This window comes from Myotis myotis, unplaced genomic scaffold (genome assembly GCF_014108235.1).
Source record: "Myotis myotis isolate mMyoMyo1 unplaced genomic scaffold, mMyoMyo1.p scaffold_m19_p_6, whole genome shotgun sequence".
In the NCBI taxonomy this organism is placed as follows: Eukaryota; Metazoa; Chordata; class Mammalia; order Chiroptera; family Vespertilionidae; genus Myotis; species Myotis myotis.
Genome location: NW_023416368.1, coordinates 58,103,805 through 58,346,323, shown reverse-complemented (window position 1 = coordinate 58,346,323; position 242,519 = coordinate 58,103,805). Strand labels below are relative to the sequence as shown.

The window sequence follows — 242,519 nt, the reverse complement described above, 5'->3', positions numbered from 1 at the left end:
TCTTCCTAACTTCCAGTCCATGGCAGTACCATCACCCCAGCTGCTCCAGCCAAAATCTAAGGAGTCATGTTTAATGCCTCTTCTCTTTACACCCTTTATCAAGAAATTCTGTGATGCTCACCTCCAGAACATTCCCCATACCTCTCCTTTCTCCATCACTACCCTGAAGGAAGCACCACATCCCTCACACAGCCTCCTCTCCTGGTCTCTCCGCTCTCACTCTCACCCCTTACATCCTGGTTGTATAATGGCCAGAATGACTTTTTGAAAACAGAATTCAGATGATGTATAAAACCCTCCAGTGGATTCCTATACAATTAGGACACAATCCAATCCCCTATCCTTGTCCTGCATGAAACTGTGATCTGGGCCCTGCTCACCTTTCCAAAGGGTGATCATCTCCTATCAGTCTTCCCATGGATAACTGTTCTTCAACCCAGGGGCCTTCGTGTTCCCAAGCCCATTAGGCTCGACCCCCGTCTCAGGGCCTTTGCACTTGCTATTTTCTCTACTAGGAAAGCTCTTTGTCCCGAATGTCACCTCTGGCTCCTTATCATTTACATAGCACTGCCACATAGGGTTGTGCCAGGAGCTCCCAAGCTCTCTGATTCACCAAGCTGGGCCCTGGCGTGAGGAAGCCTGGAGCTAGAAGAGCCTTCTACTGAGCCCATACTACCAATGGCCAAACCACATACTCGTGACACTGTCTTCCCAGAGCGGGCACCTTTTTCTAATCAAAATATTATTTCTTATGTCTAAGCAGAAAGGAAAACTAACAATCACTGGATACTCACTTTACGTGCATGTCTTAAAAATACAACAGGATTAATCTTATCAGCCTTATTTCACATTAGAAACTGCAATTGAGAGGGATAAATTGTTAATCCCGAGTTAAAACTGGAATCTGATTCCACTGCACTGTACTGTCTCTAAAAATGAAGAAGCAAGAACTCACTTGGAAATTTCCTTTTTTTTCTTCTTCATGTTTTAATGCCCTTATTTTAGGATGCTCCTAGGGATGTTAGAAAAAAGTCTATGAAAGCCCAGTCTATAGTCATTAAAAATAAGTTACTATGGCCTGGCCGGTGTGGCTGTGGTTGAATGTGAACATCAACCCATGAACCAGGAGGTCAGGGTTCTATTCCTGGTCAGGGCACAAGCCTGGGTTGCTGGCTAGATCTCCAGGAGGGGGTGTGCAGGAGGCAGCCGATCAATGATTCTCATCATTGGTGTTTCTCTCCCTCTCCCTTCCTCTCTCTGAAAGAAATAAAAAAAATTTTTAAGTTACTGTTGTTCCATAGAGCTACAAAACACACTTCGCCTATTTACACTCCTAGGTGATAACTTAAGGTCCATATGAAATTCAGTAAAGGCTGTCATTTTTCTTTTGTCTCCACACTTCTGGACATATAGATCTTGACCCTCTACCGACTATAGTACGTACTAGCTTATGATCTATTTGGGAAAGTTATTTGCATAAACCTCTAAGATAGTGACTGCATTAACTTGTTTGTGCTTACTACAATTTTCTACTTGGGATTCAAAATGCAGACTAAGGAGCAGAATTTATTTTTCTCCCCCTTGCTGGCTTTCTTTCTTGCTTGCTTTTGGAAACGATACAGAAGTAGACTTCAGAAGGTTGGCAAGGGTTTCAATTCTGTAAATTGAGTCAATTTCTTGGTAAATGATCTTGGAAAACTGTTTTTTTAAGGTCCCACTCAAGCTATAAAACAAGGCCCAACCTTAGTCTGGGAAACAGAAATAGTAAGTACTTTTTCAGCTCCACGAAACAGTCTGAAGTGATCCCACTGTAATTCAGCTTCTTCGTCTAGAAAGAGTGACAGACAACCCTCATACTAGCACTTAAGACATGCCAAGCCCTACCCTAAGTGCTTTGCATATATTAAGTCATTTAATCCTTCCAACAACCTCATGGGGTATAGGTACTATTTTTATCCCTATTTTATAGATGGAGATATTGAGGCACAGATAGATAAGCTGTAACTGCACAAGGTCATAAACCAGTAAGGCACAGAGCTTGAATTCAAACCCAGGCTCTCAACCACCAGGGCAGTACTGCCTTTCTACCCTCAAATGAATGGCAGGGTAATGCTGACTGCTGTTGTAACAGTGATCATTAGAATTGTATCCAAAGCACACTGATTGGAAACACTGAATAAAAGCCATCATGGCACCAAGAGAGCTACTTGTTTTAAGAGGATGTCAGGCCTGGATGGTGTTGCTCAGTAGTTAAGCATCAACCTATGAACCAGGAGGTCACAGTTCCATTCCAGGTCAGGGCACATGCCTGGGTAGCTGGCTTGATCCCCCGCAGGGGGGATATAGAAGGCAGCCAATCAATGATTCTCTCTCATCATTGATGTTTCCCTCTCTCTTCCTCTCTGACATCAATAACCAGCTTCTAGTCATCAAATGTGTCGTGGTTCCAGAAACAATGGCATGCCCGGTGCTAGAAATGGTCTGTCTAGGTGAGGTGACCTTGTTATATGCATTAAGTCACTTGAACTCAGGTTGCTGTAGGAGCTCACCAAACTAATACCATATGTCCATTTCCATCATTAGGACCCTAATAGTAGTGTTTCAGTAACACTTATCTGACTTGCCCATCTAAACAACCTAACTGCCGTTTTGGAAAATATGTTTCACGGGCTTGAACAAAGCACTTCTCCACCCCAGGCCTTTTTCTTGCCTATAAAATGAAACCGTAAAACGATATGACCTCTAAGGCCCTTTCCGTGTCTAACGTTGAATGATTTTCTGTCCAGACCTGATAGCTTGAAAGCAGGAAGCCTGGGCTTTTTTTTTGTATTCATCATTTCTTACTACTTCAGAATCCACGGAGTAAAGCGACTTTGCAGCTTCCTGAATCAGCATGCTTTCAGATTACAATCCTGTTAAGTTTGGCACTTAAAGTTCAAATAAAAAACTGCCAGGTCAGCAGCAGGGAGCCAGATGTGCTGGAGAAGAAGTGATAATGGGAATGTGTTCTCCCCTTAGGTGCAGACCTGCACTGCCAACTTGGGGCCACTTGGCCACGTGCACAATTTTTAGAATCTTGTGTCCAATCTGTGGGGCCTTGGGCAAGTTACTTAACCTTTCTGTGCCTTCGTTTCTCACCTGTAAAATGGAGCTAATGATAGCCTGCCTCCTAGGTTGTGGCAGAAAAATAAATTAGTATAGGAAAGCGTGCGGAAGACTGCCTGGCACACAGGAAATGCTACAGAACGGTGTTTTGTTCCTGTTGTTTCCTATACTAAGGAAAGCAAGATGATAACCGGAGGAACGTAAGCCCTACGTTTGTATGGGCTCTGCAGGTGAGAAGCACGAGTGAGGGCCCATAAAATGCTTCTACCCAGTCAGCTTCACACCCGGCCAATGTGAAACTAATGTCCCCAAGTTGTGAAAATGCCCTCAGTTGAGTACTTCCATTTAGACACATTCAATTCCAGGGTCCCGGGGCCGATACAGGGCTTCCTTACTTTTCCTCCAACTGCAAAATAAAGCTGACCACCAGTTGAAAAAGGTGCAGCTCAGGTGAGAGCTGACCTGTTTCTCCTTCTATAATCTCCCTTCCTTTTCTAGAAGTAACCACAAAGGAGCAAACACATTGGTGGAGGCCAAGTAGCTTTGCAAGGTCCCAGGGCTAAGTGGAGGAGCCAGAATTCCACCAGGCAGTCTGGCTCCAGGAGTGTGAGCTCGTGGGATGGTGACCACAACATTTTGTTGCAACATGGACTGCATTCAGAGAGAGAGAGAGAGAGAGAGAGAGAGAGAGAGAGAGAGAGAGAGAAACCATGGCATCTAACTCGGTGCCATGCTAAATGCTAAACGTAGGCCTCTTATACACCTCCCTCAGGAAGGAAGCTCTGACACGTGATCAAGGGGGGCCTCTACCCGTGCAGTAAATTAGTTCCATGCAGCTTGCAATGGTCGGGTCCCCTGGCCAGGGCAGCAGGTCCTATTGCTCAGGAAGAGAAACCAGCGTGAGGCAAACAGGACGCATGGAACACAACCTGGGGAGCAGCTGCCAAAAACAGCAGGAAGCTAACAGCAGGATCATCCCAACCTGGAGTTGGGCTAGGAGGCTCGAAGGCTGCAGGAGGCTCAGGGCAGAGTCACAGACAGCGAGTAAGGGAGGAAGGGACCCTCTACAGAGGCCGCCGCTACTGCAGCCAGGGAGCTGTAAGGAGAGCCTCCAATACCCACCAGACCTCTTCTGAGACATCTGGACTCCCAGTGAGCAGGGAGAGGTGCGAGGTGCAGGAGAAAATGCGCTGTCTAGTCCTCGGGAGTCCTAGGGCCGATCCTGGCGGGCTGTGTGCCCGCGTCCGCCTGCCCTGGGCGGTTGCCTCTGCCCGCACATTGAACTGGAAGTTGTGGGTAAATGACTTGGAGAGTGAAGTTTGGTAAATTGGTTAGAGACTCTGGCAATCACCTGTGTGTGTGAGGAAAGGAGTGTCTACACTAGAGCAATGGCAGCAATTTTACTGAAGAGCAGTCAGGACACACCCCTCCCTTGGGTAGGCAAAAACCCTCCTAGTCAGTCCCAGAGATTTGAAGACATTACCCCTCCCACTCCCCTTGGAAATCACTTTGGCTGTATGCTGAAGGGTATCTCATTCCCGAACATGTGGACAGATTGGCCCACTTGGAAGTGCAAACGGAGATGAATTGGCAGTATCACTTTAGAGTTATTATCGGCATCAACAAAATTATTATAAAGCCCAGTGTCAGGAAATAGAAGCCCACTTCCAAGTGCCAAGGACAGGACGAGTCAGTATTTTTTCTTGAGGGAAACTGAATACAGAATAACAGCCATAAAAATGGTCACACATTAATATTCTTGGAAATTTATTTTCAGAAAATAATTTTAATTAAAATATATTTAACAAGCCCCAGCCTGTTTGGTTCAGTATTAACAGTGTCAGCCCTCGGACCAAAGGGTCTCAGGTTCGATTTCCGGTCAAGGGCACCTACCTCAGTTGCAGGCTCAATCCCCCGCCTTGGTCTGGGCATGTTCGGGAGGCAACCAATCGATGTGTCTTTCTCACATCGATGGATGTTTTTCTCTCTGTTTTTCCCTCTCCTTCCTCCTTTTCACTCTCTCTAAAAATCAATGGAAAAATACCCTTGGGTGAGGATATTTTTAAAAAGAAAGAAAAGAAAAAGAAAATATCTTGCCATAACGGCAATGTCATTTGTAATAGCTCCAAACTGGATACACCCCAAATAAATCCACTAACATGGAAATGTCAAAGACAGCTATGATAGATTCAGTGAAAAACTACTCAGCACAATGGCAAATATATATAAGGGGGTTTTAAAATGCTATAAAGAGAAAAAAGGGATACACATGGGTTGGAGCAAAAGGGATTTCTAAGCAATAAAATCGGGAAAGGGTGGAGGAGAATGTTTCCTTAGGGCAGAATGTGGGGGTTCGTGAAGGAGGAAGGGGTGTGAGCACCAGGATCAACATGGGAGAGGTGCATTAAACCAAGACACAAAACACTTGGGAAGCCACACTCATTAACAATTAGTTTATGCATTTTTCTATCAAATGATTTTAAATTGCATGGAGAAAACTTGTACATGGTTTAATAGGACACTAACTAGACGACTATAGAGAAGGTGGCGAAGAGCAGAGTTGGTTAGGTAGGTGGGAAAAGGCCTCAGTGAGTGGGCTTTTCTCTGCTTTTCAAGTGAGCAAATAACAAAAGACATCTCTGAAGCAGGAAGCTGGTACACAGGCCAGGGGCTCAAACGGAGCAGGGCTCTGAGCAGGAAATGGCTAAGACAGTCTTTATAGTTGTAAGAGGAAGTTGAAGTAGACAAGACTTTGGGAAGATGTTGCTTAGTTTTTAAGACCAAATACTTCAGCTTACCTCTGAAGAAGCCCAGATGGTATCTTCAAACAAAAAGGTAAGAGGTCAAGAGGAGTAGATAAAATAATGTGTGTAGAAGCACTTTGCCAATTGAGAAGTGCTTTATAAGTACTTGCCCTGGAGACTTGAGCTTCCTTCTAAAAAGCAAAGTTGGCTAGTTTGTTCTTTAACTATAATCCTAAATCAATAGATGGTTTTATAAATTCTTATAGTTCAAATTCTGAATGAGTGATGGTAAAATCATAACATTTTTTTTTCTATTTGAAGCTAGGATTTTACCTTGACCATTTAACCACATTGGCTCTTTTTAGTAACTATTTGGTGATCTATAAGCCAGCCATAATTATTTCATGTTGTGAACTTGTGAAATAGTTCCAAAACACCAAATGAACCATGATTAGCTCAGTGTTTTTAGTAGTCTGCATATTTTAAATCGCATGACCATCATTATTCATTCATTCATTCATTCATTCATTCATTCATTCATAATAATGACAAGACAGGCACTGTGTCTCTCTAAGTAGGATAAAAGTGGTAAGATGATGGAAAAGAACAGAACACTATGTACTTTAAGAAATGAAAAATAAGGTAGAAACCAAGATGGCGGCATAGGTAAACACCGGAGATTGCTGCCTTGCATAACCACTTCAAAAATACAACTAAAAGACGGAACAGACATCACCCAGAACCACAGGAGGGCGGGCTGAGGGGAAATTCTACAACTAGAAGGAAAGAGAAAAGCATACCGAGACTCAGAGGAGGCACAGTGCGGAAAATACAAAGAAACTTTGCAAGCCAGAAGGGAGTGGCAAGAAATACTCAAAGTGATGAATACCAAGACCCTACAACCAAGATTACTTTATCCAGCAAAGCTATCATTCAGAATTGAAGGTCAGATAAAGAGCTTCACAGATAAGGAAAAGCTAAAGGAGTTCATCACCACCAAACCAGTATTATATGAAATGCTGAAAGGTATCCTTTAAGAAGAGGAAGAAGAAGAAAAATGTAAAGATGCAAATTATGAACAACAAATACGCATCTATCAACAAGTGAATCTAAGAATCAAGTGAATAAATAATCTGATGAACAGAATGAACTGGTGATTATAATAGAATCAGGGACATAGAATGGGAATGGACTGACTATTCTTGGGTGGGGGGGGGAAGGGGTGTGGGAGATGCGGGAAGAGACTGGACAAAAATCGTGCACCTATGGATGAGGACAGTGGTGGGGAGTGAGGGCGGAGGGTGGGGTGGGAACTGGGAGGAGGGGAGTTATGGGGGGAAAACGAGGAACAAATGTAATAATCTGAACAATAAAGATTTAATTTTAAAAAAAAGAAATGAAAAATATAACAGTAGGGCTACACTATATAAATCGTTTTTTGCTGAGCTCAATGAGCAAAAAATTTACAGCTTTACAAACAATAACATTTGCTCTTTCTTGCCTAAGCTTCATGTTTGGCTTCATGAAGCCTGCTGAACTATGCTAGCTACATGCTTGCACTTACACGCACTTACATGTTTCCTGAATGCTCGGCTCACCAGGGCCAAGCATTAGCTTCTACCTTGTACCTCAGGAATATCAGGTTTCAACTCCCATTGCGTGAATCTTGTGTAACTCCCCTTGTGCCCCATTAAAATGAACACTTTCCATTTGATTTTCTTCCTGAAACCAAGGGTCTAGGGTTGTTTTCTTTTTCTACTGTTGTTAAACATCAGCTGCATCATTAGTTCCAGATGAAGGTAGACAGCTGCACTCCTGGCTGAGAAAGGTCATCATCCTGACTAGATACCAGTTTATCCGTGTGATGAAAGTCCACTTTTGACAGCCTTCATTTCCTTCATTTAGCATTTATCCCTGGGGCTGGGTTTTGTGTTGCCTTTATAGACACACACACACACACACACACACACACACACACACACACACACACAGTCTCATTCTTTTTAGGCCCTTCTCCAGCTGTGAATTTAGCAAGGCTTCCTGCTAATGGGGAGACAGACAGAATTACAGCTCCAAACATTCCCCTGCCACTGATCCAGAACATGTGTTATCATATCACACGTTGTAAATTGACTCCAACTCGCTGCCAACAGGGCACAGGCTGCATTCCAAATATGTAAGGCCTGGGACCTTGGTTGTAAAACAGAAATATGCCATGCTTCCCCCTTGAATTTGGTGTAAGCATGAAGACGTGGGCTAAATTTTTTTGGTTCTTAGAATGTGTTGTGTTCCGAAAACGTAGAAGAGCCTACAAAAATCTCTACCTTGGTGACGATGGACTTATCTTGAAGATCCCCAGTCCCCTCCATTGTGAATGTCACTTTCAACCTCTCGTTGGAAGTTCGTTAAAGGAAATAGGGTAGGATGGAGGGGAATGCACATTTAAGATAACAAAGTGACTCTCATTCAACTGATGAGAGACATAAACAGTCTGACTATGACAGGCTCAAGGGAATAAAAGTCTAGGATTTCAAATGCTATATAAACAGTTGCAAAATCTCTGCAATTACTCTAGAAATGAACTCCTAGCACAGATGGCAAGGTAAGAAATAGACATACATTTCCAGTTCTGTGCCATCGCATGTTAATGACCAGAGTGATTATTGATTTATTCCTTATTGAGACAAGGGTGTAGTGTGTTGACTTTTGTGACTATTAAGGGCTGGGAGGAAAGAGGGTCACTAGCAACCCAGCACTGGGAACATTGTGGGGATAAGCAGGGAAGTGGGTTTAATGTCCTCAGAAGTCCCTAGCCCCAAAGTGTCTGAAGAGCTCCGTCTTGATTACCATGGTGATATCATTTCATTCCAATAATTTCACCTGACAAGGTCTCTATTGTTTCTTCACTCTTGAACACTAGCCAGCCCATCTCACAATTCTTTGATCCGATGCTTTCTCATTTAGATCCTAAGAAATAGCCACACATGTACACACAGAACAGGGAGTTAATACTTTGTGACAAATGGGTGAATGCCAGAAGGTGAATCCCCAAAGCAAATACTCAAGTTTTATAGAAGAAGCTCCTGCATATTTTCAAATGAAATGAACTCTCATTACCTATGGAAGAGTGCTAGTGTAAGGGAGGCATGGCCTGGTTTTCCCCACATGTATTGGCTATAATAAATAAATAAAATTGGCTAGCTTATAATTAACTCAAATTATTTTCAGGTTGGTCTGGAATAATGAAAACACTATTCCTCTAGCCTTCAGGAGGCCTGACTTCCAGGACAAGCTCACAGCCAATCAGCTAAGTGCCTTACACTCTTTAGGTCTCTAGTCCTGCAACAGCACAATGGAGGTATTGGGCTGGTGTTGCATCCTGAAGATCTCACCTAGGGCTCAAATCCTATGATTCTTCTCCTTCTCATTGGTCCTCTCTTCTCTGAGCTGAAATATTTTACTATACATTTTTAGGTTGATTTGCTTAATCTTGCTTAGTTAAAGCCGTTAAGGAATAAAAACAATAATGTTTGAAGGAGGAAAGTCTATCCTCAAAATAAAGGAATGCTAATCTTTATATAATTTTTAAAAGTGTAATTATGTCTATGTAGGATTATAATAGGTAAGAAAAATTCAAGTCTAAGTATAATGGGTGTTTTCATTTCCAGAAAGCCAAGTTATAAACAATGGCTTTAAAACTTGACTTGAATTTTATAACAATAAAGATGGATCCTTCTGAAATATCTAGACATCAGTCTATATATTAAAAATCCTTCTTGAGTAACGTTCTCCTGAGTTCATTTCTACTTGTTCTATTACAACAGAAATCACGGTCAGTATTTTGCTGCAAAGGCCACTGGCTATAAGCACTTGGATTCATTGCCCTAAGTCCCAGGTCAAAGTCTGCTCTTGTTGGCAGTGAGATGAGAGCATTTAAAAACCATCTGTAGATGGGCTGGAGGAGTGTCTCCCGCCTAACTTCGAGGAGGGGTGGGTGGTGGTGGCACAAGAGGCGGTCAAGAACGGAAGCAACGTTCCATGGGGAAGTGAAGGTAGGCCTCACTGAGAAGAGGACACTTGAGCAGGAGTCAACCTTGAAGCTCTCTGGGGGAAGGGCATTCCAGGCAGAATACAGCCAGAGCCCTGTGGCAGCAGTGTGCCCACAAGGGCCGGTGTGGCCAGAGCAGTGCAAGAGGGAGTGTGCGGAAGAGGAGATCAGAGAACGGAGAGCGGAGTGGGTATGAGGCAGATTGTACAACGCCCCATGGGCCACGCTCAGTGCTTTGAAATGTACTTTTACTTCTCAGAAAGGCGGGACGTCATGAGGGGTTTTAAGCAGAGGGCATTTCCGGGGGAGCCCTCTGGCTGCAGTGCTGAAGTTGACTGCAGGAGGGCAAGGATGAAACAAACCAGTTTGGAGGCTAATGTGGTAGTCTAGTCAGCCTAGGGCTTCTAGCAGCTCAGGCCAGGCGTTAGCAGTGGAGGGACTAAGACGTGTTTTCTTAACATAGATTCCATGTGGGACGTGAAACAAATAAGAAAAAGGAGCCAAGAATGACTCCAAGGTTTTTGGCCTGAGCAACCAGAAGAGCGGAGGTGCCATCAGCTGAGATGGTAATAAAATGAAATTGCCAACTCATGAACAAATCTCTGTTTTGCCTTGTTACTTAAAAAAAAAAAAAAAGATTAGTTTGCTAAACTAGCGACTGTGTCATGCCAGTTATCATTCCAATTTACCCACAAGCTTGTTCTTTTGCGCTCACATCATTCTCCCTGCCTGTGATAATCCACCTCTTTCCGACCAACATAATGGGGTAGTTCAAGTTCTATATACTCCAGAAAGCCTGCCCTAACCACATCCCAATACGTCTGCCATTGTCTTTAATGTGCTTTCTATAATGACTTATTTAGATCAAAAACTATTATTCATGGGACAACTGTTGAGTTTGTTCCCTGAATAGCTATTTTTCCTAAAGTGCTTAACATTCTTCAACTTCATTCTCCAGTTTTATTGAGATATAACTGGTGTGCAACATTATATTAATTTCAGGGATACAACATAATGATTTGATATTTGTATATCTTGTGTAATGATCACCACACTATGTCCCTCACACACATAGTTATACATGCTTTCCTTGGGATGAAAACTTTTAAGAGCTGCTCTCTTAACAACTTTCAAATATACAGCACAGTATTATTAACCATAGTCACCATACTGTGTGTTACATCCTCGGGACATATTCATCTCATAACAGGAAGTTTGCACCTTTTGACCACCACCACCCATTCTACCTACCGCTCACTCCCCACCTCTGGCCAACGACCAATCTGTTCTCTGAACATCCTTCCACTTCTGATTCGTTTTACTCATCTTTTTCACCAAAAACTCGCTCAAAAAATGCCGCCCCAACCTGAATGACTGCTAGCATGTCCCTGGCTCTCTTGTGCCTTTCAGCCCTTCCCCATTCACCTGCTTGTGGCTCCCGCCTTTGGTCTCCGCCAGAACCTGCTCAGACTGCTCAGCATCCCCAAATCTTGACATTTCAAGACCATTCACCATACAAGAGATTCTGAAAGCCCCATTGTTCTGATGCTCTGACTCAAGCGTTTCCCTCTGTGTTGGGCTGGCTCCTGCACCTGGGCTTTCATGTACAGACACTTCAAGAACTGCTGGTACACTCCTGGGCGAGCTGACTCCACAGAAGTGCCTGCATGACCTAACCACACATAGCACTCAGCTCCCAGGGGCGCGCTCCTGAATCTGCCAGGGCCAGCACACCTCTCCCAGTGCTAGAAGTTTGAGAACTCCTGAAATAAATAATTGAGTGTCACTTCCACTTACTCAGGCCTGTTGTTGGTTTCCAGATATTTTTACAACAGGGAGAAAGTCATTACACTTTTTTAAAGGGGGAAGGGAACCTCAGTTTCCCCTGGGCCTCATTTCTCTCCTCTCTCCATGTGAACTGGGTTTCTCATCCAATTAAATGAGACCAACTTCCACTCCCCAAACTATAACCCTGGCCCCAACATCCCTTCTGGGCTTCATTTACTGACTGCATACACAGGGCTCACCCTGGAAAAGTGTAGGCTCCTCAAACTCCGAGTAGTCAACATTGAATCACTCATCTCTCCTTCCCCCTGTTTCCCTTCTTATATTTCCTATCTTGGTTTCTTGCACATTGGTCAAAGCAAACAAGAACCTTGATGTCATCTTCAGCTCTTTCTATTCTCTTAACAATAATGTGACTCTGAATTTTCTCTTAAGTGCCTGTCTGTGCCTCCATTCTCCACTCACAAAAGGGCGATGGTTATCTGGAACCTTCCTTCGCTCCAGCTGATCTCTGTGTTGCTGCCAGTGATCCCTCTAAAACACAGATTTGACCTAATTTTTTCCCTGCTTTAAAACTTTGAAAGGGTTCCTATTGCCTACGGAATCAAGTCCAAATTCTTTGCAGAGAGCACAGGCCCTCTACACTCTGATCCTTGGCCACACTTGCAGCATTCCTTTATCACCATCCTCCACTCCAAGTCACCCTCAGCTCCAGGAATGAACTCACTGCATTCCCTAAAAATCCCCCTGAATTTACCAATTCCATATTTTTGCTATGTTCTCTCTCTACATGTGTAGTACTTTCCCCTTTTCTTTCCTTTGCATTTCTACTCATCTTTCAAGACAAAATAATGTGAATTTATTCTTTTAAAAATAAATATGGCAATGGTCACTCTATGCCAAGTGGTACATGAAGCTGTCCTAAAATATGTAACAGGCAGTCCCAGGCCCCGAGGAGCGTTAGCGTGGTAAAGCCAGACTGATGACAAGTGCTATGAGGCCCAGTCACTTTCAGTCAGTGCAGCCTTCTCAGTGACCTCAGATGGAGTCAGTGACCTTCTTGTCTATATTCCCCCAGCAGAGCTGGTCACCCTCTCTCTCTCCTGTGTCTCCCTCAAGCAGATTTAATCACCCCCTCCTTTATCTTACTGGTCTTTGTATCCCTGGCACCTGGTAGATTGTAAGTACTTGGCACATGTCTCAGAACCAGGTGGTATCCTCAGACATGCTGAGCTTAGAGCCTACCTGTGTCCCCCCACTGGGCTCAGTCTAAATGGCAATGAGCACCAGGTGTAGCAGCAGTAGAAATCACCTCCTAGGAGTCTTCATATAATTCTAGAAGAAACATCCCATCTCTAGTAAATACTCTAGAACACTCTTACCATGTCTTTTCCCCCTACAGAATTTACTGTGGCTTCCTATAGATGGCATCAGGAATATAAGTGAGAAACCAAGTTGCTGATTTCTCTATTTCCAGCCTGATGGTGGGGAGAAGAATGTTGCCCAGAATCCAGAAGTCGAAACTCCTTCCATCAGTTAGATTCTCTTAGATTAATGAGACTCTTTTCTGAAACACAAATGTTCTCTTGGAGAATGATGCCTAGTGGTCATTCAGACTTAGAATACAGTGTTTTAACTAAGTAATTTGCAACATCTAAGTACTTGGTGACTATGGCTTAAATACGCATTTAAAAAAGTAATCTGAGGGCTTTCCAATTCTGAGCAATTGGAAACTTTACTTAACGTATATTGCTAATAAGGAAACTTTTAGGACAAAGTGTAGTTGAAGGATGACAGACTTGTTCTGGGTGTGGCTGTATCTGTGTATGGTGCTGGGGGCATTAGGACACGGGACAGTTAGGATCATGCCCATATGGCATGCAGAAATGCAGGTAAGAGCAGACAAAAGAGGATTATCTTTCTCTTTCTTTCTCTCTCTCTCTTTCTTTCTTTCTTTCTTTCTTTCTTTCTTTCTTTCTTTCTCTCTCTCTTTCTTTCTTTCTCTCTTTCTTTCTTTCTTTCTTTCCTTTTGTTGAATTAATTTTTGTTTAGGATTCTGATGCTATGCCTTCCTTACAAGCCATTTGTAAATCATTTGGGGTGGTCACAGCCTGGAGAACATGGTCACATTCAAACCCAGGCAGACTGTCATCCTCCCTGCGTGCTCCCCACCCTCACTTACGGTCAAAAGTTACTCTCACTCTAACTTATCATACTTACCCTAGCTTCCACTTTTGGATCATTCTGCTTATAAGGAGCTAGGCCAGCGGTTCTCAACCTGTGGGTCGCGACTCCTTTGGCCATTGGACGACCCTTTCACAGGGGTCGCCTAAGACCATCCTGCATATCAGATATTTACATTATGATTCATAACAGTAGCAACATTACAGTTATGAAATAGCAACGAAAATAATTTTATGGTTGGGTCACAACATGAGGAACTATAGTTAAAGGGCCAGAAGGTTGAGAACCACTGAGCTAGAATGTCCCCTCTCTAAAAACCTACCCTTCCCTCATTCATTTATCCAGTCAACAACCATTCACTAAAGACCCGCATTTGCAGGACCACGCTGGGACAGGGCACAAGCACCAGTGAGCACCAGCATGGTCTGGACATTAACCTGGCTCTTGTCCAGGGGCCTCTTCCTCCAGGAAGCCGTCGTTAATAGACCAACACTTTCTGAACAAAAAAGCAAATCATCCCCTGGCACGAGCTATGACAATGGCTCAGGATATTGGAAATCCAGTCTGTTCTGGAACATGCAGTTGAACATCCCCACTTTTGTACCCCACAGCCACACTGTTCCAAGAGTAAGGACTAAGGAAAGCGGTGTTTGCCTCAGTGTGGAGTGCTGAGATAAGACTAGACCTCAGGTGGCCCCAGGACAGTGGGGCTGAGGGTGAGAAAGTCACAGCGGCTGAAAGCGCCAAACTCAGCCGCTCTTCCGGAGCAGTAACTCATTCTCACGCCAGGGACTCTAACCCAGAAACCCATTCTGCTCAACGCTGGGTGACTTTTGCTTTTATTTTACGTTGAGTTTACAGATGCTACTACAAGATTTCAAAACTAACGGGATATAAATAACTTTGGACATGGTTCAGAGAAGAACCACTGTGAGAACCACCATGACTAAAGTGTGGGCAACGGTGTCTATTAATAGACAAAGAAACTGAAATCACTTAGCTCGAGGGAGAGAACATTTTGGACCAAACAGCGACCTTTACTGGATACAACGTCATAGGAGACCGAGGACCAATAGGAAAAGGACCTAGTCTTCGAGCCACTCCATTCTAGAATCTCTGTTTTTTTTACAATGGGTGATAGAATTACTCATATATTTTTTAAATGTAAAGTGAAGAGAAATGAAAGGTTTCTAAATTCTACCCACAGTGGCTTATACAAAAAGCAGGAAGGAGCCTCTGTATTGAGAGTGGTAAAGGTTTTAAAAATTACCCATAAAATATACTTAAAGCCACTAAACTATACACCTAAAAATGGTCAAAATGGTAAGTTTTTTGTTATTTATATTTTAAATGCACACACACACACACACACAAACACACACACACAATCCATGAAAGAAAGCTAGAGCTAACATGCCTCCAATTGCTAAATAATGTCACTTTTAGGAACATTCATATCTCACAGCACCCCAAATAACTCACTCGCCTGTTTTTCTAAAACTCTGGTAACATCTTTAGTTTTCCCGAAAAAGCAAAGGAGAACTGGAAACTGTTGGAAGATGGACCTTGGCTTGAACCCAGATGCAGCATGAGGATGCGACGGCTGATCCCTGTCATCTCAACTTGGCTGTATGTAAACTTCAGTCAAGGCTGGGAGCAGAATGCCAATGCTGTCTGGAGGGCAGGACCATGGTTCTCTACATCAGGCAAGCATGTCCCTTTGAACTGAGCCTACACTCTATTTTTCCCCTTCCAGATCCTCTTTCCTCTCTCTCTCTTTTTTTTTTTTTTTTTTTTTTTGTTTAAAACAGAATAGTCTTTTAATCTTTTTTTTTAAATATATTTTATTGATTTTTTACAGAGAGGAAGGGAGAGAGATAGTTAGAAACATCGATGAGAGAGAAACATCGATCAGCTGCCTCCTGCACATCTCCCACTGGAGATATGCCCGCAACCCAGGCACATGCCCTTGATCGGAATCGAACCTGGGACCCTTCAGTCCACAGGCCGACGCTCCATCCACTGAGCCAAACCGGCTTCGGCCTCTTTCCTCTCTTAATTGCCCCCAAAGTTAGATCTCCCTTCCAGCTTTACTGGTGGAACAATCAGTGGGCAACTCATTTGTAAACTGAAACTACAGGGAGCTGTAAACTTTCCTTCAACTATCTTGAAGAGTAGAAAAATTACTGACTTTTCTTGCCCTGCTTCAAACCAGAAGTCTTTACTAGTTTCAATTATCTGGGAATTTATTTTATTTTATTATTAAAACAACTCTTGGCAACTTGTAAGAAACAGGAAAGGATTCCCGCAAAAGAATTTACATCGCCCTACCTAGCTCAGTGGATAAAGTGTCAGCTTTCGGACTGAAGGGTCCCAGGTTCAATTCCAGTCAAGGGCACATGCCCAGGTTGTGGGCTCAATCCCCGGGGGAAGGGGGGGGCGTGCAGGAGGCAGCCAATCAATGATTCTCATCATTGATGTTTCTCTCCCTCTTTCTTCCTCCCTGAAATGAATAAAAATATTTTAAAAAAGAAATTACATAAAAAAATCTTTAATAAATTAAAAAGACTTAAAAACTATAGTGTCTCTCATTTCCCTTTTGTAACTTCCTTTGCGTTATTTCCGTGGGAATCATATCTGTGTATTGGCTGTAAGTAAATGCTCATGTTTTCTTAGGCCTCTGCTCTGGGCATGACTAGATGGGTCAATGGGTGATTAATAATTCCTGATGCTGCCTGGGTACTTTGTTTATTAACAGAAATTTCAGAGCCTAATGAGTTTTGGAGATTATTTTCAGGGCCATTTGGTTACTTCAAAATGATCGTGCTCTCTCATCTGCCATTACAGCAGACATCCTGCCATGAATTAAAAAAAAAAAAAAGGACTTTTTGATTTTGGGGAAATAAGGTGAACCCTTACCCTTATGGCCATTTTAGAGCAGAAACGGAGAATCTCATTTCAGTAAAAGGCATAGAACTTTTGAAATTACGGTAAGAGCTGAGAGGAGGAAAGTTATTAATTTCTCCAGTTCACTGTATCTCAAGACCATAACCCAGCTCAACAATAAAAGTATCCAAAATTTGGGTCCAGGAAAAGTATTCCTGCATGAGGAATTCACCTTGAAAGAGCAGAAGCCTGCCTCCTAGTTTTGCTCCCATACAGTCTACCCCGAAAACCATGAGAGGAGTTGAGGGGCAGGGAAGAAGGAGAGGGGAAGCAGAAATGAAAGGGACTGAGGATTAGCTAAATGCTCAGTCTCATCCACTAATGGACAGAAATGTCTTAACTATGAGATTTAAAGGAACACACCCCAGATCTAACAAGATCTTGAATAAACAATGCTACCTCGACGTCCAGCTCCAGCCTCCTTTGCAACTTAACAAGTGCTCAAAAAACGTATTCACTGCTGTGGCAGTTTTTAAAACGGGATATATATACTTTTTTTTCTTTTTTTTTAGAAAAAGAAGATTCTTTGTATCATGCCTCCCAGTTAGAAAGTATAGACCCATTCAGCTTTAAAAAGGAAGGAAATTCTCACACGTGCTACAAGACAGAAGAACACTATACTACATTAAGCCAGTCATGAAAGGACACTTACACGAGGTACCTAGACTAGTCAATTCTTAGACCCGGAGAGGAGACTGGTGTGGTTGCTGGGGCCTAGGGGAGGGGAAGATGGGAGTTATTGTTTAACAGGTAGAGTCTGTTTGGGAAGGTGAGAAAGTTCTGGACATGGAAGGTAGTGATGAATGTACTTCATGCTATAGAACTGTACAATTGAAAATGGTTTAAATGGTAAACTTGAAGTTAGGTATATTTTACCACAATTTAAAACATTTTTTTAGGAAGTGTAGACCCTCGTTGGGTGACAGTTCTCAATGCTGGCTCTTTTGTCGATGTTTTCACATAGTGTAATCTATGGCTGGTCCCCAACACACAGTGCTAGACTCGTGAATTCGGTGTAGCTCGTAGTGAATGCCCTTTGAATCTCCACTGGGAACTTGCCAGCGACTTCCTGGCGCGCACCTGCAGTTTGCAAGCTGCCTGCTGCAGGCAGAGGTGCACCGTGTCTTTTTACAGTTAGCCTTGAGCAAGAATTGATTAAACGCTTGATAAATGGCATCTTAGAAGACGGTGCTTTCCCCCTGCTTTGCCACCCCGGTTCCCTCCCTCATGAACACCACATAAAGAGTGACAGTTTGAAATGTCTTCTTTTTTAAGTATTTGCATCAAGTTGGATGGGAGCTTCATTCCTCTTCTGAATACAAACAGGCCACCTTCCACTCTGGGAACGTACCTCATTACAGCCAGCCTGGGTACCAGCCTATTAAAGAGCTTCTTCTCCAGCTACGAAACCAACGGCTAAGGTGCAAAGGGACATTTCCGGCACCTCTTCCCCCTAATATGGTCTTCTCTGGGGGAGAGTGTGGGGGAGCACCTAGGAAATAAAGCTGGCTGGTCCCCAAGTTCCTCTTTCTATTTCTGTCATTTTCACTTCCCCTCCCATCAGAAATCCCCATGTGGTGGCGTGCTTTCTCCTCTCCCTTCCCTGCCATTTCCGTGTCACCGGTCCCCTGAGACCCTGCTGGGCCTGTCCCCATCTACCTGCTCCTGCTACTTTCTCTGTCTTCACATCTTGAGTTCCCTTTCCCCCAAGGCGTTGGCAGGCTGTTTCTATAACCAAACTCAACTCTACTTTCAAGAGTACCCTTCGCATTTGCAATCTGGTCAGCGGTCAGCGGTCCCCGGCACTCTTCCACACGGCAGACATCGGGTAGGGCAGTCAGGCCTGCCTTCTGGTTGCGCTCATTTGGTAGCGACCACCAGACATGTGGGGGAAGGTGGCCTTCCGGGTGCTCTCTGGCTAGTCAAAGAGGAACTGCATAGAAAAGGCCTGACCTCCCCCTGTTTCTTGGAGCTACAGGTCTCCATTTCACCTCGATAGCATCTTTTGGGAAAATAGAAATAAAATTGAGTTTTACAGGGTAAGCGGCCTCTGAAGCCTAAAATCCCATCAGGCTCTTTGCTATACCTGTCAAAAGTCCCAATCCTCTACAAGCTTTTGTTTTTATTTGTTTTTTTTTAATTGATTTCCGAGAGGAAGGGAGAGGGAGAGAGAGAGATACATCAGTGATGAGAGGGAATCATTGATCAGCTACCTCCTGCATGCCCCACACTGGGGATCGAACCCACAACCCGGGCATGTGCCCTGGCCGGGAATCAAACCAGTGACCTCCTCATTCGGAGGTCAAGGCTCAACTACTGAGCCACGCCGGCCGGGCCTATGCAAGCTTTTCAATCCCATCTCAGTTAACTGTTTGAATGACTCTGACTTGGCACTGGAAAGCCCTTCTGTGTCTTCTCATTTCAGCATGCTGGCAGAGTTAACCCTCACTCACTCATACCCTACTGTTCTGGAATGTATACAACTGTCTGGACATGCTACACTAAAGTGTATTTCTTCACTTTATACAAAATAAAAAAAAAGAGCTTGCCCTTTGTAGTGGTTATACATCTCAGTCCCCAAACTCACTTTTGCAAGAAACAGAATTTTATTTTTCATTTCAAGCCCCATCCTATAGATAGGAGATTTAACCCCGCCCTTTCTGAGGCTCTCCCTCCCTGTTTCCTAAGGCTGTGCCAACGTTCCAGGGGCTTACATAGTTTCAGGGGCATGCGCATCTGGTCCTCTGTTCACAGAAGGGATCTGCTGCAAAGATGCCTGCTCAGGTCTGGACCTCTTGGCTGCCTCAGGGCCATGTCTGGACATGGGGATCCTTGCCCAACTACATACTTCATAGCCATTTCTCTCTGGGGTCTTGCCTTGTCCTTAGCGGTACAGCTAAGAAGCAGAGTACAGGACCCCTCAACTCTCAGGGGCCCCACTGTTCCCTCTATTCCCTTTTCCTCTCAGCCCTGGGTGAGTTTCTTTTAAATAGCAGGGAAGTCTTCCATCCATGTTTCTGGCCAAGACGTTTTGACTATGACCACTGATCCTCCCTGTACCCCTTGGCATTTAAACCAGCAGCTTACCTATAACCAGGAATTGACTACCCTTTCTAGGGCTCAGGACATTGAAACAAAAGCCAGGATTTCTGCTGTATGGGGCTGCCACTTAACCAGCGAGCACAGGCCACACCTGAAAAGTGAGATAAAGAACCCAACTATAACTTCCGATCACAATTTCAGCAGTGGTTTCTAAACACAAACAACGAATGTGATCATTACAAATGATTTTTAGATATCTAACTGATTAAAGAAAACCCTTCTTTCTCCAAAGTAGTTGTCAAGTGTATATAAAGTTGTATTTCTTTGAAATTAATTCAAGTGTTACTCAAACTCTCTTCTCTGGAGAAAACCAGCCAGGCCTTTTCTAAGTTCATAGATAATATCCCTCTGTACTTCAGGACCATGGAGCAGGCCCAAATCTGTGGCTTGCTTACTAATTTTCATAACTAAGAATGTGGAGCAGAGTAATTATGAACATCTAACAGGGTATAGAAAAACCTATTTTTAAAATTGTTACTTTAAGGCCAGAGTTTACATTCAGCACTATTTTGTATGAGTTTCAGATGTACAGCATAGTGGCCAATCATATACCTTACACAGTAACCCCCCCCCCCTCCCCATACTTCCAGTACCCACCTGGCACCATACATAATTATTACAATATTATTGACCACACTTCCCAGGCTGTACTCGACATCCCGTGACTGTTTTGTTAACTACCAATGCGAACTTCTTAATCCCTTCACTTTTTCCACCCAGTCCCCCAACACCCCTCCTCTTTGGCAACCACCAGTCTGATCTCTGTCTGAGTCTATTTCAATTTTGTTTGTCCATTTACTTTGTTGTTTTGATTCCATATATGAGTGAAATCATATGGTATTTGTCTTTCTCTGATTGACTTATTTCACTACCATAATACCCTCTAGGTCCATCCACGCTGTTGCAAATGGTAAAATTTCATTCTTTTTTCATGGCCAAGGAATATTCCATCATATATATGTACCAAACATTTTTATGTTTCTAAAATTATTTTATTTTTCTATTTCTGTTTATATTTAATAATATTTTGTATTAGTTTCAGGTGTATAATGTTAGACAATCACATCTTTTAGAAAGTATTCGCCCCAATATTTCCAATATCTGCCTAGCAACATAATTATAACAATATTATTGACTGTATTCCCTAAGCTGTACTTTACATCCCAGTGAATATTTTGTAACTACCAATTTTGTACCACAACTGTTTTATCCACTTGTCTATTAATGGGCCCTTGGGTTGCTTCCATATCTTGGCTATTGTAAGTAATGCTGCAATGAATATAATTTTCAAATTAGTGTTTTGGGTTTCTTTGGATATACACCTAGAAGTGCTATTGCTGGGTCATAGGCAGTTCCATTTTTTACTTTTTGAGACCCTCCATTGTGTTTTCATCCTAAATATCATTCCCAACTCAAAAACGTCCAAAGCAGACTTTTAATTTGGCAGAGAACTGTGGCTATGACAACGCCTCATGTTTCATTTATTGATGTATTCCATTTCCATAGAAGTTGCTACTTCAGGAGTACTTAAAGATAATTTTGTTTTAAAGGCATTAATGTACATTCATATACGAACTTACAGTTTACAGAATGATCTCTATCTGTTATCTTTTTGGATCCTCATAATCACTATAAGTACTTGTGGTTTTTCAAGAGTAGCTGCAGCTGACACTTGCCTACAGGTAAGTGCTGAGCCAAGGGCTTCCTTAAGGAGGGGATTTCCAGCTAGTTCTCTGGCAGATGCTTGCCATCTACATATGAGACTAACCATGCTTCCTCCATTTTTTATTTTTAAAATTATTTTATTCTATTGATTGGTTGATTTTTTAAAAATATATTGTTATTTATTTCAGAGAGGAAGGGAGAGGGAGACAGAGATAGAAACATCAATGATGAGAGAGAATCATTGATCGGCTGCCTCCTGCACGCCCCCAACTGGGGATCGAGCCCGCAACCCGGGCATGTGCCCTTGACCGGAATCAAACCTGGGACCCTTCAGTCTGCAGTCTGACGCTCTATCCACTGAGCCAAACCAGCTAGGGCTGATTGATTGATTTTGAGAGTATGTTTATGAAAGCTGGTGACAGTGAAACAAGGAAGGGCCTAGGATAGAAGAAGCAACAGGAGAGAGCCTAGACGGGTCTGCTTTGGCTCATTGGAAAGTCAGGGGAAAGGGGGCCTTAGAGACAGGTTCAGGGGCTTAGCACAGGATGAGGTGCCACTGCCCATTGCTCCCCTGGTTGCAAGTCTTGTGGGGTCTCCTAGAGTTTGAGAAATGCAAGCCTGAGGGGGGAAAGAAAGGTGTGGGTGTGTGCCCCCAGGAGGGAGAGCCTCCTCCATTTTTAAAATGTTTGTAGGAATGTGTGAATAGCATTGCTTTCAGTGTATTACATGTTGAGAATAGAATGAAGTGGTTCTGAAAATGTACTAAGTGTCATAAAATGGATCAGTGGGAAAAGGCAGAGTCATAATTTATATGTAATTTAATATGTCACAATCAAAACTTCAAATAATAAGGCTGCCTCCTACACAGGGATTGAGCCCAAAACCTGGGCATGTACCCTGACTGGGAATCAAACCGCCAACCCTTCGGTGCTTCGAATGAAGGCCAACCAACTGGGCTATACCAGCCAGGGCAGTATTCCTGAATTTTTACAACTCAGAAGGTAGTCAGTACCAAGAGAGCAAGCAAAAGAGAGAAAGGTGGAGCCTAAAAATTTTGGCTTTCTACTGGAATTTCCTCTCCTTGGATAAAAGATAAGAACAGAACACTTGAAGGTTAGAAGAAATCCCTCTCACAAAAACCAACAATTAACATAGACACCCCCCTACCCCCAAATGACTGTAAGAGCTCTTCCTTTTTTTTCCTCCCAAATTTAAATGGCAGACTTTTCTATTCAACTTATTTTAAGTTCAAGATGGCATCGCCATTTGAGAAGTTACACCAGAAACTAGCAGTTACCTTTAACACTGTCTTCCTTCCTCAACCTCCATCCCCACCTCCATCCCATCCAACCAATCATCAAGTCTTCTCTATTCAACCTGCAAAAGATGTTTACAATCTGCCTACCTTGCCCAGCTGGCACGGCTCAGTGGTTGAGCGTTGACCTATGAACCAAGAGGTCATGGTTTGATTCCCAGTTGGGGCACATGCTCAGGTAGTGGGCTCGATCCACAGTAGGGGGCGTGCAGGAGGCAGCTGATCAATGACTTCTTTCTCATCACTGATATTTCTATCTCTCCCTTGCCATTCCTCTCTGAAATCAATAAAAAATATATTTTAAAAATCAAATAAAATCTGTCTACCTCTCCCATTCCTTGCCCAACCCAAGCCTCCCATCACTTCTCACCTGTATTATCACCTAACCATAACCTGTCTCCCCACCCCTAGTCCTGCTCCCCTTCCACACCCCACAGCAGCAGCCTCCCAAATGGGACCTGCCCCTGCAGAGTGCACGGGCAAGCTGTTGGGTGTGGGAAGAAAGTCTCAGGGCTTCTATTTATCGCATTCTTTAAAATGACTGCTTTTCCATATTTTGTATAACACATAATATTCTTTAATAACATACCTGTAATTAGTATGCAGGTTTTTAATGTTTTATTATTGATTAGAGGCCCAATGCACAAAATTTGTGCACTCAGGATGGGGGGGAGGGGGTCCCTCAGCCTGGCCTACACCCTCTAGCAGTCCAGGAGCCCTCGGGGGATGTCCAACTGACGGCTTAGGACGGCCTAAGCTGTCAGTTGGACATCCTGAACGCTGCTGTGGAGGCGGGAGAGGCTTCCGCCATCCCCGCTGTGCTCGCCAGCCTGTGAGTCTGACTTCTGGCTGAGCCGCGCTCCCCCTGTGGGAGCACACTGACCAACAGGGGGCAGCTCCTGCATTGAGTATCTGCCCCCTGGTGGTCAGTGTGCATCATAGCAACCAGTCATTCCACTGTTCAGTCAATTTGCATATTAGCCTTTTATTTTATAGGATAGAGGTACATGATTTAAAAAGTTTTGTGGTCACTACTCGACACAGTGGTCATATTTTAAAAATCCAGATCTAATCATGTTATTTCTTTTGCTTACACTACTCAATGGCTTTCCATTGTCCACAAAGTCCCAAATCTGTGACAGTTCCTACAAACCCTGAAGGATCGATCTACTTCTCTGGCCCCCCTACAACCTACGCCCTTTCCTGGGCGTGGGGCTGTCTCATTGCCGGCCCCTCCTCCTTCGAAGCATGTTTTTCCCACGGGAAATCTTCACACGCATGGTTCCCTCTACCTCCATGAAGCTTTAGGTCTAGTTTTTAATGTTGTTTTCTTCCCTGACACCTGCACACCGGCACCATCCCACTCCGATCCACAAGGTCACTTGGTTAAACTCTCTTAGCACCCTGCATTTTTGGTCATGGTAGCAATTGCTATGATATATTTTGTTCAATGTCTTCCACACTAAGCTGTAATCTCCACAAAACATGTTTACCATTGTACCCTTAACACCTAATAAGCACCCAATAAAGATTTATTGATTGCAAGAGTGAATTAAAGTACCAACATTCACCCCCTCAGATTGTCTCCTCACTGCCCTGCTCAGCACCCCTTGCCTCTAGGGCTCAGCCCAATGAACCAGCTGTTTCTCTATGAGGTCTTTTGAACTGTCCCTGGGCAGTTACTCATTCACCTGGACTCCCAGCACCTGGGAAAAATTTTATTACAGCACTTATTGACATGTAAGTGTCTACTTCCATTTCAGTTTGTGCATCAAGATTTGTTATCTTTAGGACTTGGACCTTATTATCACCTTTGTGAATGGGGAGGCATTTCATAAGTGACTAGAGATCTCTGGTGTTCTAAGATATTTTTTTTGGTAAAAAAAATGTTTCAGCTTGCTTAATTTTCATAATTCTTAAAAAGTTACAACTATTCTTTGAACAAGGCAAACACTCTGGGTAAGGTACCTTCATAAGCTTTATTGAGGTATAGTAAATGCTCATACCCTACCCTTCTTGAGAACTGCCTTTGTTAGGGGGTGGAAAGAGAGAATTAACAGGCTGCCTCATTGTGCTCCCCCCCCCACCCCTTTTAGAGAAACTATTTTAAAAGAGAGGGTGAGTAACTCAGGGACTGAGTGTGAACCTGGAATAAATAGCAAAGAGTACAATGGAAGTTGCTTTTGTCCACATACACACAAGGGCATAAAAAAGGAAAAAAGGGAGAGAAAAGGCATACCTCATGCTCTTTGAGGTGATTACACAAAATGGAAATATAAGAGATTTTTTAAAAAATGCTTTCTTGGGACTCATGACAGGATAAACTTAAAACAGGGCGAGTGATTGGTTTTCTGTTAGGACACCAACCTCATATAGATAGATCATTGATATTCATATTTCTTCCTCCCTGAATAACTTGGTCCCAAACCCAGTTTAGTTGACCCATATAGTATCTACAAATAGGAGATTCTTAATCTTAGCCCCTGGGCTGTTTAACTTTTAAGCTTGGATCCTAATAAGGGTTCGAGTTGCTCACTTCAGTACCAAGAGCTGCTGTGGAACAGTTACCATACATGGGCAGAGAAGCTGTGAGGAGGGAGGGGCGGGGAGCACGCTGCTGCAGCAGTTACATAACCACAAGGGGAGTGCTGCGAAGGGAAGGCGCTTTCTGCCTTCCTTACACGTACTAAATCCTAAATCTTCTAAAAGACACCTAACATGCACATGTGAGTTGCTGAAGTTAGTAGCTCAAATAGAATTAGACCCAGAACATCAGTTCAATCTGCTGGGTTTATGGGCTGCTATTTTAAATAACTTTTGTTGGTGTCCTCAAGAAAAAGTTGTAGAAATGTATGTGCGGTAGGTTTCAGTAATAACAGAATAAATGTCATTTCCTTTTTCATTGACCATGAGTTATGAGTGTTGATCTGCAGACAGTCCCCAAACGAGCTGCATTCCAATAGTTGGTTTCTAAGTCAGTTGTTAGGCACTTGGGACATAGTTTCCCATAGAAACAATTTTAGAGCTGGTGGTTCAGATTTCCAGATATGGCCAAAGAAGCCCATGGACACGTGAGAAATTTAACCGCAGACCCTGACCACTACACAGAATAGTGTTTTACTATTATGTGTCCCCTCTTCTGGGATTCCTGTCTCACCTTCCCCTGTCCTGGAAGGAGTAGACAGTGTCCTGAATATAGATGCTGCTGGTTGGGAGGCCATGGTGAAGGGGAAGAGGAGAGACAGGGAAAGGAGGCTCCCCAGCAGCAAGGACTCCAGGGTGAGAGTGAGGTCTGGTGGAGCCCAGGCCCTGGGAGGCAGTGACACCTGTCATTGTATTTGAGAGCATATTTGGAGGTTCTAGCAAGGGAGTGCAGCTGCTTGTATACCCTTGACTGAAGACCAGTCCTCTCCGCTGGGGGGAAGGCAGTCCTTTTCCACCGAGCACACAGCTTCGGGAGGGATGCACATGGATTGGTAAGGGAGGGGGACACCCGCCCAGGCAGATCCTTGGAATCAACCTTGGTGATCAATAGGATGACAGATGTCTCAGCCAGATCGCCCTCACATCCACATCTGTGATTGCATTTGCATAGAATATTTTCTCCTGGCAAGAACTTCCAAAATGTTCTGAGTGATATAACCACCTCCCATTGAACACATACTCAGAGCTAGATCACAGCATTAATTGCTGTGTCTGTATTATTTCATTCCATTCTCCCAACTCAACATCTGTGAGGCCAACTGTTCTATCTGCATTTAAGAAAGTGGGCATGAAGGTGTAGGGATGTTAGTAGCTTGCCTAGATTCAAGCAGTTAGAGCCCACACCACTTGAACCCAAACTTGTTTGACTCCAAACCCACTAGCCCACACTGTTTTCACATGAGCTGGCATTATCGCCAGAGGCCTCATGAAGATGCTGGACCCGGAAGAAATGGGCTTAGATACAGGGTATACCTGATGAATAGCTCAGATGAGCAAAATTTGCATGCTAATGATTCTAATTAAGAGACCAAACTAGCTTGATTTGTTTCATGTTACAAGAAATGGAAAATAAGATTGGGAAAGTGGTGGACAGATGCTGCAGAGACCTCTAGAATTTCTGCTATAACTTATCTTTTGATAAGTAATTCAGAGTTTGAAATAAAGTTTATAGAAAGGAACAAAGAAAAAATCCCCTCTCACATAGGTAATCACTGTTTATAAGTTTCCTGTACATTCTTTCATTTTTTGTGTGCAGATATACAAGCTATTATAAATGTGTATATCCTATTTTCACCTTTATTAAGACTGGAGGCCCGATGCACGAAATTCAGTGTGGGTAGTGTCCCTGAGCCTGGCCAGTGATCTGCCGGCCAGGCCTCCCTTCCCAGATGGTCAGTGCATGTAATAGTGAGCGATCCAACTCCCGGTCTCCTGGTCAAACTCCCATGGAGACAATTTGTATATTAGGCTTTTATATATATAGAAAGCATATGGCAGTAGAAACTTTGAATAGCAATAATTTATATATGTAAGTGCACATCAGCAGATGAATAGATTAGAAAACTGTGGTACATCTACATAATGGAATACTATGTTGCTGTAAAAAAGAAGGAATTCTTACCATTTGCAACAGCATGGCTGGAACTGGAGAGCATTTTGCTAAGTGAAATAAGCCAGTCAATGAAAGAAAAATACCACATGATCTCACTCATTTATGGATAATAAAGACCATTATAAACTGATCAACAAAAATAGATACAAAGGCAGAGCAGCATTGAACAGACTGTCAAACTACAGCGGGAAGGCCGCGGAGGGTGGAAGGGGGGCCAGAGATTAACTGAAGGACTTATATGCATGCATATAAGCATAACCAATGGACACAAGATACTGGTGGGTAGGGGAGGCCAGGGGAAGGTCAAGGGGGAAAAAAAGGAGATATATGTAATACTCTTTGTAATACTTTAAGCAATAAAACAAAATAAAAAAAATAAAAAAAAATAAAAACACCACAATCCTATTCATAATAAAAAAATAATTTATATATGTATATGTTTCTTACTATTTAAAATTGTTTACTTATTAAAATACAATGGTGTTTCCCAGAATGAATTTATTAAACAAATATCAAGAATTGGATTCCAAAATAGAAAAAATAATTTCCAAAGGAGACCTCATCCAGCATCAACTTTAAATCTATAGATCTAAACCCCAGAGTGTGAGTTTAGGTTGGTGAGGTGCACGCTCCTCTTCAGTGTTACCATAACACCGTGTACACTCCTCTCCTTGGCTTTCATCATGGCTTTGTAATGCCTGTTTGTGTGGCTGCCTTATTTACTTGATTGAAACTCTTTGAGGCCAGGACTATAGAATTAATTTGTCTAGTATAATGCCCAGTAAATATGAGATTATTCAATGAACATTCAAATGAATTAATGAATGGCCCAGGCCAGTGTGACTCAGTTTGTTGGAGCGTTGTTCCATACACTGAAAAGTCTTGGGTTCAATTCCAGATTACGGCACATACCTCAGTTGTAGGTTTAATCCCCAGTTGGGGTTTATATAGAAGGCAACCATTTGATATTTCTCTCTCACAATGATGTTTCTCTCTCTCTCTCTCTTTTCTCTCCTCCCTCCCTCCCCCTTCCTCTCTGTGAAATCAGTAACAACATATCCTCAGGTCTTTAAAAATATATATATTTGATGAATGGAGGAAAAAGTATGTTGAATGGATGTGAATAACATATTCCAAGGAATGACTTGAACAATTTAGCTGAACTCTAGGGCATCAGAATATAAAAGGAAGGAATATTTTATTCTAGCTGGTAAATGTAGTTTGATGAAACACTGTAGGGATGTGTTAAGAAAGATCAGGCAATAGAAAGAGTGAAAACATTGGGGATGGGGTGAGGGGGTGAAGAGGAGAAAGATGAAGCAAAGGTCTTGAAGCAACCAGGAGGGAGCTGGATCCTGGGCAACAGGAGAGAGGTGGCTTAAACAGGAAATATGGGAATGAAAACAGTTCTAGGAAGGAGGGCTAGGGAGTTGAGATTATGCTTGAAGGGCTCAACTTTTTAAAAAAAAAATGGCTTTAAACAGAGAAAATTGAGAAAAGTGAGGTTGAGTAGAGGGGCCTGGATGGCAAATGTTTTAAATAATTGTAGAGACTGAGAGGAAAAGCTGATTGAAAGTAAGGGCTGCCTTATAGCCTTTCTGGAAAAAGGCCAATTATAACTTTAAACTTTAAGTAAAAGCCTTGATAAGCAATGCTTGAGAGTCTATTTGAGGCAAGAGATTATGAAGTTGTAATTCTTTTGTGTCAAATACTATGTGAGGTGCTCTGGGCCTTCAGAGATGAAAAATCAACATGTCCTCACAAGGAACTTTTGTCTGGTAGGGAGAAAATCATCCGACCCTTCAAAATATATTTCATTCCAGTATTACTACCTACTCTTCAAATGGTCTTATTACAACATAGTTAACATTGCAATATAATGTGGCTGTCAGTGATTGTAAATGGTCTGTTCATATAGGAGGAAAGGTAAGCAACTTCTTAGATACTTTCAGTTATGGTTATGCAAAATAATTCTGATACCCAGGTACTCTCTTCCCTGAAGCTGTGCTACAGCAAATGTTGACACTGTCCCAAAAAGGAAGTTATCTTTCTGGATCCATTAAGGGAACTGTTGTTATTAAAAGTTAAATTTTACCTGTTAAAAATCAAACCAACAGGCCTGTAGATACAAACTAATTTTATTAGTGTACTTAAAGGCAAATATTTGTTTCCAGTTGACCTAAGAATCAAACCAAATCTGCTCAGATGGAAACTTGCTAAGCAAGTTAAACTCAGTCAGGTGTGGGTCCCCAAAGCTCACATAACACAGAAAACACATGTAAGCAAGAAGTATGCTTAAACATGATAACACCACAACTGGACAGAAAAAAAAATCAACATCTGTTCAGTTGAAGTGTATAAAAAGTTCTCATAGTTACTTTTCTAAATGTTATGAGAAACACGATGCCTTCCAAGTGCAGGCTTGCAAACGCACACACCCTTTCTGCTGCAGATCCGGTCTCCAGATTGGCATGGTACATTTTAGAGACGTTTCTCAGAAAGCATTTGGACTTATGAAAGCAATCTTTGGCCTAATGACAACTGAACAGTAATTATAAATTTTCCTTTTCATTAATAAATTCCAGCTAAAAGGCAGTTTTTACAAATCTGTTTTTGATAATAGATTCCCAGCTCATTTTATACAAATATTTTTTAAAAATTTATCTTTATTGTTGAAAGAATTAAGATATCCCCCTTTTCCCTCCATTAGGCCCCTCCACCCCACACCCCTCCTCCACCCGTGGCCTTCACCACACTTTGTCTGTGTTATGTAAATCTTTTGAAGAAAACATTACTGAAAATCCATGGAAAAAGCAATTTAAAAAGTTCTCAAAGCTATTACCCTTCCTCTGCTTTTCTACAAAATTCAGCTGTTATATTTCTCATATTCTTCATGAACAGGGACTCTTTTGGGGGGAGAATGTCCAGGAATTCATCCTCAGAACTCCCCCAAATATGCAAACAGTTATGTTTGGAAATGTTCTTTGAAAATACTGTCTAAAATAACATGAAACTGGAAACAAACCAAATGTCCATCATCTTAGTATATCTTTATGAAGAAATAGTATATAACAAGTAAAACAATCTTTTTGAACAAAAGAAATTTTTCAAACTGTTAAATGAAAAACAAAATAGTGTTGATCCAGATGTACAAAAGGAGCTAATTTTGGTTTTCTTGTTTGAAATTATAATTGAGTATCATTAGAGACCAGATAATCCCAATGATACATAAATTGTTTCAGAGCCAAGGAAGGAAAACTTCAATATCTTTTTAAAGAAGAAAGTATAATACTGATATCCAAATCTGTAAATATAGTACATAAAAAAAATTATAGCCCTAGCTGGTTTGGCTCAATGGCTAGAGCATGGGCCTGTGGACTGAAGGGTCCCAGGTTCGATTCTGGCCAACTGCACATGCCTGGGTTGCAGGCTCGATCCCCAGGGGGGACGTGCAGAAGGCAGCCAATCAATGATTCTCTCTCATCATTGATGTTTCTATCTCCCTCCCTCTCCCTTACTCTCTGAAATCAATAAAAATTATATTTTAAAAAAATTATAGGCCAGCAGCACTTATGAATATTGATGCAAAAATTATAAATAAAATGTCAGCAAATAGACTCTAACATCACATTGAGAAAATAATTCACCATATCTAAGTAGGTTTTATGTCTGAAATTTATGGATGGCTGAGTGTTAGGAAATATATTAATAACATTCATCTTATTAATAGATTTAAGGAGAAAGATCATATGCTTATCTCCAGAGATGGCTAGAAAAGCTTATGAAAAATTCAACCATTCCTTATACAAATACTTGAGAAAATTGGACTAAATGACTACTTCCTTAACATTATAAGTTACATATTATAAAAATCCAGGATTTTACTTAATGCAGAAATACTAAGAGCATTCCTACTAAGGTCAGAGACACGACAGAGATGTTCTCTATACTACAATTTTATGAGTGGCATTAGCCAATGCAATTAGATAAAAACCAATTATGAACATAAGAATTAGAAAAGAGAAACTTAAACTATAGTGTATTTGAAAATAGGATACCTGAAAACCCTCAGAGAATAAATTATAAAACAAATTTAAACAAAAACAATTTAACAAGATAGCAGGATTTAAAATTAATATGCAAAACCAATAGTCTTCAGATACATGTAATAACCAATTAGAAAATAAAATGAAAGAGAAAAATCCATTTATAATGGCAACAGAAAAGATAAAATGCTTAAGAATATACTTAAGAAGTGTGAAATCTATGTGAAGCAAACTATAAAACTATTGGAAAAACCCAACAGTATGCTTGAGCAAATGGAATGACATTCCTTGTTCTTGAATAGGCTGTCTTATCATCAGACTATCAGTTCTTCCTATGCTCATTAAGAAATTTAATATAATCTCAATTTAAAAAACAGCACCAGTATTTTTTCCCTGGGATATGAAAAGTTGAACTTACAAGTTTGATCTTAAGTCAGTCTGTCAACTTGGAATGAAACTGGGACTTAAAAAAGAAAGCTATATGCTAGCATTGCTCTAAGAAATGAACCCATTACCACTGCTCCAGCCCCAATCACCTCTAGTTAATTTGCTGCATGTAGGAGGAGGACTCCGGGTAGCCACATCATCCAGTTCCCAGAAGCTGAAAATCTGAATGTGTATGACATTTTACATGTGGATATGTTGCAACACAGTTTTTAAAAAAGATAGTTAAGGCAGAATAAAATGCCTCTTGTTGGTCCTATCTAGCCCACAGGTTGTCAGGTTTTGAAATTTTGGAGTCTGATAAACTTCTTCTGTAAAGGATCAGACAATAATATTTTAGGCTTTGTTGCAATATTCAGCCTATGTTGCAATATTCCTGTTTATTTTTACATCATTTAAAAAAGTAAAAAGACATTCTTAGCTCAAGGACTGTGAGATCAGGCCTTGAATTTGGCTGTCAAGGTGGCAGCTGGCAATCTTGGCAAATTCGCCTTGAGATTCAACGAGTACTTCCAAAGACAATCATATTACCTGACCTCTATCTCTCATAATCACTTTTTTAAAAAATCAAGCTGGAATAAGTTGTGTGTGTGTGTGTGTGTGTGTGTGTGTGTGTGTGTGTGTGTTTCATAATGCACTAACTTTTCCTCCTGTTATATATTCAGGAAACATATCCTGAAAGGGAGTTTAGAAATAATTTTCCCCACTATCTGTAACCACTCTTACCAAACTATGCTATATTAGCTGAAAACTGTTTTCTAAACTACTCCAATCATATTTTCAAAAGACAGTATTATCAGCTTTACAATTTAGACTTTTCTATTCAAGATTAGGGTGGTTCTGGTTTCTTGGCTGCCAGATATACTCATTTCCTCTTCTAATCCCTTAAAGAAAATCATGTTGGGTAAAGTAAAGGATAATAGCATCTATTTCTGAAACAGGCCAAGAACTTTGTAATCCCATTAGATTAATGATGTGGCAAAAGGCAGAGGGAAAAGTCATTCCAATTCTTCCTTATGAATTGCTTTGGTCCTAGCCCAACTTCAGAAGGGACATTTCAGTGATCTGATCTGGCCGTGAACAACTGTGAAACTAACTAGAAGACTATAAAATCTTTCCTAGAATCATTTAAAAATAGAATTGTGAGATTTAAAAATAACTACATGTGAAGGTTGATAAGGTATCTTTTAAACTTCACAATTCAGTGAAAAGATATGAGGAGTATCAATTATGACATTATTTACTGAATCAAATTTGATCCTGGATCACTAGTAATTTGACTGTAGGTCCAACGAAATGTACTCAGTCTTCAGATCAATAACAAAACCAACCCAGGACTACAGATTATCTAGTGTTTGGCTGGACTAATGCCCCTAGACTTCTTGACTAGTATCTCTAATTTCAGGGAAGAGCAAACCCAAAAGCAACTCTGGAAGATTAAGAGGAGTGAAGTGCTGGAGTAGGCAAACCAACTACCTGTTAAGTAACAGAGTGAGCCAGCTGTTAAACAGCCATTAATAAAGATTAAATTACATTTAAAAAATATTAAATTACAGAAACTAAAATGAATTATATTAAAAACAATGGAACTAAAATTAAAAATGTACCTATTTTACATTTTACCATTGCCTTTGCTCTTGAGATTATTTATAGCTAATGTACCTGTATTGCAGAAAAAAATGTATATAATGGTGTGCTACTGGGCATCTTTTACCCACTCTGCACTGTCATCACATTGATAATTGGAAATTGGCTATGCTGGGATTATTTATATCACATAAATAGGCAGAAACTACTATAAATAAGGCCCTGTCCCCACTTTTTAAGGAGTAATTTAAACATTTCCCAGAACACTACTGGCTTAGGAGGGAACCACAGCCTCTCATTAGCTCATGTACAGACCTCATCTCATCATTCATGCTACCCCCATAAGATAGACGCAATTAAAAAAAAAGTTGCTGAAATAGAATCTTTTAGGAATCATTACAAATGGTTTCCTTTTGAACATACATACCTTCTCTCTAAACAAGAGAACATATCTACACTAATAAAAGAGAAACATGGTAATTGGCGTATGACCGCTACCCTTTTCATTGGCTAATCAGCGAGATATGCAAATTAACTGTCAGCCAAGATGGCGGCTGGTAGCCAGGCAGCTTGAAACTAACATGAGGCTTGCTTGCCTCAGTGACAGGGGATTGTTGGAGGAAACCAACGTTCCCCGCCTGCGGCTGTAGGCCTCTGAGCGGGCAGTTTAAGAAACATTGTAACAAATACCGCCGGACTTCAGCCAGCAGATTCGCAATACTGTAAGCAAAGGCCAGAAACCTACTTTCAGCTGCGCGGAGGCCTAAGAGCTGCAGCCAAGCCTCAAGGTAAAGCTGGCCCAGAATAAAAAAAAAGAAAAAAGAAAAAAAGGAGCGGTTGGGAACTTCAGTCACTCCCAGCCTGAAAACAGCCCTCAGCCCCTCACCCAGACTGGCCAGGCACCCCAGTGGGGACCCCCACCCTGATCCAGGACACCCTTCAGGGCAAACCAGCCAGCCCCACCCATGCACCAGGCCTCTACCCTATATAGTAAAAGGGTAATATGCCTCCCGGCATGGGGATCAGCGTGACAGGGGGCAGTGCCCAAACCCCCTGATCGCCCTGCGGCTCTGTGTGTGACAGGGGGCGGGGCCCCAACCCCCTGAGTAGCCCTGCTCTGTGCCTGATACGGGGGAGCTCCCCAACCCCCCCCCCCCCCCAACGGGCCCTGCTCTGTGTGTGATGGGGTAGAGCCATAACCTCCCCATCGGCCCTGCCCTGAGTGTGAGAGTGGTGGCGCCCCAACCCCCTGATGGGCCCTGCTCTGTGGGTGATAGAGGGCGGTGCCCCAACCCCCTGATGGGCCCTGCTCTGTGTGTGATGGGGACAGTGCCCCAACCCCCTGATTGGCCCTGCTCTGTGCGTGACAGGGGGTGGCGCCCCAACCTCCCCATTGACCCTGCCTTGAGTGTGACAGGGGACGGTGCCCCAACCCCCCAATTGGCCCTACCCTGAGCGTGACTGAGGGTGGCATCACAACCTCCCAATCTGCCCTGCTCTGTGCATGACGGGGCGGCGCCCCAACTCCCCAATCGGCCCTGCTCTGAGCCTGACCAGGGGCTGCACCTAGGGATTGGGCCTGCCCTCTGCCACCCGGGAGCAGGCCTAAGCCAGCAGGTCGTTATCTCCCGAGGGGTCCCAGACTGCGAGAGGGCACAGGCCAGGCTGAGGGACCCCCTCTCCCCCCTGAGTGCACAAATTTTTGTGCGCCAGGCCTCTAGTCCTATATAATAAAAGCCTAATATGCTAAGTGTCTGGTTGACCAGTCAGCCATTCAACCAATCAAAGCATAATATGCTAATGATATGCTAAGGCTGCTCAACCACTCACTATGATGTTCACTGACCACCAGGGGGCAGATGCTCAGACTGGTAAGTTAGCTTGCTGCTGGAGTCCAGCTGATCAGGACTGAGTGAGAAGAACTGGACATGCCCTGGAGCCCTCCCGCGGTCCCTCCCCAGCTGGCCAACCTCCTGCATGTCTCCCTACCCTGATCATGCACCAGTGGGGTCCCTCGGCCTGGCCTGTGCCCTCTTGCAATCCGGGACCCCTTGGAGGATGTCGGAGAGCCAGTTTTGGCCTGATCCCACAGGCCAGGCCGAGGGGCCCACTGGTGCATGAATTAATGCACCGGTCCTCTAGTTTTCTAATAAACAGTAAGCAAACTGGGTCTGAGAAATTTTTGAATTCCCACAGTTAATGTTTTATGGGAAGAATTATGATGGGTTATTTTTATTTTTTGTCCTTTGTCCCTTACATCAAATACTTTCTCCTTTGGAGCTGTTGCCCTAAGACAACATAAACTGGCCTCAAGAACAAAGATGGACCAATTGACTCCCCCTCACCTCCAGGAAATGATTAAGTAGGCCCATGCAATACAAAGGCCAGATTCACTACAAATGGCTTAAATGCCATTTGGGTCATTTCAGACATATGGAGTATCTCATTCAAGTTACTTAAAAGAATATAAAAATTGGAACAGTGTGAAAAAAAAATTGAGGCATAGATGAGTTTTGATTTTTTTGTTCGTCTGTTTATCTTGGAGTGCCTGCAAATACTCTAAATGCCTAAGCTGAACTGGAAAAAGCTATATACACAGGACATATGTGATTTTTAACCTGCTTCTTAGGTAGCTGGAAAAAATAATATCACCAAACTGTATCATCTTACAAAATGTGCAGAAATCAGGACAAAGGGCCACGTGCTTGTTCTTTACAATGGAAAGGCACCAAACATTCAAAAGAAAGTAGTTTTCATATCTGAGAAATTGCTACGTAACTCTAAGTTTGAGGAAGAGCAACTTTCTGTATTTTTTTTCCCTTGTGGGAATTTGCAAATATGATGCAGTATATTGAGAATTCATCACACACATTTTCCACTAAATACTGAGAAATACTAAAGCAGCAACTAGAGTTTTATAGTTATTTCCAAGCGTTTATGTGAGTGCATGTGTATAATAGAGCCTTCGAAAGTACCCTTAGTTCTTAATATTTAATAATTAAATGGAACTATAAAATGTTATCAAGTCATAATGGCTTCTGACCTCAAAAAAATTCTCTGTAAACCTAACTTAGGGAGCTGGCCTACTTTGACGAGCACTGTGGGGATATGGCTACCATCCTGCTTTCCATCAAACAAAAAGTGTGAAAAACATCTAAACCTTATACTTTATTTAAAATTAACAGAATGATCATCACAATTACCGGTAAATGACAATTCTGTACACTTGGTTGGATAACATAAATAATTTACATATTCACATGCACATAGATCCTTTACCAACATCAGACATTTTAGTCTATGTAGTCAAAGTCTTCTGGAATTCCAAAATTTTTATCAATTTTATTTTCTTCAAGTCCAAATTTTCTTTTGGCCCAAGATTTTATTGCAAATATGTTATCTAGAAAGAAAATAAGAAACATTTTGAGAATTCAAAACACCAACATAAAACATTTCATTTATAATTCTATCCATTGTTTTTACTTACAGAAGTTTCTGTATTTTCAAGAGTAATGGCATAATGGTAAATTAATTTCAGAAGAAAATATTTGGTGAGTATTTTGAATAAACAGATCTCATATTTAAAAACCCAATAAATTGGGTGCCACTGAAGAATAATCCAAAGGATTAGGAATGGATTTAGGAATAATCCAAAGATAGGGAACAGCTGGCGGTGCCTCTTCCACGTCACAGCGGAGGTCAGGACTCTGTCACCTCGCGAATTAGAGCTGCTCCTGTTCCCAAAGGGAACACGTTCTCTCCAGACCCTTTTTCCTCCCCGACAGAAAGTAACGGCTTCCAGGCAGCCAGGCCATGTAAGGGAGAGGGGTGAGGCGAGAAAGGGGTTTCTAAAGGCTAAGATAAGAATAGATGTACCCTTAGTGTCCTCTAGGGGAATTTAAATGCATTTTACCACTGAAAAAGTATAATATGTACTTAAAGGAATTTATCCAAAGGAAATAAAACAAATTGTGTACAGAGATGTATGGTCAAATCTTCATCCAAGTATAATAAAAGAAAAAATAAATAAAAGCAACCTTAATGTCTAATCACTTGGAAGGCTGTCTTTGCATAGGCTGTACCAACGTGCTCACTGTGGTTACACTTGGGAATAGGAATGATGGTGAGTTTTCTTTTTTTAATTTTACAAATTTTCTTTAATGTACATATACCACCTTTATTATGAATATGTATTATAAATAAAGAAAAATAATGGTAAAAGTGTTCTGGTTCAGAATCCTATATAATAAAAGCCTAATATACTAAGTGTCCAGTCGTCCATTCAACCAATCAAAGCATAATATGCTGATGATATGCTAATGACGCTATGATGTGCACTGACCACCAGGGGGCAGACAGTCAACCAGTAGACCAGTTGCTATGACGTGCACTGATCACCAGGGGGAAGATGCTTTGACCTATAGGTTAGCTTGCTGCTGGGGTCCAGCTGATCGGGACTGAGCGAGATGGCTGGACACACCCTGGAGTCCTCCTGCAGTCCCTCCCCGGCTGGCCAACCTCCCGCATCCCTCCCCGGCCCCGATCGTGCCCCAGTGGGGTCCCTCGGCCTGGCCTGTGCCCTCTCGCAATCCAGGACCTCTCGGGGAATGTCAGAGAGCCAGTTTTGGCCCGATCCCACAGGCCAGGCCGAGGGACCCCACTGATGCATGAATTTGTGCACTGGGCCTCTAGTATTCGATAAATATTAAGCACTGTATTAGCAGTGATAATGAAGTAAAAGTGTTAAAACAGGTTCTTTTGGAGTGTTATGTCACCTCCCCCCAATTCATATATGCTGTAGTCCTAATCCCCAGTCCCTCAGAATATTTAGAAACTTGACACCCCCCCCCTTCCCCCTTTTTTCTTACTTATTTTCAAATCAATGGAGTGAAGGACACATTTTGGTGAAAAGGGTCAAAAGGTCTGTGAATTGATCTTCAAAGATGTGATTAAGTTAAAAAGAGCCTATTAGGCCAGCCCTAATCCAATCTGACTGGTGTTCTTATATGAAGAGGAAATATGGACACACTGAGCCCTGACCAGTTTGGCTCAGTGGATAGAGCGTCGGTCTACGGACTCAAAGGTCCCAGGTTCGATTCCAGTCAAGGGCATGTACCTTGGTTGCGGGCACATACCCAGTAGGGGGTGTGCAGGAGGCAGCTGATCAATGTTTCTCTCTCATCAATGTTTCTAACTCTCTATCCCTCTTCCTTCCTCTCTGTAAAACTCAATAAAACATATTTAAAAAAAAAATATGGACACACTGAGACAAGAACAGCAAGACCATGAGGGGACACACGAGAAAGTGCCATTTACAAACCAAGGCCTTAAAAGAAACCAAACTTGCTGACACCTTGATTTTGAACTTCCAGCCTCCATAATTGTGAGAAAATAATTATCTTTTGTTTAAGCCATACCCAGTCTGAAGTATTTTGTTATGGTATCCTTAGCAAATTAAAATATAGTGTTGGATCACTTTAAAAAATATTGTTTTAAGGAGTTTAATTCCAAGGACACCAACACACATAGAGGGAAGACTGTGAGAAGACACAGTGAGAAGGTGGTTGTCTACAAGGCAGGAGAAAGGCCTCAGAAGGAACCAACCCTACTGATACCTTGATCTTGACTTCAAACCTCCAGGACTGTGGAAAAATAAATTTCTGCTTTTTAAGCCATCCAGATTGGGGATTGCGGCAGAAAACAGATGGCACAACCAAATGAAGTAAGTGGAGAGTGTAGGCAAGGATGAAAAAAGCCTACAAGAGATGGTGAAGCAGCCTGGGCTAAGCAAGAGCAAGATGTTTCTACTCCCAAGAAGAAAAAGCAAGGAAAAGTGATCCTGAACCTGGAGCTCTCTACCTGGAAGGGCTATGTTAATGGCTGTGATGCAGAGGAGCACAGTTATTTCCAACCCACTGCATGACATGGTTAGAGAAAGCTACTCCAGGATATGATCCACACAAATGAAGGAGTAAATCTAAGAAAGACATAAGATACAGAAAGTGGAAAATCAGGGAATCCAACATAGGGGAGAGGCAAGCAATCCCAGGATGATGGCGAAAGGAAATTCTAGGATGACAGCTGTGTACAAGCCACAGAGGCAAAAAGACCAGACAGGACAAGACAGGAACAATTTCTTCAAGAAGATGGAGAAGCCCTGGCTGGTGTGCTCAGTTGGCTGGAGCATTGTTCCGTACAAAAAAAGGTCTTGGGTTTGATTCGTGGTCAGGAAATCAAATCTGAGACCTTGTGTATGGAAGGCCAACCCATCAATGTTTCTCTCTCTCTCCCTCTCCCTTCCCCTCTAAAATCAATAAAAACATATCCTTGGGTGAGGATTGAAAAAAAGAAGATGGATGAAAATGATGCACAACTGCTATGTGTGAAGATATAAAGAAGATATTCATCTAGTAGAGTTTTAGATTGAATTAGCAATAAGTACATGGAAACCTATGTAAACAAAGTCAACTATTAACTCAAAGTCAACTATTAACTATTATAGGGTAAGAATAATACATTTAGCTATGCACAGCATTGCATAATCTTCATAATGTAAACATGCTTAATCACAATCAATAATGCAAACACTGAATTACAGTAATTATGCTGAAAAAAGTAGCAAGGAAGGAAATATGTAATAGTTGAGATGCAGAATAGCAAAGCTTTACATTAGGAATTACAGAATTGCCTAAAATTGAAAAATCAGCCCTAACCGGTTTGGCTCAGTGGATAGAGCGTCGGCCTGCGGACTCAAGGGTCCCAGGTTCGATTCTGGTCAAGGGCATGTACCTTGGTTGCAGGCACATCCCCAGTAGGGATTGTGCAGGAGGCAGCTGATCGATGTTTCTCTCTCATTGATGTTTCTAACTCTCTATCCCTCTCCATTCCTCTCTGTAAAAATCAATAAAATATATTTAAAAAAAATAAAATAAAATAAAATTGAAAAATCAAGCAAAAGCAATATATGAATGTTACTTGGAGATATGATTATAAATAACCAAAAAAAAAAAAAAATCAGCTAAAAGAGTTGAAAGGGCTTGCTCTGGAGACAGGAAATGGGAAGAGATCAAGGTAGTGGTGTTTTTCATTTAGAAAAAAATTGTATATTAAATTTAGCTCATAAAAATTCAATGTATATCATTTATCTATATATATAAAAGCCAAGCGACCGGAACGACAGAACTGGTTGCTATGATGCGCACTGTGGCAGCCAACCAGTCCAATCGAGACCCTGATCGGCCCACTCCAACTGCCCATAGTCCCTCCCCTGACTGGCCCCCCCAACCTCCCATGGCCCCTCCCCGACTGTCCTTACCCCCAACTGCCCCCCCCCCCACAGGGGGCGGGGCTAGCCAGCCAACCTCCTGCATCCCCTCCCCTCCTGCCTGCCTGGCCCCGATCGATCCCCATCAGGGCGGGCTGGCTGGACCCCACCTGTGCACAAATTTGTGCACCGGGCCTCTAGTATTAAATGATATAATGACAAGACAGATGACAGTTTTCCATACAGTACATTACATTCATGCTAAAGATAACAATGCTTCCTCTACTATAAATGCTACTTGATCAGTTTAAAACACATTATTTACTATGCTTGGAATATTTGAGCATACTTAACAAAAGAAGAAATTATAAAACAAAAACAAAAGAAGTTTAATTCTAGGTATCAAATAAGATTAACTTAATGTTTAAAATAAAGTTCATTTCTAAGGTGAATACTAACACATCAAATAGAATAATGTTTAAAAATATCCTCATTTCTTTCAACTAAAGTGTTAAAGAATATCAACAGATATTAAATAAATTTTTACTTTTTAAAAAAATCTAAAACAAATTTTACTTTTTATATGGACCTTGGGAGAGAATATGAAATACTAATAGCATTAGGTACTCCAGAATGATGTTTAGTTTCACTAGTGTCTGCATAGCCAAATACTTACAGAGGGCCCGCTGCTACATGAGACAGCCATTAAGTGTATTACAGGAATTCCAGAACATAAAGAACCTATGCCTTCAAACTGACACAAGAATAGAGAGAAAAATCAATTTACTACTGAACAATTTCAAAGTGATATGTATGTTAGAAAAGATCAAGTGTTATGTGGACAGTGTTCAGAATAGGGCTCCAAGAGCACAGAATGACTTCCATGAAATGAGAGAACAGATGCAGGTTTGGAAGCAGGAAGTCTGGAGAAATGGATTTCAACTCTAGGTCAGAGAAAAGAAAATGAGACCACAGGAAGGCTATAACCTCTGCAAAAGGAGTTCCCGAGTCCCCTGAGGGCAAATCATTTTATTATAAACCCTCTAAGATGAAAAACAAACAGAAGAACAAGTAAAAGCTTCTCCACAACAATGCTTAATGGCCCAATTCAAAAAGACTCGATTAAACAAGTTCTCAAGCTGCTGATGTCTGCCTTCAAGACAATGTTACCCACCATCCTGATAGTTCATTCCCTGTCAAATAATTTCCCTATTATGTGGAAATTTTTATAAATGGCTAAAAAACAGTGTTGTTATTTTTTTTAAAAAAGAAATAGCCTTATTAAGACTGGTAGAATTCCTGTTAATCAATAGGGTGGCATATCCAAGATAGGCACAGGAATAGGATGGGCAATATCACATGCACCACATCTATCCCCCCTCACTCATTAAGATGCCTCTCATACTAAGTCATCGAAACTCCACTATCTGAATTATTAAATGAGCTGTTAAATGATATAACTTATTAAATTGCATTGAAGTGTATTTAGTGCTATAAAACATTTTAGGGAAAAGGTAGATTTACAGCTGTCCATATGGAAAACAATCCTATATAATAAAAGAGGGACATGCAAATTAACCATCCCTCCATTACGATCAAGCCACGCTCACAAGCCAATCAGGAGCGAGTATGCAAATTAACCCAACTAAGATGGCGGCGGGCAGGAGCTGGAGCAAGCAGGAGGCTTGGTTTGCCCCCGACGATGGAGGAAGCCAAGCTTCCCACCTGCCTTGGCTGGCCTTGGGCTCTGCTCAAGGCTACAATGTTTCAATTATAGAAGATAAATAAATCCCAGATACCTGCTTCCAGCACAAAAGGAGAGGCTGGGACCTTGGGTCGCCGGGGGGTGTGGCCAGCCTGAAAATGGCCATTAGCCCCTCACCCAGGCTGACCAGGCACCCCAGTGGGGACCACCACCCTGAAGGGGTGTGGCCAGCCTGAAACAGCCCTCAGCCCTCACCCAAGCTGGTCAGGCATCCCAGCGTGACACCCACCCTGATCTGGGACACCCTTCAGGGCAAACCAGCTGGCCCCCTCCCATGCACCTGGCCTCTATCCTATATAATAAAAGGGTAATATGCAAACTGACCCTAACAGCAGAATGACTGGTCACTATGACACACACTGACCACCAGGGGGCAGATGCTCAATGCAGGAGCTGCCCCCCGGTGGTCAGTGCGCTCCCACAGGGGGAGCTCTGCTCAGTCACAAGCCAGGCTGATGGCTGCCAGCACAGCGGTGGTGGTGGGAGCCTCTCCCGCCTCCTCAGCAACGCTAAGGATGTCTGACTGCAGCTTAGGCCTGCTCCTCGTTGGCAAGTGGACATCCCCCGAGGGCTCCCAGGCTGCCTGACTGCCAACTTAGGCCCGATCCCCTGGGGAGTGGGCCTAAGCCAGCAGGTGGACATACCCCAAGGGTTCCCAGATTGCAAGAGGGCACAGGCTGGGCTGAGGGGACCCCCCCCCCCAAGTGCACAAATTTTTGTGCACCGGGCCTCTAGTAAAATAATAAATACTAGTACACGAATACACTCTGTGTTTTACATATTTACAACAGTAAACCCAGTTTTGCCCCAACCTGTATATTTCAGGGACTTTTTTATGTAAAAAGAAGCCAAACATCTATAATAATAAAAGCATAATATGCTAATTACACCGGACAACCGAACAACCTTCTGGACATCATTCCGGATGAAGCCACAGTGGTGGGGGCAGAAGCAGAGGCGATTAGGGGCGATCAGGCGAGCAGTTAGGGGTGATCAGGCAGGCAGGCGAGTGGTTAGGGGCGATGAGGCAGCAGGCAGAGTGGTGAGGGGTCATCAGGCAGGTAGGTGAGCAGTTATGGACGATGAGGCAGGCAGGCAGAGCAGGTTAGGGACAATCAGGCAGGCAGGTGAGCAGTTAGGGGTGATCAGGCAGGCAGGCGAGTGGTTAGGGGCAATCAGGCAGGCAGGTAGAATGGTTAGGGGCGATCAGGCAGGCAGGCAGGTAGAATGGTTAGGGGCGATCAGGCAGGCAGGCAGAGTGGTAAGGGGCCATTAGGCAGGCAGGTAAGCGGTTATGGAGGATAAGGCAGGCAGGCAGAGGGGCTAGAGCGATAATGCAGGCAGGCAGAGTGGTTAGGGGCAATTAGGCAGGCAGGTAGAGTGTTTAGGGGCGATCAGGCAGGCAGACAGGCAGGCAAGCGGTTAGAAGCCAGCGGTCCTGGATTGCGAGAGGGATGTCCAACTGCCAGTTTAGGCCTGATATGGCAGTCAGACATCCCCTGAGGGTTCCCGGATTGCGAGAGGGTGCACACCCAGCTGAGGGACCCCTGCCCCTCGTGCACGAATTTCGTGCACCAGGCCTCTAGTTAACTAATAATTACATAACACTCTTTAGTTATAAGTATTACTGATATTTTCTTTTGGTTTTGAAGACTGAGAGATTTTCAGAAGTGTAATTGTTTTAACTCCATGATCTTTTCATAATACTTTTATGTTGGAAGGAGCAAGTTATAACCTCAAGTGGAAATAGGGTTCTTAACGGCTGTTCCTGCTGCTGTAAAAATATATTCCTTCCTATATGATTTTAAAAGTGCCAGGTTCTTTCTCAGGTAAGGGCATGGGGGAAAAGTTGTTGAAAAATTTTTTAATTATAATTTTGGAAGTTTATGATCAATGGGAAAACATAAAAGCATTTTTTAAGAGGAGAAGGGAAAAGGGGAGTATTAATCCATGTGTCTAATGTTATACTAAGTGGCTTACCAACTATCTTATTTAATCCTTCCAAAATGTGAGGTAGATACCGTCCACATTGAACAGATGAGAAAGCAGGTCTGAGAAGTTCAATTAAGTCACAGAGCAAATAAGGAATACACTTGGGTTCCTTTCAGAGTCAAGTTCTTCTTACCCTTTACACAGGCTGCCTGTTCCTACTTTTTGCTGAGAACTATTGGGGGAAATCACTTTGTGACTCTTATTTTTTTTTAAATATATTTTTATTGATTTCAGAGAGGAAGGGAGAGAGAAACATTGATCAGCTGCTTCCTGCACAACACTTACTGGGTATCAAGCCCACAACCTGGGCATGTGCCCTTGACTGGAATTGAACCTGGAACCCTTTAGGCCGCAGGCTGACACTTTATCCACTGTGCCAAACCAGCTAGGGTTTATCTTATTTTTAACCTAAAAATCCACTTACTAGTTTTTCTCACTCAAAATTTTGTATTTCACAAATCCATATGATAGTACTGTTTATTACTTTAGACTTTATTGAACACATAATTCATTATTCTCTTTTTAAAAAATATTTTTATTGATATTTTTTTTTTAGAGAGAGAGCGAGAAACATTGATCAGCTGCCTCCTGCATGCCCCCTATCGGGGATCGAGCCTGCAACCCAGGCATGTGTCCTAACTGGGTGGGACTCGAACCCCACACCTCTTGGTGCATGGGACAATGCCCAACCAACTGTGCCACACGGGCCAGGGCTCATTATTCTCTTTTCTTTAATATTAGTTTGCTGGTTTACCTTTCTGTTTTTACCACGAAAGCATTACATTATTTAGCAAATAGCTTCATAATAAATAAGATTGCAATTTTATAGGAACAAAGGCCAATTACATTGACTTTATCAATCTACTTAATTCTAAAATAGACAAGAAAAAATGATTCTACTTTTTAAGAAATACAGAGGCCTGGACACAGAGTCAGAGAAACTTGGCTCAAATCTCTTTCTTCCAGCGACTGACTTAATCACCTTTGACTTTAAGCTCTCTGATCTCTGCATTAACACAATCTTATCCATCCTCCCCCACAGAAACAAAATGAGGATGAGTAATACATGTGAAGGCATTATAAACTTTTGCCACAATGGAAGAGTTCAATTACCATTAATGTACAATTAAATACTGAAAAAACAGTGCATTTTTCAGACAAGTTTTAACAATACTAATCATACTTGTATATAATTCACAGCAATTATAATTTTTAAACTTTCTTCTAAACTTTAAGACACACAGATAATGCCGTAATAATTCCCATTTCTTAGAATATCTCTGGTGTAGACCAGAGGATATATCCACTGGCAAATGGGTTAATGAGGCATTTACAGGAAGGCAGGGATACAGAGAAGACAGTATCACATAGGGAATAAGAGCTTGGACTCTGAATTCAGAAAAGCTGGATTCTGATTCCTGTTCTACTGCCTAGCACCTGTGTGGCCATGGACTCCTGGTGGTCTCTGTTTCATCTCCAAAATTAGGGATAATAATCCTATCTACCTCACAAGATTGTTGTAGAGATAAAATGAGAATGCACCACAGACACTCTTTATAATGTCTGGCTTAAAATCAGAACTCACCAAATGTTAGCTGTTATTATTATTAGCAAGAAGACAAATCTTTAGGATTCCACAAAACTCTTAAAGTTCTATGAAGGTTAAGTGATTAGCCTAAGTGACTTATCTGAGAAAAATCACACAAAAGTTAAACTGGAAGCAATCATTGGTTTTTTAAAAATATCTTATACTTTACAAAATGACTCATAAAAAGATTAAAACCTTAAATAACTAAAATGATTTAATATATAAAAACCTGCTTAATGCATTTCCAAAAACGTCTTTCCTTGAACAAAACTAGATACAATAGCTTCTGTATTTCACATCATAGTTAAGTGTGGAAGAAGTTTATAGTTTAGCAGTGCCATTATAATACATACCAGTCCATCTGTTAGCAGCGTCTTTGGCTACTTTATTTGCTTGACCTGAAAAAAACAGAAAAAAAAAATATATACACGCACACACACACACAATAAATGCAGTAGGTCCTCAAGTTACCTCTTTTCGCCATAAGTCGGAACCCACCCACATAAGCACCTACATCACTCACATGGAGCACATACACAGCAGTAATGAAGTGAAACAGTAAAAAAAATTTAAAAGAAAGATAACTCCTGACCTTTACTTGTGGTAAATAAATAATAAAAAACATAAAGCACATATATACATACTTCAAAATGATCGAACTTCTCTTCTATAAATAAATGGGAGATGGCGACGTAACCACGAAAGGACGTACGTGAAATCCGACGTAATAGGACTGTCTGTATTGGTTTCATTGATCTCTTGTTTTTCAACTATCTTTTACTTTTATTTCTACTCTATTCATTATATTTCCTTCTGCTTGCCTTAGGTTTAGAGGGTTCTTCTTTTTCCAGTTTCTTAAGGTGGAAGACTAGGTTATTGATTCAAAAGTTTTCTCCAGGCATTAAATGTTAATCAATTTTTTTTATAAAGAGAAATATTTGGAAAACAATAGATAATAAAAGAAAAAAGTAAGACGTTAGTAAATTTCCACAGAGCGATGCCTTCACTGCATCCCAGTGTGTGCTGGGCATTGTTTAAACCCTCAGGCAATTTACAACTCTGCCTTAGCTTTCACTTCCTGCTTGCACAAAGTGTCCAGAAAGGTCAGCTGGAGGTGGGAGATTAGGAACTTCTCAGGTCTTTCCTGAGAATGTGCACAGGCCTATGCATGTATGTGGGCTTCTAGATTTCCTGGAATATGCTGATTTTTAAGGCACCAACGGACATATCTTTCAGCTTCTCCTTTTAAGCTTTCTGGTTAGTCTACTGTTTGCCTTGTTATTTTAGACAATCACTTCCCAGGGAGAGGCTGTTAACACTTGACATATTCCAATCCAGGTCAAATAAAGACATTCATTCCTATTGGTGGCTTTTCAGGGAACCACCAGACATCAAATAATGACAATTCTTTGGGAATGAGGGACTTAAAGATTATAGCTATTATCAACAGAAAAACTGTTTCAAAATAAGCCATGAGAGACTTCAAGATAAGCCTAACTGTTGTGATATAATACTATTGCCATTAAGAACCAAATCTATTAAAATCAATTTGTGAAACTCATAAATCTTAATCCAGCATATTATATTCTGCAATAACATGTTAGCAGCCAAAATACTATAAAATCCTTCATTATCAAAAAGCACATTTTACATAATCTCATTGGGAAGGGAACTTGGGGTAAGCAGAGGTTAAAGTCTAAAAAAGTTTTCTAGATTTAGGGATAAGGAGATCATTGCCATTTACAATTTATATATTTAAATTTCTTGAATCTGTGGGCTATAGTTTCCATCAAATTTGGGAAAAAAAATTAGCCTTTATTTGATAATATTTCTTCAGATATATTTCTGACCTGGAAACCCGTGCTGTTCCCCAGCATGCACTCCTTTGGGACGGCAATTACAAATATATTAGGTCACTTGAGGTTGTCCTACAGCTCATAAATGCTTTTTTCATTAAAAAAAAATGTTTTTTCTGAGTTTCATTTTGGATCATTTCTACTGCTATGTCTTCAAATACACTAATCCTTTCACAAAGTTTAATATGCTGTCATTCCAATTCAGAAGTATTTATCTCCACAAGTTTGACTTGGATCTTTTTTATATCTTTCATGTTCCTACTTAACTTTTTGAATATATAGATTACTTTTAAAATAAGTTTATGGTCTTCTAATTTTATCATCTGTGTCAGTTCTGGGTTAGTTTTGATTAATGGTTTATTCTTCTCATTAAGGATCATGTTTTCCTATTTCTTTGCATGCCTGGTAATCTTTCATTGTATGCCAGACGTTATGAATTTTATTATTTTGGGTGATAGATATTTTTGTCCTCCTATAAATATTCTTGAACTTGTTCTGTAATGCCAAAAGTTACTTTGAAACACTTTGATGCTTTCAAGACTTGCTCTTATGATTTGTTAGATAGGTTGAGAGCAGCCAAGACCTTCTTGAGTACTCTACCCAATGCCTTGTGAATTATACATTTTTCTAGTCTGACCGGTAAGAGTTGGCACTATACCTAGTCCTATGTGGGTGCCTGGCACTATTCCTTCTAATCCTCTGAGACTGTTCTTTCCTCAGCTTTGGGCAGTGTCCTCAATTGCATGAACTAAGTACTCGAGAGAAACCGTCTATAGATATCTAGGGCTCTCTTTCTATGTAACTCTCTCCTCTCTAGTATGCTGGCCTAGATCAGCTCTAGCCATGTGATCTCCCTCATTCTCAATTCCTTCTCCACCTTAAGGGAGTCTGCAGGACTCTGCCCAGGTTCTCCTTCCTTGTGCCACAGCCAGGAAACTCTCAACAAAATAAGGTGGAACAACCATAAGGCTTTGCTCTAATAACTACTGTCTTTTGTTGTCTGATATCAAGTATCTTGAAAACCATTATTTCATATATTGTTGTTTCAGGTGGGAGGATAATCCAAGTTCATCACTATCTTGGCTGGAAGTGGAAGTGCCACATTTGAATAAAGTTTTATTTGCTAGCTGAATTTTAAAAGCAGAGAAATTATGCATTTCTCTATAAAACTATAAACTAAAATTAGACTAAAAAATTATGTTTACAGGCATGTAGGCTTTGATAGTTTCTCCCCCTTCAGGTTGTAGTTTGGTAGCTCTCTACAAAAAAGATAACTTACCTGGACATCTAAAATATATTTATGGAATAATGTAATTATCCTGCTTATCTACTGCCTATTAAATATGTGTAATTCTCTATAATTAACATATTCTATAGAAACATATAATATTTTTAATGGAGGAAACGAATAGCATAAAGCCAGGAAGGAAAGACTTATCCTCTCATTCCCCTATTAAGATCAGAAACGTACAGTGTGAAAATGTAAAAAATGGACACAAATCCTACAAATTCCATTGGATCCAAATATAGATCCATCTGATGTGGCTACATAAATATTAAAAGATAATCTAGGTCTGATGTTGATGAAGAACGATAAAGTCTCTTTAACTCACTCTAAAACAGAAAACTTTTTCTTCTTCAATTAGACCTCACACCCATAATTCTCATTCACACTGCTTTCCGTGGGTTGAAAACCAAATTACTAAGCTTTTAAATGTAAGGGTTAAGAAGGAAAGCAGAATTCAGGCAACCAGTATAAACTTCCTCCTCAACTATGCTTTCTACTGTCCAGAAAATCCATCATCCTCTGTATACCCTGAAACATCATGTTTTAGTTTTCTTTTTAAGAGGTGATGCACTTGCCAAAATTGCTGCTTGATTCAGAGGTACAAGGAATGGTAGCCTCTGAAATTACAATACCTGAAATAAAAGTTTTCCCACTTCATGAATCAGTCTGGCACAATTCTCTAGCCCTGATGATTTTCTGCACTTCATAATGACCCATAGCCTTAGGATCACCAGCAGTATATGTCTGGGTAGTTCTGTAAGAGTTTCAGTCATTTCTGAGAGGACAGATGAAATAAAAAGTGGGAGGTCATAAGTAGAAGTGTTATCGGTCAGGGTCATCTAACCAACTGTAGCAATACCAAGGGGACCATAGAGTGAAAATGCAGAAACCCTGAATGGGTATTGCTAAGAATTGCAGTTCCTAGACAGAAAGAGAATAAAACAGGAAAGCAAAGAGTTGGTAAAGGAACACATCAAAAAATTATACAAAACTGAAATCAGGAAGCAAGGCATAGCCAAGTAAGCATAATCAATGAAGGATCAGATTTGGTTACTGTTTTACTGTGTGAAAACAGAATTTTCATGATGAACTGCTAGAAGGCACAGCCATACTGATCCTGAAAATAAACCAGCTGAAGGTAGGAAATCTGGGTAAGGAAACTGTTATGAAAGTTCTCTTTGCTGAGAAGCTGCTCTAGGCAAAACACACAACATCTGATGTCCTCTTTTCTTTTAAAGATAAAGCATTAGCAGGCCTAGCTTCCTAATAACTTCCTACCTGTCTCCTGCTGCTTTGATGTGCTCGTATTCACTGAGGATCATGTGATATTAAGTTAAAACTTTAAAACAGATTAAAGTGGTTAATTTTGTAGCAGTAGATTTGATTAGCACTTTCTTCTGCAGGATGATGATAAATGAAATGAATCTGTGGGCGGCTTGAAAGAGCTATGTCTCTCCAAAAACTTAATTTGTAGAAAATGACTAGCTCAGGGAGTTCTGCCTCCACACTCTGAAAATCATAATGGATAGTCAGCAGAGACAGAGCCAATACATACCGCCATCTAGGCCAGCGGTTCTCAACCTGTGGGTCGCGACCCCTTTGGGGGTCGAACGACCCTTTCACAGGGGTCACCTAAGACCATCGCAAAACACATATATAATTACATATTGTTTTTGTGATTAATCACTATGCTTTAATTATGTTCAATTTGTAACAATGAAAATATATCCTGCATATCAGGTATTTACATTATGATTCATAACAGTAGCAAAATTACAGTTATGAAGTAGCAACGAAAATAATTTTATGGTTGGGGTCACCACAACATGAGGAACTGTATTAAAGGGTCGCGGCATTAGGAAAGTTGAGAACCATTGATTTAGGCTGCGTACTACCTGCGCGTGGTTCCTCTTGGGCTGTGCAGAACAGGGACCTATCTCTAAAATTAAATTTAACTTTACATTGCACTAACTGAACTGCTCAGGATTTTTTGTTGTTGTTTTTTTAACTGTAAAGAATACCATCAAGGACAACTTAATTGTAATCAAACTATCTCAGGTTAATTTTAACGTGCCAAATATTTTCAGTTTTTTTTAAAGCCTTTTATCACATAATGTCTGTTTTTCTAAAAGTTTCACTTGGTAGTTTCCTAAATGAAAAGACAGGCTAACACAGAAAAATGTGAAGAAAGTTATGTTTTCCTTAGCAATTAAATGCAGTGTCTTTATAATACACCCTTTCATTTCTTTAAATAATCAAATTTCTATCTTCACATAAATATTTAAAAATTATTCAAATTGAAGCTTTGGAGACTGTGATTTAAAAGTAAGACAAAACATCATTGTATATTCAAAATGCAAGTCAACACAGACTAATTTTCTGCAACTTGTAAACTTTGTATTTTGGTATCATTTTTCCTAGAAGATATTGGTGGGTTTTTTTCTAGAGTTAAGGTGCTTGGAGCCAAGTTAGCTCCATCTCTGACTCCTTAGTTTCCTAAGTTTATATTTTATGTCTTTATCCTTCTACCCCACCTAACTTCCTTACTCTTGAGATGCTTTTAATTTTAAAGCTATCACTATCCTTTAAGGTAAGTCTCCTTAAAGAAAATTTTAATGCACCATTAATACTATTAATGGCTTTATTTTCTTATATACATAGAGAAAGAATACTAGGCAACCAGAAGTATAAAGTCTCTTTCATTAGCAGAGTTAAAATCCTCAATATGTGACACAAACTTACGTATTTCTTCCACAACTTGAGGATCACATTCTCTGTACTTTTCTACTTCTGCCTTTAGCTGTTCCCTTTGTTCTCGAAGTGAAGAAAGCTCTTTTGTTAGCTTGGTCCGCTCTTCCTGCATTTAAAATATTTTCATGTATAATTAAGGCAAACAAAATGTCATATATTATAAGGCTATACATTTTATAGACATTTTCATTTTAGTTCTCATAACTGATGTGCATTAGGCTTTGACAATATTATAAATACACCTACATATATTTATAGTATAAGAACAAGCTCAATGATCATTTCTCTTACATTTCAAGCATCTTTTGTATATACTGACTGAATGAGAATACGTAGAATGAAATGCTCATAAATAAGTGGTTACTAATTATGTATGAAGTCAAAGACTATGTCATTTCATGTTAGATAAAAAAATTATACCACCATTTGAATAGTTTCACAAGATTATGTCTATATAGGTATGTAATATTTAGGGTAGTATCCATTATTATATAATTTTCCTTAAAAGTGTTCTAGACAATTTTTCAACCTTTAAGAATTATTAACCTTTAAAAATATTTAAAGATATAAGAAATAATAGAATTGTAGATTGTGGCCTTCCATCACTTTCCTTTAAAGCTAAACCAGAATAACGCTTTTACACACAATGTGATCCAATAAACATCATCTGAAATTTCTAGCCATAGTTCTACTAACAGGTAGAAGTCATGGAGCTATTGGTGGTCAATTCATATGTATGAAACCTGAAAAATAAGTCCAAACAAAAATCAAATATTGGCAAAGGTTACGGTACAGAATTATAGGATACTAGAGGCCCGGTGCACAAAATTTGTGCACTGGGGGGTGAGGGGGGCGGTTTGTCCCTCAGCCCAGCCTGCACCCTCTCCAATCTGGGACCCCTTGGGGGATGTCTGACTGCCGGTTTAGGCCCGATCCCTGTGGGACATTCCTCTCACAATCCAGGACTGCTGGCTCCCAACCACTCGCCTGCCTGCCTGCCTGATTGCCCCTAACTGCTTCTGCCTGCCAGCCTGATCACCCCCTAACCACTCCCCTGCTAGCCTGATCGACACCTAACTGCTCCCCTGCCGGCCCGATTGCCCCCAACTGCCCTCCCCTGCTGGCCTGATCGATGCCTAATTGCTCCCCTGCCGGCCCGATTGCCCCCAACTGCCCTCCCCTGCTGGTCATCTTGTGGCTGTGGGCACGGCCATCTTTGAGGGCGTGGGAGTCAAGTAGCATATTCCCTCCTTATTGGCTGTGAGCACCGCCATCTTTGCAGCCTGCTGCTCAGTCATTTGGTCGTCCCTCACTAACACCTCTACTGGCCTGGTCGCCCCACTCAGCCTGCTGCTCAGTCGTTTGGTTGTCCCTCACTAACCCCCATGCTGGCCTGGTTGCCCCACGCAGCCTGTTTGGTCGTCCATTCGGTTGTGATGGTTGCTTAGGCTTTTATATATATATATAGGTGACTGAGGCAAAACTAAGTACTTCACGCTGCCTAATAAGACCTGTTCAAGTTTCCCTGTAGCTTGTGTTTCTGTATTTGTATTTTTCTAATTTTGCCTCTCTGTTCTCTTTGGTTCCAAAGTGTAGAAAGCTCTTTGCTAGCATCTGTATATGAGAATGTATTTACAGAGCAGCATGCTCTGAAGCAGCACAGTCCAACAGGACTCTGCAATGACAGAACTGTCCTAGATCTGTATTCTCTGAAGAAAACATTAGCCACATGTGGCTACTGAGTACAGGAAATGTGGCTATTGATATTTAATTTTAATTTAAGTGTCAATAGCCACACATGACTAGTGTGTACCATATTAGCACAGCTTAGGAGAGATTTTTAAATAACTACATATATGATGGTCATTATTTGCCATTCACATCCAAATTATACATGCTCCATAATGAAAAATGAAAGGAGAAAAAGCTAATGAAGACAGGAGAAGCAGAGTGGTGAACATCTGTGTGAATGCAATATAGCTCTTCAGACACCCTGAACTGGGAGCACCTCAGACTGCTATGGCACTGAGATCTTTGCCAAATTACTTAACTCTTTGTGCTTTCATTAAAATGGAGACAATGATAGTAACTACCTCCTTTACTGTTGGCAGAATTCAATAAATATATAGTATATATTAGAAAGAGTACCTGCCTTGCTCATGAGGCAGAATATTTGTTAGCTATTTCTTCTTCATTGTCAGCATCATCACCATCCTATCTATCTATCTATCTATCTATCTATCTATCTATCTATCTATCTATAATGAAGGAATACGCAAATTTGCCCTCACAGTAATGACCGGCTGGGGCGTAATGACTAGCTGAAGTGGGTGGGCGTGGCTGCGTGCTGCACAAGGCCATGGGACGTGAGGCTGCATCAAATAAAATAAAATGCGTTCACATGCCCTAAAGCACAAACATCCCAGCAGGTAACTCAATGCAGGCTATTGTGTAATCACAATGATTACACAATACTGTTAGTATAGGCTAGCGGTCCGGTGCAGGCCACCCAGAGGGACCCCACCCATGCATGAATTCGTGCACCGGGCCTCTAGTAAATATTATTTAGTAGATGGGCTACATATTTCTGATTAAGTCCTGCCTGGTGAGCTCATAACATAAGAGTGCATCCCTCTCAGAAGCCTTTCTGAATTACTATACTCTTCTGATAGCTGCAGGCACCAACTAGGTTTGCTACTGTTTTTTTCCTAATTGCATTGGTTTCAGTGGACTGTGTAACACTCAGCAGACAACTTGTGTGCACAGGTATGTCACCATTAGTTGAAGGTGCTTCTAGGAGTTATTTCTAATGTTGCAGAAAAAAATGATCAAACAAAGAAGTGGTAATTACTACTGTCAATCAAAGAAGAAATAACAGCTGCATGGTATGCCCTGAACTTCTCTTCCTTAATATTCTTTAGAAATTACCACTGTCCAATTCCTGTCTGTGACTATGCTGCTCTGGAAGAAGGTATATGAAATAACTTTGAAAAGGATAAAGTCACTGTAAACCTGAGATGTAGTCTTCTCTATAATGTGGCAAGTTTTTTAGTCTCTTTCACAATCAAGTGGTACAGATAAAAGACTAGATGGAATGATTAGTGATTCATGTTGACCTTCAATATTTTCTCAAGTCATAAATCCATACCAGAGATAATGATGAAACTAGAAAGCAAAGTAATTTTTTAAAAAAACCTAACAATACTCTAGAGAACATTGCACTTTAAAAAATAAAATAGTAAGTCAATATTCATTTAAATAATTTAGAAATATTACAAGGCCACAAGAATATTATATTGACAGTTTTCCATTTGTTCTGTGCCAATATTGAAAAAACAAGAGTCTTAAAAACATATATAAACATTTATATAGGGCTTACCTTATACCAGTTTCTCTTCTAAGTGTTTTGCCAATGTTAATTTAATCCACACAATTACCTAATGAGGTAGATTTTATTATTCCCCATTTTATAACTAAAAAAATTGAGAACAGAAAGTTTAGGAGACTTTCAAACCCAGGCAGTCTGGCTCCAGAGTTTATGCTTCTATGCTATGCTGCCATATACAACACAATAAAATAATAATAAATCTAGATTTGCAATTAGTGAATCCTACCAGGTCAAATGTTCATGTGACTCACTTCTCTTTGCTGTGACTCACTTCTCTTCTGGTAGAGATGGCATACTCCTCACAGGAAGCTGTACGACCCTATTCTTTTATTTAGAATTGGTATTATTAAAGAATCTTCAGACACAAACTTACCGTTTCATGTCGGCCAATTTTAGCTTTCTCAATGCTTTTCTGTAGGTTTGCTTGCTTCTGGTTTCCCTCAGATAACTAGAGAAATAAAACAAAAACAAAAAAATGGCTTGCTAAGATAAACTTGCTAAATATGAAGTTTATGAGTCAAAAGACAAAATGAGATTTGACTTCAGCTCAAGTCAATAAAACAAAAATGTCAAAGACTACACTGGGAACCACTCTAACTTGAAGAAAATGAAGTACTATGAACCATTAGGACAAACTGAAAAAAAATAAATTTAAAAGTATTTCTTCCTATCTTATGCAGAAAAATGAATAATATGCTTTTAATCTTTTTCTAGTCTTTAGTTCCCTACCCCCTTCCCAAATAACTTAAGGTATATTATTTAAAAATTGAATTTGAAAATTCCAAATCTGTTCTATGTAAATTCTCTTCAAATTTCATTTCACTTCTGAGTAGTCTTTTCAAGTACCCTAAATTGTTTCTTATAGACTGTAATACCGTGACCTATTTCACTAACAAAGTAAAAAATGAATGGATCACTTATTATTTTTAAACTAGAGGCCAGTGCACAAAAATTGTGCACAGGTAGGGATGCTAGTGGCTGCTGGCCAGGGCCTTCATTTCGCGCTGCCCCCCGGTGGTCAGCGCACGTCATAGCGAGCAATCGAATGCCCAATTGGTTGAACTCCCAAAGGGGCACTGCATATTAGGCTTTTATATATATAGATATATAGATAAGGTACTTTATGAGGAATTAATACATTATATTCTAAGTTCCCAGAAAACAAAAATATCTATTAGCCTATGGCCAATTTTATGCATGTTTTACATACCTTAAAAGTGATTCGTTTAAGCACTGTACTGAACTTAGAAAGCAGTAAATTATATATGAAAATGGGTTAAACAATACCAGCATAAAGAGACCACAGATACAGAATATTCATTAACATGTGGCTGGGCCCTCTCCAAAAAGGACTCATTAATTTCAAAACACCACTTTCCCTCCTCAATTTTTAAAATCTCACTTGGGCCCATGACTAAATAAATAAACACAGGAAATTCCCAATACTAAATTTTCCACCACATCTTTTGCTATAAGCTAGTCAGAAGTTATAGACTTATTTGATTGGGTAAGGGCCGTCTTAAAATATGTTCCAATCTTCCCGCATTCTCGAGTTTTAAACATTTAGAAAATAATTAATGATTGAATTCTTTCTTGTGGCTGATTATAAGAAACTGACCTTTTACAATATGACCTAGTTATATGAAGAGGGTGAACAATAGTTAGATACTATTTTTTGCTTAAAAATCATATGCAGTATCTTTAAAAAGTTGGAAGCTTTACCCTAGTTTTAGGAAATCTTCCACTTCTCACTATGCATAAAGGGAACATTGTCAGCCTTCCCTAATGGTTCTATCGTCACTGATTCTAACCCACAGCATGAACAAGGCCCATCTGTAATGCCAAGAAGACACCACCACCAAACCAGTTATACCTCTTCTTGAGAGTAATTATCTTCCTAAGTTAACAAACAAAAGTCTGCTGGAGATTTAAGAGCCAAAGTAAGCTCTACAGCCCTAAATTTAACAAGGAGATCTAGTTCTTTTTTTTTTTTAAAGGTTCTCATTTATAAAATAACACCATGTTTAAAAAGTTAATATTCCACCCTGAAGGATCCACTTGAAATAATAAATGCATGTAACATTTGAGTTCAGGAATAAAGAATTTTCCAATGAAAAAATATGCACATACATATTACCATAAAAATTTTCCATTAAAAATGGTTTTAAACAAACAGGTAGGTAAATGTTATAAACATTCAGAAATGAGTTATTATATAAAAATAAGTTAATAATTAATGGAGATATATATGTGTATATATATACATATATATATATACACACACACATATATATATATATATATATATATATATATATATATATCTTAATTATATTAATGAAATGAAGTGTCTTCCAGGTATTGTCTGTCTGCTTGTAACTATTTACAACGTAAAAGCATTTGAAAGAGAGCTAATTCAGGAATTCCTTAACTCTGAAAATAACCTTATGTATTTGGAATGTGATTCCATGATTTGTCAGTTTTAGCACCTTGGTAATGAAGGGAGACACAATCTAAATGATGTAAACAAATGAGAAGCTTTTGCTAATTATCCTAAGTACTGAAACAATTTGGTTCAGCTCAATAGTGAAAGATTCTTGACTCTCTGCTTAGTTCTTAAAATCTCAACTACTGGAAACAATGAAAGCAACTCATGTGAGGTGGCCTTTGCTATCAGTGTTTCATCTACACATCTCTTAAAAGCAATATTGGTATAGTTCCTAATGCGTATCTTGGAATTAAACCAAATCCAGGCCTCAAGTGGTAAGAGCTGTACAGATATTATCTAAACCAGTAGTTCTCAGACTTCAGTATATACCAGACTCACCCAAAGGGCTTGTTAAAACACAGGTTGCTGGGCTCCACCTCCCAGTTTCTAAATAGTAGGTCTGGGGTGTAGCCTAATTTGCATTTTTAACAGGCTCCCAGGTGAAAGTGATTCTGATGCTTCTGGTTGGGGGCACCACCGGACAACTACTGATCTAAATAAAACCTATTATTTTGGTGACAAACTCAACAAAAATATACAAGATATTAATATATGGAAAGATATTGTCTAGTTCATCAGCAAAAATGAATTACCTCTACATACTGCAGCCTGAATGTAAAGTATCAACAATTCTCTCACTAGAAGTAATAGGAACTCCATATTTAGAAAAATAGAAAAAGGAGTGATACTCTATATTCAAAGAAGGTATTTAGCATAGGATTCCTTTAAAGAGCAAACTCACCCAATACATTTCTATAACATAAAGCAAGAACCAACTATATACCAGAACAAGTCCATTTCCAACTTTCATGAAAGCAAACAATTTTTTAAAATCCAGTAACTCAGAACAAAACAACAGCAGCAGCAGCAACAAAAACTACTTATAATTAGTAAGAACCAGATTTCATCTTCAGATTTAAGGATCTGACACAATGCTTCTCTTTAATACATTCCAGGCCACCTATACAGACACTCAGGGTTGAGAAACATAATGCCAATGTTTTCTAAAGGGCTAATTCACTGCCTGGAGGAATTGCCTATTCATAAGAGGAACAGGAAGATTGATTCAAGCTGGCTGCTTTGGGGTTCTGATTTGCTCTTTTTTAGAAATAAATAAATTTCCAAAGCATTAGGGAAGAAAGACAGAGGTTTTCATAGGTGGGAAAGAATGACAAGGAACAGAGAACGGGAAAAGAATACCAAGAGAATCCAGATCCAATTTCCTCTGAAATTGTATACATTAAAAAAGTCTTGTTAAGAGTCTCTAAAACTTTAAAATTTGTCTTTTAAGGCAATATTCCATTTATGAATTAATCCTAAGAAAACAATAAACACTATAAAGATATATTCACATATAAAGACAGGAGCCATGTAATTGTCCAAAACCAGAAGTCTGGACACTTGGATAAGGACTCCATCTGGACACTGACATGTGTGGGACTGCTGCCCACTGTGGACTATAAGAACTCAGAGCTCCGACCACCCAAGCTCGAGCTTGGCTGTACCATGGGGCACATTCAAAGTCCAAGGAGACTTTTCCACCAGATGTATGCTGCCAGTGCAGCCACCTGGCTTGAGATCCACGCCTGCCTCTCCACCTTCAACACCACCAGTGACTGGGACTTAGTTTCTGTAGAATCGGCTTCCCCTTTCTGTGTGTAACCTGCGTGTGCCCCTACTGGCTTATTGAGGTCTCCCCTCATAAACCTGGCATTGTGGAAAGACACAAGTGTGCAAGTGACTCCTTGCAGGGATGTTTCATTGCTCGTGACAGAGAATAATGTTCTTTCTTCTTTTTCTATTTCTGCCTTATAAAGTGGAAAGATTCAAGAAAACTTGGATTTCAGAGGATGAAAAAGGCAAACTAACGCCTTCTCTTCCATGGCTTTAGCAGAGTGAAGAGAGCAGCAACCTAACACATTTAGATTGTAAACGAACTCAAGAGTTGAGAGCAGCCGAAACCGGTTTGGCTCAGTGGATAGAGCGTCGGCTCGCGGACTGAAAGGTCCCAGGTTCGATTCCAATCAAGGGCATGTACCTGGGTTGCAGGCACATCCCCAGTAGGAGATGTGCAGGAGGCGGCTGATCGATGTTTCTCTCTCATCGATGTTTCTAACTCTCTATCTCTCTCCCTTCCTCTCTGTAAAAAAAAATCAATAAAATATATTTAAAAAAAGAAAAAAAAGAGTTGAGAGCAGCCAAACAAATTAAGACTTGAGGCACTTTTAAGTGTTAAAAATTACTGAGCCCTGGCTGGTGTGGCTCAAGTTGGTTAAGTGTTGCCCCATGCACCAAAAGGTTGCCAATCAATTCCCAGTCAGGCCACATGCCCGGGTTGCAAGCTCGATCCCCACTAGGGGATGTGCAATAGGTAGCCAACTGATGTTTCTCTCTCTCATTGATGTTTCTCTCCTTCCCTCTCCCTTTCTCCCTCCCTAAGATCAATTTAAAAAACATATTTTAAAAAATTATTGAAAAGTTGAAATGCACATAGGTTTAAACAAGAAAATAATTAACAAAATTCAAAATTGAGGTTGTTTTGTATCTAATAGAAAGCTATTTTTCCCAAAAAGAGTTATAGTGTAGGAAATTTATGATTATAAATAAGTATAAATACTATGGAACCTGAACAAAACCCTATATGTGAATATGATGAAAGTTTGAAACATGCCCTTTGGTAAAAACCATACTTTAAACACAAAAAGCACCCAACTATCCGGGCTATTTTTGTGAAGCTTCTAAATACACAAGGCATCCAGAGACATTAGGAATATTGAAATATTAAAATGCATAACATATTGATATACTTTTGAGGGAAAATCGGGCCAAACGAACTGAAATTAGGACTATTCCATGAAATTAAGGATACATATGACTTTGACACTGCCACCACCTGGTGGCATGACAACAAAATTGTAGGTCCAATTGTTTGTGGAGTAAGTCTTTCCCAGGTTGGTTGATTTGGGGAGAAAATAGTTATGGCTGAAGAACAGTTGTCATACACCTGTAACCCACATGAAGCATGGAAGAGTGTTTGGGTTGTGGTACAGAGAGGATCCTGTAGCTCTAGAGTCAGGTTTCTCAAGCTCATCCAGAAAGTTGCTCTAATAGCCAAGGAGGATAATTCCTGGGGAAGGTTTAGAAGCCCAGCCCAAAGCTACCCACTATAAAAGCAAAACAAGTGAACAAATAAAAAAAATAAATCTCTTAAGTCTTAAGTCCTATCATAAAAATTCATGCAAGTTTCACAGCTGTAATATGAACTACTATAATTTTGTATTACTTTAAACTATTTACCAAAAAAATACTCAGTTTATATACTTTCCCTATCTGCCACCCACCCCCAATTTTTTAGTCACTTGATCTCATGAACATATATTTAACTCTTGATTATCTAAGATGATGGAAAAAATAAAAACACTCAATTTAAAAGACATGACTTTTAAGTGCATATCAATAAAATTTTGCAGACCCTGTTAGGTGCCTCTTAAAAGCCTTTATTTGTACACAAAACTCAAACTTTGTTAAGACTATGATGGCAGCCCTAGCTGGTTTGGCTCAGTGTATAGAGCAGTGGTTCTCCACCTTCCTAATGCCACGACCCTTTAATACAGTTCCTCATGTTGTGGTGACCACCAACCATAAAATTATTTTCGTTGCTACTTCATAACTGTAATTTTGCTACTGTTATGAATCGTAATGTAAATATCTGATATTCAGGTGTATTTTCACTGTTACAAATTGAACATAATTAAAGCATAGTGATTAATCACAAAAACAATATGTAATTATATATGTGTTTTCCGATGGTATTAGGTGACCCCTGTGAAAGGGTTGTTCGACCCCCAAAGGGGTCGCGACCCACAGTTTGAGAACTGCTGGTATAGAATGTCAGCCTGTGGACTCAAGGGTCCCGGGTTCAATTCTGGTCAAGGGCACATGCCCGGGTTGTGGGCTCGGTCCCCAGTAGGGGACGTGCAGGAGGCAGCCAATCCAATCAATGATTCCTTCTCATCAATAATGTTTCTATCTCTCTCTTCCTCTCTGAAATCAATAAAAATACATTAAAAAAATAAAAGAATAAATCTCATTAAAAAAAAAAAAGACTATGATGGCAATGTGCTCATAGAGAATGGGTCCCTTCCTAGTCTCAGAGGCTTACCCTTCCAATGTGACCATGTACCTCACACCTGGCCAATGATACACAAAGAGAAGTCTACTTGTGAAAGGGTGCATCCTGGGATTTTCCTCCTAGATAAAGAGAGAGATGTACAAGGAGAAAGTCCATCTTTCTTCCTGCTTTGGGCATTGTCAAGGGAAGATATAGTAGTTGTAGTAACTACTTGCATCCAAACACAGAAAGCCAAAAAATGTCAGTCCAGACCTCTGATACCAATGTGTGGTGAGATTAACCAATCCTGAAACAGCCCATACCTCCAAATTTCTTATGTAAGATAAAGAACCCCTATGATTTAAGCCAATATGGATCTACTTTTCTGTTATTTATGGCTGAAAATATACTTACTCATGCATATAAAAATGAAAGTATATCAAAATATCAACAGTTATTAGTTTTAAATGATAGGACTACAAGCAATTTAACTTTTTCCCTTTATTCTTTTTTCTAAAGTGAATAGATTTTAAATTTATTATAGAAAAATGTAAATTAAAAAAAAATTACGATATGTAATACTAGAGGCCTGGTGCACAAGTTCGTGCACGGGGGGGGGGGGTCTGGGGGACCTGCCCCGATGGGCTGGGCCAGCTGGGGGGAGGGGCCACGGGTGGTTGGCAGGCTGGCCCGCCCCCTAGTTGAACTCCCAGTCAAGGGGACAATTTGCATATTAGCCTTTTATTATATAGGATTTGTGGCTTGAGAAGTTCTCTCTTGCTAATGTCATGTTAGAGATATAAATCTAAAGAATGATAAATGGGTAGAGAGAACAGATGGATAATCGCTAATGTAGACACTATACATATACACTAACAGAAAGTTGACAACCATACTTAAGTGCCTTGTAATGAGGGAGTTGTTAAGGGTAAGGAATTATGGGTTGGGCTCTTTAAGAGCTGACACACAGAAATATTTAATCAATACAGCTTTGAACATGTTGGGATGTGATTTGCCAACTGGCAAGACTACTGCAGGTAGCAACTTAGAAGATACATCAGCTCTGGGGATAAGAAAACAGTCTAAGGCAGTAAATGGTCTTATCTGCTCAAACAAACTTATGAAGTTGGGCAGCATTTCCCAAAGTGTGTTCCATGGAACATTAACCCCTCATCTAATGAAAATGCGTCAAGTAAAATTCATAATGCATAGTATATATGTCACCAATAAGAACTTTTGAAAATTGATGTGAAATAACTAGTGCTAACATATTTAGCTGATACATTATAAATCCAGGCTAGAAAATAATACTCCAATCTCCCTAATTATAAAGGGCTAGTTTATTCTTTTCATGAGAATCTCATTTTAGAAGAACTACCATTCATAAGATTTTAGCTAGCCTATGCAGCTCCATCTTAAGTAAATATATGTTTTTGATTTTTATAGGGAAAAATAACTTTAATCCAGGCAACCACCCTCAGTATACTAGGGATCCCCAGGCTGGTTCCCAACATTCTGTCCTTAGCCTCTTTCCCTTCTTGCTCTGCACATTCTTCCTGGTAAGTCTCATCTCCTCCCATGGCTTCCATACTTATGATTTCTCACTTTCTATCTCTTGCCTATACATGAACACTGAGCTCCACCCCCGCACATTCAGCTACCTACTGGATATTTCTATCTGAATGGCTGACAGGCAACTCATATTCAATGGTTTCAAAATTCAGTTCATTATCCAAGCCTGCTCCTCTGTGTCTTCTAGACTCTGAAATTACTATCCATATTGTTGCCCAAACCAGAAACCTGGTAGTTATCTTATCTCTCCCTTTCTCTCCATCCCCACTGCCATCAGCTTGGCTTAGACATATCTGACCCAGAATTCTGAATTAGTGTCTTTGCTGGTCAGCCTGTCTCCAGACCTCACGTTCTCCCATCTGCTATAGTAGTTATCTTTAATGCACACTGGATGGTTTCCCAATCCTGAATAATAAAATCCAGACTCCTCAGCCTGGCTCTAAGGTTTTCTTTAACCCTGCTCCTGCCCTTGGCTGGCCTAATAACCTGCTGTTACCCCTTTTGTAACCCTACACCCATTATACCAAAATGTTCACAGCTTCCGGAATGCCATTCATTTTAAACTTTGTGTTTTTACATGGCTATGCCTGGCTGACTCTTTTTACTCCTCTAATAAACTCCAAACTGTCTATTAACCAGTGAGATATATCTATATCTATCTCTATCTCTATCTCTATCTCTATCTCTATCTCTATCTCTATCTCTATCTCTATCTCTATCTATCTCTATCTCCACCTCAAAAGTCTTTTTTGGGGGAAAGTTTTTATCCCCTCCTCTTCAGCAGAGTTCAGTGCTCCTTTGTGCTTCATTTCTTTTATAGAGTGTCTTATTTCCACGACAGACATTCTTTGAAGGTAGGGCTTTTTTTTTTTAGTGTGTACTCCCCTCCCCCCCTTTTTTAAAAATGTATTTTTTATTGATTTCAGAGAGGAAGGGAGAGGGAGAGATGGAAGCATCAATGATGAGAGAGAATCATTGATCAGCTGCCTTCTGCACACCCACACTGAGGATCGAGACCATAACCCGGGCATGTGCCCTGACCTAGAATTGAACTGCAACCTCCTGGTTCATAGGTTGGCGCTCAACCACTGAGCCGCGCCACGTTTATCTTAATCACATTTATCTCCAGCACAGAATACAGTTCTGAGACCCAAAGGGACCTAATAAATGTTGCTGAATGAATGCATTAATCAATATAGTATTGTCTAGGATCTGTCCCAACTACTGTGTACATGTTCTAGAAGTACTTCTCTGGCCCATTGCTTTTCTTTCCCTTCCAGTCCACAACATAAAGCAAAAAAGATAATTTCCATTAAGTAGTAATGATTATAGTAATCCCTGTTTTTAAAAATTCAGCCTTAGAAATATCATATATTATATGGAAATAATTAAGCATGAATTTTAATTATTGTCATAATCTATCCTACCTGAACCTGACTTTCAGAGAATACAGACAGATAGCATGTGTTTCCCATCCACACACAAAGACAGGCAACAAAGGGGAAATCTGTTTAGACAAAAATTACTCTGCTTATTTTAAAATCTGAACTTTATAGACTCCGAGTGTACACTACTAATGACTGTAAATTCTACCTTCTCCCCCATCTGTTTATTACCCCTAATTCCAAGTCCAGTCTTAGGACTTCATCATCTCCTAGCTGGACAATTTCACAGTACACACTCCTCCCTACTGCCAACAGACCCATCTTTCTAAAATAAGGCTCTTCTGATCTCACTTCCCTACTCAAAATTCTTCAACTTAGATCCACAGAGCCCTTCATTATAAGCATCTGCCTTCCCACCTAGTCATAGTCATTTATCCCTCACACACAATTGAGTGGTACAAAACAACTCAGGATTCTCTCACACATTATGTAGTTCTACACACACTACCATGTAGATCTTTGTATATAATCACACAAGCTAAAGCACTTACTATGTATTAGTCATTGCTGTAAGCAGTTACATAAAACATATTTAATGATCACAACTACCCTGTGAAGTAAAAAATATTAGCACCATTTTACAGATGAGAAAACCAAGGTGCAAGAGGTTTTTAGTAAACAGAGGAAATTGGATTTGAATCTAGAACCCAGGTCTAGAGTCCATTCTCTTAAACCACTATAGTATAGTACCTTAACTTACTGGTCACTGTACCCGGAACGCTCTTTACCCTAAATACCTTACGAAATCCCATATATGTTTCCAGAACCAACTTAGATTTTTCCTTCCTGGACTGTACAGCCTTTCCTCAGCAGAACTGTCACCCTCTTGTACCACCCTCCGCACATATCACACCAATTGCAATGATTTGTTGACATGTGTGACTCACAAGACTGTGAGGTCCTGGAGGACAGAAACTACTAATTTATTTTATGCCCCTCTCATCAGTCACAATGCCTGCCGTGGCAAGCATTCACTGAACAATGACTGAACTCAAAGAACTGCAGTAGAGGTACTGCCTATTTTTATTCAGAAACATTTCAAGTTGTCCACACAATCTAATAGTGGACCTACTCTATTCATTCACGTTTAGCAATAAAAAATTCTCTATACTCATTTCTAAAAACTGGTAAAAAAAAATCTTTAAGTTATCCTGAGAATCTATGAGTGTCTCCCCAAAGCAATACACTATATCTGAAATCCAGTGTTGATATGAAAATGTAAACCAACTCCTAGAAAACCTGCCCCTTAACTCCCTTCCACTAGTAATAAATGGGCTGCAAACCAGAACTTGGATGAAGAACCATGGACGATCTTAGCAAAGCGGGGAAAACAAAAGAAAAAGTATGATTTCCATAATTTTGACCCTTTAAATAAAAAATCAGTTAAAAACTGCTACACAGACCAGTTGCAGCACTAATGAATTCTCTGAATCAGTAAATGATTATCATTAAGACTAACTTCATAACCTTTGTTTCCTTTAATTCTCATTCACCTCTCAAACATCTGCCATATGCCAAGAACTATGCTATGGACTAGGGATACAAACTGACTAAGAGGTGGGGTTGAGTAACCACACAGCACAGTATGCTAGACTGGAGTTAGCTCAGGGTGCTACGTCAGCAACGAATAGGAATACTCAGGTCAGAATGGAGTGTGGAAGAAAGGACGGGCAAGAACACAAAACCAAAAGCATATTGGAAATGCTACTCCTTTTGGAAAAAGGCTTTAGAAAAGCATTTCTAATCAGTAGTGGCCAGTTATTTCCCACACTGTCAGTAACTCTGTATGAACAGCACGTCAAGCACAATAGCTACAATACTGGTCTTCCCCAGCCGTGCATATATTACAGGACACCACTGTACATCTGTCAATATAAGACAACATCAAATGGAGGAGGTCTTTCCCTTGAAGCTGAGATTGAAAGGAGCAAAAAAGGGAGAGAACCAGAAGATGATGGGAAGAGTTATTTAGCCTAACACATTCCGTCTTGCTTTTCCATACAAAAAATATTCAGAAAGACCACGCACTCACACACACACAAACACAGTAACTAAAATCATTACACTGAAATAATCAGCAAGTTTCAGCCAAAACTCTTAAAATAATTATCAAGAAGAAAAAAATCACTTCTTGACATTTAATAAGTCTATACATTCTTCAGGATACCGAGAAATGCCATCTCACTTGGAAGTTCCCACATTATAATTAACTTTTATAATTACTTTTTAAGCTACATCACAATTCACAACAATGACATGAGAAAAGGATCTGGCTATTTCTACTTTCTGTTGAGCCAAAATGGCTATTTCTACTATCATCCAAATACTGTAACATATTTGCATATATTTCAGAAGAACTAGCAGATTTAAACACACTCCCACTTCCATCATCAAAGCTTTTCTTGCCCATTAAAGTTATTAAGTTATGTAAAAAGGCTTCAGGAATGCAACTGTGTTACAGCTAGTCAGAGAGGCTAGCTTAACAACTTTTTTTCTACTCAACCCAAATATTTATTTCAGCCTTGCAGAAATAAAATACTACATTAGATATTTCCAGCAACAGTAATACTATATTATATATGGGGGGAGAGGAGGGTGAAAGTTTTTTTGCTGAATATCGTAATATAATAACACTAGTATTTTCTGAGCTTATAATCTATTTTTTAAAGTAATTAGATCAGCAAAAAGAAAAACCATAAAATAAACTGGCAGGAAAATTTCCACTTCCCCTGCTTGGTGTATATGATAAAATCCAACCAACCACTGCCCTGCTGGTGTGGCTCAATTGTTTGAGCATTGTCCCATGCACTAGAAGGTCACCAGTTCAATTCCCGGTCAGGGCACATGCCCAAGTTGCAGGCTCAATCCCCAATAGGGGGCAGGAGGCAGCCAATTGATGTCTCTCTCCCTTTCCCTTCCTCTCTATGATTTTTTTTAAAATCCCCAATTATTAAAACATCCCATAAAAGGGCCTCAATCTAATTTCTAACCTTATTTCCCCATTACTATTAAAAATTTGTTTTCAGTCTTTCCATGCCGGTCACCAACTCTTCACTGAATATAATGTGCTTTATAGTTTTGTTTATCTGTGGTTACATGCAAGGACTATGGAATCAGAATGCCTGTATTTGAATCCTGCTTCACCAGCTACTAATACTGCTATTTTGGGCAAGTTATTTAACTTCTTGGTGCCTCAATCTTCTCATATGTAAAATGGGGAGTTAATACATAACTCTTGCAGTTGTAAGAATCAAGTGATATAAAACATGTAAAAGCTTTGCTATGTTCTAAATGTTTGTGTCTCCCTCAAAATCATATGTTGAAGTCCTAACACCTAAAGGTAATGGTTTTAGTATGTGGGGCCTTTGAGAGGTGCTTACGGCATGAAGGTGGAGTCCTCATGAATAAGGTTAGTGCTCTTATAGAAGAGTATCCAGAGAGATGTCAGCCCCTTCCACCATGTGAAGGTACAGTGAAAAGGCTCTGACCTGGGAGAGGGCTCTTACCTGACCAGCCTCCACAACTATGAGAAATAAATTTCTGTTGTTTATAAGCTACTCATCCTGGTATTTTGTTATAGCAGCCTGAAAAACTAAGACAAGCTCTTAAAGCCATACCTGGCTAAGTGCTCAATACATTTTGGCTGCCACTGTCAACATCATTATCAGTGGCTCCCTCTGCCCCCTGTGGAATTTCCTCCATCCATCTAATTTACTCAACTTTCAGCTCAAAATAATTTCTAAAAAGTTTCCCTTAACTAGCCTATATAATAAAAGGCTAATATGCAACGGCAGAACAACTGGAACAACTGAACAACTGGTCGCTATGACATGTGCTGACCACCAGGGGGCGCACACAGAACATGGCGGGAGTCGGCTGCGGTGGGATGGTGGAGCAGGTGAGCAGGGGCGCCAGACCAAGGCGGGCGCTAGTCGCTGTCATTGGGGTGAGCCTCTGGTGGTTACTGAAAAGTCTTTGCTCCCGCATACCATGGTCCCACCTGGTGCTTGCACCTGCTACCTGCGCTGGCCCTGTTTGCACCTGCTGCAGGTGCCAGAACCACCGCTCACACCCACTGCCAGTGCCTGGCACTGGCCCCGATTGCTCAGTGCCGCCGGCGGGTGCTTGTGGAGGCTGCCGGCCCTGATCACCCCTCAGGGATTCTCCACCTCCCCCTGTTCCTAAGGGGCGATCATGGCAGCAGCCGTTGCTCACACCCAGTGACGGTGCTGGCCCCGCTCGCACCTACTTCTGGCACCGGCCTCAACTGTTCCATGCCTTCAGTGGGTGCTTGTGGAGGCTGCCAGCCCTGATCACCCCTCAGGGCTTCTCCACCTCCCCCTGCTCCTAAGGGGTGACCAGGGCAGCAGCCGTTGCTCACACCCAGTGACGGTGCTGGCCCCGCTTGCACCCACTTCTGGCACTGGCCCCAACTGCTCGATGCCTTCAGTGGGTGCGAGCAGGGCTGGCACTATGAGTGCATGGGAACGGCGGCAGTGGGAGCAGGGCTACTGGCAGATGGAACTGGGGGCTGTGGCGGGGGCACAGAGGATGGGCCTGTGCCCACCGCAGCCTCGCAGCCCACAGTTCCTTTCAAGGTGCACGAATTCGTGCATTTGGCCCCTAGTATCTATAATTTAAAAAAGTGTAATATGCAAATCGACCGAACAACTCAACAGCAGAATGACTGTCCGGATGACCTTCCGACAACCACGCTATGACAACACTGGCATCAGGCCAGCCAAGGTGGGTGCGATGCAATTGGTTGGGGGGCCTCCACCATCGCCCCACAATCAACCGCAGAGGGAGAGCCAGACCACCTCTACGGGGCGATCAATGGGAGGCCTCTGCGATCTATCACCCCAAAGATTGAGGCCCAGGCCACCGGCTGGCGGGTGATCAATGGGGGGTGGGGGGGTCCTGCGACTGTGGAGCCCTGGCCGGGTGGGCAGGACCTCCCTCTGCTGGGCAATCGATTGTGGAGCCCTACGATCGATCGCCGCACAGCGGGAGGCTCAGGCCACCAGCCAGCGATGCTGTGGCAGGTGAGCAGGGCCAGCCAGTGATCGCCCTGCAGAGGGAGGCCAAGGCCAGCCAAGTGAACACACCCCACACATGTCGCCCACAGAGGGAGGCAACTGGTGGGGGGGGGGGCAGTGCCACACAGAAGGCAAGCAGTGGCAGCAGTGGGGATGGGGCCAGCTGCCGGCAGCCGGGGGAAGGAAAGCCCCAATAGGCCCTGATTGCCAGCCGAGCCTAGGGACCCTACCCGAGGGGTCCCAGATTGTGAGAGGGTGCAGGCCAGGCTGAGGGACACCATCACCACCACCCCGGTGCACAAATTTCGTGTACTGGGCCTTTAGTGGATTTATAAAAATCTTGCTACCCTCTAAACTGTGTAACAATTAGGACCCATACCAACAACAGTGTTTGGCACTGATCTTACATAAATTAAATCTTACATAGCTAATTAACTATGTCTTTTCATAAAAAGTTAACTACAGAAAGTATTTATCTTGCCTTACCAAGTAAAGCATAAATTATCTCAACATAAAACACATATTCTATTATTTTTATATTGCCCACAGAATTTGGCACAATGCATGCACAGAACAGGCACAGAGTAAATATCAGTAGAAGTAGTTAATGCAACCCACACACAGCTGATGGCTTGTTTGCTAGCTCAGAATATGTTAAAGAGAAACATCCTATCTAATAAAAGAGAAAAATGGTAATTAGCATACAACCGCTACCCTTCCCATTGGCTAATCAGGGCGATATGCAAATTAACTGCCAGCTAAGATGGCGGCTGGCAGCCAGGCAGCTTAAACTGAACATGAGGCTTGCTTACTTCAGTGACGGAGGACTCCAATGTTCCCTGCCTGCCGCTGCCGGCCTCTGAGCTTGCAGTTTGAAACATTGTTACAAATATAAAAGCTAAACAAAACCCCAGAAACCAGCTTTCAGCTGGCCGGGATCTCAGAGCTGGAGTTGATACAGTGTTTCGATTATAGAATCTAAACAAACCAGAGACCTGCTTTCGGCAGCAGAGGCCTCAGAGCTGGAGCCAGAGCTAAAGCTGGCCCAGAATAAAAAAGAAAAAGAAAAAAAGGAGCGGTTGGGAGCTTCAGTCACCCGCCAGCCTGAAAACAGCCCTCAGCCCCTCACCCAGACTGGCCAGGCACCCCAGTGGGGACCCCCACCCTGAAGGGTGTGTGACCAGCTGCAAACAGCCATCATCCCCTCATCCAGGCTGGCCAGGCACCCCAGTGGGGACCCCCACCCTGATCCAGGACACCCTTCAGGGAAAACCAGCCAGCCCCACCCATGCACCAGGCCTCTATCCTATATAGTAAAAGGCTAATATGCCTCCCAGCACCGGGATCAGCGGAGCCGCGAGGCCTCCCGGCACCGGGATCAGCATGACAGGGGGCAGCGCCCAAACCCCCTGATCGCCCTGCGGCTCTGTGTGTGACAGGGGGCGGGGCCACAACCTCCCTATCGGCCTTGCTCTGTTCCTGAGAGGGGAAGGCGCCCCAACCCCCTGATCGGCCCTGCTCTGTGTGTGACAGGGTGTGGCACCCCAACCCCCCCAACCAACGGACCCTGCTCTGTGTGTGATGGGGTAGAGCCATAACCTCCCCATCGGCCCTGCCCTGAGTGTGAGAGTGGCGGCGCCCCAAACCCCTGATCGGCCCTGCTCTGTGGGTGATAGAGGGCGGCGCCCCAACCCCCTGATCCGCCCTGCTCTGTGTGTGACGGGGGCGGTGCCCCAACTCCCCTATTGGCCCTACTCTGTGAGTGACAGGGGGGAGCTCCTCAACCCCCTGATGGGCCCTGCTCTGTGCGTGACAGGGGGGAGCTCCCCAAGCCCCTGATGGGCCCTGCTCTGTGCGTGACAGGGGGGAGCTCCCCAACCCCCTGATGGGCCCTGCTCTGTGCGTGACAGGGGGTGGCGCCACAACCTCCCCATTGACCCTGCCTTGAGTGTGACAGGGGGCGGTGCCCCAACCCCCCAATTGGCCCTACCCTGAGCGTGATGAGGGTGGCATCGCAACCTCCCAATCCGCCCTGCACTGTGCATGACAGGGGGTGGCGCCCCAACTCCCCATTCGGCCCTGCTCTGAGCCCAACCAGGGGCTTCACCTAGGGATTGGGCCTGCCCTTTGCCACCCGGGAGCAGGCCTAAGCCAGCAGGTCGTTATCTCCCGAGGGGTCCCAGACTGCGAGAGGGCACAGGCCAGGCTGAGGGACCACCCCCCTCCCCCCCCCCCCCCCCGGAGTGCACAAATTTTTGTGCACCGGGCCTCTAGTATATTATAATCATGAGGCTTTTTTAGACTTTTTAAGCATGATCAACACATACAACCTAAAGGGAAGGGAGAATGAAATGTTTCCTGATTTAATTTTCAGATCTACTACAAAAATGTCTATTCTCAAGAGATGAATACATTCCTACCCATAATTGAAATCACTGACAGACAAAAGCATAAGAGAATGATGAGGGGCAGGGGAATTTAAGAGTTTTCCCTCTCTCTAATCTGGAAGTAATTAACAAGAAATTCAAAGGAAGTTCACATTTTACTTTAGCAATGTCTTGAATACACTGATCCTTCAGTGCAACCTTGACTTTGGAATGTGGTTCAATTCAATGTTAACTCAGTGCCTTCTATCTTTATAAAAATCCCGCCATCTCTTGCAGCATTTCTAATATCTACATTAACCACATAAAACTTTTCACTCTTCACTTCCCTCTTTCATGTGTATAATATATATTAGCTTCAGCACAGGCTACAAGTTCTTTCTTATGAAGCATGGATTTTGAATTCTACTTTTTCTGGTATCTGGTAAAATGTTTTATACATAGTAGACCCTCAAATATTTGGTTTGGTTGAATAAGTAAACTTAGAGTATATACTCCTGGATGGGAACTAATCTAGCTGAATCTGTGACCACCACATACTAAGTGCCTACTTCCACCAGGCACTTTACACGTATCACTTCAACTGCATCGCAACCCTTTGTAATAAGTATAGTGTCTCTCTTACAAATTGGGAAACTGAGGCTTTAAAGAGCTTAAGAAAATTTCCCAAGATCCTAGTTAGTAAGAAGTGAAACATGACCTAAATTCAGTCTGATTCTTATCTTTCCATTAAGCCATATCACTTCTCTAAAATAATAAGTGAGCTTCAGAACCTTAATTGAGGGGCATAGTAGGATATTGACATGACTTCTCAAATTTTAGTAAAAGAATAAAGTAGGTTTAGATAAGTAGAATGGCAATTTCTTTTTTAATTTATAGCAAATGTCAAGGGCTATCAACCTTTTACAAATGATGCATTCTTCATTTACTTCTGGAGTGCTTCGAACAGAAGGTATTAAATCTACTGCCTATGTGTTAGTCCCTGACTTGACCTCTGATTTCTGAGCAGGCATGTGAAATTAAGCTTTAACCTCCAGCTTATAAACAGGGGTGGGAAGAGAGGGGTGTGTCACAAAATATACTGGATGCCAACTCTCAGACCAGCAGGTAGAGAAGTATACTGACAGTAACTGATTGGAACACCCGATACCTCAATCACTCAGTGTAAAAAACCAATATTATACTCACTTTTAAAAATAGATTCACTGTACTAGCATACTAGCAAGAATCTCTTGCTTATTTCTATTAAAACTAGTGGCCTGGTGCACGGATTCGTGCATATTGAAAGGAAATTAATTAGAAGAAAGATTCATGCAGTAATTACATTACTGTAAAAATTACATGTCAAAATAGTATATATAATAGTGTTATAAAATTAAAACACACGTGTGATTGGCACCAGTGAGCTTTATATGTATTGCTCATGCATGAGTCGTTTATTTTTAAACTGCCAGTGCGTGTTATATGTACCGGTCAGACGGACGTAAGGTTGTTCACTTAGCCTTTTGTATATATAGACTAGAGGCCCAGTGGATGAAATTTGTGCCCGGGTAGGGTCCCTAGGCCTGGCCGACGATCAGGGCTGATCTGTGAGGCAACCAGTGGGCCGATTGGGGGGCCCCCACTGGTACCTGCTTTGACTGGCCTGGGGGGCAGCTCCTGCATTGAGCATCTTCCCCCTGGTGGTCAGTACACATCATAACAACCAATTGTTCAGCCAGTCGTTCAGCCATTCTGTCAATTTAAATGTTAGGCTTTTATTATATAGGATTTGTCAAGCTCCTCCACTTGCTAAGTAGAGATTATGCTAAATCCAAAGGCAAAAATATGAAAAGTGCTCATTTGGCCTTTTTTCTCAAAGTCAAAGTTTCTTTGGCTGGTAAAGTTAACCAAGAAATGCTTAGTCAGCACCTGATATATCCAGCTGCAGTCATGAACTGCCTGGAGGAAAGTAATATATAACACCAGAAACACCAACCATAAAGAAACAAATTGATAACATAGACTTCAACAAAATTAAACACTTTTGCTCCTCAAAACAGTTAAGAGAATAAAAAGATGAACTACAGACTGGGAGAAAAACATTTGGAAAGCATTTATCTGATATAGGATTTATATCCAGAAAGTATAGAGAACTCTCTAAACTGAATAATAAAAATAAACAACCTGATTTCTTTAAAATATGTTTTTATTGATTTCAGAAAGGAAGAGAGAGGGAGAGAGAGATAGAAACATCAATGATGAGAGAGAATCATTGATAGGCTGCCTCCCGTACACTCCCCACTGGGGATCAAGCCGCAACCTGAACATATGCCCCAGACCGAAATTGAACCCAGGACCCTTCAGTCCGCAGGCTGACCCTCTATCCACTGAGCCAAACTGTCTAGGGCACAACTTGATTTTTTAAAAGGCAAAAAGATCTGTTAAAGACACTTCATCAATGAAGATATATGGATGACAAATAAACACATGCAAGGATGCTCAAATTATTAGTCACCGTGGAAATGGAAATTAAAACCACAAGATATCACTATGCACTTACTACAACAGGTATCATACCAAGTATTATTCAGGATGTGGAGGGACTGGAACTCTGATACATAGCTAGTGGGAATATCAAATAGCACAACACTATCGAAAACAGTTTGGTAATCTCTTAAAAGTTAACTACGCCTACCCTATGATCCATCTATTCCATCCTGAGATTTACCCATTATAAATGAAAACAAATGTTCATACAAAGACTTATATATAAATATCCATAGCAGCTTTATTTCTAATAACCCAAACAAAAAACCCAAATGTCCATCAATAGGTAAACAAACTATTGTACATCCATACAACGGAATGCCACTTAGCAATAAAAAGCGAATGATTAATACATACAGCAACATGGATACATCTTAAAATAACTATACTGAGTAAAAGAAGCCAGGAAAGAGAGTACTTACTGTATGATTCCATTTATAAAAAATTCTAGGAAATAAAAACTAATATATAGTGACAGAGAGCAAGTCGGTACTTGTCTGGGGATGGGGCAAGGGAACAGTGGGCAGGAGAGAAAGAATGAAAAGGGGAATGAAAAAACTTTCTGGTGTGATGGGAATCATTATCTTGACTGTGGTGATGGTTTCATGAATGTATACGTGTGTCAAACATCAATTTATAAACTTTAAATATAAGAATATAAGCAGTTCTTGTATGCCAATTATTCCTCAATAAAGTTTTTAATTGCAAAACTTTTTGAAAAAAATGCTGAGTGATGGCCCTAGCCAGTTTGGCTTAGTGGATAGAGCTTTGCCTGCAGACTGAATGGTCCCAGGTTCGATTCAGGTCAAAGGCACATGCCCCGGTTGTAGTCTAGATCCCCAGTAGGGGGTGTGCAGGAGGCAGCCAATCAATGATTCTCTTTCATCATTGATTCTCTTTCATCATTGATGTTTCTATCTCTCCCTGTTCCTTCCTCTCTGAAATCAATAAAAATATGTTATAAAAAATAAAAAATTGCTGAGTGATGCATGTCATTTCCTCACAGGAAAAAAAAATGCGGCATCATGTTTAAGAGATAAAACATGGGCAAAGGATCTGAACTGATAGGTCTCTAAGAAAGATATACAAATGGTCAGTAGACACATGAAAAGATGTTCAACATCCTTAGTCATCAGGGCAATGGAAATCAAAACAATAATGAGATACCACTGAAATGACTAAAGTCAAAAAGTCAGGTAGTGACAAGTTTTGGTGAGAAAGTGATGAAATTGGTAGGAATGCAGAATAGTGCAACTCCTTAGAAAACAGTCTGAAGTTTTTCAGTTAAGCATAATCCTATATAATAAAAAGCTAAATGCAAAGGTCCCCTCGGAAGTTTGACCAGGAGTTCGATCGCTTGCTATGACATGTGCTGACCGCCATGTGGTGGCGTGGAACATGGCAGGCAACCAGTGGTGGCGGTGGGGCGCTGAGGGAGTGAGGGAGTGAGGGAAGGAAAAGGCGGGGAGGCCAGGAGGCAGGGAACCTGATCAGCCCTGTTCACAGGTCAGGCCTAGGGACCCTACCCGTGCACGATTTTTGTGCACTGGGTCTCTAGTGTTATCATGTGATGCAGCAATTCCTAAGGGAGATGAAAGCAAATTTTTACACAGAAACTAATACAAGATGTGTATTTGGTAGTGAGAAGGGGGTGGGTATTACAGAACTCTCTGTACCTCCCCATTAGTTTTTCTGTAAATCTAAAAGGATCCAAAATATTAGATAACAATATTATGGCATGTGGGAAGATGAAAGTTAAAACATTCTAAGATTCTGATGGGAGAAAGAGATGTTGATTATCTTTAGACTTTGAGTCAAATAATATATGTGAAAAATTTAACAGAAACCACTAACTGAAAAGATTAAGTAAAAAAAAAATTATTTTTTACAAAGCAAATATATATTTTTTAACTGCGGTGGCTTACCTGAGACTCCAGAGCCTCCAACTTACGTTTCCTTGCATGAAGGGCTTTACTGGGAAAAGCCCAATAATAATTAGAGGTTCCAATCCTCTCACAGTCAACCATGCCATCATCAACTAAGCTTTGAAGAACTTCTTTCACTGACATAGCAGCTAAAAGATATAATTTTTAAAGATATATCATGTAATACCCTTTGTAATACTTTAAGCAATAAAACTAAAAAAAAAGATATATCATAAATAAAATTAAAAGGCCAATAAGTGGGGAAATGCAACAAATATTATAGGTCAAGAGTTAATAATTTAATAAATAAGGAGCTTTCAAAAATAGTAACAAAAAAGCCCAATACTGCAACAGAAAAACAAAAATATATCAATGGGCATCTATAAAATATACATGGTCAATAAACAAGAAAATGTTGACCCACATTAATAATTAAAGAAGTAAAATAAAGCAATGAGATTTAATATTTTGACTATCAAATTAAAAACACTAAAAAAAATAAAGGGTTCAGGAAAATGGGTACTCTCAACATGGGTACCCTCAGCAGCATGTATCTAAAGCTTTAGGTTTATGCAGGCCTTTTGTGTAGAAATTCCACTATTTATAAATTCAGCCAAAGAAAATAATGATGGCTATACATAAGATGCCTGTCAAAGCAGTTTTCAATAGTAAAAAGTTGGGAACTAGTCCAATAACGGGACTTTTAAAAGTATTTTATTGTAATTGAATATATGCAATCATTAAAGTTATGTTATAAAATATTTAATGGCATGGTAAAAAATATTCAAAATGTGTAATACAGAATGTATTATGTCAAAAATAAATTTAAAAGACAGTATACACTAATGTGACAGTGGTTATTTTGAGTAACAGGTTAAGAGGCAATTTTTCTTTCTTTTTACTCATTTTTCTTTTTCCAACAATAAACACATATTGCCATTTTTGCTAAGAAAACAAAAATAAAGCTATTATGAAAAATAAATAATAAAAAATAAACTGAACAAGTTTAAAAATCAGAAAAACATTTTTAAAAATAGCATGTAAAAAATACAAAGCCATATTTCACAAATACTTGAAAATTCATGAACAATTCTTATTTTCTATTAAATAAAACTATACCAAGAAATTACCCATATTTTAATGTCTATTTTGATTTTTCCTAGAGCAGATTCCCAAATACAATAAAATCTATTTAAAAATTAAAGATTTAATATATAAATAAAATTGACACCAAATATGTGTCACATTCAACCTCACTTGTAAAGAAGTACAAACTGAAATGTCAAAAACTTCTAAAAGTGAAAACACAGTTCCGAGAAATGAATGTGAGTTTAATTTAATATAGCCTTCTCTGAGGTAATCTGAGAATACATATAAAAAGTCTAAGACTACACAAGTCTCCATTTTCTATTCTATTTCCTCTGAAGTAATATGAGATATGGAAAAAATTTATGAGGGGGAGAGGAAGGAGTAAATGGAAAGAGCACAGAGGATTTTAGGACAGTGAAAGTACTCTGTATCCTTTCTAATAAAAGATAAAAAGGGTAATTAACCGAACCTCGGCTACGCTTCCCATTGGCTAATCAGCAAGATATGCAAATTAACTGCCAACAAAGATGGTGGAGAGCAACCATGCAGCTGAAGTGAGCAGGAGGTTTGCTTGCTCCAGTGATGGAGGAAGCCAAGGTTCCCCGACTGCCGCGGCCTCAGAGCTGGAGCGAGCAGGACGGCAACAAAGTTTCAATTATAGAAGCCAAACAAACCCCAGATACCTGTTTTCAGCCAGCCGCGGCCTCAGAGTGGGGAGTGCCAGTGATGGCAACAGAGTTTCAATTATAGAAGGTAAATAAATCCCAGAATAAAAAAAGAAAAAAGAAAAAAAGGAGAGGCTGGGAGCTTCACTTGCCAGGCAGCCTGAAAACAGCCCTCAGCCCCTCACCCAGACTGGCCAGGGCACCCCAGTGGGGACCCCCACCATAAAGGGGGTGTGGCCAGCCTGGAAACAGCCATCAGCCCCTCATCCAGGCTGGCCAGGCACCCCAGTGGGGGCCCCCACCCTGAAGGGGGTGTGACCAGCTGCAAACAGCCATCAGCCCCTCACCCAGGCTGGCCAGGCACCCAAGTGGGACCCCCACCCTGATCCGGACACCCTTCAGGGCAAACCAGCCGGCCCCCAACCATGCACTAGGCCTCTATCCTATATAGTAAAAGGGTAATATGCAAACTAACCCCAACAGCAGAAAGACTGGGAATGACTGGTCACTATGACACACACTGACCACCTAAAAATAATTCATCAAAATATACCAAAATGTTTAACAGCGATGGTCTCATGAACAACTTTTATTTTCAGTATATTCTTTATAATTTCCAAATCTGTTAAAATAAGCATGTAGTTTACGTAATCAGAAAGTAAGGTTTAAAAAAATATGTATCCAGTGCGGCTGGTGTGGTTCAGTGGTTAAGCATTGACCTATGAGCTAGGAAGTCATGGTCCGATTCCTGGTCAGGGCATATGCCCAGTTGTGGGGTGTGTAGGAGGCAGCTGACCAATGATTCTCTCTCATCATTGCTGTTTCTATCTCCCTCCCTCTCCCTTCCTCTCTGAAATTTATAAAAAATATATTTAAAAATAAAACATAAATATGTATCCTATGTAGTGGGTTTAACAGTGACCATTCAAAAGATAACCCCAGAACCTGTGAATGTGACCACATTTGAAAAAGCATCTGTACAGGTATAATTAAGGATCTCCAGATGAAATCATCCTGGATTTTGGCTGGGTCACAAATTCAATGGCATGTGTCCTTGTAAGAGACAGAAGGGGAGGTAACAAAGGGGAAGGCCACGTGAAGACAGAGGCAGAGATTAGAATGATGTGTCTGTACGTCAAGCACTGCTGGCAGCCACCAGAAGGTCGGAGAGAAACATGAAATGGATTCTCCTTCTGAGCCTCCAAAAGTAGTCAACTCTGTTGACACCTTGATTTTTGACTTCTGGTCTCCAGAACTAAGAGAATAAATTTCTGCTGTGTCAAGCTACCAAGTTTGTCGTAATTTGCTGCTACAGAAAATGAAGACACCAGGTAAAGACAAAAAGTAACATTTAACAAATATTAAAACATACATGAACAGTTTTTACTTCTTTTGAAGTAAATTATGCCCATAAGTAGATAATTGCAAGTGTATATTTGCATGTATGTATATATGTGTGTACATGGACATACATGCACACTCCATTTTAATTTTCCTAGAGCAGATACTCCAAACACAGGAATCATGGCCATGGCCCAAAGACATCATGTAAAGACTTTATGAGGGGGAGGGAGGAAGAAGTAGAGGCAGAGCACAGAGGATTTTTAGGCAGTGAAAATACTCTGCATAATACCATAATGATGGATCTGTGTCACTTATACGTTTGTTTAATGTATACATTACACATTATACATTTACAAACATTCATCTCTAGAAATTTGTTCCCATAAAGTGAAAGACTGTAGCAGAAAAGAGGACCAATATTTCCCTACATATTTCGGCACATCTCTGATACTTACTAATGCCTTTCTCTTTGGGAGCAATCTTCTCCATGTCTTTTAATTGAAATACATCTTTCTGTTTTTTAAAAAAAATTTAAAAAGAAATGAAAAACATGTATTTATTTTCTACTATATACTTATATTTACCATAATTCTGTTCCTATATAAAACACCGTACTAAAAAACTATACCTGGAAATGAACAATGCAATAGAATCAAACATTTTGGAGCCAGAAGAAACTGAAATTATCTTGTTTAATACCATAGAGGTTAAAATGGACAGGTTTTGCATGAACATACAAATCTTAAAGTAACTGGAGAACAGCTTCCCACTGAAGTATAAAAACTAGTTACAATGAATCATTTGTTAACACGAGATAATCTAGCTTCTCTGACACTGATTTTAAGAAAATACAAACAGTATTTTGCTTAGCATATATCATACATTACAGATTTAGCAGTTCCAACTAAAAACAAAACAGCCACTGTCAAGAATTGTTTATATTTAGTTTCATGGAAGAGCTACACTTAAAAAATAGGAAAATTATATATTCATGGCTGCCTATCAATCATTTTTATACATGTTGTATGTCCACCAAATTAAAACATTATGGGAACCTATATATGTAGAATATTTAATCTTACAGTTACTTCTTTCTTTTTGTAATAAGCTTTGGTTAAAGTGATGAAAAAAACTTGGATAACCAAAATAAAATATTTAAGATGGAAGTACTCAGCAATTAGAAGATAATTATTGTGATAATTGTTTTGAAATCTGGGATCTACTTATTCTAAAATGAACTTGAAAAGGCAACTTCAATATGATGAAAATTAGACTTCCTAAAAATTTAAAACTTCTGCTCATCCAAGGGTACTATTAAGAAACTGCAAACACAAATACTGATTAGAAGACAATATTCATAAAACATATACCTGACAAAAGACTGGTACCTGGGTATACATCCTCCCACCAAAGACAAAATGATGGATGGATAGAGGAGTGGACAGATGAATACATAAGTGATAAAGCAAGTAGAGTAAAATGCTAATGGTAGAATTTAAAAGTGGGATACATAGGTATCACTGTAAAATTCTTTCATAATAAAATGTTGGAAAAAGTAACTTCATCTCACTCCACTTAAAGATTTACTAAATTAAGGAAATTGCTAAGTCATTGATCTTAGGGTGTGAAATCAATTTTTGCACATCTGGGAATAAACCGTTTAAAGATAATTCTGTACTGTCTCAGAGAACATGCAATAAATTACTGGCTTTAGGTGTCTAATGCATTTTAAAAAATCAATTAATCAAATCTATTTGCAAATGCTTCAGATTCCCTGGATAAAAAACATGAACTCACTGAGACATCTGCCTATATGTGGTCATCAAGGAGGAGCCCAGACATATTGGCTGCCCAGTGGGGTTGCTGTGCAAACGAATGAGCTTGCAAAGAACTAGCTTCAGAACTAAAATGTGGTCATTTAAGTGGCAGAGAAAATGGTCTCAAGTATATACTAGTTTTCCCCAGCATTAAACAGAGATAATAAAGGACAGATGAACACAATGTTCTTCTAGCCCTTAAAAAAAAATATGTGTAAGCTACCGCTAGATAACTTTTAATTAAGCACTTATGACCTGGGCATTATAATGTTTTATATAGATTACCTCATTTAATTCTTATACCAACAATGTGAGCTGGGTACAGTTATTATCATCCTCCTTAATAGACGAGAAAACTGAGACTTAGGTTAAATAACTTCCTTAAAGTCACATAGTTATTAGGTGAAACAGACTTCAGGTACAACAAGTTCTCTATCATTGAGCTATACTTTTAGCATGTTCTGAAGCATTAACAGGCAAAGAATTCTTTTTGTAGTACACTAGCAACTTCAAATATATACATATATGTATTCATATGAATGACTATGTAACATGTCCCAAAAAATGTATACACACTTTAATAGCTGATAACTCACTTAATTTTCACTCCTTTTCAGGTTTAACTGATTTAAAATAATGGGTGAAGCCAGACTAAGCTTTGAACAAAGAAAATTTATCCTAAAGTGCCACTAGACTTTTTTTTAATCAGGATACATAAAAAATAAAGTTTATGATACAAAACTGGCAACAATTGACAAACCAAGGGTGCAAAAGTAACAAACGAAATTATTATTATTTTTTATTTCAGAGAGGAATGCAGAGGGAGAGAGAGAAACGTCAATGATGAAAGAGAATCATTGATCGGCTGCCTCCTGCATGCACCCTACTGGGGATCAAGACTGCAACCTGGGCACATGCCCTTGACTGGAATCGAATCCGGGCCCCTTCAATCTGCAGGCTGACGCTCTATCCACTGAGCCAAACCAGCTAGGGCCAAAATAATTCTTGATGTTTGCTATTCCACTGCTTCATATTATCAGCAGTGCCTGGACCAGAACAGTCATCAGTTTAAAAACAAGCATTGACAAAAAAAGATTCATTTTTATAGATTCCTTTAAATTTGAAAATGAACTGTAGGGTAATAAATACTGACTTTATAATCATTCAAAGTATGTATACATTTTTGGGGGACACCCTGTATAGGGGAATAGATGAACTGAAATCAATCAATCAGTCAATTAATACAATTACAGTCATGCACTGCATAATGACATTTCAGTCAACATGCCATCCTATATAATAAAGAGGTAATATGAAAATTGACCATCACACCCTCGCACAAGATGGCCACCACAAAATGGCTGGCAGGGGAGGGCAGTTAGGGGTGACCAGGCCAGCAGGGGAGGGCAGTTAGGGGCGACCAGGCCAGCAGGGGAGGGCAGTTGGGGGGTACCAGGCCTGCAGGGGTGGGCAATTGGGGGGGCCCAGGCCAGCAGGGGAGGGCAGTTGGTGGGGACCAGGTCAGCAAGGGAGAGCATTTGGGTGGGAACTGGGCCAGCAGGGGAGGGCAGTTGAGGGCGACGGGACAAACAGGGTAGGGCAGTTGGGAGCGATCGGGCCGGCAGGGGAGCAGTTAGGCATCGATCAGGCTGGCAGGGGAGTAGTTAGGAGGCGATCAGGCTGGCAGGCAGAAGTGGTTAGGGGCAATCAGGCAGACAGGCAGGTGAGCGGTTGGGAGTCAGCAGTCCCAGACTGTGAGAGGGATGTCCGACTGCCGGTTTAGGACATCCCCCAAGGGGTCTCAGACTGAAGAGGGTGCAGGCTGGGCTGAGGGACATCCCCCCCTCTAGTCTATAATAATAAAAGCATAATATGCTAATTAGACTGGACACCCTTCCGGACGAAACCAGGGCTGCCTGGGTCCTGGGTGCTTGCTGGCGGCTGGAGGGAAGCCGGTGCCAGCAGCTGGGGGAAGGAAGGCCTACTCTTGCATGAATTTCGTGCATCGGGCCTCTAGTATGATTATAACAGAGCTGAAAAGTTCCTATCGCCTAGTGATGTTGTAGCTAGCCATCTCATAGTGCAGCTTACGCACATGTTGTGGAGATGCTGGTGTAAACAAACCTACTACGCTGCCAACTGTATTGCACAAACAATTATGTCCAGTATATAATCCTACATAATAAAAGGCTAATATGCAAATTGTCCCCTTGACCGGGAGTTCGATCAGTGGGTGGGGCTGGCCGGCCAACTGCCCACGGCCCCTCCCCCTGGCCAGCTGTATTACTTTCAGGCAGAAAGAGGACACAATCAAATATATGCTTCAGCCCTAGCCGGTTTGGCTCGCTGGATAGAGCGGCGGCCTGCGGACTGAAGGGTCCCAGGTTCGATTCCGGTCAAGGGCATGTACCTGAGTTGCGGGCACATCCCCAGTGGGGGGTGTGCAGGAGGCAGCTGATCGATGTTTCTCTCTCATGGATGTTTCTAACTCTCTATCCCTCTCCCTTCCTCTCTGTAAAAAATCAATAAAATATATAAAAATATATATATATATGCTTCAGAAATATAATTCTGGGTCCATTGTGTAGGACAGTCTGGATAGAAGAGACTCTGTGAACACTGGGATAAGGTTATTCCCTCATAGCTCACAAACACCACAAATATTTGCAGAACTTTATTCATTCTTCAGGAAATTGGTGAGTACTGATCTCTAATAAAAAAAAAAAAAAAGGTACAGTTAAGCCCTTAGCTGGTATGGCTCAACTGATTGGAGTGTAGGCCTGTACACAAAAGGTGGCAGGTTCGATTCCCGGTCAGGGCACATGCCCAGGTTGCAGGTTGGATCCCTAGTCAGGTTGCATGCTAGAAGCAAACTACCAATGTTTTTCTCTCACATCGATGTTTCTCTCTCTCTCTCTCTGTCTCTCCATACCTGTCTCTAAAATTGATGAAAAAGCATATCCTCGGGTGAGGACTAAAAAAAAAAAAAAAGGTACAGTTAATACTGGATGACATATATGTAAGGAAAAAAATGTGCAAAATACTAAAAATCTTAGGGAAAATGACTTACCGTCTCAAAAAAAATTTCCATCATGCGGGCTCTCTTTTCCTCTACGCTCAGTCCTTTTTTCTTCGACTAAAGCACAAAATTTAAAAAGTAGACACTGAATTTTTTTAAACACTGCATTTTAAAACAACTTGGTCTGAAACATTACCAGAAATGTTATGTATGATCTTGCCTGGTACCAATAGGCTTGATAACGGTCACAGCCAGGCCTCAAGACTGACTTGAACTATTCTATGATTATAGGTCAAGCCTTGTGGTAGGTGCTGCCAATACAGTAAAAACTGTGACTGAGACAGAGCCTGGCATTCTGTATAAATTCATTAGTTATCAAACAATCCCGTGGCAAGTCACTGTATTTACCTTCGATAGACTTACAATCTGTCAAAGAAAATACATAGATACAACTATTTATAATTGATGAACAGGAACATGCACAAATTGTTACCCAGAACAGATTGAATTGCTACCCAGGTCAGAATGAGTTAATTCCACTCAGGTAGGGAGGGAGAGTTCACTAGGAAAGTCAGAGACGAGGAGGATTTTGGTGAGTGGAGAAATGGTGAGAAAAGTGTCCAGGGAAGACCATATAGAGGCACAGATGAGAATTACATTTTAGCAAGATAGTTGTAGTAGCACTGTGGAGGGTGGGCTGGAGGAAGGAAAACCTATCCAAGTAGAAAATGGAGCCCATGTCAGGTTACTATCATCCTCTAACTATTGTTTAGCCAACCTGAAATTAAGATAATATGTAACTAAATGCATGTTAATAATAAATTTTACTATATGTTATTTACAGTCCAAAATAAAGATTAAAAAAAGAAGCCAAATTTCCTCAATTCACAGAAAATAACAAAAGAGAATGAGAACCATCATCTCTAGTGTTCTAATAGAGGACTCTGCACTAATGTTTCTTAAGGAACATCTGCATCTTTCTCAAACATTTCACATAAAAAAATAAGTTTAAAACGTTATACCACTAAAAATGCAGACATAAATAAAACAATTAAAGATCGATCATATGCAACCAAAAACTCCATCAGAAAATGAGAGCCCATGACACATGGGAGGATTTGGAGTTGCCATTCTGAATAGGTATATACCAGAGAATGAGTCTTTATTCTATTGCAGGTCCTGGAACCCACCAACTCATCTTCATAGCAATAAATGACCCTGTGTTCCTTGATGAGTCATATGGGTAAAATAAATACCTTAAAGTTTGTATTTTTCTCCTTTTCCCCTGTCTACTCTCAAACACTGCGGTTCCCCAGAATTCTCTATCAATGCCCTCTTCCCCTCACACCTTTTCTTTGATCTCATCTGCTTTCACGGTTTTAACTAACACACCGGGTCCTCAAATCTTTACATATGAGTCCTTGAGTGTGTTCCTGAGCTTCGATCTCCTGTATCTACCTGTCCGCTGGACAGACTTCAAACTCAGGAGGTCTGAACTGAACTCCTCCTCTCCCACGTCTACTCGCCAAACCTGCTGTTGCAGATCTTGAGTTCAGTTAGATACCACCGAGTTACCCAGGCCGGAACAGCAGCCTGGCAGTTATCCTAGTTTCTTCCTCTTATCCCACAGCCAACAAATCACCAACTTCTGCCCATTCAGTGCTTAACTATTTCACAAATCTACAGTCTGCTTCATCCTACCACCTCTATCCCAGTTCAGGCCTTCATTCTCTGTCTCCAACACAGCTGCAGTTCCCTAAGCACACCTTGTTGCACCTTCGAAGTTGACGTTCTGCACTGTCAAAAGCATTCAGGGCTCCTAACCATCCGGAAGTCTCCAACACCCTGGAAAGGATGCCCACAGGCCCTCCATCACCTGGTCCCAATCTACTCTCACAGGTACCACTCCTCACCTCAAATTTTACATGAAAACCTGGAGAGCTAAGCAATCTGAGCTGTAATACAAAAAAACTACTTGTAATTCTCCACACAGAGAATGTTCTTTCCCATTTCGGTGCCTTTAAAAATGTTGTTCTACCTAAAACACCTTCTCCTCTCCCCGATTCAAAACTCCAAAAAGTCTCCCAAGGCTTCAGTTAGGCAGTCTCTAACCGAACTTCTCTGAGCTCACGGGTTGGGCAGAGTGTCATTCCACGTGTTCCCAGAATACAACTTCATCATCACATCTTACTACAGTTAAAAAGGTGTGTTTACTTGTCTCAGCGGCCTGGAAATCTTCAGAACACGGACTGCCTTTGCCTTCCCAGAGCTCAGTGCCAGGTTAGGCAGAGCAGGCATAAAGGCCAGGCCTTATTTTCAGAACCAAGCATCTAAAAGCTCTTTTACTTAATACTTAAAGAAAATCTCCTGATACTATAAGTGAGAGATGCCTTCAAATTAGTAAGTAAGGGGACTCAAAACTTGACTTGAGGACAACAAAGGGACCTTCTCCAATTAGGAGTCACAGAATTCCTAACGTCAGCCCTGCTGACCAATTACAATAAAATTTTGCAAAACCAAAAGGAGATGGTATCTGCCGCCCTCCAAAGTGGCAGGATACTCTGCATTTCTCCACTTCCCAAATACACTTCTGGACTTATAACTGTTTACCCAGCAAGACCGACCAAGTCAAAACAGCTATTAATTCACCATCAGGAAAGAGAAGGTCATCTCTGATTTTAAAAAATGCTAAATTTAATGCTTAATCATTAACAAAAAAATAGGGAGGATAGGGCTTACAAAAAGTTTTCTGATTTGTTTCATGCGTCTCCATTGTCAGAGATAAGCATCTGAAAAGAGTTAACATTAAGCATTAGGCGACTTATGAGTAGAGTGTGATTGGGTAAAGGGACAAAGTTAACGCACGTGTGATAGTTGTCAGTATTCGGTTCTATGGGGCCAATAACGCTATAGAGAAACGTGATACCACAGAGCCCTGGTAAGAGAGTCAAGCGTGGTCCTGTTTGGCTTCTAACATCCTTTCATGCCCAGGTGGCTGGGAGGGTAGTTTAACCACAAAGCGGCCGTTATCAGTTATAATTACATCTGGACAAGAACCTTCACATAAACAGCGTAAACCTAAATGCTTGTCTACCATTAGCTCGGCAAAAAATAACGGCCACTGCACTAAATGAAGATATTAAAATCTTAGGTCTGTTTAATTAGATGTTGGTTCTCTGCCAACAGAAGCAGAAAAACAAAAACAAAAAGCCAGCATGAAACTTGGAAGATTTATGCAAATGACTTGATGACCACGAAGACATTAAGTTCCCGGAGGACCTGGCGCCCTCCCAGGTGCGTCCCTAACGAAGCGACCCACTCCCTGCCCACCAGCTGCCCCCGGCCCCAAAGGGAGATGCCTGTCCTTTGGGGAAAAAAACAAGTGATTTCCAAAGGAATCATCTGAAGTGAAGAGTCCCTGGGTTACGTATGAAATTGAGAGCAGCTCAGACACGTCCTCTACCCTTTGCGATGCATAAACCCACTCAATGTTCCAAGATCAAGGGAGGCAGGTGGGACCCGGGGTGTCCTGCCGGGTCTCGGGATCCCCTAAGGCAGCGGTTCTCCACCTGTGGGTCGCGACCCCTTTGGGGGTAGAACGACCCTTTCACAGGGGTCGCCTAAGACCATCGGAAAACACATATATAATTACATATTGTTTTTGTGATTAATCACTATGCTTTAATTATGTTCAATTCGTAACAATGAAAATACATCCTGGAGATCAGATATTTACATTACGATTCATAACAGTAGCAAAATTACAGTTATGAAGTAGCAACGAAGATAATTTTATGGTTGGGGGTCACCAGAACATGAGGAACTGTATTAAAGGGTCGCGGCGTTAGGAAGGTTGAGAACCACTGCCCTAAGGGGCTGCACGTAGGGGGCGGCAGGCGGGGAGGGGGGCACCGGTTCGGAAGTGACTCCAGGTCCCAGGGGCAGAGGGTTTGCGATGCTCGGGTCACACTCCCGAACGCGCCGGGGTCTAACCGCACCCTCCGGGGAGACAGGAGCCCGCCGCGGGGAGCAGCGGGGCGGGGAGCAGCCGGGCGGGCGTCCGCGGCCCCGGGGCGCAGGGGGCGGTGGTCCCGGCGCTGCGCCTCGGCCTCCGGCTCCGGCGGCGGCGGAGGCAGGTGGGAGGCCTGCGCTCAGGGCCCGGTCGGGTCGGAAAGGGCGGGGGGACCAGGTGTCGACCTAGCGGCCCCTCCGCGGGAGGCCGAGGGCGGAGCAGCCGCCCCCGAAGCCCAGGGGGCCCCCTGCAGCCGGAGACTGGGGTGGAAGGGGCCCCCGGCGCCGGCCTCAGCTCTTACCATGGCGCAGCCCGGCGTCTTCCGGGGGCGGCGGGGCCGGCGCTGGAGGCGAGGGGCGGGGCAAGCCCAGGAGGGTTTGATTTTGGCGCCAACCCCGCCCCGGGGGCGGAGCGACGGAAGGGAAGCGGTGGGCGTGGCCGGCCTTCGCCCCGAAGGCGCGCAGCGACCCCTGGCGGCCGGGCTGGGGCGGGACCTTCTCACTAGTATCAGGTGTTTGGTGGCGGGATGGCTACCTTCCACAAATTCTAGAACATCCCTTCGCTGCCCTACCTTAGAAAAGAGACTATGTTAAATAAACAAACATTCACCCTGGAAACGGAGAAAACAAGCTTTATTATAATGATTTGAGATTTTTTTTGTGTGCATGGTAAAGATAATACGCATGAATCTTGTTTCTCCTGTTTCAAGACAGAATTAAAGTTTTATTGTACACTAAAAGCATCCAAAATACTGTGGTACGTATGCAGCTACGAACATACAAACACTCCGATGCACAGCGTTTATTCTTTTCTTTAAATAGGCAGTCAGCATTTTGATTCATAAAAGAACAAATGAGCATACATCAAACAGAATCAACATTAGAGAGCAGGAGGCTCAGTGTTCTATACACAGAACGTATGAAACAGACCTATACAGATGGAATGTACAAAATTTAAAACGAAAAAAGGGAAGCAAAAAAAATCTGTTTACTCATACATAGGATTGAAAGGCCAGACTTGAGAATGATATAAAGAATTATATTACAAGAATACACTCTTGTTAATGACAAAACATTCCGAGTCACAAAGCAAAAGCATTGCGTTTAAGGCTGTGCTGCTTTCAAAGGTTAATGGAAATGCTGTACATTCATTGGAACAACATAGCCAATTTATCAATCGGTTTTAGAATATTAATAGCTTTCATACGTTCTCCACAAACCAACCACACGATCACTGCCACACGATTCATCTTGGGAAAGTTTAAGGTTAACACCATGATTTGTAGCTTACTGTCATTTAAAACAAAACAAAAAAATTATTTATTTATACCAAACAAATCTTTAATGGGCACTTAGTTCCTTTATGGCAATACTAGATTCCTAGTTATCAAAAATATTAAAGTAATTGTAAATTTTAAAACCCTGCAACGTTTAGAGAATGCAACAGTATTTATTACAACTTAGATCATGTTTGCAGCAAATAGCTTTATTTTTACCCTACCTGGAAAGGTCTTTTTAAAAATTGTGAAACTAAAAATACTCCTTCCTTTTCACGAGCTGGTGAATAGAGAGGATACTGTAGAGTCCAAATGTACAAAAAGGTTTTTCCCATTTGAAGCAATCTACAGATGACCTGACGTGTATTTGGCATTCCCTCCAATTAACTCAGTAGGCACTGCCAAAGCATTTGTGTGAACCCCTTAATGTTAAGGATCCACAGTCACTTGCTAGTGTACTGCTATTCCAGTTACTTCCGTGTTAGGACATACCCTGTATATTTAGTAGTAGAAGCAAGTGTGTTCTAGTTTCATGGACCTGTAGTATTTATTTGCCTCAAATCTAGTCAAGGGATAAATGAAAATAAGGAAACTTGGGGACTTGTTTCGTTACTGGAGATGAACGTTTGAGCAAAATACTAAGTACCACTAAGAAATGGCAAAGTCATAAAGGCTTTTTATTCATGTGTTTCTGAATGGTCAAGTGATCTTTACCACCCGTGTCCAGCAGGGGCGGTCTGTATTGGGAAGAAATGCATTGTCACTGACCTTTACATTCTAACTGGCCATATTTGACCATAGTGCCCAGGGGAAATTTGAAGGGATAATTTTTCAGTGCTACTTATCATGAATGTATGACAGGTTCTGTACACTTGACAAAGAGAAATCAAGCAATAATGGTAGCCCAGAAGAAAGTCACTAAACTTGAAATTTCCTTCTCAGTTTACCAGAAACCATTTCCCACAGAATGTGACAAAATTTCACTTAAATCTTGTCTATTTGTATCTTAGCAGCACTTTGCCCCCTAAAATATGCTTACCAAGAAATACAGCAAATGCACATATGTATCCAAATATGAAATGTTATTTATATTTTAACATATAGGATTACATATTTTTTGGGGGGAGGGGGGAATATAGTGTTTCCTGGAGTGCATGTGTTTTAGTAACAGATAAACAGGTCTGAATCAAAGTACCTTTTCTTCCATTCCAGTTTGTGCCAATATTCATATATATATATATATATATATATATAAAAAAAATTAGCTTTGTCTTCAATCTACTAATTGAGATATCCAGCATTATACTGTATGATAGCTGCTCAATTTCTGAATTCACACATATAATTTAAATGTTGCGCAAAAAAACCCCAAAACAAACCAATCTTTAAGTAAACTAGTCTTAATATCAATAGCCTGTGACAGAATCTAAATAGGAAGCCATTTTTTACTTGTGGAAATAAACTAAAATGAATTTAACCAATTTTTAAAAGGTTTCTTTTAAGTAGTCTAGGAGCTATCAGAAGTCTAGCTTATCTTTTATGCAGAATATTAATAAAGAGCAACATGAAATTCCCTCCTTAGAGTGTAAGTTCCAAGGGGGCAGGAATTTTGTCTGTTTCCTCCATCACTAAGTCCCCAGTGCCAAGAACAGCCTGGCTCCTAGTAGGCACTCATTAAATATGAATATTTAAATTCAAAGACTTATTTCAACTCATGTTAGGAAACAGTGTCTTAACATTCTAAAAATGTTACTGAATTTTATAATTTTATCACAACCTCAATATTTTGAAAACTCTACCTAACTAAAGATGTACTAAATCTAAATGTAAATCTTCCTGAAAAAAATTTTTTTCAGAGGTTGATTTGGGCATAAATTTGATAGACAATTGGAAGTAGCTAGATTTCCCTTCTAAATTTAAAAAAAAAAATCCTATATAAGAGAGGGGCTGAATTATAAGTTAAAAAGCAATAAACATCACATTCATATAATTATACATATGGGAAATGTTTTCTTATAGTACAGTTCTAAGGTGCTTTCAGTGAAAAAGATCCCAAAGTCATTAATGAAAATGCCAAACATGACATCCTATTTGGTAGAACTGAGTAGAAAATTAAACAGTGAAAATAAACCACATCTTATTTTACAGTACCAATGACAGATTAATAACCAGCTAAATTATTCTTACTTTTTCTCAAAATGCATTTATACTTCGTTTAAATGTAATTCAAGTTTAACTTTTCTCTTTTGACCTGTTTTTGTTTTTTTTGAAAGACCAGAAGGTCATTTTGTGATGCAACGTCAGCCGATACCATCATTCCTGGAAAATGGCAAAGATTAAATCTGCTTTAGGGCTTGTTCTACTAGGACAGGACGGCTTGAAGCTGCTCCGTAAAAGGAATGTGCTGAAGGAAGGCTGGACGCTGCTTCTGTCTTTCAGAGGGCTGCCTATTTCAATACACCAAAGATTCAGCTATCTATATAGATATATATGATACATTCTACCTTACCCTAATCATGTATACATAGTCCTTTAATGCCTCTACTATTCATTAGACAATGATAAATAACCATAACATGCCCTTACCTGTAACGCTTTCACAACTTTGGTAACACTTGCTTTCTAAGGGGAAACCATTACTCAGTCACATGCCTTTGGCTGACACCATCCGTCCTCTGAGGGGCTACTTATGGCTCTCTGTCCTAGGATACTGGTGTCCTACTACATGTGCTGACATTTGCAGGAGGTAAAGCTTTCGCTTTCATGAAGTGGAAGAGGAGAGACACATGTGAGAACATGGCACATAAAACATGACTAACTTTTTCTTGATGACATCCAGTGCATTGATCTGGAGTTGGGCTGTTGGTTTACCAACAGGTAGCATTACTATTAGAATATGCTTTTCAAAGCATTAGGAGTTTCAGGTTTCCCTGAAAAAATGTACTTTGTTTTTCAATACAAGGTGACTGACTAGGAGAGAGAAGGTGAAAAGAACCCAAAAATGGATCTTTGATCTAACCCAGGAAGGAGAGAAAGTTCGCATTTATTTTTAAGTGCACAACTCAGAGGCCTGGTAATCACAGATGAGAGGACTTTTGCAAGACGGTCTTATTTTTTTTCTCTCTAAAGTAATTTATATGTAGTTACTGATAGCCAAAAAAGTCACAAGAGTAATACCAAGTGTAAAAGTGAGGTTAGAAGATCCCCCAGGCCTTGTGACCGAGGTTAAAGTATCTAACTACAACAGATTTTGTTTTTGTTTTGTTCTGCTTTGTTTTTGGAAGCTCTGTGCAAAGGCTACCGTTCACAGGCTTAACAAATACCTTTAAATCTCCCAGGTATTTTTTTTTTAACGCTTATTTGATTTGCACAATTGGTTTAACTACATACATCCCTGTCCTATAAGCCATAGTTCACAGGTGTAAAACTTTGTGGTTTTTATAGATTCTTTTTAACCCTAAAGGTCAATTACAGAAATCAAATATGCAGTTTTTAAGGAAATTGTTACATTCAGAAATAACCTTGGAAAATTCACCAATGATTCCTTCTAGCGTGAAAAGTCTAGTATAATCTGGTCCCGCGGCGAGAAATCCATTCCAGTTTATAGTGCAAGACCTTTGCCAGGGGCCGTCCAGCTGCCCGCCGTTACTGTAAGTACCGGTAGACCTTGAAACAGTGGTTCCCAGAGTCTGCAACCACAACATGGCCATCTGAAGTCAGGGCCAGGCCTTGGGGACCATAGAGTGGGTCAGCAGATGTGTTAATGTAGGACAGAAATGATCCACTTCCATCAAAAACCTGTCAAAAAAGGACAGAGTGTTACAGGAAAAGTTATAGTAATATGATGAGAAATAGGAGTTTACTGATGTTTGTAAAAGCATGTGTATCTAGGTTTGTTTAGGCCACTATCAAATATACAATACCTCCTCTCCCTCCACTTACCTTGCTTTTTCTCCTCACACAGAGTCACTGACAAAGAACATGCCATTGGCCACCAGATCATACTTATGTTCTTACAGATTGGAAGGGAATGCCCTGGATCAGCGGTCGCCAGCCGGTGGTCTGTGGACCACTGGTGGTCCGTGAGGTCCAAAGGTTGGCGACCACTGCCCTGGATGGTGCTTAAAAATGAATCAGTCTTATTTCTCACTCAAACCCTCACATTTCCCCCTTCTAGCCTTACATCCCTCTTTTATCCACAATCATAAGTGAGAAAAATAAGCCACTCGATCACATAAGAATGGTCCTGAGTCATAATAGGCGATGAGAAATAGAGAGATTATTTTTTTTCTTTTCAGAAAAGAATAAAGTATAATAAATCAACATGTACATTTGGATAGGAGGTGGTCTTTTGTTCTGTAAGCTTCTGCTATGATGACATAAAAAGATCAGGAACACTTCTTTGCAAGGCCCAGTCTGGTTTCTTTGGGCCATTGTGTTTGGCCCATCAGATGTTCTGAAAGGCAGTGTAACCAGGCAGGTGCTACGAGGGTCACAACACAGCTCATCACATGTGGTCCTACACAGAAGTGCTTTGTGACTTGGTTCCCTGTTGGTTTCTGGCTTACCATCAGACATAGAAGGCCTCTTTCAAATGTAGATGCCCACTGGGACAATTAAGCAAAACACATATATTTCAGAAATGAAAGTATTTAGTGTTACATTTATAGTCTCAACCCTTTTTCTGAGAAGTAGATAAATATAACAGATTTAAATTGCTGACAATTGCTGTCCTCAGAGGTATCTGAGTGCTACTAGGTTTAACCAGTGCACTCTGGGTTCTCACGTGCATTGCACAGGGCCACATTGGCAAAGATGAATAGCCCCGTCTGTAAATGCATGTTTAGATCCATGCAGGGGTCTACACGAAGAAAAGAAGTCTTCTTCAGTTTGAGAATTTAACAGCTTTATTCTTAATTTAGAAAAAAGTCAAAAAGATTTTTTTGTATCATAGACCCCTTTGGCAGTCTGACAAAGACTGTATAGTCTCAAAATAGTGTTTTAGTGTTATTTTTTTTCCAGAATGTGAGCAGTTTTATTTTTTTATACCCAAAGTGCCAAATGCCATTCATGATATTATTATTCTGAAATCATGAAAATATATTTAAATTCTTCTTCTTTTTATTTTGAAATCATGAAAATATATTTAAATTCTTCTTTTAAATTTGTTTTTGTTAACTTCTAATTTTGAAATAATTATAGATGCACAGAAAGACACCAAGGTAGTCAAGAGGGAGCCTGTGTACCCTTCACCCAATTTCCCCCAATGGCAAGCTGACATTGGGATGTATGTGTATAGTTATATATCATTTTATCACAATTATAGATTCATATAACCACCACCACAATCATCACACAGAACTATTCCATCCTCACAAAGATTTCCCTCATGCTGCCTCTTCACAGTCTCACATACTTCCCTTCGCCCACCATCTCTAACTCTTGTCAACCACTAATCTGCTTTCCTTCTCTGTGATTTTAACATTTCAAGGTTACATAAATGGAATCATACAGTATATGATCTTTTGACAGTGGCTTTTTCCACTCAGCACGATGCCCCTGAGATGCATTAAGCAGTTGAGTATGTCATTAGTCTCTTCCTTTTTACTGCTGAGTAATATTCCATAGTACGGACATACCAGTTTGTTTAGCCATTAACCTGTCAACAAACATCTTGGTTATTTTCAGTTTTGGACTATACCCAAGTTTCTATGAATGACAATGTACACATCTTTGCATGGACATGCATTCTCATTTTTCTGGGATAAATGCCCAGGGATGCAACTGCTGGGTTGTATGATAAATGTATTTTCAATATTTTAAAGAAACTGTCAAACGATTTAAGACTGCCTGGCATTATACATTCCTACTCGCAATGTCCAAGGGATCTAGTTTCTCTGCATACTTGCCAGCATTAGGCATTGTCAATATTTTTAATTTTAGCTATCTAAAATTTGTGTAGTAATATCTCATCATGTCTTAATTTGCACTCCCTTCATGTCTAGTGATATGGAACATCTTTTCATGGGGATGTCCTCTTCAGTGAAGTTTCTCTCCATGTCTTTTGCCCTTTTTCTAGTGGGATTATTTGGTTCCTTTACCGTTAAATTCTGAGAATCTTGATACATACATTCTAGGTATAAATCCTTTGTCATATATGAAATTTATAAATATTTTCTTCTAGTCTATTGCTTAGCTTTTTATCCTGTTAACAGAATCTTTCAGAGGGCAAAAGTTTTTAATTTTGATGAAGTCCAATTTATTTTTCTTTTCTTTTATGGATTTTCAAATACTGAAAGAGTCATACGCCCTTGGAATAACCACCACTTAGTCATGGAGAGATTTTTTTTTAAGACACTTGTTTTTTTAAAATTAATTTATTATGTGTTAATTTATTTCAGAGAGGAAGGGAGAGGGAGAGACAGAAACATCAATGATGAGAGAGAATCATTGATCGGCTGCCTCCTGCATGCCCCCTACTGGGGATCGAGCTCACAACCCAGGCATGTGCCCTTAACTGGAATTGAACTGAGGACCTTTCAGTCCGCAGGCCGTTGCTCTATCTGCTGAGCCAAACCAGCTAGGGCGAGAGATTTTTATTTATGGCTGAAATCTATTTGATGGTATTTTGTTAAGTATTTTTGCATCTATATTCATGAGGAATGTGGTCTGTAGTTTTCTTTTTTGTGCTGTCTTAGCCTGGTTTTGGGATCAGGACATGAGAAGCTAAGCTGGAAAGTGAATTGTAAAGTGTTCCTATGTTGTCTATTTTCTGGAAGAAATTGTGTAGAACTGATGCTAAACCTTCTTCAAATATTTGGTAGCATTCTCAAGTGAAACCATCTGAGTCTGGAGGTTTATTTTGGGGGAGTTTTAAAATTATGAGCTAAATTTCCTTAATCATTGTGGGGCTATTCAAATCATTTATTTTATATTGGGTGAGTTGTGGTGTTTGTCCTTTTTGAGGAGTTGGTCCATTTCATCTAAGTTGTCAAATTGATGCGTGTGGAGTTGTTCCTAGAATTTCCTTATATCCTTTTGAAGTCTGCAGAGTCCATATGTGTTAGTAGTCTGTCTCTTTTCTCCCTTTCTTTGTCAGTCTTGCTAGAGGCTTGTCAATCCTATTGATCTTTCCAAAGAACCAACGTTATTGTTTTTCTATCTTGAATTTCATGGGTCTGACCCTATCTTCACTGTTTCCTTCCTTCTGCTTGCTTTCAGTTTGCTTTGCTCCTTTCTGTCTGGCTTCTTGAGGTGGGAGCTTAGATTGTTGATTTTCAACTTTTCCTCTTTGCTAATGAAAGCATTTAGTGCTATTAATTTCCCTCTCAGGTAGAGTGGTGGTTTCCAGGGCTGGGGGGTGAGGGAAATGGGGAGAAGCTGGTCAAAGGGTACAAACTTCCAGTTAAGGATGAATAAGTTCTGGGGATCTAATGCACAGGACGGTGATAACAGTCAATACTGTGTTATGCACTTGAAAGCTGCCGAGAGAGTAGACCTAAATGTTCTCACCACAAAAAAGAAATGGTAACGATGTTGATACTGTTGTAATAACCTGGCTGTTATTAACAGGAAAGGAGTAAAGGGAGGACGAGATAATATAGCATTCCATATACAGCTTTGCTAACTTAACACTCTGCAAGTGAGTGTTCCCAGGTGATCGCTGGGGAAAGGGACTGGACAAAGGCAGTTTAGACACATGCCCAATAAGGTCTGAGTGACATGGGAAGGTGCTTACCTGTCTGTCAATCATACCTGGGAACAATTGGCGAGAATAGGCATGGCCACTGCAAGGGCTTGAAACTGAATATTTAAACTTCTGAACAAAGAGAGTTCTCTCCTTTTGGCTCTTGGCCTCTCCCTTGCTGCTTGCACCTGACCCCTGTTGCAGGGGGCGTGCGCCCCTGTATTCATCCACAGAATGGCCAATGGACTTTAAGTAGCCTGAATGTTGAACTGGACCCGGCTGCAACATGGAAAGGAAGCTCTGGACATGGCTTTGCTGAACCCACAGCTGCTCCTCTTTTAGGACTGGTTTAAGGGAAATAGGGAACACTTAAAGATGAAACCGAGAAATATTTCTCTAAACAAATGAAGTCTTCTTCCTCATTCTCCCACGGGGAATTCTGAGAGTGCTCATTTCAGCGGCGCCCCAAGAACCCCACCAGCAATGGAGGAATCCCATTCATGTATTCCTCCGATAGCAATGTGACTGTGACATGATCATGTTATGTAATGCAATGGTGGCAATCATTTTACAATATATAGGAGTATTAAATCAACACATTGTACACTAACTAACACAATGTTATATGTCAATCTCCACAAAGCTTGGGGGAAATTTCCCTTTCAGCACTGTTTTAGCTGCATGCCACAAAATATGATATGCTATATTTGCATTTGCATTCAATCAATATATTTTAAAATTTCCCTTCAGATTTCCTCTTTGGTTCAGGTTATTTATCAAAACATTAAAGAAAATATGTGGTATTATGAAGGAAAACAATCATATTAAAATATAATGAAAATATTACAAAATTTTAATTATAGTAATATGTGTGCTTTTTAAACTAATACATTAAATAACAAGAAATAGTGATGGGCCTACTAATAACTACAATTTTGAATGAGCATAAATGATAACTCAAGATGTCTGCAACTGTAACAAGAAAATTTCTGTGATTTCTCTTGGTGACAAAGTTATAGATATTACAAAAACTATTGCCTATATTCATAATGAAACTAAATGATAATTTTTAATTAGAAGTTAGTAAAAACAATAATATAATATTTTTGTTCAAAGGACCTCATGAATTCTATCCACAAACTCTTTGGAGGTCTGTGGGATACATGTTAAAAACACCCGATTTAGAGAGTTTCACTCTGGTAATATGTTGACATTTTTTGTCTCCATCTTCCTTAGTCTGGCACTTCTTGTGATGGTCTTATGACTTAACCAATGAGAGTGAAAAACATCAAGGTCTGGGGACAGTTAATCCTCCAACTTTTAACAAATACCAGTTACTCAACACAAATAAATCAGCACTTTAATCACATATGTACTGATTTTGAGAGAATATGTACTTTAATCTACCTGGATCCTGCTGTTTCCCCAGTCGGCTACAATGATGTTTCCATTTGAATCCACAGCTACCCCCGTTGGAGCATTAAACTGTCCATTTCCTTCTCCATTTGAGCCAAACTTCAACATGAATTCTCCTTCCTGATTAAACACCTGTTTAAATATTTTAAAATTATTTCATTTCAAATGAAAATAGTTGAGCCAACATTATGGATTTTAAAATATCTATCTGAGCAGGTTATTTATAACAAGACCTATAATTTAAGACATTCTTTTAAAAAAATCTACAAACTAGACTCGCACTGCACTTGTGGTTTCCCAATTTACTGTATAAATCTGATTTATCATTTGTTAAATCAGTTCTTTTTTTCTAGCTTTTATCTGGTTATTGAATACTTATGTGAAAAATACTTCCATTATAAACTATAAAATATATACAAATATAAGGTAGTACGAGAAAGTAGAGCTATAATTTTCAACAATATTATTCTTCCTGCCTTTAAATAAATAGCTACCTTTTAAGAATAAGCATTGTATTTCTAACAGGATAGATGATGATTCAAAGTTGGGTCAGAAAGTAGGAGCTTTTTGTTAGGCCAGATGCTCAGAATTTATTACCATTTTACTAAGTCAACGTAACAAGAAAGAATAGGCTGGATTTCACAATTATAACAGGGAAAATTGTGAGAGTGAGTGAGTGAGTGTGTGTGTGAGAGAGAGCGAGCGAGAGAGCGAGCGAGAGAGAGAATGTGCAGAAGGTGAGAAATAAAAAAGGGCTTTTTAATATATTTTTTTCAGAATATATTTTAGCTAAAATAGAGAGTTTATATGACCCTGAGACTATTGAGAGAAGGGAGGGTGACAGAATTGGGAACTAAACAGAACTCTTAAGCAAATTCTCTCATCTGATATGGGCAAGCAATGGGTTGTTGTGGTTAATTAAACATTCTTATTACTAGAGTGTGACTGTATAAGTATCAAATACAGATTACTGATTTTGAGAGAATATGTGTTTAATGATAAGAGTATTGTAAACATAATTTTATCTTGATGAGTCAGAAGATACTTAATGGTTTTGAAATGTCTCCAGGATATTATTATTTTTTTTAAAAAAAATATATGTCTTTATTGATATCAGAGAGGAAAGAAGAGAGAGAAACATCAATGATGAGAGAGAATCATGGATCGGCTGCCTCCTGCACGCCCCCTACTGGGGATTGAGCCCGAAACCGGGGCATGTGCCCTGACCAGGAATGGAACCATGACCTCCTGGTTCCTAGGTCAATGCTCAACCACTGAGGCAAGAATATTATTTTAAGCTTTCATTATTATGCAGTCTACCAGTGTGGAAATACTCATTAACAATCCAAAGGTATTGCCCCCAAGGCACCAAGAGAGTAAGGGTTCCTGAAATACGAAACTGATGAAGTTCACTACATCTAAGTGCAGATCTAATTTGAAGAAGATCTCAGGACCTCTTAGAGATTCTCCTTTCGCCATCTCTGTGACCAGGAAATGGCTCTCTTTTAGTTACCTACCTTGAGAAAGTGAGATACTTCCATCTCTAAAGTCTAAACTTACTTTAAGGTTTGAAAAAAAAGTCTTGACCACTTCCTGAATTAATTGCTTGCCAAGTAAGCAAGTTACCTCTTTGGTTCTTTGAAAAGGACACAGACAAGAACTAGCTTTTACTAAAATACCATGTTTTAAAAATCTCTCCTGACTCTTTTTATCTCCTTTCACATAAAGCATTCCAGCTTTAAAGACCAATGGAAGTGGTAGTGTGCTCATAAGAATGCAACTTATTATTCTCTGCTCTCTCTTAGGTCCTACAAATAACCTTTTGTTGGCCTGTTTGCATCATCTCTGAGTCAGAATGTTTTCCTTGGCATACTCCAAATGGCTCAGGTACTTCTGCTTTGTCTTGGAATGATGGAGAATGCCAAATCTAGTCTTACTTGTTTTGCCACCAAAAGAAAATATATAATGAAGACAGGTAAAGAATGAACCAGACCACTTGTTAGCCCTGACCTATAGGTATAATTTTTACATTTATCAAGAGATGTGACCTGAATCCAGAACTATTGCTAACTGCTCTGTGCTATATGGGAAACAAACAAACAAAAAACTCCAGCTATCCATGAAAGCTACATGGCAACGGCTATCAAAGAGAAGAGAAAAAAAAGAGAGAGACCAGGCCCGACTGACCAGTGTGGCTCAGTGGTTGAGTGTGGACCTGTGAATCAGGAGGTCACAGTTCGATTTCCAGTCAGGGTACATGCCCAGGTTGTAGGCTCAGTCCCAGTGGGGGGCGTGCAGGAAGCAGCCAATCAGTGATACACTCTCATTATTGATGTTTCTATCTCTTTCTCCCTCTCCCTTCCTCTCTGAAATCAATTAAAAAAAATATTTTTTTAAAAAGAAGAAGAAGAAAGATGTACTATACTATTTGGGGGACAGGAGTGGGCAATGTTTTCTTTGGAACATCAGTTGTGTGAAAGCATTCTAAGAAGCATGAAACATGCTATATGAATGTACGCTAAGGCCATTTCCCTCCCAAAATCTTCTGTTGTGGCAGAGTTCTAATATCTAATTTTGTTTGAAAGGCCTTATGATGCAGAAAATAGGAAAAGCGGTATTTTTAAAATTATTGAATAGCCATGAAATATTAAGTTTCAGAAAGTTCTGCCTCTTGAAGTTCAAGCAATTGATTTTCAAATTTAATTTCCAAGTTGTCTCCATGTACATAATTTCAAATTAAGAAACTTATTGCCACTATATTTTATTCAATTTTCTGTCTCTCCAAAGTGTATGTGTCCAAGTTAAAACCTGCATCTTTAAGGAGAAGCAAAAATCTGCTCTTTTAGGTTAACTCCTTTGGGTCCTATGTACATATGTGAGCATTACATTATTTTCTCCCAGACGGATTTCTCAATCAAAGCAGTTAAAAGGTAACAACAATTGATGTGTTTATAGTACCTTGACAGAATGGTTATGGAAATCTGTAACAATAATTTCATTATTGCTGTTTACAGCTGCAAAATGGGGACCTGCAATAAAGATGAAAAAAATATGAGCTGACCATAACAACAAAAAATGATTATGACAACATAGCAGTTGTGAAACAATATACTACTTAGTTATTTAAGGAAGAACAAAGACGGTGAGCCTCAGTCCTTGAAAGATAATTCAGCCAGACCTCTGGCTCCAGATAACATGGAATCTCTATCACTCTACCTGTGACTGTCTACTCTGCCTCCTTCCAGATCCAGCTAAGAGTTCGGCAGTCCTAATGAGAAGGGATGAGCAATAAGCATCAGAATTCATTCTCCGAACCACCATCTGAACGTCACAGCTGCCAGCTTGCCTGAGCACATGTTAGTCATTTTAGGGTCTTCTGTTCCCACTGAGGAAAGGCATGGTAACTCTCAGCATGGAGAAAAAAAGACTCCAACATATAAGATTTTTTATAAAGGAGAGCAGAAAACCCACATTCTATAATTTTGGGTGACATTCAGAATCTGGAAGAACAGGAGACAAAGCATAAAGAAAGATTATGCAAATTAAGGTTAAGTGCCAAAAACATCCTTGCAAGAAGGAAATTTGGCAAACTGCTTTCAGCCTCTTCTCGCAGATATGAAAAACTAAAGTAAGCTTGTGCCTGCAAAGTGGTGAACCAGAGAGAAATGAAAGAGACTGCCGTTCCCATAGGAGGCAAATGCTCTGGACACCCGCTCTGTTATCATCACCTTTTAACAAGGTGGAAAAATTCCCATCCAGAGGATCTTTAAATAAAGCTGCAGCTAGGTGGAGACAGGAGTGACTCCACTGTTCCTAAATACATTCTTGTTTTAAAATATTTTATTGTAAAATATATGTTTTATTTACCACTAACAGTTGATAATTAGACTTCTGAATTGTGACGTGCCACCAATCGAAACCAGGCATGGATGACAGTTCAACTTACCGTGGGGGGAGGGGGGTCAGTGAGAAGCACCAAACCATGCTTTTTTGCTTAGATTTCACCCCCAGTATCTTTCCAAAAGCCAGAAAGCATACTGGGGGTGAGGCGTCCTCAACATGCTCTCACATCATGCAAATGTGGGCAGAAGCGGCATAAAAAAGGGGGTTCACATATTACTGTCGAGTGTACCTGCAAACTGCCTGTCCCCATTTCCTCGGCTACCAAACCGGGTGACTATCTTTCCGTTTGGCTGGAAGATAAACACGCAGCACGCCTTGTTATCCACCACGATGATGTGCCCGTTGCGGTCCACAGACACCCCTTTGGGCCCCATCAGCTTTCCCGATCCGATTTTTGTCTGTGAGAAGCGAGGACAGCGGAGAAGATTAAAACACTATACTGAACACGAAGGCAGACACTTTTCTTAGTAAACCTTCACTTGAATGTTCAGGCAGCGGACCCAGTGACTCATGTCACAATGATCTCTGCCCTGGGAAGTTGCCTTTGTCACATCTATTATCTGCTATTGATATTTATTTGAAATCCCTGTTGTTTTTTTTAAAAGGGATCACCACCAAAAACGTTCTGGAATTGCCTTAACTGGGGGTCACAGTTCGCTTCTAAAAAGGGAGCGTGGCACCCTGGCCGGTTTGGCTTATTTTACAAGTTTCACCTTAAACTCAACCAATTTAAAACCAAACTTATCTTCTTTATTTCCACCATTAAAAAAAAAAGAAAAGAAACCCCAATCTAGCACTTCCTGATTTTCTAATTCCTTTGACACCACAGTTCATCCAGTTAACCAGGATCAAAATTTCACAGCAAAATTCATTCATTCTTTCATCAGTTTGAACCTCAGTTTTCTCATCTGTAAAATGGAAACTATGTTATCTACTTCCTGGGTCATGCAGATTCTGAAGGATAAAGGACAATGTCAACCACAGCATATGGCCTAAGGATAATCTCCTTCTCCCTCATCCTACTCAGCTGGTATCATAGCTGACACACAGGATTATCTTCTTTCTTAACAGACATGAAGATGTGGGCAAAACAAGAGTATGAAAAGAAGGTTTGGGACTTTCCTGAAGCAGGGGTTCAGACTTTGTATAATCTTTAATTCTTGGAAGTTTATAAATGACTGAGATTCAGAACTGACCTCTTTAGAAAAAAAAGACATGCATTTACTTAGGAAAGAAACAATGGCATTCTGGCAAGGGAATGTTGTATAAATTTGATTCTGATTCTGCATTTAGCCCAAAGATCAAAGACGCTATAACAAAATAGCTTACAAAGAAATTGTGTATTTTCTTTCATGTATGAATAGAAGATATGTCAGTAAAGATCAAAAGGGAGAAGACTCTGATTATTAAAACAAGAATATTATTAGTACCTAACGTTATGAACACTAGTTGTTACTTAGAATGACCCAAGCATATAATAATACCAAGTGGATGATAATTTTTTAGCTTAAAAACAGAAAGTAAAGGATTACTGCCATACTACCATGTAGTTAAGAACTAGTTAGTGCAGATCTAAAAGAAAAAATTTAAATGTTGAACCAAAACCTCTTTTCCTTCCACTTCCCTTCAATCCTAGTTTAGCTGTATTAGATTCTACCAAGTGAAATAAGAATTACAGCATTTGACCTGACAATGTGTCTCCCATCTTAAACAGAATAGTAAGTAAAGATGTTTTAGATCTATCGTAAACAAAAGGGGTTGGGGATGGTATGTTGAAACGACACCATGTCCATTCCCAAATCCTCTAGGGGGCATGAGTGTTCTTCAGCGTTTATTCTAATTATTATCAATAGTATTCCAACCATGAGAATCCAATTCTTCCAGGAGAGTGTCTATTGCATATAGAATATTGAACCACTGAGTAAAAGAATGTTTAATTCAGGAAACCCTTCTCTCTTCTGTTTCAATGTTTTAATATAGTAGATATAAAATATTCTAATATAATAGATATAAAACTCCTATTTCAATACCTATCTTAGTGTATTTAATCCTGAATTTAAAAAGACAGTTTATGAATTTGCTAGAGTATGAAACAAAAACTACGGGTTGTCTCCAAACTAGATAGATATTTTCAAGAGGCCCCTGAATAGCTTTTATTCTATTGTCATATTTGGATATGCCATACTACAAATACAGTTATGAAAACACAAAAGGAGGGAAGTTAGAGATATAGAAAGGCAAGAGACCTTTCTGTGTACATGGCCATCATACAAAGCCATTACATTACTAGTGGGGCAAAAAAAAAATCAAGGGTAATTGAAGATTTGTGTGCAATATGGTAGACTTATACAACAGCTTTTAATTTTCCTAGGTTGCAAAGATGCTGCTCCACACAAATAGAGGCTCCAATCTGAAGATTAATAATTATGTAACCTATTTAATAAAAATGCTATGAGTGTAGTCATCTAACAACTTTAAAAAGGAAAATATAAATTTCTCCAATGGAGACCAATGGGTGAACATCGTGCAATCTTCAGGATTCCAGCTCGATTATGAAGAGCATCAGCTCTGAACATTTAGACGAGAAAGGGATGACCCCCAGGAGCCGGCATGAGGCCATGAGACCATGAGACCCAAATCATGGCTAACTGAACAGACTTCAGGTTTTGGACAAGGTTCCTAAAAGCATCAGTGACGAGCGTTCCCTTGATGCCTATTTCATATGAGGCACATATAAGATCCAGAAATAAAATCTCATTTAATCAATACCCAAATCCCAAATGCAAAATGGAAGTATGAGGCGATCAAGGCTCAAGGAAGTTACACAATTGGCCAAAGGCCAAACAGTTACTAAGCCCCAGAGGTGGGATACCAATGGGTTGGTCTGTCTGAGTTAAAGTCCGTATTGTCAACTGAAAAAGAAGCCTGTAGGCCTGTCGGGGGATAGAGATGGCTTTCAAAAACACCTTTGACAAAGTGTCTCATAATCTTCTTTCGAACAGTGCGGAAAATGGGATAATACTCTTTGATGGCACCTTAGGGTAAAGATTTCAGGTGTCAACAGAGAGCTCTTTAAGGTGACTTGCCCAAGAAACAGAAATGATGCCGGGAGTGACAGAAGATATGTCAAATGATGGGACCCTCCAAGTGCAGCTCAATTTGTATTTCTCCATGAAGCCAGCCGTCATTTTCTTTTCTTTCCAGTCCTTATATTCTGTACGTTAACACTCTGTTTGTAGATTGTGCCAAACATTGTATGACCGAATAAAGGCTGACATGGATTTTTCTTTTGGTCATTTCTTGTGTATTGGTCTTTTTTTCTTGTGTATTGGGCTTGTATATTTCTAAAAGGTAGGGATTGTGTCTTATAATTCTGTTTCTCACATCTACCTATCACAGGTCTGGGAAAGTAGAAGGCACTTCATCAATGACAATTTGTAGGTTATTTTTGAAAATATAAGTTGCCTCTTACTAACCCTTAAACCTAGTATATAAACAAAAATTGACTGGGTAACCTAACTGCTTTATAAAATGAAGCCACATGTAGGATACATAGGAGATTTATGACAATATCATTGTTACTCTCACTTCATAAAACTTAGATGTAAAACAGTCAAGATGTCTTTGTATATGAAGAACTATTGAATATTTTATTGGATCTCAGAAAGGAAAAAAGACAATTTCATTTTATATTTCCCATTCCTTCTCTCTACTGTTTAGTGGTTAATCAGTAGTTAATCTTACCTTGAACTTCCCATCTGAAGAGAAAATGCTAACCCATTTATTATCGTAATCTGCAATAATGATGTCCCCACTGGGATGCACAGCCACCCCTGTGGGCCGCTGCAGCTGCCCAGGGGAGCGTCCTCGTATGCCAAAACGGCTTTTGAACTGGCCATCATTGGAGAATATCTGTAAAACAAATTACAGTCATTAGAATGAGAATTCGTACAGAAATGAGTGACGAAGAAATAGGCCAGAAACTCTGTCATCTGCACTGCAGGTCAGAACCTGCAAGTTCCATTTGAAGGAAAGTCTATGCACACATTATAATCTTCCCTGGTACCAAGTACCTCAAGTCTTAAGAAGGAAAATATACAACTGTACCTATTTTATCACCATCAGGGGTCAAAGGTATACAATCAGGGGCCGTACCTGAACACACTGGTTGTTACTATCTGCAATTAATATCTTCCCACTTGTAGATGCAGCTACCCCTTGAAGATTTGTAAACTCTCCTTTATTTCTTCCTTTGGTGCCTAAAAATAAATGATAAAATGACATAAATTAAGCAATAGAGAATTAGATTGCTCAATTTCAGCAAGAGAATACTTCATAAGTAACCCAAGAAAGCATTATTTTTAAATTATACTTTTAAAAAAGAGAAAAAATAGAGAATCCCCCTCTCCATGACCTATTCCATCAGCTACTAAATCTCTCTTTCAGACCAATCAAATCTTCACAAAATCGCCTTTAGGCAAATGCCAATCTTCTCTTATGAAGTTGTAGCTGTATATTAACATGATTAAAATAGTTTTACTATTTTACACAAAGACAAAAACTAACATTATAATTGAGGATATGCAATAGGAGAGAGCCTTATTTTAGAGCTCTGCCAAAATCCCACCCTCTCATTCAGCAGCTCTTAGAAGAAACCTGGACATTTGACTTTCAGTGCTTTCTTGCATGCACCCCTACTGGGGATTGAGCCCACAACCCAGGCATGTGCCCTGACTAGGAATCCAACTGGCAACCTCTTGGTTCCTGGGTTGACACTTAACCACTGAGCAACACTGGCCAGGCTAACACTCTTTTTAAATCGTGTGTTGGTACCTACTGGTGGTGGGCAGGGTAAGGGGTTGTCCTTGAAGGAGGTATGTGCCAACATGGTACTAGTTTTTGTTGTTATTGTTTTTTAAATATATTTTTATTGATTTCAGAGAGGAAGGGAGAGAGGGAGATAGCTAGAAACATCATTGATGAGAGACAATAATTGATTGGCTGCCTTTTGCACACTTCCTACTGGGGATCAAGCCCACTATCTGGGCATGTGCCCTTGACTAGAATCGAACCCGGGACCCTTCAGGCCCTAGGCCGATGCTCTATCCATTAAGCGAGGGGTGGGCAAACTTTTTGACTCGAGGGCCACAATGGGTTCTTAAACAGGACCGGAGGGCCGGAACAAAAGCATGGATGGAGTGTTTGTGTGAACTAATATAAATTCAAAGTAAACATCATTACATAAAGGGTACGGTCTTTTTTTTCAATAGTTTTATTCATTTCAAATAGGCCGGATCCGGCCCGTGGGCCGTAGTTTGCCCACGGCTGCACTAAGCCAAACCAGCTAGGGCTGGTACTAGTTTTTGGTCATTCCCTCTGATAGCTCAATAACAGATGGTTAATGATACAGGAAAACTGAAGGAATAGGACAAGAAACAATTATTCTAAAATGCTCAGTTAAAAAGGCAGTGGGGGTAAGGGCAGGGTCTCTCAAGAATAAAAACTTAACTTATCAAAAATTTTGATAAACAGCCCTGGCTGGTGTGGCCCAGTTGGTTGAGCATCGCCCCATGCACCAAATAGTTGCCAGTTTGATGCCCAGGTTTGGGCTTGGACCCCAGTGGGGGCGTGCAGAAGGTAGCTGATCAAAGTTTTTCTCTCATATCGATGTTTCTCTCTCTCTCCCTCTGTCATTCTCTCTCTATAAAATGAAGGAAAACATATTTTTTTGAAAAACAACTCTGATAAAGAAAAGCATGGACATTAGCAAGATGAGGAACTGACGCTCAAGTAAAGAAACACAATAAAAAAGCAAGAGTCCTACAACTGCACTGGAACCTAAACAGGCTGCTGTAGGTCCTGGTTTATGTAAAATTGGAGTGCACCATGGTTGGGAGGAAAAACAAGCTGGGGTAAGAAATATTGAAAATGGGGAGAGAAATAAAAAGCACTTGAACAGACTGGATGATGAACATTGGTTTGCTTGTTCTCTGGTCCCGGTAGGGGACAAAAACCTGCTGCTTCCCTTTTTCATTTAACCTTTTCTCCCTTCTCCTAAGGACAAAGTCTACTCAACTGAGAGAAGGTTCTGTAGTCGGCAGCAGCTGATGTTTGAAAGGAAGAAAAAATGGTGAGAATAGTGCTTATTAGAAGTTAAGGGGTGCCTTACTCAGCCGAAGACATTTTTCTTCTGAAGATATAAAGGTGATGTTGGAGGAAGAAAAATACTAGCCCTTTTTTTTCTTTGCAGAAATAAACACCTTTCGAACCTCAGTATAAATGAGAAACTTGGGAAGACATTTAGCTAGACTCCACATCAATACCATTCAGAACAAGGCAAAGAAAGATGCTGCCCAGTATGAAATGAATGTGAGATGCTCAGTACCTGCCAATACTGGGTCATGAGAGTGATGGATCTGCGGCAAAAGGCCACACTGCCAGGCCAACACTTATCCTCCAACCTGTACTGAGCTCCATGGGATGTGCTGGCCCGGCTCTTAGGCTTGGTCTCAAGTTAACTAGGGCTTGAGTCTGTTGCCCAACATGTAAATAAAATCACAGGGTTGGAGGCACATATGTTAGTGCGAGATTACTTATACATTTTTAAAAGAGCTACATGGAATAGGTATTGCCATTTTAATTTTATAGTATTTGTTTGAAAAATAACATGGCTCAGTTTACAAGTAGCTGGGGTTGCATTACAGGTAATATCTCTTGATTCTTTTCTTTTTTAAAGTTTATTTTAAAATATGTTTTTATTGATTTTAGAAAGAGAGGAAGGGAGGAGAGAAACATAGATCGGCTGTCTCCTGCACGTCCCCTATTGGGGATCCAGCAACCTTTTGGTGCATGGGAGGACAATCAACCAACTAAGACACACCTGCCAGGGCCAACTCCTGATTCTAATGAGCACCTTTGGTCTTGTTACTGATCATCATCTTTTTAAAACCTCTATTTGTGTTTTTCAAGCACAGCAGGATCACAGCATTACTCCTGAGGGTTAAAGAAAACCAGCAGCATACTCTACAGCAGGGGTGAGGAACATCTGGCCTGCAGGCCCAGCCTTATCATTTGGTCTGGCCCTGCCAAGGCAACTGCAGGCAGGACTCAAAATTCAATCAATCTAGGAGCTTTTTCCATAGCAACATAACTTTTCAGTTGATAATTTTGTATGGCCCGCGAATGATGTTATAAATATTCAAATGGCCCTTGGCAGAAAAAAGGTGCCCCACCCCTGCTCTAGAGGGACAACTAAATCCTATTTTTTACTAGCAGTTAAACTAGGAAAATCTTGATGTTGAGTAATGATGCAGAACTACAGCATATTATCATTATACTGAAATGCTCAAAGTCCAAGGGTTGATAAAATGTCTTGAGACCAAAATAAAAAAAATAAAAATTCCAGAAGTTAGAAATAATTTGGGATCATGCTTTACTCTTCAAGATTTTTAGTAAATTCTATTTAATCTACAGAAATGTTCCCCCAAAGTATTCTAAGTATAAATGAAAATTAGTTCTTTCATAAGAAATGTAAATGTAACACAAAACACAAGAAGTACTTACAAAATCTTTTCCTGCTACTTTGATGTAAAAGATTTCATTTGATGGTTACATTTGGCTAGTAAAGCAAGTAACCTGAGTTTTAAAAATAATTATAAATAATTTGGCAACAATGCCATAGGAGCATTAAACTTGTTTTTCCCATATGTTAAACTGTACTCACTTCCACCCATGCCTCCGGGAAGATTACAGAAGTAAGGTAACCAGGTAATAAGACCCTGGACTGAAATAGAGGATCAATAACTATAAGCCTCCCCACCACCCCCGCGATGTAATGGGAAAATTCATGTTAAGTAAATCAAGACACTTAGAATGGGATAAAGCAAGAGATGAAAGTGAGCCAAATATAAGGTCTAACACAAGGTCTTCCAGTAGGTGCTTCACAAATGTTTGTTGAGTGAGTAAGTGCCTGAATGAATTATTAATGACCGTGTAAATGACAACCCACATTAAGTCATGGGAAAATGAAGTGTTCTATAATACTTAAGCACTTTCATATACTTTCTCTCGTGCACGCCTTATAACCCCAGGAGTTAACATGATAAATATTCTCTATCGGTCCATTTCAGAGATGCAAAAGTGAAACTAGACACATCACAAAGGCAGTAGAGACAGAGGGAAGACTAAAACCTGGGTTATCCTGACCAGGAGATTAGGAGATTCACATAATACGCATTTTTTTCTGATACGCACAATGCTTCCTTCTAATTGGACTTTAGAATGCTAGGTTTCTGAGGTGAGTGTGGATAATTACCCTTTGGGTTCACAATAATCTAATCCTTTAGATTATTCCATTCCTATCACACAGTATTTTCACTGTGTAACTGTCTGTCTCCCTCACTAAAATGTGAGCTCCCCGAGGGCAGGGGTAACATCTGTCCTGTTGCACCCTACAACACAGCACTGTGCCTAGCTAGGTCTTGGTAAATATTATAGGCATCATTTCCCACTTGACATGCAAGAACAGTTCCCAAGGATGATGCTCAAGGTGGGTGAGGGCAGGGTGCCTATAATGACCTCAGATGCCAAATTAGTACCATCTCCTTCCTCCAAGATTCCAGGGAGGGGAGGTGGTGGTTTGCAGAGGTGAGGCAGGGGAAAGGGCGTAAAATGCCCTACTTCCCGTAAAGCTTCTGAACTCACGCTAAGTGATTCTACATGGAAAAAAAAGCTCACTGCTCTAGAGTACAAATGAGTGCTTCGTTCACTTCCCATGCACTCACTAAGGTATGGTGTATTCACTGCATCATTTGAAACAATTCAATTGTAATTCTTTCACTCCCTCCCATGTCTTCTGGCTTCTCTTTTGTTCAGTGACTTTCTTTAATAGCTGACTAAACCAGCTGGTGGTTTCTAGTCAGCAAACTTGACACTATAGGGGAAAATAATCTCTGTGTTTCAAGGAATCACTGTCAACAGATGCTCTAAGCTACTTCCCTAAACTCATTCAGGACTATTTTGCAATACAATATTAGAGAAACACAATAACTCATTCACTGTGGGCATATCATTAAGTTTTCAGGCGTGGGAGGTATCAAATTCCTCAAATTTGAAAAACTACAGTAGTTAAAGGACATTTTAGGTGAAGAGGAGCTATTGTGCAATTGAAAAGGCATAGACTTGAGAGTCACAGACAGCTTGGGCTCCTACACCAGCCCTCTGAGCCTCCATTCCTTCTATGGGAAGGATAATTGATGTTGTCCTGGCACTTTAGCTCTTGAGGGGCAGGGGGTGGGGGCTGGAGAGGAGCTCTGATTTGTAGCATTTGCCCATTTCTAGATATAAATGTTCCCCCCCAACCCACCCCCACTCACTGATTTAGAGCTACCAACGTGAAGTGACTGGAGAGAGCTGGGAGGTGGTGTGAGAACCAGGATAAGCCGACTCCAGCACTCCACACATGATGCTATAGTAGGTACATTACCCTGTGGGGACATTGGGGACTGAAAGTATCTGATACCTGCTACAGATTTTAAATAAGATGACACAGAAGTGCACTGCCCACTGCCTGGCTCAGACAATGCCTGCTCCTTCCTCCTGCTTCCATTCCCCATCCATTCCTTCCAGAATCACAACTCCTATCTTGGACATTTCATTGAAATGCATGCTTTAAAGCAACTTCTCTATACATTTCATTTCCAAATTGATGTCTAGCCCTGACTTCTTTGCTGAGCTTCAAACTCCAAACTGCCTATGGGACACTTCAGCCTGGGTGATGAAAACGGAAACATACCTCTCTTCCTCTGACTTTCCCTAACTTGCTTGGTACTGACAACAACAACAATAGTCACAGTTACGGAGTCCTTATCATGTGCCTGCACTGTTCTAAGCCTTCACATGTACCACTTTAATCCTTACCAAGTGACATATGTGTTAAGCATCCCCATGTTACAGATGAAGAAACTGAACACAGAGAGGTTTAATAATCTTCAGTGAATCATACAGTCAATGAATAGAAGGCTGGGATTCAAAATGAGGCAATCAGGCTTTTAAGCTCTTTACTTACCATGTTCTTAACTCCTTAGGTTAACTATTACTTCTATACTACCACCATGAATATGTTAATTAGCATTACCTACATTGCCTATCTTCTAAGGCAGTGGTTCTCAACCTTCTGGCCCTTTAAATACAGTTCATCATGTTGTGATCTTCATAACTGTAATGTTGCTACTGTTACGAATCGTAATGTAAATATCTGATATGCAGGATGGTCTTAGGCGACCCCTGTGAAGGGTCGTTCTACCGCCAGAGGGGTCGCGACCCACAGGTTGAGAACCGCTGTTCTAAGGTCTTTTGTATATTAATTTATTAATTTGTTTAATCATCAAAACCCTATTTGGTAGGGTGTTTTTTGTTTGTTTGTTTGTTTTATAAATCCCCATTTTATGAAGGAAACTGAGGAACTGAGAGGTTAGGTAAGTTACCCAAGATTGCACAGATGAGGAAGTGGGGGCGTTGGGGCTGGAACCCAGGGAGGTCTAGCCTCAGAGTCCACAGCCTTAACCATCACTCACTCTACTGCCTCACTCCCCTACGTCACTCAAGCCAAAGAGTTAGAAGCTGGATTTGGTCATAATCCACCATGTTTACTTCATTAATAATCTTGGACGCAGTGCTGCTTGCCAGGCACTGTTCTAAGCACTTCACAAACGTTTAAGGGGAGAGAACAGATCCCCTTACAGGGTGGGAGCTAAGAATTCAAAGCCAATAATTGGAGGGAAATATCCCTAGGGAAATACTTGGGACAATCACAGGTAGAGATGATGATGATTGATAATAACAGTAAAATACCAGCTACCATGAACTGAGCACTTACTATACAGAGCCAAGTGCCAGCATATTATAAGAATTCTCTCTTTCAATGCCACAACAACCTTAAGAGTTAGGTAATATTTCATCCCCTTTGTTTTCCAGAGGAGGGAACCAGGTTAAGAAAGGGTAAGTCAGTTGCGCATCTGGTAAAGAGAATCAGGGCCAGAATCAGACCCAGGTCTGAGCCTTTCTCCTCTCTGCACAGTGCCCAGGCCAAGTAGACAGAGGTCCCTTGGCTGGGAGTGGGAGGTTTTGAATTTGGGACTGAGTTTGTTCTTAATGCAGGAGATCAGTGGGCAGCAGCGAGTTACGTTGTTTGAGAGGATACTAGGTAAAATCTAACAACCTTAAATTGCATGTGCAAAAACAATACTTTTCATTTACTTGGCTCCCCCCACATGCCAGGCATTGCTCCTGGAACTTAGAACAATTCTCAGAAGCAGATATTTGTACTTTCATTTGATGGACATGGAAACTGAAGCCCAGGGAAGCTGGGAGACCTGCCCAAGGTTCAAGTAACTGGCAGAACCGGAGTGGCACACCTGGGAGGCTCCCCATCCTGTGCCCGGCCCAGCTCGCCCACTCTGCTTTGGCAGGCGGATCAACAATGTCTGCACCCACACTGCACAAATGGCCAGTGAATGTACTAGACCTCCATGCTCTGAGCAGGCAACTGACATATCACAACACAGTCTTCACCAAGATTCAGCCTAATGTGCGAACATAGAGTAGCTTTGCCCAGGAATGTTCCAAGGAGCTCTTTCCCCAAGATGTCCCATGGAAAAGTTCTATGATCAGAAAAGTTTGAAAGTGCTGCCTGTTATCCCTCCCCTGCCTTGGAGACTTAAAGCGCACATCAGCAGATTCGAAAGGTTCTGCAATTTTTTAAAAAAATCCCCATTTCCTTCACTTAAGCTAAGGTTTCCCCAATTTATCTGAACCACAGAATTGTTTTTCTATGTGTGTCATTTAATACACGGGGCAGAGCCCTTTTAGAGATACTACGATAAGGACCAAAGAGGCAGAAAGAGAAGTGGGTTAGACCTACTTTTGGATACAGTAGCTAAAATGCAGACTCTTTTTTTTCTTTCTTAAGAATTATCCAATCTGAGCCTGGCTGGTATAGCTCAGTGGTTGAGCATCTACCCATGTTCCAAGAGGTCCCAGGTTCAATTCCCAGTCAGGGCACATGCCCAGGTTTTGGGGGTGGGGGGAGGGTGGGGAGACAGCCAATCAATGTTAGTGTTTCTATCTCTCCTTTCCCTGTCTCTCTAAAATCAATATAAACATGAAAAAAAGTATTATCAAATTGTTTGTTTACATCTAGTTTGCTTTCTTCGGAGGAAAAAAACAGCTAAAAATAACATTAGTCTCAATAAATTTTTGTTTTGATAGTAAAAAAAAAACCAAAAAACAAAAATCAGAAGCAATAAATCAGAAGGGATGGGCTATCTGCATACCCCAATCTTTTGGCTCCTGTGAAGCCTTCTGCTTCCACCCCAACCCCATTCCATTCTTCAGGTCTCCACCCATGCTCCCCATTTTGGGGGCTGCTCTCCAGCTAACATACCGGAGGTGGGCACACCTTGCAATGCACCACGTCCCCCACCCCAGCCCTTACAGGGGTGCAGAAGCAGCGACAGGGAGGCATCAAGCAGAGCCTCTGCCCACACCACAGCCCCGCTGGCAGATCGCAGAGAAGCTGAAGGCTATCTGATAGCACATCACTCCGCCTTTGGGTGAGGCCATCTGACAGAACAATCTCTCTGCCTTTGGGGAGGGCGGGAGTGCTCCCAGGACATTCCTACAGGGAGGGAAACGGTGGCCAACATTCCTCTATAATTGCTAGGTTATGAATGCGTGCTGATATTTTCCCAATTCTCTTTTTTGCTTATTTTCGGTTTCCAATTTCCTACAGTGAGCAGGCAGCACTGCCTGTTAAAAAAGGAGGAGGAGGAGAAAGAGGGGAAGAGAGAGGGAGGGGAGGCGCGGAGTTTTGAAACAGGAGGGGAAGCTACATCGCACTATCTGCAGAGAGAGAGAGGCTGCATAAGCTCCGCTAATGAAACAGACCGGTACCTGCACCTGCGGGGAGAAGGCCTGCCCTGCAATGCCCCTCTTTGCAGCCACCTTCCCAGAGAACCCTCCGCCCCAGCAACCCTCCGCCTGCAGGCGCGCCCCGCCCCGCTCCCTCCTTACCCACGCGGAAGATGAGGTCGTCCTCGATGGGGTTCTCTTTTCTCTTCCCGGTGCTGTACATGCTCGCAGGTCGCTTCACAGCCTTCTGCTTGACGTGGCCGCTCCCCGGGGATTTCACGCGCCTCTTCACGCCCTCGGTGGTGGGCGACACGTCCGCCGACCGGATCACCTTCAGCTTGAAGGGGCTGCCGCGGATGTGCTGGTCGTAGAGCCTCAGCGAGAGCGTGAAGTCCCCTTCCTTCTGCACGGTGTACAGGAACTCGTACGTGCCGTTCTTGTTGTCGAGGATTTCTCCGTCCGCCACGCTGCCGTCGGGTGTGCTCAGCTCCGCCGTGAGGTAGGCATTGCCGGTTTTGCAGAGCTCCCCGTCCTTGTCCTTGGTCGTGATGGTCACGGACATGGGCTGCCCAATGATGGTCTGCCGCAGCCCCTCGCCCGTGGCCACCGTCTCGGAGGCGACGGCGTTGGTGGTGAGGATGGTCCCGAGGTTGTGGATGGACTTCTTGAGCCCCTCGGTCTCGACGATGAAGTCCAGCTGGTCGTTCTCCCGCGGGTGCAGCGGGAAGTCCTGGTCGGCCAGTTCGTTCAGCTTCTCGCTCATCTGCTTCTTCACCAGCAGCACCTCCGTCTCCGTGCCGTGGTTGAGGGCCTGCGCCGTGAAGTTGCTGCAGCTCTTAATACTCTCCTGCCCCTCGAGCAGGGTATCCAGCTGCGACTGGAGCACCTGCCGGAAAGGCGCGCAGGATGAGTGCTCCCCGCAGCGCTGGAGCTCAACCCCGAGGGCGCGGTGCAGCGCGCACTGGGGCCGGGCCTTCCCCGGGCCAGAACCCGGTCCTGCGCCTGCCCACGCCCGCCCGTGGCTCCCAGCGAGGGGTGTCTACTTTCACTCGCTGAACCCGGTGCTAATGCGCCGTCCTACACTGCATTCCCAGGGCCTTCTCTTTCCGTTCCGCCTCGCCCTGCTTCTCCCACACACATATTTCTTGGGTCACGTGTTTTTGATGGGACCGTCACCACCCAGAGCTTAGCAAACAGATGACCACGCTTGACATCTGAAATATTCATTGTTCCGTATCTTCCCTTCATGTCCAAAGCTCCCCTGTCACCTCTTAAAGGAACAGAAGCGGAGGAATGAAAACTCATTCCCCCCTTGAATCTCAGAAGCTCTTCCTACCCGGGCTTTGTGACCCACCTGCAGAGTCAAACAAGGGCTGCAGGCAGGGCTCGCTTTGAAGTTGACTAACAGGTCGGTGTGGGCGAGAGAGCAATTAAGAGACTATTAGACATTCTAATTAAGGAAGGAAAAACAATCCGGTTTAACCCTAAATCCTGAACGCATTACTTCATACTCAACCTTGCCTGGTGTCAAATTATAAATTGGGGCTTAATGTCACAGATTTAGAGTTTTGCTAAAAACAGGACGGAGAAAAAAAAGCTGGATTTGCCATTAAATGAAAACTACTCTGACTGTGCAACAGTGACACCTAAGGACCCACTGGAGCCCCCTTTGCCGCTAGGAGAAGGCAGAAAGCCAGTGCCATGATGCGCCCCAGACATCACGTCTCTTCCAGGATATGGGTAAGGACAGCTGGAGTCTTACTTTGTGTTTGAGGCCATAGTTGACCTCCAGCTCCATAAGCAGCACACTCTTGCGCACATTTAAAGTTTTCTGAAGCTCATCAAAGGTGGAATGGATGTCATCCACGATGCTGGCCTTCTGGTTGGTTAACTGGTGAATGATTTCCGAGATGAACTGAAGAGCAGAATCTATTTCTGGGAGCCTAGAGGAACAGTTGTTAAAGATCGTGATTATTTAACATCAACCTAGAAATAGTAAAAGCAACAACTGTATTTTGTCAAGAAGCATTCGGTGTGCCTCTCATCGTCTTTGAGAAGTAATAACTGAAGAACAGAACGAATAAGACAATTACAGTCTTTGAAAGAGACTTTGAGGGTCCATTTTTATTTCAATCTACCACAGTCAAATACTTTTTAAAAAACATATAGTTTGATTGATTTCAGAGAGGAAGGGAGAGAGACAGAGACAGATACATCAATGATGAGAGAGAATCATTGATTGGTGCCTCCTGCATGCCCCACACTGGGGACTGAGCCTGCAACCTGGGCATGTGCCCTGATGGGGAATCGAACCCTGACCTCCTGGTTCTTAGATCAATGCTCAACCATGCCAGGTGGGCCAGTCATCTACTTTTAATAATGGGTGATACTTTGAAGCTCTCTGGATTCCATCTTTTCCTCACACTCTAAACCAGGTTTTCTCAATCTTGACTGTTTATATTTTGGGCCAGAGAATTTTTTGTTACAGAGGACTGTGCTGTGCATTACAGATGTTTAACAGTATCCTGTCCTCTACCAGATGCCAATAGCACCACCCCTCCCCCCACACACATAGTTGTGACACTAAATTGTGTCCAGACATTGCTAAATGTCCCTGGTGTGTGTGTGTGTGTGTGTGTGTGTGTGTGTGTGTGTGCACACACGCGCGAGCATAATTATTCATGGCTGAGAACCACTGTTCTAAACATATAGCTGGATCTTTTTTCTCAGTCACATGAAAAACTTATCCAAACTCAGAGTTCCCTGGGATCTTCTTGCAAGTTTCCAAGTTCTTTTAATTAATATAGATTAACCATGCTTTTTTCAGTACAACTGTCGCTGAAGAGATTTTCTTTCAGCTGGCTATTTATTTCCTCTCTTTGTTCTTTCTCATGCATCACACAGCTACTCTGTTCCTTCCATTCCATGCCAAAAAAAAAAAAAAAAAAAAGGGTGCCTGAACACAGGGAAACATAAAGAAAATGGAGCAATCACTGCTCAGTACCATTTTGCTGGGCTCCAGCAGAGAGCAGCCAGTCACAGGCAACACAATGGGCCTGTAAGTGTGTCAAGAACAGCAGATAAGAAAGGCTCTTCAGAGAGCCTGGTTTCACACTCAAATTTTAGAGATCCCCTGAGACCACTTTCCCCAAGTATATTTTATTCATAATCACGCTAAGGCACTAAAACAAAAATGCCACCACTCCTAACATCCGGGGGAATTTTACCAAGGGCAAGGGGGTGACTCTCCACTCACTAGTTTATGACTACAGACCCACGATCAAAGAATTTGTTTAGGTGACATGCACCTACCATCCCCTTGAGACAAGAGACCCTGAGGCCAAGCCTGACCCCAGCGGCCAGTTGGGCGCCTGGGGGAGATGTGCATACCTTTTGTTGACAGCATCCAACTGGACCTGGAGTGAGGCCTTGTGCTGCTCCACCACGTCCTTGAGGGGCACGGTGGGGTGTTCCGCGTGCTCCCCCTCAGTGCACTCCCGACACATGGCGGTCTCACAAGACTGGCAGTAAAAGTCCATCACCTGTGGGTGACACAAGAACAATTCTAGGACCGGTGCCGCTGATGAAGGGCTTACCAGGCGTTCTCCCAGTTCAGTCTCACAGGCTCCCCAGGATGTCAGTAATATTAAGTCCAGCTTCACGGGAGGAAAGGGAGGGTAAGCTTTTCTGTGCCATGTCTCAAACCGAGGGGATCCGACTCCAAAGCCACTGCTCTGGCCACAAAACCAGCTTTTCTGTGACCACCCTGCTAGGCAGAACAGGGGAGGGCTGTGGCTCTCGAACCTTTGGTCTCAGGACCCCTTTACACTCTTTATAAATTATCGGGGACTGCAAAGTGCTGTAGTTTACGTGAGTTATATCTATAGATAGCTATCACTTTAATATTGAAACAGAAAAAGGTTAAATATTTACTTATTAAAAGCCATGATAAGCCCATTAAATAGTAACATGAATAATATAATTTATAAAAAGTAACTATATTTTGTAAGACAAAAAGCTACGAGAAGAATGGCATTCATCTCTCTCTGTCCCTTCCTCTCCCTTCCACTCTTTCTAAGAATCAATGGTGGGCAGGAAGGGGAGGCGGGTGTGGGGGAGAATCAATGGAAAAATATCCTCAGGTGAGGATTAACAAACAAAAAAAGAATGGCATTCACCTAAAACCTATATAATTTTATTAACCAATGTCACCCCAATAAATTAAAAAATAAATAAAGTGTGTCCCCAGGAAAATAAAATAAAGAAACTACTACAGTCCTTGTACAATTTCATCCAAATTCTTTAGAATTGTATCACTTGCTGATAAAAGGCAAGTCAATGGAACAACAGGTTATTAACCAGAAAACAGATCCGCTATTCATCAACCATTGCCATGCCAACGAGGGTGGAGTCATATGATATGGTACTTGCACTGTCCCTTCCAGGAGATGTGAGCAGGGCAGACACTGAAGCCCAAATAGCACAGAATTGTATAGACGGTTTCCGCCAGAGATGCAGAGTTGCTGAAAGAATACATAGCAAAGCAGGTGTGGTAGCCTGAACAATGGCCCCCAAAGGTGTCCACCTCCCAATCCCCGGAACCTGTTAATGGGTTTACCTTATATGGCAAAATGGACTTGCAGATGTGAATTAAGTTAAGGATATGGAGATGGGACGATTATGCTGGTAACCCAGGTGGGCCCTTGTAAGAGGGAGGCGGGAGGGCCAAAGGCAGTGTAGGAGACAAGACAACAGGAACAGGAGATCGGAGTGATTTGAGGAACAGGTCACAAGCTAAGGGAATGCAGGCAGCCTCAGTGGTTCTCAACCTTCCTAATGCCGCGACCCTTTAATACAGCTCCTCATGCTGTGGTGACCCCAAATTTCATTGTTACAAATTGAACATAATTAAAGCATAGTGATTAATCACAAACACAATATGTAATTGTAAATGTGTTTTCCGATGGTCTTAGGCGACCCCTGTGAAAGGGGTCGTTCTACCCCCAAAGGAGTCGCGACCCCCAGGTTGAGAACCGCTGCTCTAGAAGCTAAAAAAAAAAAAAAAATGCAGGGAAATGGATTCTCTATTGAAACCTGAAGCCTCAGAAGGAACACAGCCCTACCTACATTTTGATTTTAGACTTCTGAACTCCCGAACTGTAAGAGAATAAATTTGTGTTGTTTTAAGTCACACACACACACACACACACACACACACACGACATTGTTTTCCATTTTTGTAAATCCCTTCAGTGTCTGGCTTAATAGAAAAAGCTGGGCTCTCATATCTACTTCTGCATTCAATCTGTTTTGATAGCAGACATCGTATAGTCTGGAAAATACCAACATACACTGAGAAAATGAGAGTGAAAAAGCAAATAATGTCTTAATATTATATAAATAGTTTTGACCTTGTGGACACCCCTGAAGGGTCTCGGGACACCTGAGGATGCCTGGACCACACTGAGAACCGCTGCTCTTTGGAGAAGAGGTGAGATGGACTGTCAGTTCACTGTGTCTCAGTGTTTTCCTCTGTCAAATGGAGACAACAGTAACCTACTTCATAGGGGTGGTGTGAGGAGTCAGTAGATTGATATGCACAAAGAAGTCAGATCTTGCCTGGCGCTGGCACATAGTAAGTTCTTAATAATGATGTCATCTGCTTACCCGAAAATAAAACCACCTTATCCTGATTGTTATGAATCTCAGTAACAGTATAACATAAAGCCTGAAAGTTAGAGTCCCCTTATTCTCTCAGCTGAAAATATTTTCTTCCAATTTTGAATTCTCAAAGCATTTGCAGGGGCAGGTGTGTGTGTGTGTGTGTGTGTGTGTGTGTGTGTGTGATCTTCTTAAAGTGTAACACACATATAGAAAATGGCATAAGTCCCAAGACAGATAGATGGATTTTCACAAAGTGAATGCACCCACCAAACTAAAAAGCTTCTGCACAGCAAAAGAAACCACCATCCAAATGAAAAGGGATCCCACTGTATGGAAGAACATATTTGCCAATGATACATCTGATAAGGGGTTAATTTCCAAAACATATAAAGAATTCATACAGCTCAACAAAAAGAAGACTAATAACCCAATTTAAAAATGGGCACAGACCCTGAATAGGCACTTCTCCAAAGAGGACATACAGATGGCCAATAGACATACGAAAAAATGCTCAGCATCACGGATCATCAGAGAGATGCAAATTAAAACTGCAATGAGGTATTACCTCACACCTGTCAGAATGGCTACCATCAACAAATCAAGAAATGACAAGTGCTGTCGAGGATGTGGAGGAAAGGTAACCCTAGTACACTGCTGGTGGGAATGCAGACTGGTGCAGCCACTAGGAAAACAGTATGGAATTTCCTCAAAAAATTAAAAATGGAACTACCATTTGACCCAGCAATCTCACTTCTAGGAATATATCATAAGAAGCCCAAAACACCAAATAGAAAGAATATATGCACCCTTATGCTCATAGTGGCATTATTTACAATAGCTAAGATCTGGAAACAGCCCAAGTGCCCATCAGCAGATGAGTGGATAAAAAGCTGTGGTACATGTACATAATCAGATACTATGCAGCTGTAAAAAAGAAGGCTTTCTTACCCTTTGTGACAGCCTGGATGGACCTGGAAAATATTATGCTGAGTGAAATAAGCCAGTCAGAGAAAGAGAAATATCACATGATCTCACTCATATGTGGAATCTAATAAACATAATAAACTGATGAACAACAACAGGTCCAGAGGCATGAATTCAGGGAACAGACTGATATATCTCAAAGGGGAAGCCAGGGGAGATGGGAAGAGATTAACCAAAGAATTTATGTACATATATGCATAGCCAATGGATACAGACAATAGAGTGGTGAAGGCCTAGGGTGAGGCAGGGACTGGAAGAAGGGGGAGAAAGGGGGGAGGAGTTGGGGGACATCTGTAATACTGTCAACAATAAAAAAATATAAAAAAATTTAAAAAAGGAATAAAGTTCTGATATATGCTACAATATAGATGAATCTTGAAACATTATATGTGCTAGAAGCCAGACTAAAAAAAGCTATATATTATATGTAAGATTCCATTTATATCAAGTGTCCATATGGACAAATCCAGAGAGAGACAGAACACAAACTGATGGTTGCCAGGGGTTAGGGGCTGGTGGTGGGAGATAAGAAACTGGCTGCTTAAAGAGTATAGAGTTTCTTTTTGGGATAACAAAAAAGATCTGAAATTAGTGGTGAGGTTTGCACAACCTTTTTGAATACACTAAAAGCCACTGGATTATACACTTTAAAATGGTTAAAATGTGAATTTTGTGTGCGAATTTTACCTCAATTAAAAAAATGTTTGATTGCTTTGAAGAGACAGCAGCAGACCTGGGTTACTTCCCTGATTCAGTATCCTCAGTGTTTCCTGGGAAGTAAATCATTTTGAAGTGTCAACAACTGGTCATTCTCAAATGCCTGTGCTTGGGCTCTGACAGCTTTGACTCAGGCTGAGAGTTAATTGCGGGAGGTGTGAGACTCGGCTGAGCTCATCCATCTTGAGTGCCATGATGCTGGTGCTCCAGGGGTGGGTGGGCCAGAGGCCAGGATGAGCTTACTGCTGTTGACAGACAGTCACCATTTGTGTTCATCAGAAGAGAAGATGAGGAGCCACTCGCATTACTCACTGCTGGAATGTGCTCAGGGCCATGCAGCCAGCCCAGAGGCTTCTGGCAGTGGGGACTTGGTCCTGGCAGGGCATGAGGATCCCTCCTTTGCACCTCTTAACATGCTGCTAGCATGGCCTAAGCAAGCAAAAATAGGGTTTCATGATCGTACGATCATTTGTGTTCTAGGACTGCTAGGCATGAGCTCAAGTGTCTGCTTTATGGGCAAGGAACCTCTGAAATCACTGACCGCCAGCCCCATTTTTCTTTGTATTTGGACAATGCCGCCACAGCAGTTTAATTAGAAGACAGATTGTGCCACAGCACTTAAAGTAAATGACAGGCTTTCATCCACATGTGCTGATCAGCACCAGGCAGTTTATGACAGCAACATCCTGCTTTAGTGTTAATTACCGGATTTTATTAACCTTCAGACGCTTGAGATGTTTTTAAAGATTTACCCATGGCAGTTAACTGCAGCAATTTATCTGTAGTATCGCATGCATTTGGCTTGAACATGCCATGAGGCCCCGTTTCAAAGCAGCAGCAGCGAACTCCTACAGTCCACAATGAAACAACAGAATGAGTGAAGACACGCGGCTGATTTTCCAAGGCCTCTGGCTGGTTTACAAATCTTATGATTCCCGAGGAGGCATAATGACCCAGCATTGAGAAAGTGCTCAAAACATACCTTAAAGAGCTTCCTTTATTCTAAAGAGGGTCCAGCTCTTTAGAGAGATTTCATTTTTAGTGTGATTTGATGTGTTGCATTTGGGAGAAAGTAAAGTTTTAGCCTAAAAGGATTCTTACATTTTGCTGAAATTAGCATCTCTGAGGGAGTTTCTGCTTAGCAGCCTGTGGCAACCAAGGTCTCTACTTTGAGGCGTGCTCAGGAAATACATCTTTAGGAATTCTTTCCTATTTGTCCTTCAGACACTAACAACATATTTCTCTTTCCAAAGTTTCTCTAAGATTGATAGTGCCATTTTGTAAAAAGTTCAGAGTAATTTTAAAGTCTACCTCTGGCCCAGCCGGTGTGGCTCAGTGGTTGAGCACTGACCTATGAACCAGGTCACAGTTCGATTCCCAGTCAGGGCACATGGCATGAGTTGCTGGCTTGATCCTCAGTGTGGGGTGTGCAGGAGGCAGCCAATCAATGATTCTGTTTCATCATTGATGTTTCTATCTCTCTCCCCCTCTCCCTTCCTCTCTGAAATCAATAAAACTAAAAGAGTCAACCTCTGTTTCTGTTGGTTGCACCACTGCTGACACAGGTACCCAAGCTAGACACCTGGGAGTCATGCTGACCTCACCAATCCACCCAGCTGATCAACTCTTGCACAGCCTACTTCTCCAATCTTTTTTTAAAATATATTTTTCATTTTTTTATATAAAAAGAGGTAATCCACCATGTACCTCTTACTTTGGTTCCCAAAAAGCTCAGGGTGCTCTTTCCTCCAGGGCTAGCTTTTACGTCAAATGGACTTGTGACTGAAACTGTTCAAATCTGTTTCTTCATCTATACAACGAAGGTAGCTAACACCTACTTTGCAAAGTGGTGTGTAAGAGACCAAGCACAGTGTCTGGCACAATCGTTCAACAAATAGGTACTGATTAACTTCTGAGAGACTAAATATGCAAATGGACAATGGTCAGACCATGTATAAAAACAGACCTCTGACCCACAACCTGCCCAGGACACTGACTCCATATCTATAATAAACGGCCCGGGAAGTCAGCCTGCTGTAAGTCAGATTTGCAGGAAGTCCGACTGCTAGCTCTAGTAACAATCCAAAAAGCTAAACAAAAACTTTGGTAACAATTGGCCCCAAATGGCTAGGACTTGATTACTGATAACTTCCCTAATTTTTTTTTTTAAATGTATTTTATTGATTTTTTACAGAGAGGAAAGGAGAGAGATAGAGAGTTAGAAACATCGATGAGAGAGAAACACCGATCAGCTGCCTCCTGCACATCTCCCACTGGGGATGTGCCTGCAACCCAGGTACATGCCCTTGACCGGAATCGAACCTGGGACCTTTCAGTCCGCAGGGCGACGCTCTATCCACTGAGCCAAAACGGTTTTGGCAACTTCCCTAATTTTTGTCTCTACTCCCAACTTAGGACCAATCAGAGAAAGCCAAATATGAACCCCTAACCAATCACATAGGTGCCCCCTTCTAGTTGGCCCACCTCTAGTTTTCCCATGCCAATAGCCACACATCAGGGTACACCTGAAGCCTTGCTTTTTTCCCACGACTGAGTGTTCCCACTCCTCTGCCTGACTTTGAATCCCTGCCAAAACACAAGTGATGGTGGCTGACTCCTTGTTTGAGCGAATTCGGAATGCATAGCCTTTGCTTGTTTTCATCGGGTTGGTCTCCGATGATTTCCATACTTCTATGTATAAGATACTGTTCTCAGTGCTAGAGGTATGATGGTGAGCCTGGTCCCTGCCCTCCTGCAGCTCACTTCCTAAAAGTGAGCTCAGCAAATGCACAGATGAGGGCATGCAGAGCGTGGTGAATGCCATGAAGGAAATCAAGAAGTGATGTGAAGGCTGGCAACTGGGTGTCAGAGGTGGAGCCGTAGTGGAGTTGGAGAAGACTGCTCTGTGTAGGAGAAATGTGAGCTGACGCATGAAGGATGAGAATGAGCTAGCCACATCAAGAGAGAACAAAAACCATTTCAGGCATAAGAAAGAGAAAGCAGCCAGGCCCTGAGGTGGGAAACCACTTGGCAAGTTCTAGGCCAGTGAGGCTGTAGCAATGATGAGCAGAGAGAGTGGAACAAGATAAGGCAATAAACACTAGTTATGGCTAATAATAAGTGCTTTGCTCAAGCAATCTCTTGTTGCTTTAGTGGTTTTATTATACCTGAGCCTTATATTATAAGCAGTTTCAAGCACGTTTGATATGGTCATCATATAAAGAAAAAAGGGACTAAAGTTATTAATTAGGAAGAATTTTAATAGCTAACATTTGTCAAGAGCTTACTCTATGTTTTATATGACTTACACATTTAAGTCTCCCAATTATACTATTATTATTTCCTTTTGTAGATGAGGAACTGAGACACAGAGGTTAGCTTGCCAAAACTAACCCAGAGAATAAGGTGAAGTGCGGGATTTGAACCAGGCAGCCTGGCTCCAAAGCCAGTGCTCCAAAGCCATTAGCCACCACGCAATGCCACTCTTCGGGTCACATAGCCATTGTGAATCAATTACTGATGATACATGCAGGTCCCCCTGAGTTTATAACAGTATCGTGCTTCCTAATAGTAGGAAATATGCTTGGAATTTATAATCTTTTATCAAGGACTCACGTATCTTCAAATTCTATTTATTAATTACTAAGGAGCAGGGTCTAATGGGGCATGAGAAAAATTTCCCTCGCAAGAAAAATAAAGAAATGTAATTCACATTTTCCTAAATATCCTCAATTTGCAGAACTTATCTATTATTAAGTGTTTATTATTTTTTGTTGATTTCAGAGAGGAAGGGAGAGGGAGAGAGATAGAAATATTAACGATGAGAGAGAACCACTGATTGGCTGGCTCCTGCACGACCCCCACCGGGGATCCGCCTCAACCTGGGCATGTGCCCTTGACTGGAATCAAACCCAGGACCCTTCAGTCCTCAGGCCAACGCTCTATCCACTGAGCCAAACCAGGTAGGGGTATTATTAAGTCTTTTCCATAATTTATTACACAGATGTTTATGTGGGTCAACGTATGCCCAGCTTGCAAATCGTCAGAGGCCAGCTCTCCTGGGGAAACCACCAATCTGTGCTCAGAAGACACATGCAGTTTGATTTTATTATTTAAATAAATTGGGTCAGAGAAAGGAAGCGAGCAAAATAGTCTGAGGGCTGGGGAAAATCTTTTTTAATGACTCCTTTTCCAGGTGGAGTTCTGGCTTCACGTCGAGCCTCTGAGTGCCCAACGCCAACCCCCATCCAGCAGGCACGCTGCCGGGCAGCGACTTACATTCCCATCGTGGTTTGGGCAAGAGAGGGGCTTTCCGGCAGCCACTGCGGTGACCGTCTCCAGGATGGAGGACTCCTCAACGTTGCTGCCTGGCGTTCGCTGCAGCACGTCCATCAGGTTTGTGATGAAGAAGTTGTTCTGGAGTGCGGCCACCCCCTTCTCGGGCAAGATGGAGGTCTGGCGGCACACTGGGCAGGAGAGGGTTAAGCTGTGGGCGGGAATATAGTTCTGCAGGCACCTGTGGTAGAAGCAGAAGCAGAAGCCAGGGGCTGTCAGCACAGTGGGGCTCAGGGAATGGAACCGCCACTTCTCACAGGTACCACACATGTTCTCAGCAACTATACAGGACACGCTGCAGGAACTGCCTTTGTCACTTCCTTGACTCAGAGAAGAATATTTCAGAAACTCAGAGCTAACCCTGAGAAGCTCATATTGGCCCTGCCCACGAGAAGAATAATGCCATTGACATTGGCAGTGTTTTCCAGGGCCTTGGTCTGTGGAGCGGCAGCACTGCCCTCACCAGGGAGCTTGGGAGAAAAGCAGAACCTTAGGTCTCACTCCAGGCCTAATGCGTCAGACCCCAGGCAATTTGTATACACATTAAGGTTGAGCTTTGTCTAGAAAAGCTAGTCGGAGGTTCATGGACTTTTACATTTGGGAGAAACATGTCACATTTTTTTTTGTTGGTGTTGAAACTCTTTTAATGTCCAAAACCATAAGCAGATCTCTGCTGTTGAAAACACACCCGGCCCTGGCCAGTGTGACTCAGTTGGTTGAGGGTCCTCCCATGCACCAAAAGGTCACAGTTTCAATTCCTGGTTAGGGCACATGTCCAGGTTGCAGACTTGATCCCTAGGAGGCAGCTGATCCATGTTTCTCTCTCAATATCTATGTTTCCCTCTTCCTCTCCCTCTTCTTCCCCTCTCTCCAAAAATCAATAAAAAAACAACAACAAAACAGCCAAGTGGAAGTGTTCTTTTGAAGCAGGAATGGGATACCCAGGCTCACACTAGCTTGATCTCTTCTTGCCTCTCCTCAACAGGCATCAACTTAATTCATTTAATGAGAGAAACGTATTTGCTAATCATGACCAACATATATGCTAACCACTGAATTCAAAGTACTTCCAACAACCCTACGAGGTAGGTACTATTGTGATCACCTTCAGACATATGACAAAATGCAGGCAGAGAGAGGCTGAGTTACTTGCCCGAGGGACTTAGGCGGTCAGGGGCAGAGCAGGAGTTCGAACCAAGGCAATTTGGTACCAGGATCTAAACTCTAAATAATTACACTGCACAATGTTTTCCAGTTTCTCGGCCAAACAGACTTGGAAAAGCAATGCTTTCACCCATATCCTTATGTTACAGATGAGGAAACGGACATCAAGGAGGTTACGTGGCCTTCCTTACGTCACAGAGGTAGCCGGGGCTGAATCCATACCAGAACTGAAACAGCTTTTGTCAAGGTCACTAATGATATCTAAATCCTATAAACACGCTTCAATCCTTTCTTACTAGATTTCTCAGAAGCATTCATCAAGCTTGACCACTATGCTCCCCGCTCCCACTCCTTTTCTTTGAAACTTCATCTTCCCTTGGCTTATGACACCACACTCAGCTGGCTCTCCTGTCTGCTCTATTTTCCTACTAAGCCAGTACAGTTTGGAGTTAACCCAGACTCCACTGGAAGCACTCTTCTCTCCCGGGGATACCATACCCACGTGCCTGCCTAAAGCATAGCACTCCCACATTTCTATTTCTTCCCACAGGTATCTCCTCTGAGCCCCAGGTCTGTACACCATCCAACTTCTTTACATTTACTCTTAGAGGCCTCACAGGTTTCTAAAACTCAACATGTCCCAAACCAAACCCATGATGGCCCCCCCAAGCTGTGCCTTCTTCCTATAACCACCTCTATCTCATATAGATGGGCCGGGCTAGACCTCACTGAGAGGGCAGGGGGCAGGCTCAGGGCAGAATGGGGCTTCTCACCTGTCGGAACAAGGAAATGGGAACCGAACAACAGACCAGAGGGACTGAACACCGGGGACTGGGGCAGCTCTGCCGGGCTCAGCCGGAGTGGCTCTCAGCTGTATAGCAAGAGCCCCGGCATGGCAACTGCACCAAAGCAAATAATGATCTTACCACGTGAGCCCAGGGACACAGGGGCAATTAGCTGGTATTCATGTTTTAGCTACACCTATAGAGTGGAGAGGGAAAAAAATCACTCTCCATTTAGCCATTTTGGAAGATGAATTATAAAGTACTTAAGCCAAAGTATAAAATGAATAAAATAAAAGGTATTTGGTGCCCCATATGCCACCACTAAAACAGACAAACAAAAACCCTATATCCACACATTACACACAAAACCCCCAAACAGCCCACAGCAAAGAAAGCAAAGCAAACAAGCAAAACCCATAACGTCCGATAACAAATCCACCTCTCTCTCCATCCATCACCACCACGGATGTGATTATTCTGCTGCAGTTGGGACCCTCCAAAGTAAATCAACTCCAAGCACGCTCAACCAGTTAACAAATCTGTTCAATTGGATGTAGATGTAATTAGCATTGATTTGAAGCCATTGGAAATACCAATTTTCTATTCTATAACAGAAAGCAAAGCATTCTAGTTATGTATATTAAATAATAATAGCAACTGTATTTAACAAGCTGCTATAAAATATAATTACCATATTCATATTTGTTTTTAGGAAAAAATATACAGCCTTGCTAGGGAAATACTTAAATTAGGCCACTAATCTTTATGCTTAATTGCTTATGTGGGAAGTTGGACATGGGGTGAATGAATATTCTGATAAATGATTAACTCAGTGGAAAGAAACACTCAAGAAAGATAAATAAGAAAGTATATTTTACATATAGCAAATTCTATATTCTGATAATGTATAATTACTACATACACAGCTTTTCCCTTCATCTGAAATAGCATAATGTTCAAATGTGCCATTGGTATGTGTCTTCTCAATTATTTTTGGAGGGAGGCTCTCTCCTTTTAACTAGCCCCTCATATATGCAGATATTTTTACCTGATTGTTATATGGGACGACATGATAGATTTTTAATTGTCTCTCACCGAAGACCCTTTGTGAGGGAACTGTGGTTGGCCAAAATTGTTTCACAAAGAACAAAGGGAAAACTTAAATTAAAAAAACACACACCCTCCAATAGTTAAAGCTCCATCTCCTGTGGAAATGAATGAACAGCTACCACTAGATCATTATTATTTTTTTGCCCCACTTGTAATAAAGTAAATTATTGGCAAACTCATGATTATGTTTCCAGATTTATATCAGAAGCACAAAAGATGTATTGTCTCCCCTAGGTAACTGGAGAATTCTGGAAAGAACCCTCGGTAGGAAGTCGGTCTGTGAAACTCCCTTCTCCGCGCACAAAGGGGCTTACCTCTCACAGAACGTGTGCAGACAGGGGAGGACCTTGGGGTTCTTGTACCGCTCCAGGCATATACTGCAAATCAGAAACTGCTTGTCAATCTGGCGCACCACAGGACTTGGGATGTTGGTGGCTTCACTGGCCATCCTAGACCACTGACATGGGGGGCCAGCTGTCTTTGACCCTGCACACTGCTGCTGTCAGACAGAAAAACCAAAAGGGAAAAATAGTTAATAATCTGTCAGTGCAAGTCAATCATTGGCTCATTCACTATGGGCATTGTGTTCTGAATACAGGGAGGATTCCATGTTAGTGACCTCAAAATGACCATAACCATCCCTCATGCTATACGGTGAGTATAGGTAGCTGCCTGTTTGGCCTATCAATAAAATAACCACAGGTTCACCAAGCAAACAAAACAAATTAAAAGAAGGTGAATTGTACAAAGAGGTATGCTTACTGGCTTTCAGCACAGTGGCAGATGAGGGGTTAAATACTTAGATAGCTGTGCCTGTTCATACCTTTAGCCATGACTATATTTGAATATATATTGTCTGTCTTATTATAATAGTCATAAAGTCTATATTAAATAGAAGAGTCTTATTAAGGTAAAATATGTTTTCTCCAATTATTTTACTTGAAGGGGATCAAAATATGCCACTTTGATGTACAGATTATTTTGAGCTAAAGGCAATTGAGAAGCAGCAGGCATGGGAGGAGCTCTCTGCTCTCTCCCATCTGCCTAAAAGCAGGTCATAAATTTCCCATTTGTAAAGGTGGCCCACTTTCCCATACCAGGAAGAGGAAAAAACTCAATCACAAACCTTGCAAAACAACCCTTATCTATCATACATTTTCCCACAATTTTTTTGCCTTTAGGCATCCAAACAGCCTTTTCCTTTATTTAGTCACTTCTCCACACATTTTTGTTCTTTGTTAAAATAATATATAAGCTCCCAAGTCTAACCACCTTTTTGGATTTTTGTTTCTTTTCTGTGAAGCCCCCACGCATATAAAATTAAAAGTACTAAATCAATAAAATATAACACATTTTATTTGGGGTAAATACAATATCCATAAATTTGCACATGTTTTTCTCCTGAAAATCTGCCTTTTGTCAGATTCATTCACAAGCCCCAGACACAGAACATAAGAGTGTAGAGAAAGTTTTTTCTCCCTACAGTTAATATTCAGGATAGGAATAATTACAATTTTATAAAATATGTTTTTGTTTATTTCAGAGAGAGAAAGAGCGAGGGAGAAAGAGAAAGAAATATCAATGATGAGAGAGAATCATTGACTGGCTGCCTCTTGCACACTCCTCACTGGGAATTGAGCCCACAACCTGGGCATGTGTCCTGACCAGGAATCGAACCACTGAACCATGCTGCTGGGCTAGAATTTTTAATTAAAAACTTTGTATGTGATTCAGAGTGTTTTCTTCAGAACTAAAGGTGTATAGATTACATACTAAAATGTATTTGCCGTGGATCGGGAACAAAGGCAAGAGCTAGTCCCTATTATCTTTTTAAAATGTCTGTTGCTGCTCATGTGTAAGAATTTGAGGGACCTGGTGAAGGGAATGCATTCAGAGGAGGTTTCAATTAGTGAGGGGTCGTGCCAAAAATGGAGAATTAGAAGAGGGCAACAGAGAAGCAAGCAGAGGGCCTCTGAGAGAATAAGAGAAGAAAAAGTTATGACATATAACACAGCTCCATTTACCGCCTTCAAGAATTTCTGGCTTCTATCCCAAACCAAGGCTGAGCTAAAATTCACTTCCAAATTTTCTAAATATATGGTTAAGATGTCCACAGCCCTTCAATTCCCAATAGAAATTATCTTTGCCAAAAAAAAGTAGTTAATCTTCATGGCCCTAGGCAGGCAGGGTATTCTTCTCATTCTATAAGATTTTAAAAAGTGGGCTCAGCTAAGAAATGTGCCAGGATGCAAACTCAGGTGTGTGCGCGCCTCTAAAACCCTGCCTTTTCCCTCCTTAAATCACCACACCTCCCTTGACTGGTGTTTTAAGAAGGCTGCACTATGGAAGCTTGGTTTAGATATCACATGTTAATCTGGTCTGGGACCTGTATTTGAAGCTGGGAAATATACTTTACTTATAGAACCAACCAGTCTATATTTTCTGAAGGACATACCCTTTTCCAAATATAAATGATAGTTCTTCTTCCTCCCCACCAAATCACCAACTTTTTTAAAAGTATGTCAACTTTTATTAAAATTCTATTTACACATATTTGAGTAGTTACATACACGACCCACCCACCTTCCAACTCAATACCTTCTAGATAAGTTCAGTAAAGAGCATGATAAACAGATAGAACCTTATGAAAGCACCTGCTATACAAGTGTGTCATGTTCAAACAACTTACTGTATTAGTTAAACCATGTAGGTGTGACATACCTAATTAGCCAACATTACCTGCTAGACTTCATTGAATGTTTCCCTAAAAATCTAGAGTAGAGAATGATATTTATTGAATGAAATAGAGCTCATCTCTCAGGAGCTCAAAATGTTGGCACATAGTCTGCTTTTCTTTAACCACATCCCTCTGACATCAGAATAGGGAGGATTGGATTTGTCTGTCTTTAAGATAAAGGAAACCAAAGCGAAGGGTGTAAGTGACTTGCCGAAGGTCATCCAGTAAAATCAGTGAATCAGAAAGCTCAGATTTCAAGTTTTCTGCCTTATCTGGTAAGTCATGATACTTAATCTTAAACAAGTTTAACACTTGATTGTGTATGAGAGAGAGAGAGAGAGAGACAGACAGACAGACAGACAGACAGACAGACAGACATAAAAATTATGTGCTCACTTTAGCAGCACTAAACTTGAAATGATATAGAAGATTAGTATGGCCCTGGAGCAAGGATGACACGCAAATTCTTGATGTGTCTCATATTTTAAAATATATAGAACTTTTCTGTTAAAATCAGTTAAAATTCATTTTATTTTGCATAGCTTTTAAAAATGTTCCTAGTACCAATTGAAATAATCAGTCATGTTGAGTATTAAATAAAGCAGAGAGAAAACATCATAATTGAATTTTACTTTTTTATTTTAATCCTTAAAACTTTGGATTTGGAGCAAAGAAAAAAATATATATTATTTGTTTTAATGATATATGTTGACTAAATGAAATTTCCTGAGCCAAAATTTTTGTTCTCTAAAGCTGAAATAAAAACATTTTATTCTAATTTTATGATCATTACTATAGTGGGTGAGAATCTTTGTTAGCATTGGTAATTTATACGGCAAATTGAGTTTACTCATTAACAGTAATTTAAAATCACAATAATATTACAAATCTGTCACAAGTGACCTGTTGAAGGCATCTGGGTTTTTAGGACTCCCAGAAACAGCACAAAAGGTTTCCAACCCCCAAAACAGAGACTTTATCAGGAACCATCATTCCTTCAATATAAATGGATACCCACAAAAGGAAGACAAATTTAACTGCTCCTACAGGGATAATGTGCTTAGGAAAATGTACCAATAAATACCCTGGGAAGCCTTCCATCAGTCTGAGTATGCCTCCAGGAATATATGACAGCCTTTAATCAAAGTGTTTGGGCATAACCACAGTTTCTGATCTCCTTGATTAGAAAGGCAATAAATTCTTATCTAGATTCTCAGTGGATCTTATTTCCCCATCTCAGTTTCTGAAGTGTCAAAGATCTTGACTCATATGGCCAGCAGAAACAAGTGAGTGATAAGAATGAGATGACGCTATAGGAGTATTCTTCTGGAGATCAGCAAAACTCATTTCTGGAGCGACACATATGAAAACACGCCTGGGGTGGACTTTGTCTCTGAAGAATATCAGATGCTTTGGATGCAGAAACTATCACCAGACACACTGATAAAAGGAAATGGTAGAGAGCTGCAGGCAGGAAGAGCCATTGTAAAACTACTTAAATAGCCAACATGGATATGATATTGGCATTAAGCAACTATGAGAACTTTTATGTGGGGAGACTAACGAAGGTTTCTGGCCCATGGCAGACCAAGAGCAATACTGCTTAGGGAGAGGTTCACTCCCCCTCTCCAGCTTTGCTCAATATCACCTTCTCAATCTGAGCATTGTTTAAAATTGAAACTTGTCCCCAACCCCCTAGCATTTGCTACGCCCATCCTTGCTCTGTTTTTCCCATAGTATTGGAAACTTTCTAATATAACTATGGAATGGGTTTATTTTGCATGTTGTCTCCTCCCACACTCCATTAAGATGGTGTAGCATTCTTAAGCGATTTTGTTTTCTGATTGCTCACTGCAGTAGTCCCAGCTCTAGGACTGTGCCTGGAAGTCATGCATTATGTTTTGAATTAACTGAACAAATGACGTATAACATGGACATGGACTCAGTCCCAATAGCAGGAAAGAGGGGCACTTGCGGAATGAAGAGCAAGGTCATTACCAGCCATGTGAATGTCTTCACTTGATATCACACAGTACCTGCCTTTCCATGTGGTAATCGAATGCTTAGCAACACAAGCCACCATCCAGAAGGTATACATTTAGTGACATATTTTAACACACTCACAAATGCAGGAAAAGAAATTGAGAACTGTGGAAGACACATATGCATGGAAAGTAAAAGTCTCAGAGGGTTGATACACACATTCCTTATTAGTGGGAGCTTGCCAACTAAACACCGCTTGTTTCAGGTAAAAACAATGCAACAATCACATCACAAAGTCCTTGGGCAGAGAAAAATCCCACCCCAGCATTTCTTTCCTCTCATCATCGCTGGTATTTTTCCTGGCTCACTTTCGCAAATCTACAACTTGGTGGGAATTACAACCAAATGGAAAAGGGGAACTTGATAGGAGATGATGACATGAAAGAAAAATGCCTGTGCCCACAATTCTATGGCTGTGACCATATTTCCCACCCCAAATTATACCACGTCGATTAGAACACTACCCAAACTTCTATTGCTGACACCACTGTGAGAAAGAGCAGGAAGGGAGGGTGGAAGAGAAAAGCCAAACTGAAAAGCACTCTTCTTGAAAAGGGGAGTGAGTTGGTGAAAACTTGTCTGGATGGTCCCAGAAACATGGTTGGGAAGCAGGTCAGGATTCGTTTGGAAAATAAAATCTTAACATGTGACTTGTGGCTAAGAGGCAGCAAGCATATCTGATTGCACGTCATCCTACAGGCACTGGCTTCCACGTCTGTTGCTTAATTTTATGGCATTCTTGGGTTGCTCCTCCTCTTTGTTGCCACTTAGCTGAATTTATCAATGCGGCTACATGTTGTATTGTTCTGGGGCCATAGACAGTGGTGCAGGCATGCTAAAATTAGCTCCCAAGAAGTTAAAAATCTTCCGCTACATTTGTAGAAAGGAAATCTCGAACCAGTAGGATTATCTGTGATTCACAATACACTACCTTTCACCTGCCAGGACAGGTGGTCGCTCGGGCTCAAGGCACAGGTTGAAACACGATTAAAGAAGGTATTTTTCATTTTTTAAATTTGTGAGCATATTTTCATTGGCATTGTTGCTGATAATGCAACTAGAAGAAAAAAAAAAGAGGACAATCTTCAGGAAATTAAAACAGGGTGACCTGATTCCAGTTAAATCAAGCTGTGATCCCAAATAGGCCTTTTTGTAAATTAGAAGGCCAGATGCAATATCCTTCCTGACAGTATGTGTGTGTGTGAGTGTGTGTATGAGTGTGTGTGCGCGCGCTCATGTGTGTGTTGAGTGTGTGTGTTGGAGGACATTCAGGGACCATCTACTTTAAGTTCTGTCTCCAGACAAGGCCGTGACCAAGCTTCCCCAAGGTTCTTATTCCCAGGGTCAGATGCATGTCAGCTTCCCTAGACGGCTGGATTTTGCTAATATGGAAGTTGATTTACAAGCTGAGTACCCAACTTGTTTTTATAATATTTATGCCTATTTTCTCTACCTCTTTCCTTAGTATAGATAACTGTTTGCCATTGCTTTCTTCATAAAGTCCTCACCTCTGCAGTCAGTTCTTAAGATTTGCTTTAGGGGTTCCAACTTCCAGAAGGCTGGGTCTGGGTGATGGAGTGTTAAATGGTCAGGCTAATGGACATTCGTCTCACGGTGTCCTGGGGCCACCAAGAGGAGTGGGGTCTCCTCTCCCCACACCCACCACCTTGCTTTCCAAGTCTCCTCCCTTGCTTTCCTTGGGGACCACAAAAATGGCAGAGCATTGCCAGGGCTCTAAGCTCTGGGAGTTAAGCGAGGTTAGCAAGTAGGGGAAGGAGAAATGTATTCCACATCAGAACTTGAAAGACAAGCCTACTGACAGCAAACTCCTTTTGCCCCTGGTTAATAGGAAGTATACTGTTTAATTCTGTTGATTAGAATAAATATCCACTTAAGTTAATACATTTTCTAGAAGAAAAATAAAAAAGCACTTAATGGAGGCTACTGAGACTATAAAGGCAGAGGTGGTAAAGAAGTGGGCAGAAAGACTGGCATGCAAAAAGCAGTAATGAATATTTCTTTCAGTGATGCTATCGGAATAATTACCCTGGGCTCACTTATTCCTCAGTAGCTGGTCTAATCTACATCTCCAAATGCTAGGAGGATTTGTTAAATTTAGACAAGCTAAACAATAATATTTAGAGAACAAATTCCACTCTGACACTGAAACCTTTACATAACTAATAAAGGGGTACAGATGGCATTCTAGTTTTTTTTTTTTTAAGGTGTGTGCAAATTATAATTTTGCCACAATTAGAGGCAATTCAGTCACACTTTTTAAAAAATGCTATGAGAATAAATAATTCAGCAGCATTTTTTTTTAAAGTTTGAAAGTATTTTTCTTCTATACATTTCGATAATATATACCAATGTTTGGTTAAAGTCTTCATCTGAAAGATAATGAAAAGGAACAAGGGAGTTTTAAAAATTAAGCTTAACTAAATTTTTGAAATTTGTTACATATTTAGGATTTTTTTTCTACTTAAGAAAGACAGATAAAAGAAAGCTGTGAGTTTAGAGAAATGAATGTCGAAGAATATCCAAATGAAGGACATTTTCATTTCTTATTAAGATAAAGAATGAGTATTTTTACTTTATCTCACACACAGCAGAATTTACTTAAGCTTTTGTTATCATATAAGGAAAGTCATCTCAGGATTTTAATATTAACTAGGGTGAAACGTGTATAGACTTTATTCTCCGTTTTAAAAATGTGTGGGTTACACATGCTGCATTTATATTTCTTGAACCAGCACATTCGGTCAGAGAACCTTTGTACGTTCGGCTGAGTTTTAACCTTTCCAATGCAAATCACTTGTGTCTTTCTAGGAGAAAATTGCAAAGGCATTTTTAGAGGTTTAGGAAAGGCCACTACTCACATCTCTACAACAGAAAGCTGCTTTCTCATCCACAGCACACAAGAAACTTTGCATTGTGTGCTGCTGGGGAGGGGCGTGCATTATTTAACATTACAGTGGGTTAGGGCCCATGCTGTTAAGGCATCTGCTGGCAGATAATCAAAGGCACCGGGAAGTAGGTTCACACGAGGCAGAACAGAATCCTAATACTTAAGAAATCAATTTAAGAATCTGGGCAAACAAATGGCTCTCCTTACATAGTCTAATTTTTTTAAATTAACACACACACACACACACACACACACACACACACACACACACCGCTAACAATCTAATCATGAGGACTAAAACTTCCATACTATGAGCCAAAGAAGAACCAATAACAATTCTTTAAATGCCTCATTCTAAATCTAGATCTGTTCCGTAAAGTATAACAGTAAAACCCATCGTTTCTTAGATAGAAATATCATCTTATCTTTTGGTTCAGAAATCCACCTAATTTGTAGTTTAAAATAAATAGCTTTCCTACTTGCTCTCCTATCCCCCCCCCCCCAAATAAGGAATAATGACAGGGTGGGGCATACTCATAGAAAAATTCTTGGATACAAAGATAATGCCCACTGTTTCAGGAAGCAAACCTAGATTTTCTTTTTTTTCTTTTTCTGTAATGCTACCATTGAACTCCACCCAGATTTGAGTCTACCGCAAAGGCAAGGGGGAAAATGTCAGAAAAGAAAACCCAAATCATCTCCTGCATATTGTCTGGTGATCAATGGCATTTGGAACCCAGAGGGTCAAGTCATGCATTATGAATGAATGGGTTTCCAATGGTAACTGGGAACCGTGGCTCGCACCCCAGGGTTCTCGAATAGAGGACTGGGTGGGGGAAGGGTCGAATGCACATTCTACTCCACCCTGGGGTACCGAGGAAGGAATCCTGCAAATTGAATACTGCATCCCCATCTTTGTACTCAACAGATGCAGGAGGAAAAAAATCTTCTGTTGAAAATAAGCCGAGATATACGTTAAAATAAAGACTAGTAAAAATAAAGAGCTGGTTATATCACATTAGGAACCTGATATAATCTTGCATGCTTTTCTTCCTATTCTTGTGAATCCGGTGCCTTTGTTTAAGCAAAGAGCGGATTCTCCCTCTATCTCATAGTTACAAAGCATGCAGCATTACCAAGAGAGAAAAGGTGGGGCGGGGGCAGGACAGAGAGAGCAGGAGAAATCAGTTATCCACCTGGCAGAATACTAAGCAATCCGAACGTTTAGGACCTACTCATTTCTGCAAACTAATCAACGAGGCAAAGCATTAAACCCTCCCAGGATGCAGGCAGCTCCGCGGGAACCCAAAAGCACAATGCACATGTCTGCTAACACCTCAAGTTTGGAAGCACCATGCAAAGAGACCGGTTAAAATTCCCTACCATGCAGTGCAGCCATCCTCAGAAGCCCAGCATATCTTCTGCTCTATGGAGGGATGTGCCAGCTCATGAACAGAACAGAGGAAGAGAAAAATGGAGGAAAGGAGGGGAGGCTCAGCTAAGTCCGCAGGAATGTTGCTGGGTCCTTAACAAGTGGAAGACCCCTTTCGGCATCCAAACCAATCAATCTTTATCTTACAGGACATCTTTTTCCCACTCAGCGTCTGTTGAAAAGACTGCAGCAAACCAAGCAAGGGATTGTGGGATAGGGATGCAGCAGCGAGCTGCAATGAGATTCGTGGGTGGCTCGCTCGCCCCTCTGAGTCAGCAGTCAGCTGTTTCCAGGCTCCGGCTGGGCCGCTCAGGTCCGTCACCACAATGTGAGTGCGTGATCCACCCAGGGACGGGCAACCCGTGCGCACGGCTCCCGGAGTACCAGCCCGGCCAGCCTCCGCGAGGGATACAAATGGGCCAGAGGGCGTGCTGATCAGCAAAAGGGGGACGCCGCGAGCATGGCTTCTACAAAGAACAGTAGACATACGGAAGGTTCAAATTTAGAGGGTGTGCTTGGGGAGGGGTCAGCATTAGATAATAAACCTCCTTTGGGGGGAAAAATGATCTCTTGGACTTTTCCAGTAGCTTGGAACACAAATGTAAATGTTTAAGATGCAGAACAGCTCAGTTCAACAAGCCTCTCCTACCTTTTTCCAACTCTCGGTATTTGCCCAGGAAATAAAATACAGTTCCCCAAAGTCAAACAATGCAAATGACATTTCTCTGCTTTCTGGGGTTCTAGTCGTTGAGAGAAACATCAGACAGTACATTTAAATACATGCTTCAGGGGATGAACAGAGCTCACTGCTTTTCTGATGGTGCAAAAGTTTTTAGTTAAAGGTTGAAAAACTTAACAGCCTTTATATTTACACATAACTTGATTTCCTACCAAGTCATTAAACTTATTTTGAACGTGTTTACTAACTTAAAAATGATCAGCATGTAATCCTATAAAAACGATTAGATCCTCACATTGCAAATAATACTTGAATTAAAAAACTGCACGTGTCAGGATGGAATTCACAATTATTCCATTTCCTACAGCAATGAAGGCAGTTCTGGAATCATATTGCATTCTATTCCTTGTAGTTACTAGTTTAAAAGTGGACACTGATCATTTTCATTTAAAGAATAAGACTGAATTTGCATATTTGACAATATAAATATTCATCATATTCTTTCCTTGCAGTCAGGCACTGTGCTGAGCCCTGTGATGGGACAGTCAGCCCCGCAGAGCAGTGATTACCTTTGGTGGTGGGAAAGGGAGGGGGTCATAGAGAGTCCAGTGAAATTGGCAGACCCGGGAAAATGCACAGACATGCAGATACTAGCATGCAATTCCAGGTGGTGCACAGATCTCAGGAGATGTAATTCACATATTATACAATTCCCCCCTTTAAAGTGTGCTATTCAATGGCTTTTAGTATATTCACAGATGTGGGCAACCATCACTACAACCAATTTTAGAACATTTTCATGACTTCCAAAAGAAATCCTGTACCCTTTAACTACCACCCCCTACATTGCCATGTGGGAATCTTAGGTGTCTGGCTTTTTTTTTTCCCATTTAGCATAATGTTTTCAAGGTTCATCCATGTTGTCTCATGTATCAGTATTTCATTCCTTTTTATGGTTGGAAAACATCCCATTTATGGATATAGCACATTTTATTATCTATCTGCCAGTTGATGGACATTGGGTTGTTTCCCCTTTTTGGCTATTATGAATAATGTTGATATAAATATCCATATACAGGAATTTGTGTGGACACATATTCTGTTTTATTTTATAATTTAATTAGAACCGATACCTGAAACGATAGGCAGGCTACCCCCACTTAATTTTACAATGGCCTCTTCCTAAGACAGACCATCACAAAGGTGCCTGCCTTGCTATGATGGGAGTCCCCTCTTCTTCTCATTGGTGCTGCTGAGCCCATCTGGTACCAAATTCATCTAAACCCCTCCCCAAGCACATCCTCTCTCCTTACCTCTCCCCTCTTCCCCACTCAACCCAAACTCTAAGGCATACAACTGGCGTGAGGCTCTGTGCTCAGAAGATGGTGGAGAAGTGGGAGAGATCCTCTGTCTGTTGCTGGGTTTGTAGTCAGAGAAGGTTCACCTACTCATTCAATCATTCATTGCAATAAATACTTATTGAAGATCCAGTGTGTGCCAGGCGCTGAATGGGCACTGAGGATACAGAGAAAATGTAACAGTTGCTTAGCACTCAGAAAGGTCACAGCCTAGTGTGGGAGGTGGATGAGTAATTGGGCAAATGCAACTCAGAGTGGTAAGTGCTTTGAGTGCCAGAGGAAGTGGATGCTGTGGAGCCCAGTGGGACATGCTGGGCGAGGAGAAGTGGGGTGCGTTTCAGGCATGGAGTACAGCAAACAAAGGCATGGAGGAAGAGAAGGTTCCCAGGAACTGAGAGTGGTAGTGCAGTGTGGCTGGAGCCAGGGCTATGGTAGAGCAAATGGAGGTCCTATATGTTCTGATCTTTTCCTGGAATTGGGAATAGTTCTTCCTGGGAAACAGTGTTACACGGGATAGTTGGGTCCTACATACCCGGATCATGATGGCTTAACTACTGTCTGGGCAAGTGGGGTTGGAGGGCTCAACCAGAACCCTAACACACATAACACTGTTTATTATAGGAAAGGATAGCCTTATTTTTAGCATGTCTTGGCAAATGAACCCTTTATAAATTGGGCCTGAGTTACCACAGGATGCGTTACAGGTCACCGCATCTTCCCCTTGACACTCCCTGGCAACAGGCGGTGGTGGTAGTGACTATTGGTATGTAACAGCGCAGTTTCTGAGTTGGACTTTGCTGGTTTTGAGACCTCACGCAGCAGCCAGAGTGTGGGGCCACAAGAGCAGAGCAGAGCCTGAGATGCGTGGGATTGGGCCTGCTACAGACCTATGGACATCTTGGAGCTGTCTTGCCCTCCCCACTGTTTCCCTCAAGTTGAACAGACATTAAAGAATTAACTGTCATAGGCCAGGTTGACTGTTATGTGCACAGCCATTGGGAGGCATACAGACAGTGCATATGCTTAAGAACAGGACATGTGCTAACTAAACTGGGCTTGGCAGGATCTGGGAGACAGAGATCTTAAATGTATTGGCCACCTGTTATGAGCCAAAGCCCTTTACATAGAGTCTATATCTCCTGATCAAGGAAATTGCTCCTTGAAAGTAAACTCAAGATGGCACGTAAGACCATTTATCATCTGGCTTGTGCCTTCTTCACTTGTTTCCACTTTCTGTCCTCCCTAGCCATACTCTAGTTCCTAAGACATGCTACTATGTTTTTGTTTGTTTGTTTGTTTGTTTTGTAGTGGTTCTTACCCAGGCAGTGGCACCAAACCCCCTGATGGAGTGGTGGGGCATGCCTTTGGAAATGTGAGGAGGCATTTTGGGCTGTCATATTGATTACGTATTTGGGGTGTGGGGTGGGGAGGGACTGCTGACATTTGGAGCTTGGGAACAGGGATGCCAAACACCCTCCAGTGCATGGAAGAGTCCATACAAGTACATTTGTCCTCTCAAACTGCCAATAGCAGCCCCTTTGAGAAACACTAATTTCTAGCCTCACGTGCCACGTGTTCTGCCTGGAATGCTCTCATCCTCTCCTGACTCCTTCAGAACTCAGCAAAAACATCACCCATTTGAGGAAGGATTCTCTGACAAATCCTCCAATCCCAGACCTTCCCACTCCAGTCTGGATTGGTTGCCATTCCTGTGAGCTCTGTAGCATTCCTTGCTGGAAATTATTGACAGCTCTATCTTTTACCTCTAAGTTGCCACCCCTATGTAGTACCTGACAGGAGGCCCCCAATACACAGATGCAGAATGACAAAAATCCTTCTACAAATGAATGAGTGACATAACATGATGTAAAAGTAAATGTTCATTTCAGAATTGGAAAACAGTTGGATCAAAGAACACGAGGGAGATGTAATTCTTCATATCTGATTGGTGGTTTATAATTTAGACAGCAACTTCAAAGTACAAAGCAAAGCAAACCCAGAAACAGACGGAGCAGGCACAATTATTATTTTAGTGGGAATTGAGGTTCAGAAAGGTCACAGGACCAGCCCACAGTGGAGGAGACATTATGGAGTAAAAGCGAATGAGAGTTCCGGTCTTGTGACTGGCACGATGCCTCTTTCAGGGCCACAGTGCCCTGCAAGGATGGGCTAAAGCAGGCCCTGTTATCAGGCAATTCCGCAGTGGAACAAAGCCAGCTGATTAGAGAGGTGGTGTGTTCCAGTGAGAGACAAATGCAATCAAACAGAAGGAGGCAACCTGAAATCAGGGGCCTGGAAACTGCCTAATGCAATCATTATTGAGTTTTTCTTATCTTTTCATAAACCTTTATGAAAATTATTGCTTGATGGTCTCCTGAAAGAGGATGGTAAGGAACAATTACTCCAGCCTTCAGTTCAGGCATGAAGTGAAGAGATATATCTCTCAATTGCAGAAGAGATGTTGTTATGGATTTCACAGCACTCCTGGGGTGGCCCCTCCAAACCAGGCTCCTTCCAGCCAGTCCAGACTCTTTATAGTCAGTTTGAGTGAGTGGTTTGGCTTGAACCCCAAGAGGTTCCTACTTCTCTATTGTCAGTGACTTTTGGCAGTCCCCCACATTGGGTGGTTAGGGGCCATTCTTTAGTAGCTATGGGGAGATCCTAGACCAGACAGGGCTATTTGAAAATAATGATGATGAAGCAGAAAGAATCTTCCCGGTAAGTGTTCTTAACCTAGTGGTGTTATATGGCTAGAAATGGATTAACCAGGAAACCAGGTGGCCCAGTTGCAACCAAAGAACTTGCACCAGCACTGGCCTGCCCTTGGGATTACCATTTAATGTTCTGCATTTCACAAATAATTATGTGCCAGGTGATGTACTAGGCACTGATGGCACTAAAATAGGAAATGAACAGAATCTCTCAAAATCACAGTATCTTGCCTAAAAGTCACAGTCATGTTGACTGGGTCTCAGGTGTCAGGGTAGCCCTTCTAAGACACGAAGAGTGTTTGCAGTAAAAGTGATTCAGATCAAGCACCGCTGACTCCCTGCTCAGTATCTTAGTATCCCCTCTAGGTTGCCTGTGAGTTTCCTACAGGGTGCTGCCCAATACTGATAACAAAATCCAGGTGGCGCCTGCTCAACACAGAATACAGCAAGGCCATTGCTTTCCTTGATCTAGGCTCCATGCTTTCGCTAATGACTTCTGAGTTCACTTTACCTTTCTTGGCATTTTTGTCATGTTGATAACTAAAACTCATGTCTAACAACGCTGTCAAAAAGAGAATTCAGAATAGGTCTAGTACAGGTGTGGGCAAACTTTTTGACTCGAGGGCCACAATGGGTTCTTAAACTGGACCGGAGGGCCGGAACAAAAGCATGGATGGAGTGTTTGTGTGAACTAATATAAATTCAAAGTAAACATCATTACATAAAAGGGTACGGTCTTTTTTTTTTTTTTAGTTTTATTCATTTCAAATGGGCCGTAGTTTGCCCATGGCTGGTCTAGTATAATTTATTCTTATGGAACCCAGAATGCTTTCTTTTCTAGGTGCTTGTAAACCATGCCATTACTATTCCTCTATAAAATTATGCTTGGTAGAATTCCTTAGCCTACAATTTGTGGGTCTGAACTTTGTAAATAAAAAGTGTATTTCTCTATTTCCAGTCTTTAAGAAATTTATTTTCTCCTAAAGATCTCATAAAAATGAGGGTCTGTGATTTGGCAATCATATGTTCCTTCAAAAACCAGGTATGTGGCGTGCTCTCCCTCCTGGGAGCATGCCTGTGCCTTTCCCTTCCCCTGCTTCTTCCCCCACAAGCGTGCTTCTCCTGAACTCTAAGGGACCCCATGAGACTTGCAACCAGGGGTGCAATGGGCTTGAGCTAGCCCCCTGAACCTATCTCTAAGGCCCTCTTTTCTCTGACTTCCCAGTGAGCCACAGCAGCCTCACCTACGCTCATTTCTTTCCTGTAGCATTTCTAGAGCCAGAGCAGCCCTGCCAGGCTCTCTCCTGCTGCTTCTTCTATCCTAGGCCCTATCAAAAAGAAAAAGAAAACACACACACACACACACACACACACACACACACACACACACAAAAGAACCCTGGAATGTCACTTGTTGAAGCCAGGGGACTTAAAATTTATACAGAGCAACTGGTTTTTCTATTTTTACCTACTGTGTTTGTTTCTGAGCGCTGCTGTGACAAAATACCATAGAGTGGGGTGGTTTATAACCCCAGAAATTTATTCTCTCACACTTCTGGTGGCTAGAAATACAAAAATCAAGCTCTTCCTGTTTCTGGTAGCCCCAGGCATTCCTTGGCTTGCAGGTGGGTCTACCTCCATGGTAACGTGGCTGTCTTCTTCCCTGTGTGTCTCTACATGGCACACTATTCGCTGTGTCTCTGTTTTTTCTTCTTGTAAGGACACCTGCCATATTGAATTAGGGCCCACCCTTGTGGAGTACTGCTTCACCTTAACTTGATTACATCTGCAAAGACCCTCTCTCCAAATAAGGTCACATTCATAGGTACTGGGACTTGAGACTTCAACGTATCGTTTTGAGGAACACAGTTCAGCCCACAACACCTCCAGTGGTTGAAAGGTTAACAGGAGGCCTGGGCCGAGGTCGGCCCACCTGAGAATGCCCTTGTTTTCCCACAGCACTGTTCCCTTGAACAGTAGTTAAGATACATGGAGAATGTCATGTCTGCTTCACTTCCGGTGTGAAGCATTATTGGAGCAGTGAGATGACTGGCAGGAAAAAGGGGCTGTGAGTTCTGAGTGTCAAGGTGACACCCCCACCCCTTGGCTCTCACCCCCAAGCAGGTGAGGGGCAAAGGAAGCTTCTGGGCATCGCCAGTACTTACTAACCATACTATTAGAGTGAAACCCGCTTGTGTCTGATTGGCAGCTCCAACCCTGTGCTGCGGGCCTACCCAGGTGTGACTTCCTTCTCATTAGCCTTCAGATGCCCTGCCCCAGTAGGAAGATGTCCTTTAGAGAGAAGACTGAAGCAAAACACAAGGCTCCGCCATCTGCTGATACAGAGTGCTACCCCTTCCTTATTCTTTGTCTTGCTCTGACAAAATAAAAGGCAAAAGCAAGTCTAACAAACACTCTTGTTTTGTCAGTGTTTGGCCTGGCTAATGGACTCTATCTACTGAGTATGCTTGGAGGGTAACCCCCCAGTCCTGACTCTGGACCCCTAATTACATTGATGTCCACACTGAGGAGCACACAGCATCAAGTTTTTCTCTTCAGCAGTTTCACCATCAATTAAATTCAAGGCGGTGCCACGTTACTGCTTGTGCCAGCGGTTTACCGCGTTTAATTAATCAGTGCAGCGGTCCTGACTACCAGGTGGAGAGTTAGAGTCAGGGATTCTATAAAGCAAATTTCCCCTGGTATCTGACCTGGCGGATGCAGAGCACAGATCTGAGCTGGGTGGGGCCCGGCCCTGAGGGACAGCAGCTAGGAGCCAGGAGTTGGCTGATAAGAGCGCCACTGATAATGTCTCACTAAACGCTGACTTCCTCTCCCTCCATCCCTTCCTCTTTTTCCTGGTAAACTGGATTATTTTAAAACCAACATGTAGCTCAGAGAGAACCTTATAAACATTTATTTATTTTGACCAATTTGTGGGCCAGAATCCCACTCCTAGGATGTTACTCAAAGGTAAAAAATAATGACAGATATGGCCAATCTCAGACAGGCCCTGCTTCCCAGACCAGGTGGTTTCTATGGCAACAGGCTCCTCCCCCGGGAGCCAAGCTTTCCTCTGGCTAAAGAAAAGCAGGCACCTCAACAGAGACATCCAAGGCTTGGCTTATCCAGTATTATGAAAATCTCTTCCCCACTCTGGGATTTCGGCTCTCCTGCCTTCCGCATCTGAGCTCAGGTGACCACCGTGCTCTGGAGTTAAGGTGGGACTTTCTCTCCTTAACAAGCCTGAGTTTACTGAGGACTTCTGAGCTCAGGGCTTTAACCCAGAGGGTGATACTAAAGGAATCTGGGCACTTTAGCAGAAAGCTAGAGAGGGGAAGCAGAATTCGCTGCCCCAAATATGCCTTGTTGGGATATTGACTGTTTTAAGTTGGTTACTTTTTAGAAACCAATGACTTAGGAAAAACCTTGGACCTTCCCCCTAACTGCCTAAAAGAATTTAGACTAGAGGCCCAGTGCACGAAATCTGTGAATGGGGGGAGTGGACGGGGGGGTCCCCTCAGCCCAGCCTGCACCCTCTCCAATCCAGCAGACCCCTCATGGGATGTCCGACTGCCGGGCCTAAACTGGCAGTTGGACATCCCTCTCACAATCCTGGACTGCTGGCTCCTAACTGCCACCCCTCCCCCCCCCCCGCCCCAGCCTGGTCACCCCCAACTGCCCCCCTCTGCTGGCTTGGTCACCCCTAACTGCCCCCCCTGCCCCACCAGCCTGGTTGCCCCCAACTGCCCCCCCCCCATTGGCCTGATCACCCCAACTGCCCACCCTGCCAGTCTGGTTGCCCCACGCAGCCTGCTTGTTCAGTCATTTGGTTGTCCCTCACTAATTCCCCAGCAGGCCCAGTCATAGGCAGCCATCTGCGAGGGTGTGACAGTCAATTTGCATATTACCGCTTTATTATATAGGATAACCAGAGTTTTAATCTTTAGTGTGGGGTATACAGGGAGGAACCTACCAAGGCCCTTTTGTTCAAAGTCCTCTCTGTGTCCTATTATTAAAGACAAATCTGGCAAACATTTATTTACCAAACTTTTGCTTTTCCATTGCCATGTGAATTGACTTCCTCCACGTTGAAGTCCCAAACCAAAACCACCCCCAACCCTTCTCCTTCACCCACCATGGCATACGTAAGCCTTAAGTTCCTGAGGGAGGTGTCCTTGCCCCATAATCTTATGGAGCTCCCATATGTACAGACATCATAAGATTGGTCATTTTATCCATAATCTGCCTCATGTCCATTTGATTATTACACCATCTAGAAGAACTTAAGAGGAAAATTATTTTTTCTCCCGGACAATATCCTTGGTACCTGAGGTTAGTGGAACTTGCCATCACCTGCAGGAGGCTGCCTCCCCACACATGTAATCAGAAGAGAATAGTTTCCTAAGCAGCATATGTGGCACCATGCCACATGGATCACTCATAACCCAGTATCACAACCCTACCGCAAATGCCAGCATGAAGCTGTAATTAAGGCACGGGCTCTGGAGACGCATCTGTGTTTGCTCTATGTTCAGGTTGCTCATTGCTTCTGTAAGTACATTTGTAAAATATTACCTCATAAGGCTGTCATGATGACTATTAGTAAATGCATAGTGTGTAAGAGCCTTAGCACCCTGCTGAAACACAGCAAGTCTCAAGTTACTATCATCAGAATCTGTGTGGTGCAGTGACAGAGAGTGTGGGCTCTGGTGCCAGGGTGGATTTGAATCCTGGCTTTGCCAAGGATGACTTTGACTAAGTAATTGAACCCCTCTGTGCCTCAGTTTCCTCCTCTGTATAATGGGGGTAATAACTTACTTCATAGGATAATCGTGAGAATTAAATGGTTTACTCTAGGGAGTGGGTGGGTGGGTGGGTGGGTGGGGAGGGATAAACTGGGGAATTTATATGCATATATGCATAGCCCATGGACACAGGCAATAGTGGGTGAAGGCCTGCGAGTGGAAGGGGTGGGGTGTAAGGGATCAATGCAAAAAAACACAAAAGGGACATGTAATACTTTCAACAATAAAGATAAAATTTTAAAAAATGGTTTACTCTATGAAGAGAACCTACCACAGTGCCTGACATATAGTAAGTACTCACTACATGTGTAGTACAGTATTTAGTTGTAGTAGTACTGCCAACACAAGATTTATGAGTTCTTTTAAGAATGACTAATGACTCATTTCATAATACTAGATCCTGGTTCATGTAGGGATTCAATAAACATTTATCTTTTGGAAGAATGGACTGGTAATACAATACTCCCCATTATTTATTTTCTTATGGCAAATAAAATAAATCAATAAATCAGAATGGACAGAATCATGCGAAATCAGAAGAGATAGATAGATACACTTTTATCATACTCGCCTGGACACAGCCTCCCTCAGCCTTCTCACCACTTGGCGCTGGTGTCTGCCAGCACTTTGACACCAGGTCAGCAAGAGGCTGGAGTGTTACTTTGTTGCTCTTGGTGAGTCCTCTCACCAACTCCTGATGCCAGGCCAGCCCCAGGAAAAAAGGTCTCTGCTCAAGCTCATCTGCTCCTTGTTCTTGTATGAACAAAATTAGGGGTTCTATGGAAAGTACCTCCCTGAGTGATCTGATCATCAATTCCTGCTGGGCAGTCACACCCCAGGCCTAGAGTTCTTTAGTGAGAGCTTTTAAGCCAGCCCTGTCCCTTGTTCTTGTGTGTGTGTGTGTATTGTTGTTGTTTTGTGGTGCAAATAGGTCCAAATTTTTTAAGCTTTTAATAAGGTTGAGAAACATTTCACATCACTTAACATAATACGCCTAACTCAAGTGAGGTAGTTAAGTAAACATACTACCCATTTTAATTCAGAAGCATGGGTAAACAACATACTTGTAAATAATAGGAATTGGAATTAACTAAAGGTTTGGGGCAGTCTCTCATTCTAATCAAAGGAAATAAAACTTAAACTTTCTTTTTTAAAAAATTGCATAAATTTATCTTTGTTTTTTACACTTTCTTTTTTAAAATATTTTTATTTTTTTATTTTTAACTATACTTTTATTGATTTTAGAGAGGAAAGGAGAGAAAGAAACATCAACGATAAGAGAGAATCATAGATCAGTTGCCTCCTGCATGACCCCCACTGGGAATTGAGCCTGCAACCGGGGCATGTGCCCTGACCAAGAACTGATCCATGACCTTCTGGTTCATAGGTCAATGCTCAACCACTGAACCACACAGACCAGGCTACACTTTCTTATTAGATGCAGTACAGTACACCTCTTCCAAGTTGGCATCCTTTTCTTTAATATGATAGTAAAGTGAGTACAATACTTAATTCAAGCAAGGGCTCCACTTCTGCCTGTTTTAGTACAAAACTAGAGGCCCAGTGCACAAATTCATGCACAGGTGGGGTCCCTCAGCCTGGCCAGCAATCAGGGCTGATCAGGGCTGAGGGAGGTTGGCCTGTGGGGGAAGGGGCCATGGGAGGTTGGCTGTGGGAGTGCACTGACCACCAAGGGGCAGCTCTTGCATTGAGTGTCTTCCCCCTGGTGGTCAGTGCATGTCATAGTGACCGGTTGACCGGTCGACCGGTCGTCCAGTAGCTTAGGCTTTTATATATATAGATTATAAGACACTATCTTGTGAGAATTAAAATTACATGACATTTTTATTTTAAGCGGCAAAAACAAGCAAGTAAACAAACAACAAAAAACTTGAACGTGCCAAATGATGAAAAGTCATCCTTTCCAGGGAAGCAGAAAGTAGACCTTACCACAAACAAGAGATGCTTAGTTAATGGAGGTTAAATTTAAAAGCACAGTTAAAATAATACAGCTTGACTTCTGAAAATACTAGGTTTTATTCCTCTCCCTGTGGTAATCAATAACCATACAATGAAGTTACCTATAGTTAACACATCTTTAAAATACCAGCCCTACCCTGAAGGGTATTAACCCTCAAGAGAGCACATAATCTTATTAACTATCCTGTAATCCCTTCCCTCACCTTGATTTCTCCAACCTTTATTACCTTCCCTCCTTAATTTAAAATGCATAAAAGAAGCTGCAAAATTTATTCTTGGGAGCATTTAAGATCTTGTTCCCTGGCATATGTTATCAAATAAACTCTTATAAAAATTCTCTACAGGTTTGGATGTTTCTTGCATGGATGTAAGAGGCCTGGTGCTTCATGTGGTCAATGACCAGTAGAAATGAGTTCTCTTTAGCCAGTGTCTCACCTTTAAAATCAGTGGTTTTTTTGAAAAGGAAGGAGACATGCTCCAAAGTAAATAAATACTGACTTGCTTAGCTCTCCCCCTCAAGGGCTAGCAATGTGGCCAGGCTGTGTGCCAGGAAGCCACAGTGCCACCAGAGGTGAGGGGAGCAGGGGCAGGTGAATAGGACCAGGTAGGCCCCAGCAGAGGGGGTATGCACACCAGTCAGGTCAAGCCTGCCAGGCCGAGGGTGTCCTGCCCACACCGTACACCCTGGTAGCAGGTAAGCCACCTTGGTGCCAAGTGGAGCCATCCATGGCCTGAGGGCCAATGCTGGGGCACCCCACTCTTCTTTGATAATATAGTTCTTCCTGTCTCTCTTCTTCCCCTTTTCTCCTGCTCTATCCTTACTCCCCATTCATTTCCTTCATTCAATAAGCTTCTACTTTAGCTTCTACTATGTTCTGGACACTGTACTGGAGTCTACATTCGGTCACTATCCTTAAGGAATTTATGCACTTTCATGAGAGAGACAAACATAAAATCTCAGTTAAGCAATCAATTAAATAAAGAAAAATAAATTCACTCTCAAATAAATAATTTCTATCTGTGGCCTCCACCTCAGCCCCACCAAGGGTGCTCATGGGTATTGCTCCAGCCGACTGGGATGGTGTTTGGAGGTTGGTGATAATCCAGACCCTGGAATCAGACAACGTGTCTGCAAATCCCAGCTCTGACACTGACCAGCCGTGTGATTTGGGGGGAAATGTACAACCTCTCTGACCATCCTTTTCCTCATCTGTAAAATGGCGATAAAAGAGTTACACCTCAGCCCAGGCCATGTAGCTCAGTTGGTTACAGATTTGTCCCCACATGCCACAGTTGCAGATTCGATTCCCAGTCAGCACACATACAGGAATCAACCAATGAGCGCATAAGTAAGTGGAACAACGAACCTCTCCCTCTTCCTCTCTCAAATCAATAGAAAATGAAAAAAAATAAAGTTACACCTCAAAAGATGCATAGCACAGGGAACATTTGTAATACTTTCAACAGTAAAGATAAATTACATAAAACAGATGCTTAGCACAGGGCCTGGCATAGAGTAAAACTCAAAAGATGTCAACTACTGTTGTTGACTAGGGGTCAGCAACTTTCTCTCTAAAGGGCCCAATAGTACATCCTTTAGTCTTTGTGGCCACACAGTATCTGTTTAAACTACTCACTTCTTTCCTTGTTGTGTGAAAGCAGTCCTGGGTAATATGTAAGTGAAGGAGTATCGCTGTGCTTCAAAAACCTACATTTATATTCACTAAAATATTACAGAATATTATTCCTCCCCCCCTCCCCCCAAAGCATTAAAAAATGTAAAACCATTCTTAGCTCACAGGCAGTGGGCGGGACTTGGCCCACAGGCTATAGTTCAGCCACTTCTGATCAAGCCTAATGAAATGGCTAGCACTTTCTTTCATGGATTTTGCTTCAAAAGAAAATCTACTTAGTGGGTCCATAATACCCTGATTCAAGACATAGGCCCCACTAACTTTAACAAGGTTATAAACTCATCCAAGGATGGCGAAAATCTCCTATAAGAAAAACAATACCTACAACTTATTTGTGCACAAGCAAAGATAAGTAAACACTATCGACAATTTACTTGTGCACAAGTTAAGAAATGGAAAAGAAAATCAGTTCCTTGGATGCACCATCGCCTGTGTTTTGTAGACAAAGGCACGCTGTCCCCCACAGGCACAAAGGTGAGCTGTGTGTACGTCACTTCTCGGTGCTGTGCACAGAGAAACCCAGCTGTAAGGTCTGCCCAGCGGGCCACAACGCCCTTCAATTCTACACACAGAAGTGAAGAGAGACTAAATGTGTGGTGGGTAAAGAAGGCTATAGAAAATGAGAGCACGCAAGGACAGACCTGCCTGAAAACAGGCCAAGTCTCACCAACATAGAAATCAGATTGTGCCCTGGCTGGGTAGACCAGCTGGTTATAGCGCTGTGTGATATGCCAAGGTTTTGGGTTCAATCCCCGGTCAGGGCATATACAAGAAGCAACCAATGAATGCATGAATAAGTGGAACAACAAATTGATGCTTTTCTCTCTCTTCGTCTCTCTCTGTCTCTCTAATATCAATTTTGAAATATTTTTAAAAAATAAAAAATCTTAGAAAAAGAATAAATCAGATTGCATATGATTTTGTTAAAGAAGAGTCAGAGCCCCCAGGAAATGCCACGTAATTCCTATCCCCCTTCTTTCCCTGCCTCCACCCCTGCCTATCTCCATCTGTGAATGGAGATAGCACATTGTGTTCTTTCCACTGCAATCTAGGAAGAGTTGTACTGTCTAGTGTATATGAAATGCCTCACAAGCCAAAAATTCTTTCTCTAATGCTATTTTAAAAGGCCATGTTCCATACACATAGCAATTAATAATTAAACTTGTTTCCCTTGACTCAAAGGAAATGCTAAGGCTTTCTTATGAAGCCATTCCAAGAGTCAAAGCTGCTCTTGTACATCCTTAAAAAAACATGTGTTGCCAGGTCGGCGTGGCTCAGTGGTTGAGCATCCTTGAGGTCGGATGTCAGAGTCCTGCCCTCTAACTCAGGGGGCTCTCCTCTGGGAACAGAGCCCGGACACAGATGTGTACACATCGTCTGAGTCACAGATAACCTGCCAGCTCCCTTCAGAATTGCCTCTGTTTTAACTGCTATCTGATGAAGAAAGCAAGCAAAAACCTCTTTAGAAGAGGAAAAGTGAGGAACTGGGATCTGGCAAGGAACCCTGGAGAGGATGTCCCCACCGAACCCAATGCTCCTTCCCTACCCATCAAGTAGCACAAGCCCAAGGCCAAAGAACCTGGCCTTTTCTTTTGTCTTTACCCCACCATGTGCTGTGGCATTGGTGCCTCTAAAGCAGGGGTGGGGAACATCCGGCCTGTGGGCCATATAAGGCCCGAGAGATCATTTGGTCTGGCCCTGCCAAGACATTAGGGGTGAATTAATTAAATGGTTGACCAAATATAGCAGCTAATTTTTAAGTTGAGAATTTTGTATGGCCCTCGAATGATGTTATAAATATCCAAATGGCCCTTGGCAGAGAAAAGGTTCCCTGCCCCTGCTCTAAAGGGGTCAGAGCCACGCCTGTGTCAAGTGGCTCTCCAATCTCAGACCAAGACCGTGGGCATTAACTCCATCACTTTCCAATCCCACAGTGGGGCTCCGTTCTTGCCCACAGCCCCAGGTCTGGCTCCTCACCCACCCCCTGCTTGCACTGGCAGGACCTCTCCACCAGTTACTGGGAGCAGGAAGGCACAAGACCCTCCATCCTTTCATAGAGTCAGAGGCATTTAAAGTTGGAAAGAACCATAGAGATGATACAGCCCATGGTTTTAAAGCCACAAAAAACTTTCTCTGAAGAACTGGTCCCAGTCCCGGGGGCCCTGCCAACAAGGTCAGCTCACAGGTTGGCAGGGTCCCTGAGGCATTTCTTCAGAATACCTGGAGCTCGGTGGCCATATCCAGTCCGATCGCCATCATATAAACCAGTGGTTCTCAACCTTCCTAATGCAGCGGCCCTTTAATACAGTTCCTCATGTTGTGGTGACCCCCAACCATAAAATTATTTTCGTTGCTACTTCATAACTGTAATTTTGCTTCTGTTATGAATCGTCATGTAAATATCTGATATGCAGGATGTATTTTCATTGTTACAAATTGAACATAATTAAAGCATAGTGATTAATCACAAAAACAATATGTAATTACATATGTGTTTTCTGGTGGTCTTAGGCGGCCCCTGTGAAAGGGTCGTTCGACCCCCAAAGGGGTTGTGACCCACAGGTTGGTGACCCACAGGTTGAGAACCGCTGATATAGACAAGGAAACAGGTCTGGGGAGAGGGCGTGACTCCCCCCACGCCATCCAACTAGCAAGTGGCAAAGAGTCTGACGCAGAACTCAGGCCTGGGTGCATGCCTCTCTCCATCTGCCGCCCTGCCCTCTCTTTACACGCAGACCTAGGAGTGGACATCGGTGCAGGCTGCCCGGTTACAGGATAAGGATGGAAGTTTTGTGGAGATTGTTCCGTAACAGAATCGATTAGAAATACAACAAGCACAGGTTTTGCCAAGTGAGAATGAAAATACTATATTTGCAGAATAACAAACAGCTCTCATAGTAGAGCTTGAAGAGTTAATGGCTTCGAGTTGAGGAACATGCAAACTGGGCAGTCAAAGAGCAGGAGTTCCCAAGATGACTGAGAAACAGGAAGCCACGCCAGGGATGAGGACAGTAAAAGGTTAAAACTTGGCCCGTCCACATGGCCGAGGGCAGGGAAAAAATAAACCACGACATCCTGTTAGAAGGGGATTCACAGAGAAGGCAGACTCCTGGGACTGGAAAGAAAAAAAAAGAGACAAGACATACCCAGTGGTTGGCAAACTGCTGCTCGCGAGCCACATGCGGCTCTTTGGCCCCATTGAGTGTGGCTCTTCCTAGGCCTTAGGAGTACCCTAATTAAGTTAATAACAATGTACCTACCTACATAGTTTAAGTTTAAAAAATCTGTCTCTCAAAAGAAATTTCAATCGTTGTACTGTTGATATTTGGCTCTGTTGACTAATGAGTTTGCCGGCCACTGTATAACTACTAGATGGAGGCTAAGTACTGTACCGACTTTGTATAGTTAAGAAGCTGTGTATCTTCAGAATGACCTTAATAATAAAAATCTGACACTAAAACAAACGCAGAAGAGTGGACAGTAAATCATTAGCAGTTAGCCTTTTAAACTAGTCAAATTTGACAACAGGCCAAAGTGAGAAAAGCACAGAGATTTATTCAAGACCTGTGCTGCTGGCAGGGTTGGCTGGCTGGCACGGTGGGGTCCCTTCTCTTTCATGCTCCCTGAAGGGCCTGGGTAGAAAAGCCATTCTATTTTTAAAAAGCTACTAACACATGTGTGTTTGTCCCCAAGAAGTGGGAGAACCCAGTCTTAATAGACTTGTCCAAAAAGCTTATTCATTATAAAAACAGATGTCGTTTCTAGTTTTCTCTTCCTGCCACCAGCCAGGGCTCTCCGCGCAGCATTCTGGGACCTCCTTACCCAGCCTTCCTGTGGCCTCCGGCTTCAGTTCTTGCCTCCATCATCCATTCTGTCTCTCTGTTTCTGGATTTTCATGTATCAGTCAACCCATTACTGCATTCTGAGATCTTAAATCCAGAGAAAGAGGTGGCCTCTCCTTAGTAAATAGCAAAATTACTGGGTCTTCATGAGGGAGGGGTAAGCTCCTCACTGGGCACTTGGCTCCCAAGGTCACACTGCAAATGTTACAATCCCTAAGGATTTATCTATTTGCTTGCTTGGTTAGAGCTGCCTCCCCCACCAACCGGTAAACGCCACAGTGTTTTAGCTAATAGGAGGATGGTGGGGAAAGTGTCAGGGAAAGGGAGGAAGGAGAGAGGGTGATAATCACAGGACAGTAGGATTAAGAAAAGGGTAAGGGGGGCTTTTATTTTAAAGTCATGTTTTTAAAAAATATATAGCTTACATATAGTAAAATTTGCTCTGTCTATTGTTCAAGTCCATGAGTTTTGATAAGCATGCAGTCTCGGAACCACTGCCCTCCCCACACAGTCCTTCTGCTAAGGGGCATCCAATCTCCCAGGATGGATTAGAAGTCAGATAGAAGGGAAGCCATGCTAAAGGAGAAAATGATGGAGCCCAAGAGGGAAGGAAGGGTTAGCTGAGGGAGTGAGGCCCTGGAGTGGGCAAGGAGGCAGAGGGCCACTCAGCAGGGGTTCATCCTAGTGAAAAGGAACGTTTCCCCTCTTCCTATGAAGTGGAAGAAAAGATGAATGCATTCAGGGTCTATGATATATTTTGGGAGTGAATTCCTAATGTCCTGCCAGCAAAACCATTTCCTGCTCCGCAAGATGTTAACTGTCATATTCCATAACTCCTGCCTTGGAGGTATTCTTTCCGATTGCAATTACCATCCGCAGGAATCGCATCACAGTGTAGCGCAGGCATGGGGCTGGTTTGTTTTGGGCTGCGTGCCCAAATTCTGCTGCCATGCAATCCGGCAGCAATGCTAGAACTAACGACTTCAAAATTCTCGTGTTAAGTGCATCTGCATCTTTTCCCGCACCAACCAATGGAAAAACCTGGCAGCAAAAATGGCTTAAATCCCCATGAATGCATGTGACAGCTGTAAATGACTCCCTGCTGAAGAGCTAGTCCGTTCTACAGACACGTCCTCGGGGCATGATTTGGCGGAAGAGATTTGCTACTCATCTTGTTATACTTTTCACTGAAAAGCACCTGGAAGCAAAGTTCCCTCCTAACCTGCTGCTCTTTGCAGGAGGATGCTAAACCGTAATTCTAAAACTGTGGGTTCAAGAGTGGATGGGGCATCAGGCTGGGTTTCAATCAGCTTGTTTAAACAATGAAATCAAATAGAACACAGCAGAGGGCTGAGTGTGACCTCATGCAACTTTTGTTTCCTTGAAATATATGCCTGTAAACCACATCGTAACATATATTCGTGCTGTGGATCACAGTCACGGTCACATGTGGGAAATTTGGGTGTAGACGTATGTATATGGATCCTCTATTAATAGTGAGATACCTGAGCAGGGTACTTCTGAATGTCCAGTATCTATTATATATGGTTGTTGAAAAGATTAAAGAGAGAAGTCATGGAAAGCATATGGACTGTGCCTGGTTAACAGTCAATGCTTAGTATTATAATTTCTTTTCCTCTCTAGATCTATATCCAAAATTTCTGTTTCCTAAGACCTTTCTTCTGAGCCCAGAACTGTGAACCCAACAGCCTGCTTGACATCTCCACATGGTTGTTCCACATCATCTTCAGCTCAGCAATCCAACCTTGAATTCAACTCATCACCACCTTCACTCTCCAGTCCTCACCCCTCCCACTGCCACTTCCCGTCCCCAAGTACACAGACCCTTCTGCTGCTCCTCCTGAATTCACTCTCCTATGAGAGGTGCCAGGACCTCATAATGTGATCTTATTAGGAAATGGGTCTTCACAGAGGTAATCAAGTGAAAATGAGGTCATTAGGATGGGCCTTCATACAATCTGACCGGTGTCCTTATGAAGAGGAGAAATTTGGACACCGAGACATGCATAGAAGAAAGACACAGGGAGAGCACCATCGACAAGCCAAAGAGTGCCCAAGGCTAGCAGGAGCTAGGGACAGTCACAGAACAGATTCTCCCTTACAGCCCTCAGAAGGAACCAACCCTGCCCACATACCTGACAGCGCCTCAACATCAGTCCACGTTTCTCGGCCTATCACTAAAGGTCCTGTTTGATTTGGCCCCATCCTCCCTATTGAACCTAATTCCCACAGCTTCTGGGCAGCCCCCTCCAATAACACAGGTCTCCCTGCTAATCCCCATCTGGACGATGGCTCTCCACCTTTTCTTGGGATGTTCCCAACAGCCTATTATGCCCTACCCACTTCTCTCTTCCACCTAAACTTGCACATTCTTTAAGCACAAACTGTAGTCCTTCTTCCTCAGCTATACTGTCCCTGACTTTTTGGCCAATGGTTTTCTCCCTCTTCTCTGAACTGTCATACTTGTCCTCTGTATCATGTAAGTTGACACTTGATTATGTCCTTTTCACATAGTTTCCTCATGTGATATTCTTGGGTCTAGAGTTAAATTTTAAGTAACTAACTTCTATTGCAAACCACTTTTCCAGACACCTTCCTACATTTGTTTTCTCAATAAAACTATTACTGCATGATTTTATCATTTGTTATACAATCAAGTATCATTGAGCATTTTGGTTAAGTGAGAAGGATGCCCTAGGTCAGTGGTCGGCAAACTCATTCGTCAACAGAGCCAAATATCAACAGTACAACGATTGAAATTTCTTTCGAGAGCCAAATTTTTTAAACTTAAACTATATAGGTAGGTAGATTGTTATTAACTTAATTAGGGTACTCCTAAGGCTTAGGGAGAGTCACACTCAAGGGGCCAAAGAGGCGCATGTGGCTCGCGAGCCGCAGTTTGCCGACCACGGCCCTAGGTGCGAGTCCTAAATCTTCTGTTACTGGACAAATCGCTGAACTTCTTGGAGCCTCACTTTCCTTACCTTTAACATGTTATGTCTCAGAGTCATTATAAAGATAAGATGGAATAATTTATGTGGAAGTGATTTTTTTTAAGGTAAAGATTTGCTCAAATGTGAGACTAAATCATTCTATCATCTCAGTGCCAAGTTAGCTCAGCTAGCTAACTGCTACGCTGATGAAATTATGGGCTTGAACCTCATGAGCTGGTTCATCTGGATGCATGCCACAGGGGCCAATAAATTTCATGACTAATAAAGAGTGAGAAGAGGGATGGAGAAAACTGTAAAGCACGTGCTGGTGGGTCAGCAGGGCTATCTTCATGAGTAAAAGATAGAAAGCTTATAGTCACCCCCCGTCTATCTTAAGGCATGCAGTATCCCAGGCTCTCAGAAGAAATAACTGACCGTCCCTGACATAATCAGCTCTAGTGCAATAAATCCACAAGGTAATGCCTAAGTGAAGAGGTTAATGTTTTGTTTTGGGGTTGTTATTTTCTTGTTTGTTTGTTTTTTCTGTAACTGAATTCCAGAAACTGGGTTTCAGACTGAAAGCTAACCAAGAATTGATAAAATATGCCTGCAATACACAGGCAAGTCAACCTCTGTCAACTTAAGACTCTGAATATGGTTCATCCCTTGAGCATCTTGAATTAAGGAAGAGACAAACCCTCGCCCCAATTCTAATGAAGATGAGCTTTAGTAATATACAGAGTCAATATTCACATGCCCAAAACCAACAAGTTTTTTCTGCGAAACCAGCCATATGAATTTAGATTTTTTTTCTATTTAAATGTTTCTATTTTAAAGGGGTTGAATTAACTTTTTCTTTACCTTTGGTATTTGCTCCACAAAACTTATACGCTGGCCAGAGATTTCAAGTGAATCAAGTGGTCATTTTTAAGTTGTAGGTGCAAATACAGCATGCATATTAAGAGTATAATTATTGTAGCAGTCAGGATGTGTAAAATTCAGAAAGCTGGACCGTGGATTTCTAGGGACTGAAAAATAGACCTAGGACATAAGCAGGAGTTCTGAGTGTTCCCATTTGGAATGATGCCCTCCCTCTGGTCTGCTGGTGAACTCCAGTCCCCTTGATCAGCCACCCACAGATACCAGCTGAAGGGCTGAATAATGGAGACTGGAGATTAAACTACTCATAGAGAGAACAGGCAGCACTTCGGGGAATGCATTTATCCAAGGGACTTGAAGAGAAAATGGTTAGGGAAGAAAGTCTAGGAGAAGTAACCTATTTAGTTCTATCTAGATTTGGTTTTAGTACAGAGCATCCTATGTAGATTAAGCCCCAAATATGCCAAGAATATTTTTGTATCATATTACAAATGAAAACCAGCTCCCATGCAGATGGAATTCAGAATTTCATAACCCAACCAATCTGTCTTCCTCCTATTACGGAAACTACTTTAACTATTTAAAGCAAATTCTTCATTATTTCCCATTCTTGATATTGTAAAGGCTTTTTAGAAAGTAATATGAATTTGAGCTGTAATAGATGTTTATTAACCAGTCAGAAACAAAACAAAAAAAGATTTAGAAACTTTGTTTAAGCAAAACAGTGTATGTGGAATACAAGTAAAAGGAAATCCCTGAGAAACCCAGTTTGTTTTCTAGTCATGATGTTGTATTAAAGATGAATAAAAGACAACTTCTTCCATGGGGTCTATAGCTGAAGTGGAGATATTACAGTAAATCTCACAAGAAAAAGAAGCACTTTGCACAGGGCCCCCCATACCCTTCACTCCAACCCCATCCCTTTCCAAGCTCTTAGATCTTGCATGGTTTGGTGGATGGTTTGGCTTTGAATGGGCTTTAGCCTTCAGGCATGAACTGCTTTGTACTTCAGGTCTCTCTACTGAGACATTCAGGGAGGAAGGAAATGAAGGGCCCTCAAAGGGTAATTGATGTTTGATGGCCGAATATAGGGAAAAACAGCAAAGCGATTGCAGTCTGCCTCCACTCACCCTTCCTCTAAACAAATGGCACCCTGTCACATCACTTCATTGTACAACATGACAATGTGACTTCCGTATGACCTGGGGCAAATAGAGCATTTGTCATGTAAGGCTCATTTGTTGCAGAGTGTATGGCACAACAGATGGATGAAGCATCGCTTCTCTGAAATGGAAATAGTTTTGTAAAAAAAGAATTCTTTCTAATGGTACAGGAATCTGGAGACCATGTTCTGTAACCATTGGTGAAATTTGGTTTTGATCAGTGGCTTAATTATTGGCTTAGATATAGAAGAGAAAGACACTGAGTCTTGGCCATTTGTTTTCTGCAGCAATCAAGAAGGCAGCATTCAGCCCATTAGAGTGCCTTTTTATCCACTTTCCTTGGTGACTTCCGATTGGCCATGCTAGAAAGGGGGGATCCAAAATGTGTGCTTACATTTCATGGGAGGTTCACTCTTACAATCTCCTTCTTTGTCTAACATGGCAATTATTTAGCCTTTCACAAGTAGAATCTAAGGAGATTACTACCCACTGAGATAGCCTGTGTGCTGCTAAGGCAAACTGTACCTAACTTGAATTACAAAAATAAAAGGGGGGGGGGTAAGAACTGACCCTGAAGCTTCCCTTCTTTTGATTATCCTGCAAGTTCCTGTCCTTTTCCTTTCCCCTCCTATGCTTCTAGTTCACTATTTTAATTCCCGGCAGAATCGTAACTAAGGCAGTCTGCCCAGCAAATAAGATAGATGGGCCCCTCCCACTAAGTCCCATAGTCAAGGAGATACAGGCAGCTAACAAGATGCAAATCTAATTCAATGTGGCTAATGCCTTTTTTTTTTTTTTATCCCTAGGCAAAGGCCAAGAAAACTCACCCTTCTGGGAGGTTTTATTATATAGCTTTGACTCTATTGTTGAATGTGCAACACTAATTTAAATAAATTGCAAGTAGTCAGAAAAAGAGACAGTTCTTTGTTTAGTCTGAGAGGCTAGGTCCATGATTAAGGAAACCTGATCTCATCCTCTTAATTAAGGCAAAGCTCAAGGATATCTATCATTTACCCTCTGGTCATTTTGGTGCTAGCCCACTTAACTACTGAACACATTATAGGCATAAAGCCAATCAACAAATAGGAGCTTGGGGTTAGGTAGCAAGTGTCACTTCATGCAGGTCATGTTGAAAGAACCAAGAACACCTTTCACTACCAAAGGAAGCAAAGCTCAGGCCAAGGGACCATCTTTTTATATTTTTAAATATATTTTTATTGATTTCAGAGAAAGGAAGGGAGAAGGAGAGAGAAACATCAATGATGAGACAGAATCATTGATCGATCAGCTGCCTCCTGCACACCTCCTCCTGAAGATTGAGCCTCAAACCCAGGCATATGCCCTGATCGGGAATCACACCCTGACCTCCTGATTCATAGGTCAACCACTGGACTCAAGGTACCGTCTTGATTCCCTCAGGAAGCAGGTGTAGCTGGACAAGGGAAGAGGGTCCTACCACAGGGCTTGATCTGGTTTCCCAGGTGAGGAAGTCAGTGAACAGGTGGAAGAAGGATGCTCACTAATGTTTGAAGAGACCACCCCGGCTTGAAAATTCCTTGAAGGCTTATGTTCTGCCTTTTACGCTATTGTACTTTTTCAGATCATAAAGCAGGGCCCTTGAAACATAATATCTGCTCAATAAGTCCTGTTGGCTGGCAGACTCAGCTTGAAAAACATCTTTCCTTTCTTCTACCTGATTGGACAGAACAGGTTAAACACAACTGAGTCTATCTAATCTTTCACATTCTGGGTGTTATGTCAGATCTCTCTTTTCAGTTGTCTTAAACTGAGAGGTTTCATTTTGTTTGCTTTCTGGACCTCAAAGTCACGATCCCTGAAGGTCAGCAACGAGAGGCCCAAAATGCTCGTCCGGATCCTGATGGGAGATACCCAGCTCAGCAAGACATTGCCTCTCAGGATATTTCCGTTGAAACGAATGACTACATTTAAACGAAAAAAGACACCCTTCAATGGCAGGCATTCTGAAACCTGAGCAACACTTACAATAAGGAGATGGTGATTTAAAAGGCTAATCACCTCCCAGAACTGCAGTTGCCTCCAGCACACTTCTACAAATTGCTCTGGATCCAACAGCCTGCACTTCTTAGGCTGAGTCATTGCACTGAATCGGCATCCACAGCTTCTATTGGAGCACATTTACACTGTCATAAATTAATAAAGATGCTGACAGATACGGTATTCTTGTCTGACTCAGGACACATCCTAATCTTCCTGGCCAGCCCTTCTGCCTAAATAAATTTCACCTAGACATCCAGTGTGTTATAAAAAAGAACATAGTGGAAATTCTAGGGTGAGGATATTTCTGTTCAAGGATTAAGATGAGATTCCAAGTCAGGATATGCAAAAATAATCGTTTTCCATAGGAAGGAACCAGTATTAGTTAGACAAAATGTTTGCCAACAAAAGCTCAGTTTCTGAGGTTGAATTTCCACTAAACGCTCAAAAAATACATAAAAGCTGCCTGGCCAGTAAACAGTGACTCAGTGCCCTTGGATTTATTCCCTTTCATTTCCCCTCTACTTACTTATCTCTAAGGTTCCACTTGCCAATTCTTCGAACTCCGAGACCAAATACTATCCATATGAAAGACCATCCTCTTCCAGAGAAGATCATAAGCTAAACACACAGATAATTGGTAGGGGCTCTTTCAGACCTGCCAACTAGCAGGTCAGACTTAAGGTCTAACACATGAGAGTATAAGAAATATGTTGGCGATATAGTATGACAGTAACTCGGCCTTGACTCAAGACTTTTATGATAAGAGCCTCTGAGAGGCTTCTCAACCAGACACTGGGCTGCATTTTCTCATGAAACCCAAAAGGAAAGCCATCATTGTTCCATCTCCATCATTAGCAGCAGCTACAAAAGCATCCTGCCAGCACCTGCCAACATAAACCTTCAGAGCCTGTTCAAATCAAGTGAAAATGCCCTTTGGGAATCTGTAACCCAAGATGGATTTGGTGTAAACCACGAATGGAGAGGTGAGGAAAGAAGAAAGTTGTGAAATGTTTTCTTCCCAGATTTCAGGATTTCAGGATGGCATTTTTAAAGGTTCCTTGTGCATTGTTGGATTACCCTATTGAGTTATCTCTAGTGAACAGGCACATTCGCACCAAGCAGCACTTGGAGAGGTGGTGAGTTACTGCTGCTCAGAGAAGGCCAAATAAACAGATTACTCATGAAACCCAATGTCAATATCCAGTTTTTTTCCAAAGTAGTCAGTGAACAGAAATTCAAAGGGCAGAATTCAACCCAACGGCAGACCAAAGAAAAGGTCAGAGTGTATGCTGCTAATTTTCAAGGAGACTCCCTAACCCATTTATATTCGTACTAGAGGCCCAGTGCACAGATTCATGCATGGGTGGGGTCCCTCAGCCTAGCCTAGACCCTCTCGCAATCCAGTACCCGCTGGGGGATGTAGTAGTGTGTGAAGCGAAGCAGCAGGCAGTCGGGGAGGAGTCCAAGCCCTGACCAGCGCTGTGCTGCTCCCACTCATCCTGACCCCGCTGCGCTTGCCCCCGCCACTCAGGTAGCCACAGAGGTGGGAGAGGCTTGTACTGCCGCAGCTGCGCTCGCCAGCTGTGAGCCCAGAGTCTGGCACCCGAAAGGTCAGCTGAGCAGTGCTCCTGCTGTGGGAGCGTACTGACCACCAGGAGGCAGCTCCTGCGAGAAGCATCTGCCCCCTGGTTGTCAGTACGTGTCATAGCAACTGATCAAACAGTCAACCGGTCGAATGGTAGAAAAGCCAACCGGTCGCTTAGGGTTTTATATATATAGATTTTATAAGAAGATCCTTCTGCTTGTGTTTCAATATGAAGCAGAAAAACAAAAAACAAAAAAAACAAGCTGACCAGACAATCAGGAAACCATGCAAGTCAACATTCAAATGATGATGCAGGAGAAATAGTTCCAGATGTAGGTGCCACATTTAATTTTGAAAGATACAATGGAATTTCCAATAGAGGATTTAATAGACACAGAATTTTCCAGAAAAATAAAGGCATGATTTGGAAAAAAAAAGTTCTGAGAATACGGATAAGGGGACACTGTCCTCTAAACAAACCTTGACACTGAAAAGTACTATTCTAGATTCCACGATCTCAAGTAAAGTCATGGTAGGTACCTCCATGGGATAGTATGGAAAAGGGGCAAAAAAAAAAAAAAAAAGGCTACAGGGAAAAGAATAAGAACTGGTGTTAATCTTCTGTACCCAGGGGGAATTACAGGAGGAACAGATTTGGGGTTCATAGAATGCTTTGAGTCTGACAGGCATTTCATGCTCCAAACCTGCCTGTCTATCCCCCACCCTCTATCTGAGTTGTGAGCACCATGAAGTTTTCAATATGGAGCATGTACTTTTCAGAACACATCTATCAAAAAGAGTCCATATACCAGTCCAGATCGTGACCGAATTATCTCGCCATGAAGACATTTCATTAGCTTAGGTGGCCTACCTTGACTCAGCCAAATCCATATTTAACCAAGGGAGGGGGATGGAAGAAGGAGTTTTTGTTTGTTTTTAAAAATTGATGTTTAATTGCTGTACCTAAATTTGAAGAAGGAAAGGTAATGTTTGTGTGTCACAAAGAATTCAGTGAAATGTTTTGCATCTTTGGTTAATGCTGTGATAGTCAAAGGATTCTAAATCATTCCTGCTCTTGTGTTTCTTACAGTTGAACGGCAGGTACTAGGTCTGCCAAGGATGAAGTCAGGTGGAAATCTGAGACTAGAGGTCAAGTAAAACTGGGAGGCAGCGAACAGAGCACAATGCCTCCTCCCGCCCCTGGGAAAGGAACCCGGAAATGCAGGTTGTCATGCAATAATACCCATAACTATATTCTTATGACACTGAGGTAAAGGTTAATCTCCATTTTTAGAAGAAAATCGGCTATAAGCTATTTACTGAAAAAAGGCATTGGTGTGTATACGGCTGCAGAACCACCACCCTCCCATTCGAAGGACTAACCCAATCTTTGGATGCCTGGAATTCTAAGTGCTCTAAAATTAACTATTAAAAACCCATTTTAACCTAAAGCTGTCTCTGTTCACAAATTCATGCTGATGGTTTTGCAGGGGGTGGGGGTGTGTGTGAAGGGGAGAGGATAGAAGAGGTGAAGAAGGAACCAGTTGCTCTATACTAGAGCCTATAGGGTTGAACTACAGGGGGAACGGATTTGGGGTTCATAGAATGTTTGCGTCTGACAGGCATTTCATTCTCCAAACCTTCCTGCCCACCCCCAGCCCTTTCATGAAGTGTTCAATACGGAGCATGTACTTTTCAGAACACGTCCATCAAAAGGAGTCCTGAAAAGCCTCAAAAACCCACATCCCCCGCCTCCCATAAGCCAGAACTGAGTATGAACTTGGGCAGAGAATGAGAGTTGAGACTAATAGGGAGGAAATCTATTTGAGCAGTTTTTGGGAAATGGCCAAAATTTAAGAAGCGGGAGGGGAGAGGAAATATAGTTTTCAAACATTAAAGCTACTGCTTTAAGATTGAAGAATACCTTTCCCCCCCCTGCCTCCGTGCAAAAGGATGTTAAAAGCGTTACTTCCGAAGCTTTGCGCTACACTATTTAAGGAATGGCAAATGGTTCCCACCCCCGGGGACCTCCGCCGGCCCAGCCTGGGAGCGAGGCAACGTCAAGGTCGAGCCCCACGGACAGTGCCAGCAGCCGCCGCCCCCAGCGCCAGCTCCAGCTCCGGCTCCAGGGTGGCTTCTAATGCCGAGCCGGGAGCCCAGCCAGGATCCCAGCCGGGATCCGGAAGAGTGTCTGCAGGCTTCCCGCACACTCCGTCCGCCCAGACCTCGCCCCGGGCCGGTTCCAGGAGGGCAGGGCCGGCCTGCGGTGCGGCGGCGCTCAGCCTGCACCACCGCCCGAGCCCTGACTTACTGCGAGGCCGCGGCGACTCTGCCCCGGCCGCTGTGGCCCCGCCAGGGCCGGGGTGCTCGCTCACCCCGGGGCAGAGGACCCGGCGCGGGCGCAGCTCCCGCCCGCCGCCTCCTCGCCGCAGCCGCAGCCCGGTCCTGCCGTCCGCGGTGCCTGAAGGCTACGGCCGGCGTTTCCGAGCGCTAACCTGAAGTCGGGACTACACACCAGCGGAGGAAAGCGGCCTCCTGGCTGGGCTCGGAAGGGCCTCATCTCGGAGCCCTGCGTCCCAGACGGGCCTCTGGTTGGTCATCTCCATTCTGCGCTCAGGCCTGGAGCGCAGACATCTGTGCTCCATACGCCGAGAGGCCGAGGCAGGTCCTGGACCGCACGTTGCCGCTCGCGCTCGCTCCAGACCCGGCCCGGCAGCTAATCCCCACGACGCAGGAGAACAACACAACATGCACGTTGGTGCCCAGTTCCAGAAAGATTTCCAGCGCGATGACTCAAGGCTCCCGCGGCCAGCCTCCGGGAAGGGCCAATCGCAGCCCAGGGGCGCAGGGGAAAGGGGGCTTGGCTCCCTTGGCAGGTCGGCTCCCCTGGCTCCCCTAAACTTGCCCTGTAAACACAGATGCAAACTGTCCTTTCAGGGGAAGCGACTGGAGTCTGATGGGGCCCAGAGAGCAGAAAAGGGCAGCCGTCATTACAGGCCGGCTCATTAAAAACCACAACTCCTGAGTGTGAGAGAGGACAACGTCTCCGTCTCCGCGTTTACTTCCATTCTGGCAAACAGTCACCTACAGCACAACCAGCTCTGAAAATGATGTGGCATTTCTATTCCTCAGGGTCTCACTTTTTATGCTAAAATACTCCCCTCCTCTCTCCTCCCCTTCCCTCCCTCCCTCTTTTCTCTCCCTCCCTCCAATGACTTCCTCCCTCCTCTCTTTCCCTCCCTCCTTTCCTTCCTTCCCCCTCCCCCTCCCCTCCTCCCTCCCTCCCTCCCTCCCTCCCTCCCTCCCTCCCTCCCTCCTTCCTTCCTTCCTTCCTTCCTTCCTTCCTTCCTTCCTTCCTTCCTTCCTTCCTTCCTTTCTTCCTTCCTTCCTTCCTTTCCTTCCAGAAACATTTATGACTGACTCCTATATGTTGTAATAGATTGAGAGCAGAAAGTTGGAAAAAACCTGAAGCCTTTACTCTTAAGTGCCTTATTATTGGGGGAGGGTGGTGAGAAGGGGAGAGGAGGACCAACAATTTCAGTGCATTGTGCAATTGCTGTGATAGAGTGTGTGCCCAGAGGGTTACAGGAACATAGAAGCAAGTTTTAAATAATGCTGGAAATCAAGGAAGGCTTCCCAGAGGAGGCTGCATTTGAGTTTTGAAACCTGAGTAGACATCAGATAGAAGAGAGAGAGAGAAAGAGAGAGAGAGAGAGAGAGAGAGAGAGAGAGAGAGAGAGAGAGAGAAAGAAGAGAAAGAGAGGGAGAGAGAAAAAGAAGAGAAGAGAAGAGAAGAGGAGAGAAGAGGAGAGAGGAGAGAGAAGATCTGAACCATTGAATGGCTGCAGAAAGCAGGTGCAAGGAGCAAAGGTGAAAGATGTCTTATAAAGGGTGGCAAGGAGTCAGACCACACAGGTTTTATCTGCTAAGCTCTGGGATTTGACTTTTGTTTGGAAGCTATGGGGACACTCGGAAGGATCTTAAGCAGATGAGTGATTTGATTAAGTCTGTGTTGCAGAAAGATGACTGTGGAAGGCAAATGGAAGGAAGACAGCCTGGGGAGGGAGTGGAGGTGGGGCTGGAATGGACAGGAAAGACTCCAAAGGTGTGAAAGAGGTGGGACCTTTAGGATTTGATGCCTGATAACAGGCAGGCAGCGGAGTGGGGTTGTAGGCTAACACCCAGCTGCTGACGTGGGCAACACTGGGATGGAGGGTACCATTCACCAAGAGAGAAGAATAAAGGAGGACCAGGTGGGACCAGAGAAACGATGGCTTAAGTTTAGACAAGTTGAGCCTGTGATTTTTGTGGGATATTAAATGCGAATGTCCCAGGAGGCCAGTGAGTTGGATCTGTATGGTCTTTGGGGCATTATGGGCTAGCTATACAAGCTAGGCAGTTGCCCACTTAAAAGTAGAAGCAAATACAGGAGTAGAGAAAAACTCACTGAGCTTGCTAGAGCTGTCCTAACAAAGCACCATAACACGAAGTGGCTTGAACAATAGAAATGTATTGGCTCGCAGGTCTGGAGGTTGGATATCCAAGTCTCATGTGTCAGCAGGAGGACCATTCTCCCTCTGCCTGCCGCTGGGGAGAGATCTGTTCTAGCACACTCTCTTAGCTCCTCGTAGTTCCTTGGTTTGTGGCAACATAACCCCGGTCTTCACATGGCGGTCTCCCTGTGTGTCTGTTCAAATTTCCCCTTTTTGTAAGGACATCAATCATACTGGAGTAGGGGCCCATCCTACTGCAGTATGACCTCATTTTAACTAATTCCATCTGCCCTTATTTCCATCTCCTATTAAAATTTCTCTATATCCATATAAGGTCACATTCTAAGGTAGTGGGGGTTAGGACTTCAACATGAATTTGGGGGGTGGGGGACACAAATCAACCATAACATTCACAGACTTGCCCTAACCGGTTTGGCTCAGTGGATAGAGCGTCGGCCTGCGGAATGAAAGGTCCCAGGTTTGATTCCGGTCAAGGGCATGTACCTTGGTTGCAGACACATCCCCAGCAGGGGGTGTGCAGGAGGCAGCTGATCAATGTTTCTCTCTCATTGATGTTTCTAACTCTCTATCCCTCGCCCTTCCTCTCTGTTAAAATTCAATAAAATATATTAAACATACACACACACACACACACAAAACATTCACAGACTTGCTGTCTCTATGGATTTGCTTATTCTGGACACTTCATATGAATAGAATCATACAGTATGGGCCTTTTGTGTCTGGTTTCTTTCATTTAGCATTTTTTTAAGGTTTAACCACATTGTACTATACATAGCATGTATCAGTACTTCATTCGTTTTTATTGCAGAATAATATTTCATTGTACAGATAGACTACATTTTCCATATCCATTTCATCAGTTGATGAGCATATGCACTGTTTTCATTTTGGGGCTAGTATGAATAATGCTCTGAATATTTGTGTACAGTTTTTTGTGTGGACCTATATTTTCATTTCTCTTGGTTACAACCTAGGAGTAGAATTGCTGGGTCATATGGTAATTCTATACTTAACATTTTGAGCAACTGCCAGACTATCTTCCAGAGCAGTTACGTCATTTTATACTGCCACCAGCAATGTCTGAGGGTTCTCATTTCCTAGTGGGTGTGAAGTGGTATTTCATTGTGGTTTTGATTTGCATTTCTCTAATGACTAATGATGTTGAACATCTTTTCATGTGCTTATTGGCCACTTGGGCATCTTCTTTGATGGTGTCATGATAGACTTCAATAAATTCATTTTTAAAAAAATTTATTGATTTTAGACAGGAAGGGGGAGAGAGGGAGAGAGAGAAACATTGATGTGAGAGAGAAACATCTAACAATTGCCTCCCTCATGCACCCCAAACTGAGATCAAATCCACAATTTGGGTATGTGCCCTGAGTAGGAATCGAAACCACCACCTTTTGGTGTATGGGGTGATGCACCAACCAACTGAGCCACACTGGCCAGGGGTTTAATAAATTTCTTTTATGCTCAAACTAACTAGAGTAGCTTCGGTCATCAGTAGCTAAGAACACTGACAGATGCACTGGGTTCTGTTAAATACTATCATTTTAAAATTTTTTTCTATATCAACCTGTCTCATTTCATATCTTTAATTCAATACTAGTGGCTCAGTGCATGGATTCATGCACATTGATAGGAAATTAATTAGAAGAAATATTTTAATATTGCTATTCACCCTTTCTCTATAATAGATGTCAGAGAGGAAAGAAAATTAGTAAAATCTACATATATAAAAGGCTAAGCGACCATCTGATTGTCCAACTCGTAGCTATGACATGCAATGACCACCAGGGGGCAGACACTCTGACCAGTAGCTATGACACTCACTGACCACCAGGGGGCAGATGCTCAACGCAGGAGCTGCCCAGTTGCGGTGACTTAGCAGCAGCAGTTCTCAGGTGATACACCCTGGAACCAGAGAGGAGGAAGCCTGATTCTGGGGTGCGTCACCCAAGAACTGCCCTCTCGCATCCGGGACCCCTCGGGGGATGTCAGAGAGGTGGTTTCAGCCTGATCCCCGCAGGCCAAGCTGAGGGACCCCACCTGCCAGAGGGACCCCACTTACTCCGCAGATACCCTTCGAGCCAAGGCGCCACCCCAGGTGCAGCCAGCTGGGGAGGGACCGTGGGAGGTTGGTTCCAGGATGTGTCCATCCCTTCTTGTGCAGGCCTGCCCCGGCGGCCACCTTCTAATTAATTTCCTTTCAAAGTGCATGAACCCATGCATCGAAGCACTAGTGTGTATGAAAATAATATATAAATTGACTAATAAATAAATAGTAACATGATATAACAAAAACAAGGACATGATATAAAAACAACAAAAAATGCTATAAAACAACCAAAATCACAATCGACAATGACAGATCGAAACACATGCATGTGATTGGTGCCAGCGAGAGCTTTACATGTATCGTGCATGTGCAAGTCAAAGTTTATTTTTAAATTGCCAGTGTGTGTCACATGTACCAGCCGGCTGGTTGGTCAGTTGGATGGTCAGATGGACATACAGTCGGTCACTTAGCCTTTTTTACATATAGACTAGAGGCCTGGTGCACAAAAAGTTGTGCACTTGGGGGGCGGGGGGGGAGGGGGGGGAAGGTCCCTCAGCCCGGCCTGTGCCCCTTGGAGGATGACCACCTGCTGGCTTAGGCCTGCTCCCTGGGGGGTTGGGCCCAAGCTGGCAGTCAGACATCCCTCTGGCAGCCCAGCAGCCCTCAGGGGATGTCCACTTACCAACAGGGAGCAGACCTAAGCTGCAGTTGGACATCCTTAGCACTGTCGTGGAGGCGGGAGAGGCTCCTGCCACCACCGCTGTGCTGGCAGCCATCAGCCTGGCTTGTGGCTGAGCAGAGCTCCCCATGTGGGAACGCACTGACCACCAGAGGACAGCTCCTGAATTGAGCATCTGCCCCCTGGTGGTCAGTGTGTGTCATAGTGACCAGTCATTCCCAGTCGTTCTGCTGTTAAGGTCAATTTGCATATTACCCTTTTATTATAGAGGATAGGGAGCCGGCTGGTTTGTCCTGAAGGGTGTGCCGGATCAGGGTGGGGGTCCTGCTTGGGTGCCTGGCCAGCCTGGGTGAGGGGCTGATGGCTGTTTGCAGGCTGGTCAAGCACCCCCGCCACCCATTGGGGACCTTCACCCCATGGAGGTTTGGCCAGCCTGGGTGAGGGGCTGATGGCTGTTTTCAGGCTGACCACACCCCCTTTAGGGTGGGGGGTCCCCACTGGGGTGCCTGGCCAGTCTGGGTGAGGGGCTAAGGTCCATTTTCAGGCTGGCCAAGCCCCCCGGAGATGGAAGCTCCCAGCCTCTTTTTTTTTTCTTTTTTTTTTTTATTCTGGGATTTATTTACCTTCTATAATTGAAACTTTGTAGCCTTGAGTAGAGCTCAGAGTCAGCCAGGGTGGGTGGGAAGCTTGGCTTCCTCCATCACTGGAGCAACCAAGCCTCCTGCTCGCTCCAGCTGGGTGGCTGCTGTCCGCCATCTTGGTTGGGTTAATTTGCATATAGTCACTCTGATTGGCTGGCGGGTGTGGCTTAAGGTGTAGCGAAGCTACGGTCAATTTGCATGTTTGTCTTTTATTAGTTTAGATTGCTTTAGAATTTTTTTTTCCTAAAGCATTTTCTATCCTATTGGAATTCCATCCACATTTCCTGGATGCAGACACAAAGTATCAAAGGCCACCACTAATGCAATTATGAGCACAGCTACCAGCAGCCCTCCCACTTATTTCCCAACTCTATCCAGTCCTGACCCAGCACCCTGGCCCTCCTGTGCAATGCCCTCCCTCCCTCCAGACTCTTCCCACTCTGCTCCTCCCTTTCCTGTTATACTGCCGGAGCCACGTGGAATCTTATGAATGAGATCAGTGTCCTATTAAATCTTTGGATCATTTTTAATCATCAGTGCCCAGGACAAGGCTTTGCAAAAACTTGGCACACAATAAGTACACATGAAATTGAATTAAATCTTGTGCCCTATTTCTTTCATTTTCGCTTTTATTCTAAAATAGTATTTATGCAGTCATTGATTTTAAACTTTCCCTCAAATGGCCCCGTTTGGAGGATTAGGGCCTGATATTGGTTTGCAGGGCAAACCTATGGTGTTCAATTTGTAACTGAAAGAATGGAATTCTTTGGGGAATTAATCTCTAGGAGGCTGTGAAATGGTGGAAAAGGGTAAAGTTTCACAGGCAAGGTTCTCAGTACACAGAGAGGAGCTAAAGAGCAATATAGGGGCATTAGGAGTCTAAGGGGCATGCATTTTCTGGCAGAGTTTTCTGGTGGGTTAGGCTTCAGGACCACCACTTCTCAGTGCTTTGGGCCTGTTTAGTTTTCGCAGGCTTTCTTATCCCGCCTCCTTGCTGCTGAACCTGTGAGACTTAAACTCTTCAGATTAGGAGCTACACAAAAAGACTCCCCCCCACCCCCCCACCCCCGGAAATAGCTGGAAAGAGCCTACGTTCATTCAGTCACCAACTCGCCCAATGTTTACTGAGCACACACTCTGTAAAAGGCACCACTCTGGACACAAAGAGGAACAAGTTTCCTTTCCTGTGTTAAGGAGCTGGATGACAAATGCAGCCAGGACAAGCACATGAACTATAATCCCAAGTAGAATGGACTTCCAATGAAAGAAGCATAAAAAACTGTCTTGAGGACTCAGGGGGAGAAGAAATTGCCCACTTTTTCAAGTAGTAGAAAAGGCTTTATGGAAAAGATGGAGAAGGAAAGCTAGGCTTTTAGCTTAAAAACTTAGAAACAAACGCATAACTCCTGTTCTCCAGTGGCTCCCAAACTAGTGGGGAAGAAAGTCACACATCCCAGTGGCAGCCATTCAAGACCATGTATGATAAGTTGGACTTGAAAGAGTCGCAGAAAAGTGAGTGATCACTTCTTATGAGACTAACTAGGAAAGACTTTATGGGAGGGTGGACTTGGGCCCTAACAAATGGAAAGGCTTTATTAAAATGCATATTCTAGGTAAAAAGCAATTAAATGCTCTAGAAAAATCTGGAAAACCCAGTAAAGTATAAAGAATAAAACAGAAACCATCTATAGACCCACTGCCTATAGATAAATATATTGCCAGATATATATGTTTAATTAATATTTATGATATAACTAAATGAATAAATGACATCATTTATTGTCTTTATTTTTTTCTCGTGCATATTTTTACTATGCACATAATTTTGAAAACTGCTTTTAAAAATACACCATATGCATTTTTAATCTGTAAAATATTTGAAAACACATTTTAAACAGCTGCAGAACATTCCATTAACTGTATAACATTTATGCAACCAATTTCCATAGTGCTTACATTTATGTTGTTTCTAAATTTCTAATTATTATAAGTAAAACTTAAATGAAATCGCTAAACACAAATCTTTGTCCATATCTCTACAGTCTTAGCATAGATTCCTGTAAAGGAAATGGTCACGTCAAGGTGTGTTAACATTGCTAGGGCTCTCAAGAAGGTAAAACATTGCACAATTACTTTCTAGAGAAGTTGTATCAATTTACATTCCCATTAGCAACATATTTTAAAATATTAACCTGATAAGGAGAAAATAGTAATACTGTTCTTAGGTTTTCTATTTATTTGATCAGTAGTGGTGTGGAACATTTTAAATGATTGTTTCCATGAACATTTCCTTTAAGTTGCTAGTTCACGAACTTTGTCCATTTATCTTTGGGGGACTTGGAGAGAATCTGCAATTCTTTCAGCCAATCTGAGGTCTCCCATAGTTATTACTGTGTAAGCATCCTGCCAGGGTAAGTGTGATCTTATTTTTTTTTTAAGTTACATTATCATTCATTTCTCTCTCTCTCTCTCCTCTCTCTCTCTCTCTCTCTCTCTCTCTCTCTCTCTCTCTCTCTCTCTCTCTCCCTCCCTCCCTCCCACCCTTCCTTTTTTTCTCTTTCTCTTTCTCTCTCCACCTTTCCCTTCTCTCATTCTCTCTCTCTTTCTCTTTGCCACAATATGGCCCCTAAACACAGCCAACTGCTTCATCTGGTGCTCAAAGAAACTGTGGTCTGTTGCAACACTGGAGAGAGAACTGGTTATTAGAATGATTGAAAGACAGTCTTTCCAGATGGTCAAGGGCCATGTGGTCCTGCGACTCTCTTTCTAAGGGCTCTTTCAGAACCTGACCTCCTCCTGTGCTGTACCGTGAAATGCCAGTGTTCCCCTATGGACTCCCTGGGTCTCAGCTGAGGTGCACTTTCCTGCTTTCGTGGGGGCTGTTCCTGCTGAGCCTGGTGTGGCCTTGTCTACACCTTCCCCGGCCCAAACCCGGCCTGTCTCTGACAGGAAGCTCAGAAGGTGGCCGTGGATGGCGGCCCTCTCCCTCTGAAGCCACAGCACTCTGTATTTCCCTTACAGCACTCCCAGTCTCCCAGGAATTGTGGCCATTGGTGCAGGGCACGCCTCCCGCTCATTACTGTAGAACCTCTCTGAGGCGTCTGCATGACTGGGTCTATGTCTTCTTCATGTCTGGATTCCCATAACACAGTTAATAGAAATCCAAAAATGTCTTACAAATTAAAAAATAAAATGTTATTTAATAGAAACACCAGGGGGTGGGGAGAAGCTATTTTGAAAGGGTAAATAAAGTTTAATTTTAATTGTACATCAGTCCCCCATCCACGTTTTTGGTTACCCACAGTCAATCATAGTCCGAAAATATTAAATGGAAAATTTCACCTCACTTCATCTCACCATGTAGGCATTGTATCATCTCATGTTACCACAACACGAAGAGCGAGTACAGTACAATAGATATTTTGAGAGAGAGAGTGCATTCACGTAAGTTTTATTATAGTATATTGTTTCAATTATTCTACTTTATTCTTTGTTATTGTTGTTAATCTCTTACTATGACTAAATTATAAATTAAACTATCATAGGTATGCCTGCATAGGAGAAAGCAGAGTATATGTAGGTTCAGTACTATTCACAGTTTTAGCACCCACTGGGGGTCTTGGAACATACCCCTTGTGGGTCAAGGGGAACTACTGCATTGGTTGTGGTGATGTTACGGACTGAACTATGTTTTCTCCTCCATTTGATATGTTGAAACCCTGACTCCCATGTTGGGAATATTTGGAGACAGGGCCTCCAGAAAAGTAATACAGGTTAAATGAGGTCATCAGGGTGGGGACCTGGTCCAATAGGATTAGTACCCTCACAAGAAGAGGAAGGCACTCCAGACTGCTCGCTCTCCTCATCTGCATGCCAGTGAAAAGGCCACGTGAAGACAGAGCGAAAAGGCACTGTCTGCCAACCAGAAAGAGAGCTCTCATCAGAACCCAACCACGCAGGCCCCGTGACCTTGGACGTCCAGCCTTCAGAACCACAAGAAAATAAATTGCTGTTGTTTAAGCTAACAAGTCTGTGGTATTTTTATGGCAGCCTGTGCTGACTAATACAGTGGTAATGGTAAGATGTTAGGTAGAAATGGAAGAAAGTCCGTCTAAACAAAAGAACATTAATACCTCAATCAAAGAACTCACAGACTCTCAGGTTGGGCCTTTAGGGGGCGGCAACTAAAGGAAGAATGCGGAAACATGCCTCCTTTGGCCTCGTCACAAAAAGCACAAGACGCCCTCTTATTCCACAGCTGCGTAAGTCCTCTGTGGTAGAGGAATTACAACTGGAGTCCAGGGACTCAGAAACTGAATTGGGGTTAAACAATTAATTTTAGATCAAATATAAAGTCAGCAGAGGCAAAAAAACCCCCACCAAAATAGTATTTCAAAACCATTGGGAGGTTTTGACGAGGAAACTGCTGCTGACTTCCATTAGACTAAGAGCAGACTTTCCTATGTTTCTTGGAATGATGATCTGTGATCACCTCAGGCTGAGGCATGAGCATGGAAAGACGCCGCGAGCCTCCAGGGATGTCACTCAGTAGAGGCATCCGGCCATATCACAGAACCGTGCGCGGCTTCGAAGCCAAATGCTGAGGAAGAGCGCCCGAGAAAGCCAAGAGAGAAAGGGGACGACGCTCTCGTTCTCAAGTCCTCGCCAAAAACGCAGTCATCCTAACTCTACATATTTTCAATGAGTGTCATGCTTCGGTCCAAGGAAGGTTTTTTTTTGTTTGAAACTTCAAAAGAACAACAATCAAAACAGGCAAAGGACAGTTTTGTTTTGTTTTAAAAAAAGAACTGTATTTCTTAGAACTCTTGTGATTTAATGTCTTTTCAAATCCTCAATTAGAGATGGAAAAAAAAGGAACCATGAAAATGTTTCTTTCAAAATCTCCTTTCATCCCACATGTGGAGAAAATATGGTGGCAAGTGAGTCATTTTCTTATTCTATACAATACATTTCTATGTATTCTGTGCTTAACTTCCAAAATATATATATATATATACCCGTCATATAGTTTAAAAAACAACAGTTAATAAGTATAAATAACACACAGAAAAGTGCACGAGGCCTAAGACAACAGTTTGACGAATTACCCCAAAGAAAACACACTAGAACACCATCCAGAAATAGACCATTACCAGCATCCCAGGTGCCCCCGCCCAAATGTAGTTTCAACTAGATATAGTTTGTCACAAAAATAATATTATTAATGGTAGTAAGTGCCCAGGTTAGCCCACAGAAGCAAAAGGGCTAATGGATACATTGCCCAGGGGTTAGAGGGCATCTCCATTTACCAGGGGCTTCTCTTACTTTTAGATTCCTTCAACAATTGCAACGTGCGCATGGGATACAAATCAGCATAATCATCCAGCGTTACTGGCAAGTTGTTTTGTCATATGTATCGAGATCCTTACAAAATTTCTCTATCTTATGCCTTAGTCATTCCAGCTTAAACATTTTTCCCCAAAGCAAGATCAGCGATGTGGTCACGGATATTCATGTAGACAGCACCTAAGAGCAGCACTCCGGGCTGCTGGCTGCCATTCTTCCTGTGCGATCCGGGACAAAACATCTGGCCAACTGCTCTGTGCCTTGGTTCCCTCATCTGTGAAATGGCTGCACACAGATTACGTTGGTCATAGTGCACAAAGCACCTAAATGGTGCCTGTTACACAGTTAGCAATTCAACAAATTGTCAACTATTAGCTCTTATTACAAAACACTCATCATTGCATTATTTATAATAGGAAAATTTTTAAAAGAAGTTAAATGACCAGAAATAGGGTGATGAACATGTATACTCTTGTGCATCCTACAAAAGAATGTAATGCATCCCCGTGGGTATCACCCAGAGGTTGAAAAATGCAGGCTCTGGCCCTGGCTGGGTGGCTCAGTTGGTTGGAGCGTCGTACTGTCCCGTACACCAAAAAGGTTGTGCATCAGGGCACATACCTAGCTGGTGGGTTTGATCCCCGGTTGGGGTGCATATGGGAGGCAATCGATATTCTCTTTCACATCATTGTTTCTCTTTCTCCAAAAATCAATAGAAACATATCCTTGGGTGAGGATTATAAAAAAGGGGGGGGGGGGGAGGAGGGAGTGCCCGGCCGGCATGGCTCAGTGGTTGAGTGTCAATCTATAAACCAGGAGGTCATGGTTCGATTTCTGGTCAGGGGACATGCCCGGGTTGTGGGCTTGATCCCCAGTGTGAAGCGTGCAAGAGGCAGCCAGTCATTGATTCTTTCTCATCATTGATGTTTCTATCTCTCTCTCCTTCTTCTCTGAAATCAATAAAATATATTTTTTAAAAAGGGGGGGTGCTCTGGAGTCTGCCTGCTAGCCTGACCCTGGCCAGCTGTGCCACCTTGGACATTTATTTTAACTCTAATCTGAGCATCAGTTTCCTCCTCTGAGAATAGAGAATCATAGTACCGATCTGGAGGGATAGCCTGCTCATAGAAATGAAGCACTTAGAACAGTTCCTGGCAAACGGTTTCATCTGGGTTAGTCTCTCTATTGGAAGTTTCAGTGCTGCAGCCTGATGGTCTGGTCACATATCATGCCACGAAGCTTCCCAGTCAAAGGCTGAGAGCGTACATGCCCTGGGAGAAGGCGAAGCAACAAAACCTAAATTCCCCTTGGAATCAATAGAGGTAATTACGGACACAAGCCTAGGCCTGGATGCTCTGTGCACAATCGCCTCATGAAGGCACTGGAAAGAGTCGCTCTGCCGGCAGCACCAGAACGAATTGCTTTGATTTTAAGAGGAAAATGAAAGGCCCCCAAACAAAACCTCCCATCACAGCAATAACAAGTCTTGGCAGAGAAAGGAGCTGGGATGGTTTTCCTCATCACCAATCCCCATCCACTTCCAGGCCTGCTGCCCCCCCACCGCCTTGTGCTTTTCAGAAACAGGAAATGGAAGAGCTAGATCTTCATCCACTTGGGGGAGGAGGTGTACAGTAACAGCTTCCACAGCAGGAACTGGGAGCTGCTCTGACGTGACCCCCACCCCATGCCCGAAGCTCCGGTAGGGGTGCAGACACAGGCGAGAAACACCGTCTCCATTCTCAAGGAGCAGAAACCCAGCTGGTATTGGGATGTGTCTCTGACCCCAATTCCAGGAAAGGACAAGGGTCAGCGGCCACCAGGCCCTTTGTCCAGCCAGCCCTCTCCCACCCTGACCTCAGGTCCTTCACTGTCCACAGGTCCCCTCCCCCACGGACCCTGCTCCTAAAAAGCCACAGCCAGAAGAGCTGGGGCACCACCAGGTCTGTGTGCAGGGGGCAGCTAGGAGCCCAGGTCGCCTGGCCTGTGAGAAAAAGGCAGCCTCACACGGGAGGCCAGCATTCCCTGAATACCCTGCACAGCCCTGGGGAGCGCTGGCAGCTGCCTCTGCCCGCTCCCAGCCCAGAAGCGACAGCTCAGACAACGGCGCCCTCCATTCAGCGCAGCAGTTCTCAACCTGTGGGTCGTGACCCCTTTGGCGGTAGAACGACCCTTTCACAGGGGTCCCCATAAGACCATCCTGCATATCAGAGATTTACATTACGATTCATAACAGTAGCAGCATTACAGTTATGAAGTAGCAACGGAAATAATTTTATGGTTGGGTCACAACATGAGGAACTGTATTTAAGGGGCCAGAAGGTTGAGAACCACTGATTCAGCGCATGTGCTGAGTGCGGGAAGAGAGCTGCTTTCTGCAGGCCTTGTCACTATCCTTCCTCGTCACAGTTCCAACAGGGCTTCTGGGGCTTGGAGGCCGCTGCTGCCTTTCAGGAGTCTTTCTACTTTCTTTTCACAACGAACCGACATTAATTAGTGTTTCTGCTGTCCCGGCCGCAGTGTGCCCAGAACACAGGGAGTATCCAGAAGACACAATACCTACCCTCGCTGAGAGCTTATTTAAAGGGGCCACATTTTTAAGAAATCACTGATTGTTGCTGTTGGTTTTTTTTTTAAATTGTGTGTGTGTGTGTGTATGTTAAAAGTGCTCTTAAATATGTAATACCCTTTGTAATACTTTAAGGAATAAAAAAAAAAGTGCTCTTAAGAAAATAGAGTCATTCAGTTAGGGGCACTGGTCAAGAATCCTACATCCTGCGAGCCTTAGCTGTTGTTTCTTGGTCCCCAGCGATCTGTTAAAGGGATTCAGTTCTGGCTGTTCCTGGAAATACGGTTATTGCCTGGGAAGCACTTGCCGGCCATGGCGGGAGCCGGCCTCGCAGATGCCACCGGACTTCTGCCGCAGACAGAGGCCCCTCAGCAACATTTTGCTTAAAGCCCCTATATCTAAAGTTAAATCCCCCGTGCTGCACAGGAATACCTTGGAAAACTTCACCATTTGAAACTGTCTTGGAAAGCACACAAGTGCTCTTTGTGGTGCACAGTTCTGAGGTCAGGTTACAGCTTCCAAGTTCCGTTTAAAGGCTGCTTTGCCCTCTGGGATGAGCAGGGAAGCCTGAAGGAGGAAAAGTGCCCACTGAGAACTCCATCCTGGTGGGATCTCGGTTAGGGCAGATTTAGCTCATTAACACATCAAAGAACACAGGGTGGAGCCTGCCTGCCCTGCCCCGGAGGTTATCGGGTTGATACCAGGTTTTGAGGGTGCTACAGATTTAAACGTCTTCCTGAGCACCCCTTAAGGATCGATAGCATTTCCCAAGTTAGTTCCAGAGACTGGTGTTAAGAAGCACATCTGATATTTGTCAAGTTAGAGGTTGGCCCTGTGGCTTCTTGCGGTTTCTAGAGTCAACTGGTTGAGAAATTTCACTGAAGTTCTGTTTGCACAACAGAAGCAAAATGTGAAATGTGCCATTCCCTCAGCGTCAACTGGTCAGGTCTGGTATCAGAAGACGCAGGCTGAGAGCGGGCAAATACACCTGGTGGTTAAAGACCCACCTACCAGGGAAAGCTCTTATTGGGAAGCAGAACAGGACTGCAGGTGTGAGAAGGGATAGTGTTCCCAGCAGGTGCGGCTTGAGGTGACATGATGCTTATCTAAATGGCTCCCAGGGGCTCCCCAGGGGATACAATCCCAGTCTCTGATTCTGATTCACTTCCATCTTTTTTGATGGGTCACCATGCAGCAAGGCCAGGAGCCAAAGGCCTCCCCTCAGTTGTCCCCTCCTGGCATTGGGCGCCCAGGGGCAAGGCGGGTACTCTTTGGCACTATCACCCATTTCAGGGAAGTGGTTCTTGGCTTTCCTTCTCAGTTGTCAATTATCTTCCTGCAAGAGGTCATATTTTGGTGGCAAGGGTCTAGGTGGATTCTTGAAAATCTATCCATATGAATGCTAACTATAATCCACAGGAAATCCTCATCTCATAACACAACGTTAGGCACTGTCTACCTTCCTACTGATCCACATTTCAGGTCACTTGGTAGCTGTGTGATTTTGTGCAAGTTACTTCACCTCTCTGTGCCCCAGTTCTTTCCTCTGTAAAATGGGGACAATAATTGCACTTATTTCAAAGGGGTTAGTGAGGACTGCCTGAGATAATACAGGTAAAGGCCCGGCACACAATAGGTGCTAAATAAACGATAGCTATTATTACCATTTGTGCTTGTCATTGTTATAGCGTTTCATCCATCCATGCTTGTTTCTTTGGCTTAATAAGCCAATGAGAACAATCCTCAGTATTTAAAAGCTCTTGGAGAATGTTATGTTTTATTGTAAATCTCCTATTTCAGCATTAGTTTATGTAAATTCTGTATCTGAAAATATACTGTAAGTGTCTGAAATTCCAGGAGCCTGGCATGCCCACCACTCTGTAAAAGAAGCTGGGTAAGAGCTGTCTTTGTGTCTTGGGGTCTCCTGGAATTCACCCCATCTACTCTGTCACCAGGCTTCCTGTTCCTTCTTCCTCATCTTACCAACACCTGGGCGTGGGTGTTGGTGGGAATGTGAGAATGTGCTGACATGAAAAAAGCCAGGATTTGTGAGACCTGAGGAGGTTGGGACGATGCACATCCCTATGTCCTTGCTGAGCATCTCCTCCCCTTCTCCTGGGCTCTCGGGCCACTGAAGGAGACCTTGGGCTCACCTAGAAACCCCTTGTGCTTCATACACTGCACCGAAACATTCGTGTTACTTTGGGTCAAATTCATTAAAAAAAACAAAACAAAAAAAAACCTTTGCACCCTGGCCAAATAGCTCAGTTGGTTAGAACCTCATCCTAATACACCAAGGTTGTGGGTTCGATCCCCAATTAGGGCATATATAAGAATCAACCAATGAATGCTTAAATACATGGAACAGCAAATTGATGATTCTCTCTCTCTCCCTTTCTCTCTCTCAAACATACATACATACATACATACATAAATAAATAAATAAATAATCAATCTTTGAATCTGACTTAATTCTTACAGGAGCCCCAACATATATTAGCTTTAAACATGCTGTCCCTAGGTAATAAAGACAAATTATGGGGTTTGGGGAAGGTGGGGAAATTTATAAGGCTCTAGAAGTATTAAAGTCCGAAGATTCACTTTTAGCTTTCTCTCAAAATTAAAGCACACCTCTTCATCCCTATCAAACACAGACTGTGGGTTCATCGACTTTATACCAGGAGGCTCATCAGAAAGGAAAGGACAAAATTCTCTGATCCAAGCTGCCATGGGTGATTTTCTGTTCAGCAGGAGGCAGGAACTCCCAAAGCAATTCCCAGGGCTTTAGCTCCTCCCTCCCCTCTCCAGGCCCCCTTTGTGGTCCAAGTGACAGCACACCCCTCCCTTGCTTTGAGCGTCCCTGGCACTAGAATAGGTGTCTTAACTGGGGCCAAATGGGGCATGATGATAAATCAGGCCCGAAAGATCTGTCCCTGAACAGTTTCCAGCCCTCACTCATTTACAGAAACCAGAAAGAAACCGCACGCGGGCTGGCTAAGTGCATTTCGGGTTTCACCCTTCTCACAGGGTGTCCTCTGGCTCCTTGGCCTTCTCTCTTGGATGGTCAAGGACAAAGGCTCTAATCGCCTGGGGCTGTTCCTTCATTCCTGAGCCCCACTGCGGGCGGCCGGCGTTAGTGCCCTTTGAGCACTTTTATGGGGCAGTAAAACTTTACAGCCCGCCAGCTCTAAACGTCCCCACATTTCTGAATAGAACGATTTATGACACACAAGACTAGTTCCATTTGCCCTTTGAAAATATCAGCGGATATCAGACCCTTTCAAAGGAGGTCGACTGGGCTCCATGGGCTCCCAGCTGGCTCACAGAACCACTCAGAGGCAGGGCACGCTCCTGACGGGGCACAGTTACATTAGAAAAGAAAACAGCCTTTGATTGTCACCACGTCCCTGAAGAAGCCGGGAGCCCTGCCTCTTCCATGTTGTTTTAGTATCAAGTCCAGCACCAGACTGTGTCTCTCTCCCAAACTTTTGCTTCCCTGCTCCTTTCTTGCCTGGGGGTGACTGGCGATCACTGCGAACTTGGTCAGCAAATCCTAGAGAACTGCTCTCCTTCTGTCTTCCGCAGGGAAAAATCAAAACCAGGAAAAGACAGCAACTCAATCACAGCTCCTAACAGTGCCCCCCAGGATGAGGCAGCGCCCAGAGCCTCGGCACACGCTCGGGAGCCTCCTTACCTGTGCTCCATAGCGGCCACTCCCGTGCCCCAGAGGCCGGCCCCAGGCTCCTGGGCTGTGGGGACTCCGCTCTCTGCAGCCCACGGACAATTGGGCCCATTATAGTCTCCGGGCTGCCGAGTTAAAGAGTAGCCCTTACAAAAATATAAACAGCTTGTGAGCGCAAGCCAAAGGGGCGGGGCCACAGCCTCAGGGACAAAGGGAACCAATGGCCGGCCTCCTCAGGCTCTGTTAGCCTAAGATATTGTGTTTCATTCTGAAGTAAGGGAGACCGGAGGGGGGTGGGGGTCAAAAAGGAAGGGCCAGATCCTCACCTGTGCGACCCAGCCCCACGAAAGGGGCCCAAATGGAAAACTTGGAATCACTGCCTGCAGAAGACCCATTTCAAGGCGTTTGAATGCCTCCCACATAATAATATGTATTTTCAAAGCTGCGGACATATGTATTGTATTAGCCCCCTTCGGTCTTCTGGGGTTAATAAACACAGTCTTCACTGAGGCACAAAGAACCTTTTCAATCAAAGAACAAAATCAAGGAAGATGCTGTTACGACACGCTGATTTTGTTGACCATAATATCTGAGGAGAGGCACTCACTACATCTGCAGAGAAATTGCTTGATTTGATTGGAACACCTTCTGGACCCAGGGACATGGGCTTATTACCCAAACATAAGTGGCTCATGTTCATTTTTTAAATGCTCGCTTAACCTGACCGTACATATGCACACGCAGCTGGAGTCCGTTCAGTGTTGTTTGGAAGAAGAAGGCGCATAGTCCGGGCTTTTTTCTCTCTCCTGAACTTAACTAAGTTTTGCTTTGAAAGCTGCTGTGCCAGCTTAACCTTTCAATGGCCCATGATAATAACCATGAATCAGAAAATAAACTGTGGTGCTTTTTTTTCCTTATATGATTCCTTAATAATCCGGTGAAGTAAAAACAAAGTTAAGAGCTATTTGGTTGATTTGTGGCATTGCATAAATGACGGGTATACAGACTTTGGGAAAAGTATGGTCATTACCATTTAAATGGTCTCATTATTTATAAAGGGAAGCACAGTAGCCCTGGGGGAGGGGTGCAGGGTAGACGGGGTCAAAGGGAACATCTTTAATACTTTCAACTGTGGACGAAAGGGCCACGTGCTAACCTGACAAGCTCAGGGAAGGCCTGCATGGCGGTCTTGCAAACTCAGAGACCTAAAGTAACCACAAAGGATGGTCTGAAATTAAACTTTAACTAAAAGCAGTTATGGTGGGTAGTTACGTCCTAGGCTGGTATCTTCATTGACAAGGTCAACCTTTACCTTAACTGAGCCTATCTGTCTTTTTGCGTCTATAATAACATACCCTTGAAATGTCTGGGTAACTTGTAAGTTCCCTTTTTCTGGAGCCCCTGGGGCACAACCTACTGTGCTGGGCACCAGGACAGAGACCACAAATTCCTTCATTATTATCATGTTAATTGTTCCTGCACCCACCTAAGTATGTGTCCATCATTTTACTTTTTATCCAATCCCAGTGTCCCCCTCTCCCCCCACCCCACACACACTTTGCTTTCTCCTGCCTCTCTAACTCTATCACTAATGGATTTCATGTAACCCACCTACATCCCTTTCCTTGGATTGCAATGTATAAATACAGATGTAACCCGCCATTCTCTGGAGCATTATCTCAATTCGTTGAGGTTCTGCTTCCTGGCATATGTTGACAATTTGGCTCCAATAAACTCACAAAAATTCTTTACAGGTTTCAATGTTTTTTTACGTTAACACAACAATAAAGATAATTTTATTTAAAAAGGAAGCACAGTAGCTTTGAAATTAACTAGCAGAGAAAAAAGTATTAAAATATACTTATTTTCCACAAACTCTGAATTAAGCTCTACTGACACTGAATATAAAATTAGTAGCCCAAAGACTCTGTCCTTTCTAATCTATGTTAGTTTTAAAACACTTATGATTTTGCCACTGATGTTTGATTTGTATTAAAGTAAGATTCCTCTGGTAGCTCTACCAATTGAGGTTACAAAGGAGCTGTAACATCTGTACTTGCAGCCCTGGCCCAGTAGCTCAGTTGGGTAGAGCATCATCCTGATATGCCAAGGTTGCGGGTTTGATCCCAGTCAAGACACATACAAGAATCAACCAATGAATGCATAAATAAGTGGAACAACAAACTGATGTTTCTCTCTCTATCCCTTCCTTTCTATCTCTCTCTAAAATAATTATTAACAATAATAGTAATAATGTACAGGTTACCTTCTGGAAAAGGTTTCGTTTTCCTCTAAAGCAGCGGTTCTCAACCTGTGGGTCGCGACCCCTTTGGCGATCGAACCACCCTTTCACAGGGGTTGCCTAAGACCATCCTGCATATCAGATATTTACATTACGATTCATAACAGTAGCAACATTACAGTTATGAAGAGCTACTAAAATAATTTTATGGTTGGGTCACAACATGAGGAACTGTATTTAAAGGGCCAGAAGGTTGAGAACCACTGCTCTAAAGTGTTAAGAACCTGTCATTTTGAAAAAAAAGATTCGCGACACCAAATGCATGAACAACCAAAGGAAAAATAGGTAAATTGGACTTCATAAAAATTAAAGACTTTTGTGCAGCAAAGGACATTATCAAGTAAGTGAAAAGATAACCTACAGAATAGGAGAAATATTTGCAAATCAGATATCTGATATCACTCTAGTATCCAGAATATATAAAGAACTCTTGTAACTCAACAACAGAGACAAACAGCCCAATTTTAAAATGAGCAAAGGTCCTGAATGGACATTTCTCCAAAAACGATATACAAATGGTCAATGAAAACATGAAAAAAATGCTCAATATCATTAGTCATTTAGGAAAATGCAAATCAAAACACAGTGAGGTACCGCCTCACAACCACTAGAATAGCTATGTTAAAAACACAAAACAGGAAAAAGAAAGTGTTGAGGAGGAGGAAAAACAGGACCGCGTATACAGCTACTGTGGAAAACAGTTCTTGAAAAAGTCAAACATAGAAGTAGCATATGACCCAGTAATTCCACTCCTGAATATAAACCCCAAAGAATTGAAAACAGGCACTCAAACAAACACATGTACATTCATGTTCAAAGTGGCATCATTCACTACGGACAAAAGATGAAAACAACAGGAATGTCCATGAACAGATGAATAGATAAACAATCAAATAGTATTCAACCATGAAAAGGAATAAAGTGCTGAAATATATTACAACATGGTTGAACCTCAAAAGCATTATGCTAAGTGAAAGAAGCCAGGCACAATAGGTCACATGTTATATTATTCCATTTATATGAAATATCCGGAATAGAGAAATCTGTAGAGACAGAATGCAGACTGATGGTTGCCATGGACTGGAGGGAGGGGGACAGATGGGAGAAACTGCTTAATGAATGCAGGGCTTTATTTTAGAACTAGATAGAGGTGGTGATTGTATAACATTCAGAATGTTATATGCTATTGAATTGTTCACTTTAAAATGGTTAATTTTATGGTGTGTGTGTTTTTTTTTTAAGCTGCAATACTTGCTGGGTTAAACAGGAGCCTTCTCGCAAGGTTACCCCATGTGTTTACTGAAGATTAAAAAAAAAAGATTTATTCAATTCATTCATTCACACAGTATTTATGCATTGTTCAACATCTATTAAGTGCCAGATACCTTGGGACCCACTTGTACCCCATCTTCTATCAAAGGGGCGAAAGAACAGGACCATCTAATGGAGAAAGGAAAGTGACAAGCAGGGGGAGAGAGTTAATGTTTGGTAACTGGCTGCTACACACTAGGTCATCTCATGCTTGATCACATTTACTATTCAAAACCACTTGGAGTGGTAATGGTAGGAATCATTATTCCCATTTTATAGATACAGAAACTGAGGACCAGAGAGATGAACTTCCCTGAGTCACCCAGCCTGTGGGCAATGAAGCCAAGGTCTTTCTATTCCACTATGCTACTCCCTGAGCAAAGGCATGTGGAGAACTGAACGCACTGGGGAAAATACGTTTCCCAATGCAAAAGGAAAAATAAATAAATGTATTAAGAAGCATCTTAGATGTCAAAAAGAGCAGTGTGGCTCTCTTTCTAGTGGGATGAGGAAACGAACCAGGAAAAGACCATCATGAACTGTTAAACTTTTACTCAGTTTCATTTTCAGAAGACAGCCATAGAACTTTAGAAAATGAGGGAGTTTTCTAAGTAATCTGAACAGATACTTTCATTTTTCTGATGGGAAATTTGATATCTTGCAAAAAAAATTAAGTGACATGCTCAGAGATATATAGTAAGACTAGAGGCCTGGTGCACGGATTCATGCACCACTGAGGTCCCTCAGCTTGGCCTGCAGGGAATGGGCTGAAACCAGCTCTCTGACATCCCCTGAGGGGTCCTGGATTTCAAGAGGGAGGTTCTTGGGTGATGCACCCCAGAATCAGGCTCCCTCCTCTCTGGTTCCAGTTGCATCACCCAAGAACCGCTGCTGCCAAGTGACTGCAGCTCAGCAGCTCCTGCATTGAGAGCCTGCCCCCTGGTGGTCAGTGAGCATCATAGCTGCTGGCCAGCAGGCTGGTCGCTTAGGCTTTTATATATATGCAGAAGACAGTAGCAGAACCAGGAGTGGGGTTCAAGTCTCTTAACTCCTAGTCCAGGGTTCTTTCCACGATGCCATACACAAAAAATTAAGAAACCAATCCCAGATCAACCTTTCACTAAGTAAACTCAGTTTCTCTCCCTCTCCAGAGTACCAGGAGATGTAATTTCTGCTCTCTATAAACTCTGAGTGTAATGATCTACAGAATATTGGACATTCTAAGTGAGTTTCTATTTCTTTAATCCTATGTTTTGTTTAAAAACCAATAAAGAAAGAGATTCACAAATTATAATCTGAAAAGGACTATATTTGAATTCAGTTCATTTTAACATAGGCAAACCTCTTGGAAAGTTGGAATAGGAAATGAGCTGAGAACAAGGAGTAGGAGGCAGCTTTGGAAACATAGAAAATAGACTTTGCCAGGAATTCAGGAAAGCACACCTGTGTAAGACTGATGAAACTCTCTGAGAAAGCTGTTCCACACATCCCCGAGGCCTCTTTCTTTCCTACCCTCCTCTCCGTAGGCACTGGCGCACAGCTGCTATTAAAAATAATACACAAAATAATTACAGAGGGAGATGTATATTCTTTTAAAAGATGGGGAGATGACATCATTACTTTCTAAATTTCAAAACACTAGATTATGCAATTCAGAAAATTGCTATTTTCCCTTTGAGAATGCTCATCATCCAATTAAAACTTTACCCTTGATCCGAAATGGCCACCTCTTAGTCATCCACCCTGGCAACCTGAGGCTTCAATTACCCATCAGCAGAGCTATATCCAACCCTTCTAAAGAGCTGAAGCAACAATGGACTGACTTAGCTCAACATCCCACAGTGTACTTCCTATCAAACCCATGATTGCCAACACCCAAAACACTGTATTGAAAGGAAAATATTAAATTGTCTATTCACATTTTAAAAAAAGTGATAAACACATAGTATTAGATTCTCATATTAAGAGATCATGTGGTCAATTGAATTGGTTGAAGTCACAACAGAGTCCCTTTGAATAATATATGGATGAATGGTCAGACCCCTTAAGTCTTCTCAGATGATTCTAGACATTACAAATTTCTAAGCCTAAATCATTTATTTTTTTTAATCCTTTACTTTTTTTTCTTTTAAGGGAATAAAAGGGATGTATAGGCAACACGGCTTAATAAAGAGAAGCTGAAGATTTAACCATCAGTGGCATTGAAGAACTGTTTCGATAGGTGGAATGAAAGCTACAATTTTTCCTGACTTTGACAAGGCAATATATATATATATATATATATATATATATAAACATCTTTATTTCACCATTAGTTTTTAACTTTATTTATGTTTATTGTTGACACTATTATAGATGTCTCCCCCTTTGCCCACTTTGACCCATGAAAAGGCTTGATTTTGTTCTGCTTAGCTGTTCCTCAATGCATTGTAAATATGGATAAAAATCATCCACTCTTAGATCAGCCCATAACCTGTTAAGGAGATGGAAAGTTCTAAACACATTCCATTAAACTTTCATCATCCTCATGCATTTATTCATTATAGATGAGGCAAGTTATAACTAATTATGTCGATGTCTTACATTTATTTTTCTGTATGATTTCTTTGTAATTCTCTAAAATAGACAGTAATGGTAAGACTCAAAGTCAGGTTTCACATGAAGTTGAGCTGTGAAGAAAACTGCTAACCACACGTCGACATGAATGTACTTTTATCTTTCCATCATGGTAGATGTTCACAAGCCTCTTATTGTCTTTTAGGCAGTCCCATATGATCGATGGCCCACATTTGTAAACTATGCCTAAAGTTAGGGTGTAGCCATGGAAAAGAGCAGCAAATTGCCTTATATGGTGGGCAAGCAATGGCTTTAGGCTTATTTCCCCATCACCCAGCCCATTGAACTAAATAAAACATGACAATCTTCAACACCACAAAGGTTTTCAATTAGCTGGTGAAGCCCAAGAGTGAATTTGCTGAAAACCTAGTTTAGAATGAAGTCCAGGACCCATAAGAAAGGGTCATTCTAGATCCAAGAGTAATGCAATGTTTTACGGATAACCCAAATGATGGAAGAGAATGCACCTTTAATTTTGAGGAAGCAACAAGCTAAGCCACCCCTTCAGGAGTTGGAGCAGAACTGAACAATAAGGGTAATAATATGCTGCCTCTGCTCTCTGCCAGGCACTGTTCCAAGAGCATTTACTTGTATTAACTCATTTTACCCTCCCAACCGACCCTACGCATTGGGTACTCACCCTCTGACAAAGGGAAAAGGACACATAGGTAATACCTTAATCAATCAATCAATCAATTAATAAAAAAGATCCAAAGAAAGCCTCAAGGTGTATGATGGGATTCATGTCACCAGTCACTGCCCTGGATCCCAAACGGCTCAGTAGAATTTTCACGTTGCACTTATCTCGCTTTTGATCATAAGTGTAGACCATCCACTGTTTTTTTTACCTTTAGGTTCTTTGTTTACATTGATACAGAAAGCATTTTGTTTTTGCATTCTAATTACATATATGTAATTTATGACTATAAATACCTATAAATAAATTCTGATACTCCCATGCAAACATTGCTCCAATATTCTGAAATTAACATTTATCTTATTTTGACATGGTAATAGATCCTTAATTACAGCTATCATCATATTGAATTTTCTCTTTATAAACAGCATGCTTTACAAGCATGCTTTGAATTTTTGATACTGGATTTTTTCTTTTTTTTTCCTTCTTTTTTTTACAATACAAAAGACAGCTTGTGGTTAAGCGATTTTATTAGAATCATTTGCTTTTTCTGAAACGTACCAATAAATGTGATGTCATCAATCTATTTGGGTGACTGACAATTTGCGTTCTCCTTAAGCCAACTTCCCCGGGTAGGCAAAGCTTGTCTTTCCCTCATCCTTTCCCTTCCGGTCATTTCTTAAGGTCTAGAAGAGGAGACTCTTTGTGATATGAAGAGAGACCTGTAGCAGACAGGGTGTGGCTCTGACTCGGCCTGGGCCGGGGATGTGGAAGAATGGCCCAGACGTGGGAGAGCTGAGCGCGCCTTTCGGGGACTTGGCCGCGGCGCAGTGCTGGAAAGGCAGCCTCCGTGGCAGCCGGCTGGCACCCTAGGTTCTGTGTAACCCGAGGAGGAGACTCTGCCCAGGGCTGTCCCTCGAGTCCCAACGAGAATTCCTTCCTCGGCGACCAAGCCTGAGAACCAGGCCCTTCCCGCTCCTTTACAGGTTTTATGAGGATGAAATGGTGCAGGTTTTTAAAGGTTCACCTGAGGTGTAGCATTATTTCCTAATAAGTCTTTTTTAACCCCTCCGTATTCCTTTCGCTTTTTTTGAACGCGTGACATTCTGAAGACATTCACATCTCTCCTTTAATCTCCAGTTTAGTCAGCTTCACTGACTCGCAGGCTGTCGGAGGCAATGTAACCCAAGAAGTCATTACGTCATCGGTGAGTAAATGGTGTCCCTAGGAGCGGAGGTGACCCAGTTCTCACCCCTCAGACCAGACTCTCCCAGGCCGTCACCGGGATTCTCAGCCTGGGCGCTACTGATGTGTTGGGCCGGAAAAGTCTTTGTCGAGGGGGCTGTGATTGTAGGACGTGTATCGGTGTCCCTGGCCTCTTCCCTTCTAAATGCCAGAAGCACCTCCTACCCCTCCTCCGCTGTGACAGCCACAATGGAGTTTCACCGAAAGGCCAATCACAGTGAGCAATACTGAGCCCATACACCCTTACAGCTGGGTTCAAAAGCCCACCCAGGAGGCAGCGGGGGTGGGGGGGGGGGGGGGGGGGGGTGGGGAATGTGGTTCTCCTCAAAGTGCCTGGAGGACTTCTTGTCGCTGAAGCTACTCTAGCCCTCCCTGCTATGGACTGAGTATTTATATTCCCCCCACCCCCCACCCAGCCCCAATTCATTTGCTGAAGTCCTAGCCCTGAATGTGGCTGTATTTGGAGATTGGGCCTTTAAGAAAGTAATTAAGGTTAAATAAGGTCATAAGGGTGAGGCCCTGCTCTGATAGGATTAGTGTCCTTATAAAAGGAAACAACAGAGAGCTCTCTCCCTCTCTCTAAACATGACACACCCCAAGAAATGCCACGTGAGGACGCAGTGAGTAGGTGGCCTTCTGTAAGCCAGGAGGAGAGCCCTCTCCAGAGCCTGCCCATGCTGGCACCTGCTCTCAGACTCCCAGCTGCCAGAGCTGTGGGACAAGAAGTGCTGTGTGTAAGCCACCCAGGTTGTGGTATTTTGTTAGGGCAGCGCTAGCACACTACTGAACATCCTCTCTCATACGAGCTAGAGTCCCTGTCCAAGGTAAAAGACCCTCGGTTCACCCATTCTGTTCTGGAAGCTCATCATGCCTTTCCCTATCAGAGGCCAACTGATAACTCTGCAACCTTGTCTGGATGAAGTGAACTGAGCAAGAGGAATACTTTGTCTTCAGAAAATTAACAGCCCCACTAACTCCATGTTTTCTCTGTATATTTTTAATAATTTTGCTCGACAGTAATGTAAGGTTTTATTTATTTATTTATTTACTTTTAAATATATTTTTATTGATTTCAGAGAGGAAGGGAGAGGGAGAGAGAGATAGAAACATCAATGATGAGAGAGAATCATTGATTGGCTGCCTCCTGCACATCCCCACTTGGGGATTGAGCCTGCAACCTTCGCATGTTCCCTTGACTGGAATTGAACCCAGGACCCTTCAGTCCACAGGCTGACACTCTATCCACTGAGCCAAACCAGCCAGGGCTAATGTAAGGTTTTATTGCTGCATTATTGAGCAGTCCTGCCTGCTTTACCCTGACTCTCCCACTTAATCCCTATGAGGCTAGTGAGTGTTATCCTCCAGTGCTGGTGTACAGGGATGCTGGGGTTGAGTTCTAACAACAGGGGAAGGTTGCCAGGGACTCATCACTGCCACTCCCTCCTTCTGCATCCTGGCCCTACACGCCAGACATCTTATCAGCAGATGAGGGAAGGTTGAAAGCCAGAGCTGCCTTCAGTTTTGGAAGGTGACAGGGGATGGGGCCACAGGCCTCTCACAGTTTGGAAGGTCTTTGTTTGGGGTCATCTGCTGGAGCGAGGATGGCAGCAAGTCCTCTTTCTGCTCAGAATCTGGTCCCTGCCTTTTGTTCGCTCCCCTAGCCTGACACTTGTGATAAGATTCCCAAAGGGCCTCCAGAGCCATCTCCTTTCCCTCACCTGCTTTTTATAGTCTTTCTAGAGAGGCAGTACAGCTTAGTGGTTAATGCCAACTGCCTGGATGGGATCCCACCCAGTCTGTGAAACCTAGGCAAGTCACTAACCCACTTTGATTCCTCCTCTGTAAAATGGGTTTAATAATGTTACTCACCTCAAAGAGTTGCTGTAAGAATGTGCAAGCTAGAACTGAGAACAGTGCAAGGCTCATTATGCGAGAGTTAGCTCTTGTTATTATTACTACCATTATAAATGCCCATTCTCCTGAGGTCCTCCTCCTCAGCCCTGTCACTTTTTACACCCCAGAGGGTTCCACGTGACACCTGAGACAAGTGTGTAGGCACATCTCTTTGAGAGCAGGACAACTTGCTTTGGCACAACTGGGTACTGAATGAATAAATGAATGAATGAACGAATAAATGAATTGCTCTGTGGAATGCCTAGAGGAGCTAGCAGGAGTGGTTAGTATTTTCCTCAAGGGCCTTTTTGTCTTTTATATTTCTGAGTAAGATTACAAAACTGAAAACTTGCCCTTCAAAGGCTGAGTGCTCTGACAGCTAAGACTTGGGACCCGGAAGCTCTTGCCTCTGCTTCTGGCCAGGTTCCAATTCGCTGCAGCTGCATGACCTGAGGCTGCCGCTGTCGCTGCCGAGAGCCTTCATTTTCCTGAAGAGAATAACAATACCTACATCCCAGGGGCGTGATAAAAATTAATGAGACAGCATGTGAAATGTGCCATGAGCTTGGCAAAAGAAAACCTGACATTTCTATTGAGCAAAATTATTAAAAACATACCTAGAAAGCATGGAGTTAATGGGGTTGTTAATTTTCTGAAGACAAAGTATTCCTCTTGCTTAGTTCCCTTCATAGAGACAAGGTCACAGTGTTATCAGTTAGCTCTCTGAAGCGGAAGCAAATCTACTTTATTCTCTGCAGGTTTCAAATGAAAAGTGAAAATACCTGTCTTCATCTCCTCACCCGCTTAAATAAAACTCCATTTAGGATTCTGAGCATTTGGTTGGTTTCCGATGCTTGCCCTGTTAACCGTTATAGACCTGGCAATACAAGTCTGACTATGAAAGGTTGTCCTCCTCCTAAACAGGCATCCTAAACCCAGAGCAGCTGGCCACCTGCATCCAGGTCCCCGTGGGAGTGCTGCAGGCCTGCGGACATCCTGGGGTTTCCGCCCACAGCCACTGGCGCCCGGCCTTTCTGTGATACCACCGCAAAAAAGGTATTGATTTTCTAAATGACCCTAAAAAACACTCTGGTGTCATGTTTCAGATGACCATTTTAAAGGAAGTATTTCTTTAAAAAAAGGAAAGAAAAAAAAAAAAGTCCAAATTAAAAAGCAGAACTATTGGGCCCTGGTCAGGTAGCTCAGCTGGTTAGAGCATCGTCCTCACACACCAAGGTTGTAGGTGCCGTCCCTGACGAGAGCATATGTAAGCATTAAACAATGAGGGCATAAATAAGGGGAACTACAAGTCAATATTTCTCCCTCTCCCTCTCTCAAATCAATCAATAAAAATGTTTTTAAGAAGAAATATTGTTTGCATATCTAGCTTATTGCCACCTCTACCTTTCACTCTTCAAATGTCACCAGTTCTCCTGCAGTCAAGCTCAATTCAAGGCCCCTGCATGCAACAGCTTCCTAGCGCTTTCCTAGATCTCCCATAACTCCAACCCCCTTTCCTATTAGTCCCAATCCTGCCTCCGGAATTCCTCTCGGTGCAGCCGCAGGGAGGCCATTGGTCTTGCAGTGTTAGAAATTCTCACCTACACAGCCACGGGGAGTGGAGAGCTCTCCACCGGGCCCATCATTTCTAATGACTGCCTGATGGAATCAATACACTGGAAAAACTGCACAGGCACTTGACAAAGAGGTGAGAAGGCGGGTCACTGAAGCCTCCTGACCGTAACCAGGCATTGAAGGGTCGTTGAAGTTTTGTCCAGATACAGTCACTATCTTGAATGCATTTGATCAAGGTGACTAAGGAGACATGATTCATTCGTCCTTGAGAGTTTATTTCCATCTTATCTGTGTGTGTTTTTACAGCAAGACGCAAGCCTCTGTGTCTCCTGCATTGGACACAGGGCGGGCACATAGCAGGCGTTGCGTGCGCATTTGTGCACTGAAGGAACGATTATGATGCAACCCAGAAGCCTATCAATACAGACAGCCTTCCAGAGGACATCAGGAGTGGAGCTCTGAAAACTGGGCATCACACTCCCTCCAGGAGGTGCTTCCAGAGTCAGTTATAAACCACGGTAGTGGAAAAATGCCCCAGTCCCGCCCCCTCCCCCGCTCCAAAGAAAAGATCAATGTTATTTAAAAAATGGGGTGGGGGGAGGGGAGTGAGACTCTAGGAGAAAAAAATACATGAGACATACAAAGTGCAATGTGCACATAATCTCTATTCTGATTCCACAAATTAACTATAAAAAAGATACTTTTGAGACAATCAATTTGAATATGAACTGGGTGTTCCTAATATTAAAAAATTATTGTTAATGTTTCTGGGGTTTTTTAAGTCCTTATACGTTAGTTATCCAACTAAAGTATTTAGAGGGAAAGGGCACATCAAATATAATAGGAAAAAACAAAACATAGCAAAACAGGAAGGAAGGGGCAAGGTTGGCAGAATTGTTAATAACTGATCATATTGGGTGGGCTATGGAGGGCCATTAGAAGCTATTGTTTTCTACTTTTGTGTAACCTTGAAATCTTCCAAAAGAAAAATACTTTTAAAAGTTACTAAAACCACAATCTCCAGCCCCTGAACTAGAATGTACCATCTTTTTCGCATTATTTAATTCAATGCATATTTATCGAGACTCCACCATGTTAAGGGCATTGTGGCAGGAATGTGAGGGGTCCAGGGCTACATAAGACGTGATCAAATATCAACTATGTCTCACATAAATATCTTCAGTGGTTTGTATTTGACTACGTGGGCATGGAAAACTCTGACCCTTCCCAGATACTGTACAGCCTCGGTTCGAAAGCTGGCTACACCCTTTACTAACCAGGCGATCCTGGGGGAGCCAGCTAACGGTAGTCCTCCCTTTGTGAGCTGGTTGTGAGTGTTAAGTAAGATAATAATAGGCCCAGCCTAGTACCTTCCTAGGCTATTGACGAGTCAATGATAATAGCTAACATCATTTTCTGGTTAGGAGCGGCCCAGCAGTCGCCCCTTGTAATATTAGAAAGAGGCAGTCCTTGGGCTGCATGGCTCTGAACAGGGGTGAAGGGCTTGGTGAGCAGAGGGACGCTGGTTTCGCTCCGGGCTGGGCTCCTTGTGTAGGGCTCAATCTGTACATCACATACAGGGCCTCTGCATGGGTTTTCCAGGCCCACCTTCATCCCCATCAAATGTCCCAAGAGCAATAAAAGCTCCAGAGCTTGCCTACAATTTAGCATGCGGGCAACTGTGCTCAACATTTAAAAAGCAGACGTTTGGTGCTTACTAACTTGTGTTTGGTGATTGTTGTGGCAGGATTGGAGGGTAAACAGAAAAGCAGCTTTACAGTAAATGTTTTGCAACCAACTCCCCCATCACTAGCCCCCTCTCGCCCACTCTGCTCCTCCACCAAGTTGGGGTTGAGTTAAACATGCCATTTCTAGTGCTCAAGGAATACATACCAGGCAATCCTATTGATGGATTTTAAAATTGTACATATGCTCCTTGACTTACGTCCTTACAAACCCATCATAATTTGAAACTATAGTAAGTCAAAAATGAATTTCCTACACCTTACCTACCAAACATCCCAGCTTAGCCTAGCCAACCTTCACTGTGCTCAGAACCCAATATCCTAAAACGCTGGAAACACAGTACATGGTAGAGTATCAGGTGTTTACTCTGGTGATTAAGAGGCTGACTGGGTGCTGAGGCTCGCTGCTGCTGTCCAGCATTGTGAAAGAGTATTGTATCACATATCATTAGCTGGGAAAGGGTCAAAATTCAGAGTATGTTTTCTACTGAATGCATATCGCTTGTGTACCATCAGAAAGTCGAAAAATCATTAAGTCAAATCATTGTAAATTGTGGGCTGTCTATATACTCTTGTTTCTCCTAAATGGTGGTAATAGGGATGGTGACTAATGTATTAATGTAGATTAATTTGAATGTTTTACTTGAAATGAAAGTTACTTTATCACCAGACTTGATTATACCTTGTCTTGTTTTGCCTCCTCCTCCTCCCACCTCTCCTCCTCCTCCTCTCTTTCCTCCTTCTTTGATTAAGAGGCTAGCACTGCTAGCCCCCATCAGCAGGCCATTCACTTCAGCATGTATTTTACTATGCAGTGGACTGAAATGTGCCATCCTCATCCCAGCTGCAGGTGCTACTGATGCTTCCATGAATAGCCAGTCACACAGTGCACATCTGTTTCTAGAGGGAGATGAAGCTTTAGAAACTGCCTGATATATTGACCCCTGCTGTGTCATAAATCCCAGTCTCTCTGCTCTTCAGTATCGATTGATTTCTTGAACAGAACAAGTCCCTCCACTACTACACAATTTACATCAAATGAATATCTTTTAAGAAATTTTAAATAAGTGCTAGATTAGAGCTGAAAAACCATTAACCCTTTGAGAATGTATTTTAAAGACTTCTAAACAATGCAATTAAATCAACCACTATTTGTTACTATACTTTCTAATTTAAGAAAGATTTTACTTTTTTAAGCCTATTCAATTGGTTTCATTTGAGAAAATAGAAAGTTAACATTTTGAGGTATTTCAAAGACAGTGTATCTACAGTTTTAATCTCAATCAATCATGTTTATCCAATATGTGTATTATTAAGATCATTTTCTTCTAACTCCATGCTTTCCACTGCCTGCTTTCAGACACATTAGAGCTATATGCATTTTTTTCTAGTTTCAAAAGCAATGAACACTGTTTATGGAAACTCAATTATCATTTATTACCTACCATGCAAAAATGATTGCTTAACAACTTAGCATTATGCCAGATGGTTTTCTTAACAAACATAGTATTAACTGTTTATTAAAACAACATAATGTGTGGTAATTTGTAATTTATTTTACCTTCCTACCAATAACACATCATGGATAACTCTCCTTATGGAAATATTTAGTTCTATAAGCCCATTTTGGGGTCTGTGGTTGCAAAGTATGCTGTTTATGGATGTAGCTTGCTTTATTTAATCAATCCCCTAATGCAGGTAAAGTAATATTATAAACAAATGCAAAAAGAAAAAAAGCCATCCTTGTACATATACCTTTGCCAATGTTTCCTATTTAAAATGTTTTCTTACATATGTGTAGCTGGTTATATTTTCCCCTGTTTTTTAAAAAAAATCACGATAGATAAATCAAGAATTTAAGTAAATGAGAAGGAAATTGGCAAATGAGCCTTGGAAAGTATGTTTTTACTGGTATACTCTGTATTATTCAAACGCTTGCATATTTTGTCATTTTCTCTGCTTCTGAGCTAGAAAATCTGCAGGAGAGAAATTCTGGGTGGAAGGTTTTAGAACCACTTTCTACAGCCCTGGCAAACCTGGGCCCCTTCGGGGACAGAACCTCGGGCCTTCTCCTTTTCCCTAAATTGTGTTGTTTGTGAAGGTTTGAGCACAGTGTGTCTGCACCCCTCCTCTCCTGCACTTTTCTCCAGGCAGTTCCTTCTCCTATTCCGTTCCCACTGTGAAAGATGATGGGTTCTCTGCACCCCACAATCTTTTACTTATCCCAGAGGCAAAGGGAATTCAAGAGCTGAGAAATATCCATGCTAATTCTAAGCATGGCAGTGAACTGAAAACAAATAAAGACTTCAAGGATAAAGTCAAATATAAAAACTGAATAGCACTTCTACACAAACATTGTTCTTTCTCGTTCTTTGCATAGCTTTAATCCTTTTGTAACAAAATTTTCATTCAGGACTTCTTTCCACATTGCGATGTGCCATTGCATCATCCTTAGGTCATGGTACATATTTTCAATGGCCTATTTGTTTAGAGATTCCTCCCCCTTCTTCTTATTGTCAAAATCTGAGAACAATGGATTACTTCAATGGGAAACACCATACCATCTTTGGAGAAAGATCATGTGTGAAGTTGTATTCTTTTGTGCTTTCATAGTTTTGGTTGTGTGTTATAAAAGAAAGCACTTTAAAAATACAAAATAGCCCAGGTTAAACAGAAATAAAAAGCCAAATGTTCTCTTTTCCTCACTGGGCATTTACTGTTCACCTTAGCATGGAGTCACCAACTGCAGGGCTTAGGGAACTTGACTGAGGTCAGATAACTCAGTACCTAGTGGAGCCAAGATTTGAACCCTTGCCCGGTTGGTGTGGCTCAGTGGTTGAGAGTTGACCTATGAACCAGGAGGTCACGATTTCATTCCTGGTCAGGGCACATGCCAGGTTTTGGACTTGATCCCCAATAGGGAGCATGCAGGAGGCAGCCAATCAATGATTCTCTCTCTTCATTGATGTTTCTATCTCTCCCATCTTCTCTGAAATCAATAAAAATATATTTTTTGAAAAAAGATTTGAACCCAAACAGTCTGGCTGCAGAGTCCAAATTCTTGCTATTACCATGTAGCTGATTTTACCACACACACCCGGCTCTGTGACTAGATAAAAAGTTAAAAATACTAATAGCCTCTACTGAAGAGGAGACATTCAATCTGAGGTCACCAGACAGACTCCTGCGGGGCAGAAGCACACCAGACTGAAAGCTGGAGGCTAAGGTGAAGTCTGCATACATTATCCTGTACATTGAATGTAGGCAATTTAGATCCTGTTTCCTTTCATGCTCCTGGAATGGTAGAAACCAATTTTATCACCCAAAGCAGAAGTATTCTTAGGAGACTTCTTAGTCTTAGAAGAAACTAAATGTTCCCACTAAAGAAAAATCTTCTCAACACCGATTTCTGAGGTCTCCCCGAGAAACACCCGGCTCACTGCCAGCTCATTCTTCAAGGACATCTACCAACTGCCAAACCCCACTAATCACATAAAAACTGCAATCAAGGTTTAGAGCTCACTTGTAAGTATGTGTGGACTGTCAAGGTCACCAAACATTTGAAAAAGAGAAAGTCTGAAACAAACCAACAAGAAACTAAGAGGCCATAGAAACAATACAGGGAACAGAAGAAAGGTTTTTAAAAATCCACTATCTTCAGAGGAAAAAAAAAGATATTGAATCCATGAAATGACAGGATATTAAAAAAAAAATAAAAGAATGGGGATGACACCTTAGAAATTAAAAACTTTAGAACAAAAGATCTCAATAGCAGAAAAGATAATAACATTAGAAAATCAATTTAAGTGGTGTAATGTTTAACTAACTGGAGTTCCAGAAGAAAAAGACAGAGGAAAATAAAAGGGGAGAAATTAATAAAATGAAAATAGAGGCATCTTCTCAGAAACCAAAGGCATGAGTTTCCATGTTAAAAAGGCCAAATGATCAAAATTGTTCATGAAAACAACAATAATCAACTCATAGCAAATCAGGATACATAGGAAGACAAAAACAGTTGACATGGAAGGAAATGGACAGAGGGGATGACCAAGTAGAGACTGGCAATAGTAGAGACTAGAGGGCAGTGCAGCAGCCTTCAAAATTCTGAGAAAAATTGATTTTCACCTGGGGCTTCTATACTCAGCCAAACTATGATGTAGGCAGAATAAAGACATTGCATATATCCAAAGACTCAAAAATTACCTTGTATGTACTCTTTCTTAAGAAACCAGTGGAGACAGCCACTTGGCCTGGAGGTCAAACCCTCCCTGGTATTAGCTACAACAATCAAGGCTTAACTACAAGACTGCGCACAAAGACCACTAGGGGGTGCACCAAGGAAGCATAACAAAATGCGGAGACAAAGAAACAGGACAAAATTGTCAATGGAAGATATAGAGTTCAGAACCACACTTTTAAGGTCTCTCAAGAACTGTTTAGAAGCCGCCGATAAACTTAATGAGATCTACAAGAAAACTAATGAGACCCTCGATGTTATGTTGGGGAACCAACTAGAAATTAAGCATACACGGACTGAAATAAGAATATTATACAGACTCCCGACAGCAGACCAGAGGAGCTCAAGAATCAAGTCAATGATTTGAAATGCGAGGAAGCAAAAAACACCCAACCAGAAAAGCAAAATGAAAAAAGAATCCAAAAATGCGAGGATAGTGTAAGGAGCCTCTGGGACAGCTTCAAGCATACCAACATCAGAATTATAGGGGTGCCAGAAGATGAGAGAGAGCAAGATATTGAAAACCTATTTGAAGAAATAATGACAGAAAACTTCCCCCACCTGGTGAAAGAAATGGACTTACAGGTCCAAGAAGCGCGGAGAACCCCAAACAAAAGGAATCCAAAGAGGACCACACCAAGACACATCATAATTAAAATACCAAGAGCAAAAGACAAAGAGAGAATCTTAAAAACAGCAAGAGAAAGAAACTCAGTTACCTACAAGGGAATACCCATACGACTGTCAGCTGATTTCTCAACAGAAACTTTGCAGGCCAGAAGGGAGTGGCAAGAAATATTCAAAGTGATGAATACCAAGAACCTACAACCAAGATTACTTTATCCAGCAAAGCTATCATTCAGAATTGAAGGTCAGATAAAGAGCTTCACAGATAAGGAAAAGCTAAAGGAGTTCATCACCACCAAACCAGGACTATATGAAATGCTGAAAGGTATCCTTTAAGAAGAGGAAGAGGAAGAAAAAGGTAAAGATACAAATTATGAACAACAAATATGCATCTATCAACAAGTGAATCTAAGAATCAAGTGAATAAATAATCTGATGAACAGAATGAACTGGTGATTATAATAGAATCAGGGACATAGAAAGGGAATGGACTGACTATTCTTGGGGGGGAAAGGGGTGTGGGAGATGCGGGAAGAGACTGGACAAAAATCGTGCACCTATGGATGAGGACAGTGAGTGGGGAGTAAGGGCGGAGGGTGGGGCGGGAACTGGGAGGAGGGGAGTTATGGGGGGGAAAAAAGAGGAACAAATGTAATAATCTGAACAATAAAGATTTAATTAAAAAAATAAAAAAGAAACCAGTGGAGATATATTTCAGAAAAACAGAATCAAGTCAAGAAAGGAAAAAATAAAAGACTTTGAGGTCCAAGAAAAGAGAATATAAACCTAAAACAGGAGAGTGGGAATGACAGAAACAAGTCTCAAAACAAAAGCACAGTAAAGGTGAGGAAAAACAGTCCAAATTGGAGTGGTACCAAGCCCATGAAAAAAAATAAAAAAGATCAGTTATCATGGGACATATCTGCTGCAGCATTTGAAAAACAATACAATAGTCCTCTAGAAAACCTAATGCAAAAAATGAACTTATTGTTCTCTAGGTAAAGCACAATGTAGTCTATAAAAGGAACCATAATTGTAACAAACTATTTGGCTCAGCATTGACAATATTTATGTGGTTTTAATAACTTATATAATGATTTAGCCAAGACTTGTGATATAAGTTGCAGGGAAGGAAAGAGAGAAAATTGAGTGTAGATGAGGAAGCTAAAATCTCATCTACTGTGACTGAGAGTCAACAGATAATACCTAAATTGATTAATAAGTAGTAGTATAGATATATCAAGGAAATCTCAGGAAGGATATATGAGAGGCTGGTGAGATTGTTGCCAACCTCCATAATCGTGTGAGCCAATTCTTTACAATAAACAAACAAACAAACAAATATCTCATTGGTCCTGTTTCTCTGGAGAACATTGACTAATACATTTATTCACACTAACATTTTTTAATGCAGGCTATATGCCAAGCAATAAACTAAGTGCCAGGATAAAGAGTTAAAACTACAGTCCATACCCTGAAGGATTTAGGGGTTTGGCAATTATGCAAACAGCAAATAGTTCCTCCTGAGAGCAGGTGGGCCCCACAGAGAGAGAATGTGCGTATGCATTTCATTAGGGAGTTTGAGGCTTCATTGGGCTTATTCAGGTCAAAGCCTGACCAAGTTTACTTAAGCACATGGTTTTTCCAGTCTTGCTTTATCTGTTGTTGCTTTTTCCCCAGTGGGTGGAAGGTTCCAGGGAAATACTACAAATTTCCACTCCCTAATAATGTCATCTGTAGAGGACACGGTGCCTTTATTGGCTTGTGGTCCCTGGAGCAACCCTATTTACCTACCCTTTTGTGTGGGGCTTTACCACCTTGGAATACCACCCACTATTCAGTCATCTAGGAAATTTGTTTGACCTGCCTTCTAGTGGTTGGCTTGTGAGAACTACCTGTAGATGATACAAAGAAAACTTACAAGCATACGGCCTTGTCTGTGAGGCTTCTTTGAGCATAAACCACTCACTAATGAGGGAACTCTAATGAAACTCAAACTGGGGACAGAATATTCCAAGGGATCCTGCTGTGCACAATGTAATGTGGAGAATATCCTGGAAAGAGCAATGGCTTTGAAGTCAGGCAGGTCGGAGTCAACTCCTGTGCCATATTCTTAGTCGAGGGTGACCTTGGGAGATTTAGTCAACCTCTCTGAGCTCTGGTTTTCATACCTCTAAAAAGGAGGTCAACAATACCTTGTCACAGGCTCCCTGTTAGGGCTGAATGGGATCATGCCGGCACAGTGCCGAGGACAGTGCCTGCCACATGGGACACGTGGGCAATCGTCGGAGGCCGCTTTTTAACATGGAGTGCTGGCGGATCTCTGATCCATCTCTGCGCTAGTAAAAGCAGCAGGGGTTGGTTATAAACATGTGCCTGCAAAATCTTTCTGTATAAAGGAAAGAGTACAGTCGTCATTTCAAAATTCCGGATTGAGCTTTTAGAACAAAGGACCTAGTTTAGTTCCAAGTACAACAAAATCTTTGTTACTCAGAATACTAGAGAATGGGCCATAAATAGATGGCTCAAGCATCTGGCCAGTAACGAGTTAATTCACATTGGCAAGAGGATCGTGCCTGGTCCCCCTCTCCCTCCTTCCAAACATAAATGTGAATGAAAGAACAGAAGATGGAAGGTCTTATTGTTTGTGAGGCAGAGAGCTAGCCTCCAAATCTCCCTATACCCTTAAAAAATAAAGCCTGGAAAACAGCCATCCTCTAAAAATCCAAATATAAAACTGCTTTGTTTACCGTTGGAGAAGCTAATGAGCTCAGTGAGTTTTACTGGCTTATCTCAGAAATGCTTATTCCTGGAACCTTGGCAAGGGGGAGTGTCAGATAACACAGCTTACTCATCTCAGTGATTACGTTCAACAAAGAAATTAGGAAAGGAGGGAAGAGGAGAGAGGGGAGAAAATGTTCACGCAAAAGGGTCATAAAAAAGATGTGTCAAAACCACAGCGTGAAGATCGCAACTGACTCATATTCTAAAAATTGCACTAAACTGTTCTAGAAAGTTTTAACATCGAAATATAACAACGGAAACATAGTACTCATTGCCAAACCAAAGCATAATAAAGTTGTAGTTTTCACTTAAAATAACAAAAAATAAAGGGTTGTTGGAACATGTTCAAGAGAGGAATATACTAGTGGAAATTAGGTGATCGCATACTAACATTAATAAAAATTTTTGAGTTCTGAATTTTCACAAAGTTCATCTGTCACAGAAGTAACGGGCTGTCACGGCTTATTACATCACTAGACTCACAGCTACTATCAGTTGTCCGGAAAGGCTGGAGGCAGTGTGGTGCTGACCATGGACCACACAGTTTATGGACAAACCATCTTGGGAGCCAGTCGTCTAATAGAATTTGAGGAGTGGATTTAAATTCTGATTAACTTGTTCAAGTGTTAAAGTTTGAATTACATTGCAACACTCCGAGCTCCCCCTCTTCCCCCCCCCCGCAAAAAAAAAAAGAAGAAAAAAAATCCAAGCAGAGGTTCAAATGGTCACACAGGAATGTGTAAAAATTCAGTGCGCTTTTTGTACAAGTGGTACAAGAAAGCCTTCATTTCCTAAGATTCCATATTGTCTTGGGAGCAAGTTCTACGTCCTCATTCTGATCTTGAAGTTGGGTAGAGTCTCATCTTAGGTCTTTGTCTGGCTAACAATGTTCATCCCAGGTTTAATCACCTGTGTGCCATGAACCATGCTGGGTCCTCTACATCCATTCTCTATATTCCTTAAAATAATGCAATGGTTGCCCCCACTGACAGATGAGGAAACAGACTCTGCGTGTTAAGCATTTGCTCACACACCTTTAGGATACAAATCCCAGTCTGCTGACTCCAGGAAGAAGGCCTGTCTTCTTTCTCCCCATTAACCACCAAAGTGAGTTGCCAAATCCATGCTCTTTGAGCCACTGCTTAAGCTGTTTAGTTGAAAAATGCCTCCACCTTCTCTGCTTACCTTTCCAGTTCTAGACCATTCCTCAAAGCCTGGAGCCGCCATGGGGGGCCCCGATTACACCGCAAACACCAGTGTCCCCCTCCCAGCCTGGACATAGAACAGACCATGTGCCACTTATTTCAGCTTTGGATCAGTCAGTCCAGCCCTCCACCTAACACTTCCTTTATTATAATCTTAGTTTCTCTGTGTGTGTAAAGCTTTCTTCTAACCACAATGGCAAGAGCTGGTCTTATTTTATTTTATTTGTCTTAAATATATTTTTTATTGACTTCAGAGAGGAAGGGAGAGGGAGAGAGAGATAGAAACATCAATGATGAGAGAGAACCGAACTGTGATCTCCTACTTCATAGGTCAACGCTCAACCACTGAGCCACACCAGTAGGGCATGAGCTGGTCTTTTTTAAATGATCATACGCTTTCTTCTTTATGCTCAGTGGGAGAAACAGTAATTATTTAATAGATTTAATTTAAAACGTCCTGCATTTTTGTTGCCAACTGTATCTAACTATTCATTAGAAGGATAATTTCTGTTTGGTTTGATGATGAGAACAATCTACTTTAAAATAAAAGAAAATTTCCAATGGAATTGCTGTGTTCACGCTTTACTAATATTCTTATTAATCTCATATAACAAGAATCTTTGATTATGCAGGACAGAGATGGATTGAATAGTCATGAGTATACAGCTGCATTTTAGACAACAGTATCAGATTTCCTCTTACTTTTGCTTCCACCACCATGAAGAAGTTCAAAAGAATGGATTGAAGTTTTGCCTTCTCTCTCTGTCCCTGGATACACTTAACTAGAGTTCTCTTAAGAGTAAATTTGCCAGAAAGAGCCAAAGGGAAGATTCTAGAATGGTGAGGCAACTGGGCATAATACCTTCAGGAAAAACACAAGTTGTTTGTGTAAACCCTGGTAGACAGCCCATTAACCAGGACTCTCCACAGGCAACCTGTCATTATGAAGCCAGAAATGGGGAGAACTTGATGTTCCAGGCACTGGGGCAAGGAACTTGACATACTTAACAACCAGCCTGGACTATGGCAGGAAGAAAGACAAACATCAGGTAAGGCTGATTCCAAAGGACACTCTGTATGTATGTTGGTCCCATCACTGCCTGGAGGATGGAGTAGGAGGAGTCATGCATAAAGCCATTCCAGGGCCACAGCCTGTAGAGTTGTCTGAAGTGAGTCAGACCCTCAGGCCTTGAAGCACCCACCTTCCATCCTGGTCCTCCAAAGCCGGCCCCCAGCTGGTGGCACAGTCTGATGAGATAGAGTGTATTCATCTAGGATTTCAGTAAAATAATCTACCACTGTTTCCATGCAGTCATTAGGAGAGAAAAGATTATGCCAGGGTGGCCCTGGCTGGTTTGACTCAGTGGTTAGAGTGTCAGCCCATGGGCTGGAGGGTCTCGGGTTCAATTCCCCAGTAAGGGCATGTACCTCAGTTGCAGGTTTGATCCCCTCCCCTGGGAGGGGAGCATGCGGGAGGTAACCAATCGATGTGTCTCTCTCGTGTTGATGTTTCTCTCTCTCCCCTGCCCCACCCTCCCTTCCACTCTGTCTGAAAATCAATGGAAAAAATATCCTCAGGTGAGGATTCAAAAAGGAGAAGATTATGCCAGGGTGGAGGGTCTTTGCTGCAGCCTAAGGCCTTGGCAGCTTCATATTCAGGCTGGGGTGGTGTTTACCTCTCCAAGAAACACATTTCCAGCCAAATACCTGAATCTCTGTTTCCTAACCCCTGGACTGTTTCTACATTCTAACTTCAAACTCTCCTTCCTGTCTCATCGATAGTAACATGTTTGGATCACAGATGCTGCTTTTTCAACTTGGAGAACTGAGGGGCTGGCAAAAGGATAGAAGGCACATAGCCATGGTGCTGGGAGCGTTTCCATCACAGTAGAGGGGAGCCTGGCATCTGTGTAGTCACTGGCTCTGATCGCTTCCCCCGAGCCCATGGGAAGTGAAAGTGGGCAGTGCTGTGGGATGCTGATTGCAGCGATGCACAGTGCCACCCTGCTTAACAGAGCTGCTTTGGACAAAGCTGACCTCTGGTCAGCACCCTGGGGTAAGTGCTCATCTCTGAGTGAGTCCTGCCACCGGGCCTGCACGGGTCTCTGGGGCAGCCTGCAAGGCTCTCCATGCCTCATCACCAGGAAGGAGGGAGGTGCCACCCTGGTCTTAGCTCTACAGTGGGATTAGCAGCCAGAAAGAAGCAGGTGCTTTGTCTTCCTGTTACTGGGCCTGTCTCCAACATCCAAACAAAACAACAGCAGCCCTAACCCAGAGGAGAGGCAGGGAGGACCCAGCCATCACAGTTTTAGGTCTCCTGAATTTTTCTACGTCTAGCAAACAAGTTCTTAACCATGGAAAGTGGTGTTGAATGCCTCCTCTTTGCTCATGGAGCTTAGGGAAGACTAGAGGAAGATTAAAAGATATGGGAACTGGGAACTTTTGAAATCATGCTTCAGCATTGGTGCTGCTTGCCTGCATGGACAATCCGTGGTCCCCTCTTCCCCAACTCACGAGGCACCAGAAGGGAGCTCCAGGGCAGTGCCCAGGTGTTCCATCGTTCCATCGAAGGATCAAGCCTCGCAGGCCCCATTCACCCTTCTCTAGCACACCAGCAGAGAGAGCGCGGAGTGCTCCCTATGGGGGAGAGGGCAGGCGTGGTCACCTCCTACCTCGGGGGTCCATGGTTTCTATCCCAATCTCTAGTGGTCACCCTCCTTAACTTGCAGGGGAAGGTTAGGGAACTAGAGAATTTTTCTCATTCAAATAATCCAGAGAGAGCTATCAAAGGGTACACACTCAGCCAGAAAGACTGAGCCTTCAGAAAGAAGGAGGTGAAAGAATATTTAAGTTACACAGAAAGCATTAAACAACAACAAACACAGAACTCAATGGCCCAGGAAGAAGCGGTCGCTCAGCCCTGCTCCTCCCTGACAGAGAAGGAAAAGTCCAGTCCTGTGGGCCACCTTCCACAGGTGTGTTTTGTTTGACAAGCACTATATATACAGAGTATCTATATCTATATCTATATCTATATCTATATCTATATCTATATCTATATCTATATCTATCTATCTATCTATTCCATTGATTTTTAGAGAGAGGAAGGGGAGAGGCAGAGAGAGAAACATTGATCAGTTGAGGATGGAACCCACAACCTGGGTATGTGCCCTGACTGGGAATCAATCTGGTGACCTTTCAGTATATGGGATATGGGATGATGCTTCAACTAACTGAGCCGCCCAGATTAGGATTACACAATCCTATATAATAAAGAGATAATATGTGAATTGACCATCACTCCAACACACAAGATGGCCGCCCCCATGTGGACACAAGATGGCTGGCAGTGGAGAGCAGTTGTGGGTGACCAGGCCAGCAGGGGAGGGTAGTTAGGGGTGACCACTCCTGCAGGGGAGGGTAGTTAGGGGTGACTGGGCTGGCAGGGGAGGGCAGTTGTGGGTAACCAGGCCTGCAGGGGAGGGCAGTTGTGGGTGCCCAGGCCAGCAGGGGAGGGCAGTTGGGGATGACCAGGCTGGCAGGAGAGTGGTTAGGGGCAATCAGGCAGGCAGGCAGACAGGCAGGAGAGCGGTTGGGAGTCAGCAGTCCTGGATTATGAAAGGGATGTCCAACTGCCCATTTAGGCCCGATCCTGGTGGAACATTCCTCAAGGGGTCCCAGATTGGAGAGGGTGCAGGCTAGGCTGAGGGACACCCTCCCCCATGCACAAATTTTGTGCACCAGGCCTCTAGTATACTTTAAAATGTTTTACTCCTAATTAATTGCTAACCTTGATAAAGCAGATCTGATAAAGTTGGCTGACATCCAGGTGTGGATCACAGCTGCCCTCTGCAGGTAACTCCCCATCAGCCCTGGGCCCTCTTTGTTGCCTGCTCCCTGCTGACCTCTGCAGCCTCAGACTTTGCCTCTCAGGTGAGACCAGTGTTTCTCTACCTAGTGTTTCACCTAGGGAGCTCTGACAAAATATCCACACCTGTGCTCAGACCAGGTGAGTCAGAATCTGGGCCTGGGAGGAGACCCAGGACTCAGAAGGGTTTTATAGTTCTCAGGTGATTCTAATGTTAAGTTTAGGAATGGCTAAGGCTAGAGCCAAGCTTTTTTCACAAATACATACACCATGGTCTAGCCCAGGGGTGGGCAAACTTTTTGACTCGAGGGCCACAATGGGTTCTTAAACTGGACCGGAGGGCCGGAACAAAAGCATGGATGGAGTGTTTGTGTGAACTAATATAAATTCAAAGTAAACATCATTACACAAAAGGGTACGGTCTTTTTTTTTTTAGTTTTATTCATTTCAAAAAGTTTGCCCACCCCTGCTCTAGCCGCTAGACCATGAAGGACAGACGATAAATTATTCTCTTCACAAAGCTCCTCCGTGGCTCATGTCACTCTTTCACCATCTTTGAAATTTTTTATTATATCCTATCAAAATTCTGGTTTTCTCCTATTCCATTCTTCTCAGCACATCACACAGTCTCAGGGTGTCTTTTTTTTTTTTTAGCTTCTCTTCTTTCTGTTTCATTAAGTTATTTTGGGCCCTCCATTCTGATCCCCTCCTTCAGTTTCTCCACTTTCTTTTTAAAGTACAATGGACAAAATTAGAAACAATACTCCACCCATTAGTTTATTAGAGTAGAATCCAGTAGAGGTATTTATTTCTGGTTCTATCATGTTATACTTAATATCTCAGAATCACATAAATTTTTTTCACAATGCTTTCTTTTTCTTTCTTTCTTTCTTTTTTTTTTTTTTTAGCCTTATCATTATCTAGTTTTAGTTAACAAGGAACTCATTTGCAAAAACCCCAAAAACCACACTCCAGGATGGAAAACCAAGATTTGGGGCAAAATTAAAGCACAAATATCAAGCCTAATTTTTCGTTAGAGGGACATCAACCTTTCCCCAGGGCCATAACTGATATGTAAAATCAATAGGGTTATATGCATAGTCATAATAGTTTTAGTTCTTTTTTAAAATTTTTTTTTATTGATTTCAGAGAGGAAGGGAGCGTGAGAAAAAGAATCATTGATGAGAAACATCAATGATGAGAAAGAATCATTGCTCTGCTGTCCCCTGCATGTCCCCCCACTGGGGATCGAGCCCACAACCCTGGCATGTGCCCTGATCCGGAATCGAACTATCACCTTCTGGTTCATAGGTCAATGCTCAACCACTGAGCCACGCCAACTGGGCAAGTTCTTTAACTTATGAATCAATTTGCAACCAATAGGTTAGCCAGTTTGGGGGCAATTTCTAAGCTAATTTGATAATTTTTTCTGGGGGTTGTTATTTAAGGTTTTCCCATTTTGCATTTTTTTCTCTTTCCTACTTAGCACTCATCAAGCCAATTCTCAACTGTCAGGTTATAACAGAAAAGCTGTTTAGTGGAAGATGGAATTGGAAGACTAGCACAAATCTTAGCCCATCTCTATAAGAGATCGCTTTGCTATACCCACTTTACAGATTACAAAACTGAGGCCTGTAAAGCTTAAACAGTTGACCCATAGTTGATGGCTCACAAGCCCAATTTCATCTGAGTCCCGGCTCTGGCCGCCCCTTAGTGAAGGTGAGCCTCAGAGAAGGCAGGAGTCAGGCTTTAGATCTGGCAGGAGCACAGACTGTCTCCATATCACACACTCGGGCCGCACCAGATGGACATGGAAATGCACACGAAACACTGCACAAGACATTCTGGAGCCAACCGTCCCTGTTAAAGGCTCCTTGGAACCCCTAGGGAAAAGCCAAGCTTTTTTCACAAATACATAAACCCTGGAGAGACCCTTACATGATGCGAGCTCTGAAAATCTAGTCCAGAAATAAAATATAAAAACAACATTAAACTTCAAGATCTCCTGTAGCAATCCGGAGGGAAAAACCACACCCTCATGCTTTGGGTAGAAAGGAGAGCATTGAGGTCCTTTCTATGTCGGGTCTCCATAAAAATGTCTGCCCCGTTAGAACACAATATGTGATGAGGGGAAAGGAAGGCGTGAGCTCCAGACTCTAAATCCCAAAGGCTCTGAGATCCCAAAGGAGCACGGAGGCGAGGCGCGTGGCGCTCCCGCAGCCACGCCCAGGTCCCTGCAGGACTGGCCACTGCACACAAAGGTCCCCCTGGGCGGGCGGGAAAACAAGGCCTAACCTCATTGTTCCAACCCAGCCATAAAATGCAGCTTCTCCCCTTTCTCAAAAAGGACCCGAGGGGCTGGGGCCGGGCAGAGCCACACGGGCTGCCTAGGCCCAAGATTCTTTGTGCATCCGTCCCTGAAACACAGGACGCGAGCCCCAGTCATGCGCTGGAGACGGGCGCTCAAATCCCGTCCTGCAGAGTTGTCCCCTCCAGGTCGCGCCAGCGGGTGCCACCTCTAGGCTCGGCGACGCGCGTGGCAAGGTCACCCGCTGCCAGATCCCCACCCCCGCGCCCCGGCCTCTCCTCGCGCCGCCTTTGCATCCCCGCCACCCGGCTGGCCCGACGCCCCAGGAGCCCAGCCGCCGGCCGGCAGCGCGGAGCCGCGGCTACTCACGTTTCCAATTGTGTCCTGGAAGTGCGCGCACTCCCGCGCCAGGTGAATAGCAAGAGAGAGCTGTGAGCCGGGCAGGGAGCAGCAGGCCGTGAGCGCACGCCTCTCCTGCAAGCTCACCCCAAACGCTCCCCGGGCGCCCGCGCAGCTGCCAGGTTTGATAACTGTGTCAGACAGACAGCCCCTCCTCCCCATAAAGAGACACAAAGATGACACAATCGGGGGGCTAAGGTCCCCCCACGTTCAACTGCAGGCACCCTACCTCGGCCCCAGCGCTGCCGCCGCTGCAGTGACTGTGCCGGGACCGACCAGGCACGGTTCAAATGCCAGCCTTGACCTAGGAATTCTCCAGGAACCCCAGATGCTTCCTGTCCGCGAGGAGCGCCACCTGATCCTCTTCCCAGCGGTATTTACGAGACCAGAGGCGAGTGCGCTTCCCGTTAACCTCCCGAACCTGCGTCTCAACTGTAAAGGGGATTTGCTGGCCTTAAAGGAGCGCCGCGGACCTTAGTCCTGCCTCTGCTGGACTGCGGGCAGGGCGATGCCCGGGCACTAAGCAGAGCGCGGCAGCTCAGGGAACTGCTCCCCTCGCCCACCAACGCCCCCGCCTCTGCGGACTCCGGCCAACAGAACCTTACTGTCTGGGGGGCTCGCTGGCAGATCTTCCGCCACCTGGACCATCTCCAAAGTGCGCACAGCTCCTAGAGAGTGGCTGGATTTTATCAAGCCGGAAGGAATTAGTGGTCTGTTTTGCAAGTGAAAGTGCTTTCTAAAAACATACAGTGCATGCCGGGGATGCGGAGCGCACAGCAGCCGGCCGGCCACGCCCGCGGCCTCTGGGGCCCTGCCTGCCGCAGGGCTAGTCCCTGCGCCGCGGAGCCCGCGCACCTGCCTCTGCTGGGAGTGGTTTCCGTGGAAACTCCGGAGAGCTGGTTCTCCCTTTCCCAACGCTGTTACCCTGACAACTGCGGCCTAGCATTCCCCGGTCCAGGGAGGATGTCAGTGGAAGCCTGTTTTAAATCACAGATTCAAAGAGATTCTCGAGGGTGGTAGGACAGGAATAGGAGGGAGGAGATATCTGGGAATGGAGGCAGAGCCGCGTCTAGTCTGTCCGTGGTTGAGGATAAGTGCACTACACAGATCCCGGGGTACCTCGTCGCTCCCCCCAAGAGAATTCATACATGATTTTAGAATGAATTTCATCATTCCTTTCAGCATATCCACCTTTCTCTATTCTGCTTAGGATACTATTTAAAAGTTATTTTGCACAGACTGAGCACTAACTAGCTCCCGGGTAGGAGTGAGGAGAGTGACGATGCGTGGAGCAGAGGGGAGACCCCAGGAAGAATATTTGTGCAGGGTCTTCTTCCTGCACAGAAACCCCAGAACTGTCTGGAATGCAACCTTGCACCATCAGACTAGGATGCACACAAGGTTACGAAAATTAAACTCATTATTTCAGGTGAAGGGTTGGGTGGGGAACAAAAAAGGGTAGATGAGAACTATCCATATATTAGTATGTTAAAAATTTAAATATCCATATGCCATCTTCTTATTTTTGGGTGTGGACATTTTATATTCATCAAGCCATGAATAGGAACCAAAGACTGAAGTGAAACAAGTTAATGAGCTTTGTGCAAGGCATAACAGGACGGTACACACACATGTCCCATATTGGTTTCTTCTTATTATAAACTAGAGGCCCAGTGCACGACATTCATGCACTGGCGGGGGGGAGGGGGTCCCTCAGCCCAGCCTGCCCCTCTCGCAGTCCAGGAGCCCTCAGGGGATGTCCGACTGACAGCCGTGAGTCTGAGTTCCTTAGCACTGCCATGGAGGCAGGAGAGGCTCCCGCCACCACCGCTGCGCTTGCCAGCCAGGGCTTTGGGCCAAGCGGCGCTCCCCCTGTGGGAGCCCACTGATCACCAGGGGGCAGCTCCCGAGTTGAGCGTCTGCCCCCTGGTGGTCAGTGTGCATCATAGGCACTGGTCATTCCACTGTTCTGTCAATTTGCATATTACCCTTTTATTATATAGGGTTGTACATTTCATATCTGAGTTATTTAAAGTTAAAAATCAGTGGCATATTTGAATTAAGATTTTACTGTATGCATTATAGTATGATGATAATTAATCTCTGGGTGAGACTTTCCTTGCTGATTGTCAGCTGGGGGCATCTCTCAGCTCCTTAAGGTGACCCACAGTCCTCCTTGGGGGCCCTCCATCTTCAAGCAGAAAGGAAGGACCCATTGAATCCTCCTGTGCTTCCATCTCCCTGACTTCCTTTTGTACTACTGCCTTTTAAAGGGCTTATATGATTAGATGAGGCCCTATCCAATAATCTCCCTTTTCGCTAAGGTAACAATCCTGGGAGTGATATCTCACCCTTCAAAGGGGAGGGGATTGTACAAGGCTGAGAGTTGTTGGCGTCATTCTTAGAATTCTGCTCACCATATGACCCAGCCATTCCATTCCCAAGAGAAATGAAAAGATATGTATATGTAAAGACTTATAGGTGAATATATACTTTAGATGTATATACTTTATTCATAATAGCAAAAACCCAGAAAGAATGCAAATGTCCATCAACTGCTGAATTAATAAAACAACTTGGGTATGTATATCCATTCAGTGGAAAAGCACTTGTCAATAAAAAGGAACAGGTTCCTGACATGCTCACAAACATGGAGAAATCTAAGCGTGGCGCTAAGTGAAAGAATTCAAACACTGTGGTTTGAAACCCTGACAGCACTCCAGGACCCCATTGGAGGTGGGCAAGGAGAGATCAAAGAAAGGGGCAGACCACTCCAGATTGATAGGTGGCAGGTTTACCAGCAGGAGAACTTACTTAGGAGACTTGTCTTGGGTGGCCACAGGATAAAAATCTCTGCACCTGTCCACCAGAATCTTAAAAGTTTATGTATAGCCCTAGCTGGTTTGGCTCAGTGGATAGAGTGTCGGCCTGTGGACTGAAAGGTTCCGGGTTCAATTCCATTCAAGGGCACCTGTTTTGGGCTTGATCCCCAGTGAGGGGCGTGCAGAAGGCAGCCGATCAATGATTCTCTCATCATTGATGTTTCTATCCCTCTCCTCTCCTCTCTCCTCTCCTCTCCTCTCCTCTCCTCTCCTCTCCTCTCCTCTCCTCTCCTCTCCTTTTCTCTCCTCTCCTCTCTGAAATCAATAAAAAATATATTTTTAAAAAAGTTTATGTTACAGGCCTTAACTGGGCTCAGTCGTGTAGACCATCCAGATGGTCTCAAGGCCGCCTCCCTGGGGCAGCTTCTAGCTGGGGAGGCAAGCAGGCTCACGTTCCAAGGACAGGGGCGAGGGTGAGGAGCCCCATATTGCCTGGGTCCAGCTCCCGGGTCCACCAGTGGTCACGTCCTCTCGATGACCTCCTCCAACAAACACAAAGGACTACATACTGTGTGATTTAATGTATAGGAAATTCTAGAAAATGCAAAACTATCCTAACAGGAAGTAGATCAGTGGTCCCAGCGGTGGGGATGGGAATGGGGGGAAGGGACTGACTGTAAAAGGACACAAGGTGACTTTGTGAGGTGATATGTGCTGTATCATGATTGTGGTGATGGTGACATGACTCTAGACATTTGTCAACATTCACTGAACTGTACAATTAAAGGTCAGTGAATTTCACTACATGTAAATTGTTCCTTAACAAAACTGACAAAATGATTATGATCTTTATATTTTGTCCAGCATTTTAAGGTATTCTATATTGCAAGTTTCTCTACACATTTAATTTACAAAAGTCTACCCAAGACTTTCTTGACAGTGTCTAAATGTGCCTGTGGTTTTAATTCATAGCCGTACCCTAAGTGGAATGCACAGTCATCTGTCTATTGTCTGTCTTCTCGGTGCTCGACGCCAAGCTCCATGTGGACAGGGTGGCGTCTGTGCTCACCATTCAACCGCAGCACCTGCCCCACGTGGGCCTTTAGGAAACACGCTGAATCAATGAGCCAGCCCCTCCCTCAGAGCAACTGGAATGCTGGAAAATCTGAGTGCACGTTTCCCCCTGGCTGACCTCTGATTGCCGTCGATTCCATTACTAAATCCTTCTCTAGACTATAATTGAAAGTTGGAGTCAGAAACCTTCCATTTAGCCTCATTACACTACAGCAACTGCTTCTCCTGACTGCCGTTATCTGGGCTGGGAGCCCAGGGTGCACGCAGAGTGTCACCGTAGGGCAACAAGGGGAGAAAGAGCGTGGAGGGCAGAGTCTTTGGGTTGCTCTGCCTGACCCCTCGGTTTCCCACCATTTCGTTTTCTGTTGTCACTGCAGATGAAGTACCTTATTTCACTTCAAGGCTTAAATTCAAGGTTTCCCTTTTAAGGCACACCTGGCTCATCTAAACATTAAACACACACACACACACACACACACACACACACACACACACACATGTGTATTAATCAGAGGGAAATGTCATGTGGGATCAGTAAGACATTAACAGAAGGCAAAGGTGGCAGAGCCCTTGGGCTGGAGGGACAGCACCCTCAGAAGGGACCTGGCCCAGAAGGCACCAGACATTTCTCTGTTTAGGGAACTAATTAAGCCCTCCATTTTTTTGAGCTTGGCTTTCAGTTACTGTGCCTGTCACACCAACCTCCCCACCCTTTCAGGTCAGAACTAAGGTGCAAAACTGCCAAATTCTAAAATCCTTCCTGATGATTGTGATTATCAACAGGCAAAACCATGTGACAAATATGAATTTCTCTTGCCTTTGTTCCCAGTATTCAAATCTGTAAGCATAAATTATAATTGTAAATTCAAATCTGTAAGCAGGAATTGGGTGTCCCTCTTAAAAAGCTAATATAGTGCATGTTGGTTATTTGCTACCCAGCATCTACTCCTCCTCCTGGCAACAGGGCCTCAGATTTCCTAAAGAAATTTGGCTTGAATGGGATTGAATTCACCCCAAGGTGCAAGAGTGGGCTCTGGTAGGCTTACACCAACCGGCACAGCTACCTATGTCCCTGTCACCTGGCTTGGCTTGGAGATTGGCACTAACCCAATCAGAGCCAACAGCCTAGAGAGGCTATTTGGTGAAGCTTTTTGGGGGGAAATGAGCCTTCTTTCTCTTCTGGTATTTTTGGGAGAAGAGACCATTGCTTTTACTCTGGATGGTGTGAGATGAGGATGTGAATTTTCGAGACCAGTTTTCCATTAAGGGGGATCTCAGACCTGCCTCTGGGGCCACCTTGCGGAACCTGAGGATCAAGTCAACACCATATAAGGCGATATGGGGTGGAGAGAAGCCTGGCCCTGGGTGGCATCTTTTGAGCTGCTGGATCAAACCTCACCTGACATCAGTGCCTCTCTAGATTTTCAGTTACTACTGAACCAATAAACTCCCTTTATCTTATAAGAAAGCTTGGTTTCAGCTTTCTGTCATTTGCAAAATATATATGGCACTTGCGTATATATATATACATATATATGGCATTCAATTTAAAAGATCATCAGATTAAAACTAGCGTGTCACTTAGACATCACCTTAAAGCTCTATTTTACCTGCTTTTGCATAGGCCTTTCACAAAAGTTTCACAACCGGTTTTCCAAGCTTTCAGACTTCTAACATCTGGACACCAAGTTGACTGCTTCCCAATGTCTGGGCACGTGGTAATTCCTGCTCACTGCTCTTCATAAGGCTTTTCTCCTGCTATACAACATAGGCTATGTGTGCAAATTCTTAAAGCAAAAGCCCTAGAAAAAATCAAGGAGAAAAACAGGCAGAGCTGGGACCCAAATCTAGGTCTGCAGCCAAAGTCCATGTTCTTACGAAGTTCTCCGCATTGGAAATGAAATCATCCTAGTATTTCATCCGGAGAACAGCCACTCATGGTCACTTTCCTTGATACAACCGAGATCAGGGAGCTCGTTCTTGTAAGTGAGCCATCCTGTTCCTGGAAGGTCCCGGTTCATAGGGCCTACTATACAGATAGAATACTATTTGCATTCACTGGTTTGTAAAATTCGGCAACGGACTCAACATAGGCAGAGGACTAACGTGCTGTAGATAATATTCTGTGTAAAAGATAATATTCCCAAAGAGTGAGGAGAAGCTCCATTGTTAAATATGCTAATAACAGCTAACATTTGCTGCGTGCTGCCCTGCATGGCGCGCTGGGCTAATTCTGTCTCCCCGCTTTATCACCTGGAACCATCACCGCAGCTCCACGCAGCAGGCTCCTGGCACAAAGGCAGAAGTTTTGCACAAAGCGCTTAGCTCACCCCGGATCCCCGGGGATGTAAATGGCAAAGCCAGCCTGGAGCTCGGGGGGGCCTGATAGCCGAGCCCCTGCGTGCTCTCTCTTATCATAAAAGTGCAGCGGGACCTGCTGGGAAAGGTTTTTGATAAGTCCTTCCACGGGGAAGAGGAAGACTCGGTACTGAAGACATGTATCTGTCCCACAATCCTCTCCATTCTGCGTGCTCAGGTTTTTATGGATCCGATTTTCACCCAGGACACTGTGGCACAGGTAACATTTCACTGTCAAGGCCACCAACACAGGATGGCAATCCTTAGACCTGGGAGAGGTGCGTATAGATCGCGTGCCGTAGAAAATGAGAAATGAGCGTCTCTGCTACCGAAGGCTTTTGTTTAAAAGAAAAAAAGAGGCACTTAGCTCTCAGCGTTCTAGAAGCTCCTGTCATTTTAGATAAGCCGCCAGCCTCCAACCAGAGCCCACCGGCCGGGCTGCAGGGTGTCCTTGTTCAGATAAGGGCTGCACACGACCATGGCCAGAGCGAGGAATGAAATACAACCAGAAAGCAGGTCGGAGGGCAATGATAAAGATGCTGATGCTAATGAGATCGTTGGGCGCTTTATCCCTTCCCACCGACAGCTGCCTCGTTTCCCAGGAACACGTGGTCCCGAGAGGCTTGCGGTCAGGAACTTCTTGCCTATAAGCGGATGTGGGTTGTTCGGAGCAGGTGCTGCAGGTCCGTGGAATCCAAGGTTCGACCCCCGAAACCTGGGGAGCAGCTCCCCCCACCCGCCCTTGGGAGGCTGTGGCTGCTTCGTGAATGCCCTCAGTTCTAGGGCTTGTCCTCCCCCCCCCCCCCCCCCGCCCTCCTCCTCAGCACCTGACGCCCTCACTCCCGAGATGTGCACTCCCAGTAACCGAGCCGGAAGTGAACACCTGCCAGGCAGCTGTCTACACTCTGCCGTTGAACATATGAAAAAAAAATCCCAAAGTTTGATACAGTGATGGGAGGAAACCACCCCTTTGACACCTTCCCTTTCTCCTTTCTCCTGTTGAAACGGTTTTGAAAAGGATGTAGAGCTCCCCCAAGACTTATGAAATAGAATTTGATTTAGGAAAGTCCCGTTTTCAGACACATAGCAATTCATTGTCTGTAATTTGACGAGTTTGGTGCCAAGTGGACACCACGCTCTGTGTAGCGGCCTCCCATAAACCCTGAGCATCACCTGGGCGTTCAGGGCGGGGCTGGGGACATAGCCAGGAGCAGCAGTGTTCAGAGCGCCAACTCAGGAGGCTTCCGGACTTTCGTCTGTGGTTCTGAGATGAGTGCACCTGGGCATGGAGGGGAGTTTCCTGCTTCATTATTCTATAGCTCCTGACACCTCTCAGCTGTCCGATGACACCGCCCCAAATAGCTGGTAATGGGCCCCGGTGCTGGAAGGTAGGAGCTGGGCTCTAGGGAACTCCTGGGGACACTACAGTGGCCCAAGTGGACATATCCTCTGGCGCCCTGGCTGAAATCTTCCAAAATTCGGTCCAAGTGTTGTCCTGCCCTTTCTTACATAGCTCAGACTCTTATTCTGTGCACGAGTGCCAAAGGGCCATTTTCTCTAAGCACACCTTCACTTCCACTGGTTTAATTCCCCACACTCCCCCAGCCTGGCGCAGCGGGGTCTGGCGGACTTCTGGGGTAGCCACATTGCCCCCACCCCCCACTTCCTTGCTGTGAAGGGCCTGTGAGTGCCTGCTGCTGCTGCTCCACACTCGGGCCATTCCCGGTGTCTCCACACCTGCCCATCAGCAAAGCTGCCACCCTCCACGCGTGCTGAAAGTTTCCTTATGATGCTGGAAATGCCTACTTGGCATTTCCCTTCTTTAGAATCTGCTTCAGAGCAACTCTGTCCGGGACTTATGCCACCACCATCTTCCTAGTCACCCCTTTTCTCTGTAGAAAATTGTAACGATGGTGACACATTGAACATCCCATCCCGCAGGAAGAAAACCTCTACGTGTCTCCCATCAGAGCCAAGAGATTTGCTTATCAACACTTGTGACAGCACCTCAGGACAATAGCTAGGGTCAGATATGCGCATGTGTGTGTGTGTGTATATATATGTATGTGTGTATATTTGGATATGTATACATTTATGATATATAAAACAATATCATCATTGAGAAGGAACAAAAATAAAAGAAATTTTGACAGGAAAAAAAAACACACCCATTATTCTTCCACTAATGCAAAGATTATTTTTGTAACTGTGTATTCCATTCCCACCTGTGCCAGACACACTTTATATGTGGGGTCACAGAACACGTGCAGTTTTATTTGCTGACATAGAAATAGCTATTGGCAGTTAGTTGCATCTTTCTCTGCACCTCCCCATAGCACGGCCTGTAATCTGTATTTCTACTCTAGCAATTATTTCCCTGCATCACAATTAATATTTGTGTGTCATTCGCCCCTATCCCTGGAGGGGAGAGGTCATATCACATTTATCTTTACACTCTTAGCATCCAGCACGGTGTGCCCGTACAGAGTTGGCACTTGGTGATGCCTGTCGGGGGAGGGACTGTAATCAGAGGCGGTGAGTTCAGACCCAAGTTATTCCTGTTTAGGGGCCTGTGAATTTATACAGCGTCCCTGGCCCATGGGGCCCTGGCCATTTGGCACTGGATTAGAGGGGAGGTCCTGAAGCATTCAGAAAGCATGCTGGTGTCAGTCCTCAGTAAGGGGGCATCTATCAGCAACACATGCAAGGGGCCGGGAAGGATGCACCGTTCTGGACCTGGTGTGGCTCAGCTCCTGGGCCGAGGCCTCAGTGGACCTGCTGAGTCACTGGCCTTGAGGACGGCTAATGCCAGATGTGATCTGAAAGAACCAAGAGCGCCCTAGCCTTCAGCTCCAATGAACCAGAGTGATGAAGAAGCCACATGATTTGAAGTAACGATTGAGCCCAATACAATTATCAACCTCAGCTTGAGTCTGGACTATCCACATGAATCCAGTTCAAAGCAAACTGCAAGATGAAAGGCAAGTAAACGTCACTGTCAGCAAAATGGCCCGAGGCAAGCATGTCAAACTCAAAGGCTAACACGGGCCAAGTAAACAAGGTTTACGAGTAAGTTTCTGTGGGCCGCCAAAAACAAAAGCTTCAATTTTCATAGAAACATAGGTTTATTTCGATAGAGACATGCTGAATACCAAGGGCTGAAATAAACGAGTAATCGTTAACATAAAATAATAGAACATTTTAATAAAAATTAATATTTTTTCTTGAACATCAACTTACCAGACACTGAATAACTGCACAAATTAATAAGCGTAACGCAAATAAACCTATTTTTCTTGTTCTTCAAAAGCAAAATATTTCTTGTTGCGCACACCAAGTAAGTCAGTATAAGACTAATGACGCGGCCATCGGCTGCTAAAATATTCACGTGGGCCGCGGGCCGCGAGATTGACATGCTTGGTCTGAGGGGGTTCTGGAAAGTTGGAAGTGGTGACCCACGGTTTTTAGATCACAACAAATTCCCTTGTGCAAACAGAAAGAGAAACACAGTCGCTAAACCAAACATCCACCGACAACCTTTACAAGCAACTCGACTGAGCCATCCCCACAAGCCCCAACTACAAGGAAGAGCAAACCACCAGCAGCCACAGGCCTCACACACACTCACATACTCACATGGGACTCGGTGTCTGTGCAGAAGACAGAGACACATGGCGTTCAACCGATTGCTGAAAGGAGAAGCCAAAGTGGCCACGGCTCACTGGAAAGCGTGCTGGGACAGTTGGAGAGGAGCAGTTGAAGCCGGAAGGGTCTGTCCTGTCCAATCGTGGGCAAGGTGCCAGGAGTCCATGGAAAGCTCAGTCTGACTCCCCTGAACTCCCAAAGCAGTCCAGCCAGGGCCTCCTCCTGGCACACAACTCCACACCAAGGAGAAACTGCAGTCAAAATAGAGCAGGACGTGCACAGCAGACAAGGGAAGAGAAGGTCCAGATAAAAGTGGTGGAGGAAGGAGAGCTGGGGATCTCAGAAGGCAAGTTACTCTCTCACACACACATGCACACACACACACACTCACAGTCACACACTCACACTCACACTCACACACACACACACACTCACACATTCTCACCCACACACCCACTCACACACATATTCACATACACATTCACACAAACTCACATTCACACACATTCTCACAAACACAAACTTACACACACTCTCACACAACCCTATACACAAACTTACACACACATTTACACACACCCACTCACACACAAACTCTCTGTCTCACACAACCAAAAAACAAGAGAGAGCTCTGGGAAGATAGAAAAGCTACTCTGCCACCTTCTAAAAGTTAAGGAAAACTAATTTTGCTTAAAAACGAACAACAGAAAAATAAAGTCAAATTCCATAGAAAGTTCTTAAGGGGGGAAACGGGGAATGAATACAGAATAACATTACTACAGACATTGTAAGCACTCTAGGAAACTAACTCCACAAAAAAAATTACAACTACAACTTTTCTCTTTCAAAATGAGCTTAAAGATCCAGCTATCTTTACTGAAAACAAATGTCCTACATGCCCTAGCTACTTATCTTGTTTTAAATAATACACTTTGAAATAATTTGAAGAGAGAAAGAAATCATTAGATTTTTAAAATGAAATTTTGGCTACAAAATGAGACCATACCTCTTTAAAGAAACACTATTAAAATATAAATCCTCTCATCTCTCCAAATCACTCCGAAAATTTCAAAGCAAGATTTTTTATCTTCAAAGATAAAAGTAGGCACTGAATATATTATCATTTCTTCTGTGTTCTCTACTGAGAGCATTCAAACACAGAGCCTGTTTGGGAACCAGACCAATGGTTCCTGAAGTTGCAATTAGTGGATTGCCCAGAAGAGGGCGCTCGTTCCCCAGGCTACTCAAGGGAGCCGCCTGCTGCAGTGGAAGCTGAGTAGCTAAGAACAAGAGGCACATTCTACCCAGAGAACTGAGAACAAAAGGGTGAAATCTAAAAAAGCAAGAGAAACTCAACATTTAATGCTGCCTCCCATAATCCCCACAAACAGCCTCTCACTCGGCCACAACTTGCCACAGGCAGGCTCAATATTGCACTATTTAAAAAAAGAATACTGGAACGCACCTGTGTTTTTTTTTTTTTTTTTTTTTTTAAGCATATTGTTTGCTTTAGTGCAGTAATTCCACCCTAGTGATGCCTATTTATTCAACAGTCAATTCTGCCTGAGCTGTGTTTTCCCAGGATGAGATGCACCCAGGCGTTGCTGAATCCAAAGCCAACATATGTTAACACGCATCCTGCATTTGGTGGGACAAAGTATAGGTGTAAGATGGTCCCCGAATCGTGCTCTATGTTCTTTTTTTTTTTTTTAATTGCTAACTTGAATGAGAGAGAAACATTGGTTTGTTGTTCCACTTATTTATGCACTCATTGGTGGCTTCTTGTATGTGCCCTGACCGGACGATGTTCTAACCAACTGAGCTACCCGTCCAGGGCATGCTCTATGTCCTTAATCCTCACTTTGTTTGTTCTCGTTTATGACTGAAAACACATCTCATCCATAGAAATAGCTTTACTCAAATAATTATGCTTTTAAAAACTTAGAGCCACTTTCCTGGCTTGTTTTTCAGAAAATAGCAAAGATTCCTCAGCAAACACAAAGGTAGGAATACCTCAGAGCAAGCAGCTCAAAGCAAACACACCCATGGAAACCCACAGCCCCCTTGTTTACTTACAGGTCTTTAAGCTCCTAATATTGACATTAGCTCCTGAGGTCTCCTGTGCATTTTCTTTCCTACAGCAAACAACAGCGCTTTCATCTAGGAAGAGGCAGTGCTTGGCTGCTCCAGAAAGATGAGTTAATGTCCCCCCCAGGACAAAAGAGTAAACAGTGCTGAAGAGCTGACAGGCTGTGTGACGGGGAGCAACAGGCCAGAAGTCTTGGTTGACAAAATAGGCTCCTTTGCCTAAGCTATAGCTATGCATTACAGAATCCAGGAGAAAGAACCAGAACAAGAGACAGAGCATCGTAATATGACAGGGTTTGAGGAGGATTCAGCTACAGCTTGTTCTTGGGGTCCGTGTGGAGGTATTACATGGAACGTCAGCATGCCTATCCAAAAAGTATTTTTAGAAGCAATTATGTTAAAAGCTTGAGCTCCTTGGAGCTTTATCTATACGGATATCTCTTGGCCTAAAGGACCTGATGGTATTGAATTAAGTGAGTCTCCTTTTAAAGAGCAACAGTTTCCTGTATCAAGAAGGCAGCCATACTTAGTGCATAAGCTGGAACGCATTTGGAAAAGGCCAGGTGCGTCAGGTGGGAGCGCAGCTAAGGAGGTGAGAGTTGCTGCTTTCAGCATCTTCCCTGGAGGGCTAGACTGGCCGGGGAAGGGGCCTGTGACGGCTTGAAAAAGGGCTCAGCTCCCAGGAGGGCCCCCAGATTAGGCCACAGGCACACCGGAGAGCCAGCATTCCTCCCCAGGCCCACTTGATTTTCTGTCTGGATGGACTAGGGAACTAGGATGAGGCCAGGTACCCCTGCTGCCAGCAGCACCCCGAGAACAAAAGCCCACCCTCCCCTGACCACCTCCTCCCTCCATGCTGTTCACAGCTGTGGCTACGTCCTGCTTATTGTCTGGTTAGTGCAGCAGATTCTATGCTGGGGCTGTGTGGGTGGACAGCTCAGGGTCTGGAACGCCTGAAGTCATGTGTGAGGTGTGTGCTTATGAAAATGTCCTTTTTTTCTCCCCTGAGAGGATGAGCCTTAGCTTCATTGGACGCCCAGAGGGATTTCCCGCTCCCAAAGGGCATGTAAACCACCCCAGAGGGACTGTGAATGAGCTAAAGCTGGGAAACAGCTCTCAGTGATAAGCCAGGGCTATCAAGACCTGGTAGGCAGAGGAGCCAGGAAAAGCCGCCAGAGCCTCCCTCGGCATGTGGACAACAAAGGGGCACCAGAGGCCATCTGGTCCAGTGCCTTTGTTATGTAAACAAGGAAACAGGACTCTCCAAGCCACGGTCAGGTGTCAGGCCAGCCCCCAGGTCTCCCAGCTCTCATGCCGGAGCTCTTTCCATAGTACATCTCTTGACAGCCAGATCCTTCTGGTTCTAATTCTGGAAATTGTGTGAAGATGTGGCAGGAGAGGGGTGACCTCTAACATCATCGAAATCCTTTTAGACTGTATAGGGTTTACAGAAGCAGCATGCTGTTGGAGTGTGGCCTCCTGAGCCTGAGTCTGAATCTTGATTGTGCCTCTTCTCTTGCCTTTAGGAAACTTATCTCATTCGATGTGCCTCCATTTTCTTGTCATCCAGTGGGAATAACAGTAGCACCCATACCATTTAAGATTTTGCTGTGAGAATTAAATAGGCAGATGCTTTTATATATGTTATAATAATGCTTAGAACGGGGTCTGACACATATTGAGCACTCATCTTCATCTATTATTGATATTTTATTTTTTTAAAATATATTTTATTGATTTTTTTTTACCGAGAGGAAGGGAGAGGGATAGAGAGTTAGAAACATCAATGAGAGAGAAACATCCATCAGCTGCCTCCTGCACACCCTCTACTTGGGGCTGTGCCCACAACCAAGGTACATGCCCTTGACCGGAATCGAACCTGGGACCCTTCAGTCTTCAGGCCGACGCTCTGTCCACTGAGCCAAACCGATCAGGGCTATTATTGATATTTTAACAAGCATTGATTAAACATCTATTATAGTCAAAGCTTTGTGCCAAACACCAAAGATACAATGACAAATGATCCAATTTCTTTCCTTCAGTCAGGAGTGGGGTGTGAGAGAACCACCGTTAATTAAAATACATTGTGACAAGAGCCTCTGTAGTGGTTGGTTCCATGCCCTTGGTAACTGGGAGAGGCACTAGTACACACCCAGTTTCTTACATTTCCTCTGAGACTCAAAATGCAAACCTACACAGGTAAAACCACGGTATGCTTTTGGATCTACCTGCCCAGGGACCCTGGCAGGACCGAGGGCCAGCAATATGCCAATGCGAACAGTAGCTGCTCTGGCTACCTGAGGGGCAGGTCTGACGGCAGTTCTGACAGCAGCTGCCAAGTGGCAGGTTGGGATTGGCGTGACGTTGGGGTGAGAGCAATGGGCTGGGGAGGGGCTGCCTGAGGATGACAGCAATGGTACCAGGATATCCTGGGATCTGATGATGCCCCAGAGACCAACAAGAGCAAGGACACAGCGAGGAAGAGCTGGGGCGAAGATGGGCAGAACTGGGCTTACTTCCTCCATGGTGGCTGTGTGTTCTGTGTTCCTTTTTGAAGGCATATAGCCAGGGCCCTGAGCCTACCAGACCTTTGGGTTAAATAGAAAGCCCTCTGTATTAGTCAGGGTTCTCCAGACAAACAAAAACAATAGGACATACCTATAAAAAAAGAGAGATTTATTTTAAAAAATGGGCTCATGCCACTGTGGGAGCTGGCTGGCGACTCAGATGGGAGTTGATGTTGCAGTTGTGAATGTGAAGGCTGGAACTGCAAACGGAATTTCTACGCTGCCATCTGGACGTGGAATTTCGTCCTTTTGGAGGACTTCAATCTTGTCTCCTAAGGCCTTCAACTGATCAGACGAGGCCCACCCACATGATGGAAGGTAATCTGCTTTCTTCAAAGTCTCCCGATTTAAATGCTACTCCCATCAAAAAAATACCTCCACATCAACAACCAGTTTGGTGTTTGACCAAACAACTGGGCACCAATGTCCATGACGAGCCAAGTTGACATAAAAATAACCATTACACCCCGACTCTAACACCCAGCCAAGACCATAAGGCCGTGTGAAATCAGGACAGAAGGGGGAGCCATTTAAGCTTAAAACCCTACAAATCTGACCCTTTTCTTCCGACTCTCAGTTTACTTGTCCCCTCCTCGGGAAAGGTGCTCCCTGACCCTGAGTGGTAGGCCCCTCCTCAGGGGAGCCCGTGCCCACTGCCTGCCCTGTGGCCCTGTCCACTTTATGTTCTAACCCTGTGTCTACTCTTCCAACCGTCTTTCACGTACCCCTAGGGCCTAGCTTTCATCATACCTACTGCACGCTCAATAATGTTTATTCAATGATGAAATTTCTGCTCTTGAATTCCATCAGAGCCTCCACCCCAGTGAAGAGAGGAATTCACGTTCCCTGACAATCCTTGAAGCCAAGAGAGCCCAGCATCTGACATGCCCAACGACCCATGTATTTGTGTTGAACATTAAACTTATCAAAACACACGCCATGCCCCAGTGATGGACAACACTCTTCTAGGTAATGTGCTAATAGAAATACCTATTTTTCTTATTCACATCAGATAGCAGCTGTGAGTCACTACCTCAGGAGTGGGGGTGTTCAAATTAAGGATCTTGACAGGGGAGATTCCAGACTCAGTCCTCTGGGCTTCACCCTAAGAGCATGTTTTGGGTGCCAACAATGTGCTGGGTGCCTGGTCCCAGCCCTCAAAAGATTAATGACCTAAGGCTCAAGATTCCACTTTCATCTTCATAAAGAAATGCCACCTTGACTTGATAGCTTGCCATAAGGAAATATAGTGAATTTCAGGTCCAAGTGTCATGCTCCCTCATGACCTCATCTTTAAATGTGACACAGTCAAAGCACTGGGCAGCTCGAGGCCCTGGGCCACTTCAGATGGAAGCCAGGGTTCCCCAGGGGAATGTGCTGTACAACAGCGCCCCCTGTCCGGCTGTACGTTCTGACCCTTAACCACTGCAAACTTAGAAAAACCAAAGGCTGTGAAGATCCCTCCCCAGCCCCCACACATACACACCCTTTCCCCCCTTTCTGGCCAACACTTAAACATTGCACTTGGAAAACCAGAGGGAGATAGAGAAAGATTTCCTTTACGTTATCATAAAATTAGCATACTGTGGAATTTTTAGAATACAACATAGGAAAAGAACTTTGGTGGGAATGTAGTGGTACCACCACATGGGGGAGCAATTTGTTGTCATCTAAATAGCTTGAATGGGAAACGTCAATCAGTAGGGGTGGGTACATGAATTGTGGCAATAGGCATACATTGGAATACCACCTATCAGATAAAGTGAACAAGCAGATGTACCTGTATTAATACAGATTTGTTTGGTGAAACAAAACACACACACAAGGCTTTTTGTACCTAAAAAAGGAACGGAAATGCCAGGTAATATGGCATCCTATATAATAAAGAGGTAATATGCAAATTGACTCTCACGCTGTAACAAGATGGCGCGCTGTACACCAAACAACAATATATATTTTGAAATTATGAAACCGTGGGTGAAGGACACATACCAGCTTCAGAATCGTTACTTCTGGGGAGGAGAGGAAGGGAAGGAGGTAAGTGGGATGGCAGTGAAGACTCCAATGGTTATTTATAAAGATTTCTGTCTTTAAAAAGATGTATAGGGCCCTGGCCAGTTTGGCTCAGTGGATAGAGCGTCGGCCTGCGGACTTAAAGGTCCCAGGTTCGATTCCGGTCAAGGGTATGTGCCTTGGTTGCGGGCACATCCCCAGCAGGGGGTGTGCAGGAGGCAGCTGATCGGTGTTTCTCTCTCATCGGTGTTTCTAACTCTCTATCCCTCTCCTCTCTGTAAAAAATCAATAAAATATATTTTAAAAAATATGTATAAAGGAAACACGGCCACATGTTAAAATGTGTTCAATATTAGTGTTTGGCACATGGGTATCTGTTAAATTATTTTTTGTGCTTTTTTAGTTTGTTTGTTTGAACTTTTTATTTTTTGAAGAGTGTCTATTGGGCTCCCTTATTTTAATTTTTTTTAATTATTGATTTTTAGAGAGAGAGAGCAAGGGAGAGGGTTAGAGATAGAAACATCAATGAGAGAGAAATATCGATTGGCTGCCTCCTGCACACTGGGGATCGAGCCCACAACCCGGGCACATGTCCTGACTGGGAATTGAACCAGTGACCTCTTGGTGCCTGGGTTGAAACTCAACTGCTGAGTCACACCAGCCAGCCTGGGCTCCCTTATTTTATTTTATTTTATTTTTTAAAATATATTTTATTGACTTTTTCACAGAGAGGAAGGGAGAGGGATAGAGAGTTAGAAACATCGATGAGAGAGAAACATCAATCAATTGCCTTCCACACACCCCCTACTGGGGATGTGCCCACACACCCTCTATTGGGGTTGTGCCCACAACCAAGGTACATGCCCTTGACTGGAATTGAACCTGGGACCCTTCAGTCCACAGGCCGACGCTCTATCCACTGAGCCAAACCGGTCAGGGCTGGGCTCCCTTATTTTAGATGACAGAATCAAACAGTGGGTCTAATGCAATTTTTAAGTTGAGGAGCTTCTGAATATTTTCTGGCCTGGGTTTTGCACAGAATAGATGATTATCAAATATTTGGGAAGTAGCTGGGAAAAGCTGTCAGTGTTCACTGGCTGCATTTATCATCACTTACCAGAGGGGCATAGGCTGCGGCCTGTGACTTCAAACCGTTACTGTCCTGCTTCATACGGCCAGTCTGGGTCAGTGGTTTTCAGATTAGAGCGTACACCTGTCACCTGGGAAGGGAAGAAACATGCAGTTTCCTTGGTTTTGCTGCCACAGAGGCTGATGGGGGTGGGGCTGGTGGGGAGCTGGTGACTTGTATTTTTAACCTGACCTTCAAGAGGCTGCTGGTGCGGGTGGCTGGCAGGCTGCACTTTGAGGACAACAACTTTAGCATTTTGGGCACCTTTGATCGAGACCTGCCTTCGTTCGCTCTTCTTTGAAAACAAAAACAAAACAAACCCCGGGGGTAAAAAGGAGGCCTGGCTGCCTGCGGTGAACATGAGACCTCAGAAACCAGGGCAAGGCTCAGCACCCAGCCTCGTGGAAAAAAAATCCTGGACTAGTCGCCCAAATGCACGTAGATTATATATCGAGTTAGAAATGGAAGCGGCAAGTTTCCACTGTGAGTGCCAGGGAGGCGGCAGGACGGTAAGGTAATGCTTGAAAGAAAGGGGAGTCCAGTCCCTTCCCCCCACCCTTGAGGGGCAGAGGGAGGAAACAAGGACGCATCCAGCTGAGCACGCGCCTGCTGCTTTACTCACAACCGTGTCCTGACACATCTCACCAGTATCCGTGCCGGCAGCGTGCTCTCAGCCTCTCTGATGCCGAGGCACAAAGTACCAGCCACACGTTTGTTATTACGCCGTTGAAGCAGAGACCCAGCATGGACACGAAGACACCGCTGACACCCCCCACAGAGCTCACTAGCAGGAGGGACAGGCTGGTGGCCAGAACTTCAGAATGACATAAACTAACCCTCATGCTTCACACTGCCCCGCCCCGCTCCCCCCCCCCCCCCGCTCACCCCCCCCCCCAGCCACACTTCCTCTCCACTGTCCCAGCCAGTGTCTGTAGCATAGCTGCCATGCGTCTCTTCTAAAAGGTGACAAGAGCCCTGCCGGTGTGGCTCAGTGGTTGAGCATCGAACCAGGAGGTCATGGTTCGATTCCCTGGTTGCAGGCTCCATCCCCATTGTGGGCCGTGCCGGAGGCAGCCGATTGATGATTCTTTCTCATCATGGATGTTTCTCTCTCTCTCCCTTTCTCTCTGAAATCAGTAACAAGGTATGTAAAAAATAAATAAATAAAAAGTGACCTGGGAAAGCCCTCAGTACCAAAGCCCTGGGCATCGGTCACCTTGGAGGCTGCCCAGAGGGGACACCGCATGAGTCTTGGGGGAGGCTGTTGCAATGGCCCACACACCCTTTCGCGGCTCCTGGGAAGCGGGGGCACAGGCACCGGCCGGGAAGACCCCTCTACCCCTCTACCGGGGGTTGAATTAGGGCAGCAAAGAGTCAGGGATGAGGACACGGTCTTTCAGGCAGTGACGATGGGGGAGCGGAGCGGTGGCCATGATCAGAGCCTGGGGTGGGCAGACTCCTCACAGCCGGGTCCTAGGCCCGACTTGGGCTGAGGGGTGGCCTGGGGGCTTCCTTGGTTCCCACATTTGCCATCCTTCCCGGTGGCTCTCCGGTTAACGTTCAGTACAATTTTTCTCCTTGAATCAGCCAGAGTTTGTGTCCACCACTTGCATCAAAGAACCCTCACGGAATCAACCAACGCCTCCAAGAGGGCAAGAGTTCCACGTGACGGAAACTACCTACTTAAAAAAAAAATCCCCGTAACTCATTCCAGAGATGATAAAGCCGGGAGTTTCAAAGCCTCGTTTGTTATTCATGATGAAGACACATCAAAGATCTCTGAACATTTAAGAAGTGGCACAAGCAATTTCCGCAACGTTTCTCCTGCTAGGACTGAATCTCCAGGGACCTTTTCACAAGGATGATGCTAGCTGTTGGGCTTGAATTATAAGCAGGATGGCGGGGACCATTTTGGGGGGACCTGATGGAGAACACAGATCGGGTGGAAGGGGCAGGAATCAAGGGTAACATTTAAGAAATGTTTAGTTTGAGCTGCTTATGAACTATCTGAGGAGGTGCTAAGCCAGTATTTGGATGGGTGTCACAGTCTGGAGGTCGGGGACATTTGAATAAAGGAATAAAGTGGAAAGCCGTCAGTAACTGGATGGTATTAAAGCCATGGATGAAGCCACTGAGGAAAAGGAAACTGATGACCTTGATGAGAGGCGTTTCCGGGGAGCTGGACTGGAGGGGACTGAAAAGTTAATTAGGTGACAAAGTAGAGATGACAATGTGTGTGGACAACTTAGTGCAGAAGCTTGGTTTTGAAGTGAAACAGAGAAAAAAGGGGAGAAAAACTGAGGGCCCGTGGAGTCAAGGAAAGACTATTTTTTAATATGGCGATTCCAGCACATTTTGTATGTTCGTGGGAATGGTCTATAGTAGAGAAGACTGAGGGGGTGAGGGTGGGGGTGAGAGACAGAGAGGGGGAGAGAGAGAGAGAGAGAGAGAGAGAGAGAGAGAGAGAGAGAGAGAGAGAGAGAGAGAGAGACTGCTGGAGGAAGGAAGTCCTCCTTCATTTGACAAATATTCAGTGCTTACTACGTGTCAGGCACAGTTCTGGATGCACGTCATAGAGAACTGAATGGCCCAAACGATGTTAGCACTCCCATGCAAGCTTCCGTTTTGGGGTGAGTTCAGGAAAAGAAGTGGCTTTTTAGCCCTAAGTGGTTTGGCTCAGTGGATAGAGCGTCAACCTGCGGACTGAAGGATCCCAGGTTCAATTCCGGTCAAGGGCATGTACCTTGGTTGTGGGCACATCCCCAGTAGAGGGTATGCAGGAGGCAGCTGGTCCATGCTTCTCTCTCATCGATGTTTCTAACTCTCTATCCCTCTCTCTTCCTCTGTGTAAAAAAAAAAAAATCAATAAAATATATATTTTTAAAAAGAAGTGGCTTTTGGTAGATGGGTCTAGATGTGGGTACATTTGTAGGTCTGTGGATGGAAGAGAATTGGGCGGCATCTATTTTCTCAGCGAAGGGTGAGGCAGGTCATCAGCTCACATTAATGGGAGTGGGGAGAGGTCATATGGGAGATTCGAGGAGAGAGGAAAAGTATGACATCACTGCATGGGGAAAGCAAACTCCCCGTGGAAATTGATGGGGTAGATAAATAGTGCCCAGTGGGAGGTTTATGGTCATGAATTTATAGTGAAACCAGCCAGCCTGACTGTGTGATTACTTTTCCTATTAGAGTCCGCTGTTCAGGGACAAGCATGTAGAAGGCTAATATTTGAACCAGTCAAGGTTGGGATTTTGCCACAGGGTGTGACTGAGAGAAGAAAGGAACATGGAGTTGAGGAAGTCTGCCAGGAAGAGGTAACAATGATGGATCTTGTATTCATAGGGTAAGGAGGGCAGAGATGAGGGGCGGGTCATGGATAAGACAAAGGTAGGGAAGGCAGTGATATCATTGAATTTGCACTCTTGGGATGGGGTCCTGGGAGGACGGGCAAGAGCAGTTGGAGAGGAGGGTGTTCGAGAGCGACCTTTTAGCAGTGGTGGAGATGCTCCTGTGACATGGTGTGCGGTGTGACTGCGATGCTGGCTGGAGTGGTTGAGTGGGAAGCAGGATAAGGTTGAATGGTGGCCCCAAGATAAGTATGTTCATGCCCTGGAACCTGGAAAAAAATCTTTGCAGATGGAATCAACTTACAGATTCTGACTTCTCTAGTGTGCCTAAGTCCAGGAAGAGTCCTAGAACAGGAAGGAGAAGGCAGAGACTCAGGGGAGATCTGGGACTTCTGGCCTCCAGAGCTGTGAAAGAATAATTTCCCAGTGTAAGCCATGGGTGTGGGGTCCCTGTTATGCAGACGCTAATACAGGAATTTAGCAGCTGTGGTGGTGGTGGGTCCTCCACATGGATGTCAGAGTCACTGCAAACGATGACAGAAGCCCAGGTTGAGAAGAAATTCATGAGCCGGAGCGGGAGTTATTAACCGACAGGGGGGTGATCAGAGGTTGGTAAAGACAGCAGTGGGGAACGGCAGGCGTGGTATAGCTGGATGGCACAAGCTTCAAATAAGCAGTATTGTTGTGTTTTTCAGACAAGAGAAGACAATTGGCAAGGGGTGGGGGCTCCAAGGGAAACAGTATCCTGGGGGGACAATCTGGGTTCAGTCAGCACAGAGATGGGGGGACGCTCAGAGATGGAGTTGGAAGTGTAGAGAGCATGGATCATAGCAGAGCTGGGAGTGTGGTGAGGGGGGCATTTAGGGGATATAGCAAGCAGAGCAGGGATGAGCGTTGGGGGACAATGGCTCAAGGTTGGACTTCTCCTGGGACTCAGTTGATGAGCTTGTGAATCCTACTGCACTGAGTGCCGCGGTCGCTGAGAGGGTGGCGGGCTGTGGGGGCAACACGATGCTCTGAGCACTGGGCTCCGCTGTGGCCCTTGGGGGACAGCTCCCTCTGACAGCTGGAGGATGGGGGGCACTGTCACGGGCACCCCTGCGTGCGGCTGCCCACGGGAAGCGCTCCAGCACGCAGCTGGCTTCATACCTTCTCACAGTCATTTCCTAAGGGCAGAGCTGCAGCATTCGGGCTTGTTTGTCTAGATGAATGCTCAGATTACATCTCAAGATTTATATGCATGTTTGTCTAGCAACAAGGGGTCTGTTAAATCAATTATGATTTGTTCATACAATGGAATGTTATGTGGCCATTACAAATTATGTGGTTGAAGAATATGGAAAAATGCTCACAATAAATCATGAAGTGCAAAAACCATGCTACCAAATATGCAATTATGATCTTAATTTTGCAAAAATAAAAAACCAAAGTTTATCTATAGGCACATGTAGGCCTGGAAATCAATCGTACACTAAAACCATAACAACAGTCCTCTGTGGATAGGAGTATGGGAAATTTTTAGTTGCTTTGTATTTGACTGTATTTTCCAAAAACGATAATGAATGTTTATCAATTTAGGGTTCTGGGGGGAAAAAAGAAAGAATATTGGTTTTGACTAATACGCTTCTCAAATATTTTTCTCTTTCTCTCAAAGAGGACTGTTTAAAGAAACTTTTGAAATTTTCAGGGACAGGTTGTTGCAAGTAAGAAAAAATTGTATAAATAAAATAAAATGAAATAAAGAAGCTTTTCATGGTTCCCTTGGGCTCACATTCAATGGGAGACATCCCCTTACAGCTACGCCCTTCCCGCCCCTGCACGCCATCCCCCTACACAAATCAGGTGCTCCTTGAACTTGATCCTTAGCTTTCCCTCCAACACTGAGTCAAAAGATCTGGAGCTGGACTGCCCGCAGTGTTCTGGGTCTGTGGATCTTTTCTACAATGTCCCTGATGAGTGGCCTCCTGGACAGGACCTGTTCCTGTTTGGACGTGACACCTAACACGTGCACAGTTGTTTTTCTTCTTCTAAACCTGCCTGTCCTCACCTGGTACCTTTAAGGGAATCCAGGGCCCTCAGCCTTCACTCCTCTGACAATAACCCTGGTTAGCAACCCTCCCAAGCCCTCCCTCCACCCCAGCCCAGCTCCCACTCCCCTCCAGCTCCCCAATCCCCTTCTGGCCCTTGGCCTCCGACGCCCTTTCTGGCACTGCTCCTGCCCTTGGGACTCTGTTATAGCAGACTTAGCTGCTGGCTCCTCTCTCATCCACCCCCCACAGGATGCCCAGGTCTCTCATAGACCCCACTGGACTGCCCCTCTCACCTCCTCCCTGGTTGGGTCTTTGAAATCAAAGAGGGGAGGAGGGGGAAAGAGGTGGACAGACCTCTTTCTATGTGTCACTAGTATTTGCATTTGGTTCAAATGGGCTCATCTGTTAAAATTTTTTTTTAATCCTAATTCTGTCTCAAGCCATTTGCAAATATGATTTGCATGTCGTCTCTGCCCTTTTAAAAGACGTTCATGAGCTTGTTGAATGGGCTCAGGACAGCGCCCAGGTGCAGGTCTCAAGAAAATTCCCATAGGACAGAGTCTTGCAGCACATGGCAACTGAGCCTAACTCACAGAGATGATTCAGCCCACTTTCCTCCACGTGTTGACAAGGCCAAGGTCAAAGGTCTTGCACAAAAATCCCAGCACTCCCCTGGCCTGCCGGGCCAGCGCCTTCCTCAGCCATACTCCCCCGAGCAATGTAAAGCTTCCCTCCTCCAGCCGTACAAGGAGGCTGGTGGCCGTATTGGTCTCAGGCTGCTGTGCGATGATGTATGTGGAAGCACTTTGTGGCTCATAATTTACGCATCACCCATTTATCAGTTGAAACCCTCCAAGACAAGGCTGCGAGTCCGGTGGGACTTGTTTTCCGTGATCTATGTCCCTCCCAGTGATCATTCTAAATATTCACAAATCATCCATTGACTAATCTGTTCTAGAATGCTGCTAGGAATTTACATCAAACTCCGTGGTCTGTAGCTCACGAAACAAATCCTCCTCCCTCTCTTGGAAACTGAAGGAAACCACCGTGCCCTGATGCATCACTGGCATGGGAGTAGTATCCAGATTACCCACAGAACTCCAGTAAATCAACAGGAAAAAGAAACAATGCAGTAGAAAAACTGGCCAAGGACGCACATGAGCAATTCACAAGTGGGGAAACCCGCGTAGCCCACACAAACACAGAGAGATGCTCTACCTGTGTGTCATCAGGGAAATGCAAATTAAAGTCATGATGAGAAAACATCCTGCACCTTTAGATTAGGAAATATAAAAGTCTGACATTTCAGGTGCTGTGAGGACACGGAGGAAGGGAAGTCACACACTGCAGTGGGTGGGAGCTGGGCAGCCCTGGGGAGCGAGTGGGCAACACCCGGCTAAGCTGGAGATGCGCAGATCCCACACTCAGCAAGACAGCGCCTGGGTACAGACCCGAAATCAATTCCTGCCCCTGTGCCCCAGGAGACAGGGACCCCAATGTCCACAGCAGCGCTGTTTATTAGGAGGAAACGTGCAAGCAACTTAAATGTTCCTCAATAAGAAAATAGATTTCTAAATTGTAGTATATTTAAACAATGAAATTCTATCACACAGTTCAAATAAATGAACATAAGAGGGGTATAAGGAAGGCTCTCCATGTCTTTTTTAAGCTAAGTGATGACTACACAGTGCAATCATTGTGTTAGATATTCCTTGACTGTACCTTAAGTCTTTGGGAATTGTATTAAATAAATACTGTGCTCCAATAAAAAGGTGTACAAAAAATGAATGAACATGAACTACACCTATCACTGTGGATCCATCTCAAAAACACAGGGTTAGAAAAACAGATGTTGCTGAAGGCTACATAAAAGATGGTGCCATTTATGCGAAGCCTAAAAAACTTGCCAAACCATTATGTAAGTTGTTTATGGATACACACAGAAATGGTAAAGTTATGCAAACATACCCTGGGCTGTGGAGGCAAAGGGATTGGGTTTCGAAAGGCCACACACAACAACATACCTGTAAACTTTTATTTCTTAAGCTGGGTGGTGGGTTCACAGCTATGTCACTGTATTATAATTTATATTTTTTGTGTAAGTGAAATATGTTATTTAAAATGTTTTATAAAAACTAAGGACACTATGTCTCTCTCCAGTTTCCAGACCCCTCTCCCCCCACTTTCTAGAGGATTCTCACAGATGCTGGGAGTCCTGTCCACGTGGTTTCCTTGTGCCAAGGTGAGGTTACGGAGAGAACTCTGGAGCCAGACTGCCTGAGCTCAAATCCCAGCTCTGCTACTTGCCAGCTGTGTGACCTCGGGCAAGTGGCATAGCCTCTCTGTGCCTTGGTTTACTCGCCTATAAAAGGGCGATTATAACAACACCCACCAAATGGGGTTGTAAACAGGATGAACTGAGTTAAATGCCAAGAACTGTGCCTGACAGATGGCGAACGTTGTGTGCATTAGTTCTGGTGGCGCGTTTGCCCAGCCAGCAGTCTGGACTGTTGAAGGAGATGAGAGCTGCTTCTGTGCTGAGCTTCATGTCGCTCAGCACTGTGGCTCCCCCCTTTCCGGCCCGCCTCTTAACGGAAGGCACAGAAACAAAATAGAAGCAGAGCATCGCCCGTGTTCTGTTTTCTTCACGCCCCATCCCAACCCGAAGGCCTAGCCCTCCCGTTGCCACCTTTGTCTGCCCTTCACTGTAAAGCCCGCCTCCAGCACCTCCTCCAGCCTGGCTCCCTGACCGCCTGCCTCAGAGGCCATTCATGGTTTTCTTTAAAATCGTTTGAAACAGTTGCCTACATTTATAAATCAGGAGAGCTCGCGTTAAAGTCTGGATCCTTCGCTTCTCTTGAAAAACGGGAAGATCTGGAAACATTTGGTCCATGTCCCCACGGGGCAACCACTGATTTGGGCAGAGTGACAGCCCAGCGAGCTCCACAGCCCTCCCTACGGCCTCACCTGGGTGCCACCCGCAGAGGACAGGTGTTCCCCGGGCAGAGGCACCTGGCCAGGGTGCGGGGGGCACCGCAGGGTAGCCGGGCTCTGCTCACTGAGCTGTGGGCAACGATACTGGTACATCTGCCTCAGAGACACATCTCCCAGAAGGGTCCCCATTTCCTCAAGGCCACAGTGGTGTCATGTGGCCTTGAGGGGGCCCTGTCCTGTCACCTGGCTAGCTCTGGGCATTTGTATTAGCAAGTGCCACTTAGGCTGGAGGTCCCATGCCCTCCATTCTGTTCTGGGCCCCTCTGTCAAGTGCACTCACCCTTTAAAGTCCTGTGAGGAAGGTCACTTTCCTTCGTGGAAAAAGTATTTCATTGAGGGTAAGTCATTCAAATGAAATCCCCCGGAAATGTGAATTCTCTGCGATGTATATATTGTAGATTGGTTCTTCTGTGTCACCACCGCCATCACTGTCACCTCCCAGCCTGGACAGTCACCACTAATCATTCCCAGATCAGTCCCCCACTCCCTCTCCCCTTCTTGCCTAAAGCAGGGGGAGCTGTGGGGAGGGGAGGGGAGGGACAGGCAGGGTGAGCAGGAGGGGTGGGTGCCTTCACGTACCTTGTGAGGGTGGCCGAGCTGAAGGCCCCGAGATGTACGCAGCCTCTGGAAGGCCTTCAGAATTGCATCTGTCTGACCGTCATCTATTTTTCTCCGTGATTTGCCAACACAAAGCTTTAACCTGAGGGGATTAAATGCAGATGTATGAGAACAACCAGAAAAAAAATTAAGCTTCAAGATTTTCCGACTCAGCAGGCAAATTGTGGGAGAGGAGAAGCCAAAAGAATGGCGGCTGCAGCTCGGCCAAGGAAGGGAAACCAAGCCCAGCTCCAGGCCCCCAGGGCGGCGGAGGAAGCGGCCTGGGTCGGAGACAGGGCCACAGCAGGACCAGCTGGAGGGCAGGCCTCTGAAGTCACTGCTTCTCCAACAACAGGCTCCTTCATGTTTCTCTGCTTGGAATTTTATTCCGGAGAAGCTCCCATTTTTCTTGACTATTTAAAAAACCTTTAGATCTTGAAATCTGCCTTCTGTAGTCAGCAACGTCTAACCAAAATGTCAAACATCTGTCAGAGTCCTGCGTGGGGTCACTTATTCCACCTAAGGTTATGCTTTGGGTACATATGGAATCAGTGGAAGCAGGATCCCACCCCACACCCTGGAGGGCTGGGGTCCTTTTATCAAGGTCCTGAAGCCCAGAGGAGAATTGCTTTAACTGGGACTTTGTGAATTGTAAGTTGGAGGGAAAGGAGAATATTGGGACATGATTTGCGAGCAGCTTGAGGTGGCAGAATACTTAGGTCTCTTTTACTTTCAAGTTTCAGGTGTGTGTGTGTGTGTGTGTGTGTGTGTGTGTGTGTGGTGGTGGTGGTGGTGGTGGTGGTGGTGGTGGTGGTGTTGTACCTTTCTTTCAAACAAGAACTGCAAACCCAGTTATCAGATTTCTTCCCAGAACTGAATACACACTCATGGGTTGCCAGGGGGTGGAGGGGGCAGTGGGGGTGGAGGGTAGACTATTGCCACTTCTGCACACACACACTTCTTCTCAGACAGTGGCAAAGGGGAGACATTTTTTAAATTTCACGTATTATTTGCCCTGGACGATGAAGTACAGGTGGAAATGTTGTCCAAGATTATTTTTGAAATATATTTTATTGATTTTTTACAGAGAGGAAGGGAGAGGGATAGAGAGTTAGACACGTCGATGAGAGAGAAACATTGATCAACTGCCTCCTGTACAACCCGCACTGGGGATGTGCTCACAACCCCCACTAGGGATGTGCCCACAACCAAGGTACATGCCATTGATCGGAATCGAACCTGGGACCCTTCCGTCTGCAGGCTGATGCTCTAGCCACTGAGTCAAACCAGTTAGGGCTTGTCTGAGACTTTTAAGATGCAGCCTTAAAGAGTGGCTCATGCCCTTCTTCTCTCCCTTCTCTTCCAGACATGATGGTTGGAGCCCCTGTAGCCACCTTGCAGCAATGAGGCAGAAGCCCGTGTGGAGGGTGGTGGGGGAGCAAGAGAGAAGCCTGGGTCCCTGAAGCACCCTCCTAGGCATAACCTGCCTACCTTCGGTCTCTTACACGAGACCACTGCTACCTGAGATTTTAGCCTGAACCGATAGAACCCTCTTTCCTCAATGGTGATCACTCCTTATTTGTATCTGAGTAATCACGGTGACCCTACCTGACAAGAGATTCTTTGCCTCCAAACCCACCCACGCCAGCCAGGGTTGTTATTCCCACTTAGTGTTAGAGAAAGAAAAGAGAGGCTAGATGTAGGGGGAAATGTTCTCAAACGAAAATCAAGCTGAGCCACAAAAGCTATTTTTAAATAACTTTAAAGCCTGGCTGGTTACGGCTCTGTTGACCATTTGTTCGGTTGCTTAAACTGCCTTATTGTGCAGTTTCCGTTCCAAAAGTGGAGAAGGATGTGTTCAGGTCAGACTCAGTGGCTGCTCTGTGGTGTTAATTATATGTCTCACTTGCGTGCATGCTTGTCTTGTGCTGAAGTGCCTCATATATTCCCAACTACACGGTAAGGG

At 42.9% G+C, this 242,519-nt stretch overlaps 2 protein-coding genes and 1 pseudogene across 12 annotated transcripts; 1 reads left to right on the top strand and 2 right to left on the bottom strand.

The window, feature by feature from the left end:
- Nucleotides 1-36,723: 36,723 nt before the first annotated feature.
- MND1 (meiotic nuclear divisions 1) lies at nucleotides 36,724-85,019 on the bottom strand. Of its 2 annotated transcripts, XM_036315487.1 has the most exons (8): nucleotides 84,939-84,996; nucleotides 84,801-84,842; nucleotides 80,507-80,564; nucleotides 76,954-77,102; nucleotides 55,834-55,908; nucleotides 52,064-52,178; nucleotides 46,531-46,575; nucleotides 36,724-36,968 (listed from the first exon to the last, which is right to left on the bottom strand). In XM_036315487.1, the coding sequence occupies exons 3-8, from the start codon at nucleotides 80,538-80,540 to the stop codon at nucleotides 36,862-36,864; spliced, it is 525 nt and encodes a 174-aa protein (XP_036171380.1). In that variant the 5' UTR covers nucleotides 80,541-80,564; nucleotides 84,801-84,842; nucleotides 84,939-84,996; the 3' UTR covers nucleotides 36,724-36,861. The 2 variants fall into 2 exon arrangements, with proteins under 2 accessions (XP_036171380.1, XP_036171379.1); XM_036315486.1 differs by lacking the exon at nucleotides 84,801-84,842 and having other exon boundaries at nucleotides 84,939-85,019.
- Nucleotides 85,020-89,514: 4,495 nt separating this feature from the next.
- Nucleotides 89,515-214,373, bottom strand: TRIM2 (tripartite motif containing 2). 10 transcript variants are annotated; one of them, XM_036311806.1, is made up of 12 exons: nucleotides 185,147-185,247; nucleotides 131,164-131,348; nucleotides 127,734-127,971; nucleotides 119,481-119,632; nucleotides 117,853-118,033; nucleotides 116,253-116,976; nucleotides 107,337-107,440; nucleotides 106,926-107,093; nucleotides 103,411-103,579; nucleotides 102,237-102,307; nucleotides 99,270-99,410; nucleotides 93,987-94,782 (listed from the first exon to the last, which is right to left on the bottom strand). In XM_036311806.1, exons 2-12 carry the CDS (start codon nucleotides 131,295-131,297, stop codon nucleotides 94,564-94,566), a joined length of 2,301 nt encoding a protein of 766 aa, XP_036167699.1. In that variant the 5' UTR covers nucleotides 131,298-131,348; nucleotides 185,147-185,247; the 3' UTR covers nucleotides 93,987-94,563. The 10 variants fall into 10 exon arrangements, 9 of the variants coding, with proteins under 9 accessions (XP_036167696.1, XP_036167704.1, XP_036167698.1 ...); XM_036311808.1 differs by having other exon boundaries at nucleotides 131,164-131,345; nucleotides 185,147-185,162; XM_036311807.1 differs by lacking the exon at nucleotides 185,147-185,247 and adding an exon at nucleotides 168,137-168,382 and having other exon boundaries at nucleotides 131,164-131,345.
- On the top strand, nucleotides 133,975-134,073 carry LOC118659424 (annotated as a pseudogene).
- Nucleotides 214,374-242,519: the final 28,146 nt, after the last annotated feature.

Excerpts from the sequence above, each read along its gene's own strand:
- MND1 (XM_036315486.1), bottom strand. The coding sequence starts at position 84,962 with ATGATGGAAATTTTTTTTGAGACG. Across the intron at positions 52,179-55,833 it reads AAATTGGCCGACATGAAACG|GAAGAGCGGACCAAGCTAAC; the intron begins GTAAGTTTGTGT and ends TTTTAAATGCAG. Across the intron at positions 46,576-52,063 it reads TCAAGTTGTGGAAGAAATAC|GTCAAGCAAATAAAGTAGCC; the intron begins GTAAGTTTGTGT and ends TGTTTTTTTCAG.
- TRIM2 (XM_036311804.1), bottom strand. The coding sequence starts at position 168,201 with ATGAGGCCCTTCCGAGCCCAGCCAGGAGGCCGCTTTCCTCCGCTG. Across the intron at positions 127,972-131,163 it reads CTGCACACGTTCTGTGAGAG|GTGCCTGCAGAACTATATTC; the intron begins GTAAGCCCCTTT and ends CTTCTACCACAG. Across the intron at positions 99,411-102,236 it reads TCCATAACCATTCTGTCAAG|GTGTTTAATCAGGAAGGAGA; the intron begins GTACTATAAACA and ends ATATTTAAACAG.